At 37.6% G+C, this 288,358-nt stretch overlaps 1 protein-coding gene and 2 long non-coding RNA genes across 7 annotated transcripts; 2 read left to right on the plus strand and 1 right to left on the minus strand.

Annotated features, from left to right (window-relative positions):
- Positions 1–5,215: 5,215 nt before the first annotated feature.
- LOC121065362 lies at positions 5,216–8,407 on the minus strand. Its single transcript, XR_005817013.1, has 2 exons — positions 8,138–8,407; positions 5,216–6,725 (listed from the first exon to the last, which is right to left on the minus strand). It is a non-coding gene; the product is annotated as an uncharacterized LOC121065362 (long non-coding RNA).
- Positions 8,408–10,236: 1,829 nt separating this feature from the next.
- LOC121065380 lies at positions 10,237–44,219 on the plus strand. 5 transcript variants are annotated; one of them, XR_005817030.1, is made up of 4 exons: positions 10,237–11,086; positions 36,288–36,530; positions 43,296–43,412; positions 43,579–44,219. It is a non-coding gene; the product is annotated as an uncharacterized LOC121065380 (long non-coding RNA). The 5 variants fall into 5 exon arrangements; XR_005817028.1 differs by lacking the exon at positions 36,288–36,530 and adding an exon at positions 42,150–42,236 and having other exon boundaries at positions 10,501–11,086; XR_005817027.1 differs by lacking the exon at positions 36,288–36,530 and adding an exon at positions 42,150–42,228 and having other exon boundaries at positions 10,503–11,086.
- Positions 44,220–46,311: 2,092 nt separating this feature from the next.
- On the plus strand, positions 46,312–154,144 carry SEMA3D (semaphorin 3D). The gene is given in 19 exon segments (XM_040548169.1): positions 46,312–46,335; positions 55,926–56,114; positions 74,041–74,201; positions 86,690–86,752; positions 88,429–88,548; positions 92,732–92,825; positions 96,064–96,192; positions 102,387–102,529; positions 116,728–116,842; positions 117,215–117,284; positions 118,184–118,328; positions 130,266–130,488; positions 134,561–134,649; positions 136,510–136,551; positions 137,793–137,950; positions 140,239–140,303; positions 142,523–142,662; positions 152,614–152,803; positions 152,806–154,144. Coding segments are annotated over 18 exon segments (2,283 nt in total). The 5' UTR covers positions 46,312–46,335; positions 55,926–55,999; the 3' UTR covers positions 153,027–154,144.
- The last annotated feature ends 134,214 nt before the right edge of the window (positions 154,145–288,358 follow it).

Here is a 288,358-nt window from a genome sequence, read left to right on the forward strand (position 1 = left end):
TTGCAAAATCCTCCATTGTTCTATCCCAAAATAAGCCTGATGTGCATGAGCTGCACAGGACTTGATTCTTACAGCCACATATAAAAGGAGTTGAAATAATGGACATTGTCCACTACAAAAATACTTGTTTGATGCATGGTTTGTATTTTGTCTCATAAGTGGTGTAGTATCACAAAAACAGGCTTACATTTTTCAGTGAATTCCAGGCTTACAGTTTTGGAAAAGGAAGAATGTATCTCTGCATAGGCATCCAAAGATATTCCATAAAACCATGAGCACAGAACCCGTTTCTACCACAACCACCACAAAACCTGGGAGTAAGTCTCTTCAGATCACTCCAGAAACCACTTAGATCTTTGCCAAATCTGTTTTCCTTTATAGTTAATTCTAGATTCAATAAACATGAAGAAAAGGCCATCAAATGAGCAGAGTCTACATAATTTACAATTAGAACATGTAACTGGTGTTTCATAAAAATACAGATATGGTTATGTCTCTGGGCTGAATTGAAAGAACCAGTAGTTTTGAAACCTTGCACCTGCAATATAAATTTGCTGGATTTTTTAGAAACTTAAAATACTACATTACATGTACACAAAGTGTGTATTCCTTAGCTATGGTCCTTTTTTGAAACTTAGCTCCTAAACAATGTTGCCAAAAGAAACAGCTTTTGTGCTTTCAGACAGCCAACATCTTATAAAACCAGGCAGATGAATGATGTTACGTGTAAGGGATGAATAAACATATCAAAGATCTGAAGTTCCAAACAGGCTCTGCAGGCCAAGAAAATGTATTAAAATTCACCCCGTAGAAAATAAAAACAAATAACATTGGGGCGAACCTGAGCATTTAGTACTGCAGCAGAAACTAAAGGCTGTGAACATTCCTGAAGCAGTATGATCTCTGATTTTGCCATCAAATTTCCTACAGTTTTTGAAGTGTGTTGCTACATTGGGTTTATTCATTGACAATAAAGATATGAGCCTATGGTTTGTGAAATTTGTGCTGAATGGGTATCTGTATTGTTATTTGAGACTGACAGAATTTAGAGCCTTGCTGTTGAATTCTGACTATTGAATTTGAAGGGAAGCTTTTACCATTGACAGCAGAAGACGGGGATTACATTCATAAGTTAAAGCAAGAAGAAAGTTCTTGATAACTCAGATGGATTGCCTTCATGATTTAAGTTATAGAAACATATGCAAAAGAATTTCTGCTTGAGTTAGCACTTTATAATTTAACTTCATGAACTCATTCAACTTCATTCCTCAGTGATCTCCAGAGCTATATCAGTGTACAACTTAAATAAAAATATATATTCCTTAATTTATGTAAATGAAGGAATTGGATCCAGCATTAATCAGCAAAGCCACACACTGCTTTTAAACTTTCTCATGCCAGTAAAATATGCAGGTGAAAATTTCCTGTTCTTCAAAGCAGTTGCTGGTTCAATCTGTTTTTACTTATATTTATGTAAAACATATATATTGGTATCGTAATGAAATACTTCAGAAAGGGGTAATCCATTTATGAGATGCTATACAAAGGCACAGGAAAAATAATTATTTTTCTAGGCTACACCTGACTTTAATCAGGAGCTAGCAACTGACCATCAAAAATAATAAGAAGCCTGGCAGCATGCATTAAGAGGTCACCTGTGGGTTAGTTATGGGTAAGAGTCATCTCACAAGATTTTACAAATCTGAAGATAAAATTTCTGAGTATGAACTAGTTACCTACTAGGCTGCCTTCATGGGGCTCCTCCAAAGAAGAAACCATCTCACTTCTCTAGAACAGAATCATGTACTCTTTGGAGATGTCTTTTTCCCTTCTTTGACTAATATGGAGTCTCAGGTGACTAGAAGACACATAATGCCTTACATTTGTCTCACAATTGCATGGTTGGCTATTCTGAACCACCAAAGAATATCCCAAAGAAAAGACAAGAAGAAAAAAGGTAACTGAGTAATAGGAAGCAAGGAAACAAAAAGTTTCATTGGTATATTTTAAAATGTCTTATTTAATCACAATATTATATATTTTTTTAATTATTATTATTATTATTTTTTAAAGTCTACTCAGGAAAAGGATTGCTTTAATACAGAGTGATTCTGGCAACAGTCCTCACTGCTACAATACACATAGTGGAAGAATGTAGGAAGCTGAATCAGTCTCTGTCCCTCAGTCACATAAGTTACAGCTTGGATATATATTAGAGCTCCTTATGACCTTACAGATGCTTCTATTATGAACAATCACTTCATATGTTTCCTTCATTCTTTAAATTTGTGTTTTATTTTCTATTGAACCCCAGACTTGAAATCTTTTTATCTTTTTTTTTTTTTTTTTTTTTGTCTTTCTTAAAAAATAAGTTCACAAGAAGCAATGTAATTCATTGATCCCTTTGACATTCAAGTATAGGATAGACTTAAATGCTCCAAGGTAAACTCAGAAGTTACCAAATATTTTCAGTTCTACTTAGACATAACCTTGAGTTTCCCAACATCTGGATCTGCTCTGTTTGTTGGTTTTGCCAACAATACATTCATGTCTGTTAAATGGTCTACAGGGTCTCATGCACTCAAAGGCTGTTTTTTTTTATTGAAAGGATGCCAAAATAATTTGCTGTTGTGCTTTCACTTTCCAAAAATTGGGATGATGAAACATATTTCTACAACAGGGTTTGCTTTAACACTACTTTAAAAATCAGTCATCTTGATAATGATTATAGTTATTAGCCATTGGAACCATTTCTCCAGGGACCACTGGATTCCTCTTTCTTCCAGTTATTTAGCTCAGAACTGACATTCTTCCTCATGAATAGGCTCTAAGTCAGCCAGGGATTGAAGGTTAGACTCAGATCACCAACTGAAATTCCTGAGTCAAGTCACAGATAAGTAATCAAGCCAGTTTTGGCCTTCTTTCTCTGTGTAAACTAAGTCTTATCTGACTGACACTAATGTGTAAGTGCTGAGTAGTTTAGATTGCTGTAATTAAAAAATAATACTAAATCGTGAAAATGATTCTATATAGTATCAGTAAAAGAAAGTAGTAGTAATGTTTCATTTCCATCCTTTTTCTACTGTGAATTTAATCAATAATAAACTACAGAAAAAATAAATCTGTAGATTGTTTTTTTTGCACACTGAACTAAACTAATGAAAAGTACCCAATTTGTAAAAATTCTAGTCTTTCTTTTAATCTAAGGCACAGTTTTCCATTTCTATTATTTGTACTTGTGTTTCTTTGTGAACAGAAAACACCTGGAACTGTGCATTGACTTGGTAGATGCAGTCGCTTCCACCCATAAATGCAGTTTGTGCAGGTCTATTTTCAAAAGTATTTACTCATCGTAGCTTCTTTTCCATAGCTTCAGGTTCTGTTCTCATTGCAGTCAAGGACAAAAAGCCCCTACTTATTGAAAGTTGAAAGTTTGAAAGATAGCAAATTAGAGCTAGATAAGCCAAGCCAATTAATACACCACATTTCACCTCATATCAAACTGATAGGCAAGAAGAGGTCTATCCAAACCACAATATCAAATGCTGACTCTTAAATGCTCTGGTATCCTCCACATTTCAGTTTAAGTTACAGTATTCTCAGCTGATAAGCCACTGAATATATAAGCATTTTTATAGATGCACATGGTTTCAATGATGCTAAACTTATTATTTATTAGGTTTTTTTTTATTATTATTATTATTTATTTTTATTTTTGAGCCATAGCCCTGAAGACTGAACAGCAGCCAGGCATAGCCACATGAAGAAATGTTGCTGATATAAACTGGATTAAATCTAGTATAAAACTGAATAAATGATTTCTCCTGAAAGGAGAAATAAACAAAATTAATTAAAAATCTGTTTGTTTAGTTTGAATAAAATATATTTCAGTCAGACTCTGAAGGTAATTTTGTTCAAGGAACACCAAAATGTGGTCACTCTGTTTCTAGGTTATAATGCTGAAATGAATAGCACCTTTCATAACAGAGTCCTCAATAACCTCTGGACTTGATCCTGAAAACACTTTGTATGTAATTATGTTGGCTTCAGCTGCACTACTTCAGGGTGGGTTTCACTCACTTAACTGTAGACATTTAGAAGTAGACATGTAGGCTCCCTCTGCAGTCAATGAAGAGATACAGAAAAAAAGCACAAGGAGGAAGTTGTGTTCCTTGTCTCCTCTGAAGTACTTTTTTTTTTTTTTTTTTTTTTGGATGAATCATTGCTTAGAGATACTAATTTCCTTCTATTTCCTGGATAAGGAGCCTATATGATTTGAAACCTAGTTTGTAGGAAATAAATTTATTTTCAAATTTGAATTAATATTTTTTTGCCTGGGATCCATGCACCAGTCAACTGATATGCTTGTGTAGAGAAGCAATCAATGCAACATTTGACACAGTATATACAGTGGAATATACATTAGTAACAACTGATTCTTCCTTTGGCTAGAAAGGTAGCAGTTTAAAGTACATACAGATGCTGTACAACCAAACTTGGATGCAGCCTTGATGCAAATGGGAGTAGTATGTGAGAAGGACTCACTACATCATGTGGACCAGAACCATGACAATAGAATGAAGGGGCTGCATCTCCCACAGAAACCAGCTCATCTGCTCACCTGACAATGTGGGCAAAATTGAGGTGTGCTCTCACAAAAAGTGCTGTTGAATTGTGAAGCAAGAAAAAATATAAGAATATTGTACTGGTATTTTCCCAAGAATTGCCCACAAAATACATTTCTAATTCAAAATGTAGCTTATTGTGGATTTTTGTGATACTGAGAATATGATGTGCTGCAGGGATTTTGCTAAGCTTTTGGGATTTGGTTTCCATTCACTGGGTTTAGATGCCTCACTAACCTCTTTTGGCTATGCTAATTTCCTTGTACAGAGAAACCCAGACTTAAACCGTCAGAGTCCCCCTGATCCACAGCTTCCATGAATATATGCCTGTCTCCATTAGAAATGATGAGGTGATCTTCAAATTCAGAGCCATTTTCCTTCAAATCTCTTGCACAGGTACATCACAAAATGATTTAAACAGAATACTAACACAGAACAGAGGGAGCATGTAAACAAACATGCTATACCAAGTTACTGTTTTCATCCTTCTGAAAGTGCTGATAACTCTCATATTTCAGATGAATTTTATACTGACTTGGCCAGTAGCATATTATTTTAAGCTGTTAACGACAGTCAGTTCTCACTGGTGAAGTTATAACAAATTTAATGATTACAGTTTAAGGAAGAAAATACTTTAATACAATCCAAATAGTATTTATTGAGGACAATGAACATGAGTCCATGTAATGTACACTGTAAGTCATTAAGACATGTGGTTTCATTTAATACTATTTTGCTTGTGAGGTGATCACCTGGAGTTAAAGTTTGGTCTAAAATGGGTAGGAAACAAAAATATCCAATAATAAATAACAAATAGGGTGTGTTTGGGATAAAGCTATGTTTTAGAGCCAGAAAGAACATTTCTATCTATAGAACCATTGCTTGGATGTTTGTCTTCTGTTAACCACAAGTACATATTTTCAGTAGAAAAAAAGTGACTTTAAGGCATTCACAGAGATTTGTTCATGCTAAGGATAAACAGAACTAGATATCCTGTGTTCTGAGATAAGAAAATACATGGAATCTTTTCTTTTAATAGCACTCATGTTTTATTAAAATGAGGGGATATTTTATTATTGCTACACTGCTGAGGGGAACTGGAGTTCTCTGGACACAGCTCAGAGCTGAATTTATATTCCTACACTCCCCTGCTTGGTGCTGAAGCCAATAAATCTATAGGGCAGTTTTTGCCATTCAATGAAAGCAGGATAAGGCCTTAAAGCAATTGCTTCAACCACTGGTTTCGTTGGAAGTAGAGGCAGGAGGTAGAAATGCCTATCCTTAGAAATATAAGAGAAATACAATTTTTATAAAGTGGGAAAACGAGCTTCAGTTAATTTTTCATGGAAATGAATTTCTTGTCTGACTCATAAAATACATATCACTGCAGGACCTCAGCAGTTGCTTTCCTTTCCAATCCAGGACACATGGAAATACAGCAATCTTTTTTCTAGTCATAGTATTTATTTTATAGAAACTAGAATAATATCCCAACCATGATCTGTAGAAAACTTTTTATTCTTTTCACCATATTTGGTCCAGATCCCACATGAGCTGTGCAGCAAAGTTTAGACTGAAGTCAGTGGAAATTGTAGGTGCTTCACTAGACGGTTACAGATCTTCAGAAGACAAGGACTAAACAGTGGCAAGAAAGTACCTATAATAAGATGTTATTTAATTTCTACCTAGGTCTGTGACATGCTGGACTAAGTTAAATGTAGTGAACTCCAATGGAGTTTGAACATGTTCTGTAATTCAAGATCAGATGACTAAGGTTTGAATTATCCAGGAATTTGGCAGCAAGACAAATCTGGATGTTCTACTTTTGCCTAATCATTTCAGGAAGGTTTTGTCTGATTTTATGTAACATCTTAGACTTTTCTATGCACCTTTCATAACAGTTTCCTTTTGTCTCTTTCTTTTTGGTACAACAACTCAGTGAATCTGGATTATCTTTTACATCTTATAGCAAAGAACTAAGTGAAACATGCTCTTATTTGAGACCAGTAGAGTCCAGAGATGCCCTCTTTCATCCACTCTAACCTGCAGTTGAATTTCTCCTGAAACAATCTTCACTGCTTGCTGAGCTTCTTCACAAACCTGAAAAGAGTGAAAGAGTCTTGACTTCTGCTTTGACTGCATCTTGTTCTCAATGCTTTAAATAAGGCAGAACTTGGAATGATCAGGTAGAAACAAAACAAAACAAAATAAAAACAAAAAAAAAACAAACAAAGTGGAGTGGGACAAGTGCTTTGTCTTGCTCTGGAGTCCCCAGTCAGCCTAGCTGAACCAGCACAAACCAATGTGCAAACTCTGGCTGTTCCTATTTTGCAAGGCAAAAATCTGAGTTGAAAATGAAAAAAGCCTTTACCTTCTGGTGGACTGCAAGGTGGCAGTTCAGTGCCTTGATAATACCATTACAACTTTTTTCAACACCTGTATTTTAATAACTTTATTATATATATATATAATATATATTTATATATCCTTTACATAGCCCCCCTCCATCAATCAGCACAAGATACATTATTGTCAGTGGTAATATGCCTGCTGTCTTCAGAGAACATTGATACAGATTTTTGGACAATGCTGAAGTCTGAATTTGACTGGATTGTAAGTGGAGGACCCAGCTTGCCCAAATGCACAGTAGATGTGTTTAGTGACCTAGTCCTCCCCAAGGAGACGTATTTGGTGGCTGAGTAACAAATACGGGTACCTGAAGTTGAGTGGAAGAGGCGGTTTCTGCCCTCATCTGATTGACCCCCCACTCCATCCTTCCAGAGTATTCTCTACTTGCAGGTGGAGCTGGCTGGCATATGAAGCACCTCCTTCACCACACAAGTCCATAATCCACCTGATCAAATACATCAGGTCTTTTTTTTTTTTTTCTTTCTTTTTTTTTTTTTTCCCCACTGACTTTATTAAACATGCCAGGTAAAGAAGTTGTTCCATATTTTGTACTTCCATCTATGCAGCTTTATCTGGGAATACATTCAGGACATCCAGGTTTTTAAGTCAACAGCCTATTTCTTGGTCTTGTTAGTAGAGAAAGAAGATTTTCAGATCACAACTTCCAAATGTATGTATTTGGACATGAGTGACAGGATCTTCCCATGAAGGACCTCAAAGACACCAAATGCATAAATGTTCAATCAGAAGAGATTCACTAAGCACAATTTAGCCTTTTTTTTTTTTTTTTCGGCAGTCAAACAAATTTAATAAATTTAAGCAACGATAATTTAAAGCATTGTGCAGTGCTACAGAAATTTCTGTCACTGTTTGCAGAAGCACAGCACTCAGCATAACAACAAATGCCTACAGTGTGGCAGCATCCTGTGTCATGTTTCTCCTTCAGCCTTTACTAAGAGACCATGTGTCTGCTTTGACAATTTTCTTAGATGAAAACTGTTTTCTCTGCAATATGCCAGTTTGACATTACAGTAACTGGACAGTGTTCAAACTTATGAACAAGCAGAAAAGGAAGGGAATAGAAATTAACAAAAACAACTTACCTCTCTTCCTAAATTTAATTATTTTCTAAATATCCATTTGGTCTCTTAATTCATGTTTGTACTACTGTTCAATGAGAGAAGAAAAAGGGAGATATCTGATGTTCAACTTCTGCTCTTTTATGAGCCACTCAGCCTTACAGGAAATCTGAACAGTTGCCCAGGGCACTGGGTGTGGAATTTGGTCTTAGGGGAGCCTCAAATAGCTATGAAAGAAAGAGAAAAAGAGAGAGAGAGAAAACAGTTTTCAATTTCATGTTTGTAAGAACCTGTTGAACACATCTTCCACCCAACAGTCAGTATCCCTTCTGTAGGACAAATAATGTAATCATCATTGCCATCATTATAATCTTCACATCTTCACAATATTGTAAAGAACTTTTCTCTTCCTATAAAAAACTTTAGCTAATTTTGGTAAATTTGGCAGAAATTCCTATAACTTTCAGGGCACTTCTAACACCCTGTAAGGGGCAGATACAGCCCTGGTCAAAAAGGTCACTCAGAGAGTTTCCCAATATTGCTGTACTTACTACCTACATTGGGATTTTCTGAATAGTGATTTAAAATACAATGCCAAGAAATGTATTAACTAATCATTTAAAATGACACTGTGCAGATGGTGAATGTCTTCTCAGCCTGTGTCCATGGTATGACTTTGTGTAACCTTGTTGTACAGCCTTAGTAATAGGATAAAAAGGCATGCTCATACTGTGCTCTCTGAAAAGAAATTTTTCTTTCCCTGTTTTCATTCAGCAAACAGCCACAAGAGGGCATCTTTTTCTTGGTTTCTTCCACTTCAATAAATTAAGAGCTTAATTATTTCCCAAATTCTTTTGTATAATTCTTGAAAGATGAATCTTCTGCTATTTATTCCACTAAGAATATGTGTTCTCATGATCTGCAAGAAGGAAAAGCAGCTCTTAAAATAAAACCATTTCCAAAAAGGTTTTCTTTTACACTTCAGAGAAACTGCAAACAGCTTCAACAAATGAGTGAAGGGGACATTCACGCTGATTTTGTTTTTCACTTGAGTCTGAAATATCTCCAGTACATGAAGCAAGCAGTACATTTCAGAATTTCTTCTTTTTACCAGGACTTATGCTTTCAGAATACATCAAAGTTCAATTACGTAGTTTTATTGAATGCTACAAAATGGGATTTTCTTTCCGTCAACCTGCTCCTCATTTTCTCTTTGCTGATCTCCTTTGCTGCAAAAAGCAGTTACTAAAAAAGTGCCTGTGATGGTCAGTCAGGATCTGGAAACAAGGTGAAATGCAGTAATTATTCAATAGGAATTTAAAACACTGCTCTGAACTGCATCCTACCTATCACAATGATAATTTTATCAAATCTAGGGATTAAACCAGTGGAAAGTTTTGTTGATGATAATGAAATGAATATGGAAAATCAGGAATAGAATCAGGCCTCCCTTTTGGAGGCCTTAAAAAAGAAGAAATCAAAGGCATCTATGGAACAACCTGTCTTTGAATTGCTCCATTTATTTTGTGGGCATATGAGACACATGTAGACAAGCAGAGTCTGTGTATCTCTGTGTACAGAACTTACAAAAACAACAGGTTAGTACTGTAGTAACAAACTGTTTAAAAAACTAGATAAAAACGTGTCAAGCCAGCTTTTGATGAATTAAAAAAAAAAAAAAAAAAGGTATTTAGATTCTACACTGTACACCGAGACCACCCATCTGACTTGAATGGTAGGTGAGGATGAAGTTCTGATGCCATGGGAAATGCAGTGGAAACTCCAATATATTCCTCTGGACTTCTTTGATTCTGCTGTTATTTCAAGGGAGCAACAGTTGGGGTCTGTTCTGCAACTGAGTCACCAGCTGAAGACTTTCAATCTGAGCTCTTCACTAACGGAAACACAGTTTTTGAAAGAGCCCCAGTGTGTCTTGCCTGGAAGGGTCCGATACTATCTGTGCCATGTGTTGAATGGCTCTCAGCCTGTGGGCAGAAAGGCTCTTCCTTGGGCAACCACAGAAGGAAATGTGTTGGGGAGAAAGGTTTGGTGTGGGAGTGGGTTAGTCCAGGAGAGAATTTCTCTCTTAGGAAGTGGTGTGCAACATGCAAAAGCTGGAGAACCACCGATGTAGCATATTCCATGGGCAAACAAAAATAAATGCGAAAGCAAATGTATCCCTGGCAGCTTTGCACATGGGCTTCCCATAAACGTGCACCAAACCCCAGCACTGGGCCACTGCCCAGCTCTTTTCTCCTTATCAGAGAGTGTGGCAAGCTTGCCTTTTTTTTTTTTTTTTAACTGCCAGTCTACCACCTAGTGACCTTCCCTGGCAGCAACGTGCCATGGGAATAAGGTGAGAGGACCTGAGGCTGCTTTAGACTTTATGATCTGGACCAGCACCTGTGCAGGGCGAGTGCAATATTAGGGTGAGATGCTCCTGTTGCAAACGCACAGGGGATCCTGCAAGAGCAGGCAAGGTCTGTGGTCCAGTGGAAAGTGCCACGACTGTGCGAGTCCCCTTGTGCCCGATCTCAGCGCCGTGGGCATGCTGCTGCCGTGTCCGTGGGTGTGCTGAGCTGTTTTTAACGGAGCAAAATGCCACCCCGAATACCTCCCGGTGGCCGGGGCTGTGCCCGGCTCCGGGAGCAGCAGCAGTGGGTGTGAGGCTGGGCTGGCTGACATACACCCACACGCACACACAGCCACACACACACACACACTCCAAGCAGCCCATTTGCTGGAGGGGTGTGCATGTGCGTGCGAGGGAGTGGAAAGGGGTGGCGGGGATGGAGGAAGGGAAGCCAGGGGAAAGTCTGACACTCGGCGCAGAAGGAGCGAGACCCTCCGTCGCCGCCGGCGCCGTCGGGGAGGAGCTCGACTCTCTCGCAACGCCTACCAAAACCCAGCCACCGGCCCCGGCCCCGCACCGGGCTCACCCTGCACCTCGCCGCCGCTCCGGCTCCCCGGCAGGTACCAGGCGGCCCCCGCGGGACCCCCGCCAATTTGCGCCGCGCTTTGCCTCCGAGGAAAGGGGTGGTGGTGGTGGGTAAAAGTGCATGGGGTCCCTCTCCCCACACACACGCGTATCCGTGCTTGTCCCCCCGCCGGGGGCCACCTGCCCGGCTGTCATCCAGCAGCTGGGAGGCGCAGCTGGGATGCGGGGCATCCCTCGGCTCTGCCCCGGAAGAGCAAGCACAAATGGGGTTTTGGGGTCGGGGTGAGGAGATTGCAGTTTTGGGGAGCGGGGGTTGAAGGCTGCGGGGCTGGGTGCGGTGCGGAGGGTGGGAGAGGGTTGGGTCCTGCAGCACCGGCACCCTTCTGCTTCGTGTAGGTTTCTGGGGGTAATGCAAAGGGCAGGGTGGGGATAGGTGGCTCAAGTGCATCAGCCAAACTGTTGCTTGCTGGAGGGGTGGCAAAATCCCTTCCTTCCCGCAGAGTCCTCCAGCGCTGCCATGAGCGCGACTCTGCTGGATGTGTCCATCACTTGGAGCAGCAGAGCACCTGGCTGGCCTGGGGTGCTCGGTGGAATGAGATTATTCTTCTTTGGCACTGACAACTCCTCTTTCGCTTTGTGCAATAACACAAAGGGGGGTAAAGCTCCTTGTTTTGCAGCGAATATTACAAAACGAAAGTTGTTGCTACTAGAAAGGAAACATTAATAAAATCCTTTTGGTTTGAAATGGCAATACTTGTCCAAGAACAATAGAGATCAATGGGGCAATGTGACCATCAGCAGAGAGCACTTTGCTGAGAAAGCAGCAGCTCAACCCTGCATCTGTGGCTCTTACAGAGGTCATGAAGATGCAGAGTACAACTTTTGCAAGGATTTTAGCATGCCACTTTCTCTTTTTTACTACTTAACTTGCTGATCTATGTAATAGCTAAAGTGATTTGATTTTGCTGTTAACCATTAGTATGTGATTTACTATAATGTGCAATATTTTAATAGCGTTTTTCAAACTCTCATTAGTATAGTTGATGTGACTTTCATCTGCATTTTAGTTAGCTCATTTAGCTTAATACAGGCCTGATTCAGAAAAGCACTGGTCATCGTTTCCTGCAAGGTGTATAGGGACCGAGGTCATTCCCAACTATCTTTCTGAACAATCTTTCTGAAGAGGAATTTGGGTATTTTAAACCATAATTATAGTCTTACTGCCAGACAGAGGTACCCAAATTCTGCAGATGTCATACCTCTTCTTTCTTAAAGTTTCCAAAACAAGTCCTGCTCAGCCTTGATCAGGCAGAGCAGCTTGGCTTCACTTTTATTTGAACTTTATTTTGGCTTGGACATCCAGACTAGCCTGAGATCCAGGAACTAAATTTACTTTCCTTCTTCTTGCCACTGGATCAGTCCAACAGGGGTTCTCAGGGCTGGGTGAACAGAGTAGTAGGTGCACTGCTGAAGCACAGAGATGTGCCTCCAAACCAGGCAGAGAGCTTGGAGCCCAAGTCTCCCGCAGAGCGTATGAAGGCTCTGCCCATGGCATGCTTTAACCAGAAATGGAAATAGGAGCTTCACTAGAACCCTCTGCCATGTCTCAAAAGATAAGAATGACTACTCACAGGACAGTCATCCCAGGAAGACAGAAGTGCCGTCAGTAGTTCTAAGTAAAGTGAATAAATCTCAGAAAGATGGCTGGGCAGGTAGCTGCAGTCAAAGTCCCTTGAAAGGCAACACCTGCTTTAGAGCTCCTTCTCAAGCACCAACCTCCACCTGCTTCTCTGCAGCTGTTGTGCTGACAGCCTATTTTAATTACGCTAGAATATAAAATGGAAATTCACATTGTTCACTGTGAAAGAGCCTTTTAAAGTGTTTGAGGATGCTGCATTGTTACTACTTAGAGATTCAATAATGATAATCAAGCAAGTCAGCACCAATGCATTATGAAAAGCCAAGCCAAAAAATGAAACACTCCCCCCAAAACCTGCCCTTACTTTGGTGCTATCAGGAAAGGTATGCTCAGCATCTCTTTCCCTGTTCTATCACAGAACGAGTGGAGGTGTAACTGTCCCACAAAGTCAGGATCTTTATGGTTTAATTTGCAGAAGGTAATATTCACTGGGAGTTGCTCTGCGAGCATGCTGTCAGCTTAGGGTGTTAAAAATAATGATGTATTACTGGATTCTTTGTTAATCTTTGTTTGGTGTTTACTCTGGTTTTACTTTTTGCTGTTAAAAATAGAGAAATTGTGATCTCAGGTGTCCCTTCACCATGTACCACTGCAATGTAGACATCCCGTTTACCTGAGGCTCTGGAGAGGCTGATTCATCAGCCAGTAATCAGCTGAATTCCCAGCACATACCAACATTTCTTTGGCTAAAACCCCTAGTGCTGGAATTGGCCACCCAGCCACCTCCATAGTCTTTGAGGTTTCCTACATGAGGGAATCCTTTGGTGCTGGTTACACAGGATTTCCCACCGCGCTCTCCTGGCAAGGCAGCCTGCGGGACAGCCAGAGCTATATTTGGTCCATTGTCTTTTTAACACAGGGAAAATGCTTAAGGGGCATGCTGAGTGTAGTTAAATCAAATAGATGCGGTGAATGTGTGATATGTTTGTTTTCCTTGCTTTCTGGACTTTTTCCAACTGTGAACAAGCAACAGAGAAGCTCAGAGCAAAGCCATGTCTGAGAGACATGCAGTGTGGTGGCTGTATTTAAACTGTGAGTGAAACAAATTTTTGCTCCATGGGTGTGCTATTTTCATCTTTTTTATACTACTGCCTTTCTGTCGTGCTTAACACAATCTCCCCCCACCCCAATATTTCTGTCTGGGTTTCATGTATTTTATAAACTAAACAATGGCAATGAGTCAGTGCTTAAGTTATCCCTATGTAAATCTTTAGCCCTTTTATTTTCCCCTCTCTATCCCTCTGTATTCAGAAAGACACCTCTCTAGTATTGTTATTTTTCACATCCTAGAGGCATGCTGAGTGAACATCCATGTGTTATCTGACAGTGGATGATAAAAAAAAAAAAAAAGGAGAAAGAAAAAAAAAAACCTTCTCTTCTACTCTCCCCAGTTTAGATGGATTCAGCGTCACATGGAGGGGATCCAGGATGAGTCAGAGAGCAGTACTGTTGTCCAAAATTCCAGTTTGTGTTACAGCTGGGAGGCAGCATTTAGCATCATGTGGATTTATTTTCTTTTAACGGGAACTCCAAAATAATTTATGGAAGTCATATAGCCTAATGAGCAGAACAGATAACAGTAAGCCAAGAAGAACCTGGATTCCCATCTGGGTTGAATCATTGACTCAATTTGACTATCAGTGTGATGGGTGTGGTATTAAAGCCTAGAACATTATATTGACCTTAACTAAATCATTGCACTTCCCTACAGCATAACTGGAAAATGTGATTAAGATTCAGAGCTCTTCTGGTACCTAACAGTTTACTGAATAGTCGGCTTCACTGCACAGACCAAGCACACTGCATTACAGACATTTATCTGCAACCTTAATTTGCAGGGGGATTCCTAAATGGTTTGGGGTACATATGGCTAAGGATAAATTTGTGCTGTGGATCTTCTGCATACGTGGGGACCTGTAACTTGTGAGGACATTCTGCACTGCATGAATTTCACACTGTATATTACTCAGCTTTCAGTAACACGTATCCCTTTTGAACGTCTTTTTTTTTTTTTTTCTTCCTGTGTTACTGCTGTAAACACAAAGAAGAGTTGTGTGAGCTTTGTCTTCTGATGTGGTCAGTTTAAAAGCTAAACAAATATCCAGAATTAAACTGTTTCCAATCTAGTTGGTCAGTGAATCAGGAGCCTTGCAGGAAGCAGATGTTATGCAAGAGAAAATAGACTAAAAATTCCTGTAACATCTGAGCACACTCCGATGATATGCTCTTTTCCTTGTTGTTGTTTTGTTATTTATTTTCTTTCTGAGAGGACGAGGAGGAGGGAAGATACCCATTTTCCTGGAATGTCTCCTTCCAAAACTCCTGAAGACACTGCAGCCCTGAGTCTGATCTCATCTTGCGTCAGCATAACTCTAGACTACATGCACTGGAAACAGAAAGCGTAGGATTAACTGAAAATTATACAAAACTAAGGCTGTCATGAAATGAAAGACTTGTGCCTGTTCACAGTTAATCTGTATTTAGTGACTTCAAGGGATTTAAGCATGTGTTTAAAGACAGACTGTTGTGTAAATGCTCTCTTGAAAGAAGTACTTTCCTAAAGTCTAAATCTAGAGTGAGATCAAGTCTTTTAAAAGTTAAGTGCAGTCCTGAGGGCTGATGTGGCCAAATATTCCAGCATAATCTTGGCTAGAATTTTAACATTTTGAACAGCTAGATCTAATGGTATGTGCCTACCTAGCTTGTTATATTCCCCTGGAATTTATCAATGACACACTCCATATAATTGTGGTTACTTTTTGTCCGTTTAAAATCCTTTTTTGGTTTTGCAAGGGAAAGACTGCAAAGAGGGAGAATGTAAAAAATTCTTTCTCAACCCAAACCAAAAAAGCTTGCTTTTTTTTTTCCTTCCACAATGAAGAATTAAAACAATGTCTGTTGCTCTCATGCTTAATGTCAGAATCTCTGCTAAATAATAGTAAGAAGGAATATGATGAATTTTTCATATGGAACTTATTCCCTGTAATTTTATAACGCACATATGTGAGGTTTTATGAAGACTTATACTAAAAGGCTTTAGAAGAGTATAATAAAGGAAAACTGTGTTTGTAACATCCTTTGGAATCAAAAGAGCTGAACAGCTACAGTTGAGAGAGTAAATAAAATGAAGAGGCAATGACAAATAAGATTTACAGAAAAACCACCACCAACAACAACAAAACAGCCTTGGCTATAAGGTTACGCCCCTATTTTTCTGACTTTCTTCACAATCTGTGCCATTGCAAAGTGTAACATTCTTATATCCAATCTCTGATTTCTGAAAGACACGTTCCACCTGCATATTTTTTTTAAGGTAGGTGCCTGAGAACCTTTATTAAGGACATAAATAAATCTTCAAAGCTACTAGAGTATGTTCTACTTACAGTGTGATTGCGTATTGCACCTCTGAAGATCTGTTGTTGTTTAAGGAGAGAAGACACAGTTGGGGACAAATTATTTGCATCTGTTTTCCAAATTTCTTAAAACATTGTTTTTTTCACACCAAAAAGGACTGTGGTGGTTTTACTCGGGTGGGCAGCCGAGTTTCACCACGGTAGGAAGTGCAGATAAAGTAGGCACATAAAGTAATGATTTATTACTTCTGTTTGCATAGTCTTTAGTTGCAAAGCAGTGTACGTTCTCTCATTCAGAGAAGGTCATAATAATTTATCAGTAGCATTGCAGTAACATTGGTCCCAGTCCACAGTGAAGGTCCCTGTCAGTAATGTAATTAAGGTCCTCTTGTGTTGAGCACTGGTGATGTATCTAATTAAACAAACAAACAAAACCACTTACAACCAAAATGTAGGGCAAGAGTCAGCAAGCACAAAAAACTGAGATGAGGGTTCCTCAAGAAAACAAGTAACAAAAACTGTTTTATTTGGTAGAATAAACAGAGGTTTCAGCCTGTTTTTCTGTTGTTGAATAGAATAAGCATCAGGGCAAAGTTGAATTTATAATGGCATTATGAGATCCCCTATTGTGAAAGATAAATAGCAAATTTGGCCTAATGCCTCAATAAATTAGTTACATTGAATTAACCTGAGTTTAGCAGATTAATTTCTGAACAATACAGCTTCAAAGAATCCACTTTATTTTGGGGAGGTATATTATAGGGAAGTTAGAGGATTTTCTAGAGACACAAAGTCTCCACATGAACAAATCTGGAATTCTTGGATCCATTGAGCCATGTAATATTTTGAGTTGGAGACTCTAAGCCTTTGTGTTTCAACTGGAGCAGAACTTGTCTTCAAAAGAGAAAAAAAAAAATCTACTAGAAATACTATGCAGAAACACAAATCTAACAGGAAGGAGAAAAATATTTTTTTTCTTTTTTTTTTTTATCTGTGGAGCAGGCACACCATTTTTTATCTGGTTTTCACATATCTGAGCACATTAATAGTACAGACAGTTGGTGTCATGTCATTTGCTAAAAGCAAAAATATTGTAAGTCATTTATCTGTAGGAAAAGGCCTATTGAAAGAACATAAATCCAAGCATAAAGCTGAGCTAATAAAAGCAGATATATCTTTTACCTGTTTTCCTCCCCTAAAACTGAAATGTAACACTATTTTTAGGTAACAAATTTTTTGGCAATGGTTCTTTAAATCTGCATGTGTTCATTTCAGAGTTATAATTAAATAAAATGGGATCCTGCAAAAGTTGTCTTGAGTGAGGGGTTTCGTAATGGCCATGTTAATTATAGGAAAACCATCCAAAAAGAGGTGGGCATTAATTTAACAACAACAACAAAAAGTACTTTACATGTCCCATTGTTGGGATATAGTCTGGAGCTGAGAGTCAAACTTCTGCTGCAGCCTGGAGAAGTGGAGAGTGTCCTCGGGAATGATGGTAGCAGAGAACAATCATTGTGTTGAAAAAAAAAAAAAAAAAAGTTATAGCAAGCTGCATCTTCAGTTGGTGTAAATTAGAGATGCATAATTGAAGTTAATGGAGTGGTTTAGTGGTTTGTAATAGGTAAAGGCTGTCCTATCTCTTCAGAAGGACTGAGTAGCTCTAGCTCTAAAAGCTGAAAAAGGACATCAGAGATTTAAATAAACTGTGTATACTGAAAGCATTTGGGGGAGTAAAATTATAAAGAGAAGCCAGAGACCCAAGTAATGAGCAAGAGTTATCACTTCTTGTGCACTGACTGGCTGATTGTGGCAGGATCCCCAAAAGTCAGAAGTCTTCAGGGATGACTGCAGAAGCCATCTTGCAGGAAGTTAGGAGGAGCATTTAAGTCTTGAGCCACAGATTTAAATGCCTAAGTCCGTTAGGGATCCTCAGTCATGAGCTCTACCAGCAGATAGGTGTCTATGTAGGGTCAGATGTTTTCTTGTGTCAAAATTAAAATAAATAAATAATAAAAATAAATAAATAAAGGGCTCTAGTATGTATTTCGGTGGTTGAGGAGCCTTCTTTTGTCTGAGGTGGCATGGAAGTGCAGATTTTCCAGTGCGTGCCTGAGCAGTGGTGTTGCTTGTGCTTGGGAGCGTGGCTTCCTCAACTCTTGTGGGTATCGATGGCTTAACAGAAAGCGTCCGTGGCTTGACATGGTGGTTAGAGCATCATCTTTCAGGGATTTATATATCTGGACCTGCTCCAATTACTATTTTGGAAATAGGTGGTGATATTTCCTGTTTGATACTGAACTAAACTATTGAGTCCCAATAGTACGATACCACCTGTCCCTGAAGGAGGGTGCTAACCTCAGGGCTGGTGGATAAAGTGTAATGGGAGAGGTAGGTATTGTTCCGGTGTCAGTCTGTGGGAGAACTTGGTACCCTTGGGGCCCAGCCTGGGCTTGCAAGTCAGGTGGGCAGAGCAATGCCTCTTTTCAAACACCACAAGCACTGAACAGCTTGAGATAATCATGACCTTGTTTTATGTGCACCCAATAGCCTGGTGCCATGGGGGACGTGCTGCTAAGAAAGTTTGGATGCATACAAAGCCTTGGTAGGTAGTTTATATATTGGTTTCTAATACTGAACCTGGCAGGCAGAAGAGTCAGTTAAGGTCACAAATCTTTGTTATGAATTCAATCTTTCAGCTAAAATAATTTTAATAGGCAAGGGTGCTTTACATAACTACTGCCTGAATCATTGTGGTCTCTTCAACTGCTGTCATATATGATATATGATGTTAGAACAGAGGTTTTCTAAGACCTGATGAAATCCAAGGTGTTCTTTTTAAGACTCAATTCGTTGTTCTTTTAAGGTGAACTCCAAATTTTAAAGCTTTGAGGAAAAGCTAACCAGAAGTAATATTTTAAATGTCAGTCTCACCTAACTGAGGAATAAATGAGAGAATTGATGCTTCTCAGAGAATTACTAACATTGTCCATGTTTAAGGATCTTTTAGGCCCTCTTTCTAGAGGAAAAGGTGCATTTACTTCTGCTGTACTGTGCTGTCTTTTTAACATGAGTGTCCTGGGTAATGCTGTTTGCAGTGTAAAGATTTGTTCTGGAGTTACTACTCTGTGGTTATAGTCCTCTAGTGACATCTACAAAAAGCAGACATACATTATCTCACTAAGCTGCCTCAGCTTGAAAAAAAATAGTAAAAAATGAGTCTATGGTAAAGAAATATCTTTCCCAATATGACACCCAGATAATGCATACACCTTTCAGTGAAATTACGGGAGTTTTTACATGGGAAGAATTTATATCATCAGATCAAATCATTATAGACTGCTGAGGGTGAAGACTAATTAAACTCACAAAATAAAATATATGTGAGTGGGGAAACAATAGACTGGTTTTCTTATGGTATCCCTCTGAATACTCCTGTGTCTTCTTCCCCCCCTCCAAAAACAAACAAACAAACAAACAACAAAAAAATGATTTATACTTCTAACTACAGATCAAATATTATGCTGTGATCATGAGCTGAAGCTCTGTGTCCTTTTCTTCCTGTGCCTTTGCTACAATTCATTCCTTTCCTTAAAGGCAGCACAAGCACTGATATGAAACTATTACCACAGTGATTTATTTCCTCAACCATGCTTAAAATCAATGCTGGATACTTACTGTATGGATGAATTATAGCGCTTTGGTTCTTGGTAATGACAACTTTTCTTTTTTTGTTATTTTTGGTAATGACAACTTTTCTTTATTTGTTGCTGTTGTACATTGACATGTAAGGACGAAAAATAAATACTTAGGCACAAAACATTGTTGGAAGCTCAAATGCCAGTTTCTGCACTTTTTCACAGCCTAAGAGAAAAGCAGGAGTTAGGTGCAGCAAACAGTGCAGGGAGCTTGTCTCTCTTAATCCCAAACATCTGTTTTGAAAGCTAAAAAAAAATACAAATAAAAAAGTAGCAGAATGAAATTGTTGTATTCAGTTTACCATCCAAGGTAAGATTTCACTTGTTTTATCCCGGCTTTTCTATTGCCCTGGGCCTGTGCTGGAAGCCAGCATGTCCTGTGGTACAGCTTCATTCCTCCTAGCTGGAATTGCCCGTCCTCACCTCTTTGCTGCAGCAGGTCCCCAGGTGGTTTTGAGGCACAGGACATCCTGCTCCAACCTCCAAACTCTTCTCCCCTCTGAAATTTCATTTCCTTCCTGCTCCAGTTTAACACGCTCTGGTGCTTTAGTATAAAACTCCCAGCAGGATACACAATTAATTCCCAGAAATGGCTCTGACATGATGAAAAACTTCACACCCTGAGAATACTCTGCTCAGTAGCAATCTTGCCTGTGTGGTGTTAACAGATTTCAGATTTCAGGTCTTGTGTCAGGTTTTTGTGACAATGGTAAAAATGCCTTTGTGATAGCATTTATGCCACTGATATCACAGGCACAGCTGTTCTGTTGTTGGTCAGTGATGAAATATGGATAGCAATTTTCTTGGTACAGACAGGCTGTATTTTTATTTTTGTCCTAGGTTATCAACCTGTTTTAATGGGACTAAAACCTGCCTTAATGAGTGATGTTAAAAACAAAACAAAACACCTTTCCATCCATTCTGTCTTTTCCTTCCTCCCTTCCTTCCTTTCCCTGCACACAAGGTAAATGCCACTTAAGTGATGTGAGAAGAACATTTTGGAAAATGTTTGAATTGATTATGTTTTGTTTTCCATCCAGGAGTTCACATGACGCAAAGGAAAGTGGTATATGACACCTCCAAGATAAACTGTTAGACTGTCTATAAAGTGTTGCAGTCATCTTTATAAGTGAAATGGCATGTGCGGCCAGAATAACTGGGATACAGTGACTTCATTTACAAGTAGCATTGTTATCTGTGGTACAAGCATCAGCAGAGAATACCATGGTCAATTGTGATGTCCTTGGGGGAAATCTCACAAGGCCTAGCAGTAGGCAATGTAATATTCCTACTGTCTGTTTTCATTCTATTCTTAACAAAATAGTATTTTGATGCTTGGAAGGAATGACCCGTTTTAAATTGTACTGTCTCTCTTCATTCATCTTTGAGCCACATGGGAGAAGAGGTGTGAGCACAAGTGGTTAAAAGTTGAAAAGATGCTGCCAGAGGATGGAGAAATCCATGACTGACATCTGTGGAAACAAAGATTGTTCTGTAGATCTGCTAAGGGCCCTGAAGGTGTTACTTTCAGATGGGTCATTTCCTCAGTCATTGCCTCCCGTGTTTTCTTCTAGAAGATCTGTAGCTTTTTTCCAAGTAGTTTTCTTAGATCCCACTGATGACTTGTAGTCTGAGCTTCAGGTATATCACATTATGGAAAGCGTTCCAGGGTTAACATGCATATTATGCCAGCACTCAGAAAGAAAACCAAGCGATACTGTGGAGGCAGCAGCAATCGCTCAGAGCTCTTCTTTTTGCACATGCTCAAGTTGAAGATGTGGCCTCCGTCCTGTTTTTTTTTTTCTTTTTTTTTTTTTTCTTGTGTATCTGTCATTTCTACCTCGTGCTTTTCTCTGAAGCTGGCAGAAAGTCCCAAAATAGGCATTTGAGTTTTTGGCAGTGTTTGTTGCCTAAGTATTATTTATTCCCTACAGAGATATGGTGGTGATTTGTATACAGTTTTGAAGCAGTGTGTTCCTCTTGTGGTTCACATAATGTAGTTTGGGAACTCTGATGCAGAACAAACATGTTTCCTTCTTCTGAAGCTGGCTGGTTGGACAAAATTTTCTCATTTTGGTGTAGGAGGTTTATCGTTTTCAATTTCAGAAGACAAGTGCGGCAATACAGTAGAAAGGATGTTGCAGAATCTCATGTGCTTGATGTCCCCAGATACTGAATCCTACTTGGAAAATGTGCTAATTCATAAACAAGCTACTGGATCCAACATAAAGGCAAATGTGTAAAGTTCTGCAGTCTGTTTAATATAGGAGTTGGTTATATTTCCCTCTAACAACATTGTCTAGAAAACCATTTAAAATTATTTGAACATCTTGCTTGAAAGAGGCATGATATTTTTACCTGTATGTTTCCCACAAGCTATGCTTATAATTTCTAAAAACAAACAAACAAAAAGAAAAGAACATGACTTTGATGATAATTCATAGTTGATATAGTATTGTTTTAACTATCTACAGTTCAAGGCTACTGTCCTGAAAGGGGAGAACTACACTTGTGCTGTACCAGAAATTGTTCTACCATGTTGTTTGTTTGGACAGTGTGAGGCCATCAACTTTGCTTTTCTGTTTCACTGTACTGAAATAATTTAAATAAAAAAAATAAAAAAAAAACAGCTAAGATAAAATGAATAGAGCCTATTTTAGAAATTGACATTTTACCAAGGTGCAAGTCTCAGAGGGGTCAGGGGACGTGGTTAGCATTTAGCATTTTTCCCCAGGATTATTCTAAGAAACACATATCACCCAGTACTGAAGCCTGCTCTGGTCTGATAAGGTTTGTCTACATGTGGAAGTCAACATGCTGTTAAACTAAAGTGACAGTGTACACCATGTATCTGCTTCACACTAACTCTCTGCATGATCTGTCACAGGGTACATGTCCTAAGTCTGCTCTCAATGTGAAGTAATCTGCTTTCTAATTAAAAGCCTTCAAATATGTGATTGCAGAGTAGTCAGTATGCTGCTAATTGATGTCATCTTATGTTTGGACTCTCTCTTGTTGACAAGACCTAAATATTTCAGTTTTAAGGTCTTGGTCAGTTACTTGTAAATGTGTAACAAACAATATTTGTGTACTGTACTGTGATACAAAGTGCCCAGATGCTACATTTCAGAACAGGACTCTGTGCTCATTGAAGTGAATATACTATTTTCACTGAATTTAGTAAGAACTCCAACGTTACGTTTATGTTTTCACTTGTTTCACAATAACACCTAAAAATCCAACCTGGAATTTTTTCCCCATTCTACTATTCCTGGCATTAACATTTAAGGATTGCTTAGAGAAGAGCAATAAAAATGAAAAAGGAGGCACTGAGTCAGGTTTGATTTATGAGGAAAAGTTAAAGGATTTGAGTGTACATAGTTAGCTTGAGTTTGAAAAAGAAGACATTAAATACTTCAGAAATTTAATTCCAAAAACAACAGAGGATTTGCTTAATGTTAAGGACATTCCAAAGGTTAGGATAGCAGCTCAGGAGACTTGGGGTTAATTCCATGACATACGTCCTTAGGCAAGTCATTTCTGCTTAGATCCTAGCAAATTCCTAAAGACATCCAACTGTCACTTCTTTGTCATCATCTTTGGATGTTAGTCAGATGATACTGAAAAGAATCTAATTTAGACAATTAACTTGTTAAAAACCTTTATGTGTCTGGATCTTGACCTCTACCTGCCTCAGATATATATGTCTGTAAATGGGTAAAAACTACCGTATGTCATAAAAAATAGAGCAAGAATAATGGGTTCGGAAAATATGGGTGATCAGAAGATGTAAAAATGGGAGTCATGTAGATATAACAAGCAGAGAAACTAATTAGGATGGTATTTATTTCCCTTCTCTGTATTCAGTACAGTGATGAGGTGCTTCAAAGGGCAATGCACCCTATTTGGGGACAGTATCTCAGGCGGGAGATGAATTCACCCCAGCAGGGCCTGTCTCCATCCTTTCATGGAGGGATCCAAGACAACACATGAATTTTAGATGGTTGAAAGGAGCCAAGATGAATGTTATCTTAAGAATAAAAGGATCAAATAGCATCAACTCAGCCTGATTTTAAGGGGGAAAAATGCTTTTAATGAGTATATTTGCTGAAACATTCTTTTATAAGAATTACAGGAACCACCTCAAAGAAGTTATATTTTCCTTCTCTTATATCTCATAAAACAATTCAGGAAGTCTTTTATTAAAAACTAACTACACGATGGAGCTCCCACTTCTCCAATTTCTGGTATATAGTCCTTGTGCAAACTAGAAACAGACCAAAAGTGTTATGGTGAACGTGCTACCAATGAATACTGTATCGAGTTAGATCTGTATGTCCCAGGTTACCTAACAGTACATTTGAAAATCAAGGGCTTTATAACTAAAAAGGAGCTGAGCAATTTAGTCAATCTATCCCTAATGTCTCATGCTTTAATACAGCATCCTTATGCTAGTTGGAAATATCTCTAGGTGGTAGCTAGTAGGAAATAGCTACCTCTTAGAAAATGATACTCAGAGAATATACAGTTATGGGCAACATGAGTTTAAAGAAAAAGAAATATGTAGAAAAATTAGAATTATTCAGAGGAGAGCAACAATAATTCTGGAAGCTTCTATCAGAGCTGCTGGAGGTCCATGTGCAAAGAATCTGTAAGATGCTGGGGCTGTGTGGACAAGTTCATCTATAAATACTGATGATGGAGATCAATATGACCCATCTGAGGTCCCTGTTAACAGATGCAATTGCACAAGTTTGCATTTCAAAGGAAGAGGAGCTATTTGTTTATTCTGCTGTAGGCGGTGCTCGGCAATAGAGTCCTCCCTAGTACTATTAGTTTTGTTACCCTGCAGGACAGCAACAACTCTTTGTGACTAGTTTACTCTTTTTGGTTTGCATTCTTCAAAGAAAAGTCCTGCTTTCATGCTTTGTCCCTCTTGTTTTGGTAGCTCCCACCTCCTCCTTACACAGCCGGACTCTTATTTCCCTCACAACTACTTGTTGCTTGCCTACTTCACTGTCTCTGCAGGGAAGGGAAAGAGAGCATCCCCTTGCTATTCAACCCCTTATCTTCTGGCTCATCTATTGATGAAGAGGCATTGGTAAAGTGAGCACTTGGATCCTCCAGACAACAAGGATCTGGTGCCAGAGAGCCTGTGGTTACATCTGGGCTAGACTTATGGTTGAGAATGTCTCAAACATGCTGAATTCAGAAGAACAAAATGTGTTTGCAGACGTTTGTTTGTATTGTTTTTCCTTGACCTTGCAGACCCAGTACCTATTGCTAATCAGAGATCAGCTGTTGTAAGGACATAGAGGGGGGTATGAGGTTTGCACAAGGGATCTAATCACTGTGGGGATCTTGTCTGGGCATAGAACAATCCTGGCTCAGATCAGGATGTGAATTTTATGATTCTATGATTCTATGAAATAAGAACTCTCTCACTAATGATGAGTAGTTGGAATAAAAGGCTCTGAGCTTAAAGCCCACTGCAAATGTCTGGCCATATTCAACCTCAGCGACTCTGGCAGTAAGGTGTATGGGAGATGTACCTACATCTGTCTCCCCATAGAGCCTGGGCATGGACTAGACATTGTTACTGTATGCTCTTACTTGTTCCCACTGCAGAAACTCAGATGTCCGAGGCACTTACTCTCTGAACTGCTAAGGCATAAGGGAGTAAAGGTGGAGATAACGTGAATTGCACTAAGACCAGGTTATTGCTGGGTTCCCTCAATACCCAAGAGTCGTAATCCTTCATGTGGGAGACTCTAGACCTGTGAATTCACATCACTTGCTTTATGCTGTAATTCAGGGGTTTTGAGTCACCCTCTCTAGGTACCTACAACATAGAGAAACAGAAAGAAAGCAGACTACAGTAACAGGAATGTCACATTGCTTATATATAGCTAAGTAGCTGCTGAGCTCTGCTTGCTACTTTTATTATTAATAACTTTCTCATCTTTTGCTCCCTCTGACTGTTTTATCCATCTGTTTTCATTCATCATGCATTTAGACCACAAACTACAAGGGCAAAGGGCTCTTGTATCCCCATCACAGTATCTGCAACACTATGGGGTCCTGCCCCTGACTGGGGCCTCTAGGCACCAACCCAGTATAAACAATACATAAAAATAGATCAGCAAAGTAGCATCCATCGAGAAAACCATACAAAGACCTAAACAGTGTTTTACTATTGAATTGCTCTATTGTCTCATGTGTGGTTCATGCAATAGCTTGTTGTAGTTTTCTGAGTTAGAAACAGAAGACAGATCATACAAAGCCTTATATCAATGAGCTATGTGCGGGGAGCTTGGGGAAGATCTATAATTACTAAAATAGGGAAGTGTGCCAAAGATGATTTACAAGCATGGGGAAGAATGCATCTTTTGTGATGTTCAGGACTTTATCAGGTTTATTTTGGAGGTTTTCCAAGATTAATAGCAGAAAACAGCCAAAAATTTTAAAGTGAAGCAATCAAACCAAACTTCAGCTGCAGCAATAGCTGCAATAGCCCAAGGGTTTGCAGTAGCTTCCGCTCTTGACACGGCGCTGATTGTTCAGGCCGCAACAGGTAGGACCACATTAAGCAAACCAATTGATCTCAGTGATGTAGACAGCTTTTGAGGTGTATAAGGGCAATACCTAATAGAAATGGGTATTAATAATATTGCTACTTGTATTTGAAACCCTTGTTGCCAAGCTCATCCACTCAGAGCCTCGCTAGACTACAGTATGTCCAAATAGTATGAATTAAAACTCCCCTGGAAAAAGTTATCAAGTATGTTAGGGAACAATGATATATCACAGGAATGATGTATTACTATCCTCACTCAGCTTGGAGTCATGAACGTACAGTGATTTGCTGTTGCATGGTTGTAGATTATTATTCCTTGTAGTGGATTTGATGGGATTGCTTAGGGGGGTTTGGGGAGGTATAAATGCCTTTGATAAGTCCACGCCACTGAGGATATTGTGACAGTAGAGCTTATAGCACCAGTTCTCAGATTCTTTGTGAGAGAAACTGATTCCAGTGTTGCTCTCCACTTTCAGTGTAGTGTAAACATGTTTCAGTGCAAGTACATTTCTACTGGGCTCATGACTCCAGTTTGGCTCCGAGCTCCATGTCTGTTTGGCAACCCCAGCTGAGGGCTCTAAGAAGCAAGCTGGGAATATCTAAACTAAGATGGTCATATAGGTTCTTCATTTAATCAGCAGAGAGGCAGATATTTCAGATTCCTGTCCAAGAAGTCTGAAGTGGCTGAGAGGAATCAGCTCCTGAAGTGCCTTTGATGAACTTACACTTAGTTTTTTAAAAGACTAAATTTAGGATGGAGAAATCACAGTATTTCTTTAAATCATTTTAACTGCTTTTTCAGGCATTCAAAGATACTGGAATATTAATGGCAGCAAGAACTTGGAAAGCAGCATCTCTGAAAGCAAACACTAGTCAAAAGGATTGAAGTTCATTTAGGTTAGAGGCAGTGAACTGGGGTGAATCTCTTAATTGTCAATGCAGGAGCCTGTCTCAGTGCCAGAGGGTTTAGACACATAACCTCTGCACTATGTTTTTGTTGTCATTGTTGTTGTTTTTTTTCCTTTTTTTTTTTTTTTTTTTCTTTTTTTCTCTCTCCCCTTCATCATTGGAGAAACCTGCTGTTGAAAACTTGGATCACAGGTTGCGTCTCTGGTTTCTGCCACTGAAGCAGAATGGGCTTCAAAGGTGTTGGATGCTGGAACTGTTGTTCACCAACAGTGCTGCAGGAGTGTATGGTATTTAGCGAGGAAAACCACATAGGATTTGATTTTGGAATCATCATTGACATGACTGTTGAGCATCTGCATAGCTGTTTGTTGTGAAAGGAGCATAACAGCTTTCTGAGTGCTTTCATGTCACATCACAAATGACATTAATAAGTAAATCAAAGAGATTTTAACTGAAGAGACTGAAGCATTTCCCTTGACTTCAAAGAGTTAGATAGAGCCTATTAAATCCAGAACTGTGTCTACAGGCACAATGTACAGATACAGAAAACAAAGAGAAACTTTCTTATTTACCTGCTTTCCATTGAACCTGTGCTAGTCTTTTATGGCTAAGCTGGATCTGTGGTAGCAATTTTTCTGCTGTCTTGTTCGAATAGGAAGAGGGAGACTTCTCTGTGGCATCCCGTCATTTATTTCTGTGAGGTTTCTGGAGGTCCAGCCGCCTCAGAAGTTAAAGCACTGAGAACTGTGCAAATCAAGCTCTGAGCTCTTTCTATAAAATCAAACAAACATGTGGCTCCTGATTTCAGAGTGCCTTACTAAACAAATTCCTTTGGTTCTGCAAAAGAATTTATAAATGGATGTAGGGGGACAGAGCGTCCTTGGTTTCTACAGATACAAACAAACCCATAGAAAGAAAAGAAAAAAAGTCTCTTTCATTGGTCTCAGGAAGAGTTAGGCAAATAACTTGAGCAGCAAGAGAAGAGGTAAGTAGTTGCACAATCTGCATTCATATCATTCACACTCATGTGTTGGGAAAAGAATTCCCAGTACGAGACTGGGGTCAAAATTAAAAGAGAAACATCCCCAGGGCTTTTGGAATAGGACAAAGAAAAGAAGCTGCAGAAGCTCCACTCTCATGAATTGTTAAAACATAACAAGCAGTTGGATAGCAGAATGGATGTTCTTTGCCATAAAACATTTCCTGAAACTCTTTCTTCCAAGATCCATGCTGATTATTTATTTGTTTCAGTTTTTTTTTTCTCATGAATTTATTTGACTAAAAATAAAAATAACAATTAGGCATCTCATCTTCTGAACATGTCAAGAAGATACTGGCAATAATTTTACTAGTTTCTTAAGTGTGATCAGTTATTAATCTCTTGTGAGTATGTGGTGGAAGAGAACAAGGGATTTATCACTCATTCTTGTTTGTAGTCCTACCAGCTGAAAAATTTAATAACTGCTTCAGCTATCACAGAATCACAGAATGCTTGAGGTTGGAAGGGACCTCTGAAGACCATCTGGTCCAACCTCCTACTCAAGCAGGGCCACTGACAGCAGGTTGCCCGAGATCATGTCCTGTTGGCTTTTGAATATCTTGAGGGAGGGATATGCCACAGCCTCTCAGTCTGGTCATTGTAAGCTTTCCATCCTCAGTTCTGCAGATCCATTTCCAGCAAGTACAGCAGCACTGCTCTTAAGGTGTCTAAAATAAAACTGCCAATGTTGATTGTACCACAGAGTGTCTCCATGAACAGGTTCTCTGGCAGAAGCGAAGATGTGGTGGCATGGTATGAGGGCCGTGATAAGTACTGGAGGCCAGAAGTGCCCCCGTCACAGTGCTGTCCTCATGGGTTTTATCTCCTTTTTCTGATTTTTGAGGTCCATATAACATGGAAGGAGAACTAAGGACATCTGTGTAGAAGTCAGTGGACGTTTGCTCTAAAAGCAGACCCCTGGACAGGAACTCGTAGGAGGACACTTTTATGCATTGTAGTGGGTATCAGTTATTTGCTGTTTTTTTTTTTTTTTTTTTTTTTTTTTTTTTCCAAGCTTGTCAAAGCTTTTCTGAAAACAGAGGTTTTTAGTGGCTATAAAAAGCAGCTGATGTTTTAGCCTAACACTGCCTTTTCTTAAAAACAGGGTTAAATTTCAAAGATTTTACCTGTAATTTAGCTGTCTACTCCCTCACAAAACCTAGAACCCATTTCCTTTTTTAAATTTCTATGTGATGGTCATGTTCACCTGATTCTGGCACGTGTTCACACTGAGGAATATTTTGTGCTGTTTTTACCACATCTCATTTTCTTCCACAGAAATTACACAATGAAAGGCAGTATTTTTTAAGTGCCAAAACTCAATGGGAGCCTTTGCTGGCTCTGTCACTCACTGGCTATCTTTTCTGATGGCTTCAGTGGCATGTTTCCCTTGTGGGTGCAGGGACTCTCAGGCAGACTGCAAGAGACACAGATGTGTTACATCTGTATTTGTAAGTTAAACAAGGCCAAAAGATGATGTTTGCCTGCAATAGCCTGTGATGTTAGCATGCTCAGTTTTGCTCTCGTCAATTAGCAGTTTTTCAAACTGCTTTAGCATAAGCTGGGGGGATATGGAGGGCTCCCAGGAGGCAATGTGGATGAGACCAGTCTGTCCTGAAGGGAAAAAGAATTTAGTTGTATGGACAGAAGCTGTGCCAGGCTGCACTGTCTCAGGACCTGCAAATGGTGTCTGTCACATTTTATTTATTGATACAGACAGCCCTGGGGTCTGGAAACTCATCAGAGCTGCACTGGGTTGACTGTACAACTGTTGTAGTTGCACGTGCTTTTCCTCCACTCACCTTTTGCTTGTTTTGTCTTTGTAAATGTAAGCCCACCAGGGAAGGCATTGACACTTGCTCTTTATTTGTGGAGTTTGTAGTACCATGTGGCCCTGACTGCCATAGATTTCAGTGCAAATAAAGGCAGTTGAATCTGGTCTTCCCTGTTTTCTTGCAGCTTGCTGTGTTTTCCTTGACTCTAACTGTACTGTTAAGGAAGGAACAAAGGTAGCTACTTAAGAACTGTAAAACCTGCCTCTTTTCAGTCCTGGCTATTTAATTTTGTAGGCTTATGTCAGACCTTTAAGGTTAAAAATGTTTCTTTTCTTGTCTTGGCATGAACAACAAATGGAATGTTTCAAAGGGGAAAAAAAAAAAAAAAAAGAGTCCATACAACACAAGCCAGAATGATGCAGCTTTGCCTGTTTTCTTGATCTGAAACACTTTGCTAGCTGGAGCTCAGTATGGCCTGGCTGTCTGTTTCCATCCCATTTTTGGATGGAATTTTGCACACCAAATAGGTTCAGAAGCAACCATTTTGTTCATGAACGGGCAGATGTTTGTCCATGTTCTTTGCAGCGTAACATTTTCTTGGTAAACATTTCTCCTCCATCAATGCTCCCAAAACTGCAGAATAAATCATTTTTGGTGAATAGAGGAGAAAACTGTTAGACATTACTGAGAAGCAGAGAATAAACTCTCCATGTCTTACATGATGCAGACTTGAACTCTGTGTGAGAGGCCTTACCCAGCAAGGTCAGGACTGTGATGAAGTATAAGTTTGGAAGGGGAATCTGTTCGAGAGACAGTATAACCCACTGAGTGATAAGTGCTGACAGACTGGCACCCTGATGTTTGAAGTGCTTTCCCTTGTGGCAGAAATATGTCTCTGATCCTGTTGTGTTATGGCCAGACTCAGTCTGTTTTGAAAACCTATCCTCTCTTCACATTGAGACTCAGAAGGATTCAGGCTGAATGTACTTAACAGAACCCTGAATTTTGGGCTGCAATTAAAGAAGATGAGTTTTAAATATTCGATATGGCCTTCTCAAAAGGCATTTATAAAAATAATCATAAACATATGTCAGCCCATTTCCATTATTATTATTGTATTTTCACAGTAATGTTTTTCTAATACTCCATTAAGTTATTGTGCTTAGTGCATGAGTTCATAGTGGATGAAAGCATTAAGTTATAATTTCAAAGGAATGATGAAGCAATAACACCAGGGAAGTTCAGTTGTCTTCTAGTCCTTAACAAATTGGGTGGCATTATTCAATCTGTCCAGGGAGGCTCTCACCTGGTTCCTGTTCTTCTGTTTCTTTCCTGTGGGTTTAGCTTGTGCATGCTCCCAGTATGGCCACACAGGGAGAGAAACTGAAATATGTGAGTGAGACCCAGAATGGGAAAGTGAAGATTAAGTGAAATGTCCTGGGACCTTCTAGGAGAAAACTGCTCTACTCTTTGACCAAAACTCAGTGACAGAATTATAATCAGAAGCTAATCATGGATGGTTTGACTAATCTGGGGTCTTAAGTCAGTAATAACATGATTTCAGTTGCTTGAATCACTTTGCTTCAGTTACAGCTGCAAATTTATATATATTTGTACAAATATAAAGACAGGAATTACAAATTTTGTAAATAAAAATAAAAAAGCTTGGGAGAGAGAAAAAAAAATTAGATTTTTTTTTTTTATTTTTATCCTTTAGTTTCTAGCATAGATCTGGGGCAAGTTTCCCAACCCCTTTCCTTTATCTCCAGGACAGCAATATTTTATCACATTTTTCAGAAGATTTCCAGTACCCAACATGGCAATTCTATCATTTCGTCTGGTTGTTCAACAACCACTGATCAGAACATCTGCTCTGGAAGATAAAAGGGGGCAGGGGTATAACCCTTAATTATATACAGGGCTAATCAGACCTCTCTTTAACTTCTTGAATACAGAGGGTATACCTGCATAGATAATAGAGGAAAACAATGTTTTCCTTTCAATTAATAATAACAAAATACTAACAGACATTTAGATATGTCAGTTTTCAGTGATTTGCAGCCACTCTCCCCTCCATTGGCAACAATGAGAAATGACTCGAAAGTCCTTTCATTGTCAGCATCCCAAAGGATAACTGTTTGCACTTTCATTCCTTCCCACTCCCTAATGCATACGCACTAGGCTGCATTTTTTAACTATGCAATCAGATATCATATGTTCCTAAAGACCTCTGGGTCATTTCATGCGGAGGGTGAACATTGAACAAAAGACACACCAAGGAAGTAGAAATGTTGTCTTGTTATTTTTAAGAGTTCAGTAAAACATTGCCTTTATTTTCCCTCTGCTTTATGGACTTGCCATGAGAGGCAGGATCATGTTGTTTGCGGTGACATTCCAGCTGTTGCTCTGACATTTACAACTTTTCTGTTCTTGGCCTTGCTCTTGTTTAATTTATCATGGAATCCGTTTTGTTGAATATAACATTTTCTTTCATTTCCTCTCAAGTGAGAATACTATAAGGACATGTACACCCAGCATGGCTAATACAGTTTTCCTTTTTTATTAACGGAAGGATAAGAGCCTGTTATGCCACCATTGGAGGGATTCATTCCTTTACCTCCTACGGCAGAGGACCGTGCTTAGACATGCCAGCAGTTTATGAGGTTTCAGCAAACGATTCACAGTGAAGGGCATCATGTATGGAGTGCCTATACGTAAATCTGGAACTGGAGAAAAAAAAATAATTGTTCTAGTTATGTTTCTGTTGGTTTTGGAAGTATTTATTTTGCGCTGCATATAGCCAAACAAATAAACAAGTAACAGCATAGGCCCCATTTTTTTTTCCTCATATATAATATGTGGTATTTAACTAGAATCAGCAGAAGAACCTAAGGAACTCAGGCTGGGGGTTCCCATGATTAACTTCCTGGTGGTTCCCATTCCTCTCTGTTGGTTATGCATGTAGCTTTGAGTGACCAGGCTGCCAGCTTCTACTTCTTGGGTAGCTACAGTGAGTGGAGGTGAGTCTGTTCCTCTGAGATGTCATCAAATATTTTTTACACTAAATTTAGTAAAGATGAGCTCTACTTTCATTCAAATCATCTGAATGAATGTGCTTGCTAATTATTCTGTCATAAAATAATTCAAAACTGGAACTAAGATTATAAGTTTAATATTTGTGTACTAATGAACGAAAGTATCACTGATATTATAGCATCATGATGGTCATGATCCTTTTCTATCAAATTAGTGCAACTTAAAGTCAGTGTGCACATACCAGTCTATTCCTTACTGATTACTTTATGCATTACTCTGATACAGCTCTATAGTGGAGATTTTGTTATAAATCTTTATTATAAATCTCTGCTACTTTCATTAAAAATGTGAAGGCCCTCACTAAAGTACAAGGGAGGTAATTGCTGGGAAAAGAATGAAGAAGAGAAATGAGTATGAATCAGATAATCTCTGTTTACAACTGGAAGTTTTGCTGAAGAATTGATCATCATGATTTAGGCAAAAGAAATCAATTTTCACATTAGCATGTTCAGACATTGTATGCTATCAAGAGGCTTGTGTACTTTAAAAAGTATTTTAAGGACAATATTATTACCTCTATATTTTTATGGGCAATAGTACTACCTCTGTTAATAAGGAATAATCTTATATAATAATTTTACATATTGGATCTAAGTGGAAATCTATGTTTGTAGAAAAGTAGATTAACATTCATCTTTAGTGCCATGTTTGAATTTAGAAAGGTGAAAGATTTCTCTAAATGTCTATTTCTCTCAGTATTTCTCTAAAGTCACTATAAAACTTTCATCTTTACTTCTGTAATGCATTTCTTCAAGAGAATCAATTTACCAGATGGACTCCTCTCATGTTATGAGACAGCTATATGCCTTTATAGAGATACAGTTCATCTCTGTGAAAACAGGATCAGGCTGTCACTATACGGTCGTTTAAAATAAGCTCCATGCTATACCGATGTGGTGGGTAAGATCAAGACAGTTTATAGATCTACACGGGGTTTTAGAAGGAATTCATAGGGATTCCTTTGGGACTTGACCTTGTTGACAGTGTTATTGACATTACTCTTTTTCTTCTCTGTTACTCAATGGAAATCCAAAATGCAGCCTTATGAAATAGACTCATAGGATTGTAGGAGGTTGAAGTTCTTTCAACATTATTTATTTATTAAATAAATACATTTTTCTGTTGGGGGAATTTTCTGTGGAATTTTCAGTTTTTATATTTACAGAAATGATGAAGAAAGTATTTGATGTATCATGTGTGATTAAGAAATATTTTAAACTGAGGATTCTGGAATAGATTTTCTCCTTTTTTTTGGTGAGGAAGGTGAAAAAAAAGGGGGGGTGCATTTATTCTGTTTTTTCACTAAGATGTTTCTGCTGTAACATTTGATACAATAATTACAAAAAGCCTTATAGGAACTGAATTAAAGTGAAAACTGCAGTGCAGACAAAGTGATATAATTGTGCACTAACACTTGACATTTTCTCATTGTTATATAGCACAAATTTAGTCCACAACATAATAAACAATGGGCTGCTGATTAATAGGACTGCTTGTGTTTTTCTACACTTGTGAGTGCTTCTGGAGAACCATTGATCATATTAAGAAGATTATTTTGCACCAAAATTTGTGCCTCTGTAGCTGATCACTATTTTGCTGACTGTCTTTTTACACCATGAAAGAACCTTGGCCCTGCACTGAGGAAAAAAAATCAGATTACGTTGGCTTAGTGTATTGAATGTCTGCCCAGTGATATGTCCAGGATCTATCTTGTTTTGCAGTGATAGTTTATAATTAAACTTCTCGTTCCCTTGAGGGTCCTTGTTTTGGCTTTTTAAGAGTGAAAATGCAACGTGATAGATGTGTCTTTGTTTTTTTCACCTCAGACGAATGAACAAATGTCCAGATTTGCCTAAATTACTGCCAACATGTAATCTTTAAAAATTAAAAAAAAAAAAAAAAAAAAAAGAGTTGTTTGTTTATTTTGAAGGAATTCTGCCAATATTTGGAAGCAACATAAATGTAAGAACAAATGGTTATTTAATTATTTTAAAGCACTAGTATTGTATTTATTGGTCTATTGTTTGTTCTAAATTGAGCTGTTGTCATGACGTTAGCCTTCTTAATACAACACACAAATATGAAGTTAATATCCTGAGGATTTTGAAAACGTGGTTGTCTTTTCATATGTTGCCTTTCAAAACTGGCTGGGTTGTAACAGTTGCATTAGACTGCCTTTTGTCTGGGTAGCTATTGTTCCTATAGTCAGTTCACACAGGGTAATTGGCTCAGCCTTTTCCCACTTCCAACTCTTGTAGACCCTATCTGACTGCCTTCCTTCCTCCCCCTCTCTGCTCCCTGCAGGTTCTCTCCCAGAGATGCTCTGCAGCTTCCCAGCAGCAGCACTGGGCAAAGTCCAGCCCAGGAGGGCTGAACGGTGCTATTAGATGGATAAATCAAGGTCCACAGTTTGGTTGATCAAGCTGAATGTTTTTGTGAAGACATGACAGCTCAGTACCCCAGTAATGAATGTGTTCCCAACCTTGTCCATGGCTGATAGCATGTTAGCACTGAGGAGGCAGCATTGCCTTTTGGTTCCCCTCAAAACATTCTGGTTTTATTTGAAATGCTTCATTTATTGGAATAAATGCATAAGGATTTTACAGGCAACATTCTGCCTGAAACCATATGTTGGAGAAGGCTGAAGTAGAAGACACACTCAGGGTCGAGGTTAGTCTGACACACAGGAAAGAAGGAAAAGAGTTGTTGCCAACTTTCAAAATTTTGTGTCTTCTAGCTTGGATATCAGACTGGGCCAGGTCCCACTGAGTGTATCCTTCAGTTCACTACTCGTACTCACCTAATTCTAAAAATTGTCAAAGAACAGGTTTTTGAGAATGACCAAGCTCCTTCAGTTATCTTTTTTCTCTGTCTGCCATTGGATGTACTTGGGTGTCATAACCAACTGTCTTGCTGCAGAGGCATTCTAAATTAAACATCAGCTTAGAATTAGGTGCTTTGAATGAGCCGAGGTGTCCTGGTTGTCCTGTGACTGATAGTCTTTGAGTTTGACAATCTGCCAGCCGTAGACATGCACATTCTGGTTCAACTTTTGCTCTAAGGATCATGAATTATTTCTGTTTTGTGTAGGTGCGCCTCCATTTCTGAAGACAAATGGGAGGCAGGAATCTCTCCTGGGATGATCACTGCAGGGTTTGGGACTTAACCCACCCCCCCGCATTCCCGCTTGACTCAGCAATAATGCAAATACAGTGGTGCAGCACTGGAAGAACAGGCACAGGCCTCAGCTTGCTCAGGAAGCCTCATCCTTTCTTGCTGTCATTTGCACCCCAGTACTCTACCACTTTTAAACCACACCAGCAGTCCCCCAGGGTGAGACTCAGTCTTTGTGATGCTGTGTTGCCACCTTACAGCCAGCTTCACTGTAATTCTTCCTGCCTTTGTTACCCCACCAAGGTTGTCTGTGAGAAGCGACAGCATTGCTTCCCCATCAGTTTCAGGGGATTTCTCTCTGTGCCTCCTGCCCCAGGAGTTAAGCAATTGCTGTTGCACTGGGTGTTGAACTCTGCATGACCAGTGTGAGGGATTTCTCAACCTCAGCATCCTGCTGCACTGCACCAGAGCCTGCCGCCAATTAGATTGGGAGAACAGTTCCAGACACATGCATTTGGTTCGGCAAATGCTGCTTGTTTGTTGGGTGATGATGTTTTTCTAAGTTTACACTTTATTTGTGGCATGAGTGACATTTCTGCAAGGGGTGGTGATGTGTCTCTAAGTCTTGTGCTTTTTTTTTTTCCTTCCTCTTTTTTTTTTTTTTTTCTCTATTCTGACTTTGCAAATATGCATCAAACAGCAGGGTATGTTACTTTAGTTTTGTATGAGTAAAAGTGCAGCAATAGCCAGGGACTTATAAATTAAATTGAACACATATAGTCACTAGGTTTTTGAAACAATATGTCTTTACCATAGTAAAATAAATAATTTTGATTTTCTTAGTCCTTAGTGGGCAAGGATGGGATAAATCTAATTTTTAAATTTAATATTAGGTCATTAATAATCCAGCACTAATTCAACACTGATAATCACTACTTTGTAATCATCATTGTTAAATTACTCATGGGACTTATATACACCTTTTAAAAATATAGAAATATGAATATTTAAATAATTCATTCCAAGATCGCTATGTACAATATTACCTTGCCTACAAGACAATTTCATAATTGCTTCGATTCCCTTTGATCCCAGATAGATTGCAAACAGCTTTCAGGAGTTCATAACATTTCTTTGTCAATATTCCCATGCCTAGGACTAAATTGCTTCCACTGAAGATGTTCAGTGGCCCAAATGACTGCGCTTGAATTCTGAATTTGTTGGATCTCTCATCCTGTTTTTTTCTTTTGGCCTGTTTTCATATTAATAATGGGAAAATCGGTAAACTTCAGAAAAAAAAAAATAAGTAAAAAAAAAAAAATAGAAGGAACATATATTTCATCATGTTACCCCAAAATAAACTATTATGCATAATCGAAAGAATAAAACTATGTCTTTTTCCAGTGTCCCAATAAGAACACTTTTTTTTTAAACCCTTGCATCACAGTTTTGTACTCCTGTGGGAATGTAAGTGATATCAAGAGCAACATTTTTTGAGTGCAGCTGCAGTTATCATTAAAAGAGATAAGCATTTGAAGGAATTTTGATATTTCAGCCATGCTTTGATATAAAAGGTCTCTTGTGAGAAATACACAACTATGCCAAGTAAATTATAGATGATTATTAATTGGTATTTCTGCATTATTATTATTATTTAAAAATAAAAGCCTGTAAAATATATTTAGTTTTTAATGTTTAAGGAATAAGATCATAATAAACTGGAAATTCATATGCAGTTGCTGTGAATCACAGTAGTTCCCTATGGAACAAGATACCTACCATGCACAACTACATCTGAGTATGGACAAGGTACTTTTCTTTGATTATTGCATCATTTATATCCTTAGTCTATTTTGGCTATAAGAATATTCATTAGAGCTCACTGTAAAACTGCTTTTACATTGGCAGCCAGAAGTTTGGATCAAACACATCGAAAGACATACATAAAATTGGAGATACTACACATTCATATATTGCAAAGGAATACAGTGTATACTCTCTGTCTGTTTAACTTTCCTTACCTAGTAATATGAAATTATGGAAAAAATAGGATTCTAAGGGCCTAGAAAGTTATTAAATACTTTGAAGAACTGCTTTAAGCTTTCACTGATGTCAATGAGAAGTGAAAAGAGTTACCACACTAGAAAAGGTGCTCAATAGCCTCAAAACAGTGAAATCTGTGTCCTGCATACAAGATGAAACATTAAAATGTACCAGAAAGGGTGCTAATGTGATATTGAGAGGTTCCATATTCATTACGAGTCCTGGTTTATCTGTTAGATTTGCTTTTTTTATAACTTCATCTGTGTTTTAGCCAAATACAAGTCTCAAAACTTCACTGACCTACACTTCAATAACAGGCAGAAGTGCAAAAATGGAAGGAAATGAAGCTTTACCAAAATCCCTTCTTTTGCCATTCTCCCAAAGAAAAATCTGGAGGATCTCGGAAGACATTTGCCAGCATTTGCTTTTAATCTGTAGACTATCTCTTTCTTTCTTTCTTTTTCTTTCTTCCTTTCTTTCTTTTTTCTTTCTTTCTTTCTTTCTTTCTTTCTTTCTTTCTTTCTGTCTTTCGTTCTTTCTTTTTCTTTCTTTCTTTCTCTGTCTTTCTTTCTTTCTTTCTTTCTGTCTTTCTTTCTTTCTTTCTTTCTTTCTTTCTTTTTCTTTCTTTCTTTCTTTCTTTCTTTTTCTTTCTTTTCTTTCTTTCTTTCTTTTTTCTTTTTCTCTTTCTTTCTTTCTTTCTTTCTTTCTTTCTTTCTTTCTTTCTTTCTTTCTTTCTTTCTCTCTCTCTTTCTTTCTTTCTTTTTCTTTCTTTCTTTTTCTCTTTCCTTCTTTCTTTCCTTCTTTCCTTCTTTCTTTCCTTCTTTCTTTCTCTCTCTCTCTCTTTCTCTCTCTCTCTCCTTCTCTCTTTCCTCTCTTTCTCTCTCTCTTTCTTTCTCCTTCTTTCTCTCTTTCTCCTTCTTTCTCTCTCTCTTTCTTCTTTTTTTTTTTTTTTTTCTGAATCATATCCAAGCAATTGATTGTATTAATAAATCTGCCATCCATTCACCATTATTCACCTAGGAAACAATACGGTTTAACTGTATTGTGTTCTTGTTATTACTTTTTTTTTTTTTTTTTTTTTTTCCTGAAGGCAGAGTGGATTCAGACACTCTACCTGCCAAACTTGGAGAGACTTTGGACGTGGGTTCCAGTTTTCACCAGTTCTAGTGATTTGTGGATCTAGATTCAGACATTCTAACTTTGGACATGCTTGTATTTTTTTAAGCATTTAATATTTGGGAGTCAAAATGTCATACTGGCATGGAGAAAATATAGACATGCAGTGCATAAGTTTGTGGAAGAATGTGGTTTCATTACAGTTGCTTAACAAGTTATTGCACATCGGATAAAGTAATAGTCTGTCCATGCACTTTAGCTTGCCCAGAGTGAGGTAAACATCCATGTGCTCCAGAGATTACTCATTAAATGAAGCATTTTGCTCTCAGTACTCAGCAGTACTGAGAAGTCTGTGCTCTCCTTCCACTATTTTTTACTTTAAAGAGAAATTCACTCTGCATAAGAGTAATTTTAATTATGTGGTTTGCTCAGTGTATATTTTGGATATTTTTCAATTGCTCACGCAGACTATAGACAAACACCTACATATGTGTGCACACAACATTTTCCTTGCTGTAATTAGGTATTTTTGGCACTTTGCAATAGCAGGTTCAAAGCCAAATTGTAGGTACCTTTGGAAAATCTTAAAAGTAGCTGTAATTGAAAAAGGAGGTATGACATTTCTGTTTTAAAACTTAATGAGATGTTTTTTCAGAAAGTGTAATGTTTTCCATCACTGTTTTAATATTAATTTTTGATGAAAAAGTCACAGAACTTTTGAATGTGTGCATTTTTTGAAACATCTCTGAAAACCACTAGACAATGACAGAAATATCATATTATTACGATCCTCTGCAGTTAGCAACTTATTTGAAACTTGATGTTTTTATAGAGATGATCAAAATAACTACAGAAATGTTTAATTCTAAATAAGTAAAGATAAATCACTTCATTCTTTAATATAATTACAGCTTATGTTGTTATGTTATTGTTTTAAATCTTTTTTTTTCTCTTTTCTTTTTTTTATCTTTTTTTTTTTTTTTTTTGTCAAAAGAAGGGATTTTTTTTTCCCTTTAGGGTTCATTGTAATATTTCTATGAGATGTAACCCATTTGGATATTTACTACCCTTCATGATTCACTAAGTAGGGTATCACTAATGAAGCTGTATTCTGACAGGACCTTAAATTAATGTCAGTGTATGTATGAAATATAAGCATGAAGTATATAAAGTACAATTGTTCTTTAGAGTTTATATTTGTCCACAAGTCCACTAGAATATAACACACTTAACTGAGGAATTCCTTTCACGAGCTGTAAATTTAAAGTTTTGACCTACTGACTTCATGACAGTGATAATTCTCCAGTGGGAGTAAGATGGTCATCACATCTTAAAATAATGTCCAAGAGTTAAGGAAATGTCCTGGTTGGAGTAAACAAGTATCTCATCCGGTCTGCCTTTCTGGCACCAAGAGTGGGTAAGACCAGATTTTTCAATGGAAAACATGTATCTTCACAGTTTTAGTGTTCTCATCTATATGTTGCTGTTTCCTACATTACTCACACTTTGAGACATAAAGATTAATAGAATTCTTAATTGTATTTCCATATACTCTGTTTATACCATAAATCTTAAAATACATTAAAAAATATTTATCATATTAATTTTGATAACAGAAGATTTTAGAGGTGTATTCTCAACTTGTGCAAAAGCAACACCTCTCACCCCTTATATTTCCTTTATAATGAGAATAAAATTTCTGGATGTGGGAAAAAAAAATTCAGTACAGTAAAATTTAATTTTGCTCAACATGAGAGAAATAGAGGGCCTTGTCAGGGAGAGAGGTGACTGAGCTATTCAGCTGGTGGGTACTGGGGGTACTGGGGCACTTTTTCCATCCTACTGCCTGAAGGTGTTCACCGAGAGCAATGCATGGGAGCCTTTTTGCTACTGGTGTTGAGCCACTGTGAAACACTGTGATTTTCCCCACCCGTATATTTGCCAAGCTTGGCAAAAACTTTTATAGTCAAATGCACAACCTTGTCCTGGATTCCAAGCACACATTCAGTTGTGAACCCTTACATCTTCATTTGTGCAGTGACCGTAGCAATGTATTTTCATCTGGCAACAAACACTCATTGGAGCTGACCACCACTATCACCTTCTTAATTTTTGTTGATCAACTTTCTCTTTAATTTCCTAGACAATCTATACATCTACTATATAATGAAGTATAGAATGCATAATGCCTCTAACGGCAACATATCTGAAAGATCATGACTTTTAAATCAGAATCTTCCCATTTTTATTGTCCCAAATAGGAAGATATATTTTGATATTGTTGTTGTTGTTGTTGTTGTTGTTGTTGTTGTTAATAATAATAATAATAATAATAATAATAATTTTATTGATCTACTTTCTGGCTAGTATTATGAAAGGTGAAAACAATATGTTTTCATGTTGTTGGTGGTACTAGAGGTGGCTCCACACACATTGAGTAGTAGACATGCAAAATTGTTTGCCAGGTTGTGTTGTAGATGTAAGAATTTTATAATGGCTCAAAAGGATTCTGTTAAGTACTTGAAAGTGGTATCTAGTAGGGGTTAAATAGAGAAGCCACAATAGGCTCAGGAGATCTCCTGATCTGAAAATAGACGAAAAAAAGAAAAAGGGCGGGGGGGGGATTGATAAAGGTAGAGAAACATCATATATGAATGCTCCATTCTTATTCTTCCTTAGGCTTACTGTTGAAAGCAGACTACTAGATTGGATGAATCTTTGGCCTGGCCATTGCAAACATGATTATATTCTCATTTAAGTAAGAAGGTGATGTCTAAGAGGGATTTTCTGAAGTAGGAAATGAATGTTGAAGGTGGAAAAAAAACAATATTGTTTAAATGTAGAAAATTGGTAATGTGTTTGGTGCTACATATTGCTAAGGAAAGCAAACTGAGAGGCAACATTAATGTTGAAAGAAGCTCAAATGTGATTACTTTTTCAATTACTGAGTGTATATGTTTGCCGTCTTGCCTTTATAGCTTTTCCATTTCATCTTATACTTCTGCGAGGAAGAGATTTGCAGTGTTTTCCTGCTGATTTCTTCTGGTAACTTTCCAAATACATACAGACGGAATTTTCTGATCTAGATGCAAATCTTCTATGTGCTGCTTTCTAAACCTGCAGCCAAACTTCAGTACCATAACTCACATTACAGTACGCATATGCTATTGACCAACAAAACCCAATCAGCTGTAGTAACTATATCTGCTAAAAAATGTCAGTCTTTTTCAGAAAGGAGATTGTTTTGTGGAACAGTTAAAAGGGACATGGTCAACTCATAGTTCATGAGTCAATTCAGTGACTCATTATATTGAAATTTTTTAGTAAGCACATAAGGCATTTATTTTAATCTTGTTTTCATCTTTGGTCTCATCCTTTGTTGAGATTGGCCTTGCATGCTGAATTCTTATCTTTTTTATGTTTTGTGTGTTTTTTAAATGTTTATAAAAGCACTTCTGAAAAACAAGAATGTAGCTGAGGTGCCTATAAATGAATAGAGATGCCAAGGTATGAGTGGGCTTTTTGAATTGACTCACTCTGCATGTCCTGACCGACACACCTAGGTTATAACTTCTAAATGTCACTGCCAGCAGACAACTTTCTTATCATATAAATTTGCCTCTGGCAGAATTGTTGTTGGGAAAAAAAAGTATAAAATATGTTAGAGTAATGGGTGTTGTTATTGTTGTTCTTATTATAATGAGTGTTAATGATGATGGTAAAAATTATAACTGTCCTTACTCCAAAAATTTCTCTACTTAATGTTAAGAAGAAAGAAAATATCTGCTGCAATGTTTTTCTCTGTGTATGTTAATGTTTTGGCAGACAATATCTGCCATTTGTATCAGCCATCTGAAATTACTGCCTGATGATTGCTAGAGTGAGAACAACCCACAAGCTTATAGATGCTCTGGAAACTGTCAAGAAAAGTGCTATGAGAAGGTATTTTTCCATGAAGTCCATCTGAAAAAAAAAATATATCTTCACCCAGTTTATTAATGGTGCAAGACAATAGTAGTTTAGCAGTAATTTTCTTGGTAGAAATTTTAAGTTGACTTTGTTGTTTCAAGATGACAATTTCAGTATTTGTTTGTTTGTTTTGTAACAGCACTCCTGTCACCCTATGTCTCAATCACAGATCTTCAGATAAACAAAACTCAAAGTCTGCGTGCATGAGGCTATGATTTTTCTGGGCTCAGGAGAAATGTGACTATTCTCCGTGTCCTAGAAAGAGAGTCGTGAGACCTCACCCTGCGTTGTATATTACACAGAAAGAATTAGCAATGAGCTCTTTCTACGCCTCTGGAGGAGCACAAAGCAGCTGCAGTGGGGCTAAGGGTCTAGACAGCTGATCTCATTAAGGATGGAGGACGGTCAGCACAACAGAAGAAATGTTCGATAGCTTGTCAATTCATGACCGTCAGGTCTAAGAGGCTTCCATTCCCTCAGACAAATGCTGATCCTATTAATATGAATGGTTGAACTTCATTTGACATCACCCAGTCCAGGGTTTGAGTGCAAGTACATTATTGCCTGTGACTTTAATGCAAGTCACATACCCGTGCTGAGCAGACAAACGAAACAGTTTCCAGTAGTCCTTGATTGTTTAGCTTTTGCAGTGCTGTGTGAAGATGGTCAGTTGGTGTATTCCTCAGTAACTGTGTTCCATGCTTTAGCATCTTCAAGATATTTGCTGAATTTTGTAAACTTCATCTTTACACTTATAAATAAACGTGTGTTTATTTAAAACTGACATGTCATGTCTGATAAGTTATTAAACTCTGTAGAAAAAAGCATATAATGTTTAAGGTAGTAACATGAATAACTATTAATTAATATAATTTGATTCCACATCTTACCCGCTTCAAGTCCACCTATGGTGGCTAATGAATACATTCCTAGCCATGAAACTGGAATGATAATAATGCATTTTCTTTGCAAAGACTCAATAAAGTATGTGCTAGTTATTGAATAATTTAAATTAAAAATGAGAGATGTATCATACATACATTTTAAAAAATACATCTTATTTTATTTGTCCCTGGGCACAAGGATTTCGGTTTTGCGGTGCAGATCCAAAAAATAAAATAAAAAAAAAAAAAGATCAAGGATTAGTTTGTCTAACAGGTTATTATTTTTCTCCTTATTGTATAGGTGGTTACTGTTTAATTTGCTGAAGGACCCACAAACCAAATTTCCTTTTAAATAGCCAATATACAGTTATTATGATGCTTCATTCTTACTGGTTCTAGTTTTCCGATTTTTTTTACAAAGAAATTGCACTTCATACAGACAGTCCATGTACAGGTTTTGCATAATGCATGTTCATTTAGTTAGTAGTTATATTTGTAACTCCAGCTGCAGCCATCACTCTCCAGATCTGTCATTGAAGGATTTTGTTTTAAATTCTGCCTGTCTTTGTTTTCAGATGCCTCTGAATTCCTCCCTGTGTTGAGTCACAGCTGTGAAAAGAGAAATCTACGTCTAATTCAAAGGGTCAGTGGTTTAAAAGCACTAAAGCCCAGTGGGGAATAGCTTAAGGAAGATAGTTAATCATCATGATCCCAAGGGATTTAATAAACTTGCATCAGGCTCATTTGACATTAAGAGTCCTGGATGTCTTCAAGCCCTGGTTTCTTTGGGGAGTGCCTGTTTTACCAAGGAATGGGATCCTCTATAGAACAAGCACCTGTGGTGGATGTTTGACACCTGCTCAGTTGTGATTATGGAAACACAACTTATTCTTCTCCACCACATCCCTTTTCTAGCTAAAGCTGGCATGGAGGCCAAATCCTTTCTAGTCATTTTTCTTCCCACACCCTTAAGAAGCATTTAGCATAGTAAGGACAGTGGCCTCCATTTCTTGATCTGTCTGGCATATAATAGACTGGCAGAAAGGAGTTTCTAATTTGGACCAGAAAAAAAGGGGTGTCAGGCTGGAATACACAGCTGATATTTTCTCTTCTGGGTGAGCAATGCTTGTTGGTTTTGTTTGAGTGTCACCAGTCCATCCAGTGGTATTTCTCACCCACCTTCCTCTTCTAGCTCCAAAGGGGGAACCCTGGAAGAAATCCCCTTCTTATCTGTTCAGTGCAGACAAAAGCATTATCTCAAATACAGAGTCAATATTTTAAGACTTGATTCTGGTGCTAAGTTCTCATGGGATGGGCAAGCCAGGACTGTTTGTGTGAACAATATCTGGCGTTCTTGAGATATTGGATTAAGTTGTATAGCTAATGTGGCTTCTATACCCATTTTGTGTGTACTTAATGCATCTTGTGTGCGTTGCTGTTCTTGATACAGGTATTTGTGATCTGCTTGTGAATCAGCTCTTGAATGATTGCTGCTTTCAGACAGTTTCACAGACAGAAAGAATTTCTGAATTCAGTCATATTTCAGTAGTAAAACGGATTGATCTGTGAGCAGATCACATAAGTGCTGCCCTCATCACAGGAGTCCTTGATAAGATGAGAATGATCACTGTGGAATAGGAACAACCATTTGATGGCTGTCAGAACCTTAAGTTGAGGAGTACAATATTGTTGGATGCTGCTGAAGATGTTCAGTGTATGATCCTGTTCAGTTATTACTCTGTCCACTAGCTGTTAAAAGAACTAGTAGAAAAATGTAGGTAGGAATAGACATCAGGAGGTTATATGGTCCCATCTGCAGTTCAAAGAAAAGAGAACTTCAGCTTTGGATCAGGTTGCTCAGAGCTATGTCCAGTCCAGATTCAAATGTCTGCACGGATGGAGAACCCAGAACTCTGCGCTCCTGTTCTGGTGTTGACCACCCTCATAGGGAATGAAACTTTAGAAATCCCTCAAGATTCTAGATGTCCTCCTAGAGGACAAAGAAACTAGAGGTGAAATTTTACTCTCTACCTTTTTTCTTATTAATATACTGGTTATGGCACTTCCTTAGTAACCAACTAATTAACTGTCTAAAAAACGTTGCTATTTTTCAGTTAAGTATTGATTCATCTGTGCAGTCTGTGTCCTCACTTTGTCCTCACGAGACAAAGCAAAGTTATTGTGGTTTGAAACCAAAGTGGAAATAGTTCTGTGTTGAATGGAGGTGGTGATGCCTGAATTCTTGTTTTCTTTTTCAGTATGGCTGTTTCAGATTCCAGGAACTGTTGTGCTAGCACCCTTCACAAAGCAGCTTAAAAATAGACCTCCAGAATGACTCTCTTGCACCAAATATAAATTGATTTCTATTGCAAAAATCAGGCAGAAAGTTCTCTCAGGGTCTGGTAGCAGCATGTTCTAACCCTTGAAAATGGTCAAATTGGTTAGCAGTGAACATAGGCTTTGATAACCCGATGTCTGAACTCACACACGGTGTGTGTTAGGCCTTACACAGCTCTGTGAAATTCTTGTTTATGCAAAATGAAACTGTGATTGCTTGTAATTTTCTGCAGTTTGCACAAGGGCTGAAAACAAGAGTATAACACTGGAAGAAGTGGTATGTGAGTCATCGATCTTGCCACAGGAATCACAGCCAGCAGTATGCAGTCCCTGGTGAGAAGGGTGGCCGGGTGACTAAGGCACTGCCTGGATGTCGAGGGGATGTGGGTACTGGTCCTAACTGCTGGTGTGACCTTATGCAAGTGATGTCATCTCCTATGGCAACATTTAAAAAAAAAATCAATTGCCTCATAGTGGTGAGGGTAGTGGATAGAGAATAGAAGCATTAGAGCTTTTAAACTGCTCAGGTGCTGTAGTGATCAGTACTCAGGGGAAACTTATCAAGAGAAATAGGTCCACATTAAGTTAGGACAAAATGAATTGTGTAAGCTTACAAATAGGATGTGTTATAGTGGTTCTGCTACCTCCCTATCACTTAGTCTACAAATGTAAATGAAATAAAAAATGAAATCTAAAACCAACAACAACAACAGAAAAAAAGCAAACAAACAAAAACAAAACAAGAAACAAGAAAGCAAATACATTCAGCCTAACAATAAAATAACTAGGCTAATGAAAAAACACAGATCAGTGCACTGCAATGTACACGTTGAGTTGAATATCATTTTACACATTGGCTGTACAAAGCATTGACACAAAATTAGTTGGACAACCAGTATAAAAAATATTCATCCAAAAGAGTTCAAGTGTATGATCATGAATTATTAAATCGAAATTTGTTGGAAATGTAAATTAAAATCCTTCCGGCACATCTCTCCCTCTACTGCAGTTTATATATTAACGCCTTGCAATCTATGCTGTACAGAGTTCACTGACAGTGCATCTGATAATGAGGCCATACATTGATGAAAGGAATTGTATGAAAATATGCCTTTGGATATACAGCAAACATATTTGATCAAAGGCCAGCTGTCACATGAAATGAACATTTTTTTAACCATCAATAAACTGTAATAGCCTGAATTCTTTTTAAAAACTATCACATTAGACAGCTGACAATGAACTAATAATACTGGTAGGTAATGAGACATCCTATCAGAAATAGTACAGCAAAAATAATTCTGAAAATGGTTGTGTTGAGGCCAGCTGTAATACAAAGAGGTCTATCCTTAATATTTGCAACATTCTAGTTTTCTTTAAGAGTCCTATAGGCAGCTTTTAGATACAGCTGGGATGTCTGTGAGTACCTACAAGCATATAAGAAAAATTCCAAGAAAAATAAACTCACTGGCAATAAATTTCTGCTTATATCAGACAAATCTAGCTACAATTTTAGCACAGTATTTGCTGTGACATGAAATAAACATTATAATTATATTTGTAAATGTAAGTATTTATTCTTCTCTTTCTGCCAACTTTTTTGCTTGTTTTTGTTTGGTTGGTTTTAGTAGGGTCCGTTGGATTATGATTCTATGGATAAGCTGGGTGGCTGTGGGCAGAATGACTTTTATATTGTTGTATAGTATGGAGTTAATAAAACTATTTATGAGCTGGAGACGGCTTAGGTCTGGATTGCTTGGATCAAGGACAGATGAGCCCTACATTTTTGCATCTATAGATACAACTATGTAAAAACCCACTGGTTATACTCTTCCAGAGTATGAACAGTTATGTACCTTGCTTTTGTATGGTGACTAGAAGTGAGTCTGGACTTGATTCATGACAGATTTCAACAGTGTGAAATTCACTATCGTCCTGTCACAGACACGCAAAATAAATGGTAAAACAAATCTCCATGCATGTAAATAATCTGTAAAATACCCCTTTGCCCCTAGTTGCTGATGACCCCAGAAATACCAGCAAGTCGAGACCTCTGGTAATTGAACTGTCAATGCTGGAGGACTCATGCTCTACCCCTGCAGATGTTGGCAGGTCTCCTATGCAAGGAGGTACAGAGAACAGTTTTTCCATAGCAAAACACTGGCAAGGACTCCTGGAGGTGAAAAAGAGACTGTAATCCTTCCTTTGAGTTGGCTTTTGTAGATGTATATTTCTTCCAACAAAATAATGGTGGTTGCAGGGTCAGTGGTTTAGCTGGCTTGACATTGCTGCCTGGGGTTAACTCAGGTTTTAGCAGGACCAGTGCAATCTGTAAGTGTTTAAATGTTCAAGCAGGTCTCTCCAAAGTGAGCATTTCTTTTCTCTGATGGCCATTGTGACACTTTTCTGGCTTTTCAAGTATTTTCTCAATAACAGGTCAAAGCTGTTCTACAGGCCGAGTTTTCTGCATGCCATTTTTCTCTGCCCATTTTATTCGGACGAGCCACCCCAAGTGCTCCAGGTGGTGACAGACGTTTTAGAGGAAAATTCTCTGGCTCTCTTCAAAAAACTTCAAACATCACAGTACTCAGCAGGATGTGGCTTTCATCTAGTCTACCTTTTCGTTAAATGTCTCAAGGAATTTTCATCCTACTGCCTTTTCCTTTTCTTGGATTCCCAAGTTACAAAACCCAACACAGAATCGCTTTTCATAGTTTGAGAGGCTTTTTTGGTCTGCTGGGAAGGCATGCTGTACCTAAAATATTGTAATGCTGAGGTTTGGCTTAATGTTCCTTTTGATTCTTATGTGTGTTGCTAAATTGTACCATACGTTGCTTTTTTTCTTTGGCTTTTTTTTTTTTCTTCTTCTTCTTCTTGTTTTTCTTCAAATATATATATTTTAATGATCAGGTGTGTAGGGTGTTCTCATATTGCTCTTAAAAAGAGCTTATGGGAAGCTGTTACTACAGACATAGTATCTGAAGTCACAGTTCCTTCCACCCAAAAGAAAAAAACAACAACAAAAAAAAAACCAACCAAACAACCAAACAAAAAAGAAATCTGAGATGCATATGCATCTAACATTAGAGTGAATGGCATGTAGGGATTTATGTGTGGAAGGTGTCATTTGTACATGTGACTGGACACTTTATTCTAATCTTCCTATCTCCTCATTGCAATATCATTATCAGATCATAAGTTGCTTTGCATCCCATCCCTTTCTTGGATAATAGACAACAGAATAGAATGTAAAACTCTAGGTCTGTTTTTTTTTTTTTTTTTTTTTTTTTTTTTTTTTTTTTAATGGAGACAATATACAAAGAATTAGTGTTCAAGAATAACATTTGCTTTGTCATCACTCTTGGATTTATGCATTACACATCCAGAATACATAGTGCCACAGATAAAACTTCCCAGAATCACTGTTTTTAGTAATATTTAACACATTTGTGTACATGGTTATCTATCAATCACATTCTGAAAGGATTACTTCTGTGTCTACGTGAAATCTTTGGGTGTAATCCTGACCCCTCTGACACTGACCTGAAAAATATCCCAGTATCTTCTGAGGATAAAGTGCTCATTTCCTATACATATAATTTTAAGTGCACTATAGTAAAGTTCATGGTCAGATGAACTCTTCATAGCAATGTGACACAAACCACTCTATAAAGGTTACCCATTCTTAAGAGTTTTTATCTCCTAGCAGACTACATGCCTTTTATAAATGTTTCCATCAGCAGACTAGCTTCATTTAACTGTGTATTCAGAAAAATGAAGAAAGCCATAAAAAGAAAAAAAAATATCTTCAATCTTCTTCTCTTACATTTCAATTTCTTAGTTTCCATTTTTGCTCTAGCTTCACTTTACCTTTGTCTTAATGAACTAAAAATTCAGTGTAAGCCTCATGCATATTTACACCCATTGGAGAGCTTTATTTATTATCAAATGATTCTCCGCAGTGAAAATAATTTTGACTTCTTGCTTCCTCAGTTGCATCCTCCTCGTTTCTCAGTCCCTTAATTTTATTTACCTCTACTTGGCTGTTGTCATGTGGGAATGAGAACAGCAGATTTTCTTGCTTTCTGAATTACTGGTGTTGAATGGATAGGGTATAAATCATGTGAGGAGCTCAGTAAGGATAAAGCCTGTAAAGCTTTGTAAAACTCCTTATAAGCTGGGTTATGTATCATATGAATTGTTACTATTCATCTGGGTGTATAACAATAGCAAGGTCTATTTTATGACAAAACCTTATCTAATCCAGATATACCTAAAACAATGATGTAAAAAAAATAAAATAAAAAAAAAAGAAATTAGTCACCCACTGTAGGCTGTAGTGTCGGGAAGTGATGTGATATTGATCTCTCTCTCTCTCTTTTTTTTTTTTTTCTGTAAAAAGAATTATTTTTCTGAATCTTGGAAGAGAACATTTGTTGCACTATAAACAGCACAAAAACTACTTAATAAATGGGAGAATAGTGATGAATAATACTGTTTACCAGTTCTTGGATGGAGTTAGCTTTAAGCTGAGATTTCACAATGAAGAGAAAAGCATCCTCTGCCAAATAATATATCAACAGTCTATCTAAGAGCTACAGAGCATAGTTACATTGTGCTCTGGATCAATGTCATCTTTGTTACTTAAAAAGCAAATTAAAGATTTTAAGTAAGTCTGGAGATGCAATTTTACTTTTAGTCCATTTTATTTTATGAATTATTTTATGACTTGTGTGTTTACAGTCTTCCCTCCTCTTGACACAGAATGCTCAATATCCAATCCATGATTATAGTGTAGTATTGAAATACACAGTAATATTATTCCTGAAAACATATGTGATAGGTGAGATGTCTACAAGAAAATGCATCGGAAGAATATGTATGCATTTGTGGTTAAAATAATGTGCTTTAAATGTGTATGCATATATATAAAGCTTCTGTTTGATGTAACTAAACAGATAATATATCTTTCAATACATTTGAATTGTGGGTGAGAATTTTGTTTCTGTTTTCAGTTAAAAAAATTATTTATTATTAATTATTTTTGCTAATAAGTAATATGTTCATCTAGTAGTACACTCATGATATATGGTTGATGCAGATATCATCACAAGGGACATCTTTTATTCTCTTCTTACTCCATGTAGAAACAAAATAAAATCCCCAAATCCCAGTCAGTGACAGAGGAAAAGAAAGAAAACCTTGGGCATCAAAGATAATAGTTTACATATTGGGATTAGATGACCTTGGTGACTTATTGAATCTACTTATAAATCCACAGTGATTATCAGATATTTTTCTATTCTATTCTTGCCTTTTTAAAATAACATGAGACAACTAAAAGATTTTCAGTGGTTACTTGCAATTTATAACATTGCTATTAGATTCAGATCACAATCTGGTTAATCACTTTTGCCTGTATTTGCTGCAGGCTGTTTTCATCATCCTCTTCATTGGACTACAAAATTTTGAATTTTAAAATGGCTGTGGAAAACTAGCACTGGAGACAGGTTTTAAATTATCCTCCAATTCAGAAGAAGTTTTTTTATGGAATTCAACTGAGTTACATGAGCTACTGTTTAAAAAGTGTTTGTGGATGGGTCACAGTCCTTTCAGTTCTGGACTTCATGATGCCAAGGGAGGTCAGACACCTACTCAGTACTTGTGAATGCGAGATTTTGCATTCAGGTAGGGTTTAGCTGAACAATCTGAAAAAAAAAAACAAACCTCCCATAAGCACAGAGCTCCCTACTGGCTGTGTATTTGAGAAGCCTGAAGAGCTCTGTTTATTGCAACAAAGGGCCTGGAATAAATTATGTTTAGTAAATTGGCTCCAGGTTTTCCTCTTTCAGACAGTAGCTTCAGAGTGATCTGTTTTATAGACTCCACTAAATCTGACCAATTGCAGGGAGGTGACACCTCATTTCGGGGATGTGACATCACACATGTGCCAGTTACATCCAGCTGCCTCTCTCTGGCAAGATGGCAGGACACCGGCGGATGCACGTTTTGTCTTTTGGCAGTTTTCACCCACGCTCACTGTGAATTTACAGGCCCCACAGGGAGGTCCAGGCAGGATGGAGCCAGGCACCTTGTCCCCTCTTCAACCAGGCACCTCTCACCTCCGCGTGGGGCAAATAATAGCTCCTTTCTTCTAGTGGAAATACCCTGTTCCCGGCAAGATATGTACATAGCCTCCTTCCTCAGCCGGTCTCACAGGTGATAATTAACACAGTGCAGGTATTTCCTAACTGAAGGCAAGGTGGGAAAGCAGCTTTGGCCTCAGTGTTTTTTGTTGTTGTTGTGGTTGTTTTTCAAGTTCATTTTCCTCATTTATTTTGTGTCTGACTATGATGAGGAAGTTTTAGAACATGTTGGTGCTTAGCAGAAATATTGAAGAACTAAAGGAAACAATAATTTTGCTCCCCTGACAAAGCTCTTATTTTTTGAGTAGAGGAAAAAGGGGGAGTTAGATTAGCTTTTAGGTTTCGTATTTTATTTCTGTTCATGGGTCTGATTATTTTGGAACAGCGTGACCACAGCTCTTTTGAGAGCAGGACACTGATTGACATTGCATATGTTACAGAGAGAAAGGGTACTTTTGAAGATTAATGGCCAGTTAGTTGGTCTGAAGTTCATTAACCTGGGCTGGTCATTAGACTGCTGGAAGGACTCTGTGTGGAAGCTGGAATTGTATTAGAAGATCATCATAAACTAAAAATATATGTGACAATCTGGCTGATTTGCAGTGAGTCTAGGACAAGACGGTTGGCTCAAGCTCACACAGCAGCTGTCTTCAGTGAATACTAAAAGCCTTGTGTCAGAAATTAAAGCAAATGTTTTTTTTCACAGACATTGTTCAAATGAAAGGAAAAAAATAAAAATTTCCATTAGCAAAAGAGCCTTACATGAAAAAACAAGGTTCCTTATGACCAAAAAGCCGAATTCGGTGCCGATCTTCAGTCTGCAATTAAGCAAATGATCGTGAATTTGGGCAACTGCTTTTTTTCTGTCAGTGGTAATTTTTTTCCTGACTTGTCATTGTACTTTGTCTAGAGAAGATGAACCCCAAATCCTTTAGTGAGATCCCTTCTGGCTGAGACCCAGAACCCCAAGCCACTAAATCTCATCATACTTGCAGTGAGACTGATTCCCTGTTGATTGCTTCTTTTTCAAGTATGGTTTGTCTCTGTCATCCCACTGAAGATGAACAGGGCTGTTTTGTCTTGTCTTAATAAACTGCCCCCCTCCCCCCTCCCCATTCCCTCCTTCTTTTCCCCTTTGTCACCCCAAAAAGATGTGATAGGACCCTGAAACAGACAAATCAACAGAAAGTGTTTTTTTTTTTTTTTTTTTTTTTTTTTTTTTTTCCAACCACAAATATGTGTACCAGCATGTAAGAAATAAGGGCTATCATCTCTCAGGATCCTACACTCCAGTTAAGAGAATGGAAAGAGGAACCAAAGACATTTCAAATTTGTTTTGTTTCCTTTTCTTTTCATGTCATCTTATTAATATGTAACAGCACTTGGCCAAAAGTAGTGCATTCAGACACAGAATGGGGGTGTTGAGGAAGGGATTGAGAAGAAAGAGGTTTAATGTTCTGCGTAGGAAGGATGCTTCGGGCATTTTACAAATCTATTCCCCTCTCTCTTGCCTCATCACGCCCTTCCTGTACACTCCCTTGTCCTTTAGTATTGGCAGAAGTGCTGGAGGCTCAGAAAGCCCCAACTTCATCCGAGAGAGGTTTCCTCTGTCAGAGAACTAAAGGAGTCCTCTTTCCAATCCCTTTGTGCCAGGAAGGAGGTACTACCTGCTTCATGAGCTAGTGAATTGATTCTGGATGCCTCTGCAACGTGCAGAGGGGTTCTGGCACCAGTGCTGCAGCTAGGTGAAGTTCAAGACAAGGGGTGGCTCATGAGGGGGGTGAGCTGGACTGTATCTCTCGTGGGCTCACAAGGAGCCTTCCCCCTGGTGCCTGTGCAAGTGATAGATATTCTGGCCTTTGAAATCACTCTTTTTATCAGGCTGTTTTGGTACCTTTCAGAAAAAAATTTTCGTGTCAAGTCACGAGCCATTAATCTCATTACTAACCATAACATTCCTTACATCTTGATTTACAGCATCACTCAAACATTGACATTTGTCATTTTGCTGGCTACCTCTTGTTATGGTGCACCTCCAGGGGAAAGTATCTGGTCTCATGGATATTTTCATTCTCTGACCTCTGTGATTTATTAAACATCAGATTCAACCTTTAGAACTTCAGGATGTCATTTCAAATAATTTCAAATAATTAAAAAAAAAAAAAGCAGGCAAAATGGATCCCTTATAACTGGGTACAAAACAAGACAACAGGAGAACTGTTGCTGCTTTCTGTGCAGCTACTGGGGTGGCTGTGTGACCTGTAGGAATTAGGTTCACTACAGTTTTATGATTGTGATTTTGTGTAGGGAAAATTAGGACAGTGATAATTACTTTCTTTTGTTAAACACTTTAAGATTTATGGAATATGAATGACTGTTATTAAGTGAAAAGTGTTGCAAAGCTGGCTTAGTCGCATACTGTGTTAACATAGTCCCATATCAGCCTATTGACCTCGGCATGAACCACTCATTAAAGTTTATAGGACATTTTGGTGGATGAATCGAGGCAGTTATTCCACTGAAAATATCTTACTGCAAAGCACATTTAAGTCCATCATCTGTGTTGACTTTTTTCTCTATTAAAACTAAACACAACGGCTTGCTGTATCCAATTTTCTTAGTTTATTTATGAAAGTTTATGATGGGTATGTACTCACTGTTAACTCAACTTGTTCACTCATGGTATCTGAGATATTACAGCTTATTCTAGTCATAGCATAAACATACAATAGCTGTTGTACTGAGCTAAAGAGTGAGTTATAAAACTTTTAAGAAATCTAATGGAACTGTATGAACTAATGAGATACATGAATATTTTTGAGTTGCAAATGATCTTTTTATGGATATTGCATTAATTTAGTTTTTGCTTAGACTTTAGCTATGCTAGACATTGGTTTTTGAAAAGTTTAAATATTTTTCCATCCCTAAAGTAAGTGTAGTATTAAAGAAACAGATATACAAAATTTAGATTTATACTAAACAAAACAAAACCAAAAAACAAGCTTTTGTAGCAAATGTGTTAAATTAGCTACTCTTTAAAGATAGGTCTGGCTTGCTTTCAGAAATATTATTTATATGATAACACAAAAGATCTACAGATATTTCCTTTTTGATTTCAGATTAAATTTGGATTGTTTGAAATAGCAGAGAGGTATTTCACCATACTGCAAAAGATACAGAAGAAGAGAGCAGAATGAGAACTTCTCAAGTACCTAATGCCTGCTGCCTGTTATCTTTAGCAATGCTGCTCCTTCCAGTCACTGGAACATCAAAGCAAACTATACCAAGACTCAAGCTTTCCTATAAAGGTAATTTATGTGTAATCTTACTTATGTGTATTTCTTGTTGAGAATGTTGAGAAGGTTGAAGGGTTTAAATATATAGTTAAAAAAAAATCTTTAATGCCCATGTTCTGTAGAAAATGGATTTCTTGTTGCTTTGATTGTACAGTAAACTTGCAGAGTTTTCACTAGATACAGAGATATATCACTTGGATGTCGTCTCCTTTAGCTAAAGCAAATGCTCACCAGATTGTTATTTTTCAGTTATGTCAGCACCCTGTGCTTATGGGAGCTCATTTTGCTCTCAGTTTTTCAAACATTGGTCTTTGTATGCATTTGAGAATCACACTCAGGATGGTCTGACAGGACAGGAGGCTGTAAAGCCTTCATCAAAGGTTATGATATGTTTATCATGAGCTCTAACACTCAGAGGAATTTAATGAGTAAATAGAATGAAATATTATTTATTTACAGGTTTCTCTTTTGCTAGATGTGTATGCCAGTGTGTATGGAATTCCACTGCATATATCTGTGTTTGAATGTGTTTGCGAGAGAGAGACAGAGGAAGAGAGATCAAGAGATCTTGACAACATTTTTATAAATTCAGGAAACAGTTACACTCACTTAAGCCAATGAATACAGAAACTGAAAGACCTGACATGAGTTATGAACGTTAGCAGTAAAAAATCCCTAACATATAGCCAGACTTTTCACAGCTAGGCCTTTTGGAGATAATTCCCAATAGCAGCATATACCATATGGCAATGGCATTTATTGTGGATTTGACACTCATGATTAGTGAATTCCTCTTGACTTCAAAAGCAGATAGCCTTTGGCAAAATCCTGATGGATGCATTTGGCAGGTAAGGAGAAAGGGAGAGAAAAATTATTGAGGTCAACACAGGGAAAAAAAATCACTGCAATCTTAGTTTGTAATAGTGGCAGAGACCTGCTGGGAGTGGTTGGGAAAATGCCTGAGCTCGTTCAAAAAGACAATGAACAGATGATTGATATTTAGGCCCTGACCCAAACTTTTATTAGCAACTTTATAAACCTTTCAGTTTGGCTTGAGGGTTACAGTTTCCTATCCAAACTTATCCACCTATATTCCTGTAGGGGGAAAAAAGCAACAACATATACAAACTGGCACATAAATCTTAATTTGGAGAGATGCAAAGTAACAGAAAAGTCAAAGGAGAGAGAATTATCAGATTTTCTTTCCTTTTTTTTTTTTTTTTTATTGATTTTTTGATTTTTTGGGTGGTGGTGGTGGTGGTAATTTTTGTTTTTCTGTAATGTACAAGAAAATAAGTCACTGCTTTTTGTTTGTTTGTTTTCACACTTCTTTTGGAAGTATTAAAATAAGAAAGAGGGAAAAGAGTCTTAAAAAAATAAAAAATAAAAAAACACAACTTGTCTGCTTTATTCATTTGATATTATACCTCTGAATAATATATGGAGAACAAGTAAAGGAAAACATGGAGCTTTTATTCTTTCTGAAGCAAAATGCCACTTTTCTTACACAGGAGGAGAACAAATGAATTATTCATATATATATACATATATATATTTTTAAGATACTGTGTTTGGTTCCCAGAAACACTGGATGTCTTTCTAAGCCATGATATGAAGAGTTCTAGTGTGACCATCCACTTCAAAAACAGCCAAGATCAGGCATGTTTAATCCACAGATGATATTTGGTTGTTTGTAAGTCTGGTCAAATAACCACCCTGCAGCCACGTGTCTGGGTTTTAAAGAGCAATTCTGATTTTTTTCTTGGAGCTTGCTTGTCAATGGGTGATGGACTTTGCATTGTAAATGATGCAGCTAGTATATGTCATAACAAAATCAAGATTTTGTTGTTGACAGCAGTGTGTCAGATGTCATGACTATTTAATATAGCTGTCAGAACTAAACTTACTTTTCTTTTCTTTTTCTGAATTTCTTTTTTTTCCCAAGCATTCCAGCCAAAATAACTTCAAGGTTTCTGCACATAAGTTGTAAGAGAAATGAACTGTCTTGCCAATTCTCATAAAATTATTAGAGTCATGTCATTGACAAGTCCTGGCACCTCCATTCTTTGCAGTTTGAATAACATGAGGATAATATGAGGCCTTTTTCCATCTTTATGGAAAACTGACCAAACTTGGCCACATCAGGCAGTTCTGAAGACCTGATCACACATGTGTGTTCATTTCACTGCTAAAAATGTTGTCTTTCAAGGGAAGGTTTCAACCTCTTCCAAATGCAAAGTGTTTATGGGATGGCACAGCTCCATCTTCCCAGAATGGCTCAGCATATGCTAAGGCAGTATAGCTGGAAGTGAGTAGGACTTTCCCCTGCAGTTACTTCATCTCATAGCTGTAGCTGCTGCAGTGTGCTGCACACACCTCAGCCGAGGGCTAGGAAACTGCTTCTTCCCATTCCCTGACAGTAAGGATAAGAAAGAGTATGCCAAGTATTGCATACATGCTGAGGATGAAGAAAGATAGGAGACAGGAAGAGAGGAAGAAGAAGTAACTGTATTAACAGAAGATGGAGAGGGAGAAAATTGAGAGAGAAAGAAAGAAGCCGGTGGTGGATATAGGAAGAGGAAGAAGAAGCAGGGTGGGGTAGCTAAGGAAGTGTCTACAACCGCAAAAGCGCTCCAATAAAGCTCTGTTTGTCACAAGTCCTCTGAGTTCAGAGAGCAATTAAAACTTTGGGGCTTGTCTGCATGGCAGTTATGGGTTTTCATCTTCTGTGAGGTACTTTAAGGGGCAGAAGTCTGGGCTGGAAAAGTTAAGATGCAGATATTGCAGTGAATCGTAGGGGTATCAACATAATGCCATACGGTGGATTTCCTTCATTCTTTGCCCCAGTTCTAAAAATACAAATTCAAAAAATCATACACCATAAAACTACATATATCAACTCAAGTCAATTAAATTTTTTTACTAGAGGTGTAAAATTAAGAATATATTCTACACCTATGTTGATATAATATGCTATGATCTTTAATTACATACCTCATCTTATATTCCCATTTTTTTCCTGATTCATTAATTGAATAATTCTTCAGTATTTCTTTTTATGACTTAGATTTAGCTATTAGATATTGGTGCATGCCGTTCGTAATCCAGAAATTATTACTGTTCTTCACAATACCTCTCAGTACATAGTCCATAACTTCTTTCCTAGATATTTTTTACAAGATTATCTGTCATTCTTATTATTATGTTATGCTTGTAAAATTAGGACAAGGTAAACAAACTGTCTACCAAAAGATTACTACTAGGGCCTGATTTCTGAGTAATACTCCATATTTTAATAGTCTTTAAATACACTACATTCACTCTCAGAGCAATGGTGTGTATTTATCATTCATTCTGATGTAGCTGGAGATAACCTATGGCCATCATACAAACTGCAGAACTCGTCAAGCACGGAAGTGACATTCAGCTTCCCCAAGTAGCCCATCTTTGCTGTCGACTACCCCATTTAACATCCTTATTTCAACTTCTACAGCAAATGAAGAAAATTATCATATACTAATCTCATTCAATACTACCGTTCACAGGACAGCAGTTCTGTTACCAAGGAAGGGAAGTTCCTGTGTTATAATTCGTACATAAAAACATGTTTAAATCATTTTTTGTAGACGGTCCTATTTTTGTCTATCTTTTGAGCAATGGTCTTTGGAAATTTATTAGCAGGTACTTTCATACATTTTTTTTGTGTGTGTGTGTGTGTTTCTGGGTTTTAGTTTATAAGGAGAATCAGAGGAAATAACCAAACCAGAAGGTTGAACGCCTCCTGGGAAAACAAGATAAAACAAAACAAAAAAAAAAGAAACAAAAGCAACAACAAAGTAAAACCACAACAAAACAAAAGATTTTTTTCAACAATTTTCTATTTTTGGTCCTCCTAAAATTTTCCCGTAGAAACTCAGGCTCCTAACTACAGATTTAAGCCTATGGGTTTGCTTTATTTAATTATTTTTCATTGACTTTATGAGTAGTCTGGACACTCAAAGAATACATTTGTATTACAAAAATGTGCACCCTGTTTTGCTGTCTGGGGAACATACCCCACTCTGGACATCATCACCAGTGATATACCCATATTTACATCCACAAACATATATCATTCCCACACAGAGGAAATGTGGCCATGCACCAGGACCAAGACATGCTTGCTGTGACCAGTGCTGATATGGATGGTCAGGGGATCAGGCTCCTACATTTCGACATAGCACACAAGGAAAAGCAAGACTGAAGGCAACCTTGGGCTTTTAAAACAGAATTTATTTAACACTTATAATAGCTATGGTAGTAATTTAAATCTAATAAATAGGAACATTATTCTCAGATGACTTTTTATTCTTCTCATTGAATGCATCTCATTCCCACTAAAATCATGACAAGAGGTTTGCCATTGACATAAATTGAAGCAGGATCTAATATCCACACCTTGCTTTTTTCATCTTAACTAAACAAGCTAACAATATGCAATTCTGTCTCCTCTGTTTAAGGATGACAACGCTAAATCATCAGCTCAACATGGAAATTAGCCACATTTCAGAAATGTCTAGCTTCATGAAGTTTTTCATATACATGTTTTTACTCCCTTTAGGAGTGATCCATTCATATGACATGGGGAAAAGAAAAGCAGAGGATTACCTTTTGGTGCCAGGAATTCTTTTGAAAAAATGACTGTATTAGCACATTTCCTTAATATTCAAAAAATGAGCCTTTGAACATATTAATTTATAAAGTCAAGTATCCTGTTTTCTAAATTATTTTTGCTTTAAACATGTTTCATTGTATAACTAAAGAGATACTTCACTGTTGCATCAAGAGCAGTTTTTTTTTTCTGTTTTAGTAAGCCGGCTTATTTCCATGGCATGCATCATTTAATTACGCATGTAAAATACAGTTCCAATTGTATAGCTCTGTGAACCTCATTTAAACTGTCTGTGACATTGTGGTAATCCCAGTACCAAGAAGCGGGTGTTGCACAGCTATGAATGGCTGGAACGTGGTAAATTTTTTATGTATAGAATAGCCTAGAAATGAGCTTGCATTTCTGCAGCTGTGCTTGCTCCACAGGAAGAGGAAGAAAGATCAGTAAAAACATGCTTTTCTGGTAATATTAACAGCTGTAATTCTGAATGCCTGTGAAGATCAAGGAAAATCTGCTCAGTGAGGAAGTGCTGGTTTTCTTGAATCACTTATTTTACTTGATATTTAATTCATTTTTAATTATTTTTTATTTATTGGGAAAAATGTCTAAGATTACTTTATAGAGTAATGTAAGATCTGTATATGAGAGTTAAGATCTCAGTGTCAGATGATTGTCTAGTCATGAAATAGATTTTGCCTGATTTGTCTCAAAAATCCTTTCTGGAGGCAGTGAATATCGAGACTGAAATGTACCCTATGTTGGAGGCAGATGGGCATTGCTGTCCATGTGATTTAAGAGTCTTGCACATACTGTACACTAAGTATAAACTTAAAGGGGTTGATGATGTTTTATTAACAGGAAAATGAGCAACCTTCTTGCATTTTTTCCCATTTTAAACTAGTGAACTTGAAGGTCAGATCCAACTATATCTTGCATTTTCTGTCATATAATTATCACATATATAATGTCCTGGAGAACAGCCTCCAGTCAGTGACATCAGCAGTTTACATAGCAGTTGAACTAAGAATAACCTTAGAGAACTGACCCGTATCAACCTCTTAACAGTGTAAACAGCCTGTAGCTTACAACCGTTTTCTTTTTTCATGATCACAAAAGGGCCTCGATTGGATGAAAAAAGAATTGTGTTCACAAATACCAAACTATTCTGTTGAATGTTCACTTGATTGAATCTCAGCAGATGAGAGAAAAACAAAAGGATAAGACTTTGGGAAGAATGACTAATGGCTTGTAAAAAGGAGGATGAGACAAGACTGAAAATTGGTTCCCTAGAACAAAAATGTAGTGATTATAAATGATCAATTGCATCAACTTTGAAGAGGGTACCGTCAACAATATTTCTGTAGTTGCACTTTTACTAAAGACAGTTGTAAAACATAACCAATTCTTAGTAGCTTTGAAGATTCCAGCCTTGTTCGCTTTCTATGCACTAATTTGAGGGCATGATCCTCTTGACGTCAGTGTGTGTCTAGTGGTGGACATCTGTGGTTGCAGCACAGGTCCTCAAGTCACATCCTATTTCCTTTTCTTCCCTCCCCATTTCTGCTGTTCCATATATAGATGAATTCTTCAAACAAGGGCTGAGGGGTTCAGGGGATATCTGTTCTGAAGTCAAAGTCATTTGGAGATTAATAAATACACAAAGAAACAGCAGAAAGAGACAGACAAATTTTTGTGTATCACACTGGAGCACTACCATAGAATCGTAGAGTCAAAAAATCATAGAATCATGGAATGGTTTTGGTTGGAAAGGACCTTGAAGACCATCTAATTCCAACACCCCTGCCATGGACAGGGACACCTCCCACCAGACCAAGTTGCCCAAAGCCCCATCCAACCTGTCCTTGACCAGTGCAACAGTGCCTCACCACCCTCTGAGTAAAGAATTTCTTTCTAATACCTAATCTAAATATACCCTCTTTCAGTTTATTACCATTACCCCTTGTCCTATCACTACATGCAAGAGTCCCTCCTCAGCTTTCCTGTAGCTCCCTTTAGGTACTGGAACCTATGAGATCTCCCTCGAGCCTTCTCTTCTCCAGGCTGAATAACCCCAATTCCCTCAGCCTGACTTCATAGTAGCTAAGTGCTCCAGCCCTTTGATCATCCTTGTGGCCCTCCTCTGGGCTCTCTCCAGCAGGTCCATGCCCTTCTTGTGCTGGGGACACAGAGCTGAACGCAGGGCTCCAGGTGTGGCAATCTACTTTGTGATCCATATGCTGGCTGTCCTGGAGAAGTATATCGTGTTGTACCGTAGGGTTTCATGGTTAAAATATTACTGAAGACACCAAAGTCTTATGTTCAACTTATCTGGCAGCTTTGAAAAGACTTTACAAATCCCCCCACATCATACATGCAATCTGGATTTTTTTTGAAAAAAGATTTCTAAATAATATGTAATGCAACTGCTGTCTATGTGACATCCATTGGTGTCCGAAGGAGAAACAACTGTAAATAATAATGATAAAAAAAAAATAAAAACCCTGACATTCTAATATTTAATGATAGCTTATGCCTATATACTAACAACTGACAAGAAACAATTGGAAAGTGCACATGGTTAGCCTGTGCAAACACACATATCTGATATCCGTTGCCCTGTAATTTTTAGTTGGTGTGGTCCTGTCTCAACATTGCCTAAGAAGCCTATAAGACAGATATTGGGTCCACCCGCATTTCTGCATGTGGGACTCTGAATCCGACAGAGGCTGTTAGGCACAAGGCCAGCACAAATAATTGACATGTAAAGGAATTAACTTAGAAATTCAGTGACCTCTTGTTTTAATGGTTTAATAAGGGGTTAACTCCTGTCAGTATCAGGAAAAAAAAAAAAACAACAAACAAACAAACAAAAAAACCTGATAATTATGTTGCACTTAGCCAAGAGTGAGCATTATGCAAGGCCAAGCTATTTTAATGTGAATTGTTTTTATTTTCACTTCTGGAAGTGGTTCTTTCCTAATGCTAGTGCAAAACTATTTTAAAAGCCTACCTCTGCATTAGCTAATTGAATTATTGTGTTACACTTGTTTTTTAATCAAATAAAATGAATCTGGAAAAATGGAAAAAAAAATTAATGTTTTCCTAAATATCTTAAGCTTCCTGAAAACAATCATTTTCTACATTTAAACCACATTTGTTTTAAAGAATATCCATCCTGTGCAGTTACCACAGATGATGACTATGTGAGTTAAAGAGTGCTTCCCTACAGCAATTGAATTTCTTTGCATGTCTATAACAATTTAGAACAAGGACATTAATTTTGCCTTGTGAGATCAACCAGTCATGATGGAAAAGCTAAAATATTAATGCCACAACTGTCATTTATAAATATTCTCTTTCCTCATTCAGAACATGAGAAAAGAAAAATAATAATAATAAAAATCTGGCTTATGTCAGATTGGGAATGCCCTGTAGGACGGGAACAAACAGTCACGTGTGGGAAGAGCAAGCAGGAACCTCTAAAAACGGGTTTTGTGCCAACAGAGGAAGTGTCTATCCCACTGGCAGGTAAATCTGCTCACAGAGGTCCCTGCCCTTCCCCTCCCTTCCTGAGAACGCACCTCTCCCGCTCAGCCCTGCCAAAGTTTGTTCTCTGCTCATGGATTCGCACTGGTCAGCTGGTTGTTGTTTCACAGACCTGATTCCACCTCCTCCTCACTGTATCTCTTCAGCCTCCTCATCCAACTGAATATGTTTTCGTGGAGTGGAGAAAACAGAAGAGCTTTTCAAAGCAAGTGATGAGGAATTTTGTTTACCCTCAGAGGGACTGTGGGAAGTGTGTTGAAGGACTATCAGCACTTAAGAGATCTTATAGGCTCTCTCAAGACAGTGGTTTCATGGCAGCTGAGACAACATAACACCATGCTATTGCTGGAAGGAGGACGTCTCCCTCCCTGCTCTGTTCTCCCTGAACACACATATGCACTTCTCTCCCCTCTTACCTGCTCCCAGATGCATGGATCTGCCCTTTCTCTTGCACTAGTTCCAGCTCTCATGAGCTCCTTTGGCAAGGATCTGTTAGCATTTGGGACTTTACTTCTTATTTAGCTTTACAGCCTGACCATACAGCTTGTCAGGGCTCTGGTCCAATGCTTGGAGTCAGAGAGAAGGATAGCCCCCATGACTTCTTGCTATACACTCAGAGCTAGATCCTCAGCTGATAAAATTATTGCAGGTCACAGTGGTTAAACTTAAGGTCTGGCTCCAAGTCATGATCAGAGTGAAAGCGGGGTGTGTGTCTGTGTGGAGCATGCAGAGGATAGGGGAGGTTGGGACATACAGTTATTCAATGCTTTCATAAAAGTCTGTGTTGCACACAGACACTGGTTACAACTGGTATATGATAATGCTAGTACGGAAATTGCAAATAGGTTTCAATAATAGAAACTACAGGCAAAAACTAACTAAACAAAACAAAACACTGGATTTTTTTTTCCCTGTCTATGAACTTTTCTTTTAAGTTATGAAAACAGAGGCACTAATGAGGTAACTGAGCAAATAACTCTGGTTGGCAGGAACTCTCCTTTGCACTGTCAAGTCACCTTCTTCAGGAATAGCTATTGCTGCTCTGTATCTCTTCTAAGCCTGTTAGTATCAATATTAATGTGTTTTCCACTCATGCCATCTGACACTTTTATTACAACTGAATTGTTCGTTCCTCTGCAGTTCAAGGTCTCTCGTCTTTAGCATGAAGGCCTTGACTGCTTTGTTATGAACATTAGTCTCATTAAGGAAGCTGGCAAATAGACTTGAACTTGGTGAAAAAATGTATTCTTAATATATGTGACCTTCTGAAAAACAGTATATTTCATATTCAACAGATATAGGCTCAACGAGGCAAATTCTGGCATCAGACGTGCAGCCTGAGAACTCAGGTCTTAGCAAAAAGAGGCAGGCTCCCCAAAAGAGCTGTCAGCACCTATCTGTGGTGTAAGACCAGCTGCTGAGGCAAATCCAGACTTCTGTGGCCAATTAGACCTTGGGTTTACTTGAGAAAAATCCTTGCAATTTCAATTCCTGGAGAGTGAAATCCACAACACAATTCTCATTTGCTTCAAGTATGAAATAAAATCCAATTCTTTTACCTCTTAAGGATGACATTTCACCTACAGAGCAAAAATTGAGTAAAGATTTAAACTTGTGTCCATTTCTGTACAACTGATACCAGATAATATAGGTAGAAGAAATAGTACAACCTGCTGTTTTATCTGTCCATGGATATATAGGCTATAGTAGTCTCTCTGCAAGGTGCTGTGTGCATCTTCAGATAATGCTGTGTTCTCAGAAGTTTCTCCAGACAGTTATGTGAAAATTTCAGCTCCAGGTGCTTCAAAATGCTTCAGACCTTTTTGCATCACTCTGAAGAAAAAAAAAAAAAAAGAAAAAGAAAAGAAAAAAAAAAAAGGTCTGAAATGAAAGGTTGGTGCTTTTCTGAAGGCAAAAGCAATATAACAACAGTCATTTGTTTTGAAAAAATGGGTAGCACTGCATATAATTTTGTGTACCATGCTTTGACAAAAGAGCAAGGTGCCTTAAAGTGCTAAATATGATAACTGCATAATATTTTTAACACCTGGACATACTTGCAAAGTGCAATACACATCTCCAGCCAAGCAAGAAAGAATGAGTTCACTGCTGCAGACTGAGATGTGTTCATTCATGCAAGTTAATACAAGTTCCAGATCCCCAGTATGATTTTGATGCTAGACATCTACAAGGTGCAATGTACTGTCAGCGCACTTTGTTTGTGTTGCACATTTCTCAGAGTGTGGACTAATCTCCACGCTTTCTAATACAGGTCATATGATTATGCACCTAAAGGTAGGTGGAACGTTTGTGATATGAGATGATAGGCTAGCTGAAGCAGTAAAACTATTTCACAAACAACGAGTGTCAAAAGCTTCTTTAAATAAGCCAGTCAAGGATTTTAATTACCATTATTTCTACCTGAAGCTTACCACTGATCTTTTGCTTTCTGTATATTTGATTTTATATTGGCTGATAGACTGGAAGAGACAAGAGGCTGGGAAATGGTTAACCAGGGCAAAAACTGAAATTCTAATGAGAGTGAGTAGAGCAGCAGTATTCAGCTGAAGGTGTTCTTTTTTTTTTTTTTTCTTTTCTCCATGTTCAATGAATTTATAGGCTGTTTGCTACTGTGGCTTTAGTAAATGGGGAATTTTGCAATGGCTTTAAGAATAGGTGAGCTGGTGGGTTGCTCCCTCAGAATAGATGAAAGGTTTTCTTTCAGCTGCCTGATGCTCAGGACACTGAAAAATAAAATTAAAAAAAAAAAAAAAAAAAGGCAGGGAAAGAGTTTGGTCTCCAGTCAAGCTAACAATTCTCTTTCTGTTAGGTCAAGAAAAATCCTGATCTCCAGCTTCAGCAATGGTCTAAAGCTTTACTGTGCTAGATATAAGCAGAAAATTGTATGTTCTTAGAGAACTATATCCCCTTACCATTGGGATACTTTGAATAAAATAAAAATAAGATTGCAGCAGAAGAAAGCACATTTAATTCACATAACTCAGATGATTTACCCATTATGTGTGAGACTGACAGTCAGGCTGGGAATCTGTAAGAGATAAATGAAAAATAGGTAAGTGAAGCCCTGACAATTGAAAATGAGGAAATTGAGGTGATGGGTTGTCTTTTTTTTTTTTGTTTGTTTGTGTAGTCTACCTTTCACTTAGAGAGGAGCTTTGTTGTCCTTTAAGTCCATCAGTGTGCCAGGCATTTCTAATGGAAAGGTATGTGTGATGAGATGCCAACAATTATCTACACAGTACCAATTCTCATACGCTTGCCAGTCATTTATATTGAATTACATCTGTAATGCTTATTCTTTTAACATCCACGGTATTGTTTAAAAGGAGAGAGAGAGGTTAAAAAAAAAAAAAAAAAGAGAGAAAAAAAAAGAGGATTTAATTTTGTCTTGGCAATAACAGTGAGTTTGCTTTCCTTGGCAATTTTTCAAGGAAGATAAACTACTTAGGAAAAAGGAACCTTACTAATCCATGGCCTTAAATTTTCTACACAAAAAACAAATGTTTCCCTCAGATGCATTTTCAGTTGTGTTGTCTAAAAAGTTAATTATTTTGTTTGGCTCTTTGAAGGTTGTGAATTGAACCTTTGCATTTTGTTCACCAACAACATGAAGTCACAAAGCAGCTTTTAATCACCTCCGCAATAATAACACTTTACAAGTTATTTGTGCAGCTGTTTCTCTAGTCAAATTTATTTGCAGTTACTAAAATACACTTCCATAAACACAACTGAGAATTGTTTAGCTAGTGCTTTAACTGAGTGTATTTTTGGTGGTTAGCACTTACCTATTTTGTTTTACTGGATTACCATTTTTTCAGACTTAAAATACACAGAGCCAGACAAAGACAGCACTGTATGTTGAGTATACCCCAGGCTATGAAGTAGATGGACTGAATGTTCTGTAGTAGTCTTGGCTCTGATCTTGTAGAAGCACCTCCTTGCAAGTGAGCTCTACTAATATGAAAGAGAATCAGGTCCCACATCACACCAGAATTTAATACAGTTTGCATATATATATATATACACACATAAATAAATGTATTTCTCTTTATGGGTGCAGTAGCCCTTATAAAGCATACTGGAAGATAAGATGATCTTCCTTTCCCGATGAAAGATACAAAAGTATCTTGACAGCACTGCACGGAGTGATCTATTGCTTAGTTATTATTGACTGTAACGATGATTTGAGAAACATTGTGCATGAAGAAGCTACTTATGTTTTTTCTGTGTTGTAAAATGTTGACATTTGACATATGTCAATACGTGTTTCCAAATAGGGATTTGGGAAATTTTACTCTTACTGATTGCTAGAAGTGCCTGCAATTTGACATGGAAAGTTCCCTGAAATGCCTTAAAGACTGCAGCAAAACATTCCTGAATTTTGGAGCAATCTTTGAAAAAGTTCTCTTTCCAGTGTCACCTCCTGAGACTGTAATACCTCCCTGTAGATCAATTCAGTCCTGAAGGAGGAACGTAAGTGCCTAATCCCAAACTATGTGGTAGAGTATGAGGTAGTTTGAGGCCTACCTAGAAACAGATTCAAGATTTTTACATAATGTTGTGCCAACAAAAAATTGTGTTTTCTCTGCTCCCAGTAATCCATATCCTTTTGGAAAGGCCCTGCTGTACCATGAATATGACATTTTCCTCAAGGCCAAATAAAATCCATTGTACAGCAATGAGCCACATGGCATGCACAACAAATAATCATTGTCCATGGTGAGATGCAATTAAACAAAATATAGCTTACTTCTTGCAATAAGTAGTAGAGATGCATAGATGGGAACTATTCATACAAATACATCTGGGGTCAATTGTATGTTTAAACTCAGAATACTTCAGGAATTAAGTAATTTGCTGTATTTGTGCTATTTTGACACTTCTTTACCCCAATGATTTAGTTGAGGATTCACACAATAAAAATGTGAATTGTCATGGATATTTTCCAGCATGTGAAGGAACTTGCTCACGTCTAGAGTAAAATGACCTGATGTTTGCCTTTTGACTGTGAAAATTACAAAGTTATACATATGTAGTGTCTAAATTCAGGATGTTTCAAGGGTGTCATTAGATGCAGCTGTTTTGAAACAGGTTGAGGAGATCCCTTTCTGCCAGTTTAGGCATTGCCCATCATTACAAACAAAAGTCTGGCCACAAAGGCAATTCTGAATCTTCATGAACTGTTTCCAGATTGCTCTGTTCTTACACCATGCTGGGGTGAGGAACAACAGTACTGTCACCAAATACATGAGCTAAGGCTAAGTCTAAATATGTTGTGTAAATGTAAATACATACTACCAGAATGCAATGACATTTCTTCATCAGAAATTTTACACAGTGGCTCTGATGCTGTATATTGTTTAAGTAAGCAATGATCAAGCTGTTGTGAGCTAAGACCTCTGAAATACTTTCCTAAATGATTAAAAACTAGTTACTAATCTATCTTCTGCCACTCAGCAGTGAAATATTAACCCAGTTAGGAAGTTTGCTGTATATTCATTTAATGGCCAGACTGGAGTGAAGAAAAAAGTGTTTAATTTTCAGTAAAACAGTATATACACACTATAAACTGAATGGTGAATGTGCACTTATAAAAGACCATCCCTGTAACTAACTTTGTTTCTGTGCACTGCAAGAAAACTATTTCTACACTAGACAGGCTTCAATGATTCACATCAACAGCTTTCTTTAAGCAGAATATATGCTCTGAAACATGAATGGGCAAGTATGCTTTTCATGGTAAATTTTTCCAGTGTGATATCCTAGGTCATATTTAAGATATTTGGCTGTGATGGGCAATTTCAACTGATAAAGCTGGGTTGTTTTGTTTTTATCAGGTGAGAACAATGATTAATTTGGCTGTAATTTAATAAATTCTCTGTTAATGTTTACTTGACAACATTTATTAGGTCATGTTTCAGTTTTAATCTTATCAGTGGCCATGTTCGGAGTCTTATTTCCAAGCTCTTTTCAATAGTTAGTAAATAACTGACCAAACCTGATTCTTCACCACTTTGCAGTTTATGTTGTCATTTACATCAGTAAGAAATCAGTGTGCAGTGCTGTCATTTTAATCTGGAACATTTTACAAATGTTTTCCTTATGATGCAGTGAAATAAATGACTGTACAAGGCACCAGGCAGGGCTCATTCCCATTTGGGCGTTTCACCTATGAGACAACATTTTCCCTCCCCATTGTAGCTGTCCTAGGTGGTTCTTTACTAAGAAATACTAGAAGTGTTAAGCAATAGACAATGACTCTTCTTTTGGGATGGCCACTGCAGAGATTCTTTCTACCAAATAAGAAAGAAATAGGAAATAGCAGTCTCAGTGCTCTTCTTTTAGATATGTAGAGAATCAGGTCGAGATATTTTGGCAAGTGACATGCTTGCAAAGGGCAATGGATTTCATGACTCTAGGCAACGAAACCAAGTGCTACCGAGCATTTGCACAAATGTATCATGTATCCTCACTCAGATCAAATTTCTACTTGGTGATGAGAAGGATCTTTTCCTTGTATTCTACATTTTAGTTACCCATCCCACATAGACCAGCACTATGACATGACTGGAAGCTTGTCCTCAAAAGAGATTGAGGAGTCATGTAACAGAGGATGATATGGGTTGCTGAAATACAGTAGCCTGTGAAATCCATCTCTCTCTCCTGTTTATTTGTGTTAATGCCTGTAAATTACTAATTACTAGATATTGTTATCCCTCATTTCTTTCTCTCCCTCAGTCCTATGTACTAAGTGTTAGAGACAGTTGTTGAATAGGGGTTAAATTTAGACTGCAGAATTTATAAGGAATGCTATATGCAATGGATTGGATAATCTAGTAATGCAGCCAGCTCTTACATCATGGGTGGAGCAGAGAAAGACATTTGCTCAGAAATGCAGAGGTGATAAACAATATTTTAGAGATCAACTGAGAAGAATCTGAGCAGCCCAAGAGAGCTAAAACCTTCTTTTTCACTGTGGTCAGCGTCAGAGAATCCTTTCCCAATAAACAGCTCCATCACATCCAGTGCCAAGAATTTCCAGTCTGGAAAAACAAGGGAGGAGTTTTATAGAGTCTGTGATGTCTGATGAAGATACATCTACATCACACAAAAGTTAAGAGTAACTGGAGATTGCTGTCCTATAACAGAGAGCCCAACAACACTGAAAGTGTCAGGAGTAATAAATCTTTACCTCTTTCTGAGTGAAAACACACTAGTGGAGTAAGCTAAGTTTCAGAAATTTGGAATTTAGAGGGCTTTTATTTTCACTTCTTAAAATTTGTATTTATTTTTAACACTGGTTATTAGCCAGGTAGCTAACAGCTTGGCTATTCTTCAGACAGTTCTACTGTAAGTAGTAGTTTGGATGGGATTTAGGTGTTTGTAGTACTGTGCTATCCACAACTTTTTCCTCAGTGATCTTGCTGTCAATCAGTAAGCAGGTCTTTTAAACTGTTACTGATTTGCAGAACAGTGACATCTTTGTCTTCACAAAAGATAGGCAAGAAAGGATAGTGCTGGTGTAAAGCAGTGTAAAGTTTAACTTTTGATTTAGTTTTTTAATGTGAAGTAAGATTTTTCAAGGTACTGCCAAATAAATCCCACCTAGGGGAATAGGAGCTGCAATACAAGACAATTTGTTTTAAGACTGTACCTAACAGTACTCAGCAGTGAGCCAGACAAAACCACATAAGCTTAAGTAGAAGTGACAGAGCCAAAAAAATAATTTTAATAATTCTGTACCAGGTAGTCATATGAATAAAGTTAAAATATATATTTTATTTTTTTTTTCTCCCATGGTGCTGTTTATTAGCCATCAACAAGACTTAATCTTTTGCTTTGCCTATCACATTTTTTTTTAAGAGACATTGGGGAAAAAGTTTTTTCTTTTTTTTTTTTTTTCCCTCTTTATTTTGATCCCGAGTTTCTCTGCAAAACACTGGCTGTGGTTTTAATCATGACCAGGAAATGTAAGTAACTTGTGCTTTAAGTCTAGCCTCTTTAGCAGGAAGGATACATTGTCCATCCGGTGCCAAGAAGGTGGAAATATCCTTAATTTTGTATTCAATTAAATACAGGATTTACTTTTCTGTCCCAAAATTTGTGAATGGTTTAGCTTGGAGAGGTTGCTTGTGGAAGAACTGATTCACGTGTTTATTTTTGTTCTCCCCAAATTAGAGACTGCTCAACATGACTATACTCTCGTTGTGCTCTTTTCTGTATGTTGTTTGTGTCCTCATCCAAAATTACGTCTGCAAAGTCTTCAGTGAGCAAAAGATTTCAGACTCTTTACTTTATGGCCCTTTAGTGGTGTTTTTTTTTTTTTTTTTTTTTTTTTTTTTTTTTTTAATGGGGAAAAGCATAGATTCTTTCATTAGTTTCATAGAGAAGCATATTTTTTCTTAATTACCTTTTGAAGGGGATTGGAAGCCACTACTACATCACAGTAAAAGTTATGTTGAAAATGTATGCTTTTAAAAGGGAAAGTGTGTGACGTTAAACTACAAGCTATAGCCAGAGCTCTGCCCTAACTTTCCCTGCAGAGAGTACAAGGATGCAGGAACGGCAACCTGGTGCCAACTCTGTAAGGAAAGTACAGACCCCAGGAGCTTAGAGGTGTTAGTACTCAATGCTCCCCTTAATATGCCTCTATATTCCCTTTTTTTTCAATACTATGCCTTGGTATACCTATGCTCGATGGGTGTTGATTCATGTTTCAGTTCTCGATTAAACTTGTAGTAACTGCAAATTTAATTGTAGAGATTTTCTGTACTACCACCAAAAAATGAATGGTAGGCAATGGAAAAAATGAACCTTATGCGAAACTTCCTATACTTAAAGTGTCCTTACAGTATTTAAAGGGGCATACAGAAAAGATAGTGAGGTACTCATTATCAGGGAGTTATATGACAAGGGGTAATAGTTTTAAACCAAAAGAGAGTAGATTAAAGCTAGATATCAGGAAGAAATTATTCACTCTGAGGGTGGAACAGGTGGCACTGGAACAGGTTGCCCAGAGGAGCTGTGGCTGCCCCATCTCTGGAAATGGTCAAGGTCAGGCTGGATGGGAATTTGGGCAATGTGATCTGGTGGGAGGTGTCCCTGCCCATGGCAGGGGGTTGAAATTAGATGATCATTATGGTCCCTTCCAACCCAAACTGTTCTATGATTCAACACATTACAGTTGTTACCTCCTTCTCCCAGTTCTTCTCATCCTTATATACCTGCCACACCTACCAGCTGTTTCCAGTTCCTTGCTGTTCTCTGTGCCATTGGCCTTTATATGTTGCTGCTTTATATGTTGAGCACCAAATATGGTGAGATATTGATTCTTGGTCCTGTGTATCCATGAGTATGACAATATAAACACACATTTGTTTTATTACAATGCTGTAAAGATATAGCTCTTTTTGTTTCTAATTTCTGCCAAGGAATGTGATTCCTTTATGTCATAGAGGCAATTCATTAAGAAAGTTTCATACAGGAAAATCTTTGTGAAAGTAAATATTACCCAATTTGGACGTAACAACACCCCTCTCTCCCTCTCCCCCAAAGAAAACCAAGGTTGAAAGGAACTGTATTATGACCCTGGAAAGACATGCTCCAAGACTGCAGTTATGTCACTGGCATACTCCATGCTGGTTGCATATATTTATAAAAGACACCAATGAGTCATATGTAAACATTTTGATTATAAAGATTTTCTTCATTTTCCCACAGACTTGCTGCTTTCAAACAGCTGCATCCCATTCCTAGGATCTACGGAGGGGCTTGATTTTCGAACCCTGCTGCTAGATGAGGAGAGGGGCCGGCTGCTAATCGGGGCTAAAGACCATATCTTCCTGCTCAACTTGGTTGATTTAAACAAAAATGTAAAAAAGGTCAGTTTATTTTCCACAGAGTTCATCTCATAAGTTCAATTTTGTTCCTTTTTATCTATTTTTTTTTCTTCACTGGGTAACTGATTTGTTGTGTGATGTTTTGTACTAGGACTTAATATTTATAATATAAATAGTTAATATTAATCTCACCTTCCATAGTTATACAGGTTATTTTTAATAAAATGAATTTCTCATGGTATCTGACCTTCTGTGAGACTGAAGTCCTACAAGAGGTCACCCACCTGTAGGAGCCCTGCATTGCATGAAAACAAAATATCAGCAAAATGGCAAACATGCACCTGTAAGCGTTTGCTTCTTTATTTCTTTTGTCATGGTCACCATTCTCAAATAAAAGCATTTGGAAGATGGTAACTGCAGGCAGATCATTCGTTGCTTCCTGGCATCACTGGGATTACATTACTCTGATATTAAACAGAGCAGAGGCAATTTGGATGGTTTAAATAATTGGCAATGTTACTGGCAATTTAATATTAATATTTACATTAATATCTGGAATTGCTAGTGATAGGAGAAGCTTCCACTGGGATCCACTGTACTCACTGGCCCTTGCCCTGTGACAATGTGTTAACTCCAGATAATAAAAAGGCAATATAGCCTTCAATATTTCTAGTACACATGGTGAAACAGAGTTTTTGTAAGCACAATTGACGGCTACATATAAAAAACAGATGCTTGTACAGAAACACACACAAAAACTGCTTTCCTGCTTTTTCCAGACACGCTACTTACTGAAGAAAATTTAAATTCTCAGCTGTTTGATATTTTCTTTAAGTGCCAGCAGGAGGTTTTAAGTGACTATATTCTGCTGTCAGTTTTGAAGTGGTAACTGATCCTAAATTAATATGATGGCAGCACAGGGCTTAACAGGTGTAACAGGAGATGATTTTGCCCCACACTTAAATGCAGCACTTGCTGTCATCATATACAAGTGTTTCTAGTATCAAGCTAAGTATCTTATTTCGACTTCTGCAATGTTCCATACACCACTTTAAAATTCTTTTTTAATCCTTTAAAATTCAGATTGTTTCAGGAGATTTCTTCCCTAGGATGCTTTCTGAAACACCACATGTTCATCTTCCATCTCAGTAGTTTGCTGAAAAATCAGCACCTTTTCAGGAAATTGCAGTTATAACAGCATTATTCATATTGGAGATTCAGATCATGGATTGATTTTTGGCATAGGCTTTCTGTAGCAAACAAATTGTGTTTGTGTGAAAAGCAGACGCCTGTTTCTGTGGGTTGCTGATTGCCTCCTGAGAGATGCTGAGTGCTGTCACTTCCCATTATGTTCAGTGGGGATTGATTAATTCAGAGCTTTCTGGAGGCGTTCGCACCCTGCATAGTCCACCCCTCCACCCAAGTTGGTAACATTTCACTTTAGCCATACCACCGTTGATTGTTATGGATGTTGCACTTTCCAAGAAGTGCAGAAAGCAAACTGAGCCAGGAGAATTCATTTGTGATCAGGCAGCACCATTAGTCATAGATATTTTAGAGCAAAGAATTTGAATTAAAATTTGCATTTGGTAAGCCATTTAATAAGCCTAAATATCTGTAGTAACCTGGAGAGAAAAAAAAAAAAAAAAAGAGTAAAATTCATTGGCAGTAAGATATCTGGACTAAAGAAAGAATTATGTGCAGTTTCAAATACATTTAACTATTCAGGTTGTCTTTAACTTTTCAGACAAAACATTGAGGCAAAGTGTATTTAAACAGCTAAAAGTGACACGTGACACTAAAACCTTGCAGAGCATCCTGGTGTGTTGATTTCCAAGGTCTCCATGGGCATTCAACAACTTCATAAACTTACCCTGTTGAGTACATGCCCACGAGGCAATATCATACAGACATCCTCCTTGGTTCCTCTGCGCTGGCCTGGTTGAAACATGTGAGTGAGGGGAGAGAGGGGATGGAGGAAGTTGGTTTTGTATAAATCTCAGTCACTGATGAGGTTTCAGTGCTCAAGGATACTCTCCAGTAGCAGGGAAGTGTCAGAAAGTAGCATTTGCCGGTGCTGTGTTTAGACTGACTGTGGTTTGCGTTGGCTCGGGGCCAGGCGGCTGGCTTCCAGGCTCTCCCAGTGCGAAGAAACCACACAAGTTGGGACTTCGATGGGCTGAAGCGTGTCCTTTGTCCTCTCCTGTCCTGGAGCAAGAGCAGTCTGAATTAATTAGAATATTAAACATCTTATGATTCAGATTACTTAGTAAAAGTTCTCAGCTTCAGATTTACTTATTTATTTATTTATTTATTTACTTATTTATTTTGTATTAGTAACTGCTGATACACCAAAATGCCAAGTTAGCATCCTTAACAATTTACTCCCAGAAAATGCCTGTCTGTGGACATAACTACTTGGCAAAATTATATTGTAGTGTCTGATGCTCTGTATTCATATGTCTGGAATAGTACTCAAAGAAACATCTAAAGCATTGTATTGTGTTCCCTTCTCTAATGTATACACACATATCATTTCATAACTTCATTTTTGCAACCTAATTATTTACTTAAATTAGTTAAATTAATTTAAATATATTAAGTTATGGCTTTATTTCCTGGTACAGTTTTTCCTGATGAAATAAATCAATAGTTCTTCTCGAGTTCCGATTTCTTGAATCATTGTATATTTTTATTCAATTTATTGTGTAATTGGTTGAAAACTTTTTAACTGTCAGCTCGAAAAAATCTACCCAGTTTCCAGTGCTTGCAAACCTTATTATAAAATAACAGTAGCTAGAACAGTATACCAGAAAAAGACTCCAGAATGAGCAATGAGAATAAGAAAAATGAAAAAGACTAAAAATGTACCTAAATGATATAATTGTCTTTCTGTAGTATGAAAAAAAAATATATTCTGTGAACTTGAACTTGTCTTGAATAGAAGCCTATAGCTCTTATTCCACAAATAGCATTATCCGTGCCATAGTCTTTTCTTGAATGATTCTGAGGGGCCTGACAGATGTTGAAAGTTATTTATGTACCGTAAAATAAAGAAAAGGCAGAGAAGAGCAGCAACCTATATTTATCAGGCCATTGCAAATGCAGACAAAAACTATGTCACAACCAAGTAGAAGTGTGGTGTAAAACAAAAAATTTTTACTAGCATGAGAGGATGGAAAGCTGTAGAAGAATTCCTTAGAAATCCTAATCTCTCGGATCTGTCTGAAAAGATGACTTCAGTCAATAGAATTTTCTTGTGAGTTTGCCTAAAAACTTTGTTATTTTAATACTCAAAAAGAAGAAAAAAAAAAAGAAAAAGAAAAAAGAAAAACCCTAGAAACTAAATAATAAATACAAAATGTGATCAGCTGGGCAAACACTTATGAAGTAGCTGTAAAGAAATTCTGCACCTTTCTGTAACTCGTGCTCACTACCAGTGTGAGCAGGGTTATATGTCAGCACTATTATCGCTGTGCAATCTGTGGTGTGACCCGCCCATCTCTGCAGGAATAGGAATGCTATCAAGGCTTGACAAGCTCTTGAAAAGCTGCCAACCTGCAGGAGCTGTCAGTGCTAGAAGACACAGCCACATGTGGGCCAAATAGATAAACATGTCAGATCCCCAACAGCAGCTTTGGAACAAGTTGTTTTCATCTGCCCCAGTGTGTATCGGCACTAGGTCACAAATTATTGTTGCCTGGAGTATTCTTAGTTTGTGGTTGCTACTATTTTTTTGGCATTGCCAGGTGCAGCTGTCATGTATTGTATCCTTTAATCTCCTTTTGTACTGATTTTATCTGTGTGCATTTCACAGTAGAAAATACATATACATATATATATATATATAAGTATATCTCATTTGGGTAAATGCTTATGAAATAGTTGTGAACAAATTCTGCACCTTTTTATAACTCCAGTGCTTACTAACAGTGTGAATGCGGTTATAAGTCAGTAGTATCACCGTGTGATACCTGCAGTGTGACCCACCCATCTCTCCAGGAATGGGGATATACATGAAAAAGCATATGCATGTGTGTATATGTGTGTTTCTTATATAAATATATAAATATATATAAACAATACCCTTAAGATATAGGTGCCCAATTTTATCTTCATTGCTCTGGGAAACCTGTCAGTCTATATAGATGTCTCAATTAGGAATGAAACCAGTGGGAATTAAGCCAGCATTGAAGGTAGGCTTTAGTTGTGCCATCATGCCAGAGCCTCAGGTGTTGATACAGAGCCTGAGATGTTTATTGCAGCCTTGAAGCACAGTAACACCAAGTTTATTCCTTCCTAACTGAATATATGCAGCTTATTTTATATTTCAAAGAAATTCCGCTTTCTGCCTGTTAGCAAAGGCTGTAGACTGCTTGAGGGTGACACTTTACCTGTCAGGTGAAAAGAATTGCCAGGTGACATCTGTAGAGACCAGAGAGTTAATCTGGAAGTCACTGGAGATTTCTAAGTTTTGAAAGAGGGGGCACAAAGACCAAAAAAATCAAAAAATAAAATAAGCCATGTGGCAGGGGAGGAGGATGGTCATGAGTCTGTTTGTCAGCGTGTTGGTTTCTTTTCAGTCACTGTTAGTAGAGAAGGTTCTGAGAAAAGAATGAGGGTGATGCTGAGGTCTGGCAGGGCCATGTTTTCACCTTCCTTTCATAAGGAATTAGTTCTCAGGCATTAAAGGCATGCTTATGGCCTTGCTTTTGAAACAAAAACAACTTTTCTGGATATTACAGTTCATAAAGTACTAATTTCCACCTGTTTTAGGGTATTTCCCATCCTTGCAAAATTCATGGTAATAAAACTCTTCTATCATTTACAGTAAAACAAGACTGTTTCTATTGAGTATCTATGTAATTTAATGTGCTACTACCAAATACAATCAACATTGTGTAATGAAGCAAGAGTGAAAGAAGGAGCTATGATGGTGTTTCAGGTTAGGGATGTCCAGAGATAGCTGTGATAACTGTGCTTGCTAGCCCTTGGAGTGCCCTTGGCATTGATCTATGTAAATGTTGTTTTGAAGCTCTGGAAACCTTTAGAGTCCATAACATTGTTTGATAGAGTGAAATTTAGGCACCTGTGTAGACAAGGCGGAAGCTTTTAACTGATGTTTACAGACATGGAACAACAGACTGAGGCAAGACGTGGAGAAAGCAGTATGTAACCAGGACAGAGATCCTAGGTGGAAGAGGGTGTCTCTGTTATTTCCTTTTGCATTGTTGCCATAAATTATGTTTCCATAAACATCCCCTGTTGTTTTTATATTTTACCCATATGTTTAGGTTTAACAACAGCCAGTATCCTGCTCTCTGAAAACTCATATTGGGCTTTGACTTTTTCAAAAGTAGGATTTATCTTCAGACTGAAGTGATAAACAAGTCAGAAGCAAATTGCGTTTACCCTGAAAATCCTGGTGTATGGTTTCCTTTTAGGAGAAACAGAAGGCTGAAGTCTGTTGGGGTTACACTGTAGAAAATGAAATGTAAAGGCATTGAAGCCTTTCAGGATTTAATCTGGTGTAAATGAAATCAGCATCTGGTCTGTTTTCTCTAAGGTTTCACACATGCTCATAATGTACACCTGAAAATGCACTTCAGAAAACCCTTGAGTGTTGAAAGCATTGGCTACTTTTTCAATTGTGCTTGGTGTGGGTCAGGACTTTAAGAGCCCTGTGGCAAGCTGAGATCTGGCTTCATCTTAGATAGATGCAATACAAAAAGCCCATTTAGTTCAGACATCTCTCTTTAACAGCCACTTGCCAAATTTAAGCTACCAAAAGTCTGCGAATGTGTCATCTAAATACACAACCGTTGCTTCTCTATGACTTTCAAGTGCATTTAACTCAAATTGCTATTACCATGAAAATGAAGAATAGCATATACTGGCACTTCCCATAATCCAAATCAATCCTCATATCCTCTCTTCCCCTCCTTATGCCATATCAAATTAACTCTTTCAGAGATCCAATTTTCTGCTGTTATAAAATAATCGGAAATTCCAGTCAAATATCTCCCTGGAGGTGTATTTCAACTATGGGAATTAGTGTGATGAATGTAGAAATAACGGTTGAAAGACAAGAGGTCTGTGGTAGATATTAAAGTAACAGAAATTTAAGAGAACTTCCCTGTTTTTTAGGGGTCTCTAAGTAGTCCTGAGAGTTAGCTAACCTTTGATAAAACTGTTAAAAAAGCAAAAAGTGAATAATCCAATTCTAAAAACAGTCGAAGTTTCAAATACAAGGAGAAATTCAGACAAGGCACTTAGATGTATTAAAGCCCTTTGTTTACTGATGCTTTAAAATATTGAATTTCAGAGTATAGCAAATACAGTGGGAGCCAGTTATGAGAAATGCTTAGGGTAACCTTCCTCTTAGCATTTGTATATGAGAACAATCTCTGCAGTTCCCCAAGTTGTGAACTTCCCATACCAGATACACGAATGCAACAGATGTGAGGTATTTAGAGACCAACTGGTATACTTGCACAGTATGCTAAAAACAGCTCATTTTCCCATTAATTAAAACACTCTTTGTTTACAGCAAAATAATAGTAAAAAAGCATGAAATTCTTTCCAGTGTTTCTTGGGAAATTCAATACATTTTTGGTGCTTGCAGTAGTTTTTTTTTTTTTTTTTTTGTGACATGACCCTAGGTCAGTATACAAAAATGACAAATGTCATAGTTCTCAGCAAGCAATCTATGAACACCCACTGTTACGCTATTGAGCTGTGATATTTACGGTATTGTCTTATGAAACAGTGTGATAGTCTTATCTTTGGATCACTCATATCTTTTCTTGGTGCTCCTTGATCTTACTATTTTTCCTTGCTTTCCATTTTTCTGCTATGAATTACTAAGTTCTTAGTGAAAAAAAAAGGAGAAAGTAATTTTACTGGTGGGAAAACTGAGAACTGAATGTTACAAATAGTAGGGTAATGGCATAGCTGGGATTAGAGTGTCTCCTAGTTTACTTCAACATTTTTGGATCATGTTGCCCTCTTTACTGCGCACGTTTTATGATCACATTAGGCTAAGACAGGAATCCATTTATTTATTTATTTTTTTAATCATGCAGAGTAGCCTTTCATGGAGGAGAGTTTCTCAGGGGGAGCACTTTGCATATGCCAGTGTGACAATGGGCTTACAGCTCAATCTGGCTTTGTTCTTTGGGTGTTTCAGTTGGAACTGTTTTATGGGGAATACATTAACATCAGTGAGTTTAAGCTTCTGAATTATGGTCTGCTTGCTTCACAAAGTCTTAATGAGACATTTTGACATCAAAGATATTCTAATTTTATTGCATGCCTTCTTCTATGAAGCATCAGTACAACAAAAATGTACAACATAGAATAAAGTAAGGGAAGAAAGCAGACTTGCTGCATCAAGTAGCTGATTAAAATCAATGTATTTTTCTCTAAGTGCTTCCATCCACCTCTTATTCCTTCAGCATAGGAAGGAAACAATGTCTTTCTTCACAGGACTTAAATTCAGTGAGTGAGTGATACAAGACATGCTGATCAGCTGATGTCCGTCACTCCAGATACGGACACATCCTGCTGGTGCTGCATGTACCACTAATGAAACACTTTGGGGTTTCTCGTACCAGAGACTGTACTGATAGAGAAGTGCTGAAGCACGTGTGCAGTGTCAAGCACATGAGAGGTTCCAGTGAAACCCCCAGGGCTGCTGAAAGCCGTCGACCTCAATGGGACACTCAAGTGTTTGCTGCTGGCACGAGCGTGACTATCTTGGGGATGTGGAGCTGGGAGGAATCAGACTGGTCAATTGGTCTCACTCCCTGCTATCACAAACAAATACCTCATACAGCAGTTATTCCTTTAATAACCCAGTCCAACTCTGTTGAAAGGGGCATTGTGGGATACTTTATGCAACTTCTGTAGGATGGTCTTTAATACCAGAATCTTACTACTCTGATGTTTCAGTTTTTTTTTTTTTTTTTTTTTAATTTATGATCTATATTTATTTATGTCCAGATTATATCAATTTCCTCTTACTATTTATAACTCTGTTTTTCAAAATGCTTTGATTCTTCCTGTGGATTTGGAAGTCTTCATTTTTATTACTTATGCTTCTTAATTTTGTGTCATCTCCAAATTTTGCTGCAGAGTGCTGTGTTTTTGCCAAGACTACTGAGGAGTACATGAAATAATATGAGCTATGACATTATTTCTTGAATAACTCCATGAGTAACTTCCTACCACAAGTTCTTTATTTATCAGGCCATTTTTTTCTTATTAATAATTATCTATTTTCCCTGGCTGAGCTAATCAATTTCCATGTGGCAACTTACAAAATGCTTTATTGAAGCCTTGATAAAGAGGATCTTTACCACATTAATGTTCAATTCAGCTATGTTATTAAGGAAAGGTACAACATTAGCCAGGAGCAATGCCTCTTTACTAATTTATATTGTGTAATATCATATTTGATATTCACTAGAAACTTAAGTTATCCCTTCCATACAAATTTGTTCTGAAGCTTTGCAAACAGATGAAATAAGACCAATAGGACTGTAACTTACTTAGATATCTTATGTTCTTCTTTCTGTGTGTGTCGTGATGATGTGTAGTAATTTCCATTCTTTTGGAAAAGCTTTGCATCATCCCAGGTTTAGTAGCTTCATTAGAAATGATTCTTGGAAAACCTCTAATCTAATAAAACAGTTTCTTTGGAATCAGAACACAATGTTTTGTCTTTGAGCCATCACTTCACCAAGGGGTTTATAGTCTAAGTGTTAGCCTAGAAACAAAAGTGGTTAGAGAAAGTTAGGTACAGAAGAACACGGGAAATACTAGCTCATAACCAGTATTGTTAATTCATGACAGATGGCAGCTGAAATGAAACTCACAGAACTGTGTCTAGGTAATATTTATAAATACTTATAATGGTATATATAGCATTCACCAATCAATTTATGTATCTAAATCATCTATATTTTTAAAAAATTCATTTTTTTTTCTTTTCACTCTTCTCACAGTAAAAATGTATGATTGGAGGAAGGAAAAATGTTACTTTTAGAACTTACTCTGCTTCTGATCTGAAAAATATCTTTGTGGTTCCTATTGTTTTGTTTTAATCAGAAATGAATTTCCAGCTACCCTTTAATGTGATACCTTATCTGTCCTACGCTTCTGTGTTACTTAATTTTGTTCTCCTGGGAGGTTTTCTTTCACTCTGCTAGCAGAGAACTTATTAGCTTACAGTTATTTGGAGATTTTAATTTCTTTCCTGTTGCTAAATTTAAGAAAATATTTGTGCAATTATTTAAAAGTAATGGTAAGGTATTTTGTTTTTAATTGGTCCATAAAAGATAAAATCAGGAAACCAGGACAGTAGTGCTAACCTTTGGAATTTTGATATGGATATTTCACAAGGAAAATAAGCTGAAGCTTAAGAGAAGAAGATAATCCTGTTTATAGAAGAACATTGTTCATGTATTTCATTATTATATTGTTCATGTATTTCAACTAGTTAGAGTCTTCCCTTAAATTGAGTAATCGTACTTAGCTATTCTAAGATTTCTCCAGACGCTACAGATATAGACCATGAAATATATCATATATATATATAATTTATGCTGTTTGAAACATGAAATGATTCTGGATTTCCATGTGAATATCATTATCATTGTTTTTATTGTTATTGTTGATACTGATGCTGTTATTTTCCTTTGAGGCTCAAGTTGATTTAAAAGTTAGTTGGATCACTTAGCTACACTTTTCATTGACTCTTGTGGCCTTGTATAATGCTAAATACTGAGGCTGTTGAGTAGCCAGAATGTGAGACAATTGATTTTTCTATCATAACTGACTGTGGTCTTTTTCTTTTACAATGGCAGGGAGTATGTATGTCTCATCCTGACTGGTTCAGTTTGTATGACAAACACTATTTCCCATGAAGGAATCTTAACAAGAATTAACAAGAATTGAGGGTAGAGTCCATTAATATACCTGATGTCTTCAAGTCTGGATGTTTTCCAATATAACTGGAACTCCCAAAGCAAGGGTCCAGTACTTCTGTGTAGTTGGCAGGAAGAGGCAGGCATTTTTGAAAGCCTACAGGAGATCTTGTCTACATAACCAGATACCTAAACAACTTTGGGAGCAAAAGAGGAAAAAAAAAAAAGCTGTCCCACTCCACCCAGACAGAGGACAGATAAATTCACTGGCACTAGCTTCAGCTCTTCCCAATGTTTTTGCAATGTTCCCAGTGCTTCTTGCTGTACTTTCTGGAGTTGTACACCACGTAATCCAGACATGCTGGTGTGGCTGATTTCCAACTGCATTTTCGTACCTGGATGCTATCATGACATCATTCTGAGAAAATGCTCTGGGAAAGTAAATTTTTACTCAGTGCAGAGATGTTTTTATACTGCCTTATCTCTGACTTTAAGTAAATGTTGCTGTAAAGGGTTAGGGTTTATATAACTTAAAATACATTATCTTTACTATTAGCCTCTAATCACAAAGGTAACTGTAAATTCACTGAGAGGAAATTAATTTCCTTGCAGAAAGCCAACACATCCATTAGCACTGGGAAGAGAAGAGAAAGAAATGAAATAAAAAGATGGTTTCCATATTGAGAGGAACATTGACTGTGTGTTTGGGACTGTGATAAAGCCATTCAACACAGGGCACTCTAGCTTTCCATCCCAGTGTGGGTCTAAGCCTGTGTATGGGGCAAGCCACATCTTAAAAGGTGCCACCATCTGGGCGAACAAAAAGGAATATTACAGAAGCTAACTCCTCTCACACATTTTCGAGTTATTTGTCCTTCTTGGAAGATCCTTTTTAATGACTATTATAACAAAATTTTATTCATATATTCACTACTCACTATTTAGGATTTTACCAAGTGTGATTTGAGACTCGAGTAAAAAAGCATGTATGACTACTAGCAATCTTCATATTGGTCTCTGGGATGTAAGGCAATTTCCTAACTAATATTTGCTCTAAAATTAGTGTGATTTGTTGTTATAAATCATGAGAAATGGTTGTAGCTGTCTTTCATCAAAAGAAGGAAAAAAAGATCCATGCTTAGCATAATGCTTTTGAAAGACTTGGTATTCAGCTTCTTGTTTGAATTTGGTAGAATCAAAAATATACTGCATAATTTCCCGCTCTACTCTGCGCTGGTGCGGCCTCACCTCGAGTACTGTGTGCAGTTCTGGGCACCACAGTACAAAAAGGATGTGAAACTGTTGGAGAGTGTCCAGAGGAGGGCGACAAAGATGGCGAAGGGCCTAGAGGGGAAGACGTATGAGGAGTGGCTGAGGTCACTGGGCCTGTTCAGCCTGCAGAAGAGGAGGCTGAGGGGGGACCTCATTGCAGTCGGCAACTTCCTCGCGAGGGGGAGTGGAGAGGCAGGCACTGACCTATTCTTCGTAATCACCAGTGATAGGACCTGCGGGAACGGTGTTAAGCTGAGGCAGGGGAAATTTAGACTGGACACCAGGAAGAGGTTCTTCACCGAGAGGGTGGTCGCACACTGGAACAGGCTCCCCAGTGAAGTAGTCACTGCACCAAGCCTGTCTGAATTTAAGAAGAGATTGGACTGTGCACTTAGTCAGATGGTCTAAACTTTTGGGTAGACCTGTGCGGTGCTAGGAGTTGGACTTGATGATCCTTATGAGTCCCTTCCAACTCGGGATATTCTATGATTCTATGATATCAAATTCTAACTGTTTAATTGAAATCAATGAACCAGAAATGGAGCTGTTGCTCTTTGACTTTTCACCACTAATATCATTGGGGTTACAGTAACAGATAATGATTTGTCATCTGGCTCCATCTGCACTTAAACCTAATATATAGAATTCTATAATACAAATAAAAAGAAAGAGAAACAGTAATAATATATGCTGCAAATTATCTAAGGTATATGATTATCCTCTAAACTCCTATGTCATTTTCTAAATCTGTATGTTTCACTCAGTAAACTCAGTTATTGTTGACTGATGACGTTTTAAAACAATGTGCTATTAATTTCTGTCAAATGTACTTGTTCTACAAATTTCCCGTCAGCTACCTTTAGTTTTTCAAACAAAACTTCTTTTCATTTGGAAATTGGCAGTAACAGCTCACTATTTTTCTATAACTGCTTTGCCAAGTTCACTGGACCAAATTCATCACAAATGTAAATTGCCTTGTTCTGCAGTCAGTTTAGTTTCAAGATGATTTGGCTCATCTAATCTTTGAGAAAAGCATGTGGTTCATAATGCTTACAAGGTGTGTTAGATGGATCAGCTAAGTACTTTTAAAAGGTAGGTATACACAAAGACGAAATTAACAAAGAACAGGGGATTTGATTTTAAAGCCTTGATACTAGTGACAAAAACCTGTACTCAAAGCCACATTCACTTCTACTCACATAAATTCCTTTGACATGCATAAGTCTGTTTTAACTGTTCATTGGAGGAAATAGCTAAGCAGCAATCAGAGGACTATTTATAATATATATCTTAATAATATATCTTTGTATTATTTAAATTCTCTTCCAGATTTACTGGCCTGCAGCAAAAGAAAAGGTGGAGTTATGCAAATTAGCTGGGAAAGATGCCCATGTAAGTATAGTATCTATATTTTTATTATTGCTGATAATACTGTGCATCCATATACTTGTTTCTAAATGCACTATATAGGTTAGTAAGCTGCTTTGACACTTTTTTTTTTTTCAGGATTAATTGAAAAAAATTTTGTTTTAATTTAAAAGTCATTGAATTTATTTAAATGTTAATGCTTCAAGAAAAATAGTCAATATTAAGAGCAGCAATCATGCTCAGCCATCCTTGTATGTAACGAATGCAGTTGAGAGACGAATGGACTTTCCTCTGAAATTTATTGTGGGAAAGGTTCCCCTGAAATCCTTTCTTTCCCATTGCACTGCTCCTCTTTTCTTGAAAATATCCTGAATGTAACTTCATTATAATTCATTGGTGAATCAGAGTAGCAGTGGACACTACAAATTAACTTAATTTGTAGACAGCTGCAGCTAAGGTTAAAACAAAATCTCAGACTCGTTAGCTTTTCCCTGGAACCACAAATCTTCTTTAAAAAGTCTCTGTGTATATAAGGTGCATTCATATATACAATAAAACTTTCATATCTCTTTTGCATAGCACAGATTACATCGTGTCTAGAGTCCACTATAAATGTAAACATTTCCCAGCTGTATAATAAAATTTCTTCCTTTTCTCTCCACAAATCCCGTGCTTTCTGTCCAGCTTGTCTGTTACCAAGGTGGACTCCAGCTCAGAACACTCTCTGTGCTCTTGTCTGAGGAATTTCAACTTTTTATCCTAACTTATTGCTACCCTTATCTTTACAGCAGACAAGAGCTAAACAACACCTCTGCTGAGCACTGGGAAAGTTCTGATACTGGTCTATGTGGAGGATTTGTGCTGATCTATTCCTATGCTAAGACAAAAGAAAAGGCACCAGAGAATATTAGTTTCTAACATACATCATAACTGTCTCCTTTTTGCTTCCTGCATTGTCTCTGCACTTAGGTGTAGGATGGTCTCTTGGACCTATACGTAACTCTTGTGCATTGCCTAAGTACCTTGTTATATGTGCACATATTTCTTTAATTTTGGGGAAAACTACAACTTGCCTTTATATCCAACTCATCCTTACAGTAAGTGGCAGCCATCTGTGCTGCTTTCCAGTCACGACCAAGCCCAGTTAGAGCCAAGACTGACCTGATTATCCCGAAGGACTCACAGAAATCCCAAATAAAGGTGACCAGCTGTGGTTGGTGCAAAGAGAGGTCACTTGCACAAAACATCCCCTTGGAAGTATGGTGAAGCCCTTCAGATTGCCACAAGGATTTCTATCATGTAATCTTCAGTGCTAAAGCTTGTGCAGAACCCTTAATCAGGAGCAAAGGCAAGAGGATTCTTAGGCAGATTAATCCAGTGGCTATCTAACTTTTGTTGACGGAGGATGTGTCCACAGCACACGCTGAGCAGATGTCCTCCAAACTGTACTGTTACCACATAGCTTCTCGTGGCTGTAAGCATTACAACAGAAGGGCTTACAAATCTGATTGATGAGCTGCCTGGTACATAGCCACTGCAAAATTTTAGCCATCACAACTTTGAGCTATCTAGTAAACAGTCACTGCTACAGTAGTTTTGAGGTTAAATACAAGGATACTATGGCTAAAACCTAGTACAATAATGTCAAAGAGAAAAATAAACATGAAAATTAACATTTCTCTCCTTTCCCTTCACAACAGACAGACTGTGCCAATTTTATCAGGGTTCTTCAGCCCTACAACCGAACCCATGTTTACATGTGTGGCACAGGAGCATTTCACCCTCTCTGTGGATACATTGAACTTGGCACTCACAAAGAGGTAATTTAATTTCCTTGCTACTCTGACATGGCAAGGAGTAACCCTTGTCTTGTTTAGCATTCATCACAGATTGGAAAATACCCTGAGTGTATAAAAAATGAACTGACAGCAGCTTGCATAAATAACAGAGTAAATGGTGGATTTTTTAGGTCAGACGGGAACTCGTGTTCTCAGATTTGATATGTGTGTATCGCTTTTGAACAAAGCACTTTCCTTGGTAAGACTTAATACACAACGTTCTTTGGAATGACACTTCCACATGATTAACTAAGTGAAGAGCACATTTAACCCAGATGTCCTTCTTTCTAGTAAGTCATTTCCGCACATATTTTCTGCTTACATACACACACACACACATGCAGAGTTCAAGACGACATTCATTGCTCTACTTTTTAAGGTATACATATCCCCTGCTCCTCAGGGATTGTTTCCCTGTAAGGGTAGTACAGAGTTTGTAAATGGTCTCCGAGCTGAAGGATGGTATCTCAGGCTTTGCAGCTGGTTTGCAGCCCTCTCACTGAAGAAATGCTGGGTATCCTCCATCACAAGTGGTGTATTCCTGGACTGAATTTAGCGGCTGATTGGTCTTCATTTGCTGGTGACAAGGAAATCTCTATCCTAAGTGGCGAATGTTTGAGACCTAACCCCCACAACAGAAGCATTTTGGTGTTGTGTCAAGCAGCCACTTAGTACACAAGTCTCTTTTTAACTCCTATATGTATCACACGTTGGCTATATTTATAACACTGGCTCTGTTCTCAGACAGTGTCTGGATGTGACCTGTCTGGCTGCTTGCCTGCACTGCAGGCTTACTGTGCTGCTGTAGAAATAGCTTTCTCTTTTCTCGGGGTCTAAGTGAAATTCTAGAATATAAGAAAAGAGTTTTAATGATGTGTTATTAAATGCAATACCCTGAAATATGTACACATTGGATTTATTCTGACGTACAAAATCAAGGGCAGATGCTCCCAGGGAAAAATAATAAATAAATAAATAAATAAATAAATAAAAATGTGAGGAATGGGTATTAATGCTAGCCCTGCCTGAGACCCATTTTATTCCATAAAATTGCGGGTTGATTGACCAGGGGTCTGCTAAAGTTGCAGAGAACTGAACTATCTGAAATCTGCACTGTGGTGTTCTTTTCCTAATAAGCCATTAATACAAACATATACTGAATAATTGGGCTTGCAAAGAAGTATTTTTTTCTTTTTTTTTCTTTTTTTTTCTTCATTTCCTTGAATATTCCAATTGAAACAACTGGATCCCTTGTATTATGCTGATTCCTTAGCCTGAATGATTAAATATAAAGCTGAACTGAGCAGAACAGCTCTCAGCAAAAGTTTAAGTAAGGCTCTGGCTTACCTCTGGATCATTAACGAGATGCCTTATCCACTCCACCATTGCAACTTAATTACTGAAGGTTGTTTTCATCAGACTTTATAAAATCATGGAGTTGGCCTGATTGTTCAGTCTGGCAGTTAGTCTAGACAAGGGGTCTGTCTCAATTAGACATGACCAATTACCTTATGAGAGGAAATGGAAGAAGAATTCCCAAATTGTATTTCCTAATCCCCTCACTGTCTCCCAGTCCTGCCTCTCCTGCACTGACTGGTTGCTCAGCTGTAGTGGTGAGCTGTGCAGCATTCACTACTCCCACCTCCTCTGACGGTGGAGATCTACAACCGCCTACTGAAATAACAGTTTGAATGAGACATGGTTTAGTGGGTAATATTGGTGATAGGGGGATGGTTGGACCAGATGATCTTGGATGTCTTTTCCAGCCTTAATGATTCTATTATTCAATGTTTTCCCTTTCTTCCTGGGATACCAAACACCATATAGCCACTGTCCTGGCACTGCCTGTCCAGATAAATCTGACAATAGCACAAGGGTGCTGGGTCTGTTCTCCTTGCAAACCCGTTGATCTGAATTTGACAGACAGTAGTTGAAAATGTTTCCTGGTTGCTGGAACTGAAGCCAGGAGTCCTGTATGGAAATTCAGAATGCTTATGTTGCAGATTTTTTTTTTTTTTTAAAAATCTCTGGCTTGTAAGGATGAATAGTGGATGTTTGGTAATTAGCAACCTCTACAGGAAGCTGTGGGATGCTTGGGAGAGCCAAGGCCTGAGATAGCCTCACAGAGGCCGTGCAATCAGGCAGTGCCCTGATGACCTTTGGAAGCAGCAGAGGATCTGCCCAGTGGTCTGCTGGCCTGTGCCAGTGCTGCAAAAACAGAAGGGAAAAGAGTGTGGATCAGGTGACTCAAAACCACAGTACACACTGCTTTTGAAGCAGTACAAATCCCCTACGGGATCACACAATTAAAGGGGATTTAAGTCCTAGTCTTGCTATTACTGAAGTCACTGCCAAAACTTCTCTTGGCTGGTAAAGACAAGGCTTGGCCCGGTTGGTGCCATGAGCCACAGCTCTCCAAGGGATGCTCTTTTCTTTGAAAGCTTTGTCCAAAGTGAAAGCAGGAGTTTAATTCTGTGTGAATGCCTGGTAGTGTCCATTAGTTTGTCTGGGTGAAGTCTGGAATACCTGATGGTGATCTACAAAGCCCTTGGTCTCTGGAGTACTGCTGGATATTGGGACAGTCTTTTGGCATGTGACACTGCAAAGGTCCTCTGAGCAGCTCAGGATTGAATTTCTTGGAAGAAATGAGAATGGGACATTAGCAATGTATTGTCAGCAAAATAATGCTCAGTTTTTGATTTAGTTTTGTCCTCACGGTGCTGTGGCCCAGTTCAGTAGCCTGAGAGTTTGGTTTACCTGATATCCACAGGTTTGAGAGGATAACAAGGGTTCTTGTTGGATTATTAAATTCTGATTTATAGCAGCCAGCATTGCTGGAGAAAATGGAATTTATCTTCGTAGATTGGAATTGATTCCTTCTCCCTCTTAAGTAAGGAGCTTAATTATTAAACATCCTGGGCTTTTGTCCTCTAAGCCTAGAGAATTTAGGAGACTTCTCAACGAAATAGAACAGCTTAGTTATTTATAATCTGATGCACTATTAGCATGAATTGAATTAATGTGTTATGAAGTCTGATCTTATGTGTCTATCTTTGGGCATAGTAAGCTCAGCTGCACTCTTCAGTCCTCTTGCAAGGCAGAGGTATAGAAATAAATAATTAAAGTAACTTCACTCTTTTTTAAATAATGGTTTAAATCATAGTTGTATCTTTGAAACTAACTTCAAAAGTTGTGCCTCTACAATTAACATTAAACCCACAATAATTTTATTCCTGACCACTAGTCAGGTCATGTGGTTTTTAAATGTCACTGTACATAGAAGAGTATATTAACAACACCTCTGTAGGCAATCTCCCTTCTCTAAAAAGAGTAAAATTGTGAAAATCAAGTCTCTGTACCTACAAAGATTTCATTTATCTGAGTAATCATTTTGCCTTCTGAGGACATTTGGGTTTCAGTTAAGTGTGCTTTTAGGAAGCTAGTGAAAGGAGCAAGTGAAACTGACCACTTTAGCAATTCAAAACTATAGCAAAACTTCAAATTAATGCTTACAAAAATTGAATCAGAAATATAAGATTCCCCACTGAAATCATCAGGAATGATTTTAAAATAATTTATTTTCTTAATCTCCCTCTATGCCCTTGTTCTGAGACCTAAGCATTAATCACACTGTATTTGGGAACTTTAAGGAAGGATCTATTCTAATATCTCTTGTATCATTAGCCTTGTTAAAAATAACAAGAGAGAACATATGCTGCTCTTATTCAAAGGGGGCTGAACTGTGTCTGCCACAAACATTATTCAGCAGTCCCTAGAGAAATTTAGGAGTCAGCCAGAATCCCATCTGGGTCTCCTGTTGCAACACAGTCTATCAGCACTTTCTCAAATAGAAGCCAGTGCCTTTTAAGTACAATTCAGCCTTTAATTTGAATAGAAATGAGCATTGTATCTTTTTTTCTGAAAATCGTTTTATTTTTCCAAGATTTATTTTTTGCTATGGAGTGAACAAGATACATTAAAACAATGAGTGAAAAAAAACAGTAAAATCCAGATATAAAACAGAGACATGGACTGTAAACATCAATGCTGACATGACAGCTACATGATCTAATACACCTTCACTTCATATGTTAGCAGAACAGTCTGTCTGAGTGAGTTTTTCTCTGCAGCTACGCCAGGCTAATGAATATGTGTTTGTTCTCAGGAGACAATATTCAGACTGGATACTCAGAACTTGGAGTCGGGCAGGTTGAAATGCCCCTTTGATCCTCAGCAGCCGTTTGCATCTGTGATGGCAGGTAAGAAACCATCAGAGCCAGGCGCTCGGTGGCTTCATGGGCAGACACCAGAGTCAGAGGCTCAGCAGATGTCACTGGTGGAGAAACTCTGGCCGTGGTCTTGCTTCCGATGCTGCTTTGTGCTCTGGGACCTGGGGGAGCCTTCAGACTGCAGACACCAAACAGTTGAAAGTGCAGCAACACAAACAGAGAAATTTGAGTGGCTGTGAAACCTCTGAGCAGGGTTTCATTCTCACCCAGTCATTTCTCCGTTAAGAAGACAACAACAACAAAAACCAAACACATGGACAGACAATGTTTCAAGCGTTTCTGGGCCTCTTTCCACAATTATCAATATGTTCTGCCCTTTGAAGTCTGCTGACATCCACTATTTCCATAAATACATTTCCGAGGTTTCTATTTACTCGAGTAGCCACTTCTGAAGCTGGAAGCCTAAGAACCAGATAGTGCAATCTGCCTGTTGCGTGCATCACAGCACTGTGTGGTCTGACATTTGGTGCCGAGGAATGTCAGCTTGACCTCCGGATTTCAAACCACTATAAGAGCTACTTTTGTCATGGCTTGGTTCATAGCTTTGGACAATTTTCATTTAACTTGTCCATCAAGCCTATGAATACAAGATAAGAGTGAAGCACCATGACGTTTTCATTTACAGCCAAAGAGCAGTGGTGACAATGCTTTGAAGTATTGGTCACTCTGTGTTATAAAAAGAATATGACTAATGTTCAGTCTTTATTCTCAGATAATAAGATAGATGATTTGTGATTCTGACCCAACAGATGGGGCAGGACTTCCTTTATTAAAAACAATAGATTAAAGCCAGTGCTTATTCTTCTCAGGGACCCCTAGAACTGTTTAATGACCGTGACGTCTATTTTTAAAATGGAATTCTAGAAACTTTACCTATTTTTTTTCTTAATGCAATATAGCTCCATGATTTATTATAGAGTTGGCTAATTTAAGTAGCACTCTAGTACATCAACTTCTTTATTAAATCTTGTGAAATCAAGAAGCTGCTGTGCTTTAGCTAACTAAACCATGAACTTTGGTACATAAGAATTTTCAGGCTAGATAAAATTAATGATTGGGCTGTACCAGCATCCCTTCCCTGATTATGCCTGGTGTCAAGTGCTTCGCAATAACGTACAAGGAGCATTGTAAAGAGTTACAGGCCTTACCAGAGAATGCATTCTTGACCTATCTTTGGATGATTAATTTATTCCCAAAAGTGCTAGGAGAGCAGTATAGCTCATGGATAAGATACTGCACTGGGACTAGGGGAGCTCAGTTCCCATCTCTGCTACTGGAGAAAGGAATAGCCTTTGGAACATTATTTATTTCTGCTTGGTTTTATTTATCTGCAAAATGGCAATAAAAATTACTTACATCCTTCAAAAAGACCTGTGTAATCAGGTATAAATACGAGCTAAATAGTATTTCCTTATATTTCCATTCCTGTACGTAGGTTAATATAAGTGAGTAATTTTCATTCTAATACCTAATCTCTCTGAATTGTGCACAGTGTTTCAACACAAGTAAATTCCACAGATTAATTATACGCTATTGGAAAAGCTAGTCTTTCCAGCTAAAAATCACCTGCTCATCATCCATCTTCTATTACAAATTACTGCTCACCAAAACCATTCTGTAAATAACTGGAACTTGGACTGAAAGATACCAAAAGCCATAAGAAGTGCTGAAAGCGCCTTGTCAGCAGAACCTAGGCAAGGATGAGCAATTTCTGTTAGTCCTTCAGGTTTATTGATCACTGAGTGCCTGTCAGTTAGCAAACACCAATTACCCTGCCCATTCCTCATTATGACAAATACTGTACCAAATGCACTATTGTTTCTTTACAAAGGCGACATGCTGTCTGAAAGATGTGTTTTCCAATACTGTCAAGGAAATAATGCATAAGTAACAGTAATATTGAAGTAAAAAGGAAGCTGACAGATCTTTTTTGGCCAAATAAGGTGCTTGTGGGCCACTGGGTTGTGGGGTTTTTGGTTTGTTTTGAGTTTTTTGGGTGTTTTTTGTTTGATTGTTTGTTTGTTTTTAGCGTGTTTATAAATTTTGCAAATGAAATGATACAACATTTGTGTTGATTGATATTTATTCTGAGTTTGCTCTCAACAAAGGACTTCTCACTAAAATATATTGTAAAATGTTTCTACTCAGAGCATCAGAAAACCTGGAAAGGTAATTTTATGTATCACACAGATCATGCAGCTTTTTGTATGGTTAAGGTTCACTTTTTACAAACTGATTTACTGTTGCAAGCCATTAAACAAAAACAAAACTTCTCTGACCAATAAAGCTATCTTGTTATTTTTGCAGAAATAAAAGAGAATTGTAAAATGCACAATGTGGTTAAAAAAAATCAAAAAAAAAATCACAGTCACTCTTTGCTTCCTTTTAGAAAAATACTGAGATCTGAAGGAAAGCAGAAAATATGGTACAATTCTTAAAGTTGTGAAGTTTTACATTGTTCAGAAAGCTGACAAATGTAAATAGTAACTGCAATTATAACAAACAAACTACAGTTCTTAACAAGACAAATTCTGGCTGCCTTATTCAATCAAGATGTCTCATTTATTTTGGTGGAACTACTCACTATGTTAAAATGATCACAGTTTGGGTCTGTAGGCATATTCCTACCATTCACATGTTACACAGTTGAGAAGGATTCCACTAGTGCCTAAATTCCTCTTCATGAATGAAGTGTCAGGCAGAGATCCCTACTTCAGGAAAGGGCCAAGACGAGAAGCTCCTGTGGTGGAGTATCCATTGTGTTCCAGCTCCAGCCCAGGAGCAGCAAAGCCATGTGTGCTGGCAAGGCTGGGACATGAGAGCTAGCTTGGATTGGTAGATGGTCCTCTCCACATCATGCCCCCCAGGCTCATGGGGCAGGATTTTCAGTTTGGATATTCTTATATCCCCTTAGCCCGAAGCTTATCAAAGCCTGGAAGGGAGGCTTTTTTAGATGCCTAAAAGATCTGAAAATTAGACATGGACTTCTTCACTTCTCAGACATGTTATTATAAATACTACTTCCATTTAAATATAAGTAATTTCACAGAAGCACAAATCCCATTAAAATATAAGACAATAACACTATAAAGCATTAAATTAGTTCATAGGCAAATTAGATGCAGGTGGTATTCACCCAACAAAACACAAATAGTTGTAATTTGTTTACTCCACAGCTGTAGAAACCCCATTTCTTTTTCATTTGCAGATGAGTATCTTTATGCTGGAACAGCTTCTGATTTTCTTGGCAAAGACACGGCTCTAACACGTTCCCTGGGCCCTTCTCACGACCACCATTACATCAGAACTGACATTTCTGAACATTACTGGCTTACTGGTAAGATCCCAAACATATGCTGTTGTCATTTGCATTGTCCCTGTCTCTCTGAAGTTAATAGCCCCTTTCTTAAATAAATATATGTCCAGTAAGTATAAATATAGATACTGTATCATGGTATCTTTGGATTATGTAGACTCTTTTGGAAGAAGCTCAGTGGAACAAAAATGCACTTGAGAAAAGTCAAAGAGGTGAAAATACTAATTAAGGAAAGAGGAGGAGAGTAAGACCTAATAGTTCTTTCCATCTTTGATCTGTACATCTGTATATAGTGCTATAATTGGAATACTATCATGACTAAAATGCTTTTATTTCCAGTCTTGTTGGAATATTTTTTTTTAATCTTTTTTCTTCCTGATGACTTGTTAAAAACTGTTCCCTCCAGTATGTTGAAATGACAGACTAGAAATTCCATGTTTTTAGGTAGGAGGTCTTCTCTCTCTCTCTCTCTCTCTCTCTAATTTTTTATTTTTTCCCCCTTTTTAGAAGGGGAAAAATACCTTTTATTGCTGTCAGGATCATTTTAAAACCACTAAGGGCACCCTAAAATAGCTTCCCAAGCAAAACACTGCTTTTTCTTGTCTGTTAAAAACATTCTGAGCTAGTAAACCCTCTAGAAAACTGGCCACATTTACACCCAGCCGGTCTCAAACCACACACAGAGTAACGTGGAAAACTTCGCTCACAAGCTAACCCTGCTCAATTAAAGCATCCTCCTTTTAGCTGTCATCTGTCTCTAAAGATGTGGCAACACAGGCCCTGATTCAGGCTGCCTGTGTAACTATTATGGGTGTATTGTAAAGCCAGGGCCTGCTGACCACAGGGTTAAGTTGTCTTCCCAGCAGACAACTTCTGAAAGGCATAATTTTACCTCTTAACTCTTTGAGACCTCAACAAGAGGAAATGTTCATATTTTTATTATTACTTCCCTACTCCTTCTCTCCCTCCTCCTAAGCTGTTGCTCTATATTTATGTCTAGATATGGCTCCATAACCTCAGGATTTCTCCTGGGGAAGGGGGAGGAAAGAAAAAACACTTCAAGTCAACTTACCTTTCCAGATCACAGTAGCCCTGCAGAGATAGAAAATCTCACACTGGAGTGCTAACTTATCCCAGTTTCATCCCCTGTACTATGGCTCAACATCTCTCTTGCCCCACCTCTGCTATCTCCTCTCTCTCATTGCTGCACGTCCTTTGTGCAGTTTAGACCAGAAATGGGCTGCATGCAGTATTGGACTGGGATGGGTCCATCCCGGAGGCAGTTCTCTAACCATGTTCCTTAACATCTGATTTTATTACTGGCTGCTTGCTGGTGCTCAGCATGGAAAGACAGTTGGGGTAGCTGCTTTCCTAAGGGATGCTATAATATCCTAAAAAGAAAGATTTACTGCAGTTTGGTCCTAAGGAGCATCTGGTGTTATCATTAGTACATATCCACATCAATGAGCATTACAGGTGGATGAAAGAGGGCTCAGTTCCCAGCACACAAGAACATATAGCTTAAATATCCAGTTCTAAACATTTCTTCATGATATTAACGATTCTTCATGAGCAGTTTGAGACCAGGGAACAGTACAAGAACATAGGATAAGCTAAAGGATTGAGAACTGTTTGTGTTTTAGTTTAGAGGCTGTGAGGAGAGGTCTGCCTTTCTTCTTTCCTATAGATTGATTCATTTTTTATTCTGTTTTCACGTAAAGCATCTGTATCTGTGAAAGATTTTTAAGGAGAATAATATATTAACATGGCTGGGGTTGAAAAACAGCTTCAGTGTGATTGCAATGTGAAAATTTACCCATGCTATGTAATCACCAAAGACCCCATATATTCTTCAGGTTTACCCTGTTTCCAGCCATATAAAAAACCACAGTCATGCTATAAGACTTCACAAACACAATCCATGCAGTGTTATACTAAGAGGCACAGGCATAAAATAAGTACTTTTAATATTTTGAAATGGTCCTTTTAAGACTGGAGAAAATTTTGAGTGCAATTCTAAATGATGGGATCAGTTCTGCAGTAAGCCATAGGGTAGCCAGTATATTGCTAGGTGATTGTGTAGCAATACCAATTTCATACATTTTGTGCTTTCAGCTGATATTGGTATAAAGAAAATATTTACTTAATTTCAGTTTTAAAACCTCCACCTCATCTAAATCCCCTCTTCCCTAAACCTACCACCCATTGACCAAGTATGTGCTAGACCTCCAGTAAAGGTCATACATACTTGAGTAATTGTACAATTAGAAATAAATTATTTCCAGGCGTGAGTCATGTTTTACTTAGGATAAGCATAAAATGTGTAACTTGTTTTTTTTCCAGTGGGCTGCAGAAGTTTTGCTATAATGCACCTTAATATTTTAAAGTGTTTTTTTTTTTTTTTATTCAATTCCTGGAAACAAGATTATTCTTTCCTGGGGGAAGGCAGAGAAAGACAAAGCACAAGGGAAAAATGCGTAGGATACCTTCCAGTTCCTTGCAGGGCATCTCTATCTTGACTAATTAAGACATGTTTTAATCTCAGTGACTGAATAGCCGCTCTGCAAAGGAGAAAGGGAGGAAGGCAGCTAATCTTTCCCATGACTCACGCTCACACAGGCTCATACTCCTGCATGCAGTGTCACTGAAGGATGCTGCCGCCACTCAGACTTCATCCTGCAGGGCTGGAGAATTGAGCACTGTCACAGCAGCTGGCCAGAGCTGCTTGTCCCAGAGCTGGGGCCCTGGATGATGTGCATGGGGCTGGGACCTTCTCCGGAAGGCAAAACCGCCCACTGGAACCGTGTGCCTTCCTCCAGCTGAGACAGCAGAGGAGGGCATCCCGCAGTGGGGTACCAGACATACAGGCATCCGCTAAACAGCTGCACATTCTTCCCTCCTTTATAGGAAGTTAAAGTCAGAGTTAGGATGAGTGTTTCCCTGCATACATGAATCTTTTTTTGGTTTGGGGGGTTTGTTTGTTTGTTTTCATTTCAATTTAGTCATCTTTGCCAGGGACAGATACTTACAGGCAATAACTTCTTTATATCCTGCATGTTTTGGATGGGATTCAGCTCACTGAGCTTTAAAAGGCAAAAGTTAGCATCCTCTCTGAGCTCAGCCATTTCAGTTGTCTCTGCCTGTAATTTACAAAGGTGACACTTCCACGGGGTGACTCACCCCACCTATTGTAGGAATCTGTCTTAAAATAGGATTATTTATTGTCACTTTCTTTCTTTCCTCTATCAGTCCCTCTCTGAGAGAGGACCTGGATGAGTGTAGGTTAGGAGTTTGACTACTGGATGGTTGATGGTTGAAGGTAAATGAGGTGAGCACTGTCCTTTGTATCTTATCATGCCCCATATTTCTGGCAGCCCAGATACAAAGAGCTGCTGCAGAAAGTGTCCAGCTGTTTTGGTTTGCCTTTTCATTTCTTTGTTCTAGGATTTGCTACGCATTTGCTGTCCTCTTTTTCTGGATTTAATAATTTTCTCTGGAAGCATTATTAATGCATGAGAGGTTGTCCTGGCTAAAACTAGTGCTTGCTTTAGAAGGGTGAAAATAGAAGGCAGGTAACCTAAAGCAAACACGACCACCCCTGGGAACCAGCAGTAAAGGATCAGGTGTAGTAACTATTCCTACTAGACCACAGGAGCATGTTTAAAAAAAGCACGAGCAATACCTGAACCTCTGGTAGCTTCTTTCTCAGAGCTTCTGATGCCTTTAATTCCCTGTTCTGTTGCATACAGTCTAACTATGAAATTAATATGCGGGAAAACTTTCTATTGAAGTAATTAAGGGAGGACAGTGGTGTGTATGGGAAAACAAACACTGGTTTAAAATGATCACCATATAATTTATTTCCCATGCAAAGAATCCGAAAACCTAATTCGCAATTGATTTAAACTTGCTTTTCTACGTTATGGAATGATTACAAGAGATGAGACAAAGATTTCATTTGCAGAACACAATGTGCTTTTCAGTTCATGATCTCTTTTATTAAATTGTTTTCAATCTCTCATTTTTCATATCTTTTGTGGTGTATTTTTGTTTGGATTTTATTTTCAAGATCAGTGTTTTCCATTGTGATTTAAAATCATTAAATATTTGTGTTCCTTTAATTTGTTAGAGATTCTTCAAAATCTATTCCAGGAATTGGTATTGAGACATTTGTTTTTGCATTTGGCTTGCCAAGTAAAGCAATGAAATTTATTTTTAAAAGACCATATATTCAGGGTTTTGTTCGGTGAATGTGGATTCAAAAAAAATAATAAAATAAATCTATATGAAATTCAAAAGAATGCTACAGACGTATTTCACAGATTTCTTTATTTATTGGTTGTTTAATAAACTCCATACTATAGAAGCCATATTGGAAGTCATTATGTATTTATTCATGCTTAGAGATCTAATCTTCAAAGTGGCTTTAAAGGCTCTGAGGAGTAACTGAATATTTGCTTTAGACTCATTTTGAAATCCTCACTTAAATTTGTTGGGCCTGACGTCTTCATCATTTCATTTTTCTGTTAGTGCCATTCTGTAGTGTCAGAAAGGTTTAAAATGGAAGAGGCAATTGTGGCAGTTTTGACCAATAAATTTACTCTTCTGTTATGAAGGTGCATATTAAGCAGCCCTTGAACACTTTGTCTCAAGTCTTTGACTGTGAACCTTTGAATCAAGGACCCTATTTTTGTTCTCTGTGTACCATAAAGTACATTGTGTAAACTCCTTGAGGTGAATATGAAGTAATAAATATTAGAAAAAAAAAAAAAAAGTAAAGATATAATAAAAGCTATTAATAGTATTTCCCACAAATCACCAATGTGCTCTGTTTGCTCTGCCATCTTATGCCATACCCCTTACTACCTTTCATTGCAGCCTTACCTGGGACAAAGACCATGTATTTTATTACTGAAAGAATGTATTTCAGAGGCAAGGGTCTCTTTGCACTGTATTTTCATAAGCACTTCTGTTTAAAGAAAAATAGCATTGCTCCATGGGCCCTCAAAAGAGCTCATCTATTGCAGCACACTGGGGAATGTCTTAAAAAAAATCACTTCCCAAAGTATCTGGCTGATTCGTGCAAGACAGTGTGGTTGCCTGCTCTGTTGCAGTCTGGAGTCTATGGAATTTGTTTAATTTCTGATTGTAGTATGTAAGGAAAAAAGAAAATAAAAACGGTGAACAGGTAGAACAGAAGAAGATAACATGAACATGAGATCTGAATAAGACAGTCAAGAATATGGATGAAGTTCTTGGCCCAGTGAGATGCAGGCAGAGAGAGCCTATGAGATGCAGGCAGAGATAGCCAGGCTTTCTTTGTAAGAGACAGAAGTAATACAACTGCCATAGCACTCCTTGCAAAAAGCAAAATAGCCCAAACAAAATGTTACAGAATCAGCCTGGTTGAGGTTGGAAGGGACCTCTGGAGGCCATCTGGTCCTCAATCCAGGATACCCAGAGCAGGTTGCTCAAGACCATGTCCTTTGGCTTTTGGAAATCTCCAAGGAGGGAGACTCTACAGCCTCTCTGGGCAACTTGTTCCCAGGTTGATATAGCTAACATGTTTTGGTGCAAAACAAGGAACTATCTCCTTAAAACTAATTGGAGTTGTGGAGTTTGGTGTGCTAACCTTTGCTAACCTAATCTCAGCAAGGTACTGTGTTGGATTTTGTAGGTATAGGCAGTAGGATTGTTAAAACACAGATATGTAGGAAACTTTTAACTTGGGAAAGATGTCATTTATGTTTGAATTTTTAATCCTGTGGATCAATCAAAGTTCTTTCATTCGTTTGCAAGCTATCTCTAGTAAACAGTAGTGTATTTCTATACTCATAACTACTGAAATGTGTAATTAAATTAATTAAATTCTACCACGGAATTTGGGAAAAAACACTTAGCTTGATATTGGTGGTTAGAGAATGAGAGTGATATGGCAGACTTTGCTTCCTTTCAAACAAGAAATGATACCCGATGCTGCATATTTATGTAAGTGGTAGCAAATTGCATACATAAAAACATCACACCAAGAGTAAATATTTCAGAATCCCTGCTGGTTTTCTCTCAGAGCTTATAACGAACTTGCCACTGTGTGTCTATATAGTGATATATTTATTTCACTGAAAGATGCAGCATAAATGTAGATATTGAAGAAGAATTTTAATAACAGGACTTTTCTCTATATTTATAAAATCTTTCTTTTTGGGAACTTCTAGGAGCAAAGTTCATTGGAACTTTTCCCATCCCAGATACCTATAACCCAGATGATGACAAAATCTACTTCTTTTTCCGAGAAATATCGCAAGATAGTGGCACATCTGACAAGACAATTCTTTCTCGAGTTGGAAGAGTTTGTAAGGTGAGGGCTCTGTCTTTTACACTATTTAAAACAATGTACATTGTTTGAAAAAGAAAAAGAGAAAAATAAAAAAATTGGTTTGAGCTATCCTGAAATTTTTCAGAACATACAATGCTACTGCTGTTTGACATGTACTCATCTGAAAAATACTTAATATTGACTGAGTATATTTTATAAAAGCTAATATGCTTATAAATGAAAATCCTGTCTAAACGATGATGTATTGACCTTCAGATATGCAACAGTGACCTCTGTTTCATAAGCTTTCATTGAGGATTGACTTGATGTTGTGTACACAAAGGCAAGGTATTTGGATTTTTGTGAAAAGTGCTCAGTGAATGGAGGGATATACAAACCCATCTTTTCAACATAGATCAGTACATCCTTTGTGGGCATTACTGAGAGCTGAGGTCATTCGTTTGTTTCTAAGCATTCCTGATAATCAGTTTGGGTGGGACTGGTTAAAAAAATGCAGTTTCTGAGCTACATCCACACCCACCTGGAGGTTTTCTTTCCTATGAAGTGCTGTCTTTGACCTGTTTACAAGCACGACCCAGGAACTGACTCTGCTGCAGTGTAAGAAGTCTCATTTAGTTAGTGCCTGAATTGCTTTAAGAGATTATTCTCTTCACTTTCTCAATCATTATGTTTGTTTTTGCCCCTTATGAAAGATTTCTCCCCTTATGGTACACATAATGTAGATTTTCATGAGCTGCACTCTTTCTGAATAAGCATCTTTGTCAAGGGAAGAAGCCTCTTCAAACTGTAATGAGAAGATAAACCAATTCCTGTTATATGAAGGCAGTAAATAGTTTGTGATTGAACAGCCTGCTGGTTTTGCTAATATGTTCTTCCCGTTATAGTGGAAAGGTCTATTGACATCTGTGACAGACATACTGTCTCCTTTATCACATAATATTTTAGGAAGAGATGCAGTCAGAGTAGATGTGCCCATCCTGTTCTTAAGTCTTTAGTGAATCCAGGTGCACAAGAATTGCTGGGAAAAGTCAGAAAATGGGACTTAAAAGTTGTCTTCATATTAATAAACATAAACTCTGAGCAAATGTTTCTCATGTGCCTAACTAGGTATCAGCAACATTATTATAGCAAGCACATTAAGTGTGTACATTTCTGTGATATTTTGTTCAGTTGTTTTCATTTACTTGCATTTTCTGAGCAAAGCAACTCCTCTGGCAGTGAAAATAACCTTCTTAAGGAGAAACTTGAAAACTAATGAAGAAACAAAAGAGTTTGTGATTTGCAGTAAGATACATCTAGCAGAAAGGCACACAGAAAGCTAATGGACACACACTGAAAACAAAGAGCAGATACATGTGCATGAATGCATAAATCTACGACTGTTCTGCAGACCAGCAAACTCCTAACAACTGAGATTTCAGTGACCACAGCCATTTCACACTTCTGTCCTTGACCTAAAATGTTAAGAAAACAGGAAAAAAACACCTCATTCATAAATCAGTTCTCTAGTAGGTTTTTAGCCAGACGAAAGAATGGATAATCTGTAGTTGGGTATTTCACACTGGTGTGATTAATGGCAGAATGGAAATGCAAACACACATGATTTGCAACTAGACATGGCATTTGCTGATTATGAGAAAGCACTTAATGCATTAGAAAAAATTGGTAGACAACAATTTTCAAGTCAAGGGAGATTATATTAAACTATGATATATTAGCTAGAGATGTCCAACATCCTATACCTAGAGAATAAGCTGATAAGGTATCATAATAAAAGCAAAAGTATTGCAAGGAGATCCTAAAAACTGTGTGTAATCGTACCTTGCATGAGACTGAATTTGTAGGGTAATCATGTTAAATGGAAATAAATTGTTTTGAATTTTATTTTTAATAGTCAAACCAACACAACAGAAACTGGTAAGTAAGGTGATTATTATTAATGTTTTATACTGTCTTCTCTATTGAGTGCTTCCTGATGGATTCAGAATTCTCTTGATAGTTTATACTCGTGCATTTTTGTATGACTGTCTTCATTATCTTGCAAATAGTGAAAATTATTAAAATACAGGTAGAATTATTATATTTAATATAAGTTAAAATGCGCAAATAAACTCCTCTATTTACAGACTAAGATCCTCTGGATCTGTGGTCTGCTGTAACACCTCTGTTATGGTTAGTTCTCTCCAGTATGGGATCCATGTCTTTGGTTAAAATGATGGATAAAACAATTTCTGCTTGCACTGTCTCCTAAATGTGATCTGTACTGGATAAAGTTAAACCTTTGCTTTCTTTCCTCAGCAAGCATGGAGTAGCAGTGGATGGGAGGAGGTCAGCAATTTTTGAAATCATTTGCTTGGTGTAATCCCAATTTCTTTCTACTAGAGCTCAATTGCTGTCTACCTCACTGTGCCTTAGGGCTCCTGTACATTAAGGGCAGAGACACATGCTGAAATTAGAATAGGCTTTGTTTTTAATAAGGAGGTTAGTCAATGCAGCCTATTCTTTGGCTAATTTTCAGTGACTTAACAATACGGTCTCTCACTGATCTTCCCCCTTAGGGAAAATCTTCTCTGGAAAGCATTCCCTCTTCCCAGCTACTTACACACCCAGAAGATTACAATGCTCTCACTGGCAGCTCTTTGCCCAGAGTCAAACAGCTGTCACTTGTCCTGTTCATAAGACCATACTTATACTTACCGTCTCGAACTTGCGTTGTAATAACACAGCCACTATAGCAGTAAATAGCACTAATTTAGATTTGCGTCATCTGCATTCTGTAGATCACCAGGGGATATCAGTATGAATTGGGAGGAAGTGTTTTCAACAGTCACTTTCAGAGCCAGTTGTGTAATTTGTCATGGCAAATGGCATTTCCTATTTTTGGTTTGAGGGAGGTGGAAAAGTAGTATTGGCCTATCCATAATACCTGCTACTACTTATAGTATGTTTCTCCTTATGTAAAGAGTAATGTGTTTGGTTATTTGCTTTCTTTTCAAGAATGGTCATAAGTGAAGAGAGAGAATTACTATTAAATATTTGCCAGTGATATGTATCTGTTTTTTTTAAACATACAAGTACACTTGTACATATTACATGCATCATACAAACCTTAACATCTTAAAAGCATGGGTCCATATATTTCTATTTCTAGAAACACACGATTAAGCTGTTACAGCTCCACTCTCTTCAAGCCCACACTGCGGAACCAGCTTGCATTAGCCAAAGACATGACACAGTCATTACACACCGAGTCTGATTTTGAAAACAAAATGCAGCATCTCTGCACTGTGCCCTTTGCAAATAACAAGTCAGCTACATTTTTGTATACATGTCCACCACAAAATAATTACAGAATTGTAATTGCATTTAAGGACAACCTCACATATGCACAAATCTAACCCTAGAAAAGGTTTTTCTCCTATTTTTCCCACTCAAAGTGAGGAATAAAAATCCTAGCTTGCAGAAGCCCACAGAAATGTTTTGGATAAGGAAGAAGGTTGTTGGGGTTTTTGTTTGTTTTCTCTATAACATCACATTTTTTTCATAGTTAAAACCTCATTCTATTGGAATGGAGTGGAAATTAGCCAAAAGTGGTAGTTTGTCTGCTGCAGTATGAAAATCCTGTTTATTATTACAGCACTATGTATTTGCTGTGTTATAAGCTTCTCTGTAATGGCTTTGGTGACGTATTGCAAAAATTAGTGCATGCAGTCTCAGAGTCTGATTTCCAGGAGACCTCAACTGCCAAGAAATAAGACTTTAGCCCCTGATGCTGTTTTCATATTTCCCAAAGTGTTCAGCATCCAGAAGTGTCCTTTGTTCTAGTGGGAACAAGTGAGCTCTTTGTCCTTTTTTTTTTCTTTTTTTTTTTTTTTTTTGAGGGGGTGTGGGTTGGTGGCTGTTATGCCATTCCACCCTCATATATACCCAGCTGTACCTGGGGATGAGAATATACCAATTAGGCACAGCCCTCTTGGTTAAACTATACTTTCTAAAGGCATTGGAATGTAATCATTTTAAGCACTCCTGAGTCGAGAGTGCGGGACACACCCTGCATTCCACCTTAGGGTAATGTGATTTATTTCCAAAGCCATGAACACGAGCAGAGTTCAAGGCCATGACTTTGCCTCCCGTCTGGTGTTTAAGGCAATTTGTATTCCTGGAGTGGCAGCAGGGAGCTATTCCACCCCGAGCCTGAGTATAGGGTCTCCAGTGGGCTCTGCTGTGGGACTGCTGGCGTGCAAAAGTTGGGAGGTGTTTTTCTTGTCCTGGAAATAGTCTAGCCATGCCTTTACTGTGACTAGAGGTAACTGGGTCATTAACATTCTTTGTATTTCTATATCATGTAATGCATCACTGTGTAGATAATTGATCTCTTTCCACAAAACATTTGAGTTGTCCACACAGTGTAATGCTTTACCATTCAGCAATATTAGCTAGGATCCCGGAAGCAAAACAGCCATGTTAACGTGTTCTCAGCAGGGTTAATTAGTCTGGGCTCACCGCCATGCTCGTGTAACTATCCTACTTCCAGTTCTGCAGGCAACTCATTCCAGACTAGATTTAACTTACTGCGTATTACATGCTTACATACTTTCTTTGTCACCATAATATTGCCTAGCCACAATGCTAACCAAGGGTAGTGGCTTGTATATTTATTTATTTATTGAAATCTCTGTGATCATGATTAAAACCATTTAGAAAAAGTTATCCCTAGGAAAACTTTGGCCCTTGTTTGCCAGCTGGGCATCTTTGCAGCTGTGGATCCTTCAGCAGCCAACTCCTCCTGGACTTCCAAGTTTGACATTTTAATGTTATATGCTGTCTGAAAGTTTTCAAATATTGTAGAAAAGCAGATGCTCATCAAGATGATTCCATTTTAAGGGCTGGTGTGTTGGAGACAGCCCAGCTCCATACAATATTTGTTTTCTAACTGTGATGAATTATGAGATAAAACACCAGGCTTTGACAGGTCTTTTGGTCCAGCTTTCCTTATTGGCAAGGGTACAGGCACAGTATAGGAAGTTTGGTATGTTTTTGTCTCTCATGGGTGCATTTCAACAATGTAATTGGAGTTTGTTTTTTTGTTTTGTTTTGTTTGGGGGTGTGTCATGATTTGCAGATGAAGCAAAAATATGTAAGTTATGCTTATATATAAAGAGGTGTGACTGAATTTTACTGAGCCTCAGGGAAAATGAAAAAGAAATTGCAGTGTCAAGATAGTGCTTTAAAAGCTGGATTATGGAAATGCAGCTGCACAACCTCTGAAGCAAACTCTGGAAATCATCTCAGTTGCCTGAGACACTCATTGCCAGAACATGTTTTTGACAACCCAGCAGCTCAGAAGTGAGGAACTTGCAGAGTTAATTGGAGTGATGTACCAATGCATAATCCAAAATCCCGGAGTTCAGAGTGCTTTGAATCAGACTTTTGTACATCTTTAAGATAGTAAATGACTTTGTGATTTTGGAAGTTTTCTAATGTGACAAAATTAGCTCTCTGATTTTTTTCTTTCAGTACCATTAACATGAGGATGTACTCTTCATGGTTTACTGTTCAGGCTTTACTGATGTTTATTGAAATCTAAAGAGATCTGTAAGATGTTGACCTACCTTTGTTTTGTTCATCTGCTTTTCCAGCTCTATATCTGTGGTTGTGTATAATGAGATCACACTGGCCCACATTAGTGGCTTTAGGCGCTTGACAGTGTCAAAGCTAAGAAAGTAATTACCAGGCATCCACCTCAGTCGGTAAATGCAGATTAATATTTTTTTAAAGGAAGATGCAGCACCTTCCATCTTCAACCCAAATTGTTCTTTGAAGGCCATATTTTCCACTAATGATAAAGGGAGCTTTGGCATACTGGGTCCTGAGGATGTGAAATTCAAAACATTCCTATTTAAGAATGTGAAATTTTATGGCAAATTCAGGCCTATTTGTTCAGACAGAAGCCAGTTTAACCTAGTGCTGCCTCACACTGTTTTATGATACTTCTGTATAAGATTTCACAGTGCTCTTAATGCACTCAAACGTATAAATTCAGCCCTTCCATATGACACTAATTGCATGATCCTTCTAACCACTTGTCTTGCCTGTGGCTTCATGATCAAAATGGTAGATATCGTAAGTTGAAGTTTTTGTAGTGTTTTTTTTTTTTTTTTCTCACCTGTCATTTTATATCCTTTTATGTATTTATAGCATGTAATTTATAATAAGTATATATGAAACTACAGATAAAAAACAGGTAAAGGCAAGTCAAACACACTGGAATAAACCGCAAACAGATTATACCCCAAATTTAAGGTAGATTTTCCTGAGAAATAATTAACATTTTTGTTTGGTTGAGCCATCATCTTTTGCTCAATTCAAATTTCCACTGAAGTTAAAGTGAACAGCCTAATGACATGCATCTATTTTGTGTCAGCCTTTGAACAGTTCTGTTCTTAATATTGTCAAACCTGTTGGAGGTAATTTCAGCAGGGTTACTGAATGACCCTGCAGTATAATGGTACTTTATCACTTCAAAGCTTAAAAAGCTTAATTTTATTATTTCATTTGTCCCAAATCACATTCAGACATGTTCTCTCTTTCCCTCTCTCTTTATCTCAACCTGTTAGTTTCTGTCTCCCCCCCCCCACGCCCCATATGCTTAGCAACCATCCAGAAGTTCTCTTTGCTGGTTAGATTTTCCAATTTGGATCCCATCCGAAGTTAATTCAGTAGAAATGTCTGAGTGTGATGTTTAAACACTTTCCAAAATAAAAATCAACATTTTCCATAGTGAACCAAACAATTATGTATGCTTAATGTGAGTACATTACCATTCTGAATGAAATAACAGCAAATCCACTTGACGAGCAGGAACTCAAAGCTACAGTATAGTTTCTTACACCCATCGTTCCGACAGAAGGCATTTTCACACAGGTGTGGCCTATAGTCTCGTAGTTTGAGCTATGGTTTTCAGTTGCAATAACGACCCTCTTTCCACTTGTCTTAATGCCTAGAAAGATGTGAATGCCCAGAGTGGCATCCTTACCCATAGGTTTCATGTCAGCTTTCCAGTGATGGGTTGTGTGATCAATGGACTTGGTAATTTTGCCATAGATCCAGCTACCTGAGTTTCACTCTGGTTTCAAGCCAAAGGCTTCCCTCATTCAGTCCTTCTAGGCATTTACTCATTTCAGCCAGGAAAGTCAAAAACAAGCATTCCACTAACCACAGCACTCCTGCATGCTTCTGGTAATAGAGATGTGTGCCCCTCCTGTCTTAAGTCTGCTGTCTAGATAAGGCAGAGGTTGAGGCAAATGTTTATCTTTTCTATTCGTTTTGGTTTTAATATCTATATTTGACCCTGGTTGTGCAATCAACTTTGTACGTGCACAGTACTCAACAAATGATTTGATCCACAAGCTATAATCTTAGTCTATAGAAGATTCTAGTTAACCTCTCCAACTCCTTTCACACCAAGCAGTGTGGATTACACTAAGGGAATTAAGCCAGCCAGTACAAAGGTATGAGGGCAGTGAATCCGCTGCACTAATGCTGAGGACCATTTAGTCAAAGTGCCTGACACAATGGCACTGTCTCAAGATAGGGACAGTAAGTAGGCAGCCAGGACAAGGTATGCATTAGGCTCTGGACTGTGAGGGGCTATGATTTCAGGAAGGTGCTCAAGACTGTCAGCTCCCAGAGACCAAAAAGCAGTCTGGGGTTTTGCACATCTGTAATCTCGAATTATGGATTGTCTGTTTCAAGAGGTGATGGTATTCAACTCTCCAGAAAAATATGGAAAATTATTATAAAAGGATTCTCTGTAAACAGGTTTGCCTAGGGGAAAGCTTAATGGCCAAGCCACACAAATCTAGAGGAACTTCTCAATATGCTGTTGGAGGTGATAAGGGGCAGTTAGTCTGCTCTCTGAGACAGTCTGAGGAGCACCGTAGAGCTATCCAGCTGATGCATAACCCTGGTAAGCAGGAAGGCTAAATTTGTTCCAGGCTTTCTTGTTGAGGTGATGTGTGACTCAGGCTCTTCCTATCAGTGGTCCATGCACATTCACATCTTTAGTTCTCTTGTCTAATTTTATGCAGATGCTACTGCAGTGGTAGAGACCTTATAATGCACAGTCTGTAGGCTGAAGCATTTATCCCATTCTGCCAGGCCAGACTCTGCAAGGGTTGTCTCTGTGATGAAGCACATTATGCACGAGGCCGAGTCCTACACACATCACGATCTTTGGATCAACTAGCTCAAGCAGAAGAAACACTATAAACTAGCAATATCCACTGTGGCCAGATGGGTTGGTGTCTTATATGAAGCAATATGCAATCCTGTAATAAGAAGCTTTCCCTGTGAATGATCTGGTCATCTCATATAAACAGCAGAATTACTAAATAGTCACCACTCTCACTTGCAGATGGGAACTGTGCATATAGAGATGAACTGACTTTCCAAGTTTACTCTAGGTATCCATAGCAGAGAGCAAGCAGTCACAGATCTAAATTGCATGCACCTCCTTTCTCTTGTTTATATTGCAAGTGTATTTTTATTCTCTCTCAGTCAGACTTCATGGATTGCTTGATGGTTTTGGACCTGAACCATAGCCTGCTGAAATCATGGGAGGAATCTTTTCTCTGACATCAGAATGGTTTAGACCAGAACTTTTCAACCTAAATTCATGAAGAAGGAAGTCTTACTTTCCTGTGTTATGTCAGTAACTGACAGAGTTGGATAGGGCCAGAATATAGAAAATAAAACCTAATAATTAAAAAAAAAAAAAAAAAAACTAACAATTTGAAGACAGAAGTCCACTGATAAGACTGTTGACTGTTTCACTGTTTATAAACATAATTGAAGTCTTCTAGAAGTGTATTTTTTCTTGTTTATGTCCCCCCCGCCTCCCCTCCTCCCCATAATGTACGATTTTGCTGCTGGGCAATGCATTTTTTTCTGGTGGCTTTGTAACTTAGCTAGACTGCCCAAAAGGGAAGGGCTCCAGGGTCTTTTGCAGTTTCAGCACTTTTTCCCTCTTTTCTCCAATATTTCCTTTTACTGAGGCCAGGAATTCACTTTGGATGGTCCTTTTGCACATCTTGCCACTGGCTCTAATTAATAACCTGCTTCTAGAAATTCCACTCATTGTCTTTCTTTTCTTTTTTTTTTTTTTTTTTTTTTTTTTTAGATGACTATTCAGGATAATTACTGTCTTTAAAGTTTTATGAATCACAGTGTTTGACATCTTTGATGTTGATTGATTTTCAGAAAACTGCACTTTTTTTCTAATGTTCAATTTGTCACTGTTACTCACAAACAAATAAGAGATTTAAACCCCAATGATGCAGATGTTCTTTAGCTTTGCTGCCATCTGTTTTCCTGCCAACACAGTTATTTGTGCATTTCAATGAAGCTACATTTATATTATATATAAGATAAAATAGAACAGAAAATAGGAGCAACCAAAAGTTTTTAAGTGGATTTTTAAATCATTTGTTCATTGACAATAGTCTGATATTTTTTATTTTCACAATAAGCTGGTAACTTATCACAAATCAGAGTTTTTGAAAAGCAAGTTGTTTTGTTCTTCTGTACATAAATTACAGGCCACAAAGTTGAGATTTGCATAGAAGTCTCCAAAGGAAGACATTTGATACGACCTTATTTTACTTCACAAATTTTGCATTATTTTGCATTATTATTTAAACAACATTCTTTATTGCTTTCAGAAAACCATATATTTACATGCGAACCTGGGTTCATTGAAGTTGTGCATTAAATATTTAAATTCTTACAATAGCTTGGTAGTAATTGTTTTTTTGTTTGTTTGTTTTTTTGTTTGTTTAGAACAAACTCATAACAAAAGGATAAAATTTGAAGATTTCTGTAGAATAAAAGTATTTTTAATTAAAAATACATATTTAATTTATTTTTAATTTATTTCAATTAAAATCACATTGGATTACTTCCCCACTTTTGTAGATAATTTCTGTGTTTAGGTCTTTTTGTTCTTTTTGGTATTCTTTCCTCAACACATGACAGATTGAACTGCCCACCTTCTAGTTGGCAATTATCTAAATCTCTAACTCATGCAAACACCAGCAACTGAGATTTTACAGGCACTTCTTCCTGTTAAAAAGAAGGTATTTCAGACGGAAGTGTTGGTATCTGTTGCAGTTTGTGAGATTACGAAGCAGTAAGTGCTAATTAAACCTTTATTTATATTCAAAAAGAAATATGCAGTCCTAAGTGCCTTCATCTGTAATGTAACAAAGTTTATAGTAAACACTGCTAATCCAGTGTGCTTAGAAGTGATATTTTTGGAGATAAAATTTCAGATACTTGTGGCTGCTCATCTGTTACAAGGAGATTAGTAATGTTTTGGGAATGAAGGTCGTGTTCATTCTGCCTTCCCCTTCTCTCAGCACTTAAATTTTTCTTGTCTTGTCTCATCTGCCTAAAATATTTACTGTTCTTTGTCTTCAGTATCAGTATCTCTTGGCCGAAATAATTTCAATGAATCAAATTTAACACACATTTCTGTCATTGTTGAGGCCAGTCCTTGCTTGGTGTAAAGAGGTCCAGCAGTCATTTAGGATGTGGAAACTTTGTGCTGAAACCCTGTTCCTGGACACTTATGCATTGACTGGTCTCTGCTTTGGTGATTTGCTCTCTATCCAGTTTTTCTTATCTACTGACTATCCAGCCGGTACATCTTATTATATAAATACCATACTTTACAACCAGCTTGCAGTATTTGAACATTAACTATTGTCTTCATTTTGTACCAACCCAGTCTCAAACAGATTTTCAGGCTGTATGTCTTCTGTCCAACCTTTCAGAGGCCAATAATAATGAACTATGATGGTCCAAGGAATCTGTAGCAGAGTAGGCAGATATGATTCAAAGCTAATGAGTTCGTACTAATGTGGTCTGAAGGTGAATAATCGCATGTTCTCCAGCAGCTGAAGCTTTGAGACATATCTCATAGTCTGACCTAATATGAACCATAAAATATTGTTAGGAAAGGAGGGGGACACCTTCTTCAAAGCATAGAGATGTTCAGAGATTTCTCAGACAACTGCTACTTGAGAGCCCAGGAGCACAAATATGCCTAAATTGTTAATAGGTTTTGAACCCTGTGCTTTGAGCTGAGCTAACACCACCTGTAGATAAAACTGCCACAGCCTTTGGCAATTCCTGCACTTATCCACCAGTGAATCTTGAACACATTTTAGGAAAACAAAGACGCTGCATTATTCAGAGATGACACAAAGAGTTGAAGAGTATTATATGACTGTAAATCAAACTAAAAAAATAACAAAATTTAAAAAAAGGAAAAATTTCTAAGAAAATGTTCATTTTGCTATATTCAGCAAAAGCAGTAGGAAGAAGCATGTTGGTGGGTATGTCAGTACAAGTACAAATTTTTAAACCACTGAAAGGTCCTTTGTGTCTCTGATTTCTGCAGCATGATTTTTTTTAACACTCTGACCTCAGAAAAACTTAGTAAATCATGAAGTGCTGGCTGGTCATTGAATTCCCCTTGCTCCTTTGTATATAGTACAGTATTATTGGCACCATTTGGATCTATCCTTCAAACTTAAGGCACACTTCGTGAATGTCTGTACTAATGTCTTTTAAATTCAAGTAACATGGTTAACATCACGTCCTGGCTTGAGAGTGAGGAAATACGGATATATCTTATACTCAGTGGAATCTTATACTTTAAAGCACATAGCACTTGCTAAAACTGCTTCCTTCAAGAACAGGATTTGGTTCACACTACTCTCTAGGAACTCAGTGGAACTACTGATACATTTAAAATAAGCATTTACAAAAATGTTCTGTTGGATCACAGCTTAAGGGTGGTAAAATACAAGTATGTATTTTCCAATCTCTTGCAGGAGCTCAACTCCTGCAATGGCAGGAGCCTGAGCAAGACAACTTTTTTTTTTTTTTTTTTTTTTTCCCCACTGCAGCCTCATCATATCTTGCTTCCTCCTCTGTTCTTGATCCTAGCCAGGCTTTTAGAGACATCTCAGGAGCTAGTGATGCTGTTCCCCATCCACCAGAAACCTAAGTGGATGCCCTGCAATACGAGAATTGCTTAGCTAATCTGAATTGCCAGAGGAAGAAAAAGCTTAAAGCATTTTGGTTTTTAAGATTCTTTCTTGCATCTTCATAATTGTTTGGTTTTAATTAGTCCACAAAGTTTATCTGTCATGCCTTTGAACAGAACACACACATGCAGAGCTTATTTTTCCTATTGGCTTAAGGCTGCTAATTTTGACACCTTTGTAATAAATCTGTTGGCTAGATGCAAAGCTCCAGGCTTGGCAGGACTTCAGGAAATCAAGAGGGGAGGTAGCAATTCTTGTAAGAACATGAGTTCCAAAGGCGATAGATTAACAAGAATAATTTCCAGCTGAGCTAACCTATTTAAAAGTAGCAAATGCATGAAAAGGGAAGCTGGAAAGGAAGTACATTACTAGAGAAGTGTTACTCCTTGTGAGGTGAATTTCAGCACATTAAACCATCTTTCTGAATGCCTTTAATATTTATGATACAGCCCTGAAGGGCCAAATACAGTCCTTGGAAATACTGCATAATACCCTTATAGTTACAAAGAGAAAGAGAGAGAGAGAGGAAGGAAGAGAAGGAAGATAAGGAAAGAAGGAAAGAAAGAAAGAAAGAAGAGAAAGATTTCTCCTAATAAATCCAGAGGGGACGAATATTTATGACTAAATTTGTCGTGCTTAATTTTACAGCACAGGCCCAATAAGCTTCAAAGTTTGTAAATGAAAATAAAAAGGCATCTCCTACAGCTAAGAGACTACTGTTGGTGATAAGAACATTTCTCTTAAAGGATTGAATTCATGGTGCCTGCTGGAGTAGCATTGTCCTTAAAGATGTCATTTTGAAAAACCTGGGGCATAAATAGCACTGTAGAACCTAAATACATCAGTTATATGGAGCCAAAGAGGACAGATAAATGTCATTCAATACATTCTTCATACGCTCAGTGGAAGAAGAAAAGCTCTTAAACAGACACTTAAATTGAGCTTCCTATAATTTAAAACATTCTTCTAAGTGCCACTCCTCCCACTCAACTCCTTTTTTTTTCTTTCCTAACAGTCTATTACTACATTTTTTTTTCATATTCCTTCTCATAATGCTCATTATTTTGAACAATTTCTGTCATAGTATTCCATTTCCCTCAAAGAAAAAAAATGGAAAATGTCTAAATATTTTAGAAATATATTAATTTCTTAAATGTAGCTAAATGGAATTAGTATACCTTTAGTGTATCCTTTCACCTACATAACTGAAGCATGTGGGATCATAGGATCAATAGAAGGACACCTACTCTTCAGAAGGATAATTCAGTTTTCAAGTGACCCTCTATGATGTTTTTCTTTCTCTGTTAGCTAAAGGGAATTTGGGCAAGTGTGCTCATATCTTGGAAACCTATAGTAAAAGAGATTTAAAAAAAAAATCCTTTCTGTGGAGGAAGAAATGATGTTTCCATAACAAAGATTATTGAAATAATATGACTGTTTTTCCCTGGAATGCATATATCTGTGTACTATATAAACAAAACAACACAGTACTTACATCTCTGGAACAGAGGAACAGGTGATGAATATATCCTTTCCTTTCCTTCCCTTCCTTCCCTTCCCTTCCCTTCCCTTCCCTTCCCTTCCCTTCCCTTCCCTTCCCTTCCCTTCCCTTCCCTTCCCTTCCCTTCCCTTCCCTTCCCTTCCCTTCCCTTCCCTTCCCTTCCCTTCCCTTCCCTTCCCTTCCCTTCCCTTCCCTTCCCTTCCCTTCCTTTCCTTTCCTTCCTTTCCGCTCCGCTCCCTTCCTTTCCTTTCCTTTCCTTTCCTTTCCTTTCCTTTTTTCTTTTTTAAATCTATCCAGAATGTTCTGTATTATTTTTGAGTGTGTAAACAATTCTTGAAGAACCATTGATTGCAAAAATTAGCATTACAGAGAACAAGAAATCACATGATATGACATATGCTTCACAGCATTCCAGCTGTGGAGCTGTTCTGAGAACATTGCAAACAGATTTGGGTATAATTAGGAGTTTTTAATTGCTCATTGCTGAGCTGAGAAGTGACTACTCTAGCTACTTATAAAAAGGTTGTCCTGCACTTCATATCATGTGTTAGAACTGCTCTTATCTTTTTAGTAATTTAGTCTTTTCATTTTCTTTTTACTAGAATGATATGGGAGGTCAACGGAGCCTAATAAACAAGTGGACTACTTTTCTGAAAGCCAGGCTTGTGTGCTCAATACCTGGTCCTGAAGGAGCAGACACACATTTTGATGAGCTGCGTAAGTTGAGTTATCTTTAATGGCTTATTTTGTCATCAGCTTTGCTTGGTTTTGTTTGTTTATTTGTTTGTTGGTTGGTCATTTTTGTTTTTCTTTTTAGAGAAGTACCACATCTAATTCTGATTTTACTAAATTTCCAAGTAGTTCCCCAAGTTGGAAAGTATATTATTTATTATAATAATATTATAATTCTATATAAAAAACACACTACCTGCAAATGGGCAAATGTCAGAATATTAGTACAAATTCGCATGGCAGAAATTAGACAAAAATATTTGTTATATTTTTACAAATCTTCAAATTATAACTGATAAATGTAGAAATGTTCAATGGATGTTTAATAAAAAATAAATAAATATGCTCCCATTACAGAAGATATATTCCTGCTTTCTACCAGAGATGAGAGAAACCCTCTTGTATATGGAGTCTTCACTACAACAAGGTATGTATTAGGAACATGTTTACCTCTGGAAACAAATGCAGAAGACCTTAATTGGGGATAGATTAATTATTTAATGAATCTCTCAGCTGTTTATTTTATTGAGGTGCTTTATGTAATATTGTCAGGAAGGAAATTATTATTTTGTTTCTGTAACATTTGAATTAAGTGTAAATAATAAGGATAAGTAATATACTGCACAGTGCAATTACAAAGAAAAATTGCCAAGACACTCCTTAACTAAGAAGCAGCCACTACTGTGGCTCCATAGAATATATAATCACAAAAAAATATTTAGAATTGAATTGAATGTAGCACAATTAATGACATAGCACATGAAGTAGCTGAAATACATGCCACTCAACAACCCGGGATGGTGTTCTTTGGGAAAGTGAGTTCTTATTTATTTATTTATTTATTTATAGAAAAGTACATAGGAAAAAAATAATAATAATAAAAAAGCAATAAATGTTTATTTCTAACTCTTTGATTATCTGGTAAATGCGATTTTAATTCTCAGGCACGTCACCTGTGTTATCATTAAAATACAGACTTACGGAAGTGAACATAATTTAATGTCCCTCATCTGTAGAAAATTCTAAACTTAATAGTTAATAAATGGTATCTGGAACCTGCTGAACACTAGAAAAAATGACAGTCTATGAGGTGATCGGAAAGGCTAAGTTCAGGTTTCACCTGAGCAAAGCTTTACACTGTAATGACAGTGACATTAAATTTCTGTACTTATCAGACCTGTCCACATTGTCTGTTATTTAGCACCATTTATATCAGCTCTCAGGTGCAGGATTGATCGAAAACCCATCTCACTCAGTGGAATTAATGAATTCACTGGATGAGGTGTGCACTGAAGATGTGCTTATCAGTCTGTCTTCTTTTTGCAGCTCCGTCTTCAAGGGCTCTGCAGTTTGTGTGTACAGCATGGCAGATATCAGAGCTGTTTTCAATGGTCCCTATGCTCACAAAGAGAGTGTGGATCATCGATGGGTGCAGTATGAAGGTCGTATCCCATATCCCAGACCTGGTACAGTAAGTGTCTCCTTAATTACATACTTCTATTTTTACTCAAAGGCAATCATACTTTTCTCCCCTCCATGGACTGTCAATTTATATTTTCCACTCAGGATGTTTCAAATTATCCTCACAACCCTTTCTCTTCTGTTGAGAGCTCAGACTTCTACCTACCCTTTTTCTGTTTATATATATAAATATACATTTTCCATTTCTCTGAGATTGTGTCCAGATTGTCTATTTCCTGATTGTCTCCTATTGTGGTCTCTTACTGTCCAGCTGAATTTCCATCTGTTGGGATCACCTCTGAGGCACCAACACTTTATAAAAAGCCAAAAACATTTCTTTATGGAGGATTAAATTATGATGGGGTATTTTATTTGGAGTTTTGTATTTCTGTTAACTTTGTGTTTGTTAAAATCACATTCCTTGAGATATGGTCATTGATTCTATTATGTGTGTTTGCGCATGTGTTGTGTGTTGAAATAAAATAAAGAGTTAGTTGCTACAGATTTTGTGTGACGGAAGACAAGTAATAGGAAGAAAAGTGAAGTTTAATATCTGGAAAAATCTAAATACAGATCTGTTAGACTTGAGATGTAACAATCAGGTCAAAAATGTTGAAAGAATACTAGTAAAGAATTTCTGTACTTCTGTCTTGATATTAAATGTGGAAAAGCATGGACCTATGTTACAGCTGAGGAGGAAAAGGATATGTCTAAAAAAATGCATTTACTTTTAAAACATCAGCAAAACTTTGAGCAACTCTTGTTACAATTACTGTAAAAGAGAAGTGATTTGAGAATATGACAGGTACTGTCCAGGACAGCTTTACATTATCTTGGTCTGGTATTCATTGAACTAGCAGTAGGGAGCTGCATAAATCTAGCCAAATGCTGAGCTACTGAGGTTGGACTGCTGCTTGTACCTTGCCTAGAAGCCACCTGGTTGTCTCTACACTATTTCTCTGACATCTGCATTGGTGTAACCGTTGCTTCAAGCCATATTATCTTGCTTATTTACCTCTTTTTTTCACACCATTTCTTGTATCTTTGTGTTTTCTTCATCATCCTTCCAGTGGATCCAACTGATTGGTCCATTCCCTTGCTCCCTGTTGCACTTGGTCATCCTTAGCTTCAGCAGGTCATGCCATGTGCTCTGATTATCTCCTCTCAGAGCTGCAGGCGAGTAGGGAAGGAAGGCTTTCCATAAAGAGTAAGGAAGCTCCAGCCTAAGATCTGCGCTGCTGGAGCAAATAAGCTCCTAATTTAGACACCGCAGGCTTACACATCTCTCTCTCATGCAGAATATATGGTGGCCCCAGAAAAGAAGATTACATTTAATTATTTTATTATTATTATTTTAGCATGCGCAACTCCATTACTGGTTAAGAAGTGCAGATGTGTTTAGTTTTAAGTACAAAAATGGTGCCAGTGAGAACAATAGCTGGTCCCATGGTATCTAAAGAGATTAAAATAACTCTCTTGAAAACCTCGCAGTGCCCCATAAGGATGAACACTCTGCACAGATAGACGGGTCATAAGCTCATTGCATTTTTGAGTGTATTAGCCATCACATGGTTGAGCTGGGATTCGCAAGGAAGGAAACATGTCATGCTGAAGCATGTCAATGCTGATCTTTATCGCTGATTTGAATATCCACGCTCAAAAGTATTTTAAAAGTTGGAAAGTTTAATGTAAATGGATATTTTCCATGAGCAGCCCCTTAACTCTCTAACTGCTTCCTTTAAACACCTGATAACGGCTGTGAGAAAATGGTCTCGTAAAAATCCTTAGGAACTCTGTACCCAGTGGATTTCTGTAGGAGTTTGTCTGACCAGGAGCTGAGAAGGGAAGTGGATTTTACTGAAGAAAGTTCTCTGAAAAGAGATATCTGTAATATTTACTGTGTAGATAAGGTAAACATATTGCTGCATACTTATTTATCATTAGTCTTACTGAGCTGGAATAGGCTTGGATTACAACATACTTCAGGCTTGGTAGTTTAAGATAGCGTACCCAAATAAGAGGTGGATTCACGCCATGCTCTCATCCTGAAGTGGAGTACTCCAGACTTCTGGATCTGAGCAGATTTAGAGTGGGATCTGAAAGGGCAGCGCAGTGCTCAAAGGCAAGGAAAAGAAGCAGCACATTACATGCCCACAGAATGCTGCAGTGTGTCTGTATGCTGAAATGTTCTTCTATAAAGATTAATTTCACCATTTCTTGCCAACTATGGGGTGATTCAGGAATGAGCAGAACAAAACCAAAGAGGGATAATCTGTCCAGTTTTTAGAGTTACTAGAGCATTTTTGAAATTTAAGCTCTACTTAAGTGTTGCATAAAGCTTAGCATAGCCAAAACTGCCCTATTTTATATTTCTAATATTTTAAGTTTTGGCAAAGTCTAAAAATGGCAGTACTAGGAAATGCATTTCCTTTGATGTTTGGCTTTGCAAGAGGCATTGACTTCCTTTTCAGCATTTACACAGAAGCTAGGGACTGCTTACCCTAACTTAACTTTTTGCTCAGCTGCCTTTATCTCCTAAGTAAATAAAGCTGTTCACTATAGAGGCTGTGACCACTTTGATACTGAAATTTTGACAAAATGCTTCCTGTGTCAATTTGTGTTGGAGATAAACTCCCAGCATGACCATGACATCATGCCTTGGCAATGCTGAGCATCATGAGGGTGATGCAGTGGGGTCTGCCTGCCCTCTGGCGTCCTGCGAGACCCTGGCCAGGCTGACTTGTGATCAGATGCTGCAAAGCATGCAGCAATTCTACTTCAATTTCTCCCAGCAGCGTTAAAGAGCAAGTGGAAATGGTGAAAATTAAATGGAAGTAAGGCTTGAAATCTATTTCAGTTTGGAAGAAGAAAAAAAAAAAGAGAGAGAGAGAGAAAAGAATCAAGCAGCTGGCAGCCTGGTACAAAGGGCTATTTGAAAACCAAGAAAGCTTTTGCTTTTTCTTCTTTAGATGCCTCAAAATTGGACTTGCATATCTGCAGCTGTCCCCAAATAACAAGTCCAGTTTTCTTCCAGTCTTTCAGGGTTTCACCCAGGAAATTATCCTTTGATAAAGAAATCATCAAGGACTTTCTTTAAAATGTGTTCTGTGTTCTGAACCAGAGTTTTCATAACACCCTCCTAGTAATCACAGAAGATGTTCAAACTTTTAAATAAGATTTTCAGTGAATTAGAAGAAAACAGCGGTTCTAGCCTATTTATATAACTGTAACTACTGTACCAAGACCAGATTTTGGGAGGAACATCAGTGTTTAAAGATGCAGATTAACACATAGTCTGGTATGTCATAGTGCCTAGGTATTTAATTGCTATTCAAGGCAAGACTGAGTACAATGGATCTAGATTTCTGGATCAGCAAAGTAAGAATCTTGCAGTTTAACTGACTTAGCTACAAGAAGCAGCCCAGTACAGAAGCTATTGCTTTTCTCCATTTGTGGTGTTATATCTCACCTCTTTCCACTCCAGATCTGAATACCAATATATGCTTCTGAGCTTCTGTATTCTTTGTTGTTCTCTCTTTTTTAAAAAATAAGTTCCTTCACCCTCAGATCTTTCTGTGATCTTCCTCAATTTTTCTTGTCTTTCTCAGTTGCTTTTTCTTCCTTTCTTTAGTGAAATCCCTTTATTTCTTCTGCTAATCCAGCGCAAAGGCCCATCAAGATGTGGTGTCCATCCCATTGGGACTTGGCTGAGCCACAGAGAAATACTGTCTGCCAAAAGCCTCCCCCTGTCCTCACGTCTGGTTAATTTTCCTGCTTTAATAAGCATGTTCATAAAACACTGAGGGTTGCACAGGTTTCCTTTGTTATTTTTAGACTTATCTTTCTCTTTCACCTGATCTTTTATGGGATAGACTGCATTCTTTGCTTCTCCAATTCCTCTCTCCTTTGATCTCACCACTGTAAATGGGGCTGCTTAATTATGTGAAATGTTTCACTTTATAGGTTTATTTTCCTGAGAAAGCCTCCTCCACCTCCTCCTACATACCAACATGTTCCCCCCAAACATGAATCACTTCTCAATTCATAGCAGCCTTTCAAAAGGCTGTGAACCCAGTCACCTTTCCAGTGTGCTGAGGTCGGCAGAAAATTGCAAAGTGCCACCTACAAAGTCAAGTTCACTCACCTAGCTGGTCTCAGATGGTTAACCTCACATTAATGTTCTCTTATGTCAGCCTTTGCTATCAGCAACACAGGTGTGTTAAATGGAAAAGCAATACAAGGAGTTCAAGACAAACATTAGAACAAACCCCATACATCGAGTGGAATACAGTCTCTAGCTAAAAATAAAAATAAATAAATAAACAAAAATAATGTTAGGGATTATTATTTATTTATTCATTTATTTATTTATTTTGTGCATATTTAGGGGGATGGAGTGAGATTAGATGTTGATTTCATTTAAAATTTTGGCTGTTTCTGTGTCCAGCAGAACCTGACTCAATCTCCTCTCCCCTGTCTTCTTTCAGGCTTAAGCTGCAAGGCTGTTGTGAACATCTTTACAGGATGGACAGGCGCATTACGTCCATCCTCTAGAGAAACACTAAAGTTTTAGAGGGGAATGTCCAAATGCAAAATGTTTTGTGAAGCTCTGATCAGACTACAGAGAAAAAGCCACACAGTCTTTATGACACTCAGGAACTCAAGTTCCTTCTCCAGAATGGATTAGTGCTGAGTCTCCAGCAGCACATAAATGCTTAAGCCCCAGGAGTCATCTCTTGGCTGCCATCTAAATCACAGAATATCCTAAACTATAAGTACCCAATATTCTAAGGTTCTTCTGGGCATCATACCAGTTCCTCAGTGCTACATCTCAGTGGCTCATTCCTCAGACTCTGCATTTCTCATTAAACTTATATGCACATAAAATTCAATTTGTTGGGTGGGTGGAGGATCCTCTTTTAACACAGAAGTGACTAGCTGAAGGTATTTCTCCTGTTCTCTGCTTTTTGCTTGATGGTTCACTGATAACAGAACTCATTTGGAGTCTGGAAGGCTCTACGTTGCACTGCAGGAGAATGCTGATTATATGGCCATATTAACTCCTTTGTAGTTAAACATTAATTAGCTGAGATCATAAGCAAAAAGGACAGTGTCAGTATTAGCGCCTGGCTGCAGTTAGTACATTCCCTCTGAGGGAGGGTCTGGTTCTCTACTTCCTGCTGCATATAATATAAAATAGAGAGCTTTTCAGTGGAAAACAGATCTTCTCCATTCCTGGTTAACATCCGAGCAATATTCTTTCTACTCTTGGCTAAGCTGAGACCTAATTATCCCATGAAAAGTGAAAACACTTTCAAACAGGAAGGAGGGGGGAGCTCCCAGAATGGCTCTGGTCCATGTGTCTAGAACAAATGGACACCTCCACCAGAAGGGAAGCCCAGGCTAAGGCATCTAATTCCCCCAAATGGGAGAGATTTAAGAAGTATTCCATTCCTTTATGTTTCACACTGGCTACTTGAGATGATCCCAAGAGAGTGTCTTACTGGTATGGTGCTTAGTTCTGCTTGTGAAAAGCATGAAAGTTTCCAGCCTGGAATTGAAAAATCTCCCCAGCAGATGCCTACTTCAGTCACTGTTATGAAGTCCCTGTTGTGCACCTAACCTATGTGTGTTTGAATCTCATTGTTAAGTGGGTCTAAGGGTAAATGTGACAAGTCTCGTTTAAAATGGGGTTTTTGACGTGCTTGAAATTGAAACTCTTGTAGTTCACAGGGAGCATCATTCTGTTTTAAAATGGTCAGCAGACAACAACACTGCTGAATTAAAGATACATAATTAAATGAAAAGGATTTTTTTTTTTTTTTTACATACCTTAAATCTAGATTCCCAAATAATTGTCACAGTTTTAATAGGTGTTAGATCCAGCAGCTCTTACTGACTTCACTGGCTGGTGTAAAGCACTATGCATTTTGGCAAATTGGATGTTTATTTAGGAGCCTAACTTCTGGCACCAGCTTTTAAAAATCTTGGCCAGGGTTCTCATATAATGTTAACACAGTCACACCATACATCTTAGTATTGTGTGAGATCTACACATCCAGCACTCTACTAAGTTGTAAATTTAATAAGATGAGAGGAGAAAAAAAAAAAAAAAAGAGAAAAAGAGAGAGAGATGTGCAGTATTGCTAACTTAGAGCCTACTTGCTTTTACTTGAGAAAGATTAGCCTTAATTTACCACTTCATGATTGCATTTGGATACAAATAAAAGATGAGGGAATAAAAGGGTATTTTTGCAGATCACCTGGGCTTAGGACTTGGTCCAGGTTGATTAGGGTCAAAGTGAGCTCATACTGAAGGCACTGGAAAGGCTTTAAGTTACTACTGAATTGATTCTTTAAAAGTTCATATGGCAGTTTATACAATGTTTGAATAGAGATGTTCTTAACAATTCTAACTCTGTTTCTGTTTTGGAGGCTTGTTTTTGTCTTTTATTTTTCATTTCTGAACATGTACATTTAGATAAAGATACCATTTGTGACAGTGAACACCTAAGCAACTTTGAAGAATAAATTACATGGTGAATATATTTCCTGCAAGATTCCTATCTAGCAGTACTAATTTTACTAATTTATTTTTTCTTGACTTCATCTATCTAAAAGAAAAATATCTAATTTGAGCTAGTTGTGTAGACTTCTCTATCAGAAGGAAAGAGACAGTCACCTCCTTTCTGCAGTTCAAACACAGCCAAGATAATTTAGGTCAGGTGAGATGAATCCCATGTCTGTTGCAAAAGCAGAAGCCGATGAGATAGCACAATGATGGTACTCAGAACTTTTATGGAGTCAGACTCTCTTGCAGTCCACATGAAACAACCCTGGCAGTGTATTCCTGTGACATTTGATATAAATGCAAATATCTTATTGTCTCCAGTGGAAGATGTCACATGTCTGAAACAGCATCTGGTGTTGCTGATGTGAATAAATGTGAACTGGGCAGAGAACACTGATATCATTATCACATGTGACATACACCAGGATATGAACTCACATTTTCAGAGGTGAAAGGCTGCTTCACTCACCTACTTGGCCATAAAGCCTTTATCTCTGTGCATCCTATTGATTGCTATGAAAGGAAGCATAAACCTACAGGAATTGTTCTGTAATGATGGGTGGACACAGCTTCAAACAGCTGCCCGAGGACTTTGCCAAAGGGTGGCCCAAATGAATTTTTCATTCCCTTGTTCCATCCATCATGCCACAGTTAGTGATGCCTCTGGAAATAGCTCCCTTGGCCAAGCATAACAGGGTTACACCTGCCCAGCTGCTCCTGGTGGTCATGCTGTCTTAGGATGGGATCCAAAGCCTACTGAAATAATTGGAAAAGTTCCTATTGACTCAAGTGGATCCTTGGATCAGACCCTTAGTTCTTGTTTCTACTAAATTAGCTCTGCAAACTGGCAAAGATTTCCCTATATTATACATGGTAGGGTTTAAGTCTTTGGTAATACTTCAACAGCTTTATAGTTCCATATTGGTAGACATTTTATCCTAGTGTTTTTAGTAAGTGATGTCATTGTTCTCATCTTCCTCTGTTGATAATTTTTTGGCAAAAATTTAGGACATTTTTAAGACCTGTGGGTCTACTCTTTTTTTTTTTTTTTTTTTTTTTTTAAATAGAAATGGACTTCTGAGATTGAGCTATGAACAGGTGAGCGATCGGCAAAGTTCCATAAGATGTGATCTGTAACTCAGAGTTAGTGGGTGATAGTATGAACCACAGAAAATGTACATGTAAGGGAAATCAACCTCTAGTACTCAATGAGGGGGAAAGTGAATTACTGCGTGGTTGGGAATGCAAAGAATAATGAATTTCTTTCCGGTTCTACATAGAGTAAATTGATGTAAAGGTGGATAAAGAACATGGGTTTCTTTGTATTGATTCCAAAAAACTTTGATTCAGCCCCTGCAAAGATAAATATACTTTTAAAATCAATAGGGCTGGCATAAGCAAAATGTCATTTCCTTCCCGTTCCCCTTCCCCTTCCCCTTCCCCTTTCTTCTGTTCTGTTCTTTTCTGTTCTTTTCTGTTATTTTCTTCTTTCTTTTCTTTCTTTTCCGTCACACCCTTATTTTTGTCTCTTTTGCTGCATAATACAAAATCATGTATTTCTTTGTGATATATTAAACTGATATTGCTGTCTTCAAAAACCAAGCTAACTACAGCCCACCTTAAAGGTATAACCTTGCAAAGCCTTTAATTTCTGAAAGCACAGCAGAAAACAGAACAAGGGAAATTCTACTCAGAGAGTGAATTTCTTATGGAAAAGCTAGCATAAAACCCCTAGGGATAACTCACTGCAACATATATTTCTAAATGAACTTTTTTTTTTTTTTTTTCAGTAGGATTTTCCTCTTTTTCTTCTTTTCTACCTGTATTAAACTGGGTTTGCAAGGAATGTCCTTTGAGCAAGTATCAGAGTACAATAATGCAAATCTATTTTTGTTCTCTTGTCAGTTCATTCACAGACATACTTTAAATCGTATATTGAGAAAAATGTCTGAATATGTGATGGATCATATCTTAATTCGTAGACTTATTGACTATGGAGAAATTTACAAAAGCTATTAGATGATTCAGGAGCCTAAGCACTATTCCTGTCTAGACTCCCATTTCAGTAAAACCAACACTTCTGCTGAGCTCTCCCCTGCTGCCCCAGAGTGTGTTGTGTGCATCCCACAGCCCAGACAGAGAGCGGGCAGTGGAAACCCAAGGAAGGGAATGTTCCAGGCTGGCCCTGAGCCTGTGGGGACAGCTTTGCTGCTGGTAGCTGAAGTTGCATGGCTGTGAGAAGGCAGTTCGCCAGCAATGGAGGAGGGACAGGCTCAGCTCTTGGCACTGTATGTATTGTTCTTAATGTGAATGTTTTGGATAATATCAAACTTTACATATTGGAACAAATCCTAATAGCAAGACCTTAACTGGCACCATAGATAGAATACATGTCAAGCTGGAGATGTGGGAATGCAATCTAAAGTTTTTGTAGAAATTAGTTCTGAAGGATTGTACTGCAACTTCATGACAAATCTTAACTTTTTTCCAGCACACTACAAAAAACATTATTTCATCACATTGCTTTCTTCGCAGGCTATGTTATGGCTCCATCTGGCAGGAAATAAAGGGATTACTTAGTGTTAAAAAAGCAGAAATTGGCAGTTCATATGTAAAAATGTGCATTTATATATAAAAATGTGTCATTACAATGTAACACTGGAATAGTGTTTCCAGCTCATCTTATTAGTATTCATGATTAGTACCACCACAGTAACACATCTAGGTGTCTCCAGCTTCAAAAGAGAAGCTTTCTCAGATTCAAATTAGAGACTAAATTTAAAGCAAGGGATGACAATGAGATAAGGACAGCCATGGGAAGGAAATCAGATGGGCATGAGAGATGATGGGTCACCAACACGATTGGCCCTGAAAGCAAATATTCCAGGGCTCACCTGGAAAAGCATGGAAGGGAGAGATTGGAAGGTGGTTGACGAGGTAGGGTTATGGGCCTAACAGAGGTGGGGGCTAAACCATCAGTAAACAGAATATCCTGTGGAGATATCTAAGGGGGGGTGGAGGGTGGGGTGTTCACATTAGCAGTGGTCTGGACCTGAAAAGGAAGAGACAACATTGTTCAAAACCAGAGAAAAGGATGCTGTAGCAGCCAAGCTGTCAGCCTGAACAAGAGTTTCAGCTATGTAGAAGAGTAAGAAAAGTCACTTCTGAGAAATAATGAGCTGCAGGGATCATCTGGCATCTGGAGAATCTGCTTTTATTACAAGAAAAATAAATGTGAAGTGTAGGATGTTCAGTTCACCAAAAAGTTGTGGCCTCTGTTTACAGGCCATATACAGGGTATTTCAGTCTAGAAAAATTAGCATGATTAAAGCACTTGTTAGCGGCCTTCTTCCACAGTAGCTCTGGGAGTAATTCCCAAGAGAAATCAAGCCTTAGTCAAATGTGGGTGCATGCTGGTGGGGCTCTCACCAACTTCTGGCTCGCTGCACCCATAAGACAAAAGCTCAGCCTCAGTAAGAGGAGCAGCCACCCATCTCTGATCACACCAGAGCAGGGAGCTGGCAACAGTATTTCTGCTTATATCCCTCTCGTTTCTTTTTGTACTTTATTCTTCTCTCCTCTTCTATGCACAGATGAAGTATTCTGTGATTTTGCTGAAGGAAATGCTAAAAGAAGAAAGTCTTCAATCAGTGAATAAATAGGTCCTGCATTTTAAATGCTTGCGATTATCCTAATTAGACAGCAGAGGGCACTCTAGACTTGCTGTTGAAAGTCACACAGTAAAACTATTTATTCAGCATGTAGCAAATTTAACTGCATATAGCTATCTGTGCCTTGAAATGGAGAGCTAGACTGCATGATAGGTCATTCAGTTCTTCCTTCACCCCAGACTCGATTTCCTTGTCTTGTAAAATAGCCAAAGTGATAATACTCCCATGAGTGGGGCAGGGAATGAGGAGGTGAAATTCTTTGCAGATGTACCAATCCCATCATGAGAACTTTTCTGGTTTATAGCAGTGCTTTTGAAAAATGAAGTAATGGAGTCCAAATGCTTCTTTTGGATAAGAAGAGCTGAGCAACCTGACTTCTGACTGGCTTCACAAGTGTTTTAATAGAAAACCCGATTTCTAATAGAATATAGGTTTTATCTGTGACTTATTTAAATAAGACCAAATTTCTAAAGTGATCTCTACTGATGGCATCTATTATAGTATTATATACAAGTAGTTCCTAAATATTTTTTTAAATAGGTATTTTCCTACATTTGTGGATTGTTTATAACTAAATTTTGCTGTCTCTACTGTATGATGTGAAAAAATGTTAAAAGTGCACCACAGTCTTGGATGAACTGCTTGAATGTTAGTGACAATGATGTATTCTAATTACTGGTGATAGTGGTGTGGATGTTAAGGCATATCTCCTACTCTCTTTAGGAACGCTGCTAGATGAAGAAACAGAAAGGACTTTGGACATGGTTTTAAAAGACATTTGGCGATAAAATTCAAAAATTATACATAGTTTTAAAGTAGTTTGTGTTTGCAGATTTGTTAGTGCAATAAATATTAATTATTAGCATTTGATTCAACATCAAACATCTATTTTCTAATGTTGTCTTTTTTTTTTTTTTTTGCTTGCTGTCATATAAAAGCAATTCATCTCTCCTCTAACTTCTAATTTAAGTTATCAAAACTCTGACTAAGAAAGAAGAAAAACCTATAGGAGTTTTTTCTTCAAAGCTTGCATATATCTATAGGTAGGTAGGTGCAGGTGTGGGCATATAACTAACAGGAACTGAAGATTTATAATTCTGAGTAGCAGTAAAAGATAGTGAGATGAAACAAATTAGCAAGTTTTAGGTGATTTTAAAAGATAAAGGAGAATATGCAGGATAAAGAAAAATGAAGATGAAGGGAAATCACTTTTGAAGAGAGATAAAAATTAAAAGAGGAGAGGTGAGAGTAGAGAAATAAGGAAGAAAGCTGCCCTTTGAAGAACTGGAGTAGCACATGCTGGAAGTGAATACAGAGCTTCCCAGTGTGCTTCCACACTTTCAAAACATCACAAAGCTTTCTAAATTGTAAGTCAAATTACCATCCAACTGGTAAATGTGACTTACAAATGGATATAGCTGATGTGCTAGCAGCTATTCTTTGAATTGGTGTGCGTTTATATAAATACAAAACAAAAGAGCAGAGACCAAAATTTCACTGTAAAGAAATAATTGACTAAATTTACACTCCTATTTAGTCATCTAGGGAAGTGTTCTGCTTTTCAAGGTAGCTGAGGAGCTGGATAGAGCCCTTGAGATTTCAAAATGGACAGAATGTCTTTCCCAATAAGCAGAAAAACCTGCAGATTTCAGGTATTTCTTTCACAATATTCATCTCAACTTCTTGGTCGTTCTTTTTCTTTCAGTGTCCAAGCAAAACCTATGATCCACTCATAAAATCTACAAGAGACTTTCCTGATGAAGTCATTAGCTTTATAAAACGCCATCCTCTGATGTACAAATCCGTTTACCCAGTGACGGGAGGACCAGTATTCACTCGGATCAACGTGGACTATCGGCTGACGCAGATTGTGGTGGATCATGTCATGGCAGAGGATGGGCAATATGATGTTATTTTCCTAGGAACAGGTATGACTGGACTTCCACTATCATTTTGCACAAGCCCCACCCTTTAAAACGCTTTTAGTCCAGCAGGTCTCAAATAAACCTGTTGATTAACATATTTTCCCTAATCACGCAGCTTCAGGAACCATTAGATGCCCCCAGTTCTGTGCCAGGCCTTCAAAAAAAATGCTAAGATTGGATGAATTTGTCATCTCAAGAGATTTCTTCTGAGATTAAGATTTTAATGCCTCTTTGTCCCTAGGTGATAACCCAGTTAAGGATCAGAGTACCTGGACTTTCCTACCCTCCAAGTGTCATTCACTACCTGTCTTTATGTTATGTGGCTCCAGTTCCTGTTGGCAGCACATCAATAAGCAATTAAAAGTGGAAAAAATAAATAAATAAATAAAAGGAGTAATTCCTGTTATCAAAAGTGACATGGTACTTCAACATTACACCTCGTGACATTGAAAAGCTAAGAAAGATTTCAGACTGAGCCTAAGGAAACAATTCCACTTAAATAAATTTAAAGATATCTGGATCTTTGATATCTTTGATCTGGATAGGCTGGACCGATGGGCTGAGGTCAACTGTATGAAGTTCAACAAGGCCAAGTGCCGGGTCCTGCATCTGGGGCGCAACAACCCCAAGCAGCGCTACAGGCTGGGAGATGAGTGGTTGGGAAGCTTCCTGGCCGAGAAGGACCTGGGAATACTGGTTGATAGGCAGCTGAATATAAGCCAGCAGTGTGCTCTGGTGGCCAAGAAGGCCAACAGCATCCTGGCTTGTATAAGAAGCAGTGTGGCCAGCAGGTCTAGGGAGGTGATTGTCCCCCTGTACTCAGCTCTGGTGAGGCTGCACCTCGAGTACTGTGTTCAGTTTTGGGCCCCTCGCTACAAGAAGGACATTGAGGTGCTCAAGTGAGCCCAGAGAAGGGCAACGAAGCTGGTGTGGGGTCTGGAGAACAAGTCTTACGAGGAGCGGCTGAGGGAGCTGGGGTTGTTCAGCCTGGAGAAGAGGAGGCTCAAGGGAGACCTCATCGCTCTCTATAGGTACCTTAAAGGAGGCTGTAGAGAGGTGGGGGTTGGTCTATTCTCCCACGTGCCTGGTGACAGGACGAGGGGGAATGGGCTAAAGTTGCACCAGGGGAGGTTTAGGTTGGATATTAGGAAGAACTTCTTTACTGAAAGGGTTGTTAGGCATTGGAATGGGCTGCCCAGGGAAGTGGTTGAGTCACCATCCCTGGAGGTCTTTAAAAGACGTTTAGATTTAGAACTTAGTGATATGGTTTAGTGGAGGACTTGTTAGTGTTAGGACAGAGGTTGGACTAGATGATCTTGGAGGTCTCTTCCAACCTAGACGATTCTGTGATTCTGTGATATTACCGTGCAACATGATTAGCTCCAAACAAGAGAGCCAGGATTGAAAAGAGAGAGGCTAAACTAACTTGTTAGGGAAGAAACCTGCTTTGCAGTCTTTTTGTCAATAATTATGTATGTATTTACATTTTTATGATAACTTAAGGAAAAATTCTGGTTTTACCATAGTAATTAAATTCAAAATCACTGAATAGATCACCCGACAGCATGGCATGCTAAGAATTATTATCATCCCTATTAATAACATTTCTAAAGTATAATCCCTCATCTTATTCCACAGAAATTTCTTGTTCTTAATCCACAGTTTGAAGTTTCCTCTGTTGTAATAGCTCTTATAAAGCACTTTGCACCAGAAGATCTGAATGCTTTACTAAGGTGGCCATTGCCATTATCCCCATCTCACTGTGGGTGAAACTGAGGTACACAGAGGGGAAAAGATTTATCTGAGGATGCGCATGAGCTTTGGAGAAACTAAATCTTTGTTCGAATCCTACTCGTTGTTGGGTTGTGCAGCATTTTGTCTGGAATATAAGCAAATTTAAAGTCATATAGTTTGATAGCTACGCATACCCTGAAGTGATCTGGGGACAGGTGTGAATTGTCACAGAACACTGCCTTTTAAAATGTGTGGGTTTTCTCAACCTTCAGGAGGTTCCCAGCTGCACTATCACATACACAAGTTCAGAGAGCGCCTCTCTCTGTGCATTTATATCTTTCAGCTCAATCCCCTTCATAACTCTGTCTTCCAAAAAAGGTGTGAGACTCCCCTACAACTCAGTACAACCAGAGTGCAGTGGTGTCAGACGGAAAAGTGCATTTTCACAGAAAAGAACATTAATATGGCATTTGCTCCCTGGCTGCCTGGGGAGGCTAGGAATAAAATTTACCCATGATGACAGAAAATCCTTGTTGCTTTCTGAATGCAATCTTTAATATAGTCATTGGCAAATGAAAGTGAACAAATTCAGGCTGTGAGCTGCATAAGATTTGAGAGTACCCATTAAAGCTTGCTTTTCTAGCAATTCTAGAGAAGAAAAAATAATGTAAAACAAGCTATAAGAAAAGATGGGTTATAGCTAAAATATACAAGATATTCTTTCAGTGATTGCAGAGGATGCCTTTAGATGTTTGCTATCCTCTGATACAAAATCTTTCATGGGAATAAAATTATACTGAGAGACCAGCAACCAGAATATTGCCATGTTACCTGTCACTATCCACCACTGGTGCTAACTCTTCAGAGTAATTCATTTGGTTTGGAGGTGTCCACGCTCATAGGTACCATGCAGTCACTAGGTGGCACTCCATAACATGCAGATACTTTTTTATCATGCTTTCGTTAAAAATGAGTTTTCTTCTCCAGAGGCATGTGTTTTTGTTCCATTTTATCTTCTAAACTTGTCCTATGGAAAAAACAAAAAAATTTAAACACAAATATAAAATTTCAAATAGCACATAAAGAAACTGAATACAAGTATACCAAAAACCTATGAGATTTTTTTTAGCAGCAGATCAGAAACTTACTCTGTGTTTGAATGTATGTAACCATGTTATTGTAGAATTTAGAAAGACAGGCACATGCAACCATGCTGCAGGTCTTTTAACATACACAGGCTTTGGAAATTATATCCAAAACAAAACCAATGTCTAATATATAAGGCAAACTGAAATACTATTAACTTTGATTGGTAATATGATCTTCTGCAGTTTGGAAAAACAAAGAAAATCACATTCTTTCCATTACAATGTATTATTTTCCATTATTTCAAAATGATGGATAATGCTTAGCACTAAGCTGTGCTGTGTCATTTCCACAATGAATATTCCAGCACCCAACTCACTTCCGTGTGCAATTTTAAAGTTTTTTTTTTTTTTTTTTTTTTTTTTTTTTTTTCCCCAAGGCCAGGAAAGATTCACAATGTGTAATGGTCTGAAATAATCTTTTTTTTTTTTTCACAGATGAAGAATTCAGGTTGAAATTAATGAACAGAGAAAATTAAAAAAATATTAAAAAAAATAAATCTCAAGATAACATAAAGAAAGAAATTTTGCACTGTTTAAACATTTTTTTCTAATGTTGAATGGAGATTTTGTGCAAAAATCTCCCTAAAATGAAAAGACAAATGAAAAAAATTTTTTTTACGTTACGTAATTTCCCACATTAAAATGAACCCTACTTCTGATTAAGAAGTTGTGCTGATGAAAAATAATCCTATTAAAAAATAAATACATAAATAAATAAATAAAATCGGTTTCTACCAGTTTGGCCCCCTAAACTGGGTCTGTTTAGGGTCAGATGGGTCCCAATTCCAGCTCAAGGAAACATGCAGAAAGATCCAGCTGGGATCATGAATGTGCTTATGAGTGTTTGTATGTGTGTGTATTTGTGTAGCAGCAGTGCTAGACCACCCCTGTTGAGCACAATCTACAATTGTGTTGGCTCTGCCATATGGTAAAACCAAACATATTTTACAGAGTTATGTCGGTAGCAATAGATGCAGGTAAGGATAGATGCCATTTGAAGGCTACATCCTTGATGCATTAGGTTTATTTTCAGTGCACAGTTTTTATTTTTTATTTATTTTTTATTTATTTTATTTTCTAGCCCAAGTTTACAGCATCATTTTAAAAAATGTATATATAAAAGTTGGTATGAAGTAAGAAATGGAGTAGCTGAGTTGTAACAGTGGGGTTTACTTGGTGAACATTTGTTTCAGATGTAGGCACAGTCCTGAAGGTTGTGAGTATCACAAAGGAGAAGTGGACTAAGGAGGAGGTGGTCCTGGAAGAGCTGCAGATATACAAGGTAAGAATTAACAGACACTATTTCTATTATTCAGGGAACTTTAAGGCCCAAACTGGCCTTGTCTGTCTGGTTGTTTGCTTGTTGGAACTAGTTCAAGTTTTCAGAGGGACACTATGTAAATTTTTAAATGTCTTAGTATTCTTTGGTGACTTAATTGAAAAAAATAACAAAATCAAACAGGCCATGATTTTTCAGGCTCATAGAAAGTCCCGTTTTTCCTGCCTTGTTCTAGTCTGCAATCTTATTATGAGAACAAATTATTTATTATTATTGTATTTTTAATGCTGATTTTCCAGTTGTCTCAGCTTTGTGATTATTCTTTATATAATTATAATTTACAAACCAAACAAACAAAAAAATCCACAGATGTGGAGAAGTTCTTTAAAATAAAACACCTTAGGAATTGAGAACTGAAAGAAAATAAAGCAAGTTTTGTTTATCATTGTGTTTTAATCTTTTGGAGTGGGTTGACTCAGTGTTTTTGGCCATTTTGATTTGGTTATTCTGACTGAGAAGAAAAGTCACCAGAGCCCTGAGAACACCATTAACTTCTTCATAAATAGAACTTTTTTTTTTTTTTTTTAAAAAAAAACTCCTTTCTGTTGCACAGGCATAATTTCTGATTAATCTCATTGCTGGTGAGGAAGCTTACACAGACATTCCATTAGAGTAGGAAAATAGAGATGTGCTTTTCCTGCTGATTTTCTTTTCCATTTTGCAGTTTCTTCTTCATTCTTTGCATTCTCACTTTGCTTCCTTTTCACCTTCACCTATATAGCTCTTTTGCTTCACCTTCACCTATATAGCTCTTCTTAAGTTTTCACCTTGCTTTTTCATTAGAGTTTATCTGTGTCCCTGGTGTTTTGATTATGTTCCCGCATATTCTTTCTCTTATTTGCTGTATGAGGTCTCAGCCAAAATTTCTGTCTATGCTAAAGAAATGATTTTGAGTCTTAGAGGCTGTGTTTTCCAAGCATGAGGACAGAATATTTAAAAATTATTTTTGTAATGCTTTTTGATATGTCATGTGTATGATAAAACTTTGATTTAAAAGTTCTCCATGCCTTCTTCTAACCGTCTCGGACACCGATTATAAATATTGCTCAGAAAATACCAAGATTACTCAGTGGCCTGCCAAGTAGTCAGGAGTTTCAGCATGCGCACCAATTTGCTGCATTCTTAAAATATAATGTCAAGGGCGAATGTACCATATCGTATTTAAAACAAAACAAAATAAAAGGTTATTTTTTTTTCTAGTCAGCAGACATTCCTTCACTTTTTTATTGGTAACATTTATTTTACCTCTATGGTTTTGAATCCAGAAAATTAAAGGGGGTGAGGGGCTGAAAAAACATCTCTTATTTCCTAGAACCATATTAACATTAAACAGTAGGCTTAGATTAATTATCTTCTATTAGGAGATAGATAATACTCAGAGCTTTGTCCTGTTCTTACATCAGTCACCGGCAAAAAATTCACTGTCTTTCACAGAAGTGAAATGCATCCTAGTGCAGAACATCTGCCTTTGTATCCCTTAAATGCCATCTAAGCCTTGCAAATAGTGTTTAATAAGAACTTAACTTGATGCAAAGGCTTGTTGCCAGTCCCCAGGTTGGGATAGACTGCAAACTCTAAGAATTAAAACCAGTCATCTTGTAGGTAGCAGACAAAAATTATGGGAGGTATTTTTGTAAGCAAGAATTTAGTGTTTTGTTTGTTTTTATTTTGTTTTAATATTAGTTTAAACCACATAAATTAATCTGTAATTTAATTTACCTTTTGGGTATGTTAGTGTCTGTTCTCATTTTATTAACAAAAGAGAATGTGTAAACTAATGCACTTTCCTAATTTATTTTTTAGCACCCTTCATTTATCTCGACTATGGAGATTTCTCAGAAGCAGGTAATCACAAGCTCATTTAATTACTGCAGGATATATGGTACACCGAACAGTTAGTTTGTAATTTTCAGGTGGCGCCTGTTACTTATTGGCCAAACTTTCCATGGGTAACTCTTAAAATGGATCTGGAAAGAAGGGGTATGTTTGAACTTGTTTCCCTGCCTAATTTACATTTGCTTACAAACAGTAATTTGTGTACCCAAGTTGGTAATTATTCATGGAAACAAATCTTCAGTCATATGGTTGTGGGATTTGTGAATGAGGTCAATGCACATTCATTTTCCGGACACTAGAAATACTTGGCTCTTTACAATCTAGCAATAAATTATTATTATTATTATTATTGTTATTATTTTTTATGTATTAGTAGTCAGGAGAGCTCAGGGCCTCATTGTGCTGAATGTTGTGCACACACAGCCTGCACACTGGCCCCCCCTCCTCTTAATTCACTGTCTAAATCTGGGTGGTCCCCTCCTGGCAGGGGCTGGTCCCAGTTGGCACTCCCCCTATGGGAAAGGGTTTCAGGGCAGCTCCGAGCTCTGTGATGGATCCGTGCAGGCTCGGGAGGCAGCGTGACACCAGAGCCACCCCTTCCGTCCCCATGGAGGTGGCCGGAGCAGCTCCAGCAGAACATGCCAAATACAGGAGGTATTTTGTTGTTCAGGCACGCACAGCACAGCTGGGTCCCATCTCCCCTCCAAAAAGGTGGCAAGCCAGCTGGAAGTGCTGCATGAGCCAGCTCTGGCTCAACAGCAAGCATTTGGACCACCCTTGTCTCAACAAGCAATCCACTCACCCACTGGGGAAAGGGGAGTAATATTATCCTCATATTACTTGAAGATCAGAAGCAGAAGATGATGTTTTATTCACACAAGGTCATCACTAGTTCCCAGACTCATAACGTCATGGCTATGCAGCCCCTTATTTTTAAATGTGTTAATGAACCCTCCTCGCCGTAGATTGCTTCTGTTTTTTTTGACGCAACACAAAGCCAAAAGTGTAAGGGTGTTGAGTGCTGGTGTCTTTCCAGGACGGCAGTCCCCTTTCCATCAGGGATTAGTGGGGAATGGCCAGTTCACACTGAGCCCTGAGAAACAGCTTACAGTAAAGGAGGAATTCTCCTTATTTTTTTCAAAAATCTGGGACAAGGTTGAAAGTCTGCAAGTGTGGCACTGAGGAAGGGAACTTTTTAACCGGGCTACTTGGAGAAAGATCCTAATTCATTCGCTTTGCCTGATTTGCAGCAGCAATTGTACATTGGTTCCAGGGATGGATTGGTTCAGCTCTCTCTGCACAGATGTCACACGTATGGGAAGGCTTGTGCAGACTGCTGTCTTGCCAGAGACCCATACTGTGCCTGGGATGGAAACTCCTGTTCCAGATACGCCCCCACTTCTAAAAGGTAAGAAAAAAAAAATACCATGTGCTGCAAAAGATCTTGCTGCTTGCAAGAATTTAAGAGGTTCCCAATAAGAATGTGTCACCTTTTTCACCTTTTTTTTTTTAAATTACTTAACATAGCATGTCATTTACCTTAAAATTTGATCAAACTCTGGCCATGTTTCATATTTTCTGCTTGAAGAGCTGTGAAGACAACATAGCATTGTTTAAGTGTGTGTGACAGTAACTAAGCTACTGCAGCTAACATAATAAATCCATCACTTTCCTTTTTTATGCTGAATTCTTTAAGGCACAAGATGCTCAGATCGAGGGCCAGGTTGTGACAATGGAAGAGAGATGTGAGAGCCTCTCATGAGCTTTTGGTTTTTGTTCAGGGCACCACCATAGTTACGAAGCAAAGTTTATCAATCCTGGTGTTGGGACTAGATCATCTTTAATGTCCCTTCCGACCTGAGCCATTCTATGATATTACCACTCTAGTATCACAGAGTGATCAGCAATGAAATGCATTTAACTCAATAAATGAAATGCATTTAACTCCCTGATCTAAACAAACAAGCTTTTCCTATCTGATTTAACCAACTCAGGTAACGTAGCCCACTCTCCTAAATTTTATCTGTGGTCTAGCCATGAGAGGGAGACAAAGGTTTAAGTAGTGCGATTGGGCTGCAGCAGGAGCAGTTTTTCTACAGTGACAGAAGCTTTATCTGAACTCTCTGTACCTACCAGCTAGGGCTGCAGCATGGATCTGCATGGAAGAAGAGTGTGCTGCAGGCTCCAGCAGTGCATTACCTAAGCTGTTGATTCTATGTGGGATGTGCCTGTTGGAGTTTTTGGCTTCTTTAGCCATTGCTCTGAGCTGGCTGATTGAACTGGAGTCCACAGCCTCTTCATTGCTCTTTGCACGAAGCCTTCCTGACAGTAATTCTTGTAGCGAGGGTCAGAGGTTGCAGTCTGAGCTCAGGCTCTGGAACGAGATTTTCTACCTCAGGGGCTGCAGGGCTGGGACCTGAGCAATTAGACAAAGCATTGAAGTTAATGAGTCATAGGTTATTGTGTCATGGTGTCAAGGAACTTTATGTGTTTTCCCTCAAAGCCAAAGCAAACTAAATTCAGAGAAGCGTAAATGAAAGGAGAAAAGCAAGTGTTCAGGCTCACTGCAAAGTTAGTCACACATGAGGCCTGCTGAAGTCTGAGGTGGGCTGGAGCATGGAGATTGATGGTCCATGCTTTTCAACAGATGTGCAGTTTGGTGGGTAGGCCAAAAGTCTGTGGCTCCGAAACAAAGGATGGGGTGGCCAGCCTTGGGAATCCTCCAGTAGATCAGCTGGATGTTTTTCTTCCATCTAGCAGCCTGTGCTTCCAGCGTGTCTACAGCTTTTACCACAGCAGACAGCTCGGCCTTGGGAACCTGCTCTCCTACTGAGGCATTGCTCTGTAGATTTGAGGTCTTGCTCCAGTGTGACTGTGAGAAAGGGAGCTCCTCCCGGGTCTCCAATTATTCCACTGAAAAATTAAAACATCAACATGTTTGTAGCTCTTGGGAGATAAATGCAATCATCCACAGAGGAAGAGGGGGTTTTGTTTCTTTTTGTTTTTGTTTTTTAATACTGTGACAGTAAAATTACACTAAATCACAGTGAGTTTAAGTAACACACTCAGAGGTTACCAAGAAAGTTAATTGTGGAACCAGATCATTGACTTAAGCTCTTTTTCTATACATGCAGATGAAAGATAATCAGATTTGGCAAATTTTTGTTGGCAAATTAAAATATAAGTTTTCTCCTCTTCATTTTAATGGCAGATTTACTAGTCAGTATTATCTTGGGCTGATCCTGAGCTCAGGTTTTATTATGACTTGTTGAACCTCAGATCTTTTTCATGGCACAGTATCAAGGATGTTTCCAGATATTTCCAAGACTGTCCATCCCAGCAAGAGACCTACACCCAGAATGGACAGTTTAAAAGCAGGTTTAGCTGTTCTTTCTGTCACTATATGGCACATTCTTTATTCCAGGCAGATTTATTTTTTTCTCTCTTTTTTTTCCCCCTCTCTTTCCCCTCACAGCGGTTTACCCAAATCACAGGCCCTTCTCTTGATGTCAGTTGTACAAATCTCTCTAGGCCACATGCAGCTTTGAGGGTGAGGCTGGTTTTAGTTAAGACCGTAATTGTCAGCAGTAGGGTGGTAGCAACGTGCATCCACATCTGCTGAGCCCCTCTGTATTTTGCTGTTGAATTCCAGCAATTATGCCTGAAGTGTTACAAGTTTTCATGCTCTTCCCGTAGGCGAGCCAGAAGGCAAGATGTCAAATATGGAGACCCTGTCGCACAATGCTGGGATGTGGAAGACAGTGAGTATTTTTGCACTTTTCCTTGCTCTTTTGTCCCTTTGACAACAGAGTTTGCTTTAAGGGTCCCTGTTTGTCTGTGAAAACATGCTAAACTGGGGAAAATAACACCATTAAAGTAGCTGCCTTTCCTGTGATTCAGATATATTTCTCAACCCACAGTGAAATTCGTGGAGCCAAGGTTAGGGCAGCACCCTTGGATGCTGTATGGGCATCCCTCCCCAGCACCCACCCAGGCAAGGGAAAACATCACACACATCACTACGAGCAGTTATTGGGACCTTGGTTAATTCAGAAACAGGGAAGACAATCCCACAGAGAAACCCTCAGGGGCAAAGTCAGAACACACCAACTTTTCCCCTTCCATCACATACACTGGATGCAAGTCCTAAGACCCAGCTCCAGCTGCCAAAGCAGCCCCTTCCCCCCCCACAGCTACTTAAATACTCCTGTTATTAACAAGAGCCTACACCCCCTCCTATCAGTTCCCCCCCTCCCTTTCCCACACCCTCTTTTCGGGTGCCAAAGAATCTGGCTTGCTCCTTTGGCAGCTGCAGCAGTTCCCTTGCAGCGTGCACTGTCAGTATGAAATCCTGTGGTTACGCAGCAATCTCTGTGGCAGCGTAAAATAAATGAAAAGCATTCAAAACCAAGTTTGGGTTTGTCTGGGGCTCTTATATTTGCTTATTAAAGTGAGCAACCCAGTCAAAACAGTATTGATTGTATCGCTGAGCTCAAGCTTTGATTCAGGAAAAGCCACCACTTTCCATTGATCTGGTGATTTTCATACCGCACCAGTGCTGGATGCCTGCCGCAGATCTCGGCGTGAATCCCTACAGAAATCAGAGCTGCTTGCCACAGGATCAAAGCTTACGTCTGTTGCACAGTGTAGAGGACCCTGGCTATACATGTGCACATATAGACATAGTCACAAAGTCAGGGTAATGTCTCATTGCCATTAAAGACAATGGCAAAACTCCTGTTCATTCCCAAAAGGCCAGAATTCTCCCACTTGCTGCTTGCCATCACTTCCAAGCAGTGGCATCTGAGACCGTGCAAAGCTCAGGGTTGTAGAAATGCTAGCAGAAAGGCTGACAATGTCACGTTTTTCTGGAAAGATAAAGAGATACTGGAAGAGTCAGTTTTCCTAGAAAAATGTAAAATGACTTAGCATGCAAATTGGTATTAATCCTTATCCATGACATGGCACTACCAAGAGAAATTTCATCCAGCTGGGGACAACCCCTGTGTGCCATAAAACCATGAAGCTGACCTGTGCCACTCCAGGCTCTTGGCTTATTTATGCTATTTGTGATAATTAACAACATTATGGCCCCAAAACCTACTTAAATTCAGTGCTCCACTGTGTGAGATTCCATCCCAGAAACCGCATTGGCTGCATGAAGTTGTTTGGCTCTACTAAAATCTCTGTGGCACAGTGAAATGAAAGAAAAGCATTTAATGCAAAAAGCTTGAATTTCTGCAGATCTCATATATGTACATATTATATTAAAAAAAAAAATCTAAAATTGTACCCATTTTATTGTTGAGCAAACCTTTATTTTAGGAGACGGTGCTGCTTTCACCTTCCTCTCTGTTATTGGCAGGATGTAAGAAACAGCTTTAGTCTGATGATAAGGCAGATAAGACACAAATAAGACAGCCTGAAAAGGAAGATGGAGTTGCAGATTTTAGCAATGACTTGCTCAGGTCTACCAACCCCCAAGAAAGAGCTTAGATCTGCTCGTGTACTTTAGTGTTTGGTCTGAAACATACTACAGAGAATTTCAAATTATACTGAAGGAAGTCAAACTTCAGTTGACTTTAGCCCTGCAACTCCTTTAAAGTGTTTGAGAGGAACAAACCAGACCCTACGATGTACCTTCAGCAGCTGCTCCACCTCTCTGAGGTTTACTAGTTGCATTACATAAAGGAAAAATATAGGTCAGATTTTAAAATCCTCAAAGGCAAAAGCTTCAGCTTTAAAATGGAGCAAGCTCGTGATATAGGTTTTATTGACCTCCTTAAAAACCAGTTGCACTGGAGGAAGGTTAGCAGCCGCCTCTAAATCCTCATAGTTATAGTTTAAGCTAAAAGTTAAGTTTCCTTTTGCTTTTTTATAATTCACTCACTCTTATAGCATCTGTTCTGAATCAGGCTATTTTCCCATTGCTTTAAAAAATAGGTCAGGGTTAATCTCCTGTACCATGTTTGCTTTCCAGGCATTAGTCATGAAACTGCTGATGAAAAGGTGATTTTTGGCATTGAATTTAATTCAACTTTTCTGGAATGTATTCCTAAGTCCCAGCAAGCCTCTATTAGGTGGTACATTCAACGCTCTGGAGAAGAACATCGAGAAGAGGTAATTATAGTCATCAAGACAAGTTTCCTCTGTAGAGAATTCAGCTGAGTATTGAAAGGCTGGAGTTACTGGGATTAGCCAATGTTTTACTTTTCCTTGCCTCACCTTAGGTATTGCATAGCATTCTGGTAACACCATTTGGGGAAGAGAGAAGCCATTTGCACTGGATCATAAGCAGATTTAGATACTTACTTTGACTTACATGCTCATTCTATTAAAAAAAAAAAAAGGAAGAATAGACAAATTAGGCTTTAAATACTGGTAAAAAATACTAAAAGTAAAAAAAAAAAAAAAAAAGACTTTTTGTTCAGTAACTAGTACAACTACTTCTGCAGGCAAAAGTATGTTCAAACCTCTGCTCCATTTAGTGTCTGACTGCCTTCCTTTATATTGTTAGGCACTGTAGCTAAGAATTGCTTTGTATGTCTTGCTGCTTCTCTCTCTGTCTCCCCAGAGAAGGAACAGTTTGTGCAGCAAGGACCTTTTTTGTTTTGTTTTAATTTTTTCTTGTTTGGAATCTGAGGATTTTTCTGAAATGGCACTCTGTGCTGAGGCAGAGATGTCACGTTAAAGAATTGCACCTTGCAGCTGAAGTAGAAAGCCGTGAGATTTGCGATGGCCCTTAACTCCTGCAGGAGGCAGTTCTGGGGTCTGCACCAGTGGAGAAGTGCTGGAAAAACCTCCAGGTCCTCCCTTGCCACCTGTGCCATGTCCTGCAGACTCCTTTCTGGCCTAGTGACAAAGGGGCCCTTTTACATGCCCAAAAGGTCAGCGAACTGGGACTGATCGGACTGGGTTTGAGAGAGTTTCAAACCTCAGGAGCCTTCATAGCCTTTCTTTTACGTGAATGATTTTGTGTCAGAGGCCAAGTCCTGCTGTGGCTGCAGCCATGGCAACGGGGAAGGAGAAGAAAGGAAAAGAAGTGCCCTATCAAATGAGCTGCTCCCAGGTGTTAGATACGCTTTTTTGTTAAATGTTCATCCCAGACAAAAATTAGTTTAAAAGACAGGAACTATCAAACATACAACCAGTCTTCCACTCTCAATGATAACCTGTCCTGTGAGGTTTTCTGAGTGCAGAAAGTAGTCTAGTTCTTTGTAAAAACTGGGGAGATGCAAGCCAGGGCAGATGCCCATGAGAGCATCACCTCTGGTTGAGACCTGCCTCACTGCTGTCATCCCCTAAGCACCGCTTGTAGCATGAAGGGAAGTCTGCAGGGATGAAGCCAACTCAAAGTTGAGACCTCAGTTACAGCTTGACCCAGGAAGCAAGAGTAAAGGGATACGAGTCACCTCTGAGATTTCTCCATAAGAGATATAAAAGCAAGGCTGTATATTGACTATGACACTGCATTGCTTTTAATTTACTCCCCTTCTCTCACTCATGCTTTGGATTGGCAAAGATTCTTCCCTCTGCTGGGAATAAACATCTCACTAATTTATAGACACACTGCTTCCCCCAACATGCACTAAATATCAAAGGAAGGAGCTTGCTGGTCTGAAACACCATCTCTAACCTCCATTACAATCCATACTTGGAAAAAAAATTGTGGTCTTCTGATCAGCAGGCCAACCATGATCATAGCCACAGGTGGTTAAAGTGAAAACCCAGCTAGAAGTGTATCAGCCTTTAAAGACCTATGGGCATTCATGGTATGTGCTTTAATTGATTTACCTTTAAGTGTCCTGTACAGAAGACTCTGTGCTCTACTTCCCTAAGGCATCAGTTTGCAAATGCAATTACATATTTGATCAGAGAAAAAAAGTAAAGTATTTGCTTAATTCAAACCATGTGTTTAAGAGTAATTTTAAAAATAAATTTAAGCAGGTACTTTTTTTTTTTAAATTCTGAACAGTAGTTCATATTAAGTTATGAGGAGACCCAGTCATGTTTTTTAAATAATGCGTCGCAACTACAGCATGTGTCCAAGTTCCTCAGAGCTACAAACTTCACCTAAAGCAGTCAGTTCTCTGTGAAGAACATAATATTTCTGTATCATAAGAAGCAGCACTTTCGAGATTTGAAAGCCTCTTATGGAGTGCTGTTTCTAAGTTTTACCTGTGTCAATTTAGGAAAAAATAAATAAATTGATTTTCTCCTATGTCAAACGTTCAGGTGTGCACCTGAAAGTCAGGAAGCCAAGTTCATGTTTTTTTTTTTGTTTGTTTGTTTTGTTTTGTTTTGTTTGATTTGATTGCAAAACAAACAGCAGATCAAACTGACTTTTGAACAAAGTTAGAGCAGGCTATAAGCCTATATAACATAGCTTAATGTAAGGCTATGACATTTTTTGCCAACATTTGTGTTTCTAAAAGGTTCATTGTGGGAATGACTGGGCCCCTGCTCCCAATTTTGCACCAAATACCAGTAATCCAGACACCATGATTCCTCATACTACAGGAGTGCCCAGCGTGCCAAGGTTGTGATCTAGGGAGAGAGGATGGAAATGTGCACTTATGTGTGATGGCATTTGAATCTCCAGCAAGCGCACAGTATACATCTTTGCACATTAGCAGCCTTCCACAGAAATGTTTACTGGGCTTGCTCTGTGTAAACAGTCTGACATCTGTTTGTATGAGAAAAGTAAAGCTTTGCTAAAAGGCTAGATTAACCTTTGAGGCAAATTTAGAAGAAAATTTGAAGAAGAAATATGCAGACAGATTTTCTACATTATGAATGCTAACAGTAGGCAAATAGCTTCTTACCACATATTGTCCCTAAAGCCATAGCAGTGTTTCTGTGATCTAGCTTTGATAAAATAGAAGTTGGAGCACATGTTCCGGAACTCCTTGGGGTGGTTTTGTTATTTTATTTTATTTATTTATTTATTTATTTTCCCAGTCTTTGAAGGTTGCAGCTTGTATAAATGCGTATGCACACATTGACAATTACAGGATCAGACCACTTAAAACAGTATATAGCTATTAGTTTTGCTTGATTCCTGCCAGAGAATTCTTTTTCTTATTTTCTAGTGTTTTGACCCAGTTTAGTTCCAGTCTCCTAAGAACTGGAACTCATCCTGAGTAAACTCAGCTTTCACATCTCAAATTACCATGTTGGGACATTTCATTTTTTAGAAGGAAAAGAAAAAAAAAAAGAGTTTTTTTTTTTTAAAATAGAGTTAATCATATATGAATGTCATGTTTAAAAATGCATGTACCTGAAGTTAAATTCCTAATTTCAGATATGGCTGCCTAAATAAACCCACCCTCTGTAGAAAAGCTGAGCAATCACTCTTCCTGTTAAAGGGAATAAGATATTTGCAGGTTAAAATGTTAATCCCTTTTTAATTTGGGCATTTTTAAATTAAGATTTTCAGTTTTTCTAATTTGAAATCTATCTTATCAGTGGAAATGAGTTCATCGGTATTAGAGCCTAATTGGAGGCCTTCCTGGAAAATTCAAAGACAGGCATAGTAATTGACTTTCTTTATAAAGTACTTCAATTTGACTGAAATACCATATGTGACAGCAACAGGGTAGTCATATTTAATGTGTAGCTTGATCTTTGCTTAGCCGATGCCTCACCATAACTTTTCCCATTACAATTATATTTTCTGCTCCCTCTCCCTTCCTGCAGCAGATTTCTCAAATAACACTGTGCATTATTTCAGTGCGTGTCTTAGCAGTGTAACTTATTGTGATGACGATACCATGCTTTGCAAATGACTCTGTGCACCTGGAATTTAGGTTACGGACTTTTAGTTCCAGGGCTGTAGCTGCAATGTCTCAGCAAGTCTTTAAGCCTCGCTTTGCAAATAGACAGCTACGCACTCTCTCTGACATGTACTACAGCTTCCTGAGGGAAGGAAAAGGGCAAAATCCAGACTAGATGGGAAGCGTTGTGCCCAGCAGGATGTCTCCAACATTTCACCCTTCGGGTCATGGTTCAGAGTGTGACTTCCAGCCAGAGCAACCTGTGGGGAGGGACAGGATCTCCTGTGGTCCAGGAGCTGTCACCAGGTCATTTTGCTGCCAGTGGGAGTACATTTCCCTGTAGTTTGGGGCTGTTTTAAGGTCAGGAGTCAAATATCTAGTGCTTTTGTGGTTAGTGTTGCTCACGCAATTGATCATGTTTGTTCCTGTGCTTGCAGGGTTAGTCACCGAGATGAGAGAGAGCGTTTTGGCGACTGGAGTTCATAAAAAAAAAAAAAAAAAAAAAAAAAAAAAAAAAGTGGGGATGCCATTTCTACATAATGACTTAAAGTGCTGAAGTTTCCTGAAGCTTAAACTCAAATATTTATTTATTTTTCCTGAAATTCCTATGTGTTAGGTATATAATAGGTATCAGGACTGGAAAATAAAACAAGTGCAGGGCTCCCTACGAAGCCCTCAGTTTTGGTGCTTTGTGGCTCTGGAAAGTGGTAGGCCCCCTGCTTTAGGCTGGCCTTCACCCTGGGCCTCCTGGGGCTTGGAGCCTGCCAAACTGCCATGCACCCATGCAGGGGACAGAGCAAACCATATGGTCTGAAGTGACAGAACAGGTGTGGGTCGCTTTTAACTCTCTCTTTTCTGGTAATATTGATACCTGGAGGTGAAAATAAATCCGCTGAAAGGCAGAAGAACATTCCAGTTTCTTCTGCAGCCATTCTCGCCCTGTCCCATTTTCCTGCGCCACAGCCTGGGCTGTTTTTTTTCTGACAGACCCAGCTCAATGACTGCCTAACGTTTTGGTAGGTACATGAACATGACTCACTCTTGTACAGGACTTCTAGATGGGCACAAGAGCATGACCCCTTCAGGGAAGAGCTGTTTCCTTTCAACATTTTAGCCAGACTAAGACATTTTTCAGTTTGTCCAGGATCTGTGTCCTGTTCAGTTGACCTTAGTGGGTGTATGCTGTTGAATGAGACATAAGTTTCCATATCTTTTTGTGGCTGGAGATTCTTGCATCATGATGGCTGTGATTTTCATTGTTATAAACATCTGGTCAGAAGCATCTTGTGAAAAAAAGGTGCTAAAGGATGCTTAGGCCAGCCCTAAAACCTAAAAGTCAGATGAGAGAGCTGAGTAAGGAAGAGGACATACACCAAGGTCTAAGTTTCTAGTAGTATTTTCTGTCACAGGAGTGAATTTCAGTATTTTTGTAGCAGACACAGGCTTAATCCTTCGGTCGATAAGAAACAGATCAAGAGTGGGAGAAAATAAGATTTATTCTGCAGCCTAGGGACTAATTATAGCTCTCATGCTTTCACTCTTTTATTTTATTATGACTCATTGGCTTGGCATTTTTTTCTAATACCTTGAGATCCTTAAGTAAGACTAATATTTTTGACAGTTTCCTAAGGGGAAAAAAAGATGTAACTCTGAGCTGCTATATAAGGTGATATTTCTGCTTTCATTTGAATATATTGGGGGGTAAAAGTTTAAAAATTAGTCATAGAATGAGAAGTTAGCTTCACCTTGAGAATAATAGAATGCACGTGTCTCCATAATGTCACTACCAACAACACATTCTTCATTTTAGTTGTGAATTCTTAGTAAATAAATTTTAAAAAAATGTTAAAAAAGAAAAAAAAAAGCAAAGAAGAAGTAGAGAAATTAACTCTACAGCTGTGATGGAGTTACATGATTAGTTTACCAGGACAACAGAAAAAGGTGCATATAACAATAATTCCAACAAAAGCAGAGTAATCTTTATTTCCGCTCAAATGGTGAGGATGAATAAGAAGGCAATAGAAAAAACAAAGTTGAATGTGAATTCTCAGCAAATATTCCTCATTTCTCTCTCCCCCCTACAACAGTTTGTTCAGGGTTGCTGCTACCCCATGATTAGCTTTACCTCTAACGTTTTTTCACATGGTGATTGATGAGAGAAGGCAGGCTTTGAAGCCACTTTCTTCTCCCAGACAGGTGCAGTGTTTTAACTGTGAAAGAGTTGACATGTGTATTTGTAAAGAGGGAGCTATCTAAACACATCATTAGCAAAGGACAAAAGGCATTGACCTAACCTGGTGCCACAGCACTTTCAAATCCTTGGTTGTTTTCCAACTTACTGATTGTTTAAAGATTTGCCATCATTATTGGCAATGCCTATTTTTCCTCTATCGTTAAATTCAGGTTGCGAAAATCTATTACATGGAGATATTTTTCCTTTGTCAAATATTGCCAATTCCTATGGCATGTGCCATGCTTTATTTAGTGTAATTTTAAAACCTCAAGTGCCTACCATAAAGGATTAAAAGTACAAAATGCAGATAAAATGTTTTTTAAAATCTGCTCCCACTCCCGTAAAATAGAAAGTTAATGGTAATCAATTGCTTCATTTTTGTGGTTTACAATTGGTTCCCAATTGAACAAAACTATTTCTCTCCTGTTTAATTTTTACTGTATGCTGAAATTTAAGCATGTCAGCAAGCTTTTGAATTAAAGCCGTGCGCTTCTGAATTGTTAAACCCTATTATAAATATTTAAGACAGTTTAGATGGTATTGATTATAACTGGGGGGAGGGGGAATGAATCCACAGTTGACCAAAACAGAATGATGTCTTTAAGTAGTCTTTTCACTCTCCTCAAAATTTAATAAATGTGTTTTACATCTATAGGTCAGGAACCAAAGAGCACATTAAGCATTCAAGTGAAAGGTTAAAGATCTACTACCAAGTAATGAAATGCCAGTGTTTATGAAACTCCAGAGCCCTATGGGGAAAAAGTAGAGAGGAAACAGGAAGAGTTCTGAACCTATGGGTAAAACAACATAAACAGGATACCAAAAGAGAAGTGAGGGGGGAAAACAATAATGAAGTGTTGCTCAATACGTGTGAAATCGGAGCCATAATTTCATGCTACCAGAGGATAAGAAAGGAATGAACAATGAAGGCCCAGAGAAGAAGGAGGTGACAGTCACTGTAAATCAATATCCAAGGTTAACACAGGACATTCTGTAAGAATGCTGCTTCATTAAAAATAGGAGCTGTGATGGGCTGGAATTAGGGGACACAACCAATTTAGCCTCTGTTAGCTTTCTCTGCAGTATCCTGAGGCAGAGGGGGGCAACTCTCTGAGTTAACACATTTACAACTAGAAAGGGACGGCTGCTACACAAACGGTAAATAGTTATGAGTAGCAGGGTGCTGGACTTAGGGGTCCAGTCATCTTTTCAAGTCTAGATCTGCCATTATTCTGCCTTCCTTTCACTGAAAATAGGCGAAGCACTAGTGAGGGCTCTTTGGCTTGGTGCCGAGCCAGCCAAAAGAGCCAGCTGGAGCGCTTCCAAGTGTAGGAGGTACACAGCTGTCAAGGCACTCTAGACTACAATACTGGCAGAGCCACGATAGGCAGATGCTACCGCTGCAATTGCATCCAGCCCTGAGCTCAAAGAGATCTGTCCAGTTTTCACTGAAACAATGTGGGAACTGGGTCTTTGCATAGAGCTTTATGAAACCCAAATGTCTGCAAATTAGCTTCACCTTCCCCCCTCTCCCTAAATTCCTCAAACTGGGGGTCTGTAGGATTTTCCATTGTTAGCATGAAGCCTGGGTAGAAAAAAGGGGCTTCCTTTTGCAAGGCTTTCCTTTTTTTGTGGAGTACAACAGCACAAGGAAACACCTGCCCTAGACATATTTCTGCCTACAACTACTTATCTTTGGGTTCATTTATACCTTTTATGCTTCTGTTTTTACTGTAACTATGAGGAAGGTGCATTTACGTGGGATGAAGTGTCACTATCTGATAAAATTGAAGACTACTGTCCTATGCTGTAGCTTCTGGAAGAGAAAATTTGGTCTTTTCTAATCTGTCTCCCTGCTATCTTCTGCGTCTGTTCTTCTGTTTTGACCATGATTTCTCTGGTTGGAACTCAGTGTAGTAAATCAAATACGGCTGGTGCTCATGTAGCACCTGTTGTCAGAAAATAATCCAGGAATTTTCAGAATTTGCAAGATTTCACCCTGCTGGTGCCAGTAGGCATGATTTATCCAATTTACAAACAAAGAAACTAAAGCCCAGGGTTGACACAACACTACCAACATGTGTCAGGATCCAAACAATGCTTGGCCACAGAAGCATGCAGCCAGAGCCATGTTCTAGCATAGGTTTTTGTAGCATTTGATTTTTTCTCACTGATGCAGTCAAAACAATTGTAGTACACAGGCCAATATCTACCTACCTAATCTATAGGTTGCTGAAGATTGTTATAGCTGATACAGGCTAGCAAGGAAAACTCTCTCTCTCTGTTCATGTATTACTTAGATACACGTGTGTTATATCTTCTGCTGATCTTGAAAAGGTCTCTTAAATCATTTAACCCTTCCAAAGTCCTTATCAAAGAATATCAGAAAATGGGAAAGCAAAAGCCCTTGGAGGGGCACCTCATCCATCTTTTTTGCTCCAAGATACCCTCTTATGATAAAGTACCAGTGAGTTAGAATCATAACAGATGGAGAATCATATGTATAAATACATTTTTTCCCATGGAGTAGAAGAGGGAATTGTGTGCAGATTTTTTCATAAAGAAACAGTGTGTAGCTTACCCACTGTGAATAAATCTAATTTAGTCATCTTTATGCCTCCATGATCTTCGTTCTCTGAAGTCTGTTGGAGGGTCAGATATGCACTTCGGGAAATTTTCCAGATTCTGTGTTGGTTCTCTCTGCCCCCACCCCTCTTTTTAAAGCCGGTGCTCAACCTTGTGCAGAAGTTTTTCTTCATTATAACAGTACCACCAGCAGCTCTGAGGCTGTGATCAAGGCACTGGCTTTGCTGTGGGCTGAGCAAGCGGCACCCCAGGTCCTTCGGTGCTGTTGTGGCCTGCAGCCTCTGTGCGGCAGCAGAACATCGCATGCCAGGGAGATGACAGCTCTGTGCTGGAACAGGATTGTTTTCAAAGGAAATGCTGGTGGTGGAGTCTGGGAGTTAGGGCTCTGCTTTCTGCTTACACCTCTGCTACTAATCTTTATATGGTCTTTGGCAAATCATTTACTTTCTGTGTTCCCCAGCTGCAAAAATACTTAGATGCCCAGTGCCCCATCTTGTTTTTATTGTATTGTATTGCATTTCCATTTCTATTTCTATTTATTTCTATTTCTATTTATTTTATTTTTTTAGTTTAGTTTAGTTTAGTTTAGCTTAGTTTAGTTTAGTTTAGTTCAGAGTTAGGTTATTTTGGAAATCATTTTCAGATCACCAGATATGTAACATATCTTACAGTGTTATTACTTTAAGGTGCACATTATTTTTTAACGTGTCATATCACACTATGTTTTTGGAAATATTTCCATTCATAAATGAAACTGCATTTCCATGCTGACAGACTTCAGCTCTCACTTGCAATCTTTTTTTTCTTTTTTCTTTTTTCTTTTTTTTTTTTTTCCCCCTGTAAGTTCTTCTTTACAGATCTTGTAGTCAAAACAATAAAATAATTGTACTGGGTTGTTGTCATCTAACCTTACTGGGTGCTTTTAAGCACGTCTCAGTGAGTCAAAGGCAGGATCAATTTCCTTTTATAAATTCCAGTTGAAGAAGATAAAAATCAGAGCATTTCACTTTAAAAATCAGCAGTGGTAGTTATTTTTAATGCAATAATGTCTCAGGTCATTCCAGATATACAAGTACCCCCATATATTGGATATATTACGGATACCTCAAGAAAAGCAGTTAAAAAACAAATGGGATTTATGGCACTAAACACCTAACCTTCCTTGGAGAACGCAGACTGTCTATTGCATTCTGGTGTGATGAGTGGTGCTGTCTGGCCTTTCAGCTGTACACTGTGTATCTTTTACTAATGCATGCTGAAATGTCACTGATGCAGATGCTATAATTAGGAGGAAAACTCAGGAATTGAAAGGATCTCATGGTATCTGTCTGAGCCATGAATGCCCCACCTCGTGCTAGGACAGGGTGTGCAGTGTGCCCACCCTGCCTTGTCTCCACTTTGGTATTGCACTGACACGTGTTCTATTTTTTTCTGAGGAAATTCACGTATTTCATTCTTCCCTGTCCAACCATGCAGCTGAAGACAGATGAAAGGATCATCAAAACCGAGCACGGGCTGCTGATACGCAGCTTGCAAAGACGGGATGCGGGAGCCTATTTCTGCAAAGCCCAGGAACACACCTTTGTCCACACCATCGTAAAGCTGAATTTAAACGTCATTGAGAATGGGCAAATGGAAAGCACTCAGAAAACTGAGGACGAGGAGGGCCGGTGAGGGATTTGCTGACAGAGTCCCGGCTGCGGTACAAGGACTACATCCAGCTCGTCAGCAGCCCCAGCTTTAGCCTGGATGAGTACTGTGAACAGATGTGGCACCGGGAGAAACGGCGGCAGCGAAACAAAGGTGGTGCCAAATGGAAGCATGTGCAGGAGATGAAAAAAAAGCGAAACCGAAGGCACCATGAGCCGGCCAGGCCACCATCTACGTAGTTTGCAAACACTATTTAAAGGACATTTTCCACAAAAAAGAAAAATACTGTGTTTTGTTGTTGTGCATCTTGCCTATGAATTAGTACTGCTTATTGAAATCAGATAGCTCACCATCACTATTAATCTGTACAAGACTGTACAATGGGATTCGATACCAAATGAGATTTCCTTATTGGAGTACCACACGCCAGGCAATAATTTTGAATGCATTCATTAAAAGAAAAAATGTACACTTTAGCTAATTTCTGGGTAGCCTGAGGCTACGCGAGCTGTGTTCTGTACTTCCTGCATAATTTTCACATAGGATTTAGCGTCCGTGTTCCCATGTTAATATTTACTGCCATGTTCCACCCCAGAGGTGGCTCCATTTCAGGGGAGGGCAGATGTATACATAGTTCTTTGGCATCTTTCTGAAAAAGAAGCACGGTAGAAATGTGTGACAGATCTGCAAAAATACCCACTAATTTACCCACTGGGCTTGTATACAGGCACATGGGTGGGGTTTGCTAGCACAGAGAGGCTCAGCAAAAAATCAAATTAAGTATTGGCTTAGGGACAACATTGATTTTCCCCATTAAAAAAAAAAAAAAGAGAGAGAGAGAGAAAGCATAATCATAGTTTAAGAGAGGGAAATTATCAACACTTATTCATTAGAGTTTGATAGCCACCAGTTTGCAGTCCATCTGCTGAAATGAAATGTTCACTCTAATTGAAACTGCCACTGAGATGCTTGGGAGTAAATTTCCTAAGTGGTGTGTGGGAGGTATGTGCACAAATCCTATTAACAAATAATGGGATTCTTGCCTGCACCTCTCCTGTTCCTCAGCGTGTTTTACTCTGGCTGTTTCCCTGGCCCTTTGCTAGCCTTATTTTATAGAGAAAAGAAAAATAAAAGACAACAAGAAAGCTAAAACAAAAGACGATGAGGGATATTTAGTGGCTGAGACCAGTGCTCTTGACACAGAGCTGACATTCCTCAGATATGTGTATTCTTTGGGATTTTCTCCCAAAGGTCTTATGTATTTTAAGTTGAAAATTTGCATTGTTGGAATTAATACTTTTATTATAAAAATAAAACAAAAGATGTCCATGTGTAAATAAAACTTCTAAGTTAGAAATTTGCTATATACCATGATTCCATTTGTAAAGTGTTTCTTGTTCCTCAGTTCATATTTTGGTTGTAGGAGTGTAAATCTTTTCATATAAGCAGGAAACCCTGGACTCATTCTTGTCTATTTGACATCAGTATGATTTCATTGAACTTATTCCTGATATGCAGCAACAAACACAAGCTCAAAATCAGGCCTACTGTCTCTTCTCATGAGTCACAGCCCTTTTTTCTTCTCTTCCAGCTAACGTCCTCCGTTTTGCCTTTCATGCCTTTTTGACTGTGAAATGATAAATTAGCCACTTCCTCACATGGAAGAGAGCTTTGATGGATACCAAATGACAGACTTTACTAATTTCTCATGCATTCTACAGATCAGGAGAGCAAAGTCTGTGAGAAATCCGTGTAATTGATGTGCACCTCATTAAGGAACTAAGAGCATTGCTTCAGAAAGTTGTAGATTTGCCCTTACCCATGCTGGTGTTTGTGTGCGCATTCAGTCCTGGGTTGATAACTGTGTAGCTACCATTTTAATCACTGTTCATTTCCTTTCTGTTGTAAGTCAGATACAGCAATGTATATGTCAGACTTCAGAAAGGGAACTCAACTTACCCACGCTTCCTGTAAAAAACAAAAGCTGAGTTTGCATGTATTGTATAAAAGCCAGCAATACCATATGTCATTAATTTTAGATTTTTTTATTTTTTATTTTTAAATAGGAGATGTATGAGTTAATTAGGAGATATCAGATGGCATGCATACAATGCTTTGATAGTGTAAAGCACTGAGTGCTAGATATTATATGTCTGTGGGAGGAGGGAATTTCTCAGCACAGGACCTTTAATCAGCAGAGAGACTGATGCTGAAGACACTAACCAGCAGTACAGTACTTTGAGCACCTGCTGAGAACTTTTTTTTGCCATTTTTGCTGCAAAATAACTTAGGCCAGACATTTCACAGGAGACTCATCATTTGAGTACCTTGATTTTAAGGCCCATTAAGACTACTTAAAGGAGGTTTTGGGGGGGGTATTAAACTACTAAATGTAAAGCATGTAAATGTAAAAGTACTGGGGTACTGAATATTCTTGGCTGGAAGGTTGTACTGTCATCATACAGAACCTCAGTTATTCCTTATTAGATTTTTATCAGTCCATAAAGTCCCATTTCTCTTACTTGGGTATTAAGTAAATGAGTGGAATCACAGCAAGGCTGTGGTCTACATTCACATGCACTGACAAAGGGCCTACTCTTCTCACCAGTGGTGACACAGTATTTTAATTTTAGAAAACTGTCATCTCATGTTTGCCTAGAAGCAAATCAGTTCTTCTATTTTTTTTTCCATCCTTCATGAAAACTAAATTACTTGATTTATGTTTAGATATAACTGAGGGTATGTATTCTACGAATGAACCCTCCCCCCACTGACTTTAGTAGAAGTCTTGAATGACTAAGGGTCTCAGTGCTGGGAGCATTAGATTTAAATGGTTGAATTAAAATGTTATTACTCTAAAAAAAAACTTTAATTTCTTTTATTTCCAGTGTTGCTGCAATGAGATTCTTCTTAAAGAAATTACCTCATCAGTGTGGGTAGCATAAAACCCCAAGTGAGATATAAGGCCACTTCCATCATGGGGAAATAATTCAATATCCTCCAAACCAGTGGTCTGTACTGGGTTCATACCACCCCAGGGGAATATTAATAATATTGCACTGATAAATGTCTCTGTTTGATACATTGGATAAGAGGTATGTATCCTAAAGCTGTCAGGGTTAGCACAGCTCTTCATGCACAGAAGATCTGACATGTCCAAGGAGGCCAGAGGATGTTGGAGACCAGGGATTGAATGGGACATATCAAGGATCACTTCAGAAAACAGGGTTTTGTTAGGTAGGACTCCACAATGCAAACCCAGGAGTAGGAGCAGGAGGAACCATGGGTCTTTCAGCCGCCTGCAGTCCAGAGATGAGTTTAGAGGATGAGCTAGACTAGAAACTAGACCAGTAGGGGATTGGAAAGTATAATTTTCTTTTCAGAAAAAAATCATCTTGTGTATAATTTAAAGGCTAAAACCTAAACCTGACTAAATTTCAAACTGATGATTTGGATATTGGTTGGGTTGCTATGAGCCACAACAGGCTCATAGTTAAAATGAAACTAAGCCTTGCCTCCAAGAGCCTAGTAAAAAGAAGTTAAACAAAGTTTTGGTCCACAGTGGAAAAAAAAGTTGCCTCCATCTTAATAACTGCAGGTTTAAGCAGCTGCCTTACTGCATATGGTACAGCATAGATATTTATTTACGGATGCATTCATCCAGGAGTCCAGTTATTATCTTTTCCTTCAGCAAAACCTTCCCACTGACCCTGCTTCAGAAAATGGCCAGTGCTTGACTGAACTGCAGTGGCTTTAAACAGATTCCTAGAATAACCAGCACAATGTGAGCCGTAGTTATAAAAATGCTGAAAACTGACATAATCTTTAAAGCCCAGCAGGGCCCTAAACTCTGTAGCAATCTTGCAGTTGGTTAAAATAAAACAGAAAATGGGATTAGCAGAAAAAGGAATAAAGTATTAACACTTTGTGATAAAGTAGTTCCATTACTAGAAACTGTTCCAACAACAGTGTGTGTATGTTCATGCCATAAGCAAATACTTTCCTCTCCAAGCAGTTTAACTTATACTTGCTTGAGGTATCAACCTCGGAATGTGAATACTTTCCAATTCATAAGTAGATTTTGGACCTGGTTCTCATGTCACTCATAATGCAGTAATTAGGTTAAACGCTACAACTTTCCTTTAGTTCAAGTGCTATTCTGACCAGAAGATCTCTACAGTTAAAATGCTATGAACTCTTTATATATCTATTATATGTATTGATCTACATTTAAAATTTCAGATAATGTTTGTTATTTTTACTCATTATTCATATAATTAGTCCATGTGTCTCATAATAATATCAATATTTAATAGAAACTAATGGAAATTGATTTTGCTAAAGTGTTGTCACATAAGCATATGTGTATAGCAGGACATATTTGAATGTGTTATGTTCATTTTGTAATAGAGGGTAATTGCAAAAGACAAATATGATTTTGAGAGCTAAGGTTCAGATAGGCTCCCACTGACAACAAAGATTAAAATCTTATTGGAACCAATCACAGCCTAAGTAGATTATATTCTATTTACAGTCTAGTAGTCAAACAGCCAGAGCTATGGGTAGTCCTGTACAGTATATTGGCCTGGTTCTTCTTGCATACTCTTGTAGTTGAGATGTAGAGGTCTAAGGAATGACATCTGAGTGAATGGAAAATTAAGCCCACGTGTCTCTCTAATATATTTTGTTACATTTTATAAACTTTAAATGGTCTCCATTGTAGTATTTTACCATAGTGCTGCTAATATTACCCGGAACTAAGCTTCTGTAGCTAGCTGAAGTGTGACATTCTTTGCAGTTGTAATCCAGTTTTCAGGGTTCGTAAAATAAGTTCATTATAGTAACAAAAAAAAAAGCACAAGGTAAGAGTTCAGTTATAAATTCTATAAGACAGATTTGTAAGATTTTATTTCTGTATATCAAAATAGAGTGCCCTTAAATGTACCAGGAACTTCAGTATTTGTTTTCTTTTCTTGGTAAGGTAAGGATACATAACATATTATAATCTTGAGATCATCACTTGCCAATGTGTGGCTGAAACATCTGTTCTGACAGCTGTAGCGAGGATGGATTTTTACTTGCTTGTTTTTAACTTCCACCAGTTAAGCCCGTTTTCTGCTGTGTCTGAGACTCTGCTGTGTCAGGTAACCCTGCTTCCATATGGAGAAATATTGCAGGATCTGCATTTCCTCAGCATATAAACCCCCCACAAGTCACAGTATCACAATCTGCCTTCAGACGACGACTTTCCTAAGTGTTAGCTTTTGTATAGAGTTGCAGATGTAAACCAAATACTGAGAGGTAAATTAGAGACCAGATGGGCTTGCATTTACAAAGGAAATTTTGGGGACTTGCTTAGAACTCTCCTTTTTCCTTTTGCTTATGTGGTTACTGTGTATAACACTCCAATTTAAAATCAAAGTCTTTTGTGCTTTAAAGTATAAGGTTTTCCATGTGATATAAGAAACAGAACATTTCCAGGTGATCTGTTTGATTGATATGGACTGCTGGTTAATAGTTTCAAACAGTACAAACCAAGGAAGTCATCTGTCCAGCCATACATGGCTGTGATATTTGTAATGAGCCTAGACATAACTTAATTTTGGTATATTAGTGCTGTGGCTATTTTCTTTTCTTTTCTTTCTTTTTCTTTCTTTTCTTTTTTCTTTTCTTTTCTTTTTTTCTTTTCTTTTTTCTTTTTCTTTTCTTTTCTTTTCTTTTTCTTTTTTCTTTTCTTTCTTTTCTTTTTCCTTTCCTTTTTCCTTTTTCCTTTTCTTTTCCTTTTTCCTTTCCTTTCTCCTTTCCTTTTTTCTTTCCTTTTTTCTTTCCTTCCTTTCCTTTTCCTTTCCTTTTCCTTTCCTTTCCTTTTCCTTTCCTTCCTTTCCTTTCCTTCCTTTCCTTTCCTTTTTCCTTTCCTTTCCTTCCTTTCCTTTCCTTTCCTTTTTCCTTTCCTTTCCTTTTCCTTTCCTTTCCTTTCCTTTCCTTTCCTTCCATCATTTTATTTTATTTTATTTATGCTACTTCTGCTAAGAGGAACCATGTCCAAAGCCAGACATGTTCTGAAGGTGCAGCATCTGATAAAGCTAAGAGGAACAGAAGGCTTGGGCAGATATTTTGGTATGGAAACAACATAGTACTTTGCAGGGAGCAAAGTCTGATGGGTTGAACGAGTATGCTAAGATGTATAAAGACCACCGTGCTGTTTATCTTGCATAGATTGAATTTGAGAGTAGATTTTAAAAAGGTACATATTTCTTTAAATCATGAAATGCTTTTGGTATAAAACAGATCCAGAAAATTTAAGTTCTTACTAGGTTCATTATTAAGTCCATCATTTGCCAGAAATATCAAAATAAAAAAAGAATGAACAGAATTTCACAAATTTCCACTTTCTAAATTTATTTTCCTTTTCTTTTAATGGAACTTCTAATTTAAAATATGTTTATTAAAATGTTTCTCTGTAGGACAAGGTTTTTTTTTCTTTTTTTTTTTTTTTTTTTAAAAAAAAGCCTATACTTTCACATCTCTGAAAAAAAAAATCAAGAAAAACTGGGAAATTTTAAATGGAACTGGAATATGTTTCATATTTTCATGTGTACTTAAAACTTGAAAAAGCAGCATCAAAAATGCTCATGCCCTCTTTCTGAGACTATATGTGGCTTCCATCAAGGACTTATTCCGTAGAAATGAACTGCAATAATCACATTTTAAGACTGCCTGTCAACATATCTCAGCTGTAAAAACTATACAAACCATACAAATCTATGAAAATACAAGTGAAACAGATTATCTCCAAATGTTTACTTTTTTTTTTTTTTTTCATGATGCATGTGTCTCTATTCCTCTCTCCCCCAGTGACTATCTCAGGATGTATATTGGCTGGGAGAGAGGAAGAGATTACAAAAGCATATCTCCAAATTGCAAAATGAAAAGTCACACTAAATGGACTGACAATGAGGATTATGATTAATACCTCACATTTGACCAATAAAGACTATATTTTCTCCTAAGGTGAAATTCATCACTCCTTCCAAACCCCAGCACAGGAATTATATGCCATATACCTTCTTTTTTAAATTGTAAGGCATAAGTGTTACTCGGGCTGACCTTGTGAGTGGGGTTCAATTTCATTCTTTAATGTAACTATTTGTAGAGTAATACGGCTGATTTTTTTTTCATAAGTGTATCTATTTGTAAATGCTGCAGCTAATTGAGTTAAAATGATGACTGAAGTATCATTTAAAACTGATAATAAGCTATGTGTTTGCCATGCCTTCTGTTTTACTAGAAATTTAAATCTTATATGCAAAGGTAACACAAAAATGTAGATTTCGTTCGTACTATAATAAAAGGCAAGTACTGAGTTTCAGCTTCTTATTTAAACTCATGTCAAACTCAGAGTAAATACGAGCTTTCAAAGAAACAAAATCTGCTTCATGTCATGGAAATGAAGCAGCTTGGATATTAATGCAAGGTCAGTAACCTAAAGTGTCTTAATTCAGAAGGCTCACCTTGATAAGGGCTGTCAGAGGTTCAGCCTTCATGGAGAATGTGCTTACAACCAATAGACTAAGTCTACAAAAATGTCTTTAAGAAGCCATGGGCCTGAGCCATTTGGATTAGTATGTGCAAAGCAGTACACAATAGGCAGGTTCATAGTTATTAATTTAAATTCAATAATAGCTTTTTAATGCATGCATTTATAGATATTGAACAACTACCATTGTCCTTAAAACTGCACTGACATTATATTTTGGAGTTGCCCTCAAGACAACAGATCACCCAACCATCCTGGACAGCCTCGGGAGCACTTTGGCTTTAAGGGAGCGTGACTGTTTCCTGCCCTTCAGACTGTTTTCAGGATGGGGATAACTGGCGCGAAGGAAGGGCTGTTCATTTTTGTAATGAACAGTGTAGCCTTCCTACATGGTTAAAGGGAGAGGGAAATTGCTGGGAAAAAAAAAAAAAACAGGGAAATAAATAGGCTCACCGGTCACCTCTTTTTCTAGCCTTCAGCACAGCCCCCTGTGTTTCATAGGATTTATTAAAGGCCAAGGAGGATATTTTGTTAGCAGACGGTCAGCATGTCATTTCCAAGGACATCCGCACTGGTGCACTCAAGGACATCTGCTTCCCAATCCCATGCTGTGTCCATTAGACCTCGATGCTTCTGACCCTTTGCTGAAAAGGTCCCAGGGTACTGCAGGCCTGAAAGCTGACTCCAAATCCCAACTGCAGCAATTGCCTTCTGCTTACCTCCATTCCACCTGCAGTTGCAATTGGATATGGTATTCTTCATTTCCGAGCCTGAACTCTCATTTCTGTGTTCCCGTGCACTGCTAAACAGCTGCCGGGTTCCCCCGCTCCCTCCCCACAGGTGGCTGCATTTGATAATGTCTCATGTAGGATCAATGTTGGTCCCATTGAAGTAAGTGGGAATTCGGCCAGTGTGTCCCAGCTCTGGTCCTGCCTCCAGCTGGTAAAGCACTTCCAGCTCCTGCAGGAGAAGAGGTGCTCTGCACAGGCTGCCTGATTAACCAGGTTCATTAGCAGAGGCAGTGTAAGAAAGGAAGAAACCCTTCAGCTCCTTTCTGCAGCCACTTGCTCAGTAAGAGATTACATGCAGCACTGCTTCGTGTGCACTCACAGAAACAAAAGTTAATTAAGCTGAAATCTGTCATTTTCTCTGTAAGGATTTAAGCAGGGTCAAACTTCTAGACAATTAGTGATGAGTCTCGGGAATGAGCAAAACACTCTTGCTGCAGTTGCTCAGAAACATTTCCAGAACTGATTGGCTTACTGAGCAATCTCTGCTCCACTCTTTGCCGTGTGTGGTGCCTCCTTCCAGACCCTTGGAAACCAGAAGTGCTGTTAGCTGCGGAAGTCTGTGCTTAAAGTAAGAGGTATGAGGTAAAATCCGGCCCTTCGTGATTCAAATCATGGGAAGTGTTCTGGGATGTGTTCACACACAGAATCCATATGTACTGTGAAAACAAGCAACTGGGAGCTAACAGTCTGTTCATAATCATTTGTATTTCTGCAAAGTAAAATATGGTGTAGGGGATGATTAGGGGTTCATATACTTTGCACCAATGTGTCCATGCAGTTACTGCATACAGTAATATCTGCACTGGGGCAGAATGACACATTTTGCAGTTCACAATCACATTTCTGCAAGAATGCTCATCAAACACTCCACACGTGGAGCAATTTATGAAATGCTAATAAATGTTATCTCCCTCTCTGCTTTTGCCTACAACTATTTAGAACAAATTTGTAACTGAATATGTAATGGAAAAAGCTAGCAAGCATTTTTAAGAGTTGCTAGATGAAACTTAAGTGTTGTTAAGACAGGAAATGACAAACTTTGACTCTTTAGCCAGTTTGATTCTTTGCCTTGCAATAAAAATGTTAATGGCTATCATTTTTTACATCTACCAGTGTTGCTATTACAGTACTTTACAATTATGTCTTCCAGTATTACATTCATTTCCACACGCAGGGAAGAAAGTCAACAGCAAAAGAGTAAGCTGCTCCTTTCCTGCTTATTTCTTACAGGTAGGTGTGGTCCATAACTTTCTCTCAGGAAAACTTGGTTGCTTTTTTATTTTTTCCTCATAAAGAAAACAACCACAAGCATGCAGTGTTTGGACTGTATCTGCTAACACATACTAGACTTGCTTCTCTCCATTTCTTTCCATGATTGGGATTATTCTCAGTGATTTCAAGTTGAGCACAGATGTTGGCATTTGCAGCACTGGAACTGTTGTTTTAGCTTTGGAAGTTGACAGCTTGGGCACATAGGAGGCTTTTTAAAAATACTCACACGAGAGCCATTGTCATGAAGGTTTATTATTTAAGGAAACACAGAATTTTGTTATGGAATCAAAGTAATATCTGTTTTGGGTAATATCCATTTTGCTCCATTCCCCAAAGCGCATCAGTGGATGAAGGCTTTTTAAAGAGCAGGTTTCCAGACAAATTACAGGTTGATTCTCTTTTAATGGGGCAAATACTAGAAATTCTCTCTTACTCTGACACAAGCTGATGTTCAGAGTGTGTCTTAATTTGTATTTTCCAAAATGCTTTTAAGGTAAGGAAGGTATGGATGGTATATTTGGGGTAGACCTAGGGTGTGCATGGGCTGCACTGTGCAAGGGATGCTTTAGCTGATGCCAAACAGATAAATGTATCTACTGCTGGTTAATATATTAAAAAAAGGCCATTCCAGCCCCAGCTTTTCCTAATGGCTTGCTATAAGCTTGTCCCTTAGAGGTGCAAAACAGAAAAACAACAAAAAAAGAAAAACAACACAAACAAACAAACAAACAAAAAACACTTGGGAACTTCTTGTTGTAAGACCACTGAATCTCCATGTATGTGTTTGTGTAAGAGAGTGAATCCAATCTATTGGCGACAAGATGCTTGCTCAGGGAATCCATGGCAAATACTGTTGGGCTTGAAACGTTTGCATAAGTGACCCTGGGAGGCTGTGCAACTGCAGCATACACAAGGATTTGTGGATATGCATGAGTCAGTCGTGCACTGAAAGTAACTTCAACACAGCATGCCACAAGAAAACTTAGCAGATACTTTTGTAGGCAACAAAGCAGGATTGCCAGTCATTATTCTAGCCCTCAGCTGTTTTCTTGTTGTTGTTGTAGTCTTCCTTTTTTGTTCCTTTTTTTGTTCTTTCCTCTCCACTTTTCCAACACCATTTCAGCTTTCTGTAGTCAGCCCAGCCATAAAAATCCAGAACAATAAATATCCTTCTGGAGATTAAGCAGCTAAAGCTAAAGCCCAGGAACTGCATCGCAGACTGGCAGTGAGTCATACTGAGGATTGAGCCCTAAATCACAAATTTAACATTTGTGGTACAGAGAAGTGAGTGAAATCTAAACCTTAAGACATTGGCTAGCAATGTAGATATTGAGCTAACCTTTTTCTGTATGTATCTGTCTTTTATTGCAAAAACAAGATCTCAGTGTGCTTGAGATTCAGTGAACATCATGGTGTCATCTGCAGTATGCCACTAGATAAAGAGGAGGAGGATTGCTTCAATTAGATAAAAAGTCAAGGTTTGAACAGGGTGGAAGTTATAGCATTTTTCAATTTTCAGAATGTTCACATTTTTCCACCTCAGTCAAGTTGTGGACTAAGCTGAAAACATGGGAATCTGTTTAATCTGCTTTAAGATGGTTTCAGAAGAGAGTCCAAGTCTCTACTGATGTACCTCTTGTACCTTACAGAAGACAATGGCAGTAGAGAATATGCTGCCAGTCAGAAAACCATAATCATACTCTCATTTTGGATAGAATGGACTATAAGTATGTTGCACAAGACAGGAATATTGTACTTCTCAATTCAAATACCTTTCTTTTATGAAAAGAAAATCTTAGAAGAACATGAATAGGTAGTTGTTGCAACCAACCCTTTTGAAACTGCATATTGTTTCCTTTGTTTCTTTCTCTTCCAGCTGGTAAGTATTTTTATTTCCTGTCCTTTTTCTTCTTTCTTTCTTTCTTATTCCTGAGGGGATGGAATATTCTCATGTGGAGCATGCTTCAAATTGCATTCCTGACCAGAGGATTTAAAAGATGGTGAAGAACATAACAATGTTTTAGTTCACTTAATGCAATATAAACTTCATTTTGTAGAGGTGCCTTTATCTGAGGAATTCACAATTCACTTGTTGCATACTTCAGTTTCCCTCCTTGGTCCTTTTCGATGTCACTAAAGCAGCATATGAAAGTCCTCTATGCTAAATGAAAATGCTCTGGAAAATAAGTGGTAGGAAGCACATGCTATTTTACGCACTGATGCAACTCCATTCTGTTCCTATTAAAAGACTCTTTTCATGAGTGCTCTTGTCCTTTTTCTCCACACACAAACCTATTTAATGACACTAAATCTTCTGGGTTTTATTTTCTAGCTTTTGTTGTTTGCGCTATATGTTCTGCTTTTGTTTAGACTGCAAGGAGGCCTTTTTTATTCATAACAGAATTTAGGATCACATTTATGGATAGAAGTTATTTGAAAGAGGAAAACATAATACACAGAATCTGCCAAAATTTCAGACATAATATAGGAAGCTTGGTTTTTGTAATGTGCAACCAGTTGGCTAAATGATTCAAAAGGAACTCAAAGACCTGGAAAATATATGTGGAAGACTGCTGTATGTCTTATGCTGTATTGTGTTTTTTTTATACACTGGAGTTTTTTCAAAGACAAATCTTTTTGTTTGTATAGTACAGCCTTACATTTAATTAAAAAAACTGAGCTTTGGCTGCAGCATATATATATAGACAATTATGATAACAGGAACTGTGTTTGAAACACATTAAAATTTATACTTGTGTTAAGACAGTTGAAAATATTTTAGTAAATCTCACGTCTTGAAGAAGTATCCAAAACTTTTAGCTACCATACCACCTTTGGCAGTGATATGATAGGTGATACTGGTAAGAGAAGGATATACAAAATATGGAACCTTGGTCATAACTTTTTGGGGACAGTAAGCGATGTATGCACAACTTTTAATGACACATCTTAATATACACCAGGATAAGCATTTGTGAGGTAAACCTAAACTAGCTGAGTGACTAGGACTGTGTCATAAGCATCACTGTTTCTGAGGTGGAAGAATGAATAAAAATTCTTCTGCTGAAATTAAAATAGAAATTTGCCCTTACCCTCGATCAAGAGCTAGTGGAAATGATAATGTATTTTCTGTTTTTTATTATTTTGGGAAAAATGCATCTGTGAACGTGATGAGTGTCTATCAAAAAAAAATAAGATACACAGATGTTGCATATTTGTCCCTATGTCTTTGTAGACATTGTTGCAGGACTATAATCTTCAAAAGGAAAAAATAAAAGGCTTTCAAGCATTTTCCAAAATGCTTTATAGGCCATACACAAGGATCTTATTTTATTACAAAAGATATTTATAAAAGGCTATTGGCAAAAGTTGTTGTTATCTAGCTGTGTCACTTGTAGCTTTACTTCCTATTGAAATATGGGATCCATCTGCTTACTGATGGTAGGATAACAGCCATCATTCCCACTTGCTTACTGTAAATGATATATCTGAAAGTACCAGAAATGTGATGGAGTGCAATCCTAGCCCTTGGTCATTCCCTCAAATAATTCATAGTTAATTTAGGCCAGACTAATATAATTCCAGCATACTGACTGAATTCCAGCTTCAGTAAGTTCAGTCTGATTCACCATACATTTCCAAAATATGCTAAAAAAAATATATATCCTCCTTTATTAATTTTCCCAGTAGCCTATTTAAATTTGTGCCACACATTTCAGTGTTCTGCTGTTGCATTTTAATCTGACCAATGTGCTTTAGCTTACTTCTGTGTTGTAAACACAGTTTTGCTAAGCCTTAAAACGAGTGTACCATATAGTTCAATGAACCATAGCTATGAAATGTGTAACTCTACAGACCAAATTCATGACTTATCACCGACAAGGAAGTTGGTCATAGACTAAATGAATTTGAATGTTACCAACAAGCATAAGCTATTTCTCTGTAGGAAGTTTCATCTATTTTCAAATTCCAAGAGCTCCATATATAACATCTGAATATGAAAAAAAAACAACAACAACAACAACAACAACAAAAAAACTCTAAAACATCAGGTCCATTGCAGTTGATATAACACCCAGGACCCTAACTGATAGTGGGAAAGTTTCCTAATCATGATGTGATTCTTAGGTTGTCTGAACATTAATTCCAGAAATGGGTGTTATTCCACAACCATTAACTTTCTGTCTCTTTCCAATCCCTTGTCCAACCATACAAATAACCTAAACTCCCCAAATTTAAAAAGGTGTTATGGAGTTCTGATTAGTCTTTTGGCTTCACCTATCTCCAGCTTGAATTCAGCTGACAAGTATTTTATCCACCCTTCCTAGCCAAAGCCATACAAAGTTTATTCAATTGAAAACCTTCTGATAAACCCACCCATGAGATGCCAGTGAATGTTATTCATTCACAAGTGGCACAGAATTCTTCTGAGAAAGGCCAGGTGCTGCTATCCTTGTTTCCCCAATTACTGTACAAAACAAACATGATGAAGGGACTGAAGCATCTGTCCTATGAGGAAAGGCAGAGAGAGGTGGGAGAGTTCAGCCCGGTAAAGGGAAGGCTCAAGAGAGATCTCATCAATTTATATAAACACCTGAAGGGAGGGTGCAATGAAGAAAATGGAGCCAGCCTCTTTTCCGTGGTGACACAACAAGAGACGACGGGCTCAAACTCAAACACAGAACATTCTCTCTGAGCATCAGGAAACACTTCTTTACTATGTGGATGATGGAGCATGGAAACAGGTTTCCCAGAGAACTTGTGGAGTCTTGCTCCCTGGAGATCTTCAAACGCTAACTAGACATGGTCTTGGGCAACCTGCTGCAGGTGGCCTTGCTTGGGCAGGATGCTGGGAACCCCAGAGGTCCTCCTGTCTAAGATCACAATTCTGTGATTCTATGATCTCTGAAACCCCTTATCAAAATAATCTACCATGCTCTTAGGATAAAGGGATGTCCTTTTATTATTCATAATTCCTTCCAAATCAAATGTTTGAAGTTATTAAGAGATAGAGTCCCTACCTCCTGGATTTGGCAAAGTGAGCATTCTTCTTCAACCTTAACAATGTTCTGTGTGGCAGCAAAGTAAGACATTTTTGTAGTACTGAAAGACAGCTGCTTTGTACATTTATTTAACATATAATGCAGTTCATGGAATGGAGATGGCCACAAATTCATTTTGCTTGAAAAGGTAAAAAATAAGAGCCCCACGGCTGCATAGTATTTCCATGTGACTTGACCAAAGACACACATTCACTGTATAATTTTAGAATCCCAATTCACTGTCTGACTTGCACTAAGTAGGACTCTATTAAATGAGTTGTCTTGTTGAAATCTTTTGACGTCCCTCCATGATTAGTTAGCAGATGATGTAAGCAGGGTTGAAGAAATGGATTGTAAGTCTTAGTCAGACATTATTCCTCACTTAAAAGCTTCTGCATCAGAAAATAATTTCATTGATTAAAATGAAGGACCGTCTGTTCTACAGTAGCAGAACTCAAACATAGACTTAACTACATTATTTCACAAAGTTTAGTAGTCCACTGAATTTTCTTTTGAAAGTTTTTAATGGAACTACGCATACAGAAAGCATCATGCTAAGTGAATGTCATTTAATCTAGTGACGTATTAGCTATGCTGTTAGCATTTTATATGAAACTACTAAAATTACAAGTTCTAGTATATATTACATTTATTTTACTTGCATAATATTGCTGGAATTCATGATGAAATTTCCTAGATTTTTTTTGCCAAGTGTTTTAAATGTTTTGCTAAATCACTCATATTTAATTTTGCAACTTTTCCTATAAAAGTTTAAATATGGTGTGTCTCATTATTTCAGTGTTTCTAAATGTCAGCTAGTTTAAATATCAAACAGCTATTGTGCTACTCAGAAGGAGCTGGGAAAGAAAAAGACAAAACAAAACAAAAAACAAGCAACAACAAAACCCCTTTTTGCCAATCAAAGTGAAACTTATTCTGAAATATTTTATCTTTTTCAGGTTTGTTTACTTCTCTAAAAGCAACAGTTTAGTATTGACTATGGAATATTTTCATTTGCTTTGGCATGCAGGAGTAAGAATCCAGTGGAATTATTTGGTGATTTACACTGAGACATTGTCAGAAACTGTGAATTCAGTGTTACCAGGAAGTCCAACATCAAAGAAAAGATTTTCAGAACCATGGCATTAAGCAATTGCTAGCACGATCATGAGGGATTGACATAAATACTTCACTTTTTCTTACTTCCAGCTAGGAAAACACTGCTAAGCATCATTCCAATGCCCTGTGGAAACAGATGGTATGTGATAGCGAAAGACTATTTCAAACTAAAATATGCTCACTCTTTATTCTTACCATTCTTATCATTTTTGCCAACTGTCCCTTATTATAGTAATTTGTGTGCATATTTTCTATGGAGTCTTCTTTCAAAAACATAACCCAGACCTTTAACATATTCTGTGCTTCTGTGCTGAATCAGATCAAACCCAGGTCACCAAAGGAAAGATGCTTATATTTTCTGCGTGTGCATTTTGCCGCCCTGTTCATATCATTTTAAAAATCTAGTTAAATCCACACAGACTGGTTTCATTTGTGCATTTAACCTCTGCAAAGGTAAGACCAATAAAGATCATATCCAACTGTCACTGTGTTAGATCAAGATCTCAGCCTAAACATATGGTACAGAAAGATTTAGGTATATAACCCTTGAATGTGGATTTGTGGCATAGAATTTCTCATCTTACTTGGTAAAAGATGTGACTGTCAGCAATACAATTTTCTCAGCTTATATAGCTGGAGGTCTGGCATGACTATAACTATCACTATATCTTATAAATAGAAAAAGGCCAGGCTTTATTATGCAGCCTTTCTAAATATGTTCCACTGAATAATTTAGTAATTAAACCTGTCTTTATCTGATACAGAAAAATTTTACCAACTCTTACTATCCTTAAAGCTTTCCAGGCTGTTTTTTTATAACAAGGGAAAGCTTCTTCTTATTTGAGGATAATTAATCTCACTCACTGTTTTTTTTTTTTTTTTTTTTTTTCCTGCATATAGTGTTATTAATGTAGATTCCATCTTCCACTGTGAACTTATACTAAGTTGAGTAACTATTTAGATAACCCTCAAAGGCAATACTTTCCTGCAGACTTATGACTATTGTGGTATGAATCATTAAAACAATTTACTTTACTGAGAAGTAAAAATAAAGCACATTTCTGAAAGAGGAGAGGTTTTCATTCTCATACTGTCTCAGAATTTATTTACCTATTAACTATTCCATAATAACCTAACTGGTCATATTGCATTCCTGATTCATCCAATAACTTTTTTTTGAAAGCTGGAAGGCTAATTGCAGAGGTGATTATTTATAATATCTGAGTGCTTTATTCAGGGGACCCATTAAAAGCATAAACAGTGGGGACAGAGAAAGGTTACAACTGTTTTAATGAAAAGAAACATATGAAAGTTTTACACAAGTATCACTCCTAAACTTGTCCAGATTTTTAAATAAAGACTTCTAATGAAAATAATGTTTTCCTTCAGAGGATCCATTATGTTTTATACTAAGCAAAATAGGCTATTTTACTCCCAGTATAGCTATTTTACTTTACTTGTCAGTGTTGTTGTCAAGATTTTCTTGTGGTATGCTCAAAATCAGATGTTTTTGTAAAGCCATGGTGCTAAGTGAATAAGCGTGAATTTAACAAAACTTGTACTTTAAAAATAAAGGTTCCAAAAGCCACCACTCCAACTTCAAGTGATTTTTTGTTTGTTTCGTGGGATTTTTTAACAATGTTATTACTGGAAAATCAATCTGGTGACTGTCTGGGATCAGAATATTTTACGTTAGCGCTCTGTAAGATCTGCTTTTAGATTAATATAGCACCTCTGAGAGCCCAAAGGACAAGTGGCATTATGCACCGTCTGCTATTCCCTTACACAGGCTAAATCATCCAAAAGTATTTTCCTTGCTACATCCATGTTTCATGTGCTAAATGTTGAACCATTTGGAAATAATAGTTTTTTTTTTTCTTTCACATATTCATTATTCGTCAAGACTTTTTACTTGGCGTTAAGAAAAACACACACACACACACACAACTGTTAGGTCCTCATGCCAATTGTTCCCCAAAAGAGTAGGTTCTAACACTTTTGATTAGCTTTTTGGTTGTTGCTAAAATATGATTTTCATTAAGACAGAAATGCCCTGCAGGGACTATCTCAGTTTTAGTTTCACAAAATGTGATTTTGGATGGAAAGAGAAAAGAAAGAAAGAGGCTGTTTAACCCTCCTTTTCTTGTGCATAGCAGCCTTATGCATAACCGCATAACGACACTGAGCAGGGATGAGATCTAAGTATAGTGTGTCTGCAACAGACTGATCTTGTGCATCTGTAAAGTAGGAAAGAGAATCTGGAGATGTGGCTATTTCACACCCCTGTTAACATCCTGCATGCACAATCTCAGTTTCAGACTAATGTTTGAATTCATCCTTTGAGACAAGATCCTGAATGTTTCATTTTCAAAGTGATATTTTAATACAATTTTAAATTTTTACAGGTTTTTATTAACTTTTGTGTTACCTTCTGATGAAGAATAAAAAATAAGTCATGAATGATATTGTAAGAGGCAATTCCATACCCCCATGTAGCCCTAAACCTGAATATTTCCTACTTCACTGTAGTCAATTATTATGGGGTACTCAGCAACTCCAAGGCATTTTCATAATGAAATATTTTCTTAGCAGATAAGAACGTGCTGGTGTAGTTTGCCACAGTTTTTCCTTAATTTAAATTTTACTCTAATTTTTATATCACTCACTGTTCTAAGCCATGATATTGTTCACTTCTTTCATTCATTTCCTGGTGTTTGGGTGATATTCAGACTGATACACAGTATGAGCAAATCATTCTTTTACTTTGGTGTGCCAGATCTCTGCCATGTCAACAGCCAGAAGGGAGGTTCCACATCTGGAAAGTAGATGCCCTCCTGTGGAGTTAGGTAGCCCACACATCTGTATCTGGATACATCCTGGAGCAAAAACATACCTCTACACAGGGAACAGTGTAACATATTGACCTGAGAAACATTCATTATGGCTGGAGAGGGATTTTTCAGACAAAATGTTCTTACCAGCTCTAATTTTCAGTTGATGGGTAGGGTAGGTGATAGCTTGTGTTTGATGTGGTGAAGAGAAAGACATGGCAAAACTCTACTGGGCTCCTCCTGGGACACCAGGAACGAATTACATGTGACAGATGTTAGTCACTTAATAAATAATTGGAAGAGCTTCAGATACAACAGTGATGAGAGCACTGCAAGAACCCATGGAGAATATAATCATGATGGTAACAAAAGAGTGTCCAGCTTCACAGCAACATGCCAAGACCATGATCTAAGATGCTTAACTGGCTAAAATATCAACAGATCAAACTGAGCAAGGCTAAGACATAATGTCATCCTTCAAATTGCAGATTTGGGGCTGAATTTGCACTTAAAATAACAGTTCGATACTCTTCCCACTGAAGACAGTGGCAAGCTGCCAGTTGACCTCAGTGGGAACAGACTTGGCCAGAAGCTACTGTGCAAGTAGAATGTGCAAAGTGCTGGATTGGTACATTGGAGACATAGTTCACAGTTTAGATGCCAGAGAATACAGGGAAAAAAAAAAAAAAAAAAAAAAAAAAAAAAAAAAAAAAAAAAAGCTAAACCAAATTTTTAAAGCACAACACACAGTCCAGGATGGACAGTCAATGGCATCTCTTAGTAGAAGAAGGTAAGTTGACAAAAGATGGAACAAAGAGAAAGAAATCAGCATCAGCATCTGCTTGTAAAAGAAGGGGATTTGATCTCTAATCAGACAAGTGACACTACGGAGATTTCTGGCTGCTGATGCTGGCAGTCTGGTGCTGGAATGGCTCTGCAGAGGACAAGTTGAATGTAATATTGAAAACAATACATTCTACTTATTTCTGTTACTGTGGGCATGGCAACACCACTTTTGGGGGCTGCAGGATAAAGTGCAGTAACTGTATATAAATTTGGAGTAAAACACATCTGCCCACTTAAAGGAATGGATAGAGCAAGGCATATTCTGGAAACAACTGGAATGGTGAAGAAACCACAGATATGAAAACAAAAGGACTCATCCATTTTGTGATGGAGCCAAAGTGCTACTGTAAAATGGAGCTTCTGCACTGAGTCCTGCTAATGATGTGACCTGCACTTTGAGAAGTCAGTAATGCTGCAAACAACCTTAACTCCCTGACTAGATAGCAAATGACATGTAACATGATTTTATTGAACGATTTAAATTAAAAAGTCACATCCCTGACAATCTGTACATCCCTGTATGACTGTGTTAGATTGTCACAATGGATCTGCCTTGAAACACAGCACCATAAGTGGAAATAACCAGAACGTTGCCATTGTTATTACCCATGCAAGGCATTAGTTTCTTGACTTTGATGTGTGTTAGAGCTCTTCAGCCTATTAGCTTTCATTGCACACAAGTGTAAACTCATTCCTAACATCATCTTTTTATGGAAATCTCACCTGTATGCTTATACCCATCACTGGAGCATGTAATAGTGGTGTCAAAGTTAGTAGAGATCCATGCTGTACCAGCTGGTCCATGAGGAAGGCACAGGCTTGTTAGCTCTGGCTGAATTGGCTGTGGCAGCTGTCTTTGCTCCACTATGGGGCAGGGGGTGGGAGGGGAGAGCAGAGCACTTGATCTGCGTCTCCTCTTTAATCAGAAGTAGATTAACATGGAACTTCACCACATATAGGAACCACATGTCCCCACTGAGCTGCATGGTAATTAGCAACCAAAATTACTCATTTGTAATGTTACTTATGTTGCTAGTAACAGTAACTCTAACATTAAAAATAAATAAATAAATGAAGTTTAGCTTTTACAATATTTTTCCCTTGTAGGATGCTCAGAATTTTTGAGTGTGGAGTGGGGTTTTTCTTGAACTTTGTTTTAGATGCAAGTTTGTCAGCATTTTTGTTAAACTAAAGATTGAAAAAAACAGTGTGTTGTCTTCAAAATATAAATAATTAAATCCAAAAAGAATGCTACATTTCTAAGGTATACTTGACATGTAAATTCAGCTCAATTTTGTTTAAGAACATATATCTCTGAGATAAAACATCATGTTGATTTGAAAAATAAGCTTTCCTTTCAAATCATAAATGCTTAATTAAAAAAAAAAGTTTTAATACTTAATGAAATTTCTTTCTGTCATTATCCAAGACAGGACAAATCTGCAACTTGCTTTAATGAAAAATAAATACTCTTTTCACCTTTTTTTCTGTCTGAATCTAGATATGATCAGCAATAGCAGAATCATCATTAACAGAGTTTGGTCTACAGAGATAACCTGAACTCCTACAGGGTGCAACCTTGTCTCTGACTGCTTGTTTGGTTTCTATGAACTGAGCTGTCCACTTGTCATTCATCAGAGTTTCTGTGAGCAAATGTGAAAGAAAAGAAACAAACAAAAAATATTATTCTGTTCTTTGCATTATAGGTAAGGTAATAACAGATGAAATTGAGGCATCTTCTTCTATAGTTGTTAGAACATCAAATATGTCTCTATAAATTTGAAGTACAGAAACAATTCTGTATAAGAATGGCAGATAACAAGGTGAAGGATCTGAGGCTTAACTGATTGCTCCCTGATGTCCAGCTGAGAATCAGCACAAGTAATCATTTTGGCATCAGACAGAAGTCAAAGGTCAGGATTTAAAGCTGTCACAGAAAGATTCTTCAAATAAGCCAAGCAGGTGCTTACTAAAGCATTATTGTCTGATGTGTTTAGGGATTCAGAGCAAAGCTTGATGGGAATGGGAATGCAAGGTCTCCATAGTTAAACTGGGAGAGCTGTTTTATCTGGAAAATCTTTCCCACTTTTTTTTTTTTTTTTTTTTTTTAAGTGAACAAGTCTGTAGAAAGCTGGTGGGTAGAGTTCTGCTATTTCTTACTTTTCTTCTCCTCAGCTAATTAGATTTGTATTGTATTATTATTATTTTAAATTTAAATAAAAAGTAATGACCTAGTTCATGAAAAAACTGGATGTGCTGTGTACACAGCAATTGCAAAATGGCTCAAGTGCCAGCCTTCTGGAGCAGGTGATGCATTTGTTATTGTACCAGTGCAGAACAGTAAAATATGACTCCTGATGCTTCCTGCTGTTGAGGATGCTTAGCTTCAGAGCACCAGCAAAGCTGTTGCCTATATTGCTGTCCTCCCCAACAAGAGAAGATGGACACATCAGTACCAAGTCAATTCAAAGGTTGGACAAAGCCCTTGTATTTACAGGTCTGTGCTCAAGGTGCTGGTTTCTACAGAACCTGAGTATCTTAGTTGCCAACTTGACAAGATGATCAAATAGTCATCTCTTGTAAGTCCTCAAAGTACCCATACTCCATTGATAGCTACAGAAGATGAATTAATTAGAAAAAACTGCTGTCTCACCTTCTACAGCAGATTCTAATGTATTTTACTGTTGGTGTTACTAGGAGCAATCAAATAGAAGGGAGCTAATTAACTCAGTTCGTGCAGTGTAATTTACCTTTGATACCATTCTTCATGCTGACTTTTAAATCAAATAAAAAGGTCAGAGATATGCCATTGCTTGAGGGCTATGGATAATGAAAAAGCAGATCTAGCTCAGGTTAAAACTGAGTACAGTATTAAGCATCAAGTCTGATGGTCAACTCTGAAATTTTGCATATGACTTATGAAATTATCCCTCATTCCACACAGTACTTCTCTGAAAATAGAGGGATCTTGGGCACCTTTTCAAATCTAAGACTGCTTCTACAGGACAGGATAAACATTTGGAGCCAGAGTAAGAAAGATTTCCTCATATGCTGTTGCCTGCATCTCGAGAGTTCCTGATATCCTTCCCCAGCTTTGCAACACAAATTATTAATGTAGATGTGGATGTGCATCCTTGGTGATCAGCTGAAGCTTTCAGAAGTTCAAACATTTTGCCACTTCCTGGAGAAAGTCCCAAATTCATTGCATCTCCAAACTCTGATCCCATGGGAGTGAATATTTATAAAATCCCTTTAAATGTAGTAAAAACAAACAAACAAACAAAATTGTGTAATGAATGCCAGCAGTTAAGTAGGGAGAAAGTGAATGTACAGAGACTACAATTGGACAGATAGAGACTGAGACTGCTATAGGCGGCTTTGGCCATGCAATCAACCTCGTCTCCATACTTTTTATCAATTGTTAGATTTTTAGATCCCTGAACAAGTCTCCTGTTTGATTTCTTAGATCTCAATGTCATTCCCATTGGAGCTCTTCCCTGACTATTTGAGTGATTACTGTAATATTTCTATCTTTTCTTTAAACTCTTTTCCTGTATTTGTGTTTTTGTTTTGTTTGTTTGTTTCCTTACAGCATATTTAACACACACTGTAGACCGAGGGACAAATTTGGAGAAGGATTTGAGCACCTGCTGCTTCTGTCGAAACTAGCTGGAGGTTTTAGGTGCTTTGCAAATAAAGTTCCTACTGGTTTTGAATATTATCAAATCAAATAACTGCTTCTCATTTACAATGACTTACGCAAGGATGTCTCCTTATTCCTTTTCATGGCTGGCTGGGTTAAGACACCTGAGTTGGAGCTGCTGCAGTCCATTTCATGAAATGAGCCATCAGTTTAAGGGAAGGATAATAACAGCAGAGGAACTGCTTTACCACAAGAGATCACTAATCCATCTTATCCAGCATCTTGCCTCAATTCTGAATACTTACGAAGAAAGTGTTAAATGCACTTAGTGCATGCAGTATTATACCATGAGGGATATTTCTTCCTTACCCCATATGGTGATCAGTTTATATCCTAAGGCTTGTGGATTGAATTCACATTGAAATTATTCGATAGTTTCATTTTCAATGCCCAGAAAATATATGTTGTTAAATTCCGCTACATCTGACTACCAGATACAGTAAATCTGCAGTTTTCAGTAAACTACTTATATGATTTGCCTTTTAAAATAAATAAATAAATAAAATAAAGTTAGAAAAACAAAAAAGTATAAAAAAAATTAAAATATAGAGGCAGACAAACAGTGAAAACAAGCCAAAACAAACAAACCAACCAAACAAAAGAAAACCTTGGAAATAAGAAAAAAAAAATAAAAAAAATCTTTTAAGCTAATTTTTTACTAGTCTTTTCTGTTATATTTATATTTGACCCTTATGATTCTGGGGCCAACGTTCAGTAATGTCTTGTAGTTAAGATCACATTTGGCATGCTGCTAGAAGGTCTTCCCTCCTTTATTTTTTGTGACTAAGATTCTCAAGGGAGTTGAAGGATGGTTCTGCTCTAGTTCCTTTCAATTCAATTAGTAACTGTTTTCCAGATCCTAACGTAGTTTTTGAAAAGGTGTTTCATTAATTTATCCAGAAGGATGTATCCACAGACCTTGCACCTAATTTCATTGTTATAATTTACTGTAATACTTGTCCCAAGAGCAGACTCTAAAACAGTTTTCCAGCCCATGGGATATTCTGACACTTTGAAATATGTTTTCCTTCTGAATTGTTACAAAATATAAAACTCTTTGAGACTTTTTGTCAAACAAAATATTCTGAAATATTTCAGTTTTGACCTTATTGAAATGATTTAACGTAGGTTGTGTTTTAAAGAATATTTGCCAAGATCAAGCATCCTGATGGTTTCCTCAAAAAAATTGTTTATAAAAATGTCCCGTTCCTCTGAACGTTTTCCAGCTCATCAAGCCAATGGTTTTGCTGGAAAACTGTTCCTTTGGAAAAAAAAAAATATATATATATATATACATATATATATATACACACACATATATTGCCTCACTTTTCTGTGACTGATCAGTACAGTCTGGGATCGTCGAACTATGGGAAAAAGAAGTATAAATTGATATTGCTCCAGTCATGAATGTTCTTATTAAGATACAGACCACTTGGAGCTTGACTGATCAGTAATAAATCTGAATAGTCACTTCCAGTAACATGAACAAGACTTGACTTTTCTTTCTTGGTACTTTAATAATGTAACAATGTTAACAATGTCGTTGATATCCAGTGTGGTTTGAAACTAAAAGTATTCTCCATTTATCTGAGTTGTTGCAAGGTTAGCTCAAATTCCACTGGGGGGGGGGGAGGGGGGGGGGAAGGGAGGGAGAAAGGAAAGAAAAGAAACTATGCTAAAACATAAAGCCTTTCAGCTAATAGCAATTTATTTATTTATTTATTTATTTATTAGGACTGTTGTTCAAGTGATATGTAAAAAAATAGTTGTATTCGAGACTTCTGTGTGGGGTAATCCATTTTGTTCATCCCGTTACAACTCCCAGTGACATCACTAGGAATGAGAAAAGTATGAAAAGATGAGAAATTTGCCCTCAAGCCCTACAACAAGGTTTTAATCAATGTGTAAAAGGTGTATGCAGTCCCACTGCAATGAAGAGGAATTACACAAATGGGAGAACTTTGCCCTTACAGCACAAAGTACTGCTAAGTTGCATGTTAAAGGAGGTAAGATTTTCAGGAGCAATCAGCACAGGGGCTAACACAACTTCTCTGAAAGCAAAACAAGCAGGTTTGGCCATAATCTTCCATGTCCTTTCCTAATACCAAAGTGTCAAAACTGAAAAACATGGTCTGAATGTCTCTGTATTTCAGTGACTCAGAGTTTATCTTTACATTCTAACGGTAATTTAGAACAAGCCTTCCAAAATTGTCATACATTTTCTTGAAGGGGAATAAGTTACAGATGATGTGTCACATACTACAGTATTCCCATGTGGAGTTAAATGATACTCTCCAAGGCATCCAGTAATGCCATTTACAGTTGGTCTTATCTTGAAAATGCAGACTGCTTGCCAAGAGGCATTCCTGACCATTCAAGTCTGGGCAAAATCTCACATGATCCATAGGGCGCATGTTTGATTTATGTCTGAGATACTCTTTTACACTCCATTACTCACGCACTTTAATTGCAAAACACTGTATAAGTACATGTGTTGGAGGACAGGACTCATTTACTACATAGTCCAAAGGGGAAGCATCAGGATTTCTGGATTGATATTTAGTACTTGAACAATGAAAAATGTGTAAAAGCCAAGGAGCTGGAATGATTGTCAACTGGTGTCATCTTTGCTCTGGTTTTCAGTCATTTTCTGTAATTAGATATTAAATTTTGTGCAGAGTACACTTGATACTCCAAACATGTCAGCTCTATTAAATTAAATAGAATCCAGGAGGGATGAGAGTTTAGATTGTGATAAGCTTTGAAATCAGATGTTGTAGCTAATAGTCATTGTATTTTTACTATCTTTTTTTCTTTTTTTCCTTCATGAAGGATGAAAGATATCTCATGAGTTGCTTGTCAGTTGGAAAGTTAGTGAATTATTTCCTTCAGTTTGGCGAATTAGTAGATGTAGATTAATAGATCTGTAAGATCTTCAAAGACTGACTTCCAGCTGAGAATAGTTTATTGCTCTATCTGCTGACTCAGCTAGAAGACAGTTCCTGGCTTGAGTCTCAGAATTAGACATTTAAATTTGGATTTTAAATGCATTAATTTAGGAGTCTATTGCTACCCTGTGACTCTAAACTTGCAAGTTGGGAGCTCTAAATTAAAAAGCTAAATGGAGATCAGAACTACCTCCTTTGCTCTCTCAGTCATTTAAGTTCTTACTAGCCTCCCCAGTTAAGGCTGAGAGTACTTCAGCATACAACTTAAATATATTTAACAATATTCTGCCTCTATTATACCTTTATGTGAAACCTCTGTACTGTATCATGTAGTAGACTTAAAAAAATAATAATAAACTCAACCATTTCATAAGGTATTTGATGCGCAACATGGGGTATTGCATCGTAATGAAAATTATAAAATACTTTTGTAGATCTTTCCATTCCTAGTCTTCTCAGTGCACTGTAAAGCATTACAAACATTTAAAGCTGTGTTTCAACATCTAGATATAATGAGGGAACAGAGGCAGAGGCAGATTAAGATGAAATTTAGTGTAGATCTTGTTGTGACTCAAAGGCAAAGGCAGGGCTAATAAAATGTTCGTGAAATCCATGAAATCGGGAGAGTTGCACCACTTGAAAATCTGAACCTTAATCTACTTCATTAATCAGTGCACACTTTATTTCCATTGGTCCCACATTACATTTTTCTTCCTTTCTAATTTATTATTGTTATTAATTCCTATTTCTACTATTATGGCTGCTATTTCTCTTTTAAGAATGACCTTAAATAAACTTCAGGAAAGGACTTTTGAAATTCAGGGCTAGAGTAACGAAATGGTATTTTACTTTCTTGAGCTATTCCAGTTTACTAAATAGTAATTTGAGTTTTTTGTTTTGTTTTGTTTTTTTATAGTTTATTTGTTCACTTGCTTGCTTGCTTTTATCCGAATGAGGATTCTGTATGTGCTGCAACATTTGAACATTTGGTCTTTTCATTTCTGAAATAAAAAAGAGGAAAAGGGAAGGAGAGAGACTCACACAGTTTTATAACAGCCACTCAGATATCCTACTAGATTATTTACAAGTTAATATACAAACTAAGCTGCTTTATGCTTTAAATACGTATAGAAATGAGACATTATAACTGACTGCAATATTTATAAAAATATTTTTTTAAATAAATGGTGAGTGTGGGGAGAACACAATAGAAAAGGTGAGAAAGAATTGCAGAGAAAGACTGAGACATAGTTCTTAGTTTTTAATACGCCTCACAAATCACATAATATCCTTTAAACAATTGTTGCACCTTGGACTCCTGTCGAGCCCACCTCACCATTGATATTGCAAGTGTGACACCTCTTATCCCTTTATTAACCTCTCCATTTTATGATCTGTTAGTCATAGATGCACATCTGCTTCACAGGCCATAACAACAACACCTGCCTAAACATCTTAAAAACAAGGCGCCTAAGTGCATAAGCATAAGTGCATAAGGACATGTGCTCCCCAGCAATGGGAAGCGTATCCTCCCCAGTGGTGGTAGAGCCAGCAGAGCAGCTATAGCCTTAGCGGCTCATATGGTGCACACTTGTGGTTGGCTGGCACGGGGCTTGGCCGAATAGTGAGAAACTCTCAGGTTCAAACAGTTGCAAATTATTTAACAGGAATAGGGGTGTGAATTTGTTACGTGATCATGTAATGGAAGAGCCTCTCACGATACATATGTGCAAGCCATGGGGTCAAGGTTGTGAACACTAAGCCTGAATCTCTGTTCTTTCATGGAGCAGTACAATACTGCAGCTCACCGCCCAGTAAAAATAAACTCTGTAAAAGTTCAAATGAGTTCTCTTATTTAAAGCTTGGTGGAAACAGCTTTGGTGTCCTGAATACTCCAGCAATCAGTCAGTCCTGTAAATGCATGCCTTTCAAACTCAAATGCATTTCAAGTGCCTCTGTCCCACCTCTCCCTCCTCAGATACTCCAAAAAACGCAGCCATTGCTCAGATGTTGAATGAATTTTCTTGCTAAGAGACAATTCTGGGAAATAGATGTTTGAGAGCTATGTGTTGGAAAGAACCTGTCTGCTGCCCTTTCATTTATCTGTTTGTTTAGTATTGGTGTTCCCTGAAATAGCATTAAAACTCTTCTTATATATGGTAAATTGAATTGATATTATGAACACAGAGAACATTTTTCTTCATATTCCTTTTTTTAGACACAAGCATTGACTAAAGACCAGAGAATAGGGGCAGAAATACTGCACAGCTGAGCAGTTTCCACCAAAGGGGGCTGTATTTCAGAAAAAAAAACAAAAGCCCCATGCTCAACCCACTGTTTATAATGGTCTAACTGGTGAGACAAGTTTGCACTAATGGTTGAAGCAAGAGAAAGCAGGACCCTGATCTCACAACAGTTGAATATCTGAGAAGTCAGTGACTGAGAGCAGGGATCGGTGCTCCTTCCTTGCTATGTTGGCTGCACCAGGGATAACAGCCTGGAGACAGAGAAATGACGTTGTATCACCCTTCATCTGGAACAAGAGGAAGCCTGGCACCAACCTTGCAATTCATTTGTTTATTTGCTTCATACAAATGTTGCAGCAATTTTACTCATAAGCTGCCATGTATTTCCCCTCTTGGCATGACTCCTTCCTTACCTGCTATTCTGCTTTAGCATAAATCCCAGCACTAAAATTGAATTGGGCAGAAATTTTGAAGTTACCTGTCATCTTGTGGGCAAAATCAGGATGGTTTCTAATAGACTCATGCTTTGGTTTAAGGTGTCTGTTGATTTACAAGATACAGATAAACTTGTGAAGAAAGTTTTTCAACAGTGATTTTTTGAAATTTTCTTGGTGTAAATGCTACTACCCTGTAACCAACAAAACAGTTCATTTGGCTCCTGTCTTTTTGGGATTCCCTCACCTGACTTTAACTACTAAAACACATTGAATTAAATCCTGGTCTTTCCTAAAGCCATTAGCAGCATTCCCTGGACTCAGAGAGGGCCAGGATTTCACCTACTCCCTCACATTTCTCCTTTGGCCTCCAAGCTTTGTAGATGAGAAATTTCAAAACTGGATTGCTCATCTCAGCCCACAGGACATGGCTGTTGACCCACTTTTACACAGCAGCTGTGAAATACAATGACATTTCAGGGAACTTCATCTGCCAAAAGGTGCTTTCAGCCACACTATCTATCACCTTAACAACTGCTGGGGAGTGAGTACATAATGTGCATGACATTAGCACCTGTTTTTATAACACCCCTGTTAAATACCAGAGGCCAAGACTACTGGGTCTTATTCAAAATACTGCTTGCCCTCAAACCAGATTGTTTCCCAGAAAATGCCAGAGAAGAAAATGATTTCCCAAAAGAGAGTCAGCCTCTTTAATCTACTGGGGTGATTGCTTGTGAAAAATCACTGATTGCACCTCTAAGTTAAAATTAGTCATGTTTAAATGTCACTGATTGGAATACCTGACACTGTAAACCTAAATGAAGGAGAGTCTGATAAAATATCCTAATCAGGAAAAGAGAGCATTAAATTAACTTAATATTCTAATGTACTTAATGAATTATACAAAGTTTGATTAATTCAATTCTAAACCAACTCAGTAGTGACAGTCAGTGGATTCTTTAGTTCTTGCTTAAAGGCCTGTGCAGCAATGAGTTCGGCAAAATCCTTGCCCAGTTCATCATATTGAGACATCAAATAGAAACACAGACAAATACAAAAAATAAAGGAAAACACCCCATTTGAACCAAACAGTGAAGGCATCATCACCTCAGAGAAATCAGGCAAGGCTGAATGTCCGGTGCTTACCGGATCTGTGAGTAGAAAAGAGTTACAATCATGGGGTTTAATGTTTGGTGTAGTACAAGCCACATCTCTTTACCTAATAAATGCCCTGCAAAGCTCACTGTGTCTAACCCAAGCACATATTTTGCTCATCATATTTTATATTTAAAGTTCTGGTAGCTTCATCACAACTCTAGGAAAATTTTTGCAATGACAAATAGCCTTAGAGTTTGTACTCTATCCTGGTGTCTAGTCATTACATTATGGTGTTCATGTATTTGCCTTATAAATAAAGTATCTTTTTCTTAACTTAAACCTTTGATTGTGTTGATAATTATGGACCATAATAACACATAGGCTTTCCAATTATTAAGTTGGGGAGCCCTTCAGTTCCGAATGCTGTTTCAGTACTAATTTGTACTGAAAGAAGCTTCATCATTCCATAGTTTTCCTGTGAATAAAAGGTATGTATGTTTATGTTAATGATCTGCTACCTTTTTCTTGCTATTAAATAATGGAAGTATAGCAAAGATTGCTTATTGCCCATACCTTCAAACTGAAAGAAAAAAAGACTAAAACTCTACATCAAAAAATAACTTTAATCTATCCTTTTGTGTATCCAAACTTTATGCGTGATAGGCAGAAAACCAGAAGATAAATATTTTCATTTATACCTTATTAAAAGATATGACATGAGTAATAGGGCACTCACCATAGGATATGTATGAATAGCAGAAATGCTGCATGCTCCCATTGACAAATGGCTCTGAGTTCACAGCCATGAACAGCCATGGTCCCTGAAGACTTCTACTGAAGATTACATAACCTGTTATGTGAGATTGTTTAGATTTTTATTAGTTTTTAATTGAAATTGAATACTTAGAAAAACAGTGAAGTAGGCAAACTTACCGTTCTATGATGAAAAAGCAACTTGTTTAATCCAATGAATATTTCTAAGAAGCTACTGTACTTTCACAGGTGAAAAGACACCCATTGTGGTGTGTATCCCTCACAGATGTACAAACTGATGTGTCCCTCTTTGTCTGACCAGGATCACCCTAATCTGGTGATTAAAATATCACACAGCTAAAGATAATTAAATTGTCAAGGAGTTCAGCACCAAGGATAAGATTTGTTGCCCCTTCATTACTTCACATAATTCTTAAGATGCCTGTTGGTTTAAATACAGGTGTTTGTGGTTATCAGTCATCTTGGAAAAAAAGCTCCAAGCAAACTTTCCCTGTTTTGTTGATGGGGTGAACACACCTGCCTGCAGCCACTGGTTAGCAATTACATGTAATTCAGGAAGAAACGTGTCTATGGTTTATGTTGGAGTATTAAAATTATAGGCTTTTACACTGTTGGGAGGATTTATGGGCAGAGGAGAGAGATTTGGCTAAGGAGTTCCTTGTGAAAACACTAAGAAAACAAGGGACTTTTTTCTATATTCTTGGTATGTAATTCTTTATTTTCTGTTTCTAAGAGATATAGTTTGCCCACAGAAACATTAGCACTACTGTAGATTTCTAATAGTATTTAACAAGAGAGTGTCTGAGGAAGGGAGGCTCAGGTTGTGATTTCTGATTCTAGAGATAACTATACCAGAAGGTGAGGGAATAGAGATCAAGGTCTGGCTCTCCACTGTACCCAGTGACTGTCCTAGTCATAGACCAGGATAATCCCTCTTGTTCACTGGAACACAAGTCTTTTTCTAAGTGGAATAAAGTAAACTTTTTCACCTGAAACAGCTCACATATAGTTCTCCCCTGGTGAGAGCTATGGATTTGAAATTAATCCTTTCAAGAGAAGATAATCTTCAAACCTAGGTTTTCTGATTCCACTCAGAGTTCCCTGGGCAGGGACATAATGTATAGAAGTAATGATATTGCATTTTTATAAATAGACACCAACTCTGAACTCCAGATTTTTACACAGGCAGATAGTGACAGGACAAAGGGTAATGGTTTTAAACTAAAACAGGGGAGATCTAGTATGGATGTTAGGGGGAAATTCTTTACTCAGAGGGTGGTGAGGCTGGAACAGGTTGCCCAGAGAAGTTGTGGATGCCCCATCCCTGGCCATGTTCAAGACCAGGTTAGATGGGGCTTTGGGCAACCTAATTTAGTGGATGACATCCCTGCCCATGGTAGGGGGATTGGAACTAGATGATCTTTAAGGTCCCTTCCAACCCAAGCCATTCTATGATTAATGCATCCTTCTATCATGAGCATAGGCTCTCAACTTCCTAACAAGAAGTGGTGATCTGGTACTCTTTTTCTAATTATTTCACAGAGTCACAGAAGGGTTGAGATTGGAAGGGATCTCTGGAGGTCATCTGGTCCAACTGCCCTGCTCAAGCAGGGATACCTGGAACAAGTTGCCCAGGCAGTTTTTATTCTCTAAGGATGGGAGACTCCACAACACCTTTGAGGAACCTGTTCCAGTACTCAGTCACCTGTACATGAGAAAAGTGTTTCCTAATGTTTAGAGAGAACCTCTTTTGTTTGAGTTTATCCCATTGCCCTGGCATGGGGCACCATTGAAAAGAGCCTTGCTCTGTTTTCTTTGCACCCTCCCTTCAGTTATTCATACACATTGATGAGAGTCCCCGAGCCTTCTCTTCTCTAGGCTAAAAAGTCCCAGCTCTCTCAGCCTTTCTGCAAAGGAGAGACACCCCAGTCCTTTAATCACCTTTGTGGCCTTACGTTGCATCCTTTCCAGTATGTCCATCTTTCTCATATTGGGGAGGGGGCAGAACCGGACACAGTACTTTCTTATGGTCTGTTTTTTTTTTTTTTTTTTTTCTTTTCTTATTTTCTTACTGTCTGTTTTGGTTTGTGATCTCAGGTGGCTTCTACCCTCCACTCTGAGGAGACCTGTACATGGAATCTAAATGTCAGACCAAAGGTCTAACCACAGACTGTGCTGTTGGCAGACAACTAGAAGTTAAGCATTGTACCAGTGAATGTAGTGATCCCTAAGTTCCTTTACAGATTCATATTTTAACTTACTTAATGTAGAGTTCATCTAGAGCTCTTCCCATTATCAGTGGAAACAAATAGGCAGCCTGAGGGAGAGTGACCTCATTCCAAAATAGCTCTGCAATGTCGGAGGTATTTCCTTCAGTAGATTCTTCCTGCTTAAACTAGACTTCATTCATTCATTCATTCATTCAATTTCCCCTGGAAGGAAAAATGTTTTTCCATTGACTAGAGATGCAGAGGTGATCAATTTAGACTAAATGCCTAACTTTCAAATAGGTGGAACCAATTGAATGAATCCTAGCCTTTATGACTTACTTTGCCATCTGTAAAATTTAATCTGTTCTCTCCCTCAACAGGAGGGTGCAAAGCTAAACACTTTAAAGACTGATAAATGCTCAGAAATGGAGGTTGTGAACACAGAAGTCAGCAGGAATTTTGCTACTGACTTCAGTTGTGCCAAGATTTAATGCATATGATTTAACTTACATTTGAAGTGAGCTTTCATTGTTTTTTATGTCCTAGTATTCACAGAACAGGTAAAAAAATCAGTATTAGATGGCTTTCAGAAATCCAGGCTTTCTTGTTATGAACTGCTACAAAAGACAGTAATAGAGCTCTAAATAGCAAGGAAGGCTTATATAATCTCATAACCATATCACCTGTATTATGTTTTATAATGATTCCGAGTATGATTGCTTTTGCAGATGCTGGTTGCTAAGTTTCTCGTATGGGGACTTCAGCTATTTAGGGATGCATGGGTGTATATAGCATATTGTTCCACTGAATGTCAGCTATTGAGCCATTAGAACAACAACTAGAGGAAAACTGCTCGGCCATTAAACAGGAGTGTGATAAATTCACAGAATATTTTCAGTCTTGATAATCTCAAGACAGTTACAGCCTTAAAACCATTCTTATTTTTCCCTAAGCAGTAAAGATGTAGAGCAGACATGATTATGTTCTGCCTAATATTACCAGATGCTGGAGTAGTTCCCGATTTCTACACTTGTGTGCCCAGTTGCATCCCAGCTTCATACCATTCACTATACACATATTTTTTTTTTTTTCCCTGCCTTGTGTCCAGGCAGGAGAATAGGCCAATGAAACCCTCAGGGCATTTTAAAAAGGAAGTTGACCAGTGGCACCTAGACACAGACTTTTGTGTCAGGTATTCTCTGGCTTAATAGAAGTCAAGCCTGTGCAAACAGTTCACCATGGCTGCTGCTATCCTGTTACTTCAGAGTTTTGTAAGAACTTAAAAACATATGGGTATCAAATAAAGCTTATGAAAATAGCTTCTTATGTAGGTTTAGATATGAATTTAAGAGTGAAAAAACAGACTCTGCCAAGCATTAGGAATAGCCTAGCCAGCCAGTTCTTTCTATGGCAACTACACTGCTGGTTCAATGCACCTTTAGGATTACATAGAATCATAGAACCATAGAACCATTCAGGTTGGAAAAGAACTCTAAGGTCATCTAGCCCAACCATTAACCTAGCACTGCCAAGTCCACCATTAAACCATCACTAAGCACTACATCTACACTTTTTTGGAAGACCTCCATAGTTGGTGATTCAGCTACTTTCCTGGGCAGCCTGTTGCAATACCTCACAACCTTCTCGGTGAAGAAATTTTTCCTAGTATCCGGCTTAAACCTCCCCTGGTGCAACTTGAGGCCACTTTCTCTTATCACTTGGTGCTTGGGAGAAGAGCCCAATCCCCACCTTGTAAAAGCCTCCTTTAAGGCAATTGTAGAGCGTGACAACGTCTCCTTTGAACGTCTTGTTCCATAGGCTAGATATCTCCAGTTCCCTCAGCCACTCCTCATAAGACTTGTTCTCGAGACCCTTCAACAGCTTTGTTGCCCTTCTCTGGACATGCTCATGGGGTTGTTGTGCCCCAAGTGCAGGACACAGCACTTAGCCTTGTTGAACTTCATACAGTTGGCCTCAGCCCATTGGTCCAGCCTATCCAGATCATCCTGCAGAGCCTTCCTACCCTCAAGCAGATCGACACACAGACCTAACTCGGTGTCGTCTGCAAACTTACTGAGGGTGCACTCGATCCCCTCGTCCAGATGATTGATAAAGATATTGAGGAAAACTGGCCCCAATACTGGGCCCTGGGGGACACCACTAGTGACCAGCCTCCAATTGGATTTAACTCCATTCACCACAACTCTTTGGGCCTGGCCACCCAGCCAGTTTTTAATCCAATGAAGATCACACCAGTCCAGGCCTTGAACAGCCAGCTCCTTTAGGAGGATGCTGTGGAAAACAGTGTCAAAAGCCTTACTGAAGTCTAGGTAGATCACAGCCACAGCTTTTCCTTATCTACTGAATGCATCACCTTGCCATAGAAGGAAATCAGGTTCGTCAAGCAGGACCTGACTTTCATAAACCCATGCTGACTGGGCCTGATTGCCTGGTTGCCCTGTAAGTGCTGCGTGATGGCACTCAGGATAATCTGCTCCATGAGCTTCCCCGGCACTGAAGTTGACTGACAGGCCTGTAGTTTCCCAGATCCTCCTTCACACCCTTCTTGTATATGGGTGTCTCATTTGCTAGATGCCAGTTGACTGGGACCTCACCTGATAGCCAGGACTGCTGATAAATGATGGAAGGTAGCTTGGTGAGCACTTCCACCAACTAACTCAGTACCCTTGGGTGGATCACATCCAGCCCCATAGGCTTGCATAAGTCTATGTGGTTTAGCAGGTTGCTAGCTTGATAATCCTCATGGATTATGAGGTCTTGATTCTGCTCCCTATCTCTATCTACCAGCGCAGGGGACTGGGTACCTGCAGAACATCTGGTCTTGCTGCTAAAGACTGAGACAAAGAAGGCATTAAGTACCTCAGCCATTTCCTCATATCTTATCACTATGTTTCCCCCCACATCCAATAAAGGATGTAGATTTCTTTATAGATTTCTTTGTCCCCCTTGTCTTGTTTGTGTATTTATAAAAACATTTTTATTAACAGCAGTAGTCAGACTGAGCTCAAATTGGGCTTTGGCCCTTCTAATGTTGTCCCTGCACAGCCCTACAATATCTCTTTATAGTCACCCTGAGTGACCTGTCCCTTCTTCCAAGAGTCATAACCCTCTTTTTCTTCCTGAGCTCTAGCCATGGCTCTCTGTTCAGCTAGGACAGTCTTCTTCCATGCCAGCTTGTCTTTTGACATGTGAGGACAGCCTCCTCCTGTGCCTTTAAGATTTCCTTCTTGAAGAGTGTCCAGCCTTCCTAGACTCCTTTGCCCTTCAGGACTGCCTTCCAAGGGATTCCGTCAACCAGTCTCCTAAACAGGTCAAAGTCTTCCCTCCAGAAGTCCACGGTGGCAGTTCTGCTCACCTGCCTCTTTGCTTTTCCAAGAATCAAGAACTCAATTAATTCATGATCGCTATGCCCAAAACAGTCTTCAGCCTTCACTTCACTCACAAGTCCTTCTCTGTTAATAAGCAAAAGATCCAGTGGGGCGCCATCCCTAGTTGGCTCACCCATCAGCTGTGTCAGGAAGTTATCTTCCACACACTCTAGAAACTTCCTAGACTGTTTCCTCTCTGCTGTGTTGTATTTTCAGAAGACATCTGGTAAGCTGAAGTCCCCCATGAGAACAAGGGCTAGAGATTGCAAAGATTTCTCCCAGCTGCTTATAGGATATTTTGTCTGCCTCTTCCACCTGGTTGGGCAGTCTATAACAGACTCCTACCATGACATCTACCTCACTGGCCTTCCCCCTGATTCTTGCTCATAAACACTCAACGCTGTCATCATCATTGTTCAGCTCTACACAATCCAAACACTCCGTCACATACAAGGCTATCTCCTCACATCTCTTTCCTAGCCTAACCTTTCTGAAGAGTTTGAAGTCATCCACTGCAGTGCTCCATTCATGCGAGCTGTCATACCATGTTTTGGTGATAACAACTGTGTCATAGCCCTCCTGCTGCACAACGGCTTCCAGCTTGTGGTGGTTTTACCCAGCTGGGCAGCTGATCTCTACCACAACCACTATTTCACTCCCCCTCCTGTAAGGGAAAGGGGGAGAAAATGCGATGAAAAGGGCTCAAGAGTTGAGATAAGGACAAGGAAATCACTCACCAATTACCGTCACAGGCAAAACAGACTCAGCATACTGAGATTAATGTAATTTATTACCTATTACTAACAAGCTAGAGATGTGAGAAACTAAAAGCAAGTGAAAAACACTTTCCTCCCCTCCACCCTTTTCTATATGCTTCCCCCAAGTGGTGCAGGGGAATGGGGAATGGGGCTGAAGCCAGTCCATAACACTTTGTCTCTGCAGCTCCTTCACGGTCACTCTCTGCGGGCCCCTGCTCCATGTGGTATCCCTCCCATGGGATGCTGTCCTTCCCAAACTGAGCCTGCAGGGGCTGCCCACAGGCAGCAGCTCTTCAAGAACTGCTCCCACATGGGTCTGTACCACGGGGCCCATCCATTAGGAACACACTGCTCCAACATGGGTCCCCCATGGGTGGACTCCTTACAGAGGCCACCCCTGCAGGCCCTTGCTACCAAAACCTTGCCACGTAAACCCAATACACAGCTCCTCCTGTTTGTTTCCCATACTGTGTGCATTTGTGTAGATGCACTTCAGTTGGGCTAGCGATCCTGCCACCTTTTTGAGGGGAAAAGCCCTAATTCCTGCATGACCATTCCTAGACACTTTTGTGTTTCCTAACCTGGGGGTGAATACTACCCCCAAGGCTTGTCTCTGTCAAGCCTGGTTTTATCCCTTTCCCCCTTCAAATCTAGTTTAAAGCCCTTACAGTGAGCCCTGCTAAATCCTGAGGAAAGATCCTTTTCCCCTCTAGAGACAGGTGATCGCCGTCCACTGCCAGCAGGTCTGGTGTCTTGTGAAATGACCCATGACCAAAAAAAAAATTATCTCGGTGACACCAGAGCCAGCTTACAGCCAGGTATTGATTTGCTTGCTCTTCCTGTTTCTCGCCTCGTCATTCCCTGGTGAGGGAATCTTAGCAAGAATTTATATAGGACTCTCAAAGTTTTAGAAGGAGTCTGAAGGTTGTTTAAATATCGATTGCCTATTTTAGCTAAGGACAGGGTTTAAAATGTCTAGTGGAATCATATAATAGTACCTTAGAAAATGATCAGAGAAGCAAAATGTTTCTTCTACCTCAAAACATTTCCCAAAAGACCTTGTGAAGTCATAGCAAATGGCTTGCATGAAGAAAAAAGTATATATATTTTTCCAAGTAAAGAAATTACACTTCTCCCTACAAAACTCTGCAGAACTTGCAGAATTGAAAAGGCAAACGCCTCTCCTTCAAGAGTTCCAGAAGAAATAATTCCCAGCAATGAGCTACAGTTTGCCAGCTCTGACCTCCAAGCTTTTGGACATCATGTGTTTTCAAGCCCTCACAATCTGCAAGAGAAAGCCTGGCAAAGAGAGAAGTGTGGGTTGCTAAGGGAGTTCTACAGCAAAAAAGGACCACATGCTAGCTCTGTGAGTGAGAAGGTAACCCCTAAATCACACACTGGAGTAAACCCAAATTCAGCTATTTATGGGTCAGCAGAACAGAATAATAATGGCAGCTTTAGAGAGAAATCTCTGATGCTTGTACGGATGTGGAGCAGAAATAGTACTAATTTAAGCACTGGAAAGCTTTTCTCTTTAACCTTTTCTTTACTGTTTCAGTAAGTTTGAATCATATTCAAGCTGAAAGATTATGTTGATGTAAAAAATACATAATTACTGGAGAATGATAATTCATGTCACTATACTATAAATCCCCACCTATGACTCAGCAAGGCTCAAACCCAGTTGAGCTGTTCAAGCCAAGCCCATTTGTCTGGAGCCCCTGTAAGTTCTTTGTTCAGCAGTACATTAAATTAAATCTTTCTATAATTGCCTGTTCCTATCATATGAAAACCTTTTTTCCTTTTGCCTTATGTTGCAGGACATTCTGATTTTCAGAAATTTTAAATACATGAAAATCAGCACAAGGCAAAAGATTTGTGTTTTCGACATTCTCAGACTTATGTGTGAGCCTTAGATACTTTTCCACATTGTTTTGTTCCAATACATGCATATTCTGAAATACCTATGGTTTGTGATGTCTTGTAAACTGAAACTTTTTTTTTTTTAATGGGTGAGGTTGACCTAGTTGAATTTTTATGCAAACATCTGTCAGTGACATGAGGAAAGCAAGAGTCTTGATTATCTGGTAGCCATCCATTATGCATACATGTTGGTAATAATAAAAAATGATCTGTGAGTTTGGCCCAGGAATAAAAACACATATGGAGCCTGTCGACTTAAACATTGGTGCTATGTATTCTGAAAAGAAAGAACAATTCAAAGATTAATGAAGAATCTCTAATCTTTTTTTTTCCCATTAGATAAATAAATAAATAAATAAATAAAAATTGCTGTGGGACAGCATCATCTCCATTAAGGGAAAACAAACAAACAAACAAACAAACAAACAAACAAACAGAAATATTGGATTTGGACAAAACTATTTTACATGGTATTTTAATTGTTTCAGTGTCTAATCCCAGAAACTAATTTATAGTAGAGTAGCTACCTTCTTCCTGTAACATTATAATGCTTTCGTATTTTAAACCAGGTTCAAAGAGCAGCCTGTATACTTTTCCACTAATAGAAAAAAATGAGTTACTATAGGTAGATCAGGGTAAAAGAATAGCACAATAGCTCAACAAGCAGGGATAGGGGCCTTTCTTTACTTAGTGGAAAACTGATTTAAAAGCTGTCTGGTACACATCAAAATGCCTTCCACAAAACCGATTCATTCTATTTTATAAATTACACAGAAATAAAGGGTTTTAGATTTTTTTTTTAATTTTTTTTAGTGTCCAAGCTACTCACATAGAATGTTTTACAATGGTGATCAAATTTGATGCCCAGAAAAAGCTGTGGGAATTGAGGCCCATGAAATCTTGTTTCAACTGCTTTTATATTTGCTGTCGGAGATGGATATCATTCTCAAAAACAGAAGGGCGTTACTTTGGCTCCTAGTGTATTGCTGATCTTTCCCTTGTGTGCTTGTCTCAGAAGAAGCAGGAATAATTGTATAGCTTAGTCTTCAACCACTGATCAGTAAAACTATTTATTGGTCATCACCCTATACTCAGAAATGATACAGCCTGGAAGCCTGTAAAATCAGGAAGAAGTTTCCCAAAATGGAAAAAGAAGTGCAGTTATCTGCCCCAAGGTCCTTATTCTTGTGCTTTTTAATAATTCAATAGATTGTGGGAACTTTCAGTCACTTTCCCCTATCACTTTGCTTGGAGTCCAGATGAGGGAAGTAAAGGTAATAATTCAATAGTTCCAAGGAAGGAACAAAGCTGGGAACAGATGGATCTACTAGAGAAATCTCAGGTGTTCACTAGCAACTAGCAACCAGAGCTTGAAATTAGGGAGGAGAATGAAAATCTAAAAGCAGGAGATGCAAGATCTCTTTGCATTATTTAGGGCTTGTGACGCACGGTGAGTACTTTTTTCTTTCCAAAAGTAGGCCATTGAAATCTTGAGGGGTAATAGTGGAGTGTAGTACTATTCCTTGTGAGGAAGAAACTGACTCATATGGTTGAATTTTTGATGTCTTACAATAAAAAGCAATGATCCAAGCTCTCTGATCATTCTGTTTCAAAGCCCTATACACCATAAAGTGTTAGCAAAGTTTTTTTTTTTTTTTTAATGCTCTTTTTATGCTCAACTTTAGTGTATTTTAGTGTGTTTATTTTTCTGCTTAGAAATTAATGTTCCTCTTCCACAGTGGCTGCATGTAACTTGTGCTTAGTTTTCTTTTTTGAAACGACATTGGACATCTTTTGCAATTTTCGGGAAAAAAAAAATCAAACTTTTAAAAGTGATTTTCTAAATGTGTACTATAGAAATATAGTGTAAATAGCTGTGCTTGCACAACTCCAGAATCTATCACTCATATTCTGCTGCAGGAAGCTCCAAAAGAAGATTGTACTACAGAAATGCAACAGTTAAGTAATAATTGAGGATATGGGTTTTTCTAGCAAACACACTGAGAACTATACATAAGACTTGTCTTCTAACTTGGGAATGTTTACATTTTAAAAAAACACTGATCTAATTAATCTGTGGTCACTGTCAACAGAACTTAGAGCAATAGTCACTGTGTGAACCTGCACAAAGGAAGCAGTCAGATAACCCTTAAACAAGCTGCCGAGCCCAGATGGGTGGTCTTGCAGGTTGTCACTTGGTTTGCCCTTTCTGTTTACATCACTTAGTTATTTTTTCCATTAGAGAAAGCCTTCAGATGCAGGGCTGATTGGTATGTTTTCTTAGTTTAGCCATTCATCATGTTCTAAGTATTGATTCTGCAGCTAGAAATGCTGGTTGCTCGAATCAACAGAGGATATTCTTGTTACTAGGCTAACAAAATGTGGATGTTTGTGACAAGACTTTTATTTTCACTGTTAGGGCCATCACTATGTAAGATAAATTTTCTTGTGAATGACCAATTTTTTTAAGATTTCTGCACACTCGCAATGAAAATATTATGTGCAGTTGGGTGAGAAACACCTGTTTTCTAAAAAATCTTTCTGTTCAGTTTCATTCTGCTGCAGATTTCACAGATGCTTTAGGGAAAAAGAGGGACTGCAGCTCATACCCTAGGATAGACAGGAACCTAGGACAGGTAAATCAGAAACTTGTACTTTAATTGTCAACGTGTCTGCTTCAAGTAAGGTGCCATCATTTTATAAAAGAAACATTAATCAAACAGTTTGCAGTTACATTGTCTGCATCCCAGGTTGTGCAGTAATAGGCACTTTATTTCCCTCCCACTTGCTCACACACACATTTACTCGTCTACTACTACATTTAGAACAGATTCCTTCCAGCTTGGACTCCCAAATGTTTCCACTGGGAGATAGTAAATACTCTGTTTGTGTAGTACAAAAATCCAGTGTATGTACAGTCCCTGTTTAATGAGATAAAACACAAGCTGAAGGTCTGAATGGGTCCCAGATAGACTTATACATTAAACACTGAACCATATGTCCAAATAAATAAATAAACAACTTCACTATACTGGTAAAGAAACGGCAAGAAAAATATAAAAATCTGTGTTTCAATTTTATGTTTTTTTTTTTTAAGTGGATGTTTACTGGTAAACTACATTTCACTTAAAATTAAGAGACCAATGCAAATAAATATACATACACATATGTATGTATATATAATCACATATAACTTCCGAATTACACTACATATAGAAATGGTCTCTTTTGAGGGGGGTGAAATTACAAAGATATATTTTTACCTGTAAAAGAAACATTCATTCTGAGAAGCTGAGTTTTTTATGTTGAAATCCAGCACCAGTGACAACCTTCTTCAAATCTAATTAAAAAAATCTCTTTTAATGAAAAATCTTTTTGTGTTAAAGCAGTTTTCTTGTTTTAAATTGAAAATTCAATGAATGTTTTATAACAATGAATCCTTTTAGATATGTGTAAATATAATGAAAAATAACTTTATATTTTCAAAGAATTTTTTATCCGTTTCCTGAAAAGAAAATGTCAGAGACCCACGAGTGCATGCAGTACCAAGTAGGGGCCTACAACAAGGGTTTAGAAAAAGCTAGAAAGAAAGGACATACACAAGCTTTTTGTAATAGTTCAGATGTTGGACTGAAGCCTTGGTTTGGGTGTTTTGTTTGAATCAGTTCACTTGTCACTAACTTATTTCTGTAGAGTGAACAAATGAATACATTTGCTTTTGAGTATGGGTACAGTCAATATGTGATCATTCTTGTTGATAAATCGACTCCTAAAACTTAAGTGAAAAAGTCATAAGTAAGAGCTGAGTGTTTGAGAATTCAAATAAATAATTTGTCAGGAAACTGTAACCATCTGTCAGTCCCTTGCGCTGGTAGGCTTTTTTTCCTTTTTTTTTCCCAGGCCACTAACAAGAAAACTAAACTGCCAAAACCAAATAAAGAACATACCTTTCAGGCTTTTGATCAAAACAAGTGAGAAGATGACCAGTCATATAAAGGGAGAAAATAAGATCATAGAGATTACTTAGACATTCAAAATGGATCACAGGTTTATACTATAAAATAGAGGCCAAAAGTACATTCCTCAGTTATTCTATGTAAACAGACATCTAAAATGGCAAGAAACTTGTTCTCCAGCTCTATTCCACAATTAACTTTGCAAGAACTAAGGCCAACATGGAAATGACAGGTGCTTGATGAGAAACAGCTAATTCGAAATATTGGCATCTCATTAAAAATGACCTGATTTTCCAAAGTGCAGAGTTGCATGAGAAACCACTCAAACTCTGTCTCCTTTGGAATTTAGATGCCATATCCTGCTTGGAAACTTTATACCAATTTCTGACAGGCTAGGGCTGTTTCTCTACTTTGTTACTCACATAAATGATAAAGATAATCCATGATGCAAACATTTTTTGCAGACCAGCTCAGTTTTAACAACACTAACTCAAAAAACAGAAGCAGGATAATCACTGAGACACAGGATACAGTAGCCTGCACAGGCTTGTTTTGGCAAGCAGACTTCAGCTGCCCGGGGCAGCAACAGTCTCATCTACTGCAGGCATCTACATATCCTCCTCAGATGCTCCTCCTGGGGTCATGGCGATGACAGAGAGAAATAGACACTTTTAGGGACTAATTCATCTGACTTATTTTAGACATCTACTTTAGGATGCAATCAGTCTATGCTTAGAGAATGCACTAGGTATCCAGCAAAAGCTTTTCTTAAAAAAATGCTGCATGGAGATTCACCGAACAGGAAATCATCCTTCTCATCTTTCTGCAATTAATGCATCTAAGGGAAAGACTGCTAATCACAGTGAGTCCCACATGCAATTAGAAATTTCTTGACTTAAGCCTAAATTCTGGTTATCTTTCTTCTTTCATTGTTGTATTTTTTTCAGTCAGATCTGCAAAATACCCATGTGCTAGATATTTCCTTAGCAAGGCATGATAGTTGGCTAGTTAAAAAAATAAAATAAAAAATCCATATTGCCAGGCAAGACAATAATTACTCTTACTGTAGACTTTGTGTGGCCTTTTCTGGTTGGCGTATACCTAGGTTCCCCAAAGACATGAAGCTGTTATTTCCAATACTGCCAACCTCTAGTACTCTCAAATCATTAATATCCTTTCTATAATCATGAAATTATCTTAGGTTTCCACTATTTATAAATCTTTTCAGAAATAAAATAATCATTTTCAATGAGTTTTTGAAGGCTTTTTTTTTTTTTTTTTTTTTTTGAGACTTTGATGATTGCTTCGGATTAGTAAGGAGAGAGAAAAATGTCTCTTAGAATCATAGAATATCCTGACTTGGAAGGGACTCACAAAGACTCTCAAGTCCAACTCCTGGGTCCCCAAAGGACCACCCAAAAAATCAGACCATGTGTCTGAGAGCATTATCCACATGCTTCTTGAACTCCGGCAGGCTTGGTGCTGTGACCACTTCCCTGAGGAGCCTGTTCAAGCACCTGACTACCTTCTCGGAGCAAAAAACTTTTCCTGATATGCAGCCTGAACCACCCCTGTTGCAGCTCCATGCTGTTCCCTCAGGTCCTATCGCTGGTTACCAGAGAGAAGTGTGGTGGTTTAACCCAGCTGGGCAGCTGAGCCACAACCGCTTTCTCACTCCCCTTCCTCAAAGGGAAAGGGGGAGAAAATATGACGAAAAGGGCTCAAGGTTTGAGATAAGGACAGGGAGATCACCCTACGATTATCATCACAGGCAAAACAGACTCAGCATACTGAGATTAATATAATTTATTACCTATTAATAACAAGCTAGAGACGTGAGAAACAAAGGAAACAAACTAAAAACACCTTCTCCCCCACCCACCCTCCCCCACCTCCTCCCCCCAAGCAGCACAAGGGAACGGGGAACAGGGGCTATGGTCAATACCTGATGCTTTGTCTCTGCCACTCCTTCACAGTCCCTCTCTGGACTTTCTCCATGTGGGGGTCCCTCCCACAGGATGCCATCCTTCCTGAACTGAGCCTGGGGGGGCTGCCCACAGGCAGCAGCCCTTCAAGAAGAAGAAGAATGGCTCCACATGGATCCATACCACGGGGTCCATCCCCCAGAAGCAAACTGCTCCAGCACGGGTCCCCCACGAGTGGCAGCTCCCTCCAGGCCCCCTGCTCCTGCGTGGGCTCCTCTCCATGGGCTGCAGCTCCGGCCTGGGTCCTGCTCCTGCGGGGGCTCTCCATGGGCTGCAGCCTCCTCCAGGCCACATTCACCTGCTCCACCGAGGGCTCCTCCACGGGCTGCAGCGTGGAGATCTGGTCCATGTGGGACCCATGGGCTGCAGGTGGACAGCCTACTCCACCAGGGGCCTCTCCACAGGCTGCAGGGGTACTTCTGCTCCGTGCCTGGAGCACCTCCTGCCCTCCTTCTGCACTCACCTTGGTGCCTGCAGGGCTTGTTCTCACTCCTCACTCTCCCAGCTGCTGTTGCACAGCATTTCTTTTCTTTTCTTTTCTTTTCTTTTCTTTTCTTTTCTTTTCTTTTCTTTTCTTTTCTTTTCTTTTCTTTTCTTTTCTTTTCTTTTCTTTTCTTTTCTTTTCTTTTCTTTTCTTTTCTTTTCTTTTCTTTTTCTTTCTTTTCTTTTCTTTTCTTTTCTTTTCTTTTCTTTTCTTTTCTTTTCTTTTCTTTTCTTTTCTTCTTTTCTTTCTTTCTTTTCTTTTCTTTTCTTTTCTTTTCTTTTCTTTTCTTTCTTTTTTTTTCTTTTTTTTTCTTTTCTTTCTTTCTCTTTTTCCTTTTCCTTTTTTCCTTTCCTTTCCTTTCCTTCTTTCCTTTCCTTTCCTTTTCCTTTCCTTTCCTTCCTTTCTTTCCTTTCCTTTCCTTTCCTTTCCTTTCCTTTTTTTTCCTTTCCTTCCCTTTCCCTTCCCTTCCCTTCCCTTCTTCCCTTTCCCTTCCTTCCCTTACTTTCCTCTCCCTTCCCTTCCCTTCCCTTCCCTTCCCTTCCCTTCCCTTCCCTTCCCTTCCCTTCCCTTCCCTTCCCTTCCCTTTCCCTTTCCCTTTCCCTTTCCCTTTCCCTTTCCCTTTCCCTTTCCCTTTCCCTTTCCCTTTCCCTTTCCCTTTCCCTTTCCCTTTCCTTTTTTTTTTTTTTTTTTCTTTTTTTCTTTCTTAAATCTGCTCTCACAGAGGTGCAAACAACGTCACCTATTGGCTTGGCTCTGGCCAGCAGTGGGTCCCTTTGGAGCCAGCTGAAACTGGCCCTTATCTAACATGGGGCAGCTTCTGGATTCTTCTCACATAGGCCACCCCTGCAGCCCACCGCTGCCAAAACCTTGCCATGTAAACCCAATACAAAAAGAGGTCAGCACCTGCCCCTCTGCTCCCCTCATGAGGAAGCTGCAGGCCACCATGAAGCGTCCCCTCAGTCTCCTCTTCTCCAAGCTGAACAAACCAAGGGACTTCAGCTGCTCCTCATACGTTCTCCTCTCCAGATCCTGCACCATCTTTGTAGCCCTCCTCTGGACTAAAGAAAACTTTAATAGTTTTCTATCTTTCCTATACTGTGGTGCTCCAAACTGCACACAGTATTTGAGGTGAGGCTGCACCAGCGCAGAGCAGAGCGGGACAATCACTTCCCTCGACTGGCTAGCAGTGCCGTGCTTGATGTGCACCAGCATATGATTGGACCTCCTGGCTGCCAAGGCACACTGCTGGCTCACGTTCAGCTTGCTCTTGACCAAAACCTCCAGATCTCTGTCTGTGGGGCTGATCTCCAGAATCTTGTCCCTCAGTTTGTATGTATAGCCAGGGTTACCACTTCCCAAGTGCAGAATCTGGCACTTGCTCTTGTTAAACTTCGTATTGTTGGTGATTGCCCAAGTCTCCAAACTGCAAGGCCTCACCGCCCTCGATGGAGTCAACAGTTCCACCCAATTTGCTATTGTCCATGAACTTGCTCAAAAAACTTTCAAGTCCTACATCCAAATCATTTATGAAAACATTGAAGAGGACTGACCCTAAAATGGAGCCCTGGGGAACCCCACTAGTGGCAGGTCACCATCCTGATGTAACCCCATTTACAAGAACCATCTGGGCCTAACCCACCAGCCAACTAACTGTTCACTCATCTTATTATGCTTTTATCTAACTGTATTCTGGTCATTTTGTCCAGAAGGATACTGGTAGAGAAAGTATTGAAAGCTTTACTAAAATCCAGAAAGATTACGTCAACTGGCTTCCCTTGGTCAGCTAGGTGGGTGACCTCATCATAAACGGGAATTAAGTTTGTTAAGCAGGACCTTCCCCTCACGAACCTGTGTTGGCTATGACCAATGGCTGCATTTTCCTTTAGGTATTTTTCAATAACTCCTGGAATAATCTTCTCCATAATTTTACCAGGCACTGAAGTGAGACTGACAGGCCTGTAATTGCCCTTCTTGAAAATTGGGACCACATTTGCCAGCTTCCAGTCAACTGGGACCTCTCCAGATTCCCAAGACCCTCAAAATATAATTGAGAGAGGTCCCATGATGACATCAGCCAGCTCTTTGAGTGCCCTGGGATGAATCCCATCAGGCCCCATGGACTTACAATACATCCAGCTGGAGCACCAAATCCTGCACAAGTTCAGGGTTGTCTGGGAGTTTCCACAGTCATGGTGCTCCAACTCAGGGCAGCTGGAGTCCCAGAGCCCACCACTTGTGTTTAAAGCAGAGGCAAAAAATGCATTAAATGCCTCTTCCTCATTCTCCTCTTCTTCCATTTCCTTCTAAGTGAAAGTGAGGATCTTACATTTCCCTCAGTTTTAAGAGCAGCCATATTAAGCAACTAATAATTATCATGAGAAAGGAATTAAAATTGTAAGAACCGCCTCCCCCATATGAAAAGATTGTTTAAAGAAATCAGACTAAACTTTATTTTTTTGAAATCCCTGCTTTGCTGTGAACAACATAAGTATGCTAATGTAAATTATGTACAGAACTTCCTTGTTATCCATCTGTTAGAATATCTTCAGCACATTCTTAATGTTCATTAGGAACCCATAAATAGAAATAATAGCACAGAGCCAGCTATTTAGCTTAGAACATTTTTAGTAAAATATTTATTCTAATTGTCTCCTCTAGCTAGTTGAAGTGATATAGGTGTTTGAAGAATACAGGAATAATGTATTGTGGAGTCTCTGCCAGTTAGACCATTAAGATTTTCAAAAGCATGCCCTAGGATAATGTATGGCCCAAAGAAATGTCTAACTACATGCAAAATGGAGAAGTTTTTTAAGTTGGCATCTCAACTGTCCACGATTTTATTTTAAAGTATTTCAATGTGAAGGCAAGAGCCTTGCTTTTTTCTCCCTGAAGTCTAGGGCATCACATCTGACAAAATCACACCATATCATTTTAATTTACATTCTAGATCTGAGATCATTGTATATGGGCATCACTCTGATCCTACAAATAATGACATCACTTTCAAATGTGCCATTTGCAAACATTGACAAAACCATTATTTTTATCATCTGTTATCATTATGAATTATCACCCAGCCCTGGCCTCAGTAGGAAAGTCGTGTGTAGGAAAATATTTTAAATTTCTGAGCCTGCTAAAAAAATAAATATAGAAAAAGAAAAATACTTTGTGGAAAGCTATATGGAATAACTCCTAGTTTTTATACTTGGCAATATGCAAGCAGCTTAAAAAAACAAAAGAATATGAAATACAAAACATAGTATGATACAGCACCTGACAGATACTTACCTTACATACTAGATGAATTGCAGGAACTCCACTGAAAACAAGTTATTTTTCCTATACAATTTAGATGTATTCATAGATTTTATGTGAAAAACAAAACAAAACAAAACAAAACAAAAAAAGTATATACCTAACAAATAGAGAGAACATAAAATTGTAACATATGTGTTGGATCAAGATACTTGAATTAAATTCTTTACTCCACTTCATGTGCAATATTGGGAAAATTAGGAAAATAGTGCTATTGCTTTTGCAGTGTTTCTCTAAGAAGTCCTAAGCTGTGCATGCTGTGGTTTGTTGCATGAACACCTCAGCAGTCAGATGTGGGAGCACATGGTATTTATTTGAACTCCAGGCAAACTCTACCACACTGTTAGTCTCATGGTGTGGCAAGTGAACACAGTGTCATGGACATGCTTAATGACTGTGGTAGAGAAGTCACAGAACCTCTAATGACCTCTGGAAGTCATCTTGCCCAATCACCTTGTAGGTTGCCCAGGACCACATACAGATGGCTTCTGAAGATCTCCAAGGAGGAAGACTCCACAGCTTCTCTCAGCAACCTGCTTCACTGCTCAGACTCTAAATTTCATTGTTTAACATTTAAAGTAAATGTCCCATCTTTTTTTTTTTTTTTTTTTTTTTTTTTAATTAGTAGAAAGGCACAGAGTAAATGTCTGCATTGTTTTGCAAAGAGCCTTTCAGTACCTTTTCTTGTTAAATATTGCTATTTTTTTTTCCATGTTGCTAAACACCGGTGTAAAATCATTTCAGCAAAAAATTGGATACAGCAGTTTTTCTTATTATTAAATCTACTGAAAAAAATATAAATAAAAAAGACAGCCTCCTCTAAACCACTGGAAAAGCTCTGTAAAACATGGCTACCTAAAAATAGGTATGTACTAGCAAATGCTAAGTTATGCAACCTTTATTATTATTGTTTGGTATTAATGTCTAAAGAGTGTAAGTTTGTTACTCTGATCATAGCCAGATTCCAGTGCCTTCATGGGGAGAAACATAGTCTTTTCTGTTTCATTTAAGTACTCCAGTATTTTTTTTTTTCTGGCAGTCAGAGATGAACAAACGTAAATGGTGAAAACTTTAGCTGTTTTAATTGTTTTCCCTCGGGTAGTATCTGAGGTGTTTTATGGCCAACATCTCTCCACCTCCATTTTTTCTCTCCTGGAGAAATCATTAAAAGTCCTTTGCACTATTCAACATCTCTACAAACCTTGTGCTTCATTATGGACTAATATATCAGCAGTGAACGTCCTTGGCAATTCATGCTTAGCTCAGATCTGTATTAGACAGAAACTGCATCATCTCCACCTTCCTCAGTGCCAAACTGAAATAATATATATTTCTTTTAAAAGAGGGGGGAAGGAAGGAAGGAAGGAAGGAAGGAAGGAAGGAAGGAAGGAAGGAAGGAAGGAAGGAAGGAAGGAAGGAAGGAAGGAAGGAAGAAAGGAAGGAAGGAGGGAGGGAGGGAGAGAGGGAAGGAGGGAGGGAGGGAGGGAGGGAAGGAAGGAAGGAAGGAAGGAAGGAAGGAAGGAAGGAAGGAAGGAATATCTGTCAAAGTAGAAAAGAGCACTTGGACGAAAATTGTTTTCCCTGAACTTTCCAGCTCTATCTGGAGAGCTGTCTTGCAGTGAAGTCAGTAAGAAAATGGGAATCTTTCCCAGCAGTGCTACTGAATGCCTGAAAAAGGCAGTTTCCATCTGCATGGGCCAGAACTGTTTCTTCTCCCAGAACACACACCTGCCTCTGCTGGTGCAGAAATTAATCCCTCTCAGACTTGACTAATGTAACTCTTCATTCCCAGGAATGAAATTTCATAAACCAAGAAAGCCACTATTTGTTTGAAGCACAACAGTAGGCTTTGCTTAGCAACGTGCTACCCTGAACACAAAATCATGACATTCTTCTCTGCGTGGACCACACAGATCACAGAATAGAATTGAGGGCCTCTCTTGTGAAGTTTTGGTGTAGTCATGTAAAACAATAATTTATATATATATATATATGTATATATATATATAGGTTTCATAGGGAATAACAACCAATTGGTTTTAAGGTAACGGAGACTATTTTTAGTCCTTTTCCAAAGCAGAGACTATAATTCCCCAGAAGACTGGGGAAGTGTCCAGAGGGACTCAAGAAAACACCCTGAGGATGGAGTGAGCAGGTTTTAGCAGGAGGTGCTGCTTTATCGTGGACCATTCTGCCTAACTGAAGGACACAGCTCCACAGCTTGTATCCTTCCGGCCTCTGGGATAATTTTGGATCCCAATCCACCCCTCAGCTCAAGATATGTCAGCGAAACACTATAAGCAAGGCGAGCGCTGGGAAGTGGAGTCAGCCAGTGTAAGCTGGTGAACATGGCTCCCTGTGAGAGGACCTGAACTAAACATGAGCAGTCTGGGAGAGATGTGTGTGTGCAGCTCACCCCTGAGACAGCATGGCTGCAGGCCTCATCACTTCTGGAACGAAACAATGGAATTCCACTATTTAACTTATAGCATGCCTGTTTTTCAGGCCACGCTGGAGAGTAGGATTAGCCCAAAGTAGCTGCAAAAGAGCTGATTCATGCATGAGACAGCATGACCACAGAAAAATGCAACTGAAAGTATAAGCTTTGCTTCTCAGAGGTGCAAAATAGCCTGAACTGTGTTCCAGTATCACTTGTCGAAAAGCTAGTTAGAGTATCTCTAAATTATTCTTCAGAAAGAGAATCCTTTTTATTTTTATTTTTGTATTTTTTTTATTTTTCCCTGAGCTTTTACCCAAACTCACAGACTGAAAGAGCAGAGCCAAATAAATGAATCAAACTGTGCTCTATAGACTGGAAAGACAGGAAATAAGAGAGAGAGAGATTTATTGTTTTAATTTTTAAATCTTGGGAGGTGCTCAAAAGCTATGTTGATGGGACCATAGAAGTAGCTAGATAGAGACAGTAAATATCAGGAGAACCAATGATAAATCTTGCTTTTATTTTTATTGGGACAAATCCCGAGTTTATATAGCTGAATTACATGCCAAAATTTTTGAAGTTGAGTGTCTAGAAATAAGCACTTATATGTACATGTGGGAATCAGTGAGAACTGTTCTCAGTACCTCTGAAAATTGCTTTCACATAGGTACAATTTATAGGACTACCTTCAGACATAGAGCTTTGAAAAAATTGGCTAGGATTTCTACCTATTTATTGTTTCCTGGGCCAAAAAGAGTGATGAAAGTAGCGCGCTTTTTTATTATTATTTCCATATGTAATACCTTTATAAGAATATTTATGCAAGGAATGTTACAGAAATTCCATGCTTTGTTTCCTTTGTGAAAGATACCTTCCTCATAAGAAACACATTATGCTTGGTCAAATATTTCTCTCTATGGGAGAATTAGATCCACAGAACCGTGGGGTTCTCATTTATCAGAAGCACTTAATTTATCACCTGGCTTTTATTAAAAAAAAGAGAGACATCTATTCTGTTTGGACAGCCACTGTACACTGGATTTAGGAGATTAAGGTTTACTCTAGAAAAGTGTTATTGTGAGATATGATATGAATAGCATGACATCATTTCTGGCAATACAGTATCAGTGAGTGAGAGGGGAAAAAAAAAAAGCAAGATGCAGACAGTTTTCCGATAAAGGGAAATAGCTCTATATTCTTTTCATAATTTACTGTGTTTTAAGATTGTGTATGTCATATACCAGTCTAGAAATAAGAATAGACAAAACAGCAATAAATTCTTCAGAGGACATTATTTGAAAAACACACTGATGTTTCTAAGTGTGGGAGAAAGTGGAATTTAGGGTAGATTAATGAGGAGCCAGTGGGCTTGGATATATTTTATCACTTACAAGAAAACTAGGGATTTCCAAATTGTAATTTACATCTTTGTACCAATGCAGCACTTAAAATTTAAACAACAACAGCAACCAATTGTATGTCTTGTTTTGATCAGTTTTATGACCTTTTTCTAATTTGTATGTCATCATGGGAAGAAGATATATTAACTCAAAAAGTAGTTCATTATAATCACCATATTCTCCCCAAAATCAAGACAAAATTTTATTAAATCTTTTTCCTTATTATACTGGATAATTTATTTTTTTATGGAATAAATAAGAACTAGCTGTAACAATATAATTATAGCTATAAGAACTAGCTATAGAAATATAACTATAATTATAACTAGCTATACCTAATATTTAGTTACGCAAGGATCTGTGCTGATTAATGAATTTCTGTTTTACTTATACCTTTGATAAAGGATTTTCATGACATATATTCCCTACCTTTAAAATAATTTAAAATCATCACAGAAACTTGTTCCAGGATATTATTATTATTATTTTCTTTCTAGTTCAGTAGTTTAGGTGCATTGGATTTCAGGTGTATGAGATGGCGTCATAGACAGTACTGTTACTGGGTGGTCTTAACAGCAGAAACGGTGAATGCATATAAGGAAAATTTTTTTTTCTTTTCTTGAGAAAAAATTATTTCCTTGAGCTTTTGGACTATAAATATACAAGTAACCCTGTATCCTTAAAAGAGCTAAGAGGTACCACTGGTCTTAACTCTGGTGCCAAGAGCTGGAATAGCACTCTAAGAGATATTCTGCACCCCAACTTTTTTAGCAGATGGTTTAAATGTAAGACTTAATAGTTGCAAACTCAATGGCAGATTGGTTTCACTGATTTCTTATTTTCAATGTCCTAATTCCTGGATCACATTGCATATACTTGGTACCACAACACTGAGTTTTATTTGTTGAGTTTCTATTGTTATACCAGTTTGCATTATATTCATAGACTTCACTTGATTTAGCTTTACACATTTGTAGTGTAGTACTAAATGAGTCTTTCTTTAATGTAATAGGTTGTTTGCCATTCTTGAGCTTAACAGAAGTCATGCAGTATGTCTATGAAGTATAAACATCCTGTATGTGAAAAAAAGTTGTAGTTATACCTCCATCCCTGAAGTACAGTTGAGCTCTTTAGTTGTTACTGATTATTTATATCATTTCTGTATCAAGCTATTATCCTATATTAAAATGCTGTGAAAAGACTTTGTATGTGCTATGGTTTATTTATCATTGCATTCACCCTGTATTTTAACAGTCTTTGACAACTTCCTTACATTCCTAGGATTAGTTTATATATTGCTTTGTCTTATGTTAATATTTGCAATCCTTTCCGTTATGTCAATTAACTGCTAGGACATCTATCTAGACACAGTATACTCAAGTATAATAAAGAAAAGAAAAATACTTCAAGATGCTAACAAATTATAACCATGCCCAGATATAAACCAGATGTATGAGTGATAAACATAGAGATACTGAATTGTCACCACTTTTCAAAATCAGAATTTAAAATGTCTCCACCTTTGACCTGTGGTAATAAGCTTTACTAGGGCACAACAATGATGGAAATTTAGCCGTGTATTTTTTGTTCAGTTTTTGAAACGATCCTTTCTTCCTTTTCTTTCTCTTCCTTTCTTTTCTTTTTCTTTCTCTTTCTCTTTCTTTCTTTCTTTCTTTCTTTCTCTTTCTTTCTTTCTCTTTCTTTTTTTCTTTCTTTCTTTCTTTCTTTCTTTCTTTCTTTCTTTCTTTCTTTCTTTTTCTTTTTCTTTCTTTCTTTCTTTCTTTCTTTCTTTCTTTCTTTCTTTCTTTCTTTCTTTCTTTCTTTCTTTTTCTTTCTTTCTTTCTTTTCTTTCTTTCTTTCTTTCTCTTTCTTTCTCTTTCCTTCTTTCTTTCTTTCTTTCTCTTTCTCTTTCTTTCTTTCTTTCTTTCTTTCTTTCTTTCTTTCTTTCTTTCTTTCTTTCTTTCTTTCTCTTTCTCTTCCTCTTCCTCTTCCTCTTCCTCTTCCTCTTCCTCTTCCTTTCTCTTTCTTTCTCCTCTTTCTTCTTTCTTTTTCTTTTTCTTTTTCTTTTTCTTTTTCTTTTTCTTTTTCTTTTTCTTTTTCTTTTTCTTTTTCTTTTTCTTTTTCTTTTTCTTTTTCTTTTTCTCTTTCCTGCCTTCCTGTCTGCCTGCCTTCCTGTCTGCCTTTCTGGTGCCTTCTTTCTTTCCTTCTTTCATAGCAACATCTCCCACACTATCCTTAAAAACACTACCAACAGTGGGGAAAAAGAAGTGGCTAATGGTGTTGTGGTTGCCTGTTAGCAGAGCTCAACACAAACATGTGCTTCAGGTTATGAAATGGAGAAATACAGTAATGCACAGCATTTTTCCTTCACTCACTGTTTAACAGCTGTGTTTAGTGCTGGAGAATATATGTGCTGATATAAACCAAGAGCACACATTGGCCAAATGTATTTTATCTATGCTATTTAGTAACAGCAAAGTTCCTGAACAGACCTCCAACTCTGAAGGACTGATTAGTTTCTAAAGACAATTTTACCACCTTAGATTTGATGGCAGTGGAAGTACATTGACTTTTCTTTGGCAATGCAAAGAAAATATATGGTTAGTGAAAAAGAATATTGCTTTTCTTTTTAATCTCTATGAAACAGTTCTTATGAAACATGATGTCAAAGAAAAATAATCTGGATTTCTTTTTTTTTTCTTTTTTTCTTTTTTTTTTTTTTTATAACTGTAAAACAAAAGCAGATTCTCTACATCACTTTTTTTTTTTTTTTTTTTTTTTTTTACCCTTAGAAGATGCAGCTTACTATTGCAGTTTTCAACCTGTATCCTGTGTGTCCCTGTTAGTCCAAGGAAAAATCATAACAGTTTAGAAATGTCAGCTAAAGAGAGTAGAACCAACACTCAGAGGGCATTACTTCATTGTACTTCTGGTGTAGTCACTGGGATCTGAATCAAAAAAGATGTCAAAGCTTTAGTTCAGGCAGGAATAATAACCAGAAGTCCTGAGGCCTCTGTTGAGCAGGCTACAGATTCATTACCTTCCTTCTGACCTTTCAGGCTGTGAGACTTGGCTGGGCTTCCCGTGACCTTGGACCAAATTTCAAGCGCAGCAGTTCATCCTTCTATAAGGAAATCATGAAATCAAGAGAGATTGACTCAACTAATATTGTTTTTCTCAAAAGTGAGAAAACAATAAAAGCTTTTTTTTTATTATTTATTTTATCAGTTCAGCAATGTCTGGTTGTACTTTTGGATACATCTGTGAAGGATCTGCATTAATGTGAAGTATGTGAAGAAAAAACAAAACCAATAACAACTGCATGTTGAGGACAGTCTGGTTAATATACATGTCATTCATTCAGTCAGTGCTATAAGTAAATATAGTACAAGATAATTCTATGAAGGTAAAAAGAAGCTGAGAACAATTTTACTTGATAAAATTAGTGTTGGATCAAATGTTTAATGGACCAGCTCAATATAGTCAAACCAGATCCCAAATTTCACTTTGAATTTTGAAGGAACTGAGTGAATTCAAATCTCAGTCTAACAGTGGTTGAGTTTTATGTGAAATGTAAAGGAAAAAAAAGAAAAAAAAGAAACTTTGCAAGGAAAGTTGCTAAATATTAGCTGAATGTGAGTGATATTAGCTAATATTTCAAGCAGGTAACTTCCTTAGGACACAAGGTACCTAACAGCCAGAATGGATTCCAGTCTCCAAGTACCTGGACCTATAGGTGCATTAGTACTTAAATCTACAAGAGACCAAGAGAACATTTCAGATGCATGATTTACTTTATGTTTCTTATCTAAATATCCCGTTGCTCAGCAGGCTAGCCTTTGTACTCTGTTCTATTTACTAGCATAGAAATCACCATAGTGTCTGGTGCCTATAAGTCTGGCTGGAGTGGCAAATTTAAGCTGGAGCTCCTGAAATGAATCTAGATGCTGTCAGCATCAGGAGGCTGCCAACACAGGCATTGCATATCAAAGACAGGATTAACTGCAATTTTAAAAAAATCAACATAAACGCTACAACTTTTAATCCCTTAAAGGATGGCTGTATTATTTCACCCAGTGTAGACTGCACAAATCTATTGTTCAGAGGTTATTATGTAAACTGCCAAAGTCCCTGAAACGCTGGGGATAGTTAAATGTGTAAACAGAAATAATTCTATATTTAAACATTATAGTTCTTCTGGTTGTTAAACTATCATTAGAACAGGATGGAAGCTGGTTTACAAGCTCCACTGTTGTATTTCTACACTGTGGGTGGTAGAAGCAAAGCCATTTTAAGACAATAAAATTTCTTTGTCAAATATTCTGTAGATGGCTGTTTATACATAGCAAGAGTTGCCTCTCACCTTCTGAACCTTCAGGATAGAGCATGGATGAAATGGATATGTTGGTTTTAGTTGTAGCAGCTTCGAAAGTCAGTACTTGAATCTGCTGACATGGCTGTGGTTATTTGCCAGTTCTTTTCCCTCTGTTGAAGACTTAGTCCTACTTTCTTACTGACTATTTAAGACATGCTGAAAGATGTCTCCTTTAATACACAGAGTGAGAAAATGAAAAGTTGGAGCTCTGTATGGACATATAGGTGCTCTGCTTTTTTAAAAATAATCATCGGATACTGAGAAAACAATTTTGGCTATATAAAAGCAGTTTAAAACCTTCTGAAAATACTATTAGGGTGATGACAGTATTTAGGACATTTCTGTGGTTTCCCAATAGATGTGAAATTTACCACAAAATTTACACTTTAATGGAAAGCAAAATTGATTAATATATACTGACAAAATGCATCCTATTAGTAAGATAGGATTCTAGTCCAAAATCCCTGGCCCCCCTCCTCCCGACCCCTATTTCAGCTGTTATGTTCCAAATCTTAGGTAGTAGACTGAGACCTATTAAGAGACTGGAGTCTCAGAGCCACAGAGGGATTCAAGCATCCTATCGTCATTTAAAATAGATGATTTTTAATAGGAATCATACAACCACCCTTGTGGATTTGCAGCAAAGTACCTTCATAGTTACTTGCAGTAGTGCCTGCTTAGTAGAATTTGAATCTCAGACTCACAGAGGTGTGCCACCTTGCTGTGAAAGGCTTGTAGAAATGCCTCTTGAAAACATTCAGTAAAAGAAAAAGTCGATAGCTATCTCAGATGTGCCCAGCAAAATTAACCACTGCAACACAGTATATGTGCCTTGATTTCTCTCCTCATGTCATTCAGGCTAACAGGATAAAAGAAATAGGAGCAGGGAAATTTCTCTTGAGGGAAGAGAATTACAATCAAATTTTGAAAGAGCAGGCCAGGATGTTAATTTTAGAACATTTTATCAACTTGCTACTTCATTCTGTAATAGCCTAGTGTTTAGTATTATTATCCAGCAAGTGGGACAATAAATTGATACCCTCCTGACCAAGCCTTCTGAAAGTGCATTGACATTTAAGGGCTGTTCTGAATGGGGATGTTCTGCTGTGCTGGATGGAGCCTTCTGCAGGAAGGATTATGGGATTTCTGATGGTCGAACATACAAGGGAACACTCACATGGGAAAAAGCAGTCTTGGACACCTGCCTCTGCTCACAGATTTATGTCTGCTCTTTTCCTACCCACTGTCCACCCCCTCTCCAACCATGTAATGTAAAATACCAACAAGGATTAATTATAAGTCATCTGGGGAAGCTATGGTATTTCTGCGCCTCCATTTCAATGGAGAAATACGGAAATTATGTTTTGGAGTTTTTCTTCACGAAAAAATATGGAATAAAGTTCAATTCCAATGAATGTTTTAGAAAAAAAAACAACATAATAGGTCATGTATTTTTCTTACATGCATTATTCTGTTTCTGTGGTATAAAAGTACTATTTAAACAGAGCAGTATTTAAAATAGTATTTACTGTAATTGCTGATTCATTGCAATGTTTTTTTTTAATTAATTAATTAATTAATTTTAATTTTTGAATAGCTTTAAACGTATAAAACAAACCCTAGCCTAGCAGTTTCAGTACTTGGGATTTTCCTGTGATCTATCCAAATCTGTTTATAAAAGGCAAATTTCCATTCTACTGATATATCTAAGGTAATACGTATTCCACTATTAAAAAACACACACACAAAGACAAACAAACAACAAACCCACAAAAATTTTAGGGAAGTACATTAGATCCTTTCCTATTACATATCCTGAAAGACACACATAATCACCAAATCAAGACACACTGTTCTTCATACAAATAATCCTTATCTTTTTTTTTTTCTTCTTTTCTTTTCTTTTCTTTTCTTTTCTTTTCTTTTCTTTTCTTTTCTTTTCTTTTCTTTTCTTTTCTTTTCTTTTCTTTTCTTTTCTTTTCTTTTCTTTTCTTTCTTTTCTTTTCTTTTCTTCTTTTTTTTTCATGAAGTTTCAGTCTTTTGGTAATATTTGATTTTCTTTATTTTTTTATGGAAAAATCAATATATTTTTGTCATAAAGTATACAATCAGAACAAGACAAGTTTGCTTACTGAAATTAAATATGAATTCAAGTATCTATGAAGTCATGTTGACAATTAAAATGAAACTTTTTATCTGAAGATTTATCATGATGTATCTTAGTTGTATCAAATTTATGACCAAATATGTCAGCAATTCATTATTGTAACTTGTGTTTATTGAATTCAGTTTCTCATAAAGTTTAGCATATGTAAGCTCAGGCTTCTCTCATTTTAAGACTGCATTGTTAAAATTTTTAAATGCATTTAAAAGGAAAATAAATGATATTAAATATTGAAACATCCTCTTTATCATTCCCATCTTAGCTTCCTAAAAGAACTTACAAATTATATCTAGTCAGTTTTCATCTAATGTACAACAGCAACATTAAGCTATTGAAAACATTACCCACAAGTTTTCAGTTACTGGAGAGGTCTCTTTAGATACGGGAGTATCCTCAACATTTCTGCTTGTTTTAAACTGATAAAATGATTTAATTCTTTTATTAATATTATTATTTATTTATTTACTCATTTACTGGTTGGGGTGACTTCTGAATGCTTTTATCAAATTAAGCATAGAGATGAAAACTGTTATCAAATGTTGATTATCAACCTATCTGATCAATCTGGGCATAGTTTGTGGACTGTGCAGTGTACAAACTGGTCAATTAGCTGGATGAAAACATTTACTTGTACTGTTTTGTTAATGCATGGTAAATTTGGTACATCCCTAACCTAACATCAACATTATGGCTCTGAATTAGGCTAAGCTATAAAGGTCGTTTTAAAGGGCATGTAAGGCCATTTGATTGTAGGTTTGTCCACGTATCTCTTAAATACCTCCAAAATACCTCCAGCGATAAGGACTCTGCCACTTCCCTGGCAGCCCAGTCCAGTGCTTGTCCACTCTCTCCATGGGGAATTTCTTCCTAACCTCCCCCAGTGCAACTCGTGACTTTTTTCTTGCATCCTATCATCACTTGTCACATGAGAAAGCAGACTGATACCACAGCAATAGGAGGGTACCTTTTGTGAATTCAGATATCTCTGAGGTGAACTGGCAGCTGGACAGGCTTCTTGGATTAACTTTTCTGAACTGGTTTTAATCAAAGTACCTAAATTCAGTTTTGAATACAGGCGATAACAATCATACATCTGGCACAGTGTTACTGGGTGTCCATGCCAAGGTGTTGGCAGTGGGGAACTGCAGGGACCTCTGTGAGGAGAGGCAGGGGCTGCCCAGTGCTGGACACAGCAGGCTCCAGCCGGTTCCAGCTGGTGCCATGACAGCTCCCATGCCTGCAGGCGAGCCCATCAGTGATAGGGCTGATTTAAGAAAGGGCAAAAAATGCTAACCAGGCAGAGGAGGAGGAACAAAAAGACTGAGAAACAGCAGAGAGAAAACCAAAGTCAGAGGAGAGAGGAGGGGAAGGAGGTGCCCCAGGCCTGGAGCAGGTGTCCACTGTGGCCTGTGGAGGACTGCACGCCACAGTAGATGGATATTGCCTGAAGGACTGCAGCCCATGGAGAAGGAGAAGAAGAGTATGAGGAGGAAAGAGCAGGAGAAAGAAACCAGTATGTACTGACCATAACCCGCCTGCTGTTCCTCATCATCCTGAGCCTCTAGGAGTAGGGGTTAGAGGAGTTGGGAATGAAAGAGTGAAGTGGAGACTAGGGGAGGGGGGAGGAAAGATATTGTTTTAATGCTTGTCTTTTCATTACCCAAGTTTGTTTTTATTGGCAATGAAGTTAATTTTCCTCAAGTCAAGACTGTTCTGTGTGTAATGGTAACTGGTAAGTGATCTCCCTGTCTTCATCTCAACACATGAGATTTCTCATCCTTCTTGTCACTATTTCCACCCCCCCACACCCATCCTACTGAGGGACAAAACGAGCGAGCAGCTAGGTGGGAGTTTGGCTGTTTGCCCAGGCTAACCCAACACATACAGAAGCAGAGAAGTCTCATTTTTATGGGTAGTCAGAATCTGAGAGAAGAAAATGACACTCTGATGTAACAGAAGGATGCCTTGGGAGGAACTCTGATAAGATTAGTGTCAATAGGAGAGTGGAAGATCTGAGATGAAAAAAAAAAAGGGGGGGGGGTGAGGAGTGCTCCTACAAGCATACAGTTAGGGTTTCAGTGCTTATCACCAGAACACAAATTTGTTGCAATTTGAAGCAAGCTGCAGAGACTTCAGTCCTATTTGCCACTATGCCAGGCAGCTGCTCTAGCAATGTGTGCAAGTCTCTTGATTCTTCTTTCAAACAAGGTTTGCTGACAGTAGTCAAACTGATTTAGACCAACACTTAAAAGTGCTTAAAAAAACAAGTGAAGGTTTCATATATAGAAGTGTAGCAATGTACTAAGTTAAATATAGGTTGCTATGCCTCTGCTTTCCATACAAGACATTGTCTGTTTAGTCTGTTTAACTTACACACATATCCTTGAGGAGTTGTCTGTATATAATGTTTAGAACAATGATACTTAATTCCACTGTACTGCCATTCATAGTTTTAACTATAGAAATGGTCTCAGTGAGGCCATTTGCAAATTCATTTACAGAATGTTAAGCATGAGCACGAACATTTATGTAACATGAACCTCCAAGTGCCTGAAAAGGCAATGTAAAATGAGAAAAATTTGGAATGCCTGTCCAGAGCTGAGAGTTTGTACTGTGTTAAAGCAATAATTATTACTTTTTTTTTTTCTTTTTTTCTTTTTTTAATAATGAATCAAAAATCAGGGCTATCCTGAATTGCTAGTGATATGAATGTTTATTAAGTCATAGGCTCATGGTAGTTCAGAATACTATTACAGTTTTTGAATGCGTTTGCTTTTCATGCTACTCAAGCATATAACAAGGGGCTGTTGAGCACCACTCTCGATATCCAGCTTAAGGTAAATCCTGTAAGGACCCAGATGCAAGACTTTTCAATTAGCATGCCTTTACAGACTAAGGTATCTTTGAAAATGGAGTTTGCATAGGGTTTATCAACTTTTTTACTTTTCTTTCAGCTGAAGTCAGTGATTAGTTATAGGAACCTAGCTCAATGTTATTTTCTATTTGCTTAAGTTTAACTCAGCTGTTATTCTCAAAAAAGAGTTTTGCTGCTGAAACAAAGGTGATTCTGAAACATGGTATGTACAGGAAGGTTGTTTTACCTTTGATTTCTGACACTTGGCTATACACAGATGTGTAACAGGAATCGTCCATTTTAAGGAAGTGCTGCTTATAATTTTGGGAAGATAAGCTTCCATTTAAGTCAAAATTATGATCTTGCACATTTACTCACTTCCCAGAATAAAATCCCTTGATAAGCCTTTATCAGGAGGGGTGTTGCTGATTTGGTTGTGAGCTGGGCACAAGGCGCTGCAGGCCATGAGTGATTAGACTGCGAGGTGAGAAGTGTGGCACTGCCGGTAACGTGGTGCTTGCTTGCATAGATTGTTCAGTGTGTGTCAGAGGTGAAAACAAATGCTGTGCTGAGAAATATAAACCAGATTTCCTTTTGTTGGCCTGAGGATAGGAAGTGGAGAGAAGAAGAGAGAGAGGGAATACTGTAAATTGAGGCAGAGGTGAATTTTCCACAATAAGACTACTATATGAGCTAGTATAAAATCCCTGAGGGTGAAATTCACCCTTCTGTACTGGGATAACACATAACTGAGGTTGAATTTGAAATCTCTTTTGAAGACTTTAGGACATCTACAGCCCTGTTCATATAATCCACTGGCTAGTAGCCCGCGCTTCCCTATCTGTGCCTGATTTATGGTGCTGAGTCCCCATCGGTTTAATGGCCACCAGATGAGGTAGCAAATTCAGCACGTTGAGTAGTAGAAAAAATGTGCTCTGTAGCTTGAGCCAAATACTGAATCTGTATTTGTTGAGCTGTTACAAATCTATATCCTCTATGCATCATGAAGTGGGAGTGGTGTGGAAATTGCTTTCTCAGCAAGCTATTAGCATTTTGAAAGACTGAAAAAATAATGGAAAATGCACAACTAGAAGACTTTAATATGAAAGCAGAGCAAGAAGGAAAAGTGAAAGAAACTTTTATCATTCATTAATGCAATACATTAGACCTTTCCTCTTGCAGCAGAACACCCCCACTGGAACCAGTTGTGTGGGTTCAGTGTGAAAGAGAGAAGAATTTGGTCATATATTTATTTTTGTGTCTATTTTTTCATTTCAATGAGCCAGTAGAGACATATTTTCTCTTTTAAAGAAAATAATAATAAAAAGCTTAAATAGTGACCTTTATGCATACCTTCCCAATGCTGCCATTTTTGAAGAAAGGACGTAGTAGAGACAGTTTCACTGACCACGTCTTTAGTAAACATAGCAACTTTGTTTAGTGTTTATAACACCTCTATGGTCCTGACTCTGAAAACATAAATTACAATTCTTAATGGCAGCATAGATTTCAGTGAGGAGTTATTACTCAGCCTGAATAAGAAGGACCAAAATCTACATTATCATTTTCATTTGCATAAGAAGTTACTATGTGATAAATATTTAAATTAGCTCAAAAATGTGCCAGACTTGATTTTCCCTCAACTGCACCCCTAGCAGTTATAATTCATGACCTAGTCTCCTCGTGAAAGGCTAATGGATGTTTTAAATTCCTTTAACACAAAATCTGCAATTTGAAGAATAAATGCTAGTGGGTGGAATGATTTTTAATGCTTCCTTCCTCCTCCCCATGTGTTAACATACCTCTACCTAGATGGTCACCTAATGTCTTTATTTCTCAATTTTCTTGTTTCATCTCTTTCTTCTCAACTGTGTAGCCTGCCATCCTCTTGGCATTTCCCTTGAATTTATTATGTAATTGAAAGAAAGGTCTCCTGCTTTAGAGCTGCTGTCTGCCTCCCCACCCCCCTTTTTTTTTTTTTTATTTCCAGACTGCTCAATTCCAGAATGCAGGTGTGTGGTTTTTATTTGCCTTATCTCTCTTTTCACAGTAAGATTAATGAGAGAGCACTTTAGTGAGGTTTTCCAGGTAGGAAAGTATTTACTAATGGGGAATGACAAATATTTTAAATTCATTGCCTTGTTATTTAATGTTACTATACCATTCAGCAGTGTCACCTGACATCTAGCCATTATTGTTCTTGAAGATCTATGTGTGCTTCAGTGGTGCAAAAGGATCTTTTGTCATGGTGAATCACCACTGTTTTAAACTAAACTGTTCAATGCCTTTCAACTCTAATGTGATCATGTGTTAGTACAGAATAATATCAAATGATCTGTACTACTGCTTTATTCCTAATCCCACTGTGAACTTTTTCTGTACATATACCCTATTGTTCTGATCTATGTTTCAGTGATTTCTTAAGTATTATGAATAAATAAAAGTTGTACAAATAACACCAAACCAAGATGGTAAGACCCTGATAAGACTACAGACGTTAAATGATCATATTCTGTTTCCTTTGCTTTCTTCCAGTCCCTGTTTTAGGCTTGCCTCCCTCTCCATCTCCCCACTCCCCCCGACACTTTTTTTTTTTTTTGAGGGGGGAGGGGAGGGGAAGTGGGGGGACTGGATGAGGAGGAGGGTCACAGGTTAATATAGTGATTCATCTTCAAGTAGCTGTATCCAGCTAGTACATCGAGAAAACTAAACCTATAAAACTGCACCATTATGGTAAAAGGAAAGTAAATCCATCCATCAGGGGTAGATCCAGCCTAAGGGAAGCTGGGGTATGTCATTTCCTGTGGAATTGATCTAACCTGGTCATGGTAAAAAAGGAGACAAAACTATCATTACCTTATTCTCCACAGCTAGTTGTAAGGGCAATGATGTTGCTGCTGTACTTTGCTTTGAGATCTGTCACTGATGCAGAATGGATTTACACTGTGCACAGTTATTGGTTTGAACTGTTTGGGAAATATATCAGTAAGGCTGAGTATCCGAGCAGGTACACTGAATGTTCAGCTCTGTTGTAGTGCTCTTTAGTAACTTGTTCTGGGGAAGGGAAGTGGTCTTTTTCTTAAATGATTTAAAAATAGTATTTTCTGAAGACAGCCTACACCTTTGAAGATGTAAGCTATGGCCACTCTTCTAAGTAGTTGGTGATCACTTCAATAACAACATTAAATTTCTTATTGCTGACATTTAGCTAATGACTCTGTCAGAGCATCCCCATCTTAATGCAGTGCCCATAACTTCTGTAGTGCCATTGGGATTTTTCTGTGACAGAATTCTGAAATTTGCGTGTGTGGGAGTGTTTTAGAAATTTTATTCATTATCACCACCACCACCTAAGTTATACCATATATTTTCTATGTCTTAAATTTTTGTTTAAAAATTAGTATGCTGCTACAGCTGTAGAATTTCTAGTACACTGCAAAATACTGGATTTTGCATAAATGAAGTGAAACCCTCTGTAAGGAATGAAAGCTCATGTTCATAGTTGCATAATCATTTGTCTAATTTTTTATAAGTACATTACTTAATAACTTATCAATAACAGTTTATATTCTTAATACTGTATACTAAGATTTTTTTTTTTCTTAATAGGAGATGTAATTTTCAGAAGCAGATTGCTTGGGACTTGCAAAAAAATGTAAACAATATATTTTTTATTTATTTCATATTTTCTGAAAATGTTTGCATTTTAAATTGGATATTGAAGTTATCTGACTTTCCTGTAGGAAATGCTCAGATCTGCTATGACTGTATTTTGTACTAAAAACCTCTAGGTTATGCATTTTCAGTACTTGGATATTTTCCTTTTATTTCCTTTCACTACCTCTTTTTAGATAGTAATTGGAAATTTTAGAAGGTTAACAATAATGGACACTAAAAACTGTTTTAGGGATTAAAATATCAATTGGAGATGGATATGTAATAATTGGAAACAGCTTCTAAGGTGGAGAATGACTCCTGTTTCTCCTTTGCATCCCTTAAGGATTTGCTGGCAAACTTATCTCTGACTAATGTAGCCTTCTTTCTAATAGGTATTTATGGTCTAAGCAAATCACCATGGTAATTAGCTTACAATTTAAGGCTGAATGAAGTGTATTGTTTTTGTGAAGAGCCCAAGAATCAAAATAATTGGATTAAAAATAAGATGGTTTTCAAACACTGAGTGCTGTGAGAGTGATACAGGACTCGTTCTGACTACCTAGAGAGAATTAAAGCAGAGAACCTTACTCTCTGTGATGTTGATTGTTTGGAGCTAGGGAACCAAGCTGAAAGGATATAGCTGCAATTTGATGCGATTAGCCTGCCATATCAAGTCATTGGATAATTGTAGACGTTGCAAGACACTGCTCTTACAGTGTTGATATTCACTGGCCTTTGGGAGCACCAATTGAAGAGGGATGATGAAAGTAAAATAGATTTGGAGAAAATTAGAGAACTGGGGCAAATATATGCAGATTTTTCTCATTCTAACACAAAAGAATCCTAGCTTACGTGAAATGGAATCTGGCTGCAATATGCTGAAAAGCTACTTATCACAACTCCCTGTGGTATATGCAACAAACATACGGAACAAGCTTGTGACTTAATCGGTCTACTCAAGTTCATATGACAGATTCATTATTTTCTACATTAGAGAGAGAATGTCAAGATCAAAAGCTCTGCACTGATTAGCTGGCAAATGCGCAGTATTGTAGTACAGAGCATGCATTCATGTATGACTACTATGCTGCGTTTGGAAATCAATTTGTTTCATTCTTGTTGAGGAAGTATTGTAGTATCATTTCACAAGAATAAAAGGCCTATGTTTAATTGCTGGTCATGTGAATATGAACCGTTGTTCATCGCCCATACCTCCTGCAGAGAGTATGTCAATTCCACTGCTGTAATTTTCTTTTATGCAGAGATAACACAAGTTTTCATTCATGGGTACTAGCACTATGCATGCCATTTATCTAAGGATGGAACAATCCAAAGTTCATGAAAATAGATGGTTAAATTAATAGCGCAGTGTCATGGGTTTGGCTGGGATAGAGTTAATTTCCTTTGTAGAGGCTCGTGTGATGCTGTGTTTTGGATTTTTCATGAAAGTAGTGGTGATAACACACTGGTGTTTTCAGTTGTTCCAGAGCAGTGTTAGAGCCAAGGACTTTTCTGCTTCTTGTGCTACCCTGCCAGTGAGGAGGCTGGGGGCGCACAATGAGCTGGGAGGGGACACAGCCAGGACAGGCAACCCAGGCTGACCAAAGAGAGATTCCACAACCATGGAGTCATGCTCAGCAATAAAAGATGGGTAAAGAAGGAAAAGACGGGTAAAGATGGGTAAGGAAGGGCGGGACATTGGGAATTACGGTGTTTGTCGTCCCAAGAAACTGTTACGTGTGATGGACCCTGCTTTCCTGGAATTAGCTGTACACCTGTCTGCTGATAGGAAACAGTGAATGAATGCCTGGTTTTGCTTTGCTTGCATGTGCAGCTTTTGCTTTATCTGTCATTTTCTCAACCCATGAGTTCTCACACTTTTACCTTTCTGATTCTCTCCCCCGTCCTGCCTGGAGAGAATGAGCAAGCGGCTCTGTGGTACTTAGCTGCCTGCGGGGGTTAAACCACCACATGCAGGTACAAGCCATTGATAATGTTACATATGCACAGCTCTAGTTGAGTAGGTGGAAGCTGTGCTATTGAAGTAAAAGCAAATTAAATCTGGGTTGTTATCTATAACCCAAATTTTGTGTTTATTTATACAACACTCTAAAAAAATCCACAATATTAGTTAGCCTATAGTCTAAGGGATTCAACTTGACTAAATGTTTTGTAAGGATCTGGGCCCAAGTCATTAATCTTTTTATTTATGTAACACAGTAAGAATTGTAATCGATGATCACGAATTTAGGTCAATGGCATCATACAGACTGCTCACTGGTAAAGAAAAAAATTACATCCTATCTTGCTACTTTTTTTTTTCCAGATCAATGCAACTGAAGTAATAATTTCCTCTAAAAACAGAAGATTTTGGCCCAATTGTATAGCAAGCTGTCATAGTGTTATTCTATTCAAACAAGCAAATAATGTAAAATCAGGAATAAAAAATCGTGTCATTTACAAGCATGATAAACTGTCACTTTAAATTTTAAAATGTAAATAGATCCATGGAGGCCACTTGTGCTATCAGATACTTTATTCAAATTAATAGTGAGAGCAGAGCTCAGCGCCTGACCCTCTTCTCCCATCCTGAGGAAGCTGCAGGCCACCATGAGGCTTCCCCTCATCTCCTCTGCTCTGGGCTGAACACACCAAGGGACCTCAGCCACTCCTCATGTATCTTGCCCTCACTGTCTTCATAGCCCTCTTCTGAGGACACTGTCTTCATAGCCCTCCTCTCTAATACTTTTATGTCCTTCTTATACTGTGGCACCCAAAACTGCACACACTACTCAAGGTACTACACCAGCACTCCACACCACTGCAGAGCAGAGTGGGACAATCCCTTCCCTTGACTAGTTAGCAATGCGGTGCCTGGTGCACCCCAGGGTATGGTTGTCCATCCTGTCTGCCAGGGCACACTGCTGGCTTATGTTCAGTTTGCTGTTGACCAAAACCCCCAGACCCCTTTCTGTGGGGCTGCTCTCCAGCTTCTCGCCCCTCAGTCTGTACATATAGCCAGGGTTGCCCCTTCCAGAATGCAGAATCCAGCACTTCTCTTGTTAAACTTCATGTTCTTGGTGATTGCTCAGCCCTCTAATTTGTCCAGATCTCTCTGCAAGCCTCTCTACCCTCAACAGGGTCAACAGCTCTTCCCAGTTTAATATCATCTCAAACTTACTCAGAACACCTTCTAGTCTTCCATCCAAGTCATTTTCCCCTTGTGAACCTGTGTTGGCTATGACTGCATTGTCCTTCAGGTATTTTTCAATAATACTAGAATAATCTCTATAATTTTACCAGTCACTGAAGTGAGACTGACAGGCCTGTAATTACCAGGATCTTCTTTCATGCCCTTCTTGAAAACTGGGACAATGTTCGTCAGCTTCCAGTCAACTGGGACCTGTCCAGATTCCCAAGATCATTGAAAAGTATTTCAGAGGTATCGCGATGACATCAGACAGCTCTCTGAATACCCTGGGATGAATCCCATCAGGCCCCATAGACTTAAATGCATCTGGCTGGAGCCACAAATCCCACACAAGTTCAGGGTTGACTGGGAGTTTATCATTCCCACAGTCACAGTCCTCCAACTTGGAGCAGTTGGGGTCCAGAGCCTATCACTTGTGTTGAAGACAGAGGCAAAGACGGCATTAAACACCTCTGCTCTGTCTATGTCCCTGTTCATGAGGTGACCATCCTGTACAAAGCCAGGAGTAATACATCTGCCAGCTAACTGTGGTTCACTGTCTTGTCAGAAGCAGTGTTAATTAAGTTTCCACATTTCCTATAAGCTTTCTGCATTTTTATTTTTTTTGATGGAAGCAGGATGACCCTTTAATCTCTGATTAGAACTCTTAATAGTTCTTAACCTTTTCAATGTTTTTATTTGATCGTCATCTTTTTTTATTTTGGGGGTGGTGGTGGGGGGGTGGGTATCTTCTACCCAGAATCTTTTTAAGTTTTTATTGGATCCTAAATGCCAGGTTTGAATTTTTTGTTTTCAAATTTCTCAGTCTGGTCAGAGTTTCAGTCACACAAGTTCTTAAAAACTAACCAGCCTCACTCAAGTCTTGAGAGTAACTGTACATGCAAGGTTTATGAATATATTCATAATAAAATTTGAAGTGCTGGGAAAATATATTGCTGAACCTGCTTATAACTCTTTCTGTGAAAAATCTGTTCCTACAAAAGATGTTCCTGAGAATCTTCTTAAAACCTAGCAAAATTGGTATTCATATGTTGTGGTTTGTTTTTATAAGGAATTTCATAGTCTCGTTCCATACTATTTTTTGTATTTTTGTATTTTTTTTCAACTATTTTTTGGGGGCACCTTGTTCCATCATTCTGTTAAAGACTTTTAGTTTTACTTTTGCATCAGTAATTTTTGTTGATATCATTAATACAATTGAAACTAGTGATCTCCAGACTCTGAAGCTGTCTCTATATCAGCATATTAAATGTGAAAAGATCACTATATTCTCCAATCCTGACTCCAGGCTGTGTGGAGCAACGTTCAATCATATTGCTAAAATATCTAGCTATTTTAGTCAAGGTAAGTCTGTAAACTACCAACTAGGAATGCATTATTTTGCTGTCTTCTGAACTATGCCCACAAGATGTTTGGGACAGTGCTAATTGGTCTGTGTCAAAAGTTTTAACAGTATAAATGATGAAGCTTCTCAGTGCTTGGAAATGTTCCTTAGCACCCATTAATTTGTCAATATAGTTTTAGCATGAGAGAAAATAAGTGGACTGCATTAAAGCTGTCTGCAAATGTTACTGGGAAAAACAGATTCCTAAATGTTGTGTGGTAGTCTACCTATGCAGAACTCCTAATAGATAGGAGCTTATAATTTCCTTCAAAAAAGCTCATGGGTCCACATGTCATAAAAGTTTGTAAACTTGTGTATTTTTTTTTTCATTATGTGGAGGTTTTCTAAGCCTCAAATTCCTTCATTTTTGATGAAATGTATCTTAAATATATATACTACTCCTGTTCCATTCAGAATCAATTACTTGGTTATAGATCTGTATGAAATCTAGTGGCTCTTACAAGCTTTGCAAACATCTTTGTTTTTCCTCCAAAATATTGGAATACTGTCTTTATTTTTCAGTGTCTGTGTTTGAATTTAAAACCTCATAGAAAGATTTGGTCAAAGATGATAGTTTTCTTCTGGGTTTACCTCAGATCTGTGATTCTCAAATTATTTTCTTGCAGATTAGAAATCAGATCTGTTCTGTTTGAAACTGGATTCTATCACAGCATAAGAGGATGTTTAGATTTCATAGCAGTTCACATATTTCTTTCTGCTTTATGGAAAAAAAAAGAAAAACAACAAAAAAAAACATTTGTGAGTTGTGCATTATATGTATTGTAGATCAAAACCATATTTTTGTAGAAACTCTCCCAAAGCCCAGATATTAAAAAGAATGAATTCACTTTTTCCAATTGCATCATATAGTATTAATTTTATTATTAAGAATTTATGCAGTGTTTTTATTCTCTTCTGTCTTTATTTATGTTACATATAGAAATCTGTAGAAGTTTTGCTACAAAATTCTTGCCTGTTTGAAGACAATTACAAAAGTCCTCAGTAAGACTGGTCTTTCTGTCTTCCAACTTCAGAAAGCTACCTTACGACTATAAGTTCCTATAATTGTTTGTGATAGTCTGCTTCTCTTCACTCTTTTTGCAAGGGAAGCTGTGAGAACTCTGATTATATATGACTGTACACAGGGGAACATTGATAGTGAAGATAATTGAGGTTAAAAAAAAAAGAATCATATATTTTGCTATAGCAGTTCTTTTCTAGAATAGCTCATAACTTCATAAGTTAATAAATGGGTTATTCAGATACAACAAGCATCTGAATTATTTTTATTTTCTTCTTTTTAAATTAGGGTATTATATGCAACCAATAAATTTCAATTCTACGTTTCTTTCAGAAGATAATACTAAGCTAATATAAAAAAAATAAAATTGTAGAGCTAGATCTGAGCATAATTTTCTGTCCAAAAGGCAAAGAAGAAAAAAGCTGGTGTTTTTAATGCGCTATTTTAAAACAATTATAATTTAGTTTCTAACTCCAAAGTCACCTTTCTTAATTCTAACTTTCACAAAACCATTTTGTTGTTCATCATTTTATTATTATTTCTTACTTATGTTTTGCAGTAAAATGTCATGGCCAATATCTTAAACTCAGAACAGATACAAATAAAGTCTCTCATATCAACATGTATTACATTGACATATATAGTTATTATAAGTAGTACTCATTAAGAGGGTAAATTGTGTTTCAGTTTCACACTGTGCTCATTACTGAAAGATACTTCAAAAAATGGATTGAAAGATGGTTGGACCAGATGATCTTGGAGGTCTTTTCCGACCTTAATGATTCTATGATTCTATGAGTCTATATATGATAATGATAGAAGAGGTACTGCACATATTCTCACCTGCCAACTTTAACTCCATGACTTTGAATATCATTGGAGGGGACCCTGAGGAATCAAGACTCACATGAATACCATGAAGCCTCTCCAAACAGAGTACCTTAGTAAAATCTTTTAGAGTCAGTAACTACAACATGGATACATTCAAAATTGTAAGTATTTTTTAACATCTTTTATAACGATTAGTAGAGAGAAATTAGTTCCAGAGTAAAGTTAAAGATTAGTGTTATGTGCTTAACACTATGGTTCATGATAAAGTAGTGAAGTCAAAGACCTTTGCATTTTCCCTGTGTTTTAATTGATTTCTCATATATATTTTTAATGAAATAGTACCACAGTCAGATGCAGAGAATAATTATTCTTATCTGGTATTCAGAAAGCAGCATGAAGGTAATTGTTTTATAATTTCTGTTACAGTTGCAATATATGTGTGATCTTCATTGTCCACAAACTTACACATCTTTGCTGTTGATGTTTGATTTCTGCTGATCAGAAGAACATTGATACTGATATGATTTCAATATCTTCATGAGGGTCAGTATAATCCACCCTTTTGTGTAGGCTATAGAGTCAGTTGTTTGTGCAGTGACAGTGATGATACCTCCTTCCATCTTATCCCTTTATACCACCTAACTGCTGAAAATATTTGGTCTGGTACTCAAGCATTAAATTTGGCCCTTCAAATTTGATGGATTGGGAAGAGTAAAACTCCAAAGGGACTTACTGTGCACAGTAAGTGATAAATATCTTGCAAAAGAGGAGAAATGTCTCAAATGTGGAGCAGACATGAATTATAGCACGATTGTCTTCATAAAACCAAGTCCTCTCAAGTGCATATTCCTCTATTATTTTAGTGTGAATGCAACACTGTCCACATCTAATCTGAAATGCATTTTGTGTTTCACTTTTATTGCTATTTTCACCCACCGATAGGGAAATAAATGAAATATCCTTAGGGTCAAGAAATTAGAAAAGTATATCCATATTGAAACTCATACCCTATATCCATACTAAAACCTTGATGGATGATCAAAACAAATGCAGTTGTTTTCAGCATAGTTATAATCTATTTGTAAGTAGTTGGTAACTGTTAAAGTATTGCTGTAAAATTGCAGCTTATGGCTTGGCCTGAACCAGGTCATGAATCTACTCCATTAATTTACTTAAGTGCTGAACCCTATACTTCTGTCATAATTGAGATTTTTACTTCAATTTGTTAGATTAAAGATGTCTAAAATGTGCTAAGCACACTGATTTCGTGCTCCTCAGTTGCATTTTAAAGTTCCTCTTTCCCAATTGGATTACACTAGGCAAGAAAATATGGCAGAACAAGAAACAGATTTTGTTTCACACTCATGTCAGTGAGAAAAAGAATTAATGAGAATTCTTGTGAGATTCTATAACATTATTTAGGAACGATAAAGAGATTTGCTCTCTTAACTAAAATTTCCTTGTGTGGTATATAGGCAGAATATTGAAAATATGGTCCATTATATTGACTGAAAAATGTAAAAAGGTAGACTCACACAGAATTTAGCTAATTATGTAGCATAGCTTCCATTACCAACATATGTGATGATCACCAAGAAGACGTTGCACTCTCAGCAGTCAGGTAATTTGGAAAAATATTATTCCCCTAAACCATTATGCGGGGATATGAACTGGCATCTAATGAATGCCAGCTCTTTTCCCGTTGTTTTAGCCAGTCATTTTCAGATGGGGAAATAAAAATATGCAGAAAATATGTGCTCAATTGTTAAAATAGAATCTCAGTCCCCTGCATAAAGCATCCTATCATATCTCCAAGCATACGTGTAAACAGACAAACATGGGTCATAACCAACATTTTAATCCATATAGTAAATATAAGTTGGTAATGACTTTTTGTTTTAAATAAGGACTCAGCAACCTTACAAGATGGAAAAAGAACCACTCCATTTCCTCTTCCTTCTAGGGATTCAGTAAACATTTTGTTACTCTGATTTTTCTTTCTCTGAGAAATAAAAGCCTTTTAAAGATACCCTCTAAACTCATTCTTTCTTTTTGTTCCATGCATTTGCCCTGTTCCCAGCATAACATAACATAACATTGAACAAATTAACTTTTTGTTAATTACCTTTATCAAACTGTTTAAGATTTCTTTTCTAAACTGATGCACAGAATAAGAGAACTGCTCATAGAAAATTTAGGGAAAAGTGAACAGTAATGAATTTCACCCTAGAATATTCAAGTTAACTTTAGGAGACTTAAAGTATATTTTTATTATCCCTTGTTTCAGTCATGTTACTTAGATATAGTACAATGTCTTACTTTAGTAGCTGTTGTTTACACCTGATCTTACTGTGAAAGTCTAGGATCTCATCAGATTTTTTCCCCATTATTTTCTTGATATTTTTTTCTTCTGACAAATGAAGCATTCATAAATTAGCTCAGCTGGTGCACATTTGACCCCAATTTTTGAATGCATTCCCTGGGTGGAGTACTTTTGTATGTGATAAGAGGGTCTTTCTTCCCACCCTAAGGCAATCAGAGTATTCATGCACTTAACTTACAATCAACACATTTTTAACCATAAATGATTTTCTACAGGTTTAATCTAAACAAACAAATATAATACTTAAAGCAATTAAAGACAATTACAGTTTATTTTCTGGCCTCTGCTTCCCTGTATTAAAGGGTGTGACCAAATGATAAATACAAGTAAAAATCCGTTACTTTATAATAGCTGGTATGTGGGTGTTTCAGCAAATTTAAGTGAAAAGTTATCTTGCTCTGAAAAATCCAACAAATCATACCTTTTTTTAAAAATTATTTTTAATTTTTTTTTTACTGTTTTATTAAATCTGTTTGTGACTCTCTCTCTCTCTCCCACCCTTTGTCTTACCCGTTCTTTCCATTGCTGAGAGTTTTGCTTCCACAACCTAAGTGCCAACATATGGTTGCATTCTGTAACATGAACTCCTAGCTAAATCTATGAAGTTCATTCTTTAGTCTCCACCTTTGGGACATCAGTAGGTGGTAATCTTAGCAACCTGGATGTGATATCACCATTGTGGCATTTTCATTGACACAGCTCTGCTACAGAGACCCCCTGTCCCCAGTATAAGTCCCGAAAAATTAGCCTCTCATTACAAAACATTAAATCTCTTGTCACTCAACCCTGTAGCTTGATGGAAGTGTTGGATATGTGGTGGGGGTAAAAAGCCCTCTGAAGGATTAAACTTGGCACTTCCCTGTTTGGTGATATGGTCTCTGGATGGGTGGTCCCTCTGGATCTCCTTTCAATAACAGGTTCACAGGCAGGTAGACAACAGCTGTAGAGATGATTAGAAAACCTTAATTTAGCAAACCCAAAATTTTATGAGTTTTAAAATGCGAACTGTATTATCCTTATGCTTAGTTATATTGGCAATGGGAAGGATTCTTCGATGAGAGAATAGTTTCTTATTTATTGTCATAAAAGATCTTACAAAAGCTTCCCTCTTGGGTGGTTTGTCTTTTCCTAATTTAACTTTCTAGAGAATGTTCAAGTTGCCTATTCTTTCCTCCTTGTGGTGATTTAGCTTTTGTGAAATCTAAACAATGTGTTTAATATTTCTTATTTGTCAAGAGAGACTTTTGGGGCAAGGCTGAAAGAAAGCAATGCTTTTGGTTAACGTCTCCTGTGAAAGCAATATATCCAGGCTAATTCTCCTGGGAAAAGCAAGCCAAAGAAATTTGTTCAGCTGTAGACTGACTGAAGAGCTCAGCAATGTGACAAATGGGTTACCTTATCTGTGTGCTGAATAATGTCAAACTGTATATAGCAGCTTTGATATTCATGCAAATTGTTATCACATTTAGGTAAAGAAGAAACTTCCTTTAGGAATGTAAATGCTAAAATGTTCCCATTTCTTACAAAACACTAGTGGCTAGGGTTCAATACTAAGAAACATGCATAGTGAGTATGTTTATATAAACTCATTCTGGAATTAAAATTTTGAGAAAAATTTAAGTCATTTTAATGTTTTTGTCTGTGTTAGAAAACAACAGAAAATCAGATAAAAATAGTTAGTGCTCATTAACACAGTAGTTAACAGAAAGGTGAAATGACAAGCATGATATTTTGTTTATGGTATCAGCAGGAGATGATAATTTAGAACAGCAGTTTTGATCACTGCTTAAGGATTTTCTAGAAAACCAAGTTAATGTCAGTGCTCTCATAATTCAAAACCATTCATTTTGTTAAGCAAATGAATAACAATTAAAAGTGGTATCACTGTTTTTTCATTTGAAATCTGATGGTAAATTTTTATGAGAGTTTAACAAATTTGCCATACCATTTTCAAATCTGTTTTTTACAGGCATATTTTATTTAAACTACATGTTAAGTGTGCAATAAATCATTACAGAAAATGGAAAGCAATAAGAATCCCAGTTTAAGTCAAATAATTAGAGGATTCAATATCTAAATGACCATGGTATGGCTGGATTAGTTTTTACTATCACATTAGTATTTAGATGCATCATTAATGAGAATAAAAAAGATCTGTGTATTCACTTCAAAGGGAATAAAATAACCTGCGGAGCTACCTTCACTATAGCTTGTTTCTACTTCTTACTGGAGTTGAAGGGCACTCTTCATCTTCTTATTCATAGTTTAAATTAGAAGATTACATAGCCCATGGTGAAAAACAAACAATAGATAAATACAAAGAAAAAATAATTAAAAAAAAAAAAACACAAGAAAAAGCGATTGTATTTCTGGATTATGCTGCCCATTGGCCAGTCTGGTTTGAAATAGTGCTTAGAAGAGATTCATTCCCTAGAGGTATCATGATCACAACCACCGTTCATTCCCTCTGGAGACACTTTGATTCACTTTAGGCCTATCAGCTACACATGTAAGGAAGGTATCTTTTCAAAGCATGTATCAGTGAAATTCTTCTCCTGGCTTTTCACCTACTAATTGCAAGCGGGGAGCTAGTTCTCCTTTTTCAAACAAAGCCACAATTTTAAAATCTTCCCTCAGTTTAACTGCGGTTGTAGGGCCATATACTGCATAAATTGTGATCATGATATTGTAAAGCTTTCATCTTAGCTTGAAACAGCATCTGTCTGCTGCAACATCTTTGAAATCTTGATTGATAAAGGATTTAGACCTGTTTTTAATTATTGTCTAATGTACTTGGCAAAGGTTAATATTTTGCATGGGGAAAAAGATCTAGCTCTAATTCCTAGATTTAAGGCATGGAGTCCAGAATTTTGCTTAACTGTGCCTTCCAGTGCTAGAGAAAATACATTTTTGAGATGTAGAGATTTACTGTTTGTTTGAGAAATGTGGAAGGCTTTTAATGGCTTGTTCAGTTTATAAACAGAAAGCTTAACAAAATAAATTCAACAAAAATAGTTTCACATGCATTTGTTCACTAATTATTTTTTTTTTAACAAAAGAAAAATTCCAGATAAATACAATATATTATTTCTGCTCCATGTTTCAAGTTCATTAAACATTAATGAATCCTAAAGTTAAGGGAATTACACTAGCTCTACATTTAGCCACATTTGTCTGATACACTGATCAGACCCAAATGTACACCAAGTCAAAGAAGTTTGCAAATTGTTTTATTCCAACTGCTGCCAATCACGTGATCCATCTGATTAAATCTTATTGTCATTTAAGTGATGTGATATTTTAGGACATGTGTTGTCATATTTTAGGACATGACCAGCATCACAAATTAAACATCTTTTATTTTCAACTTTTAGTGTGTCTTGAAGACTGCTTTTTTGTTTGTTTGTTTTGTTTGTTTGTTTGTTTTTGCCATGTGTCTATAAGCAAACAACAATATATGGCCTGTATTTTAAAATATTAATATTTGAAAGATGTAACAAAACAAAGAAATATACACAAAAGTTTCTAAAGCAGAAATAGAGTTTTGATATCCTTGTAAATTCTTTCTTTTTTAGACTAACCAATACTCTTACCATGAGTGTTAAACAACCAATTTAAAAACAAACAAACAAAAAAAAACATATTATGCACATAAACTCTAAAAAAAGTCTGTACATTTTGCACAGCAAAATAAACTGAAAAATCTTTTCTTCTGTAAAGATGATCTGTCCTAATCTGAATAGAAGAATTCTGAGAGTTCAGTGTAATCAGATTGGAATTGTTATTAAATGTCTTCTGTTTTAAAAATAAATTGCTATAATGTGGATTGGATGGAAGAATTACTTTACACCCTATTCCGTGCATAATATCATGTCTGTATTCCCAACCTTCAAACTGATCCACAAAAGCCAATGTTATAAGTCACAGATTATATACTATTTTATTTTTAGATGATTACAGCAGGAATTGTAGAATCATAGTAACATTTAGGTTGGAAAAGACCTCTAAGATCATCTAGTCCAACTGTTAACCTAGCACTGCCAAGTTCACCATTAAACCATATCCCTAAGCACAATATCTTCATGTTTTTTGAATACCTCCAGGGATGGTGACTCAACCACTTCCCTGGGCAGCCTGTTCCAATGCTTCATAACCCTTTCAGTGAAGAATGTTTTCCTAATATTCAACCTAAACCTCCCCTGGTGCAACTTAAAGACATTTCCTCTTGTTCCATTGCTTGTTTCCTGGGAGAAGAGACTGACCCCCACCTCACAACAACCCCTTTTAGGGTAGTTGTAGAGGGCGATAAGGTCTGTTCTGAACCTTCTCTTCTCCAGACTAAACAACCCCAGTTTCCTCAGCTGCTCTTCATAGGACTTGTGCTCCAAACCCTTCACCAGCTTTGTTGCCCTTCTCTGGGCACTCTCCAGCACCTTGATGTCCTTCTGGTAGTGAGGGGCCCAACACTGAACACAGGATTAGAGGTACAGCCTCACCAGAACTGAGTACAGGGGGATGATCATTTCCCTAGTCCTGTTGGCCATGTTGTTTCTGATACAAGTCAGAATGACATTGGCCTTCTTGGCCACCTGAGCACACTGCTGGCTCATATTTAGCCAGCTATCAACCTATACCCCCAGGTCCCTTTCTGCCAGGTAGCTTCCCAGCCACTCTTCCCCTAGCCTGTAGCACTGCATGGGGTTGTTGTGGTCCAAGTGCAGGACCCGACCCTTGGCCTTGTTGAACCTCATACAGTTGGCCTCAGCCCATCAGTGCAGCCTATCCAGATCCCTTTGCAGAGCATTCCTACCCTCAATCAGATCAACACTCCCGCCTAATTTGGTGTCATCTGCAAACTTACTGAGGGTGCACTCAATCCCCTCATCCAGATCATTGATAAAGATATGTTTGTGAGGCATTGGTTAAAGAGCTATATATACACAAATGTTAGTTTCTCATGAACATTGAAAAAGCTCTCCAGTTCAACAAACATCTAAGTTTTTCAGTCTTTCCTGAATCTTCAGAACATACAAAATAAAGTTATGCACTCTGGAAATTAGCTAGTCTTTGTGGTGTTGAACATGGGGTTGATAAAGGCGTAAGTTTCACACCTTTTTATTTATTTTTTAATTATATTTAATATTTTACTTTTTTTTTTTTTGTTCTAAGACATCCATGGTGATAAATTCATATACATAAGTTATTTTACTCCTTCAGCTTTTGATTTTCTCTGGCCTTCTTGTGTGATACCATGCAGAACACACCCATAAAATAATTTTTTGTTTACTTAGTATGTGGTATGCATTTTTTGTGCTTTCACAGAAGATGTCTTTGGCTGGCTGACAGTTTATTTGAAAACTGTTTTAACTACTACTGTATTAATAAACAGTGCTACTTACAGATCATGACAATATGTTTTGCATTTTCATTCCCCATTTTTGCATTATTCAGACATGTAATGAAAACAGTATATGGGGCTAGCTTTTAAGCATTTATTTTTAACTACTGTTTATGTCTCCAAATTCATTCCTGGTGTAAGATGTGCCTAGAAAGTCAATGAATATGGATGAGATTGACCCATGTTCCTGTATTTTCACATAATTTCTGCAGAAGACAGTTGTCTGTGCTAGTCTCTGTGGGAGAACTGTATCATGTGTTAACTTTGAAAGAGGATTAAAGAGATGATATAATAGTTTTTCTTAACTGGTTCAGTGATTCTTTATGATGTGATTATGAAATGAGCAGCCAAAAGATAAATAAAAAAAGATGAGCTTCCATATCCAAGGAATAGCTGTTGTTCATATAGCTGTTTCATAGAATAAAGAAAGAGGAATCATATCAGTTCATATATACATGTCAATTCAAGGGAAGGCAATGAGCCTTTTCGTAACCACTGAACAAGTTTGTAGGATTCCATAATCCTTATTTGTTCTAGATGTGTTCTTTGCTCAAACATACATTTTTACATGTACTATTGCATGTCAACCTGCCACAGCAAGGAGATTCTCTCTCGCAGAAGCGTGTCTGTTTCACTGCATTAAACGAAGAAGAATTTTCTACCTCATGAATCATTAAAACACTTTTTTATTTATTTATTTTTTCTCCATGCAATATGCTTATAAACAATTGAAGACTGGGAGACAGGGGCCTAATTAGAACAAAAACAAACCCCAGAGAATTAGGAGCACAGTTTCATTGGCTTTCACTGTGACTTTAGAACTTCAATTCCAAGACACTTTTGAAGATTCCTCTCTGTACTCTCTCTTAAATGTTGAAACATTTTCCATAAAGTATCATTCATTAGTCCAGGTTCCCCTAAGGTTAGCTCCTGCCATTCTAAATGCATTCTGCTAATGCAAAGAAAAATGATCATTCCAATTGTGTGGTCTTCTGTAATCTCTGCTGTGAGGCCAATAAACCTGAAAAAAGTGGTTTGCAAAAATGTACTGTAAAACACTCCCCAAAGCCACGGGTGCCAGCTAAAAAGCCATTTTTTTTAGCCTTTAACTGATAAAGGAAAGCACTTAAAGAATGAAAAGTTTAGTTTGCTGGTTTTGTGCTAACTAAAGCTTGGCTCTAATGTCATATATTTTAAAATTGGCCTGAGCAATAGAGAAACATTTGACAATGGAAGTTCCATAATAGAGCTATGTCAGGGACGAACCAATTTTGTCTATTGTGCAACAGAAAAATCATATGGAAATAACTAACCAAGAAACTAACAATAAACAAAACACGCACATTCTATCTGCATTTCTTCAATGTACTATAGAAGTAGAACCACCCCACAATTACCGTAGGTTTGCATAACTCCTAAAAAGTGTATCCTAGTGTTTAGATATAATAAAGTCTGCTTGTGTGATGATGGCTTGCAATATGGTCTAATTACAGCTGGCATAAACAAAACGGTGGTTAATCCGCACAAAATGTCCAACAGTTTATAGGCTTTGGCTTCAGTTCTACATTCTGAATGTGTAGGAGCTTTCAACAAAGTTCAATCCTGCTGCAATTCCCTACAATTATCTTCTACCCCAGTATATACAGTGGCCTACATTCTGTTGTAAAATAGGTTCTGCCAGAGGACCCCACATTTGGAGCATGTCCTGCCTTTTATGGGCAGATAAGCAAAACATTTTATATAGCTCATGAGGAGAAAGAGGAGCAGAAAGATTTTGCATTGCATTTGCTTCTTTCTGATTCCCCATGTTACGAATGACAAATCAACACTTCAAAGTAGTCACTAATGCCCATGTAGATACTAACTTTGTGAACAGGTATAGGACTATTAATATAGGTGAAGTCTTCCTTAACCACAACTAAAATAAGTAAGGGTTCACAAGAGCAAAGTTGCATTTGAAATATTTTTCCTTCCTTTTGTGACTTATATAATTTCCTTTTTGTGATTTTTGTAGTTTATATTTTGTTCCTTTTTAATATTCATCTAAAAGTTTCAATTGGTCAGACGTACAACAGAAAAGCTGGTAAAAGACAAAAAAAATAGCCTTCTGAATGCTATAAGAGTGTATTTCATTAGATAATTGATTTTACTGTGCAGTACTTCATACTGTTCTAAATTAGTAAAATCTAATGCTAAAACAGTGCACTTTTATTCAAGAAATGACACTGAAAATAGAGATTTTTGTTAGAAGACTTGCCATCTCCTCTTATTTTTGATCATTTCAGTCACCAGTAGCTTATTTCTATTAATAGAAAGTATTCGAGAAAACCAAGTAGTAATAACTAACAAATGTAGATTTTTTTTTTCCAATTCTACCTACCAAAGTAGTTAGAATTCATTCAAGCCATATATAGTTACAAGCATACTAAGTAAGATAATCCATCTTGTTGCTATGTCGGCTGAAAAGAATATGTTCAGAAGATAATGGGCATTATAATTTTGATAATAGGCAGCTGGTAATATTTGCTACTAATACAAGGGTGAATATTACATTTGGGAAGACATGGAAATTTAAGAAAAAAAAATGAAAGGAAAATTGAAAATGAAGGGAATAGCTTTTTTTTTATTTTTATTTTTCTTCTCTCTTTTTTTTTTTCTTTCTGTGTATCAATTCAGTTCATTCTGTCTTCATGTCACATCATTTATATGACTTCTCCTCTGATTATATCAGTATACTTACTCATACCAGTATATGTAACTGATTCTTTGATTTCTTCAGAATTCATATGCAGTTACTACTGAGGTCTATTTTTATGTATTATAACACCAACAGCTGCAAGTTCATATGTAAAAATACTTCTTTTAGATATGTTATTTTACAATTTTCTCACAATGATATGATTTTTTTTTTACATTGGATCTTGTTTTGGGATTCATAACTATTTCATTGACTAGCCAGAAGACTTAGATGCTGTGCGACCTAACTACAAAAGAAATTTTAGATTTAAAAAAAAAAAAAAAATCAGCAAACATAGAGATCCAATCAGCAAAACAGTGATATTAAAAAAAAAAAAAAAAAAAAAAAAAAAAGGGGACCATTTTATAGCCCAAATAATAACACAGATGGTTATCAGGTGTTTGTAGAAGAAACTGTTATGTACATGAAAGTTATGAAAACATTGATCCTAAAGAGGAGAGAGAGAAATTTATTACGGACGTTACATATTTTTAGAGACTGTGAGATTGGTGGGGGTAATATAACTTATCCAAAAATTATGTAATTTGCAGACTTTGAAAGATAGCAGATTGGGGCCACTAAGAAAGAAAATGATCATAGACAGCTGAAAGAAAGGGTTGTTGCAAATGTCAAAAAGGTAATAAAATTATTGCAAAATAGGTATGGTGGATTTTCGGATTATTTTTATCTAATGAAGTATTAGCCATTGAAATGGTATTTTAGGATGAATAGTAGATTCCTTGAAACAATATTAAATAATGAAAAAGGAATAATATCTGATTTTAGTGCAGTGCTTTTTTTTCCTTTTATGCTAATTTAAAGGAATGGTCTAGAGTGAGAATAAACTCCCTTAAGACCTAAATGTAAGCTGAGGCTTCTTTGCAAACCTACTGATCAGATCCTGAGTAGGAAAATAGGTCGTAATCCTATAATTATACACGAACACAGCTTCTTCTTGCATGCAGTGGGAGTCCCAACTTATTTTAGCAATTTAAAATTTATCTCCTTGTAGCACCTTGGAACCTTCTTACGGTCAGTAATGGAGCCAAAAAAAACAAAATATCCTAGTCCTCATTCTGCTCTATTCTCATTAGTGTTCATGATTCACACTGGCCAGAGTTTACAGCAGAGAGGAACTGAGACAGTGTACCATTAATGAAAATAATTAACTTTTTTTTTTCCTTGTCACACACATCTTTTAAATTCATGAAGTGATGCTTTCCACCACAAGTAACATCTTCAGCTTTCATGACCTCTCTACAACTTTGAACAGAAAGCAGTGCTTAGTTGATTTAAAGAGTGTGAGAGGGAGATGGAAAAAATGACAACTACTGTAAACGTAACTCAAAAATTCATGACAAACTGGGTAGTTTTATGATTCTGTGGTTTCAGTAGGTGATGTTCTGTCTGGCAAAAAGCTCGTCAAAAGAAAGTTGTTACCACATCACTTGTGGAATTATCTTTCACTCTATCAGTCTTCATTTTTTTTTCCTGTTTTAAAAGATTTTATGAGTTATAGGCTGACCTACCCAAAGGCAGATATCAGTCTACCAGGAAAAAAAAAAAAACAAACTGGCACAAGTAATGGGAATGCTGTCCCTGAAACTTTTGTTGGCTTCAAGTTTAGGTCTCACAGAGTTCATAGAAGTTTGTATGTAGACTGACCATGATGGACACTAAAGAGCTTGGTTTGAGCACAGTTTAGATGTGTCAGAAGTATTGCCTTTACACACCTGTCTGGAGAGACACCCTAATCAAGAAGGTGACTTTCCCAGGTTGGGACTTTTCTACCACTCTGGATGCACCAAGAACTTTCATTTTGCCAGCTGAGGGAAACCTGACTGCACACTTTTGCTAGTGGTTGAAACGTTAAAAATAGTAGGTTTTCGCGTGTTTGTTTCTTTTAAGATTTTGAGTGGCTACAGTATTGCAGAACTATAATAACAAATTATTTGACAAGACTGCTGACCTAGACAGTCAGTTTCTGATGTAAGACAACTGATTGCAGAGAGGTTTTGAATGACAGAGATAGGATTTACTCTTTGCAACTCCCTTAACTGTTAACAAAATTGGTTTTATGATAGAAGAATGCTTGTCTCCACCTCACTACTGCCCATTGTGGTGTTTGCTCCCAGTTGTTTCACCGTGTGATGGCAGCATTTTACTTACTGTCTTTATCAACTTCATATGCTCAATCGTGATTATTTTCAAAAGTTATGGTAGTAGATGATTAAATTCTGTGGGTCTGAATCATGGTTTCTAATGCTGTTATTTTCTGAGTTAATACTAATGTAATAATTTATATTGATGATTGACATAAGAAGATGCCAACTATATGGTTATTTTCCAAATACCCACGAATGGTGTGGTATTCACTCTATCTTTACAGTGTTTTGAGGTTTATAACCTGTATTGTACAGACTGGGCCACATTTTGAAATCTCTGTAAATGAAATTCAACAGGAGTTTTGGGAAACAAAATAAAATCAACCTTGTAACCAACCACACACTTAGAATTTTAAGGGGAAAATTATGAGCAGCCGCATTAAGACATTTTCCTTGCAAATCTGACTTTTAACAGCATGACAGACAAATCTAGTTAAAATGTCTGTTCTCATTTTATTGTATAAATGTTGTGTTAAAAAGTTGTTGGTACAGAGTAGGGAGAACAGTTCCCTTTGGTCTCAAGTGCTGCCCTCTGGGTCAAGGGAGCTCCCTGAAAGGAGAAGGAATTTGCTTATCTCCCAAGATCAACCAAGATCAGCATAAAAAGCACCTTGTGCCCTCCAGGAATGTCCTGCATGTGTTGCCAGAACTGGAAGACAAAAGGCAAGTGAAGGTGCAAGCCAGCAAACTGGGAGCTTGCAGATGAAGGGCAGAATCAAGAGAGCCTTGAGCTAACAGGGTAGTTGTGCATGCAGAAGGGAAGAGCTGCCCAGCTGAGATTTAGCAGTGATAGGAGAAGAGGAATTTCTCTGTGTTCCTAAGGGAGGAACGGGACTTGATGGATTTTAGCCAACCCACAAACCATTGAGTATGGTTGAACTGCAAAGAGCAAAGGAGAAGTCACATGTTGCCAGGGCTCAACAATAACTTCCTTTTAAGGACTTTTGTTTTATCTGGCTCATCCTGCACAGCTGTTTTCTCCCTAATTACTTAGCTCTTCACTCCTATGTAATGCATTATAAGTGAGTTAACTCTAGATGTTTGAGGGCATGTCTTTGTACTTGTTCTTCAAGGAAAGGGAGAGCAATTCTACTTTTCAATTTGGAGTCCCATCACACAACAATATGGTATTTTTCAATGAAATGTATTTACTAATACTTTTGCTTCTTCTGTGTTGTGGTTTAGCCCGGCTGGCAGCCAAACACCACACAGCCGTTCGCTCACCCTCCCCCCTCCCTCTCCGGGTTGGGGGAGAGAAACGGGAAAGTGAAGTCTGTGAGTTGAGATAAAGACAGTTTATTAAGACAGGGAAAATAATAATAATAATAATAATAATAATAATAATAGTATTAATAGTAATGATGTGTACAAAATAAGTGATGCACAATGCAATTGCTCACCACCTGTTGACCGATGCCCAGCCTATCCTCGAGCAGCCGGCCCCCCCTCCACCCCAGCTAGCCACCCCTATATATTGTTCAGCATGATGTCAGATGGTATGGAATACCCCTTTGGCCAGTTTGGGTCAGCTGTCCTGGGTCTGTCCCCTCCCAGCTCCTGCTGCATCCCTAGCCTGCTCGCTAGCAGGACAGAGCGAGAAGCTGAAAAGTCCTTGGCTTGGTGTAAGCACTGCTCTACAACAATTAAAACATCAGCATGTTATCAGCGCTCTTCTCATTCTAATCCAAAACATAACACCCTGCCAGCTACTAGGAGGAAATTTAACTCTGTCCTACCTGAAACCAGGACATTCTGTTTCTTTAGATTTGCTAATACATGTTGGTCTTAGTAACCACCTGTGATGCAGCTACGCGTATAAAGGCTAGGTTTTTTAAATTTATTTTTCCTCTTATCTGCAGTGCAACATCTCAGTGAGCAATTGTATCCAGACTAAATAATGATTTTAATATCATTCTATTTCAACATAAAACATGTTACAGATATAATTAAGTCATGAAATTCACATGAAATATATGTGCTATTCTTGATAAAATATACATTTTACTCAATGAATTGAATAGGATTCAGGTGAGGAATCAGACTGCTTTATGTGGAATATTTAAATTAAGTTAAGGTCTATAGGTTTGGACAATTTCCAAAATCTAAAAATTGTCATACATAGGTGTTCTGGATGCTGTTGTTTGCTACTGTGAATGGATGAAGAAGATTGTATTCTTCCCTGTATGTAGGCATAATAGTGTGTGATTCATAAACGGTAATTCCTACAGAAGAGGCAAATTAAATCCTTCCTTGATATATCTCATTAGAAGCATAGACTCCTTTGTACTGAAGACATTAACGAGGGCAATTAATCTTTTTTCTACCAATGGTAGCAACACTACTTCATTTACAGAAGTAAAATAAAACTTTGGAATTCAGATGCAGCAGTATTCATCTCAATATTATCAGAAAGGAGAGTAGTCACAAAACTGATAACTTCTGTTAGCATGGAGGACTTGTACTTGCATAAATTATCCTATTGGTTTCATTGTGTTACTTGTACAGGAGGGGATATGCATGATCAAAGCTAGGGATCATTAACTTGCTCTGAGTTGTTTATGTTCTTTGAAACAGGATGCTGTGTTTCAAAAAGATTTTTGTGGCAACAAGAAAAGTCATTTTTAAAAGTGTATAATACAGGGTAGAAAGGGAAGTTATCTTTCTTAATTTACCATTAAAATCCTTTTAATCTCTGCAAACACTAGAAAGATAACACAGTTAAGCCTTGAATGTTGATGACTAGAACAGAAAATCTCAGTTAAATTTAAATTACCAAACACAAACTTAGAGAATAAATCTATGTGTGGATGACAGTTTAAAGGAATCCAATTTTTCTAGACTTCAGAAGGCATCAGCAATATTTTAACAAAAGTAGAGTGCATGGTAACATGCTGTGCAGCTATAGATTAACCCATCAGACTTTAGGACTGAAAGATTTATTCATTTTTCTACTGACCCAGGAAGAGAACACACATACCATGCATGTTGTGCACAATAGTTCTAACCTCAAATGTATCATATTCTCTATGTACTTTTATGGTGTTTTTTTCCCCCAATACCTATCTGAATAACTACACTAACATTTTCTAAATACAGGTGGATTTAATTTAATTGATGGAAGGTGCGTTAGGTTAAATCTATAAAATAGTATGTGGAGTTACAGATGCAGCATGTACCAAACAAATCTCATTGTGTCTCTTGGTATGTACCTAGGTTCTTAGCAATGAAAAGTTGTAGGTCTTGAGTCTTTCCTGGTTTGCAATTGGTATAACTCCGACAGATTCAGCTTAGAGCAGAACCTGATTTTTGTATTTTAAATCAGTTGTAGATTTATTTCCCCATTTCTTCAAAGCATCTGTTACTTTCAAGTACTTTTTCTTGGTGACTCCAACAACAAATGAGCTCTGGAAAGCCTTTGTTCGAAGAGCACATCTTTAAAGTAATGTTTTAGCATGTTGTTTCCATTCTGCTGTGATGTACTTTTCTTTCTGTTCCCATCTGCGCTGAGAACTGCACCTCTGGAAGGAAAACAAAATCACATGTGCATATGTCATACTAAGTGAAACTCTTCGATTGTGTTGTATGCAAAAGGACGGTACTGCATATATGACAAGGGAAAAACCAGAAGTCCAGGCTTGAAACATAAGTTTTAATTTATTCCAGTTAAAGAAGAGGTGGCAAGTGTGTGTTTATTTACTCACGAAATGTGACTGGTAATGAAAGTACAAAGTTACCTGACTAGGGTCAAAGTAATTTAAAAACAGCAAGCAAGGCACCAAATAGTCCAAAGACAAGGGGACCTTGACATCAATTTAATGTTCACCAGGACAGGTAAGTAAACTATTTTGAAGAAAGTACTCTTTCTCAATTTGGAGAAAAAGAATTTGAAAAAAAAAAAAGTAGTATATCATAATGATTCATTGTGGCAGAAGGCAGAGAGTGAGAGCAGGAGAAGAGGATGAGGAAAGAGATTTTCTGTATTGCTTGTAATGGCCTTGAGAAATCTACTGGGAATAATTTTGTTTTCTTAAACTAACTGCTCTAAACTGCCTGACTGCAATCCTGACCTATCATCATAGCAACAGATAATGTCATAACACAGATCCATCACAATTTATTATCTGAATATATTACATATCTTTTTCTCTCTTTTCTCTCAGTGTCCTCCAGCGCTCTGAAGCTGCTTTTGATGACAGTTGTGGAAAATGAAAAAGGGGTGGGTGGAATGTGTGGGAACCAAGAGTCTGGGACACTACTGAACTGTCATAACTTGAAAACTGTGTCATCCATGAAATAACACATGCACCAGTTTATATTGTACTGTTTAGATTAGAACATAAACTGTAGCACATGGAAACTTTTCCATATGCACAGTGCCAGTGCCTAGGATTAAAGCCGGAGGCTTAAGTCTCTAAGTTTAGGACTGGAAGCCTCAAAACCTTGCTCAGACATCCACTATCTCTCCTCTACATTTTATAGGAGAATTGATTTTTTTTTTTTTTTTTTTTACACTGAGGTTCCCTTGTAAACTGAAGTTTAATGTCTGAGATTACCCAGAAACTGGATAGCCCACAGTTTTGAAGTGTTGCTTTTATTTGAATTATTTCTGTTTTGTTTGGCTAAATAAATTGCAGGTTGAAGACTGTGGAGTTCTGAATAGGAATTCAGAGTCTGTAGTACATGTAAATACTGCAGTGTCGATACAATGAAGTAGCTGCTAATCACCAAATATTATTAGCAGGGAGTTCTTGTGATGACTTGAACAGGGATCAGAAATCAGGAGATTTGTTTTATGTTCTTATTGCGAGCCACTGTTTTATTTGTGACTCTGGATAAGGGCTGTTTATTCACAGAAGCTGAGTTTTGAAATGTAGATTAGGGCATACACTGACTTTCAAGAAACTGTGAGGTCATGTGGTTGAAAGCAAGGAAAATTTATAACTAGCTCAGAAGGTGACACTGCAGGTCAGGATTGTGCATGATGAGGCCATATCCTTAGGTGTTTAGAAGACTGCCTGATTTTAACTACTTCAAATTTTCGTTGTCAGGCCTCAAGATGAAGTTTTCAACAGATAATTATGGCAGAAATTGCCCAGCTATTTCTCATTCTGAGACTGAGAATTAAAATCATATGGGGGTCAGAAATTACCTTCAGGGAAGGATTTTGAGGCTTGAAAATACATATAATTGGGAATCAGAATCATCCCACAGAAATATTGGCATTGTTTGGGAAAAATAATAAGGGATTATTGTCCTTAATGTTTCCAGGTTGAGAAGTTCTCTGTTACCATATTTCATCAGGAAAGAACATTTAATCACTGATCATGTCACTTCTTAACCTTCAATTTGGAAATTAAAGTATTATTCTGATTTTTTGTTTTCTTTTTTTTTTCTTTTAAGACATTTTCTCTAGTCCTTTAATCATTTCCATGGACTTCTCTGAACTTTTATAATTTTTCATCGTCTTCTTTGAACGCATAATTAGACACAATAATCTAGCACTGATGTCTTCAGTGTCAGTACATTTGTAATATAATCTCTTCACTCATACTTGGCATTTTCTTGCTAAAACTTTCAAGGACTACGGTATTCCACAATGAAAACTCACGTTCAAGTAATTACGCATGCTGACCTCTAAGTCACTCAATATTTCTTTCGTTCCTTAGAATTCCCAGTCCTGAAGAATGACTTACATTCCTTGTTCATAATTATGTTCTTGCCATTTGGCAACATTGAAACACATAATTTTCCCACAATAGTTTTACCAAGAAGTAGAGTTCATTCTGCATTCTTGACAGTCTTTTTCCTACTACTGGTTCTCCAGATCTTTACATAATTGACAAATGTTACAGTAATATATTTACATTGTCTTTCCTCAAGTAATTGATTAAAAAAGCTAAATAGTAGTAAGCCTTAGTGTACTTACACTGAAAATATGAAGCTTATTATCCAACCACCTGTGTACTATAAAAATGTATAATAGTTAAAAAAAAAAAAAAACACAACACAGCTTTCTAAAGCTACCAGTCACATATATCTATTAACCATATTTTTTTCTTTTGTTCCCTTATAGATCTTTTACATTTCTTATCTTTTGCATTTATGACTACAAGCTCCTCCTCTTTTCTATGATAATTATTAGTTAATTAATTGATGTTTTCAGATACCTTCTATGTCTGTTTTAACTAGCATATCCTTCTTCATCACCAGAAGTTTTGGGCACTTAAGGAATTCCCAATATCAGTCACAGTTAATTACTTTCTCCCAATAGATTTTACTCATAATTGTTATCAACCTCATAAATCTAGCCTATAAAATTTAAATGAACTGTAAATATGGTGGAGGTTGGGACTTTGCTTTGCACTCTCTGACATAATTGATAAGTTATTTCTTGTAATTTATCAATTGTTCATTATTTCTTGTAATGTATCAGTTGTTAATTTTTGCTCTGAGACCAATGCTTCTTTATATATGGAGATAAGAAGCCTGCAATTCGTCTATAGTAGTTATAACATTTTAGTTTTAGGTTATGTTTTATAATTTTATAAATCCTGAAAGTACTGAAGTGCTCCCTGCTTATGACTTCCAACGTGTCAGTAAGAATTGAAATCCCTGACAGTAATGCATCTTTTTCCACCTATGCATGACATATTGGTTTTTAAAAAGTTGATCATCCTGTTATCTATTGTGAATCTGGAGCTCCACTTATAGTGCTTTATATGTTGCCACAGTTACTCCTAATTACAAGCATTTATTTGTTACACAATGCTGGTAATGTAGAAACAGTTCAAATTATTTTTGACATATTCTACCATTCCCCCTTCCTTTTTTCCCCACTGACTTCTTCCTAAATAGGTTATAATCGTCAATGGAAAGATTCCACTAATTTGAGTCTTACAATACAATTTCATTTAGGAATTACTGAAATATTTCAACCCAAATTCAGTAGTTCCTAAGTAGGTCAAACTCTTCTCAGACATGAGCAATTCCAGTTGCATTTGTTTACTACTTAGATTTCTCACAATATCACGTAGAAAATTAAATAGTTTTTCCTCTATGTCCATCTGTAACTTGGTTATATATATGTTTTAGTACAAACTGTGTATGTACATTTTTTCAGTTTTTTTACTTCTCTCTTATGTTTATCCCTCCTGACTACTTTAGCCATTCTATTCATGGAAGATTGATTCCAGGAAGCTCTAAAAAGAGCACATCCTTCTTTTGCTGTACAAGAAGGTTGTGACTTCTTTTGACCCCTGACTGCTTTTGCTCATGACATGGGATGAATCTCTGGGAAATGCTTTAATGTTCTGCTTCTTCAACACCCCTTAGAGATCTCCAGAGTCTTTTACAATTAGTCATATATAGTGCTATCAGTTATATCCATGATCATTGCTCTTAGTACCACTTTGAACCAGAGGATCTGTTCTGACTACCTATGAAGCAACCTGGAGTCATTCTGGTTGTGTAATTGCATCTTCTGTCTTGGCTCCAAGGGGAAAGAACAACATCTTTTTGTTGACCTGCTCATCACAGTACACTTACTATATTCTTTGTAGAATAAAATACCAAAGTGGGTTGTTTTCTTTCCTTGGATCATGGAAGACCTTCCTGTTTGTTTGTGTTTTTTTTTTTTTTTAATAAAAAACATTCCTGTTTGTAATCCCTGAATTCCAACAGTAGAGAATGTCTACAAAGATATTCCTTCGATGTAAAATGCAGTGCATTGTTTGAATTATATGTTTTAATGAGGCCCAGGGAGACAAGTTTAAGAATGAATAACTATTAATTGAACAATGCCTATCCTGTGCAATAAATGAGATGCACTCTATGGGAAAAAAAATAAAATGTGACAGGAAATGCACACATAAATATATATGATTACAATTCAAATAAATACAGGTTATACTAAAGACTTTGACGTATATACACATGAATAAGTACTAAACTGAAGGATCAGATTAAGTTAATATTATTTCTGCAATTTAAATTTTTTTATTGCTTACTTTGACAATACTAGTTGTACTAAGCTATAGTTTACTTAATAAATATAGTATGTGTAATTATTAAAATATACACTTGTCATTGTTAATATAGTTTTAATAACGATTACACTTAGTCATTTCCTTCTAGAATTATTTTTCATTTCTGGGTTCTGAGTTGAAACTATGAAAAGTACTTTGGAGATTATTAGAAGATGAGAGAGAAAGAGAGAGAGACAGAAATTAAATATTTTCACACGAGCAATTCTCCGTAGACTTCAGAACTCCCTTTCACTATATAGATTCTCAAAGGCCTACCATTTCATATCCTTTTCTTTCATTTTGTATGGCTAAAACAGTGCATTGCACTGGAGAATACTCTGTGATTTATCATTGCTGTTTTAATCAGGGAACTGGTCCTTGAGATAATCTGTTTGCTTGAAATGCTGTCCCTGCTGGACTATTTGGTTAGATTGGAAAAACAGTGGCAGATTCTGTGGACTTTTTCAGGCTAAAAACGTAATAGTTTAATCTTTCTTTTCTCTTGTAAGTCCTCTGTTAATAAATTTCTGTGTCTGCTTCTCAGACTACTATCCTGCTTAGCATCTTGTCCTAGAAGAATACTAAATTAGCTGATGAGCTAAAGAGTTGAGTAGGCTCCTAAACCTGTAAGCACTAAATTGTTCTAAACATATAAAATTTTACAGACAATTGTGGAGTGTTCTCTAGTTGGTTTGCCAGGTCTAGTCTTGCCTGAGGTGAGGTGTAGATATTGAGACTTAAGGGTACGGATTTTGAATCTTTGACTTAGTTTTCTGGATGAGAAAACATCTTGCAGATTCAGCTCTACAAAACTTGGGTTGGGAATGGAATTGGGACTGTAGCTGCCCACTCAAGGCATTTTTTATAAATGTAATATTTTCCTTGGTGTGGCAACTGCACCATAACCCCTTGATGATTCTGGAGGAAGACTAGTGGAAGGCCGCTGTGAGTAAGATACCTTCATCAGCACTATAAGCCCTGTTCCAGTACTTAAGGGGGGCTTAGAAAAAAAAAGATGGAGAATTTTTATATGGGCAGACAGTGATAGGACAAGGGGGAATGATTTTAAACTGAAAGAGGGGAGATTTAGATTATATGTTAGGAAGAAATTCTTCACTCAGAGGGTGGTGAGGCACTGGAACAGGTTGTCCAGAGAAGGTGTGGATCCCCCATTCCTGGAGGTGTTTAAGACTGGGTTAGTCAAGGCCCTTGGCAATCCAGTTTAGTGGGTGTCATCCCTGTCCATCGCAGGGGACTTGGAACTAGGTGATCTTTAAGGTCCCTTCCAACCCAAGTCATTCTATGAATCTATGATTAGTCATGCCTAACTGTGTCTTTGTGGATGTTCTTTACTCAAGCTACTGCTGACTGTCTGGAATATTTCAAGGCTCCTAAGTACTGCTGGGACCATAATATCTTTCCATCTTGAAGTATACTGTATCTTCTTCTTAGCCAACATCTAATTATGTAAAGAAAACAGAAATTAAAACTTTGTAGTTTTATGTTGCTTTTCCTTATGTCCAAATTTAATCTGCTGATACATACTCAATTACTGAATGTAGGTCTGTTTTGCTTTTTTTCCTCAAGTTACTAAAATGAGAGCAAAGCTGTCTGTGTAGTTTTAGTTGTTTTTACTTCAAAGGTCCATGGCAGATACAATTTTCTATTTTTACTCCTGTAAGTGCTTCTAAAATTTCAATTAAACGTCTCAGTGAGCTTTGGCCCTAAGAGTTTTTTAAGTGGACAAGATTAATGATTGGAGAGTTAGATGGTGTAAAGAAGACTGAAAATTTCTGTTACTTCTTGAGCTTCATCCTAGTTGTGACGGCTGGCTCACTAACAAGATGATCCTCCAGGTAAGGAAGCTTTTAAGCCAAATTGCTTACTTTTAGCTACTGAATGATTTGCGAAGCCAAATAAAGTCATCTGACTTCAGAATGTACACTCACATCCTCACTTTCACTGGGGCTGATTTTGGTGTTAAAATTTAAATGAGTCCTACTTTTCTAGCTCAGTTAAAAAAATAAAAAAATCTTTCAAATTGGTCCCCTATGTGGATATTTTTCATAAGATTTAACTCTTAATTACATTGGTTTAGTTTGAAGCAGTAAATTAGGAAATTATATTAAATTGCTTAAAGGGAAGACAAACTCTTTTTAAATATATTTTCATATGGAATTTCACTATGTAGCTTTGAAATCCAGTTTAAAGTGCTTCAGCTCTTCCCAAATGGACAACAGCTAAACCAAGTGCAGCTTTGTGGCACTTAGATCAAATCACATGTGTGATTGGTTTATGATCACAATGAAAAACACTTGAACTTACTGCTATTTTCAGTTTGGATGTTTCAAGAAAATACAGAAAATCTGCATCAAGTCAGAACCACAAAACGTATGCCAGATCTGTCATGCTGTGTTGCGTAGAAAACAAGCACTAATATTAGGCAGTGGGGCTTTTCCCAAACCTCCAGTAGCATGTCTGCCACCCAAATTGAAAAAGTGTGTGTTGTGATATCATTTTAGACAGTGATGCTTTTGTCTGTAGAGTTTTACTGTCTGGGAATTAATTTCAATGATGTGAACAGAAAGAATTTTAACATGAAATGTGTTTTTGTTACTTTTTTTAAAGAAACCATCTTTCTAAGAGATACTTATGTGTGTCTCTAGTGTCATATCCTGCATTAATGTTCAGTGAAGTAGCTTGTTTGCGATGGTCTTGAATATAAATTACTCTTGTCAGCAAATTAAGCTGTTACTAAGGAATGTTAAAGGTGCACATAGGGGAATGCAAAGCCAGGCAAATAAGGCTTCTGCTTTCTGTCCTTGGAGGAGATGGTTGAAATTGCCCAAAAGTAAAGTAGGTTTGATAAAACCATAACTTTATAAATGTGTCAAAAGATATGTGGGATGAAGCCACTGAAATTCTGCATGGAAATTAGAGCTGGAATACAGTTTGTAGGACTAACTTCAAATAGAGATGGCACTATTATGCAAGAAAAAAATCATTGATCTAAACAGAATTACACTAGATTTGAGACCAGCAACGGACCAGAAGTTATCAGCAGAGTATTTCCTGTGAGCATTCATTCTGATATTAGTATTAAACACATGAGGAAACTTGATTTTTTTCTTAACATGGAGTTCTCTGAGGACTGAGTCTTCACTGTACTATTAACTATAGAAAGAACCTTACAGGCACCAGAGTGAAAATAATTAGAAATCTCCTTTATCTTCCCTGGCTTAGTGTTTTTAGTTTAATATCTTTGTTCCTGCAAACACTACACTGAGCAATATTGTATGATTTCACTGATCTGGGGACCTGGTGCACTGCTTATGATATACTCATAAGCATATTCTTTGCATTAACCTCCATAATCACCTCTGGACAGGTTTTGTTTCCAAACTTTGCATCCTACATACTCCCTATCTGTTCCAAGAGCACTAGAAATACTGCACATATCAAAGTGCACTATGAACCCAGGTATAAAGTAATCAGGAATTAATGATTTTTGATTGATAATAGGTAACACTGTTTATAAAACAGAAGTTCTCATTAAAAACAAATTAAAAAAAAAAGGAAAGTTATTTAGTTAATGTGATACCAGTGGGTGATAAATTCCTTCCAGTCCCGTATACAGTTTTGCTTGTCAGCAAAAGAAGTTTCTGAACCCCCCTCTCAGCTGGCTTTGTTAGCATCTCTCTCCCTTTCCTGGAGGCTGTGTGGGAGCTGTTGTCTTCAGTGTTCTGCAGAGAAGCTTGGTACAGCCTCTTGAATTTGGTCTCCATGGACAAGACTGCTAAGTTGCCTCGGAGTTGCACTTTGACAAGAAAAATGTATTCTGAAATCTACCAGGAAGAAAGATCTAATGTTCTTAATTTAATTAATAACACTTTTTTTTTCCTCTTTTACTCACTGTACAAATGCTTATTAGCTCAAATGCTGAGGGGTATTGGATGACTCAGAGTCCTGGGAGGTCTGCATGGGTTTCACCTCTCTTCTTTAAAGCATCAAAGTAAAAAGTGTTTTTGTTAGCTCATATTCCCATCTCTCTCTTCTATTTTTTTTCTTCTCTCTCTCATTTTCCTTTGATTTTTCCTCTTTCTGTTTGATATGGCTTTACTAACCAGGAAGTATATATGAGCATTAAACATTAGGAACCTGAATGCGTTGATCACTTCATATCAGTAAGAGTATTCCACTTGTGGAAGTGAACAAAAGCTTTGTACAACACATATCCTGCAATAAACACCTTTTAAAAGAGATTTTTCATGTTGATAAAAACGTTAAAAGGTACCAAACAACAAGAATTGTATTACAACAAGAAATGTATGTGGTTCCGTAGACTCAAAGTAATACTGCAGTATCAACTTCTGTTACTGAGTTCAGTTTTGCAATTTCTGCTAAGGTTGCAAAGCTCTGTCTTGCTAATTTTTAGTGTGTTTCCAGCTGTAATCACTCTCACATAAAAAGTCAGCTGCTACAAAACTGGCATACTTATGCTGTTAATATTTTGAATCCTAACAGACTCCACATGGGCTACTCCCTTGCCATTGTCAAATATTTGTTTACAACAGAGCTATGTGATTAATTATTTTTCCAGGACATCCATAAAATCTGAAAAGGAATCCTTTTTGTAAGAAGTAGGATGAATTTTTCATAATTATCATCAAAACAAACAACCCCTCCCCCAGATTCCATACTTGGCCAAAGAAACTTTTTTTTTTTTCCTAATTTGAAAGAAAAGAAAAAGAATATGTAAGTGTATTTAACAAAAGAGAATTAGTTGATGGACTTACATAGCACTCAAAAAATAACATTGGCTTCCATGTTACAAAAGAGCACATATTCATAGCATTATTTCCCTACGATTATGGAAGAACATAGTTTCATTATCCTGCTCTGATTAAGGAATTTCACATCTAAGTATGAGAATATTCTCAATCATCGTGTTGTATATTCAAGATAGTTGAGGTTTTTCTGTTGAAATTACCTAATTTTGTATAAGCTGCTTTGATAGTCTCTAAATCAGAGACATCATATCACATCTCCAGGGTAAGTACCCTAAAAACTGTGCAGCAGATGAATTATCTCACAGTCGTGTTCTCTGCTGTAGTGAATATCTGAATGTTCTGTATGGAGTGGAAAAACTTTCAAATGATCAAACTGAGAAAAATAGCTTACAAGTGTTAACCCAAGACAGTGTTTTGAGAGGTAAGAGTTCAAATGACTGCTCTTACATAAATATTACTATTGAATTTGGTGGTTTTGCAACCTATTGTAGCACTTTAGGACTCATTTCTGATGTTGGGAAGGTATCCAGACTGTGCATAACAGTCTGCTGATTTTGGTGTGCATCTGAAATTGAGGAGATCAGGTTTCCTGTCTGTGTTCCATGTTAGCAGAAAAAGTAGAATCTGAGTTTTTGCATCCTGTGTAGATCCCTTAACTGTAGATGCATTCTCTTTCTTTTTCCTTATATGATTATGATGTTGTACAGCAGTGTCATGGAGAACACCCAGCACACAAGCTCCATTCTTGCTCACGAATCCTATGAAACTTTTGAAACAAACATAGAACAATTTTTTATTTTTATTTATTTATTTATTTATTTATGAGATTAGAGACACAACCCTAAAAGTTTATACTCTATTCCTCTACATTCTAACTGCAGAAATCCGTATGGACTTAATCTTATCTGTCTATGGAGATGAAGGAGATGATACAGTTTACTTTATTTCTTTTTTTATAGGTCCTCATAAAAGTAAGTACTGTGTCAAATGTTTAAAAAAGTTGGGATACAGTCCTGCTATAACCTATATTGGTGTATATTTGGCACAACTTCGCTGCAATTTCACTAACAGAACTATGCCTATAAATTTCTGTAACTGAAAAACAAGGCCTTTGCCTGGAAGAGTATGCTGTTTAACAAAGAAAAATACAGGCTAGTCAACTTACTCTTCACTGTTGAATTCATGATCTATTAAAGATGTGGGTCTTCTGTTGCGGTAAGGGATGCCCATGCAGATCCACAATGTCAGCAAGCTTTAGCACCTGTCTGGTTATTCCATGTTCTCATACAGATTCTGTAGGTATATGGAAAAGTCATTTTGCACATTCAGGGCTCTGCCTCCTTGCCTTGCAGAAAGCAATCCTGTTTATAATGCTTTTGCTATATTATAGAAAGATTCTTACTAGAACAGTAGCAACAGAGCCGCATTTTCTGTTCACCAGCCTCTTGCATGGTCACTGCATTACAGGAAAAAAGTCATGTTTTCTTGGGAGGCTCCTACTTTTCCTGTGATTATGTGTTACTGTCTGTATCTTCTGAATGTTTTAGTTATTATGAATTGCTGTATTGGCATTGCTTATGTTTGCAATTTGAAGGATCTCTGAAAAATAAAAAAAAGAAAAAAAAACAACTGTTTTTTGAAAGCCATGTAAGAAAGTAACTGGAATGAGGTCAAGTCAATGACATCTTGCTCTATTATTGCTGTGGTCATATTCCTGTAAACCTGTAATTTACACTGTTGTCCAAGGCAATAGTCTATTGCTGGTGTATGAGGAGAAGGAGGCGGAAAAAAAAGTTGATTAGGGGTTAAACTGATTTTTCTAACAACAACAACAGCAATAAGGGCACAAACTAAAATTTATATGCGCTCTATTTGAATTGTATTATGAGCCTTCATGACCCACCCTAAAGCAATGCATTATACATATACAGTAGCTGCTGGCTTACTTGAACTCTGAATGATTGAAGTTACACATGCCATTTATAGAGAAGGCTAGTTTTTCCTATAAGATCCTTTTTAATTTTGGTCTTACTACAGATAAATTTTGAAGTTTGTGCAGTAATAAGATGATAGTGTCTTTTTGATATACAGTACCAGTGTGTTAAAAATATGTTTTTGCTCCTTCTTTCAGTATCCAAGTCTAGGACGGTAAGAGATTCAAAGAAAAAGGCAAATATTTGAATAATAAGTATCCAGGATTCATTTTAAAAGATCAAAAATACTGGCTATTCAATTCTGATTGATTTAATTGAAAACTTAATCTTAGCCTTAAACTCATTCATATTGCATTGCTTTTTTAATCTTTAAAAGGCAAAAAGGCAAACAAACTGTAAGTTTGTAAAGGAACACAAGAGAATGTGCTGAGAGATTTTTGCAGGTTTTCTGTTTAAAATGTTTCCAATTTAAAATTTTTCAGTTTAAGCTTCCTCTGATTTTCAAAGCTGTACTAGAATGCCAAACATGAACTGCACAGTTTCCTTCAGACTGTAGACTGTATTTTTTTTTCTACTTGTCTTTTCATAAAGTACCTAATTTTCCCCATAAAGCCAAAAAATTCCAGATGACAGACAGGAGACAAGCACATTAATATATATCATTCCTAAGACAACCAATCAGAGTAATTTTTTAACCAGTTCTAATGAAAGCCACAGCAGTTGCAAATAGAGATCTATGTTTATACAATAATTTATGTTTCTAATAATGCCACTTATATGAATAACATGTTTCTTTTAAACTGGATAATAAACTATATGCTAAGACCATAGCAGACCAGTGGCACACTAGTCTCTGCATTTTTAATCAAATGTGGCTCTAGGGGCTAAGCACTACAGTTCTGATTTTACTTCCCTTCATTGTTGCGCAGGGGCAGGGGCATGGGGGTGGGAATGCACCTGAAATCATAAAGGGAAAGTCTAAAGCAATATAGCTTAGCCTGTTAACTCACTGAATCTTTCATTTCTATGTCTTTGCATCACAGGAAGGAAAATATAAAGAAACTGTCATTTGGAAATGAATGACCTTTGCACTGAAGTAATAAAAGCAAAGTCTTTTGGAATCATACCAGACAAAAGATGCTATATAAAGGTATGATTATTATTAGTGGTTCTCAGTTGCAGTGATGCTATTTTGGAGCTACAGAAAAACTGAAAGAATTAGAATATTGGTGAACTAGCTTCAAAAAATCAGTTTAGGACTGTTACTGTTTTTCAAATCCAAGCATGTTTAGACCATGGATATACTCTTAAAACAAATTGGAAAATAATTACGTTGTAATTCATTTATTACTCTATAGACCTACATGTATCAGGAAGGGAAAAAGATTAATCATTTTGAAATTGAATACATGATTTGCTGAAGTTTTCATATTAAAAATGATAATAATAAAATAAAAATTACAGTGCCCTGTCTTACTGCTCAGAAATAAACTTAGAATTCTAGACCTAAACTGCATCTTCACAAAGTTACAGTGGCATAAACTCATTCAGCTATAAAGTTTAGTCTTTTTATTTACAGATTTTATGCTAATTGCAAATTAGTACCATTAGTACTGTTTGTTATTGTTTGACAGAGCTGGTTGAAAATAGTTTGTCTGAACAGGAGAAAACTTTCTTCAGAAACCTCAATTGTGATGACATTTTATTTAAAACAGGACTAAGAACAAATACTGATTTTGAAATACTTCACTTGATGTTTCTCTAGTAAACAGTTCTTTTTTTTTATTCAGTTTTTAATTTCACAACCAATGAGGCAAGTAAGGTCTTGAAAATAAGTAAGTTTATAGAATTGAAGGTGATAGCAAAGACTGTTGGAAGTGTATAATCCACATTGATATGTCCTGTTAGTTAGGACAAATGATAATATGAGTAAGTAAAGTGGGAGGGTAAACCAGGGGAGGTTCAGGTTGGATGTTAGGAAAAGATTCACCAAAAGGTGGTCAGGCACTGGAACAGGCTCCCCAGGGCGGTGGTCACAGCATTGAGCCTGCTGGAGTTCAAGGAGCATTTGGACATCTCTCAGACATATGGTCTGATTTTTGGGTGGTCCTGTGCGGAGCCAGGGGTTGGACTCAATGATCTTTGTGAGTCACTTCCAACTCAGCATATTCCTTGATTCTATGATTCTAATTAAGTCAAAAAAAATAAAATAAAGTAAAAACAAGTGTTTTTTGTTTGTTTTGTTTTATGTAATATCTCAGGACAGTACTTTTATAGCTGAAGGACTAGAGTAAGGACTAGAGTAAGGCTAAAGAAATGGGACCTCCATGCATGTTGCTTCTAGAAATTTTCTCTCTGACCTAATGTCATTTTATTGTAGTTCACAGGAGCTCACAGTCTGTGCAATGGATGTGGTACCTCTGGAGTGGTCAAAAATTGACCTTGTTTTTTCTTCTAAGAAGGGAAATACTATGAAACTATGTTCTACCTTTTTTTTTTTTTTTCCCCAGCTTCTCATCGAAAAACAGATTTATTTATTTATTTATTTTCCTAAACCTTTTAGTGACTATGTAAGAATTCTTCAGTTTCCAAATCCCTGTAGGTAGTCCTTCATCCTCTATCTAAATACCCTTAAATCTTCTTAGCATATAAGTTTTTTAAAACCAGGATTGTCTCTTGGAATCTCCAGATTTTACCCCAGAGCAAACAACACAGACGTAAATTCAATTGTTACCGAGTTACTATTCAGTCCTTCCTGGCAAGTAACCATTTGAACAGTTCTGTGGGGTGGTATCTACTGATCTCCCATACCCCACACAGACATAATTCAGATCACTTTTATTTCTTTCCAGCTAGATTTCTGCTGTTCTTTCCCAGCAGCTCTCTTCTGCTTTGTTCCCCAAGTAATAATACGAAATCTGCTTAGAGAAAATAAAATCAATTGGTCAGAAAATGATTCTTGGTTTGTTTAATGCTTCAGGTAAGCCCAGGAAGTTTCTAAACTTATAGCCTCAAATTTTCTCATTTCTACTTCTACCACCTCCTCATTCCTCTTCACATAGAATATTGCCTATTTCATTCATAACAGTTTCAGAAAGTTTTGCAGGAGTAAATAGCACCTGTGTAACTGGGTTAATGATGTCAGCAAGTGAAATGTATTAATACATCCATTAGCAAAGATAGTTTATGGGAAATAAAAAGTAAACGAAATTCAGAAATAAAATGACTTCTTGTGTTTCAGCAAGATGCCTTCCACCATAAAATAAGTTACAGTTTGGAAGGATGAAAGAAGACCAAACACATGGTTTTGGATTGAATTCCTGCCCTAATAATTGTCATCCTATGTTACTGAAAATTATCCATGACTGGAGATAACCATAGCTTTTCCATTATTTTTCTCCTCTTCTGTGGGTGACACTTCATTACTGGAAGCCTATTCCCTTTTTTCCCTTTGCCTCATAATTCAGATTCTTGGCACACTATGTTGAATTTTATGGTTAAGGGTAAAGCAAATCATTCACAGCTGTCTTTTGGTTAGGTGTGCTTTGTGCTTAAAAAGCAGTCATGTTGGTGTTGCTTCAACCCAAAATCAAGTGTTCCAAAGACTCTGGCCTAAACATGCCAATTTTCATACCCAATTTTCTTCTTCCTTTACTATTTTGAATGTGTGGCTGACACTTTACAGATGGTGTTGGCCAAACATTGGTTTCTGGAGCCAAAATAGATCTGAATTAGTAGTCAGGAGATACTGCCCCAATGGGAGCATTAGTTTAATTTTCCATTATTGTACTCTTTCTTCAGTAATACAGACTTTAATTTCCAATCAAGGTAATATCCATAGCAAAGGATTTGAATTAATGGTAATAAACGTTTGGACTGGTGAGCTTGAAATGGGTAGTTGTAAATCCTTGGACTTTACAGTTTGAAATTCAACCAGCAGCATTTAGATAGACTTTTTTTTTTTTTTTTCTCCTTGTGTTGGCAAATTGTAAGCTCTGTTTTTAAGCAGAGATAAAGTAGAACTTCTACCTAACATCTACAAATCATGATGTAGACACCTGTCTAAGTGCTGAAATGTACATTTGGATTTACACATCCAACATTTATCTATTTTATTGTTGAACTTTAATAAAGATTTTCCAGTTTGTCTTTTCTCCTTTGTTAAGTGGAGCTGTCAGGTTCACAGTTCCTCATTTCTCTGCCCCAGAGCCAACACCAGGAAGCAGTAAAGCCGCCTGGGGTTCTTCTAATTTGTGTTGTTTGGCAAAAAACCCTAGTGTGCAGGATGCCAGCTGAGCATCGCCAGCCTGTACTGTGGCTAGAGCCATTATGAAATAAAGCCTGCTCTGAGACTGGCTAACTCAGATCTATGCATGCTGGAGAATGTGAACTGGCAGAAATCTACCAAGATTTATAGCTAATATCTACTGCCTTGACACAGTTTGGAAAGTGCATAGAGAATGCAAAAAGCCAGAAAACATCCTTCTCAGTCAATGAAATGAGGTCTCATTCACTGTTTCTTGATGGCTCCCGGTAAAGCTTACTTAGATTACAAGCTAAATGGTGGGCTCTAGGGTTTGCTTGAAACTGTCAGCTCTGCCAGCATGGTCTGGGATGTAAAAGTGAACTTGTGGTCTCTGGTTCTCACATCATCTGGAGTTACTAAGATTCTTCATATGAAACTAAACTGCTCAAGGTATATGAGCCAGAAAACATATCTGGGTCATACACTCCTTGTATCTCTGAAAAGATCAAATTCTGAGAGGCTTATAAACAACTGAGAATGATCAAATTTCTTCTCTTTTGGACACTTTGACTCTCAGTTAACTGAAATGAATGAGGATACTTTCAGGCATCTTACAAGTGTCTAAATAAAGTGCAGAACACACTGTCTGATGAGCTGATTCCCAAGTCATCTGGTCTGTAAAATACTGCACACAGAAACTAAGTGATTGATGGTAAATGTCTTGCTAAGCTCTTCTGCTCATTAAAAAATAAAAATAAAATTTGCAGTAGCAAGTATTTATTAACAGCATTAATTTTGATATACAACATATAAGAAACACACAATTCAGTACTACAGGAAAAAAGTACCTTTGTATATGAAGTGAGATGAAAGATGTATATCACTATAGGACTATACCTACTAATTTTCTCAAGGGTACCTTTTGTCATGGCTTTTCAGTAGTTACATTTAAAGCAAATAAATCACTTGGAAAAAAATCTTAAGATTATTCCACTCTTCCCTCTATATATGTTTAGTTTGCATCAAGGAAGGCTTATGCTTCAGTGGATTTCTTAGACAATGAACTCTTCTGTTGGCAGTTGCCATGATTTAGAAAACCATCCTTTTATTTGGCAAAGCACATTTCAAATATGCTGTGGTCGTCAAGACCATTATTGAAAATGGTGACATTCTGCTTTTCTTCCTCAGTAGACTCCTGACCTCTTAATGCCTGACAAGCTCTTTTCCTTTCACGGATATAAGCATCTTGCTTTAGACCATAAAGTGTAGAATATTCTAAACAGATGGACATAGCATTACAATGGTCTACTGAAGATTACAATTATTTTACATTTCTTGAGATGTAGTCCCATTCAATTGCATTGGTAAATATCTCCCAATTTTGTCTGAATTTTGGTTATTCACAACATAGTAAAGAGAATCTGGCTGTTTTTATTTTAGTTAACTATGTTATTAGTTAACTATGTTTATTTAGTTAACTATGGAAATGTTATGAAAGAGAAGGAAATAGATTTGTAAACAAGTTACCAAAGTCAGTATTGGAGAAAAATGTTGAACTAGTTAAAAAAAAGACATATACTGAAACCTAATTTTTAAGGCATAGCATTCACAGAAATATTTTGAGGTGATAGTAGCTTTAAGGATTTTCAGAGTAGTGGTTTTTAAATATATATATATGCCAAAGTTATTACAGACACTCTGTGCAATTTGTTTTGAAAAAAAAAAAAAAAAAAGTCATGTTATCTCTCTTGCAAAATCAATAATTCATTGAAAACAGGACAGAAATTATGGTGTATATATGTCAAATGTGAGACTGTTGTCAGAAGCTTGGTCTCAATGTGTCATATCCCCACTTAGTGTTCGACCGCAAGATCAAACAGGTCTACTAAGCATTGTAGAGTGAGTCTCATGCTTCATTTCCTCATAAGTACAAGTCAAAACAAAGTAGAAAAACAATGAAATGTTATTTAAATAAAAAATAGAAAAAACCAACAGCTTTGAAACATTTTATTTTCATCCCCTTGTGTATCAGGACCACTCAGAAAATTTTCCTTTCCAGACTGCACTCATACTGAAAGCATTTATCTTCAAAACATGATCATAAAAGGTGGCATCAGCAGTGCTCCTGTCCTGGCTAAATTTGGTTAACCAGCTGTTTAGTTACAGACTTTTGAGATCAGATAAGATTAAAGGTGTGTAAAAATGTGACTAGGGAAATCAGATTCTAAAATATTTTATTGTAATCTATTTCATACATTGACTCAAGGATATCGATATTAATATAATATCATCAAGAATTTATTATTTTTATTAATGTATTATTTATTCATAAGAAATATTAAGAATATTAGTAAGAGTTGATAATTGGTAATTAGGTTAGGAAAAAGCTTTGCTCTACATTTTCTATCTCAGTTAAACAAATTGTTGAGTTATAGGGAGGGATCAGAAGAAGGTACATCAGTGAACTTCTTTAATCATCGTAAGATAAATTAGCTCTTCAGACTAACAGGACATGAATATATTATTTTCCCTCTTTCTTTATTTCTTGTTAAAAGCTCAGTAGGCATGACAGTGTTTCTGACTGCCCACAATTGGAACTGAGGTTTGATACTACAAATTCAGTGACACTTAAGAAAGAAATACGCAGGCTCTTCTTCCAGAATTCAGCCAAAATGAATATGGCTGTTAAAGCTTACATTTTCATAAATCCTAACAATGATTTGTATTTTTTATACTAAAGAAATATAATTTATAGGATATCAGTGCAATCACCAAGAAAAGAAAGAAATATTAATTGCTGCACACATGAAAAATTATGTTGGGGCTATTGAAAAAAAACTACTTCTTTGGAGAGTATGCTGGCCCAGCCCTCAGCTGATTCACAGCATTTTACAACTGCCATAAATATGGTGATGCAAAACATACAAAAGTTCAAAGAACAGCTGCATGTTTCTGATCTGATCCAGCAATGTGATAAAGGCAGTCAACAATCAAAGTGAATGAAGGATGGTTAGTATATTCTGCAGGACTTGCTCATATTTTTAAAGTATCAGACTCAAAGTAAATAAGTATTATGAAGTTGCTATAATAGGGAACTTCCATAACTGTTACATCTCTGTAAACAACAGTGTGAATGGCAGAGCATAAAGCTAACAAATGTTCTACATTAAAGTTTCAGTATCAATAACATTTTTAAGATGTTATCAAACAAAGCATTCAGTGTTGAAAATAACAACCTCAGCTATAGTATTTATTCAGTAATGAAGCTGCAGAGCCAAAGTTCCTATTGTTCCTTAATGTTTTTATTGCACTGTAATGAGAAGATGGTCAGTAGAAACTGAAATTAACTGCAGATGAACTTAGAAGGAATGAAAGTTATACACTGGTCCAGTAACGTCCCTTTTCTGTTTTGTGGTGTGAAGTGTGGAATACAAACTTCTTACTTAGCACTCTTAAGGAAAGAGGGAGATAATTCCATGTCAAGGTTGCATGGCTCTTAATGAAAAACTGAAGTGTAGGTTACACGTACCCTCATTGGCTACCAGCTGCAAAGATCTGATATTTTCAGATTAGTGAAGCATTGCTGCTTCAGTCCTCAAAAGGAAAAAAAAACTTTCCAGCTGTTGAAAAGAGCTGATGGAATAAGGTTGATTAGAAGCAGAGAATAGTGTCAGCTTCCCATGACAAAGAGAGATTAGATGATCTCAATATCAGATTATTTCCACATCTATATGAATTAGAACTCTACCTGCAAAGGCATAAAAGATTAACCTTGTACTCTGTACAGAGACAAAACTATAAACTATGTGTGGAATCATTTGTGGTGGAATTTGGTTCCAGATTTAGACACTTAAGTGTAGACGTTTCATGGTGTCTTTTATAGATGTAGCCATATATTTCCAAGATATCTAAACTCCCTTTTAGTCAATTTATACCTTGTTGATACAGTTAGAGGAGCCTAAATAAAAACAAAGTTCTGAAGATACAAAGTATCTGACCTTACATTAAACATTTCTACACTATTTAATTCCCAAACCTTATCTAGTTTGTTAAAAATATAGAAGCTACTATAACATAAAACACTACTGTTCTATTTGTATTGTCTGCTTTGATAATTCTATTCTCTCTCTACATTCTCTCTTTTTTAACAGAACGGTGATGAATGCTTTAAAATGAAAAGGGGATTTTTTATTTTTTATTTTTTAATTTTAGCTGTAATTGGGAAAATCATGATAATATTTGGAAAAATCCATCCAATTATTTTTAATTTATGATTGACACACACACACACAAAATAATAATAATAAAAAATCCATCCTTTCTGTTAATCTTCTTAATACGCAGTCATTTTTTTCCTTAGAATCATGGAATCATAGAATATCCTGAGTTGGAAGGGACTCACCATGATCACTGGGTCCAACTCCTGGCTCCACATAGGACCACCCAAAAATCAGGACGTGTCTGAGAGAGTTGTCCAAACACTTTTTGAACTCTGGCAGGCTCAGTGCTGTGACCAATGCCCTGGGGAGCCTGTCCCAGTGCCTGACCACCCTCCCGAACCACCCGAACTTTTTCCTAACATCCAACCTGACCCTCCCCTGTCCCAGCTCCATGCCGTTCCCTCGGGTCCTGTCACTGTCCCCAGAGAGCAGAGCTCAGTTTCCCTTGTGAGTAAGCTGCAGGCCGCCATGAGGCCTCCCCTCAGCCTCCTTTTCTCTGGGCTGAACAAACCAAGGGACCTGAGCTGCTCTAGACTGTCTTGCCCTCTAGACCCTTGTAGCCGTCTTTGTAGCCATCCTTTGTAGCCAGCCATACGGTTGGTCCTCCTGACTGCCAGGGCACACTTTTGGCTCATGTTCAACTTGCTGTTGACCAAAACCTGTTGACCAAATGACTTTTCTGTGGAGCTGCTCTCCAGCCTCTCATCCCTCAGTCTGTATGTGTATCCAGGGTTGCCCTTTCCCAGGTGCAGAATCCAGCACTTGCTCTTGTTAAACTTTATATTGTTGGTGATTGCCCAGCCCTTGAATTTGTCAAGATCTCTGAGAGGCCTCTCCACCCTTGACGGAGTCAACAGCTTCTCTCAGTTTAGTGTCCTTACTTCCTGTTTCCTTTCTTCCTTTTTTCCTTCCCTCTGCAATTTTTTTTTTTTTTTTCCTTTTGGAAAAAATAGAAGGTTTATGCAGACCTTAGTTTCTAACAGTCTAGTAGTCCTTCTGCAAAACACTAACATCTGAACCTATATTGAAAAGTTCCTTGTCTAATTAAAACACATGGATACAACCATTAAAAAGTAGTCAAATTAAATGATTAACTAAGTGATTGTCCCCCTTTACTCGGCTCTGGTGAGGCCAAACCTCGAGTACTGTGTTCAGTTTTGGGCCCCTCGCTACAAGAAGGACATTGAGGTGCTCAAGTGAGTCCAGAGAAGGGCAACGAAGCTGGTGAGGGGTCTGGAGAACAAGTCTTACGAGGAGCGGCTGAGGGAGCTGGGGTTGTTCAGCCTGGAGAAGAGGAGGCTCAGGGGAGACCTCATCGCTCTCTATAGGTACCTTAAAGGAGGCTGTAGCGAGGTGGGGGTTGGTCTATTCTCCCACGTGCCTGGTGACAGGACGAGGGGGAATGGGCTAAAGTTGCGCCAGGGGAGTTTTAGGTTGGATATTAGGAAGAACTTCTTTACTGAAAGGGTTGTTAGGCATTGGAATGGGCTGCCCAGGGAAGTGGTTGAGTCACCATCCCTGGAGGTCTTTAAAAGATGTTTAGATTTAGAACTTAGTGATATGGTTTAGTGGAGGACTTGTTAGTGTCAGAGGTTGGACTCGGTGATCTTGGAGGTCTCTTCCAACCTAGATGATTCTGTGATTCCGTGATTCTGAGATATTAATGGTATTCCTTGTCCTGGAGCTAATAAACAGGAAATAGTGTAAAAGACAATAAGTGAGAAAGAATTATGTTCTAAGACAAGAATGGCTTAGACTGAAATTTGAAAACTACCAAAATGTTTCTCTGTGGAATCAAATTTAAAATTTTACAATGATGAGCCATTTGAAGTGCTTAATATTGGTATTTCTAAGATTCTCAAAATGTTGCAACATTTTCTTTTCATGTTTCTCAACTCTGATGCTTACACCATTTAATCAAAGAATGGATAAATAGAGAAAGAAAAACTCATGATCAAAGTTACATTGATTCATCTTCATTTCTCTCCATTTTTATCTAGATGATATGACTGACTTTAGATCAGGGAGTAGCACTTACTGTTTATCATTAGTGTTACTAAGGAATATAACTTTTTCCTGACAGTAAAGAATGAGGTTCAGAAAATTGCAGTGTCTAAAAGATCTGTTAATTTCCTTAATTAGATTCCATCTGTCTTTAAAAGGTTACAGTATCTCTTTATTTACAGATTAGCTTATTCATTCAGCTTTATTTTTTTTCCTTTTATTTTTTTTCCTTGAGCTTGTCAGAAGCTGTTAAAGTTGATACAGTTTGACATTTTGCCCAGACTGCATCAAACCACAAACCTGAGAATAGAACGTGGCCATTAACAATTTAATTGCCTGTTGCAATACTTTTTTTTTTTTTTTTCTTTCCACATCAGCCGTGTCACACTTCATAAGGGTGTGATTTTTACCTTTACTCAATGAGATGAGACAATTTACTTTACATGTTATAGTTTCTAAAGTGCCTCAGAACCATAACCAGTCAGAAGTTTCATTTTTTTAGTGCTGGCTATTCGAAAAATCCATAAGTATACGGGAGGTGAGATTTGGTTAAAAAACAAAAGTTTTGTCTGAGGAGTAGACATGAAAGCCTTGATTCAGTACAGTAAATAAGCATATGCCTAGTCTGAAGAATATGAAAGCCATTGACATCGGTGGGAATGGGCTTTCATACAAGCTAGGCATATGATAAAATACTTTTGTGACTAAACCTTAAGATGCTATTCATGTTGTGGTCCTGGTGAAAGCCAGTAAGGCCAATAAACCCATTTCATTGATTTCAGCAAGCTTTGACTCTTACATTATAGTTGAAAATGTGAAAACTTTGTATGGAATATTGTTTCTAGAACAGTTTTAATATCAGTGTCCAGCATTTTTGGCTAGAATGAGAAATGCCTCATACAGACATGGCTAAGGTACAGTACAGATGGTTTCTAATGGTGGAATCCCCCCCCCCCCCAACCCCCCCCCAAGCAAACAAACAAAAACCCAGATGGCATAAATATGTTTTTTTTTGTTTGTTTTTGTTTCAAATAGAAATCCAACAATGTTAAGATGGACCAAAAAAAAATATCTGGAGAGGCCCCTCAATATTTTATTAGTGTTTAATGTAGTCATGGTGTAGTAGGCAATTGTGTGGCTTTTTTCTGTCTCTTAAGGGTATGTTTTTTTCCCTGATGATACTTATGGGAAACTTTTACAGATCATTGGTAATCCACCACAGTCTATTTTACCCAAACATAATCAAGTGCTCAAAATTAATTTTATAAAAACTGAAACTGATGTAGTCTGAAGGATTTCATATCTCTGTATTACTTGTTTCAATTTCCACAGACTGACATCTGATCTTGGTTACGCCTCTATAAATTTACAATATTAAGTTATTTTAGTGGAATTCTTGCCAGTTTATATTGTTCTAAGAGTCCACTACAAACAAATCTAAAAACAGGTAACTCTTGTTCTCTTGTAACATGGGAAAAGCTTTAAATTTCTTTTTTTAAGTACACTTCAAAAATTATATTCCTTACCTACCGCTGTCAATGATACTAACTGATTCAGTGTCCTTAACTACTATAGCAACACATGTAGAGTTACACACGTAGAGTTATAGCTACAGCTGTAGAGTTATTAAGGCTGGCTGATAATGTAGTTCTTGGTGTCTCTTTTTACATCAATATAAAATCTTTTAAGAAATTTTGCTGAGTGAGCACCTCTCTTATCAAATAACTTCTTCAAAAAGTCTAGCCAAAGTGCTAATATATATTTGGGGAAGTAAATTTTCTTTCTTCTTCAAACTCTAGTTTTCCATGTAAATTTATAATTTAGACTTTCTAGAATAAACTAGAAAGATACCTAAATTTACCTGAGAAATAATAATACAGTGTAAATTGGCATACTTGATTTACTTGATTTATGATAGAATTATTATTATTATTAATAATAATAATAATAATTTATTATTTTTTTTAATGATACTGCTGAAGTTCAACCCATGCATTCTTCAGCACATTACTGAGCTTGTTTTTGGTAGAGATAGGCAAAGTCCATTTTAGAAAATCTGAAATGATCACTGTAAGGTCATTGCGATAGTTGTGAGTGACAGATGTAGCAGGGCATATTTGTTTCCAAGTTTCCTTGGGTTTTACAAGGTTGCAGGGTTTGTTTAAGGAAAGGTTGGGTGTGGTACTTAGGGACATAGTTTAGTGGGTAATATTGGAGGTAGGGGGACAGTTGGACTAGATGATCTTAGAGGTCTTTTCCAACATTTATGATTCTATGATTCTTCTGTTTGCAGTCAAGCTTTGAATACTTTTCTTGTCTTCTTAAACACTGAAGTAGTAGTCACGGTAATTAGTATATAGTGCAGACAGTAGAAGATGTATTTAGTATACAGTGGAATTAACACCCCCAAGAGATAAAATAACCCTGGACTATCTTTATTAAACAACTAAGGGCTAAGATCAGGATTTCTTGCAACAATTTCTTCACGAACACATTTAGCAACTTACAAAATATGCACCACTATCTGTGCAAAAACATGTACTGGATCAAAATGTAGAAACTTTTTGTTAGCTTACACTTCTACAGCCTTTCAATTGAGTTATTAAGGTGACATTGCATAGCCGTGTGTCTGTGTACACGAAAGACTCAGTTCTAGATAAAAGTCTAAAATCAGTACCTGCCCCCATAGACTCACAAATAGGAGATACAAAATAGCAGATCAGAATTAGATTAAAATTATTTCTTTCACTCACTTCTTCAACCACCTTTTTCTCATCTCAAGAAAATCATACCAAACTTTCCCAAAAATCAGCAGTTTGCCTTTAAGTGTATAGGATAGCTCAAATCAGCTGAGAAATCTGTGAAGCTTCAATTTAAAGGTTTTTGTTTGTTTGCCTTTTGAAGTTTTTTTGTTTTGTTTTAGATCCAATGTGATTTGTTCTTAATTCCTTTTGAAAAAAAAAAAAAGCAAAAAAAAAAAAAAAAAGCATAATTCAGCATGTATGTGCTGTAAATATTTGGATAATGTGCCTGTAAAAGGCAATCGAGAACATACAGTGCAGTTCTGTCTTTTCTGGGTAATTACATTGGTTGTTCACTATGAACCCAATGAGTGCAATATTATGAGTTCAATAACTCTTCACAAATTTGAACCTTGTTTTACAACTCCATTTTGCATAAAAGCCAGTAGATGACATTCAAGAGTGTTGCACAGCTGATGGGTTCTGCAAGACCAATAAAATACGATGCGTACTTTAGACATATTTCTCTGACAGTGCATTCCATTAAGACTTAGCAAATTTGATCCTCATTTTACAACTCAGTTCTGTATAACAGCCAGGAGCCTTATCCTAAAACGTGCTGAGTACTCTCAGCATGTTTGGATTCGTATGATTCTGCCTTTATAGAACCTTGAAAAGATTGTAGAGATGCTATGTTTGGATGTCAAGGGGAATTTGCATATTAGCTACAAAACAGCAACACCTCAAGAGTGTTAGGAGAAATAGACAATATGATGTATCTCCTCTTGTATGAACAGTGACATCTCGAGTCGCCATTAGTATTCCCTAATATGCAACTAAGTTAAAGGTTATCATCTGCTGCAGATTTAATGGATTGCATTAGAATTACAGCAAATGACCCTTGCAGCTCCTTTAAACTTGATCGATCACAATGTAATTTTCATGGCGGGCTAGCAATTAATTTTCATTAGTCAGGGAAGTCATTAATGCTTGCAGTTAGGGAAAATGACTATTAGATTGAAGTAGAAGTGATTCAATCATTTTTTACAATTAAAAAAAGTTGGCCTGATTTGCTAGTTCCATATGTGCAGAAGAATATTATTGCAGTTCTATTACCATGTGCTGTTCCTGCTGTGAGGCACTGGTTCGAACCAAGAGTTGAATACGGCGCTCTTCATACTGAAAGAGAAGGCATTTATTACAAAATTTCTATTGGGAATATTATTTGCGAATAATGATGGAATGCCCCCTCATTATTTTTTTTTTCCTATTGCCTTTAAAGCTATGCTGGAATTTAATGCTATGGTGAAAGGCGTGTTTCCTCATGTCAAAGTGCTATTTGTTTTTCCTTTGACATACAGTGCCTTTTTACTGAATAAGAGAGAGAGGAGTTGAAAGATCTCAGGATCATTCAGCTGCCTTGGTAAATAGTAAATTGCCTGGCAATGACAGTTAGCTGTGATATTGCTCCTTGATATCACAGTTGATATAACAATGCTGTTCATTCATCCAGCACATTTCATCTGAGAATTTTAAAATATTTTTTCAAACAAATCCATCTCAATAAGTCCTAATCAAATACAGAAGTCAAATTGAAACAGAAAACCAAATACCTTGTACTCCAAGGTATATGGAATCTTCATAAATGCCTAGTCTTGTCCAATTTCCATTCCCAATTAATTCATTGGTATTGTTTTCATGTATTCTTGGTGTTGGGATGCACTCTGTTCAGACACCTTTTTTTTTTTTTTTTTTAATCCTAAGAGAATATTCTGTTTCAGTGAGTTATCTTTAATACCACTGTAAATGTGCTTTTAATGAATTTAAGTAAAACAATACAAAACTATCTAGGTCTTATCCTGTCCCTGTGAGACTAAATGTCACCTGCATTTTAGGTACTTAATAAACTACACTTCTTTAATACCTAAAGCCATTGTTTGTAAAGTAAATGCTAGAAAGCAGTGTTCTTTGAATAGTCCATCTTAGTTTAGGTAAATAAGTTAGGTGGAAATGAAGGAGCAATAAAGTCTTTCAAAAACGTTTTATATTTTTCCTTGGCCAAAGGAATTTAGGCATTACAGTGAGCAACTTAAAGTGTATATGTTTAAAACATGCAAAGGTTGGGTGAATTGCCTCTTCTCATGATGACTAAAATATATTGAAGAAAATATATTAATACTGCTTATTATACTAAGATTTTGGAAAGTTTAATGGTCAGCATGAAAATACTATATTCTCAAACGTTCCTGAGGGAATGTGCATAGGAGTAAGAAAAAGTTTTAGACTTCAAAATTTTGGAATAGACAATAATAGACAATAAAATTTTGGAAAGTTACTGACAAGTTAAGGTAGTCTTTTCTACTCTTTTTTTTTTTTTTTTTTTTTTGGGAGGATGTGGATTCTAATGGGAATTAGGTATGTAGGTGCTTTTGTAATGGTCCCTCCGCATGTGAGAGGGACCCCACATTGGAGCAGGGGAAGAGAGTGACTTTGAAAGAGCGGCGGAGATGAAGTGTTAGAGACTGACCACAGTCCCCATTCCCCTGTTCCACTGTGACGCTTGGGGGGAGGAGGTGGAAGAGGGTGGATGAGGGGAAGGTGTTTTTAGTTTGTTTTCTTTGTTTCTCACTTCTCTAGCTTGTTAGCAATAGGCAAGAAATTTCTCTAATCTCCCTACGCTGAGTCTGTTTTGCCCATCGTGATAATTGTTGAGTGATCTCCCTGTTCTTATCTCAATCCTTGATCCCTTTTCATCATATTTTCTCCCCCTTTCCCTTTGAGGAGAGGGAGGGGTTGTGGTAGAGCTCGGCTGCTCACCTGAGTAAAACCACCACACCTTCGTACATGGTATTGGTGAGACGACAAATCAAATGCTGTATTCAGTTTTGGGTCCCTCACTGCAAGAAGGATATTGAGTTCCTCAAGCATATACAGAGAAGACCAACAAAGCTGGTGAAGGGACTAGAGAACAAGACTTATGAGGAGCAACTGAAGGAGTTGGGTTTGTTTAGTCTGGAGAAGAGGAGGCTGAGGGGAGATCTCATCGCTGTCTACAACTATCTGAAAGGAGGTTGCAGCAAGGAGGGTGTTGGTCTGTTTTCACAGGTGACAAGTAATAGGACAAGGAAACAGTCTCAAGTTGTGATAGGGGAGGTTTATATTGGATATTAGGAAGAATTTCTTCATGGAAAGGGTGGACAAGGATTGGAATGAACTGTCAAGGGACTTCGTGGAGCCTCTATCCGTGGAGGTGGAGAAGAGACATGGATGTGGCACTAAGGGACATGGTTTAGTGATGGAACTTGGTAGGTCAGGTTGGTTGTTGGACTTCATGATCTTTAAGGCTTTTTCCAACCTTTTGATTCTATGATACTATTCTTTAATTTTAACATCATCTTTTGACCTCTCTACTGATTTTACAGGAAATTCGGATGACTAGCTCAAACCTAGATGTTTGTATCATGAGTGTTTAAACCTATATGAACAGCCCCCAGTGGTGTTTATAAAAATCATCTGAGCCTGAAACACAATTTCAAAAGTTACCAACACTCAGATGCCTAAAAGTCATTGAAGTGATTTACTCGATTCAAGCTTGGAAGTCATTTTGAAAATGTTACCCCTTGTTAAAAAATATTTACTTTCTCAGTTGGAAGATTTCCAATAGCACTTTCGTCGCATAAGATATATTGTTCTGCAGTTTGATGAATTGCCCCTTTTATAAAACAAAAATGCGTTCAAGATGTCTGTGTGATAGTCTAATCCTATTTTCAGGTATGTGACTATCTAGATGTTCCACTTTTAGAAGAATATTAGTTTGGATCTGAATCAAGATCCTCTCTCAAGTGGTCAACATTCAGCACTTCCTTTAGACAGTGCAGTTCAGCTGTTCTGAAATTACAATATTTAAGAACCTGAACCTTCTTAAGTTATTAAATACTCAGTTCATACATTATATGACTAGACATTTAAGTTATTTGAAAAAACTACACTTCCACTCTTTTAGATAATGCTTTAATGACAGTTGCCAAGTAGCAATGGAAATTTATAAAGATGAATAGAACTGTATTCTTTGGCACTGATGGGCTGTTCAAATGGGCTCATGTTTTCCACCTTCATATATTCATCAGCTTGAGTATTTTTCTGTTACAAGATTGACCAGTGTAAGTCAGACTTCCTCTTGACTTTCATCTGTCTCTCAGAACAGAATCCTCAAATCATTATGCACATTTTGAGTCGAAACACTTGTGGTTTTTTAAATAAAAGTCGTGGGATGAAATCTGGCATTTTCATGCAAAGTATTATATGGTATGCATTAATGCTAAAGCAGTAATCAAAAGTTTCTGTGGGAGCTAGTGTAGGCAGACTTTTTGACTGGATAAATCCTTTTCTATTAAAATGAATGATTTTATATATATATATTTTTTTTTGTGAGATGAAGCACAATGTAAGCTGCCATAAATCATATTTCATAGAATGAAAAAAAAAAAAAAAGAAAAGAAAAGGAATGAGCACAAAACCTTTTTCTTCTCACCTTGCTTTTTTACTCTTACTGTTCTTATTTTTACTTGAAAAATGTCTTCTTGTACTACTGAACTGTCTTTACAGAACTGCATTCACAAAAGCCTTTGCTATTGTTGTTGCCCTGACTAAAGGTGCCATTTCTATTCTTTCATTCTCTTTAAATGGTGATGATATTTGAAAAGAAATACCACAAGCCATAGGAAACTTGTTACAGGGGAAAGAATATCCCAGAAAGACCCTACAAGGAGCTCTCTTTTGCTTTCTAAAGATATAAAAAGCCTAGGAATCTAGGAATGGATCTTCGACTAAGACTTCTGATTTTTTTTTTTTTCCAATTCTTATTACAAAAATATTCAGCTTATTCCAGAGGTTCATATGTGATACTTACTTCTGTTGTTTTAATGCTTCATGAATAATAATTTCCTCTGAGAATCTTTGAGATAAAAAAATGCTATTTTCCATATGTTTCAGATCAGAAGGGCAAGAATGGAGAGATTAAAGGTCAAACAAATTTGCTAACATAAAATGGACAATTTGAGACACTCATGGCTTAATATTTTTTTTTAATGTATATAACAGCATGTAAAAAAAATAAATCTCTTCACTTTGCATTGCAGTTTTGAAGCTTAGCACTTCTGCAAATCCTCCTCTCTCATCTTGCAGTAAGTGGAGACTATGGTGTTAGTGAGCACCAGCTGTAAATCTGAGGCAAAGGATTTAGTTCCACACATCTCTGTGGCAGAAGGAAGGACATGGTTGAAGAGGGTGACAACTCTTACCTCTCTGACTGCTCTTCTCTTTTTATATGGGAGTGGATTCATAATTTACAACAGCTACCCAAACTCCTTTCAAGATTAAATGCATTAAAACCTATCAACTTGGTAAGATGTATTCCCAGATTCTTCCTTCGAGAAGCTAAGGAATTCAATGTATTATTTTGTATATATATATATATTTACATGCACATACATACATCATGTATATGTGTACATATACATATACATAATATATGTGTTATATATTTACATTACTTAGGGCAAATTTAATAAGTTTAGCCCTAAGAGTGAAAAATGTGTACATGCAAACAGGGAGGATGCTGGACTGCCAAAACCCTCATCTCCTGCACAAGTTCATACCACGTTCTGAAATGGCCCCTACACACATGTACCCTTCTGCATGGTGAGAGCTATTTCTTACAGCAGGTATAAATTCTTTTAAGCATTTGGTACCACTTTTCTGATCATAGGATAGATTTCTAAGGTTCACAAAGATTTTTTTCAGACTGACACAAATGCTCCCTGCTTGTTTTGTGCATTAATAGCTGTGTACAGATCCACAGTGTGATTAGCATTGTCTTCAGCTTCTTTTAAAATTAATAACTGCTTTGCTTACCTGTGAGCCCAGTTTAGTAACTTGTGTTATTCCAATCTATAGATCACAAAGATCTACACATATATCATTCACATACTGTATTCATAAAGTAAAGGGTATATGACTCTAGCTCACATAGTTTTCTGTACATTCAGGTCATCAACACTGTCTTGTTTATAAAAAGTGTTTTTTCCTTCCCAATTTCTGCTTCTTCTTGTAGCAGAAGAGAAAGTTATACAATAACGGACTAACTTAGCCTAGAGGCTAGTCCGATCTAGTCCGAACCCCTACTCCAAACAGGGCTAACATCACAGTTAATCAGATCACTCTGTCCCTCATTCAGTTGAATTTTGAGTATCTCTAAAGACAGAGATTCCATGGACCTTTTAAGCAACCTGTTTCAAATGCAGTCTTCCCAGTTTAATTAAAAGATTAGTCTTTTTTTAGAACAAAATGCCTTAGTATTTGTACTAACTGGTTTAAGTTCCAGATTAATATATTCCATTATTTGCAGTAACAAAAAAAAAAAAAAAAAAAAAAAAAAAGAGTAAATGATGCCTTATTTCCTATTTTGAATAGTTTCAGGGGAAAAAATATTTAAATTTCATTCTATACAAAGTATAAAAAATAAAATAAAAATAAAAACAGCTCTCCTTGCTTAAGCTTCTAGCACAGCCTTGACTAAAACAGCGGTGAATGTTTTTTAAACCCCAAGACAGTGAGTATTTAAAGGATTAAGTTTGAGTAGAGGCTGGCGCTATGAAGGAATGTTACCCAGATGCTTTATTTCATATTCACCCTGTATGCACAGCCATTCCTTGGTGCATCACATTTGAAGGACTAGCCAAATAGGTCTGAAAATACTATTCTTTCCTTCTATTTTAAGTATTGATGGTCATAATTTGTAATGGAAAATCTAGATACTTTCACGATTAGTGAAAGCATTTTGAAAGACAACTAATTTAGAAAGTTTTGTGATTTCAACATGTGCTTTTATAAAGTATTTGTACATCATATTTACCAAGTAGATATCCCCAAAATTTTGCTAAACAGTAAATGTGACAATTTGGTTCCCAGAATAGTTCATCTCCCATGGTTACACTTATTCCTTAGACCTTTCTTAGTGACTTCTGCTTGTCCTCATATCTGATGATACTTGTGCACTAGTATCTTGTATTTTCTAGTTGTATTTAGAGACAATTCCTATACACTCTTTTTTCTTTTTTTCAAATAAAACATTATAAAATTATGTTTACTATTTACTGCATACTTAGTGCTTTAAAACTTACAAGAACTGTGCAAAATAATTTTGCATAAGGATTATTCACATCTGTGGCTCAGGGGATAAAGGATCCCCATCTGCCAATCAGGCTTATAACTACTTATCCCAATGAGACAGAAAGTTTAAGTAACTTGCTGTGAAAGTGACTTGTACTTGGGGGTTGAAATGAGGATTTTGCTGGCCATCAAAGCTATATTTTACAATGCAGATTGCATAGAGATCAGTAATTTTCTTACTCTTTCCAACTATTAAATCACATTTTATGTAAAAAAAATAATGTAGACTCTTCTGTAATACTATTTTTTAGCATGAACTATTTCTGTCTTTGCCTCTGCAGTATTGCAGGATGATGAATGGGACAAGGAGTTGATTCACCTAGCTATGACTGGGAGGGAACACAGACTTATCGTCCAAAACCCAATTTTTCTATCAAGGTGTCATCTACTCAAGAACTGTATCTTCAGTTCACTCAATAAATCAGAGACTCTTTGTATCTTTCACCTCCACTCCATTTCCATTTTTAACTATATCATAAAATCATAGAATGGTTTGGGTTGGAAGGGACCTTAAAGATCATCTAGTTCCAAACCCCTGCCATGAGCAGGGACACCTCCCACTAGACTAGGTTGCTCAAAGCCCTTTCCAACCTGGCCTTTAACACTTCCAGGGATGGGGCATCCAAAAATTCTCTGGGCAACCTTTTCCAGTACTTTACCCTCTGAGTAAAGAGTTTCTTCTTAACATCTAATCTAAATCTCCCCTCTTCTAGTTTAAAACCATTACTCCTTGTCCTATCACTATCTGTCCATGTAAAAAGTCTCTCTCCATCTTTTTTTTATAAGCTTCCTTTAAGTACTGAAAAGCTGCAATGAGGTCTCCCTGTAACCTTCTTTTCTCCAGGCTGTACATCTCCAGCTCTCTCAGCCTTTCATCTTCATTCCCTTTCTCTGGACCTGCTCTAGCAGGGCCATGTTTTTCTTGTGCTGGACGCCCCAGACCTAGATGCAGTACTCCAAGTGGGGCCTCACAAAGACAGAGAAGAGGGGGGACAATCACCTTCCTCAACCTGATGGTCACAAGTCTTTTGATGCAGCCCACGATGCAGTTGGCCTTCTGGGCTACAAGAATGCACTGCCAGGTCATGTCAAGCTTTTCATCCATCAGCACCCCCAAGTCCTTCTCCATGGGGCTGCTCTCAATGAGTTCTTCTCCCAGACTGTACTCGTTTCTGGGGTTGCCACGGCCCAGGTGCAGCACCTTACACTTGGACTTGTTGAACCTCATGTGGTTCACATGTGCCCACTTTTCTAGCTTGTCCGGGTCCTTCTGAATGGCATCCCTTCCTTCTGTTGTATCAACTGCATCACTTACCTTGGTGTTGTCGGCAAACTTGCTGAGGGTGCACTCAATCCCACTGTCTGTGTCATTGATAAAAATATTAAACAGATTTGGTCCCAGGATGGGTCCTTAAGGACATCACTGGCCTCCACCTGCACCGCAACTCTCTGGCTGCAGCCATTCTGCCAATTCCTTATCCACCAAACAGTCCACTTTTCAAATCTGTATCTTTCCAGTTTAGAGATTTGGATGTCATGTGGAATCGTGTCGAAAGCCTTACAGAAGTCCGGGTAGATGACATCGGTCAGTGTTCCCTTGTCAACTGGTGCAGTTATTCCGTCACAGAAGGCCATCAGATTGGTCAGGCACGATTTGCCCTTGGTGAAGCTGTGCTGGCTGTCTCGAATCACCTCTGTGTCCAGCATGTGCCTTGACATTGCTTCTAGGAGGATCTGTTCCATGATCTTTCCAGGCACAGAGGTGAATCTTGCTGGTCTGTATTTCCCTGGAGCTTTCTTTCTAGCCTTTTTAAAAATGGGAATGATGTTTCCCTTTTTCCAGTCACTGAGGACTTCACCTTACTGCCATGGCTTCTCAGATATGATGGAGAGAGGCTTGACAAGTACTTCAGGACCCTGGGATGCATGTCATTGGGTTCCATAGACTTGTACCTGTTCAGTGTCATCAAGTGGTCTCAAACCTGTTCTTTGTTTACAGTGGGAGGGACTTTGGTCCCCAAATTCCCACCTAGAGATTCATGGACTTAAGAGACATGGGAAGCCTGACTGGCAGTGAAGACTAAGGCAAAGAAGTTGTTGAATGCCTCAGCCTTCTTCATGTCTGTTGTTACCAGTTCTCCCTTCTCATTTATCAGAGGACATATGCTCACCTTGGCCTTTCTTTTCTGACCAATTTACCTGTAGGATACCTTCTTGTTATTCTTTTCATCCCTTCTTAAGTTCAGTTCCATCTGTGCCTTGACTTTCCTGATCCCATCTGTACACATCCAGACACCATCCCTGTACTCCTCCTAGGCCACATATCCCTGCTTCCACTGCCTGTCCATTTCCTTCTTGAACCTCAGTTTGACCAGCAGGTCCTTGCTGAGCATTGACTGTTCCCTTGCTTTCCCACTTTATTCCTTACACATGGGGATGGAGAGCTCTTGTGCTCTAAGAAAAGTGTCCTTAAAGAGTTTCCAGCTTTGATCAGTTCCTGGGACAGTGTCCCAGGGGATCTCATCCACTAGTTTGAACAGCTGGAAGTTTGCTCTTCTAAAGTTCAGAGTCCTGACTTTGCTCTTTACCAGGCACATATTTCTTCAGAACACAATTTCAATGAGGGCATGCTAACCGCAGCCCAGACTGCCTCCAATCTTAACCTCTTTAATTTTTATTTTTTTTATTTTTCGCCTGCATTTGGGAACATCAGGTCCAGTAAGACTTCTCTGGTTGGTTTGTCTAATACGTGGATGAGGAATTTGTCCTAAATGGACTCCAGAAGTCCACTGCTTACTTCCAGGATTGCTTACTGCCTGCCATGTGGCTTTTTCAGCAGACATCCAGTTGGTTGAAGTCCCCCATCAGGATAAGAGTGTGTGAGTGTAATGCTTCCTGTAGCTGAAACAAGAAGGCCTCCTCAACAGGCTCCCCTTGATCAGGCAGCCTGTGGTAGACCCCAACCACAAGGTATCGTTTACTGATCCAGTCCTTAATTTTTACCCAAAAGCTCTCAACCTGTTCATGGCTGTTTCTCAGAGGCAGCTTTTCACAATTTATCCATTTCTTAACTGCGGGGGCAACACTCCCGCCCCTCTTTCCCTGCCTATCTCTTCTGAAAAGTTTATAGCCTGCAATTGCAGTGTTCCAATTGTGTGACAAGTCCCAGCACATTTCCATGATAGCAATCAGGTCATAGTTTTTTGATTACACCATGGTTTCCAACTCCTCTTGCTTGTTTCTTATGTTGTGTACATAAGTGCAGATGCACTTCAGCTGCGCTATCAGACTCATCACCTTTTTAGAGGAGCCCTCCTTTTGTCCCTCCTTTGTCCTTTGGGACAAATCACACTTATTTCCCTGTTGCTTTCTGAAGTGTCAGTGTTTCCAGGTTCTTCTCTGTCACCCAGAAGTACATCCCCTTTCTAGTTTAATGCCCTGCTACAGCTTACTGCCCAGAACACTCTTGCCCCACCTGGTCAGGTGCACCCCATCCAGTGTCAACATGCCTGTTCTCTTGAAGGTGTATGGAGATTACAGAACCCAAAGCCCTGAACATGGCACCAGCCACATAGCCAATCATTCACTTGATCTTTTTGCCTTATTCTTGTCTCAGTATCCAGCTGGGAGGATAAAGCAGAACACTACCTGCTCTCTTGATTCCTTCAGCATCTTTCCGAAGGACATAAAGTCCCTTTTGATATTTTGGAGTCTTCTTGTTGCAGCCTCATTCAACACTACATGAAAGAGTAGGAATATGTGATAGTCCTCTGGCTTTACTAGGCTTGGTAGCCTCTTTATGATGTCACAAAAGTAGGCCCCCAGAAAGCAGCAAACCTCTCTAGAGAGATTGTCCAGATGGCAAATGGATGCTTCGGTGACTCTCAGAGAGGAATCTTCAATTACTAACACGCTTTCTGCTTTTTTTTTTTGGTGGCACTGGTTCTAACACAGGTGGTTGTTTGGACCAATTTTGTATGGTTATCCTTTCCTGGGTCTTGAACATTACTCATGCACTCACTTTCCAGCCCCAGGGCATTTTATTTCTTGCATAAGAGCACTTCTGGAGCAAGAGGGAGCCTTAGCCTTCTGCTCTGAGCAGAAATGAGTGTCCAATATCCCTTGTCTTGTGATTCAATCAAGTCATCAGCTCAGGGTTGAAAGCTAACTTATTTTCCTTTTCGAGGACTTGAGGCAGGGCTGTCACTCAGCCCATGCCAGCACATCAATATCTTGCTCAGGTTCCTGGATACTACGCTGCCTGGTAAGCTCCTCTGGCAACATGGCAACTTGCTCAAAAAAACATGTCCAGATGGGCACAGTTGCAACCATGACAAGCACCTCTGCCTTCAGGCCCTAGGGGTACTTCTGGATTCTGGAGTTTTCTGCAACTGAGGGTCTGGGCAGTGCTTTCAGTCCTCAGGACATCTGTTTGGGTTTAGACGTCTGCCTGAGGATGCTGTTGCCCCTCTGACTGGGTTTCAGCTTCAGACCAGCAGTTGTGGTGGGTAGATATGGTTTTTGTTTCAGTAGAAGGCTGCTTCTTGTTGCTCCCAAAATAGAATAAAGTGGCCCACCTTCCATCCTCCCCTTGCACCCCCCAGAGGCTGCTTTCAAAGATACTTTGGTTACAAGATACAAAGGTTTTGAGGTTGTCATCAGACAACCAACATCTCCAGATTATTTAGAAAGGAGTTATGATTTGCAATAATGGACTTCAGTAAGGTCTTAGGTGCTAGGGTAGCTGAAGCTTCTGGCACTGCTAACCCAAATTAAATTACTTTATGTTCTCCAATCCTTTTCTGTGTGTGTCTGATCTACTAAATTGAAAGACAGAGCATTAGAGAAATGTTAAATTCAATGTGAACCATTGTTTTTCTTAATGCTCACTCAATAGACATTTTTTCTTCTTTTTGTTAGAACCACTGGATGTTCTGCCCTCACCAGTTAGAGGAGTGATAACCTTAGAAGAATTTTTAGACTGCTGTGGAATAACTTCTGCTTTCTTCTCTATCAAATAAGCAGCATACATTAATGCTCTCAGAGGAGGTTATTTATTATTGCAGTGGTGTAAATGAGGGCAGGATTTGGCCCGTAAACAATAAAAGAGGAGAGGAGCATGTAATTCTTCACACTATTGTGAGGAAAACTCTGTCCAGCAACAGTAAATTATATGAAATTCTTTCAAGATATATGAATGACTCCATAGTCAGAGAAAGCTTGTGAGGTTTAAAGCATAAAAATGACAACCATAAATAAAGGTAGAAGCCACTGATCCCCACCGAAATGAAATAATACAACATTCCTGAGGCACTGGTGTCTTTGGAAAATACATTGCCTGTCTGACTAAGAGAGATGGAAGGAGGAGAGTAAACCCATCATCCTGCTTAAGGCTTTGACTTCCAAAAGTAAAGTTTAATGCTTCTGGTTAAAAGTTTTCTTTAGGAAGACCTATCTTGTAAGGATGCAAGTTAGTTTTTAAGACTTACATACATACATAAATCGACAAACATATGTATATGTACTTTAATAACTAGGTTTACTAAAAGTATTTAACAAGATGAGTAAAATACATGTAATGCCCATATCTTTTAATCTATAGGTTGCGAAGTAGAAACAAAGAACATTAAGCATTTTCATAGCAGATTGGGGGGTGCCCATGGCTTATCCTGGGAGATTTAAGCTTTCTAGAAAAATACCTGCTGTAATCTGGACGTGTTCAATATCTTAACACTGTTAGTTAAGCTACATTGTTTTTTTAGCATTACCACATTTCATTGGCATAGTAATGCCTGCTGCAGATAACTTGATAAAATAGCTTCTTAAAATATTTGCCTTAAAAAGGGCAAGTCTGCAATTCCTGTTCTGATGTGGCATATTTCAAAAGCTTCAGTATACTTGCAGGAACAATTTAGAGGTTGGAATGAAAATCCATAAACACTAGGTTAACATTTCCATGATCTCAGTATGCATCAATTTACTAATGCTGCCTCGGGTTTTAAATGCATTATGATGCTATAGGTATGCCACGCTTAATCATCTTGTTATGCAAAAAAATGAAATTTTAAGCTTGTAATGAATTATATTAAATTTCAAACTAATCATGTTGAAAAAAAATTGGCAGTAATTTCACTGTAACAGAAGTGAAACTGGGGAGATTCTGATTAGAGATTAGGAGGAGATTTTTCACTCAGAGGATTGTGAGGCACTGGAATATGTTGCCCTGAAAAGTTGTGGATACCCCATCCCTGGAGGTGTTCAAAGACAGGGCCCTGAGCAACCTGATCTAGTGGGAGGTGTCCTTGCCTATGGCAGGGGGGGTTGGAACTAGGTGATCTTTAAGTCCTCTTCCAACCCAAGGCGTTCTATGATTCTGTGATTCTATGAAATGTAAGATTTTAAGTCAAGCCAAAGGTACCAAAAAAGCCAAAAGTACAAAGGAGTGAGATAATTTCGTAGATGGACAATATTCAGAGATAGGCTCCCAGAGGAACCTAGCCTGTCTAACTTGGTTTTAGATGGTCTAAGCTAAAAAGACTCAGTAGTCAAATGTTCACTGCAGTAGATCGCAAGGATTTTTATCATCACCTCTTGAGAACAGGCAACTTGCTTCTTTTAAAATTCTGAACCATAGATGTTTATATGCAATGTCAGCATAAATTTTGACTCCTTACACAACCACTGAATATGGTCCACTGAGTCTATGATAGCCTGTGATGATAGCTTCTTTGATGAAGGTCAGATGTTACGGAACTAATAAAATGAGACAGCAGGTTCATATTATTCTAGTCCCTATTTCAACATAAATCTCTTTTCAACTGTTTAGCATGTACTTTGTCTCAGTGCAGATATTATATAAAGTTGTATACCTGCCATACTAAAGTATCTTGGCCTTGTCTGAGACAAAATTTTTTGCTACCTGACCATAGTGAGAGAACTGCTTAGGTAGTGCACATTTTATCCTTTGAATTTTGAAATCTCTGGAGAACCTGTTTTGTCAGTGCAAAGTTATTTGTGACAATACTGTCAATATTTATCTTAAAACAGAATGCAAGATAGCAATATGATACATTGAAAGTGTCATACTGCTAAAATCCTTTTTATTTCACAGAAGATATTCCTGATTTGATTTTTTTTTTTTAATAATCCTTTAAATGAATATATATGTTCACAAAGATGTTAATTTACCATACTTGTTTAATTTTTAATTAAAATTGTTTCTGCTCTTATGATTCATCTGCACTGTGAACACTTGTGATCTTGCCTTCTTAATGAATGAATGCATGAGTAATATAGCATTCAATCTTTATTTGCACTGTCCCATTTCTCTGTTTTTAGCTCCTGGCTGTGAAATGATGGCCTATGAAATGATGGCTGCTTTCCCAGGGAGATGGAAAATACTCAAAATTTCATAAAGTGGACACTTTAAAATGGGAATTGGTTACATCTGAGAGAAACTTTTAAGACAACACCTCTTATCTGTGGATACGATACGGAGTAATTAAAAGGTATGAACAGAATGCAAAACTATAATCTTTAAATGTTTTATCTTAGATAAAGCTGTAAGTCAGGCTCACTTTGAGTGTAATAGCTGGCAGATGAACTTTACATTTTTCTGTTGCAGATACCCAATATCTGTAACCCTGTAACAGGCTGTGCATCTGCAGTTGTACAGATAATGAGAGAGAGCTTGTCCCAAATCGTTTGCATACACAAGAGAAGATGTGTAAGAAAGTGGAAGTGATTTCCTTCAGGTTATGAGGTAGCTCAGTGGCATAAGTGAGATTTCAACCTACATCTGCAGAGTTTGTGCTGAGTCTGTACATTCAGTTCCCGTGTAAGAGGTACATTGACCAAGACAGAACTGCTTGATGGGGCAGTGTGATTCAGGGAGCACATGAAAGAAAAGTGCATTACCTGAATAAAATTTTATGCGCATGTAGCATAACTCCTCACAAGTCAGGTGTAGTTTCATCTCCTACACAGCTGGTAAATACTGTGATGATTGTCATCTCAGGACTCCAAGATAACTGGTCTACCAACATTGGCCATATTGCACAAGTATGTTTTTAAGGTCTGGTACTTCCATGTTGCAGGTAGGAAAGTTCTTTGTCTACATTAAGCAGCTGTGAAGGTTCAGTTTCCTGCAACACTTCTGTAAGCTGTTTGAGGCCTATGTATGTGACAATGGTTTATCCAAATAGCCTGTAACGAATCTATGGATCCACTGTAATGTCTGAATGACTCTTAAAATATGGGATACTTATTCTTCTCTTCTGGGTAGGAACAGAAAATGAGATAAAACCCACAGTTTTATTACAGTCAGTCACTCAACTGCAGAGTAATCTGTAGCAAATAAAAACAAATCAATTTTTGTTACAGAATTCTGTTTGGATCTTTCTTCTTACGCATTTGTACCGGCAGATTTTATAACGCTCTAAAAAACATCACAGTGTTAAAAATGCTGTAGACAAAACCATACAAACAATGAGCTTGAACTTTGACTAGTCTCTAATTTTGCATGCCTCTTTATTTACTTTATAATGTAAATACAGACTAGATACAAAAAACAATTTCTACTTGCAATATTATAGCAATAATTATTTTTGCCAGCTAGTTGCTTGTAAAAAAGAGAAATGAAAAACAGAGAAAATGCTCAAAATTTGAAAGATAAACTTCAATTATGTACCAAAAATCAAAATTGTATATGAAAGTTACTTTTGTAAAATTCAGGAGGGGGTCGAGGGAAGGAGGCATTATTTCTTTATAATGTGATCTTCTATCTTGCCATAGTTAGAGAACTAATCACTGAATGTATGAACTAAATACTCAGAGAAGAAGCTGGAGATGGAAAGCATCTTAAATTTATATATGTAGCACAGGGAAGCATAAAAATTAAGTGCAGGACTTCCAAAAGAGTGTGCAAAACACAGATAGGAAATCAGTACAAAACTTAATTTGTCAAGTTAGTTTGAAAAATCCTACCTGATCCCATTTAAGACTTTCAGTGACATCTGGTCGCTGAATGGTACATCTATAAACCAAGTCCTAAGTGACTTCCTTACTTCCCACAGAAACCTATGGCAGAGGTAGGGGCTTCATTTCAGCTATCAGAATGCCATGTTTGTGCCTTACGAGCACAAGTACAGAGTATATTAAAGGTTGGATGTGGTGCTTAGGGACATGGTTTAGTGGGTGATATTAGTTGTAGGGGGATGGTTGGACCAGATGATCTTGGAGGTCTTTTGCAACCTTTATGATTCTATTCTATGGTATTCAAATGAGTTCACAGAAAAAATGATTTCTTTGCTGTGAATGTTATGTTTTAAAGTGAAGGCTAAGTTTTGTTAGATGGCTAAAAGTCAGAATAGTCCATAAGCCTCTTAATCATGGATTCAGACCTTCAAATATTGTCACTTGTGCATATACTGGGATTGTGCCTGGCCCCATATGAATTTCTTGTATTGGCTGATAACATGATGTATCTCATTTGCTATGATTAGGCAGGCTTTCCTCTTTAAACACTTTGAATTCAGAAGCTTAGTACATTATCTGATAAACCTCTTTTATGAAAAACCTATTTTAAAAGGATGGGTTAGGAAGGAAATAGGAAGGAGGTGTCTCCAAGAGGAGGTCTGAAGCCTTAGCTTCGAAGCCAAGCATTAACTTTTTTTTTTTTTTTTTAAAGTAAATATTTCATCTTGGAAGACCCTTATATCAAATAAAGAGTCTTCCACACTCTGTTGCCTAACTTTATGGCTCAAGAGAAGCTGTAACACAGTCCATATGGCTGGCTGTTTGAAGTGTGCTTAGTATTCCATTAGGGATTCTCGATTTGTACTTCTCAATCTGATTTCGATAAGACACAGGTTTCCTTTAGTGGCCTGACCTGGTGCAAACACATAATAGATTAATTCCATAATAAATTATGCTGGCAGTAAAGCTTTCTGGACCATTTTGCCTTTTAAGTAACTTTTTTTTTTAATTACCTTTATAAAACTGAACCAATGTTTCACTAGTAAGTCACTTTATGTGTATACAGAACTACTCGAAGTTTGGGAATGTAATTTTGCACTGTGTGCATTATTTCTAAGTGTATTCCTTTTTTTTTTTTTTTTTTTTTTTTTTGTATTTCTGGAGCTACTGACACATATACTAAGAGGTTTCTGAAACAACGTTATGCCTAGAGTCATGTTGAGCTGCTATTCAGTAAGCTTAGGTTGCCTTCTATCTTAACAGTGACGTGACTATATTATTTATATAAGCAAAATTGCATTTCCATAAAGTTCATTATTACCTTCTACTGTTATGCATTGATTTTACATGATACTGTTACTTTCAAACAATAAATTTGGTTTAGATTTATTATTGTCTCATCATTTTACATAGTTCTGCTGCCATTTCTAAACATTGTTGGTATAGAAATGGCAAGCCGTGCTAGATTACTGCTAGTCACAGCTGAGGACCTGAATGTTCTAGACACCGTGCAAACACAAAACCATCATCCTTGATGTAATATAAAGCCAAAGATCACAAAAGATTTGGGTGGAAAAGCAGGGAAGTACAACAACAACAACAACAACAACAACACCAACAAACAAACAAACAAAAAGAGAGAAAATACATCATCAAGGGAAGCCAACTCACTGGAAACCTAATATTATTTAAGAATCATTTGTCTTTCTAAAGAATAGTATGAAGGCGAGAAGTGCAGGAGCCCTTTGGATTTCCAGGGAATGCTCATGGGCATAACGGACAGTATGTGAGAAACTCACTGCAGTATTTGTCTCTTGGCAACTCAGTGACTAAAACTGTGTTAACCCATCAGCTTCTTCCACCTTTCCTTTTCAGGCTCATGAGGTCTGTGATACCTCCCTTCTTAGATACACCAGGCCCATCTCTTTACTTCACCTCAGGTCTTCTCACAACTAAATAAGATGGTGTGGTGGGAAAGGAAAAATTGTGAAGGCTTTGTAAGTGAAGGCTTTGTTATCCAGAAACCAAAACCAAAACCCAAACCAACCAATCCAAAAACTCCATACAAAATATGCAACAAGATACGATGTTTTGGTGAGTTTTGTTTTATTTTGTTCTGTTTTACTTTCTTTCGCCTGTGAAGACACATCTATGCAGGTACTACCCGGTGAGACCATCCCAGAAATATGCTTAAAGCACACTGGTCATGAAATTGTCCTATTAAAATATACAGTGGTCTTGGTAACAAGAAAATACTCTACAAAGCTATCTGAGCTTCTGTTCCTAAGCTGTCTACCAAGATTTGTCTCAGCCTGATCATATAGATTTATCTATACCTTACATGAAAAGATGGAAAAAGAAGAGAAAGCATGGATTGAATGAAAGGGAGAAGGGAACATTTTGTGTCCTGTGGAAGGACACAGATATGCAGTTGCAGAAGAAGCTGAGATGGAATCTGAAGAGAAAAGAGAAAGATCTGAACTGTGGCAGAGAATTTCAGGTGCAACTAACATGAAATTTCAGTCACCTGGTAAGCGAAGATGTAATAGCGAATGAGGATAAAAAGAGAAAGATGCATAAATAGGAAAAAAGAAAGAGAGACAGGGCTTGAAAATACGAAAAATGGAGAAAATGGCAAGAATATGTGACACAATGGGAGGAATAAAATCTACAAAAGAACAAAGATCTGGCAGAATTAATGGAAAAAGAATGAACAACATACTAATTTTTGTTGTTGTTGTTGTTTATTTATAATAATCATGAGAAGCAGACAATTTCCTGAAATGCACATAGACATTTGATTGTTAGAGAGGAGTAAAACTGCATAAATCCAAGAACATAACTTTCAAATTTTCAAGAGAAAATGCAAAAGAGAAAAAGTGAAGGAAAATGTTGTTATATTAAAGAAAATTAGCATTTTAATTTAATGCCAAGATCAGGTTAATCTCTTTATAATCAGCTGAAATAATCTCTTCTCCAGATGGAAGTGCTTTTTACCTATTGTCCAATGGCTGTCGAAAAAGTTTGACTTTTCTTGTCAAGTAATATGTTTCTTTCCTATTTGATCTTGAAACAAAGCCTCAGTTATCATTACAAACAAAAGGATACTGGCTGGCATTAATAGGAAAGGGCTTTTGTAAATCACTTAGTAGATCTACACAGGTAAAAGAATGCTGGGAACATGCATTGCCAAGTCCTTATTTTGCAGACTGCTGAGAAGATCGTTTGTTTTTATTTATTTATTTATATTCTCAAATGCATTTGGGACATAGCATAAAGTAAAATTGGCAATAGATCATTTTGTTTGGTACAGCTTCAACAAAAATGGAAAAACATTTTTTGACAACTGATTCTGAATGCATACAATTCTTGTATAGATGCTATATATTGTACAACTCAGGAATATTTAAAGCAATTTTCAATTAAATAGTTGAAAAACAAAAACATGAAACTGATTTGGGAGAGAATTCCCACATACACAGAAATGTGGTCTCAGGTATGTTTTTTATACTTATGTGTTTGATAATCAGCATAAACATAATTCATGCATTTATACTGAGCTATGTTGAAATATGAAGATTTCCTGAATCCATTTCTATAACATTATCATTATATTAATTGGCCAGAACTTTGGTCTGCTTTATATCTAAATTGAGATCAGTAGAAAGGCAACAGGCTCATAGTAGTATTATAGAGGACAGAGTTTGTTCTATTCTGTTTTTTCCAAACTGCAATTGGCATCACCACATAATGATGAAAGAAGTCTGGAAAATTACTTGTGCATTTTGAAAATTATTTGCACAATTTAGCTAGCGTCTAGATTTCTTTGAAGGTTTTATGCATGATTAAAGAAAGCACCAAAGAATCACTGAACAGAATGAAATATTTTGTATATGTATTGCAAGGAAGTGTTGAAAAGTGACCATTTAGTGAAAAAATGAATGAAGATTATCTTTAGAGAAAATGAACAGAACCAGTAGTTTAGACTAGCATCTTCATGTTAAATGGACAACTCAATGACCTACTTGGAGAAGTGCTGAGTTCCGCAGTGATTGACTTCAGTAATGACTGTGAGTTTCCAGTACTTTTTCAAAATCAAGACCACAAGCTCTTATACCTGAAGCTAAGTCTTGAAATTCAACCAAGTATCTCAAAGTCAAAAGGAAGCATTCTGCGGAACTTTTTTTGACTCATACAGTCCTGTCCTTGGTTAGCCCCACCAAGTGATCACAGAAGCAAGTCAAGCATACAAATATGAAGAGCCTGCATGGATTTTCCTGCAGAGCCTGTTCCTAATGAAAGAGAAACAGACACGCGGACTCTGGAGTATATTTTAAATGAGATTTGGATTCAAAAATGTTGATTTATTTGTATTTTATATTTAATTTAGCATAAAGAAGCATATCAGAATGCAAGTATGAGAAAAATCATGTTAGACAGAATGTCTGTCTAGGTCAGTACCTGTCTTCTATAAAGGCTAAATCACAGATGCTTAGAGGAGAATATAGTAACAAGGAAAAAATACATTTCTTCAGAATAGTTACATAGCTTTAAACAGACTTTGTATCAAGGACTTCTTTAGCCAGCAGTTCTCTTTTCTAAGGTAAAATTATATATATATATATATATATATATATGCATATATAAATATTATGCATATATATATATATATGCACATATATATATATATATATATATATATGCATATTTTAATGCAATGAACAGAGGCTCCAGGTCCAGGGACCTTTTCCCTTTTGTTCATGATTTTATAGACTACCTACCATACTTCCAAGATCTTGTTCCTGGGGGACAAGAGAGCATTACTTTATTAGTAAATTTGCTCATGTGCATCGCTAATGAATTAGTGCATCCATCTGCAGTGAATTTTGTCTGCCATTTTGATGTTCAGTCACTTTCTCTAGTAAGGTTTTCTTGCAGTTTTGGTCTCTGGACCTTTGTCTTTACTGCACTGAATAATTTAGTACCACAACTAATCTTGATCATCTCAGTATTCACTTCTATTTACACATTTTTTCTGTACATATGACAAACTGCACTGAAAAGTACGGACCTTCATGCAGAAATCCACTTATAGTTTTTCCTCACTATAAAGACTGATCAATTTACTCTGTTTCATATTCTAATTAAATACATTGTTGACGTGCATTTTTGAAGAAAGTTGTTTTAATCAATGGGACACACAGCAGGTATGTTTTGTTATCACAAGTTGTAATTGACAAGGAAAGGAAAAATTGGGCCAAGCTTTCTCAGCTGATCAAAGAGATTGTATATAATTTTTTTGGTTGCAAAAACATTGTTAAAAGTCTGGCTTTCAGAAGTCACCTGATAATTACAGTCTGGAAAAGAGGTAGAAGCACGTAAATTAACAGACGAGAGAATTTGCCAAGAACATAACCTCTCAGGTCTTTATAATGAGGGTAGGGAGTTTTCAAGGAAGGTCATCAAAGTCTACAGTGAAAGAACTGCTTAAAGAACACTAAGGAGGTCAGAGCAAATGATTCACAGCCAGTGAAAAAGTATGTATGAGGGCTGCAAAAATGTTTTCAATGGAGTAAGCAAAGAACAGGTCAAGGAAACTGTCAAATAGAGGTGAAGGACAGGGACTTGAAACAAGATAAAAGAGAGTGCATTGAAAATAAATAAACAACTAGTAAATTTATTAGGGAATAAATGATTAACTGGGAAGGCAATCAACTCTGCAACAAAGTAAACATTCAGAGCAACAATAAGAGTAATGATTCAAAGTATATGGAATCAATTACATAATTAAGCAGACAGTTGATAAAACAATGACATAATGTAGGGAAAGGAGGACTGTAGACTAATGAAATAGCTGGGCCTGAGTGGACAGTTACTTAAACCGGAATCCAGGAAGAGTAAGACACTTTTCATGTACGAGTCTCTTAGAATGAAGGTACATGGAGCCTATATCCTTAACACTGCACAGCCCTACATTGGCTAAATCCCAGAAGAGGGCAGTGGTGCTCTATGGAGACTGTACAATGATGGTGGTCAAGGATTTTAATTACTCTGGTTTGGTACCCAAGTACCCACTTCCACAGAACTGAAGGCGGGCAGTGGAACCTTTGTTCTCATGGAGGTGTGAGGCCTCCTCTAGTTCAGGAGTGAAAATATTTAATCCTTCTGTCCTCTCGTATATCTTCCATTGTTGGGGGGGTGGCACTTTCTTTAAATATAGTGGATTGAGCTTCCATACCACATTAGTATTTATCTCATTTCTCCTTGTCCTTGTCTAAAAAGACTTGATGTGAAATGACTTGAATCGTTTGGCCTTCACAGGAGAAATGGTTCACTGAGATTCCTGGGGTCCCATTATAAGTTATAGCAGCTGTAATTTCAGCCACTTTATGGAGCAGTCCATTTGTGTCTGCTCCAGTTCCTAATGCTACCAGCCAGTCTGTAAAATGATCCTAATCTATTACATTTAAGTCATTTGAGTCATCTTTTTGAAGATTGTTGAGTGCAGAGACACCCATAAGGAAACAATGTAAGTTTTCTATACACCACATATGTTATATGTCTGGTGAAATGTACTGCACACGTTTAAAAAAGTGACAGTATTACAAAACTGACAACTTTTCATGACCTTTTGTAATATGTATTTTAAACATATGGCAGGATTCCGTTCTTCTCATGGATGTGGCAAATACAGCATGAATATTTCATGAATTGTATGC

Source organism: Cygnus olor, chromosome 1 (genome assembly GCF_009769625.2).
Source record: "Cygnus olor isolate bCygOlo1 chromosome 1, bCygOlo1.pri.v2, whole genome shotgun sequence".
Classification (NCBI taxonomy): domain Eukaryota; kingdom Metazoa; phylum Chordata; class Aves; order Anseriformes; family Anatidae; genus Cygnus; species Cygnus olor.